This window comes from Callospermophilus lateralis, chromosome 9 (assembly GCF_048772815.1).
Source record: "Callospermophilus lateralis isolate mCalLat2 chromosome 9, mCalLat2.hap1, whole genome shotgun sequence".
Taxonomy (NCBI): Eukaryota; Metazoa; Chordata; class Mammalia; order Rodentia; family Sciuridae; genus Callospermophilus; species Callospermophilus lateralis.
In genome coordinates, this window is record NC_135313.1 from 42,543,899 (window position 1) to 42,832,256 (window position 288,358).

The window sequence follows — 288,358 nt, forward strand, 5'->3', positions numbered from 1 at the left end:
ATGCAAGACCAGTTTAACTGTTGAAAATCAATGTGATTCATTATATTTACAGACTAAGACAGAAAAAAATTTGGCTATATTGACAGATGCTAATTTTTTTTTTACAAAATTCCACATTCATTCATTCATGATAAGAACTCAAAAAGCAGTAATGAAAGCAAACTTTCTTAACCTAATAAAAGACATATACAAAAAGCTTGAAGCTAATGTTATACTTAGTGGTGAGAGACTGAATCCTTTCCTCCAAGGTCAGGAACAAGGCAAGGATGTCTTCTCTTGTCACTCCTATTCAACACTGCATGGGAAATCCTAGCTAGTGCAATAAGGTAAGAAAAAGAGAAGGTGTACAGACTAGAAAGGAAGAAATAAGAGATCTTTATTCACTGAAAACATGATTGTGTATGTGAACAATTCAAAAGAAATTTCTGGGACTAATGGAAGAGTTGGGGAAGATAATACAATATCAGTGTACAGAAGTTAATTGCAATAAACAACTGGAGCTTAGAATTTCTAACAATATCTTTTGTAATTGCACCAGAGGGTGAGAGGAAGTAATTCAGTATTAATCTAAAAAATATGTACAGCATGTGTTTACTGATGTAAGAAATCAAAGACCTAATACATGAAAAGATGACACTTTAAAAAACATATTTCTTTATTTCATTTTTTTCTTAATACCACACACACACACACACACACACACACACACACACGCAACATTGGCATTCATGAAGCCAGGGGAGACATAAATATCTTGATATGGATCACTAGACATCGGACATTAGACATCACCAGAAAATTTTCATTGGCTCCTCCCCTTTTTATTTTATTTTATTTTTGTTTTTAAATTTTTTATTTGTTCTTTTTAGTTATACATGAAAGTAGAATGTATTTTGACATATTATACATACATGGAGTATAAAACCCTCTTTTTAAATACAAATTTCATGTCACTCTCTTTTCTGTCTCCTTTTCTCCCTACTTTTCTTCTTCCCTTCCCTTTCCTCTTTTCTCTCCAATTTTTCACTCCCAAATTTTCTATTTAAGCCTTTAAACAAAGTCCTTTAGTTCTTCTCCTTCTTCTACCTTCTCCTAATGTCATAAGCTACTTAATCAGGATATTTTTTCTTAGTAGTTAAGTAGTTATCTTCCCAAAATATATTAGATAGGAAGAGAGAAAATGAGGGAGAGAAAAAAAATATGGGCGGGGGGGAGAGAGAGAGAGAGAAATTAAACGATAACCTCTATTCTCCTTAACTTAGTGTTTGGATACAGTTGATGTCAGTAATAATTCTATCAATTTTGCCTAGTTACTTATAAACGTATAAATGTAAGATATAATTATCAAAGAGAGTGATAGTGTTGTTGGGGATAAAGGACCTGGACAAGGCAAGCCACTAAAAACCTTCCCCAGGGAGAACAGACTGTGATAATACAATGCTCCATCAGTTCTTCCATCTGTCCAGTAAACATTTATGGAACACCTGCTGTATGCCAGGCACTAATCTGGACACTGACACATGAAGGAAAATATCATTCAGTGTTGACCCTCTAAATATTCAGTTCTGAAAAAGAGTAACATATGAATAAATACATAAAATTTAATAAGTCAGTTAAGGGCTGTTTAGCTGATCAAACAAAATTGGGGGGGAATTGTCTTAATTCAAATTCCAATCCTGTTTTCTAATTTGTGGCTCAGCAGAAACCGTCTCCTTCTGGAACAGTATAAACAGATGCTATAGAGCCACATAACTTGCCAAATGTTTTGAAACTCTGTTGACAACGTGACATGATATGTTGAGAACTTTTAAATGCACGCCCAACTGTCCCTACAACAAAAAACAAGCTGGAGAATTGGAGTATATGCATCATGTCTAAACAATAAGCTATGCAGGGAGTCTCTATCTTGGAAATTATGTTTTAATTATTAAACTCACCTCTTCCAAATCTCCCTGAGAAATTTATTGCTTTTCTTATAAGAGCAGATATGATATTTAGTAAAGCATTGCTTCTGGAGTCAGTCTTGAGTTTGAATCCTGAATCCACCCGTTATGCATGTTTAGCCTCATTAAACTCACTAAACCTCCGTCTCCTATCTGTCTATTGGAGAAAACAACAATACTTAATCCTACAGAGTGCTGTGAGGATACCATAAATCAATGACTGTCAAGTTTTCAGCACAAGTCTGTCTTTGAGCAGAGCCCAGAAGTGTCATAGCTATTATTTGAAAGAATGCAGTGTTTTGTAGGTGGCAGTAGAGGGAGCACAGACATGGGGAACTAGCCTGGAGGAAACTGGGAACCTAAACCTTCTGTACAAGACACTGTCCCTGCTCTGAAGGAGCCTCAGCAATCTGAACACAGATGAGCTTATTGACCCACCCCAGACTGTCCTGTCCCAGTAGTCTTGGCTGTACCATTCATTTGGTACCGCCACATACTCCTGGGGAATTCAGTGTCTCTTTATGTGTGAACTTCTTCTGTCTGTCCAGCATCCAGGTGCAATTCGCTGGGTTTCCCCAGGACATCTGGAAAGGGGAGAGGTTCTTCCCCACAAACAAAAACCAACAAATGTCTGTACACTTTGTGTAAGAGCTGGGAGAAAGTGAAGCTGGCTTACTTCTCTCATTGACAGTGAGAGCCACATCTTGTCCTTTCTCTCTCTGCTTCCAACACCAGCAGATCTGCTTGGCGGGCATCATAGGAAGCGCAGTCAGAAGAACTGCCTTGGAATCCACGCAGCTACTTACTTGAGTGTGATCCCGCCTCCCTCTCCGGAACTCTTCATCACCACTTGTCCCTCTGTACAATGAGCAGGGAAGGGAAGAAAAGGTGTGGAGGGTTAAGCTTGTAACCTCCAAAATTTCTCACAACTTGATTATTATTATTACTAACAGCTACTACTGATTGAGTATTTTACCTTCTCTCATTACTTACCTGAGATCTTTGGATCATCCCAGAAATTTTATGTAGTATATAATATCCCCATCTTTATGGGCTGGGAATTCAATTGGGCTGGGAATTAGATAACTTATCCAACCTTGTACAGTTAGAAATTGTCACACCAGAGCTAGAATCTGCTTTTTTGGAAGTTCATAATCTGGAATTTCTCTTAAGACATGACAACAAAAAAATTAGGCACAGGATTTATAATCAAGGGAATTGGGGACTATTTTATAGGTAAGAGAACAATCTGTGGGGGACTTTGAGTTAGGGAAACTTTGCAGGGAATTCATTTTAATACTTGGTCAATGGGTTGGTTTGTTTTGCTTTGGACCATTTTGTCTTTGACTCAGGGTCTGGTTGATGAGGACCAGTGTAGGGCCAAGAAATTTAGGTCTTAGGTCTTCAGAGTTGACTCTAAGAAAGAGAAGCATAGAAATCTGGCTGAGTTCACGAAATAGAAGGACAGAGGTTCAAAGTAGATGCTTCAACCAAGACAAAGCGTGGTCTTCTTGGGCAGAGATTCCTTCGTGACATCCATCTCTGGGTAAACCTCAGTGGATGGCATACGTTGAACAGAGCAGAGGTTCTGTTATATGCAGATCCCTGTGAGTGGTCCTCAAGATCTTTGTGGGGAGATCTGAAAGGTTAAATTTTTTATAATAATACTAATAAGACTTTGTCTTTTTACTCTATTGATATTTCCACCAGTAGTACTAAAAAAATGGTGTTAAATCATTGATGGCTTCTCATGAAGCAAGGCAGTAACACCAAATTAGACTAGTTTTATTACTCTCTACCATCACATACTTAAATTTTTTAAAATGCCAGTTTGACTTCAAAACATTGTTGGTGAACTGGTAAAAAAAAAAAAGATCATTTTCACTAAACCTCAGACCTTGAGTACATGCTTTTTAATATTCTGTGTGATGAAAAAGAAAGTACACATGATCATGGTATGTGGCACCTCAAGGAAAAAAACACTGTGTGATCATCTGAGTTGCCAGTGAGCCTATTCCTTTAAGGAGAACCAGCATTATATGTTACCAATAATAAAATTAGAGCTTTCTTTTTTCTTTTTTCTTTTTTTTTACATTTGAATCAGATGGGATATAATATCTCATTTTTCTGAGTATACCGGTTGCAGAATCACATTGGTCCTGCATTCACAATGTCTGTTTCATTCTACTATCCTTCCTATCTCCCCAACCCCTCCCCTCCCCTAAAATTAGACCTTTCAAGTAAAAATTAGAACTCAGAAAACCTGTATTCATCACCATGAACTTGACAGCTTCCCAATATTTACAATGCTTTTCTAATGAGATCAGTGGTGATATCACTAATGTGAATTTCCGCTCTTGCAGGATGAGATGTGACAGCACTTAGAAAATGTGGACAATTCAGTGGACCAATATTTTCCAAATGACCAATGTGCCACAAAGCCATATGTGGACAAAAGTTCCACTCAAAATACAAGAAACACCAATAGATTTTAATGTAACTGTATGCATAAAGTTTATTGATAAGGTTTCAAATTCCACAATGCAGGCAACACTTAAGAAAATAGCAATTGTTGAATTTGAGTGTATCTGATATCAAAGAATAATAACTACATTATCTGAAAAGGCCACTGTAATATTCTTTTCTTTTCCAACTCCATAGTTGTATCAGTCTGGAGTTTTCTCAAACATTTCAACCAGAGCATTATTTTACAACAGATTAAATACAGAGGCAGACATGAAAATCCAGCTGTGTTCTCTCAAGTCATATTAAAGGATTTTTAAAAATGTAAATCAATGCCACTGTTGTAATTTTTTGTGTGTTGGAAGACATACTTTTAAAATAAATCATGTTTATTTTAATATATGATAGGCATAGTATTGTAATTTGAAATGAATAACTAGTCAAATATTTCTCAGATTTAAGCTTTTATAGAGTGAATAAAAATTTCATGCAGGACAGAAATACACAAAAATTTGGAGGAGTTGTCAACAATTTTTTAAAAATATGAAGGTGTCTTGAGACCAGTTTGAAAATAGCTGGGGGAGTCCCAATGTGAGGCCCTTAAGGAAAAAAGAGAACAAATCCTCTGCCTTGTATTATAGGCACGCAACCATTAAATGAAATGATGTTAAGGACATGAAAAACCAATGTGACTAATACTACCAGGCAGGAAGGGAAAATTACCAAAGGAGTGGTCTAGATCTGTGCTGTCCAATATGGCAGCCACTAACCACATGTGACTTCAAAGCACTTGAAAAGTAGCTAGTCCACAGTGCAATGTGTCACATACACACCAAAAATGCTTCACACACACACCAGACTTCAGAAACTTAGTATGAAATAAAGAATGTAAGTATATCATTAATGATTTTTATATTCATTATATGCTCAAATGTTAATGTTCTTGTATATATTGATTTATTCATTGTATTAAGATTAATTTTACCTGTCCTTTTTTTTCCGATTTTAATGTGGCTTTTAGAAAATTAAAAATCATACATTTGGTTTGCATTTTATTTCTCTTGAACAGCACTGGTTTGGGCAAGAAGTATGAAAGGAATTCAGAACAGGGAAAAGTTGCTATGGATTTGAGCCTTCAGTGAAGTCTTCACCAAGGGCAGGATTTCAATAAGTGGGCACATTGTGGGAGGAATTCCAGTTGAAGGGAGACTCATTAGTGAGATGACAGGCAGCAGAGTTGACTGGTCTGGGTTGCATTAGGGGCTCCTGTGACAGAGAAAAGTTTCCTGAACAGGTTGGGCCAAACTGAATTAAACTTTGAGTTCCTTGAATTGGACTTTCCCCTCCCTGCCCAGGACAGTAACTTCCCCAAAAGATAATGAGACTTCACCCAACAGCTTCTGGAATACCTGAATTAGGAATTCTCTTCCTGTGGCGACAAGAGCAATACAAACTCCTGGAAACTGGTCAGTAGGCAAGCAGCCAGGACCAGACTGACCTGAGCAGTAAATTCAGAGTGGTATGGAAAGCCAAGTTCAGGGTCAATTGACCTTTAGGGGAGGGGGAGTTAAGCACATGTTCACAACGTCACCTGAGAGAGGAGGACAATCCAGAGGGCATACCTGTATGATGGCTGGTCACAGGGAGGGTGAAGCAAGACTTTTGCTCTTATCTAGACATGTGCTTTCTACCTTTCTTTTGGTCTGTTTATCTTCCTTTGCTCTTGTTTTTATTGAACATTTATAGAATTCTCATATGTCAAGGGGTTAATATTTAATTTTAAGAGGATGAACACTGACATGTGAGTGAAAACATTTAGAGTCTTATCTGGGGCTCAGGAGTTCACTTATTGAGTAACTTGGGTCACTCTGGCCCTAAGTCTCTCAGATATGAAACAGGATTTAGAATCAGATGGAACCAAGGCTCCCTCCAGCTCTGTGATTCTAGAACAGCTCATGTCACAAAGGGAGAAGAACACACTGTAGCTACCAAGTGCAGGGCTACTCAGGGAGAGTAAGAGGATGCTGTCCAGTGAGGGTAGACACGGGTGACCTAAACAGGAGTTGGCCCAAACCTCTGGGTGAGGCTGACCTCCTCCAACTAAGCAGACTCTGCTGGAATTTTAGTTCAGTGAGGTTTATGTGTTTGGTGTGTTGATCCTGGCTACTTATCGGTTCCATCCCAAGGGCTGGCTCACCTGGGTGAGTGGAGTCTGATACTGGGAAGATAGCGAGCCAAGGAGTTGGGCTCCAGGTAAGTTTGCAGAGAATCTTGGACTGTCTGAAGAAACCACTGGAGGAAAGGAGGGAATGAGTGAATGAGTGTGTAGTCTCCACCTTGAAACTTCTGGCACCCCACAGGGGTAGCTGGGAAGGATGAGAGGGGAGACAGTGTCCCTCAAAGGGGTTTTAACCCGATTCTTTCGCTTTTTAGCATTTCTAGAAGAGAGAGTGGGTGGGAACTAACCCAAGTAAAGTCCCAGAGACTCAAACACTGACGCACAGGAAAGCCTCAAGTGGGTGGAGAAATGCAAATCCCCTATTGATGATGGCGTCAGTGGTTGTGTCCTGGGGACTGTGAAGGGCGATTCCGACCTTGGACTTGAGCATTGCTCGGGACCTGGGCCTGGAGCACGCCAGGTAAGCAGGGCAAACCTTATCTTCGTGGGGCCCCTCCCTAGGAGGAAATGCTTATACAGGATGCTGGAGGAGCCGGCTTTGCACTTGTTGACAGTTGCTTCATTTTTAATTTATCTGAGGACGTGAGACTATAAAAAGAAGGGTCTCACTGGGAGATTCACAGAAGCACTCTGGCTGGCTTTTCCCCACCAAGGCCCAGTGACTCCAAGAGAGTGTGGCTGCTGCAGATATGTGTGCGCAGGGTGCAGAGAAGGAGTCCTGCTTGACTTTCCCAGCCAGAGTCTAGAGCTGAGATGTTTAACATGAGATTGGTATGCCTGGGTTCAGAAGAAAGCCTGCAGCTAGGGTATCCAGGGAATGTGGCTTTGATAAGTGTGAGCGACCTTTCAGGGCAAGTCACCTTCTTTGCAAGCTCCGGTTCGGTTAAAAAATCAAGTCAGTACCACTAGCTCCCAGGTGGAACAGAATGTCCCAAGAAAACAGACAGGCACCCAATTTTTAGATGGAATGTATACGGTTGGGGACAGGAGAATTACCTCCGAGAGAGCCAAAGCGAAGGGTCGTTGCTGAAGGGGGTCTAAAGGTGTTTATCACTTTATTATTGCTGCAACTGAAAAAAGTGACTATCTTATTTCCCCCCTTTTCAGCCTCCAGTTTAGCTCTTCAGAAGGAAGACTCAGATCTTTGGAGTGATTTAAGATAGATCAATTCTTAGAAAACAGACTTTTGTCTAAACCAGAGTAAGGATTAAACCATAGGATAGCAACTAAAATTGTAACGTTATTTTCAGCTAGTATTCTTGGTTTTCATTAAATAGAATAAATTGATAGCTACAGCAGGACAATGTTGATAATAGTGTGGAAACAAATGCTCCAATTGTGTATGGAATATATATACCCAGTAACTGGACAATTTGGCAGAGGGAGACCTCAGGTCTATCCTTAGTTGATGTGCATCTTGGGCAGGCATCATTTCCTCTATTTAGCTCTCACGTTTTTGTCATTTTTTAAAGTGGAGTTAATGCTTACTATTCACGGATTCAATGGATAGCAATATCAGGAGTGCCATTCACGCTCCATCTAACAAGATTTTACTGAGCATTTACAACATGCCTGGAATTGTAATGTGTAAAAAGGACTTCATAAATATAAAATCATATGCAAGTTAAGGATTATTTCCTTTCCCACTTGATTTCTCTTTATCAAAACATCTGCAACAATTTTCTTTCTATAACAGTTTTGATCATTTACTGGGAGCTCAAGGGAAAGGTGCTCAGAATGGTTCCATTTGAAACTTGAAGAATTGTGTGAAATTGATTATCATAATGTTCTATAAGCTAAAGGAAAAAAAAACTTAAACTACCTTTATGTTTTGTTGAAATACTATAGTGATTAATCATGTAAAGTTTTTTTTTTAATTATTTTGAACTAGTATTACTGAACAAATAATAAGAATCCTGACTCTGAAGAAATGAAAATACTGTAATTTCAAGGAGACAATGTCATATTAATTTTCCTGACTTCGGAAACATGTCATACTAATTTTTCCTGAGTTAGCTCCTACATTGACCAGGGTGGAGTTATGTGGGAGGAACGAATTCTCTTGTTTTATGACAGGCATCCAAATATTTATCGAGTGTGGTTTCTCCTTTCTTCAGTAACTTGAGGGTTTAACCACTATCAGATAGACATCAGAGACAAACTAAAGGATTTTAAAAGCTTTTGCCTACCCATAGTGATAACCAAAGGGAAAAATAAAAATATTTATTGGAAATAAAAATATTTACTGAATTGCTTGAACCTATGAAAACATATACATTCTTCTGGAGGCTATGACAGAATTAGACTAGAAATCAGGAACATAAAACTGGCTCTAGAAGACAAACACATCTGGAAAAAAAAAAAAAAAAGTTTTGGGCATTTCCATGTATAGGAGTGGGGGATTCCTCCCAGATAAACCCTTAGGAGGCCTTTGGACTTGAGTGTGTTATCTGACTCTACTGAGTCTAATGCTGTACAGGGAGCAGGGTCAGGGAATATGCTAAGCCTACAGAGGCATGTAGAAAGCTGCGGGCAGGGCAGGGGGTGTTTTGGGGAGGGGGGAAGGTAGAACAGGAGGTCATGTTAGAACAAGAAAGGATGTGGTTTGAGGGCAGAGGAAGAAGACTGTTTCCCTTGTTAGGGATACCTTTTGACACGCTAAGAGGAATTGCTGTGTGTTAGGCTCAAAAGCATTTTCTCTCTTTCTGCCTTTGAGTGACTATAAAAGAAGACAATTTTTTTCCAGTTACTTAACTAATGGATCACATTGTCTGATTGAACCCTAAGGAAAGAAGAAAACATGGACCATAGCTATCAAGGTTTTTAAATGCTCATTTTATCCCTTCTTTTACAGCATGACTCAGTGGAATCAAGTCCAACAGTTAGAAATTAAGTTTTTGGAGCAAGTAGATCAGTTTTATGATGACAACTTTCCTATGGAAATACGACATCTGCTGGCCCAGTGGATTGAAAATCAAGACTGGTAGGATCAAACATTTTTTTCCCTAGAAGTTGATGTACAGTTGCTCTATGCTTTCTGTGGATTTAGTCTATGGCTCACTTTTGATTCGTAGATAAATTCTTTTCAGGTAACAAGTTTCTTTAAGGATTTAAAAGACCTTCTCAAAGGAGGGGAGCCAATGTCCTTTCTGGTTTCATCCATTGTAGATGAAAACTTAATGGGTTTAGTGTTTTGATTTTCTGTAAGCCAGCCCCCCGCCAATTTGTTATTTAATAAAAAAAACAAGAAGTGAATCTAAAAATCTAAAATTGATAAATTGAATCTAAAATTGATAAAATTTAAAAATATTATCAATCTTCCATCACAGATTCAATATAAGTAAATATTCTTTTTAGGAACTCCTATTCCACCTTTCCACTCCCTTTCCCCAAAACACCCCCCAACCTGCCCTCAACTGTCTGTATGAATTTGTGTGTTTAACAAGCTCCTTCCCTGCCCCTTGCTCCCTCTACCTTATTGGACTTGGAGTAAACTGAAGGCAAATAAAATACTCAGTATTTACTCCCTGTATCCTATTAGACTTGGAGCAACTTAAAATCCAAGACTTTCCTGAGACTTCAGAAAAGCAACTCTTATATGAAATTGGCCAATTCATATTCTTCAAAACTATACTCACCTTATATGATTTGATCTTTTGCTTCTGTCAACTTTTTTTTTATTATGGCAAAATATGTACAATATAAAATTTATCATTTTTACCACTTTTAGGTGTAGAGTTCAGTAACATTAAATCCCTCCCTCCATCTGCAGAATGTTTTCATCTTCCCAAACTGAAACTCTGCACTCACTAAGCAATAACTCCCATTCCCAGGCCCTGGCAACTGCTATTCTATTTTCTGTCTCTGTGAATTTGACTCTCTAGGCACTTTACATAAATACAGTCACAGAATATTTGTCTTTTTGCCACTGACTTATTTCACTGAATATTTTCAAGATTCATCCATGTTGTTGCATGTACCAGAATTTCCTTCATTTTTAAGGCAGAATAATATTGCCTTGTATGCATCTATCACTTTTTGTTGGATCAATTCATCTTTCAATAGACATTTATGTTGTTTCTACCTTTGGGATATTGCCAACAAAGTTGCTATGAATATTGGTATGCAAATATCTGTTCAAGTCCCTGCTTTCAATTCTTTTTGAGTGTATTCCCAAATATAGTATTGTTGGATCATCTGGTAATTTTATGTTTACTATTCTGAGTAATTGCCACACTGTCTTCCACAGTGGCTGCACATTTGACATTCCTATCACCAATGCAAAAGGGTTTCCACTTCTCAATATCCTTGTCAACATTTGTTATCTGTTTTCTGTTGCTTTTTTCTTTTTTTTTTCCCCTTCTTTTCTCTTTTTTCATGATAAATGTAAAGTGGCAACTTAACTATAGTTTTGATTTACTATTCCCCAATGATTAGTGATATTGAACATTTTTTCATGTATACAGATTTATTTTTAAAAACCTCTTTACTATCACTGTTGGATCTATCCCTTTAAAATTCATACGGTAAAAAAGTAGATATTTTGCCAAGTTGTTTCCTGTTGTGTAAAAGCATTTTTTTTTTTTTTAATTTTTAGGGAGGCAGCTTCTAACAATGAAACCATGGCAACAATTCTTCTTCAAAACTTGTTGATACAACTGGATGATCAGTTAGGTCGTGTTTCCAAAGAGAAAAACCTGCTCTTGATACACAACCTAAAAAGAATCAGGAAAGTCCTTCAGGTGAGAATGTATTCCACTTTTTCAAAATATTTGGATGTGTGAGTCTTAAATTCATTTAAAAATCAAAATAAGTACTTTTTACATTATTTTCAAATCAGATTTAAATGGAATTATCATTTAAAAGTTTGTGCTGAGTTATATGTTATTACATAATGTTATTTTTCATGAAATTTCAAATATACTATAAGTGGGAAGGCCTGTGTGTGTGTTACTCACGTGGCTTGTTCACTTGCTGTGGTGGAGTCCAACAACACTGGAATAGAGATTTAAAGGACAGTAGTTTCCTGGCTGTTCTCTGGCCTTTCCCCTGGCCTTTGCCTCTGTTGTAAGAGTTGGTGGCGTTCTCATTGCTAAGTGGAAGCAGGATGGGTATATGTTGCTATTGATGAACTAATATTGATGCATTATCATTAGCTTAAAGTCCACAATTACATTCAGCTTTGCTCTTGACACTGCATAATTCCTTGGGTTTCGAGAAATGTGTAATGTTGCAACGTGTCCACCATTACCATATCCTACCGGAGAGTTTCCTTGCCCTATCATCTCCTGTCCTTGTCTATTATGTAGAATTGCCATCTCTCCTGAACTTGTAGAAGTTTTTGCTTTGTATGCATTGATATTATGTCATAAGGAGTATAGGTACAGGGTAATATCTTATTGGCAAATTGAACTTAAATGTTGATATAAATATCCTTCTTTCCACCTATTAACCATTTCTCATCTTAAAGTTTTATTGCGTGTTTTTTTGTTGTTGTCATTTGCTAATTTGTAAATGAACCCATCTCTTTATTTATATACTTACTGTGTCATTTAGTACTGAGTAATGTCTTTATAAATATTATATAGTGTTTTTATTCAGTCAACAAATATTGAATAAGTACTTGCTATGTTTACAGTCTCAAAAGCTCACACATCCTCTATTTGGGTTTTCAAGTTTTCTTTCTTTAATATTCTTTTTACCATATTATTTCATTGAATAGATTGTTCATTCCTTTGGACCTGCATGCCTTCCTCTAGCCCAATTTGTAGATGGACACAATACCTTTATTTATTTATTTATTTATTTATTTATTTATTTATTATGTGGTGCTGAGGATTGAACCCAGTGACTCACATGTGCTAGGCAAGTGCTCTACCACTGAGCCACAACCTCAGCCCGGGGTTTTCAAATTTTTATGAAATTTTATGGCTATTCCTCAAAAGTTAGTGAAGTAGGGAGGAAACAGGCAACAGCAATCTTGTCTTATAATAGAAAAAAACTTTCTATCAGTTAGGACACCACAGAGTTAACAGGCCTTTCTAATTGTGGTGCTGACTCTGTTAACTCTGTGGTTAGTAATCCCACCACCTACAAGCACTCTTCACAGACCATAGTAAGACTCCATTTGTGAGAGTTTGAAACTCAGTGGGTGAGGGGACATGTGCAAGTGTAACCCACATCTCCCATGTTCTAGTGTGAGTGAATAACAGTGTGTTAGAACTGAAAGCTCCCTGAAATGGAACCAACGGCAGATTCTTTCTGGTCCAGTCTGTACATTCCTGTTCTGGTTTCTGAGTATTCAGTGAAGTGAGATTGTTTACATGAGGTGGGAGATTAAAAACACATTTTGCAATACCAAAGGAGGAAAAAACACATTGCTTTACATAATGAGCTCTCTGAACCTGCCAGATCTTACCCCCTAACCCACGCTGCTTTCTCAGTTCACTCCTCTTCCTTCCCCTCTGTTCACCACACACAAAGAGAAATAAAGAAATGACCATAACCTGAGACCCGAAAGGAGCGCGAAGCTGCCTTGTGTAACTCCGGAGGAGCTTGGAGTTGAGGAGTCTAGGGTTCAGTCTTTGGTGCCATTTTGCTGCACAGGATGGCAGCCAATTTCCCCAATTTCCCCATAACTCGAATTCCTCTGAAGTAATTACTTGGTGCCAATATTGCAAACTCATAGTTCAAAGGTTGGGAGATATACATGTTGTGCCATTTAAGGTGAAATGTATTTAAGATGAAATGTGAATTAGTTGGCAAGATTTTGTGTGTGGGTGGGGGGCATGATTTGAGACAAGCAACAGAGGTGGACATCGTGTGGCATAATTCTTCATCCCAGTCACATGATACCAATCCAATATGATCAACGGAAATTCCATTTGTGAATCATTTTGTGCCTACTACTTTAACCTTTATCTTATCCAAGACTATTTCAGTGACTCTGTCTTTTTCATTAAATCTTCTTTAACAATTTAGTAACTGAGTCCACAATAATTATGATTCTCCAAGAAGTTTATGCCAGAGTCTGGGTCTTCTTTATGGAATAATTACTTTGTGTATAGTGGGACATGATTTTTTTTTTTAATTCCAAATGGTATTTGGGATTTCTCTGTCTGTTTGTTCATCTCTGACTCTCTCTTCCTGGGGATTGAACCCAAGACCTCACATTTGCCAGGCCTACCACTGACATACACTTCCAAGCCCCTTTTAAATTTTATCTTGAGATAGTGTCTCACTAAATTGCCCAGGATGACCTCAAACCTGTGATTCTTCTGCCTCAGTCTCCCAGTAACTGGGATTACAGGCATGAGCTACTTCATCTGGCTGAGTTTCTTAAAAGTAGGGCTTATCCCAGACCAACATCATTCTAAATGGAGAAAAATTGAAAGCATTCCCTCTAAAAACTGGAACAAGACAGGTATACCCTCTTTCACCACTTCTACTTAACATTGTTCTTGAAACACTAGTCGGAGCAATTAGACGAAAGAAATTAAAGAGATGCGATTAGGAAAAGAAGAACTCAAATTAGCACTATTTGTTGATGATATGATTCTATACCTAGAAGACACAAAAAAAATCCACCAGAAAACTTCTAGAACTAACAAATGAATTCAGCAAAGTAGCAGGATATAAAATCAACACCCATTAAAAAAAAGGCACTTCTGTATATCAGTCAGAAATCCTCTGAAAGAGAAATGAGGGAAACTACTCCACTTATAATAGCCAAAAAAAAAAAAAAAAAAAAAAAAACCACTTGGGAATCAACAAAACAGGTGAAGACCTCTACAATGAAAACTACAGAATGCTAAAGAAAGAAATTAAAGAAGACCTTAGAATATGAAAAGACCTACCTTGTTCTTGGATAGGCAGAATTAGTATTATCAAAATGACCTTACTACCAAAAGCACTATAAGAATTAATGCAATTCCAATCAAAATCCCAATGACATAAATAGAAAATCCCTCACATAAATAGAAAATGAAGTCATGAAATTCTTCTGGAAAAATAAGAGACCTAGAGTAGCTTAAGCAATCCTTAGCAAGAAGAGTGAAGTAGGTGGCATCAATATACCAGAACTTAAACTATACTACAGATCAACAATAACAAAAACAGCATGATATTGGCACCAAAATAGATGGATAGACCAATGGTACAGAATAGAGGATACAGAGACAAACCCACATAATTACAGTTATCTCATATTAGACAAAGGTGCCAAAAACATACATTGGAGAAAAGATAGCCTCTTCAACAAATGGTGCTGGGAAAACTGGAAATTCATATGCAACAAAATGAAATTAAACCCCTATCTCTCACCATGTACAAAACTCAACTCAAAGTGGATCAAGGACCTAGTAATTAAAACAGAGACACTGCACCTAATAGAAGAAAAAGTAGGCCCAAATCTCTATCATGTGGGATTAGGCACCAACTTCCTTAATAAGACTCCTATAGCACAAGAATTAAAACCAAGAATCAATAAATGGAATGGATTCAAACTAAAAATTTTCTTCTAAGCAAAAGAAACTATGAGTGAGGTGAATAGAGAGCCTACATTTTGGGAGCAAATTTTACCACATGCACATCAGTTAGAGAACTAATCTCTAGGATACATAAAGAACTCAAAATTTTTAACACCAAAAACAAAACAAAACAAACAAACAACAACAAAAACAAAACCAAAAAACAAAAACCAAATAACCCAATCAATAAATGGGCCAAGGAACTGAACTGACACTTCTCAGAAAAGGATATACAACCAACCATAAAACATATGAAAAAATGTTCAACACCTCTAGCAATTAGAGAAATGCAAATCAAGACTACTCTAAGATTTAATCTCACTCCAGTCAGAATGGCAGCTATGAAGAATACAAACAATAAGTGTTGGCAAGGATATGGGGAAAAGGCACACTCATACATTGCTGGTGGGATTGCAAATTAGTGCAGCCAATCTGAAAAGCAGTATGGAGATTGCTTGGAAAACTGGGAATGGAACAACCATTTGACCCAGCTATCCCACTCCTCAGTTTATACCCAAATGACTTAAAAACAGCATACTACAGGGACACAGCCACTTTAATGTTTATAGTAGCACAATTCACAATAGCTAAACTGTGGAACCAACCTAGATGCCCTTCAGTAGAAGGATAAAGAAAATGTGGTATATATACACAATGGTATACTATTCAGCATTAAAAGAGAATAAAATCATGGCATCTGCAGGTAAATGGATGGAGTTGGAGAATACAGTGCTAAGTGAAGTTAGCCAATCCCCCAAAACCAAATGACAAATGTTTTCTCTGATTTAAGGATGCTGATTTATAATGGGATTGGGGAGGGAGCATGGGTGGATTAGATGAACACTAGAGCGAGCAAAGGGGGATGGGGGTAGGAAAGATGGTGGAGTGAGATGGACATCATTACCCTAAGTACATGTATGAAAACATGAATGGTATGACTCTACTTTGTGTACAACCAGAGATTATGAAAAATTGTGCTCTATATGTGTAATATGAATTGTAATGCATTATGTTGTCATACATAACATATTAGAATAAAACATAAAAAAATTTAAAAAGTAGGGCTCATATAATTTGCTTTGAAGTATACTGCGTAACTACTCCATAGACACTTGTTAATTGGATATTCATTCCATTACATGAGTTTTTATCATCAGGCTACTATTGACCACTGAAAATACAAAGTGAAGAAGATATATATAAAATTATTGTGTTTAAAGAGTTTTTGATCTGGAATGGAGACCAAGTGCAAACAAATATTTATGAAGTAGTGTAGCATGCACCATGGTAGAAGTACCTGCCATCATAATTTGCAGAGTTGGGAACATTTGAGGTGGGTCTAAATGATGATTCAGGACTCTCTGAAGAGGTGAGAGAGAAGATGGAATCCAATAGAAAGGGAAAAGCAAGAGCAAGAATATGACAAGAGGCCAGGTGCAGTGGGACATTCCAATAATCCCAGCAGCTCCAGAGGCTGAGGCAGGAGAATCATAATTTCAAAGCCATGTTCAGAACTTAGTAAGGACCTAAGCAACTCAGACCTTATCTCTAAATAAACATACAAAACAGGGCTGAGGATGTGGCTCAGTTGGTAAGTGCCCCAGGTTCAATTTGTGTACCAAAAACCAAAACAACAACAACAACAACAACAAAAAAAAAACCCAATATGAGAATATCTACCCCTTCAAACGAGTTAGGCATCTTAAGTGTTGAAATGGTTACATGAGGTCCTCAAATGCCACTGAGCACTTTGGGCTTAGGTGATGAGGAATTATCAACAGTTTCTAAACCAAAGCATGACATAAATATATGTTTTTATTAAAAGCATATTTGGTGCTGGTTTTTCCTCTAGGAAGACTTTCCCCTTGTCTATTGTAGGAAAAGAATTTTGCAGAATTCCAAGGTTGAAAGTTTTTTTCTCTCATTTTCACCCCTTTGTCCCCTCTCCTCATTTTATCCAGAGACTGGATGGATTTTGTTTTTCTTAACACAAAAACTAACTATAATGTATTTAAAAGAAAAATAAAATATAAACTATTCATATGAGAAAAAGTCAAGTACAAGACTTGGTTTTGGTAAGTATATCCTCCTCGGTCCTTGCAGAAGCAGCCCACACAATCTATCTAGGAACTTCCATGGATACCCCAGACACTGATGGGGCATGCAAATCTCCTGGTCCAATGATCTGTATCAAATTTAAAGAGGAACTGACAACTCCAGAGCTCAGCCATGGCTAGGGAGAAAATTAGATTTCCACTGCCCCTAGGAAAATGAATAACTGCTCCACTGAGAAAATAGGTGAAGAGACACAGATGCCAGTTGAGAAGAAGGATACGAAGATGTTTATAGTCATAGGCTGATTGTCACTCTCCATTGGCTTTATGTGCTGGGAGTGTCCTGGGGATGTGAAGAACAGGTTAGGCACACTTTCACCTGAAAAGTAGAATTGTGTCATTTTGCTAGTATCTTTAAAAAATATATACTTTTTTATTTTGGTAGTCTGGTTAGAAACCAATTATGTTTAGCTTTAAAGTTGTTATTTACATGAGTAATGATTAATTAGATATTTAGTATGTCTTAAGTTCACAGGTGTTGAGCAGCAACTGGTCCAGATACATCTCTTCAAAGTTATCATTTTAAGTCACTGACAAAAAAGTCCATGAATTGGGGAAAAAGTTGGTTTTCTCATAAAGCTACAAGGTGCTTTGGGGCCCTCCATTATTGCCTTGGCTAGAAGTGACTTGGGAACCAAAGATTTGCTTTGTTGTGACACCTATCTCTACCTGTTACTCCCTTTCAATAATCAGGACCCAGAATCAAGGACTTGGTAGATGGCTGATCCTCAGTATTTATTACCATAATCTTCTGATTGGCCACTTGAGTCAAGATCATTGATTTTATGTAACTGAGCACATCATTAACTCACCTTATCTACTCCTTTCCATGATCAATAATAAAAAAAAAATCTTCACAGAAATAGAGACCAAAAAAAAGGTAGAGAGTTTCATGGCAACTGTGTGGGGTTAGAGCAACAGGCATGGACTTCGAAACAGTAGTTTAATAAAAAAGAAACAGATGCTGAGCTATGCAGTAGCAACAGGGATGAAAAATATGTGCTGAGATCATTTGGTAAAAGAATTGACATTCAAGGAGTGAGTGGATTTGAAGTGTGCGTGAGAGTGAAAAAATAAGAGATGACAGGCTTTGGTTGGGGTTGTCTCTTGGATGTTGATGCATAATGAAGACGTTAGGTTTGGGAAGGGGCCTAGGATAGCAAGATGCGTTTGATAAATCCTAAGTGAAATGTAATAGGCAGCTAACAGGAAGTAACTGGAGCTAACATATCTAAGTATTTGCCTGTCTCCTCCAGAAGACTGAGCTCCTCCAGTGTGTTTGTCTTTGTCTTCCTCGCACAGTGAAGGGGCTCAGTGTCCTGTTTAATAAATGAAGAGTAGAGCTGACATTGAAAATGGAACTATTGCCTTATTGCAACGAGTACCCCTAACTAATGGAGCAAATGTCACATTATTATTGCAAATGCAGTTTTGATAGGGTCCATGAGAGCAATTTAGATGATAAGGTCTTTCTTGCTGAAGCTGGCAGTTTCTAAGGATGGAAAGAATTGACTCTGCAAAGCAGAGTATTTAGAACATATAGTACCTGTGAGAGGAGGCAGGCTGGAAGGGACCAGAAGCAGGAAGAGCTGAGGAAACCTTTCAGAGAGAGGAGAGAGACACTGAGCATTGGAAGCTGAGAGAAAAATGCATTAATTCTGGAGAGGAATAGTAGAGCCTGAAGTGAAAGGGAGCCAAAGACAAATGTTCTGGAACTAGCCTTCACCTGGAAAGGGACAAATGGTCTTTCTGAACTACTACCAACTCCCCAGGAGCTATGTCAAGAGCTTAGACTCTTCAGGCTAAAGAAGTACAGAAGATTGCGAAGTATCTCACACAACAAAACACAGAACAACAAAATGATGATTAGATTTGCTTAGAAACTGTACGAGAGGGCTTGTGCCTTCTTCTTTTCACTGCCCACTCTGCTTTCATAAGAAAGTTACATAGTCAAACTGAAAGATGCAGATGAAGGTCTAATATTGTGTCGTATCTTAACACAATGCTGTTACAGCAAAGCAAATCTCTTTCTAAAAATGTTTTTGCTGATGTAGAATATACATAAATATATGTACAACGCAATAGATCTTTTTTGAACAATGAATTTTTAAAAACATGCATACACATAACTACCACCAGATCAAGAGACAGAGCATTTCCTCTCCCATGCTTCTCAGTGGGCTCCACTCACCAAGTTGACAACTGTCCTTATTTACATAATTGAAGATTTATTTGGGCTATCTGGAACTTCCTTGTGCGAAATTCTGAGAAATGAGTTTCTGGGGTTAGATTTTTTTTTTTTTACTCTACCTTTTATGAGATTTATCCATGTTGTTGTATGCACCTGTATTTTTCCTTTTTTAAAAAAAATAATTACAACCAAGCACTGTGGAACACACCTATAATCACACTCAGGAGGATGAGGCAGGAGGATTACAAATTCAAAGTCAATCTCAGCAATTTAGCTAGGCCCTAAGCAACTTGGCAAGATTCAGTCTCTAAATAAATATTTTTTTAAAAGGGCTGGGGATGTGGATCAGTGGTTAAGTTTCCCTAGGTTCAATCCCCAGACCCACACCCCCACCTAAAAAAAAATATATAGATTAGTATTCTATTACCTAAACATAGCACAAGCATTCATTCTTCTGTGGATAGAAACTTAGACCATATATAGTTTTTGTGTTTTATGAATAAAACTGTTCTGAGCACTTTTGTTTGTGTCTCTTAGTAGGTGTATACACTCACTTCTTGTGATCTTATTCCCACAGGTCAGATTGTCGGGTCTTAGAGTATTACATGTTTGTTCTTAGGAGATGCAGCATGCACAACCGTCTATAGTGGTTGTACTAATTGCACTGCCTCGAAAATGTATGAGTTCAGTTGCTCTGTTTCCTTGTCAGCACATATTGTCATCAGTTTTCTTTCACTTTGGTCATTTTAGAGTATGTGTAGTGGCATCTCATTGTAATTTTAACTTGCATTCATGACTAATAATGTTGAGAACCTCATGTTCAGTGACCATTTTGATATCTTCTTTCTTAAGTACCTGTTAAAGTCTTTGCCCACTAAAATTTTTTGTCTGTTTTTCTGATTTTTTAGTTCTTTATACATTCTGAGCGAGCCCTTTGATGGTTATGCATGTTGCAAATATCTTGGTCTACATTGTGCCTTTCTTTTTTCCTTCCTCTAAATGGTATTATTTGATGAACAAAAGTTCTGAGGTCCAAATTTCCCTTTGCTTGTCCTGGATCATGAAGATATTCTTTGAGGTTTTCTTTGGGGACCTTTCTTGCTTTAACCTTTCTCAGGTACTACTATATTTCTTTGGAACTGACTTATGTGTCTGGCATATGCAAGGGAGAAGGAAGGCTTGTCCCATATGGAGGGCTGATTGGCCCAGAGCCATTTATTAAAGTGACCATCCTTCCTCATTGAATTGCAGGGGTGTCTTGGTCATGAATCTGTAGTGGCTCTCTAGTAAGTTAGTCTACTTATCTTTCCTTGTGCCAATACAGCTAATTACTATAGATTTATAAGTCTTGATATATTGTGGTAAAAACACTCCAGAAACCTTGTTCTCTTTCTTCAGAATTGTCTTAAATTTTCTGGATCCTTGTAGTATTCATATAAATATTAGGACTAACTTGTTTGTTCCACAAATAAACCTGCTGGGATTTTCACTGGTCTTACATCTATTTGAGGAAAATTGAGATCTTAATGATATAGAGTCTTTCAATCCATGAATGTGAAACGTCCTTCCTTTTATTGAGGTCTTTGATTTCTCTCAGCAATACTTCACAGTGTTCTAGGTAAGTCTTTCACATCTATGGCTGTACCATAACTTATCCAGTCCTCTGCAAATGAGCATTCTACTCCCATTTTCTACTTTGTTATATCTTATTATTATATATTATTATATATCTTTGTTATAATGAAATTAACATTCTCAGATGTATTTTAAATGGTCATTTTGAAGTCCTGTAATTGGTGTGTAGCACCATCCAGTCCTCCTTCCTACATTCTCATCTATGAGGAAGGAGACAAAGGACAACCAAGGACCCCCAGGTGTCCCATCCTTTGGTTTTTTTTTTTTAAACCACAGCTGTGAACTCACTTGATCTTTTTCCTGTTATCAAAACCTCTAGGAAAGATATTACATGAACAGACTCTGGTCTTTCCAAGACCTTACCAATATGCTTACCAGGAAATGCCCCCTTTTGTCACTTCTGCTATGAATTTCCCCATTGTTCACTTAGTGAATGAAAAAAACCCATCAGTGAATGGGAAAACATCTCATCTTTAAAAGAGTTCTCCATGCATTATAAAGACAGGAGCTGTATTTTGAGGAGTATTAACTTCCCATGTCTGTAATTCTTTTTAGCTACTAAAAAGCTGAATATATATATATATATATATATATATATATATATATATATATATATCTCCTCATCTCCAATCTTGATCATGAGTTGATAAACATGTACTTGTCAATAAAAGGCCTTTTGACAAGCACATGAACAACTTTGGTTTTAGGTTTTCTTTCAAAGATAGCCAACTCTCTTAAGTTACTGAGCATCAAATTAGATGAATCCTGAGCCACATGGGAGGTTTATCTGCAGGTTATTGTCTTTTTGCTACTGCAGTTTAGTATTATCATCTACCAATTTTTAAACACACCTTTTTTATTATAAAGGTGATATATATCCAGTAAAGTTTAGAAAACATATGCAGAAAAAAATCTGTAATACTATTTTAACTGGTAACTACTATGTATGTTTTCTGCTGATATTGACTTATTTAAAAATTAATATTGTTTCATAGCCTCCTTTCCTAAGTTTAATATATTCATTTAGACAACATGTTCCCTTATTTTTCAACATAATTTTTATTTACCCCTTAATTAACATTTATTATTTTATTTCCAGTATTTCACCAATATTAACAAGTGAAGTATACCTATGATTATAATGTCATTCATTTTTGTGATTATTTTGTTAGAGCAGTGGGCTTTAACTCCATACAACAAAATCATTTGTGGTGTTGTGGTTTTCATTGCTGACAAGTCTAAACTGACATATTAGTGAATATAGCACTAGTTATAGCATCTAACAGACAATAAGATTTTATTTCTTATGTACATAACAGTTTGATATTTGTTATTCTGGTGGGCATGTGGTTGGCTTGCTTTCTTATGGTGATTCAGGGATCTAAGCTCTTCCCATAGTGTGGCTCAGCTATCCTAAGGGACCTGGGTGCTCTGGGGACGGACAGGAAGGGAAAGAGAACAAAAAGTTGCAGCCACACCTGAAATTCCTTAGCTTAGAAATGACACGTTATAAATATATCTCATTAATGGAAACTAGTTACATTCCCCCTACACAGTTCAGGGGTGCTAGGAAGTGTCATCTCTGGCTGGGATACCACAAAATATTTGCCAAGACTTACAGTGTCTTATTCAAAAAGAATCATGAATTTGGGCGGCAAGTTACACAACCCAACCATGTATGGTGAAACCATTTTGGAAAGCAGTTTTCAATGCTCAAGTTTAACTTTACAAAACAAGTTCATTTCTAGATATGTATCCCGTAGTAATTCTTTACACAGGTAAAGAGATGGATAACTGTATAAGATTGTTCACTCATAATAACATTATGCTATTATGTACAGCACTTAATAATAACATTGTCATAATAACAAATATGTGAAAATGATCTTGAATGTTTATCCACAAATTTCTACAGTGATTGAATTGAAGTATTTCCATGAATGTGCAATAGTGCTAAGAAAATATCAGAATTACAATAATAATATCCTGGAATGGAAAAAGTTTGGTTTTGGTCTCTGGGATTAACTTATGATAATTTTATATAAGTCTCTTTTAAATTGATGAATTTACTGAAAATTTCATACTTCAGTTTACTTTGTGAGAAATACAACAAAACCAAGGCAATGCTGGTTATGACTCATGTATAATGAAGTGAAAGCAATATCATTGTCAAATAAAACAAAAAATAAATAGATCTGAATACAATCACACATTGCTTAACAATGGGAACACATTCTGAGAAATGTGTCATTGGGTGATTTCCTCATTATGCAAACATTACAGCATGCACTTAGGCAAACCTAGATGTATAGGTCAACCATTTGACATGGTCTTTTGATGTCATCGAGAGATACCATAAACGTGAGGCGTTTGAGACTGCTTCTGGTATAATGTGCAATACTGTTTTTTACTGTTAATTATTTTTTGATACAAGTAAGAGTACAGTCTGAAGTAATGATAAAAAGCAATACACAAATGAATGATGTAGTCATTTATTCTATTATCAAGCATCAAGTACTGTATATAATACTGTGTGCTATACTTTTATACAGTTGGCAGGGCTGTGCATAGTGCACTGATATTATTATGGCTCCAGTGTCACTTGGCCAGAGGAGCAACTTTCCTCTCCATTGTTATCCTAAGGGACACTATTGTTGACTGAAAGTTATGAGGCAGCACAGGACTATATACTGCAAAGGAAGGAGGACCATAGCATACATTTCTGAGTGAAAAATTAACACTGCTGTAGCGTGATCACCCACAAGTAGTGGGAGAGAAACCAGAAGATGGAGTTACCACCAATATTTGACTTTTCCATCAGTTGAACTTTAAAAAAAGAATCAAATTACACCAATGTTAAAAAACAAAGCCAGATGCAGTGGTTGTATGCCTGTAATCCCAGCAGTTTAGGAAGCTGAGATAGGAGGATTGCAAGTTTAAAGCCAGCCTCAGCAACTTAGTGAAGCCCTAAGCAACTTATCCAGAGCTTGTCTCAAAGTGAAAAATAAAAAGGGCTGGGATGTACATGAGTGGCTAAGTGCCTCTAGGTTCAATTCCTGTACCAAAAACAAAACCAAAACCAAAAATAACAGAGTCACAGACCTTATTCCCAGAATTTCCAGGGAATGGAGCCCCCAAATCTGTAATTCACAAAACCTTCTCAAGTGATTCTGATAAACTGCCAAGGTTGAGACCACAGCCTTAGGATAAATTTCTAAAAGTGGAATTACTATGTCAACGGGTAAGAAAAATGCGAAGGCTTTTGATAAGAATTGCCAAATTGTCCTTTAGTAATGCACCAATTCACATTCCCACCAGCAGTGTGTAAAAGCTCATTCCATCATCAGCAGTGAGTGGTATAAAGTGTTTTAATCTTTGCCAGTTTGATAAATGAAAAATGGTGTATCTGATTTATTTCAACAGAAATGCTGGTTTGTTGCATTTGGTTCTCTTTGGGGGACATTCTGTCCAATCTGTCTTCTCATTGAATTGTGTAGATAGATTCATCTCCTTCAGTTAGTGTGTCATTATAAAAATCACTTGGGAAACTCATTTAAAATGTAGATTTGCAGTTCCCACTTTGAATTCTGATCCAGCAGGTTGTAGGTAGGGTTTGGAAATATGGGTAGGAGAAGTTGGATCTTCAGAGCCATAAGTCCTGGGCAGGAGCATCAGAATTAAAACAAATAGTAGTGGATTTGGAATATGGGTGTTTTGTATTCCTAGAGTACACTGTTGATCATTTCTTGCCATGACCTCTGCCCAGGACACAGCTCCCCTTTCTTTCCACCATCTATCAAGTTCCAGGCCACGTCCTGCTCTGTGTGCCATTAAAATCCACATCGATTTTTTCCCTCCTCTGCTCTCTCACAGCCTGTAGTGTCCAAACAACTCATCCTGACACTTAATCACATGTGGCAATTACTTTAGATAGATGACAATTGACTCACAGTAATAAAGACATAGTCTAATGAAAGTTGTAGAAGTATTATTTTAGGACAAGAAGAAAGCCCAGGGATAGCCTGGGAAATGATCCTACAATAAATTACACTTGTGATGGCACTAAATTAAAAGCACCGGCCACTCTCTAGAAGGAGAAATTTGAAATCAGAAAAGACTTAAAGAATTAGAAGCTAGTGTTTCTCTGCTGATATGATATCACTCCCCTATCCCCCAACTGCAAAAGATTAAAAACCCTTGTTACTTTATTTGGTTGGTTGTGGTCTGAGAAGCTCAGATGATTCTTATAATCAGACAAGTTTGGGAAGGAAGGGCCTTTATTCAGTGTTTTCAACATTGTCTAGTTATTAGAATCCCCAGAGACATGTTTAAAAATCAACCATGCTCAGACCCCCTGCAGAGATTATTTCAATTGGGAGTTTTTAAAAACTCTGGAGGTCATTACACGTTATGGCCAAGACTGAGATTCATTTCCCAAAGCAATGCCAAACAAACCATTCATTTCACTATTCTTAGTCTCTACAAAAGGAAGGAACTTTGAATTGCTTTTTAGTGGAAGTGATGGATTTCCAAGGATTTATTTACTATTTCATTCCTCTTGTCAGTTATGAGAATTTTGAGTAAATTTATTTCCAGTCATTCACTCATCCAACAATTATGTATTGAGGAGGTTCTCTGCAAAGACACTACTGATGTTGCAGATGCCATAGGCAACAAGCAGAGATGTCACCTGCCTGCCCTTTAGATGCATATAATCTACCAAGAGAATAGAAATTAAACAATTGCAATTAATTACATTGGATCTGAGACTTTTAGGATTCATCAGTGTCCTGATTTAACCAAGAAAGACAACCATCATGGACCCACTCCCCCAACTATGTTACCTTTGTCTAAATTAAATGCAATATAGTTTTTAAAAACTTTTCTAGATTTATAAAATTATCCTAATTTATCATAAATCAATACTGATTTTATTAGCAGATTATTTTCTAGGTCACTCAGAAGTATTTCTTTTTTACTTGAAATAACTCTGGTCAGCTTTCCTTAGGCTATATTTTATTAAAACAAAACTGACTCTTTTTTTTCTAACCTTGAGCTTGCAAAGTAATTGCACAGCAACAAGACCAGCTGATGAAGGCATGAGTCCAGGTTGGAATACAGCAGGTGATATAAACCTGTAGAGAAGGTCACAGCAGATCACAGGTCTAGAAGCATGGCACTATCAAACCATTTTGCTCTTGTCAGCAGCAGGATACCTGTGGTATTTACTTCACACTGACAATGGAAGGAATGGAAGGGTACCATTAACTCAGTATTGATCCCTATCAAGGTATTTCATGTTTTGAGCAGAGTTCATTATAAGCAAATTCAATTTTTCTGAGAACTCAGCAGCATTCTAAATTTTTTCCATGATTTCAGTCAAATGCTCCATTTGACTAATCTCTAACTCCTGCAAGGATTAAACAGCACTATATAATCAATATAGTCTTATCTGACCTTTTCAAATATCCCTGCTCAAGCAGTCCACAAGGAAGCTAGTATTTAAAATAAGAGTATATTTTTCGATCTCCTAAAATGGATGTGTGTTGATAAATGTAATCCTGACATAACATATACAATAAGTTACACTGTTTCTCAAGAACTTCTTCACTCACTCTGTGAATTGGTAAGTCGTCAGTGTTTCTGAGAACTGAGGACATAAAGCAGCCTGGACTCTAAAATATTAAATGCCACCTAAGATCTTCATTGGAAATAGGCAGCCATAAGCTATTGTGATTTTGCACAAAAGGCTAGTGGGTGCAGCCTTTTGTTCAGCTGGGCACAGATGAGTAATGACCAAATGAGACACATTAGAAATGTCCTGTAAACTTTCAGAGAATCTGACAAGATAGCTTTGAGAATAATGCATATGTTTTCAAGATAGTGGAATTCTGCAAGGTACTTAAATGTGATGCAGCTTACATCTTGCACAAATGAATCAGGAAGAGGGACTGGTGGGTTAGGAAATCCAGCCTACATCCCTCTTATCACCAAGCTGTGTGTCCTAGTATAAGAGTGCCTAGGTTGTTTTATCATAAACTGCATTAAGACATCATGTAAGCTAGCAGCTGCCTGGTTCTCCATGATCTCCTCTGACTGTGAGTTCTGCCCTGTCCTCTGCTGATAAACACCCAGTTTTTTAAACATCTGAACAAACGTAACTGATATGAACTGCAAGACAGGCCCACCAGCTGATGAGGGCACTGCAGAAGGGAGATCCTAATAGAGAAAATCAGGGTCTCCAGAGACTGTTGAAGTCTATTAATGAAGTCTTCATGTGCACAGGTCTGGAGCTGTGGGAAGGAGTTGCTCTTTTCACTTCGGTGAGTCATGTGTGGGTGAAAAGACTGTTGTGCCAATATGTTTAAAAATTCTTATAAGCATGGGGGGAAGCATATTAGTAAAAGCAAGACCTTCCCATGGTTATTTTGGAATAAAGTCTGGAGGACAGACTGGCCTTAGAAAAATACTGTCTGTCACCCTGTCTGAAGTCATGAAGAAAAACTAAAGGACATGCTACAATTTAAATCCAACTCCTCCATCAGAGCCCAGCTCAAATCATCCCTCGATGAATCCATCCCTCACCACCAAAGAATGATTCTCTTCCCTGAGCTCTGAGCTACTGCCTTGCTCAGGCCACTAATAAAGCAGACATCTCCTGGATGTTCACGCGTCCATGTTTCTATTAGCCTGTGCATTTTTGAGAACAGTCAGGAGTCACTTTGACAAATGGGCTCTTGGTGAACTGATTTCTGATTAATTGACCTGGAATTACATCTCTTTCAATTTTGGATGGCTAATATTTAGCACAGTGTCTAGCATATAGCAGATATCTAAAGCATTAGTGGAGTTGAAAAACAGATAAATCATTTTTTTCTGTTTATAAGAGTAATGCATTTCTTTGCTTATAAAAAGAATACAGAATATAGAAGAAAAATCAATAAATATATCTTTTTAATCATACAAACAAGTGTACATAAATACATCCTGAAAATAAAATAACAATGGCAATGATGCCAAACATAAAAAGTTCATGAATTTTTGTAAGCAATGATGAGAACATAGCTTCTCACTGCCCCAACAAAACAGTTTTCTCTATATTAGAAGCAGAATTCCATCATCTTCCATTTTCATATTTGCTGTTCCCTGGCTCCAAAGGAATCCCCTAATCTCTCTGTAGCCTGTACAAGGCATGACCTGCGCAGTGTTGTCCCTGGGGGCAGGTGAAACGTTTTGCAGAGCTTTGATTGCCAACAGAAGTGACATCATGCGTGATAAGATGTTGTGATGAATGGTGTGCTCACTACAACCGACTTCGTATTTCTAATAAATGATCAGCTGAAAAACACGCGGAATGGAAAGCACAAGTCATTGCAACTGAGAGTTGTGACTTCCTGTTCAATTTTATGGAGGAGGTGAGAAGAGAAAAGTAAGAGAGAAACTATGCTTAGATGCTTCTTTTCTGATATTTCTTTTGCTTTCGCCACTATTGTATAATGTAGAGTGTTGTATAATGTAGACTGTACATATCATACTATATGCAGAAACATCTAAGAAAAGGAACATCTTAGATATGGAAGGGATCTTTTGGAAACAAGGGCAAATAACCAGCAAAACTTAAGTTGAAGGAGAGGAATGCTCTGTGGATGTAAGGACTTTACTATGACTTCAGGTTATGTTTTATGTCTTGGTCATCTTTTAAAAATTATATGAACATTTCAGCACTGAATACAACAAGACTCAAGCCTTGAGTTTGTCACTACTTTCACTAATAACAATTCCCCTCTATCACCATTCTATTTGATAAGCGAGGTCTACAAAGGAACCTAAATTGTAACACAGTTGTGGCCCAAGTTGTAACAGCAACTTCCTGTATGTCACACCTTTGTTCAGACCACAGCTTTCTTCAGAAATAATGCATTTTAAACATCAGATTTGATCAGCTATACACTCCAGAGGAAACTCCTGTTTGTGGTGGTTGAGCAGAAGGGAGAGAGGCGCCTCAAAAATGCTATGTTTGAAAACATTTTCTCGACATAAATCAAGTTCTCTATTTTAAAAAATGGTAACATTTGTATAGCATTCTCTGCTGCTCTTGGGAGAAATTCCTTTATAAAAAAAAAAAAAGGTACTTCAAAAAATAAGAAATTTCCAGATTTTTATTGTACTGGTTTCTGTAGTTAATTTTCCTTTATATGATTTCCCTGGGTCTTTTGCTGAAACTGCAATTCAGAGCACTCTGTAAATTTTATCTTTACCCTGTTTAATCCCTTGTCCACAAGACAACAAAAACAGATTTGGCCCTAATACTAACTAATTGCCTGCTTACATCTCCTGAGACCAAAAGTTTCTTTGAATCTCTTAAACCAATTCAACCTTACTACCTCATGTAAGTTTTTTTTGAGCATTATTTAAATCAAATATAGGTATATTTTAATCAAGTGCAGCACTTTTCCTTCTATTTGACTGAGTAAATTGTGAATAGCATTAGTTTCCCATGACCTAACCCCTGAACTCTGACCCAGTTTTACTTCCCAGGAGTGAAGGAACCCCTATAATATGGCTACCAAGAAAGAAGGTCAAAGAAGGGAAAGAGAGGAAGTGATGTTTGTTTGATGTAAGTTTTCTCCACACCTAGATCATTCTCCAACAATAACTGCTGTCCAGTACAAATTTATACAGCAAAATAAGATGAGTGAACAAATTGATGCATGAATGGTGTCTGTTGTCTCCCGGTATTGGATTTAGGTATGTGGAGAGGATATCCATAAACAAAGGTGTGAGCTGGTGTTACAGGTGGAGCAATGAGGATGCTCTTCACGAGAGGGAACGCAGTGGAGCTAAAAGAGTCTTTTCTTAATGCCTCTTGATATTTTCTTTACTATAGGACTGCATATTTTGCATTTAATCCTGAGTGACAGAATGATTATTACTTTCAAGAAAAGGAGCCCTGGACTTAAAGACCGAGTGACTGTGCTCCACTTGGAAATCTAGCACTCACAGCCCTTTCTGTGCTTCCCTTGTCTTAGCTGCAGAATGGGGGTAATAATTAGGAATCAATAATAATAAAACCTTCATTTTTTGATAGACTTCATTTTGATAGACTGATTCATTGCTGCTTCTGATTTCATCACAATCCTATACGATGTATAGACTGTGCCATATTACCTGTTTAAACAAAAATGTATGCATGTGAATGTAAATCCATACAAACTCACAAGCATACATACATCTTGTAATGATAGTGGACCCTAACTATGTGCTGGGTGTGCTGCTTGCTATGCTGGATGATAACTATTTTTATTACTTCATTTAATCCTCACAAAGACCCTGGCAGTTATTGACCATTATTTCCCCCATTTTACAAATGTGTGGGAATTTAGGCTTAGAAAGTTCAGAGAGTTGCCCAAGGTCACATTGCTGGGAGGTGAGAGAATTAGGATAAATGTGTTTCATCCTGCATTCAGAGCCTATGCCACAAATGTATGTAGATAATGTCCCCCAATTTTGTCTTTTTGTTTCTCCATCAAAATATAGCTTACAATAGTTTAAAAACATTATAGAGGCATAATGACATATAATGAACACATAAACTTTAATGAAATTGAACATAAGGACATTCTTTGAAAAAAAATTGACAAGTTTTAATATAAGGATAAGCTTGTGAAGCTGTTACTACAATCAAAGATAATGAACACACCCATGACTCTAAGATTTTCCTCATGCTTCAGAATCTCTCCTATCCTTCCTGCCCTACCAACCTGCCTAGACAACTACTAATCTGCTTTTGATCACTATAGTTTGCATTTTCTAGAGTTTATACAGAGCTACACAGGACACACTCTTTTTTAATGGCTTCTTTCCCTCCGTATAATTATTTTAAGATTAATTTGGATTTTTTGCTCATGTCAATAGTTCATTCCTTTTTGTTACTGAGTAGCATTCCCTTGTGCAGACATATGACGCAGTGTTTATTTATTATAAATTTAATAATTCTCTGTATTCTGGAACAGTCAAGAAGTAAAAATGTAAATCAGATTTTTAAATTTGATTATATCCTATTCTTTAATCTATATGAATTTTAATACTTACTATGAATATATCCCTGAAATATTAAATAGATGTTTAAGTTGAAAAAAATGGGATAGGGAGTTAAGATAGGAAAGAGGAGAAGAAATGAGAGGGAAGGTAAGGGATTGTCTCTCAGATGTAATGCCATTCCTGTCTTTCAAAACCAAATTTGAGAGCTGATATTTCATGAATGCATATAAAGTCTATATTTTTGCATTCTATATATAAGGCTCTACATTTAAAATTTTGTCTTATATAAACTTCAGAGAGTCACTCAGTGATACATTGCTTCAGTTTTATCAGTTGAAATTAATACATCTTTTCTTTGGCAGTAGAGTTGTAAAAGGCCAATAAACTCTCCCACCTTGTATAAATTTATACTACAAAAGAAGAATACTTTAAAGGAAAACAGATGACTGATTTTCAGACTGGCAGATTGGGCTTGATTACATGAATATCATAGAGGCTAGAGTCTAGCTTCCTTGAGTCTCAGTTTCCCTACCTATAGCAATAATAGCTACATTGAAAGACTGCATTGGGTTTTAAGTAAAACGGCACTTCTGAGCTCATGGCACATAGAAAATATTTATAAATGTTATTCCTTGACCCCTGACCCTCCCAAGCCCTTTTTTCTGAAGGGCTTTTGAACCCCCTTCCTGCTATAGCATTTTTCTTTGACTTCTCAACCCCTAACACAGAGCCTGGCACACAGCTGGCATTTGAGCTTTATTGAATAAAGACCTGAGGGACATCTTATCCTCCTAGCACCAATATCAAACCAAATCCATGGCTGTGCAGACTGAGGAACCAGAGGGGGTTTTTGTATGGCCATGCTTCTCTAAGGGCATCGGGGAGTATCTCCCTGAGGGATTGAGACTGTTGTGTGGACAGTGTACCACAGGGCCTTGGGGCCTTGGAGAGGGTGCAGTGGTTGGGTCCTGGGGGGGAGTTGACATTAGAAAACAAGATTTGCATATCATGGCTGTTCTCTATGAATGGATTCCTATGGGAAGTGCCAGTGCCTATTGCGGGGCGGGGGGTGTATGTGGTTGGACTAGCTAAAGTGTTGGAAGCACCCTCAAAGGTGATAGTAAGTAAGCCAAGTACCTGCCACTGTGAAAAACCCAAACAATTTGCTAGGGAGTCCATCAAGAGACCCAAATGAGACTTCTTTTTTTTTTCTTTCTTTTTTAAATGTAAAATAGATGTGTTAATATTTTAGTTGGATATGTTGAAGTCTTTTATAAGAGCTCCCCCAAATCCATATCTCTAGGTTCTGCTGCTTTCATTGGCTTATTTCTATATGAATAGTACCATTTTTAAGTTTTTTTTTTTTTTGAAACTTTAGATATAGTTGAAAAGTTTACACAGAAATGATCAGGTACATTTTTTCCTTTTTAAAAATTTGGCTTTTTTAGATATACATGACAGGAGAGTATATTCTGGCATATTACACACATATGGATTATAACATTCTAATTAGAATCTCATTCTTTTAAAAAAAATTTTTAATTGTAGATGGACGCAATATATTTATTTTTATTTATTTACTTTTATGTGGTGCTGAGGATAGAACCCAGGGCCTCATGAGTGCAAGGCAAGCGCTCTCCCACTGAGCTACAACCCTAGCCCAGGATCCCATTCTTGTGGTTGAAAATGGTGTGGAGTTTCACTGGTGGTGTATACATATATGAACGTAGGAAAGTTATGTTTGATTCATGCTACTTTCTGTGCTTAGAAACCTGGCTATATTGAGTTAGAAAATGCCTATATAAAACCATCAGTGGGCTGGGTGTAGTGGTACATGCCTGTAACCCCAGTGGCTTGGGAGGCTGAGGAAGGAGGATTTCAACTTCAAAGCCAGTCTCAGAAATTTAACAAGGCCCAAGCAACTTAGTGAGACCCTGTCTCAAAATAAAAAATAAAAAAGGCTGGGGATGTAACTCAGGGGTTAAGTGCCCCTGAGTTCAATCCCTAGTGTAATAATAATAATAATAGGATTGGGGGTTGTTTTTGAGGGATTCACATGGAAAATAATAGGATGAAAGTACTGTTGAAATGAGAAGTACTAGTGGGATGAGAATAATCCAACCCAACTTAAATAGTAAAAGAGAATTGTTAAAATTTAAACTCCTGTCTACCCTGTCATAGAAGGATTTCTGGGGAGGCCTTTGAAATCTGGTTTGAGTTCGAGGTCAGCCTCTTATAAGATACATGATGACCCCAGGGAAGGCACTTTATTTCATGAATCCTCAGTTCTCCTACCTGTGAACTCACAATTGGTGGTATTTATATTACTGAATTACTCAAAGGACTGTATAAGAGTGGGGAAAAAGCAAACGGAGCACAGGTCCTAGCATATAGAGGGTGTTAGTGTACATTTGTCAAATGAATGTCTGAAGGAGACCTCCACTTCTTAGCAACACATAGAAACCACCACTCTCGCTTCTCCCTCTCTTTAAAAAATGTTCAATCCCATTTCATAAATTTCCATGATAAGCTAAGAGAATTTTGATCAAAACTAATAGTATTTCTTTTTGACCTCTGTTTTTCATCTGTAAAATGGGGATGATTCCACCTACCTTCCTGTGGCACTTTGAGAACCACAGACGATCAACAAAAGTGCTCAGCAAGCATCTAAAATGCTTTTTTTCTCAGTACCAGAAACACGCTAATTCCTCACTAAGACTTGTTAGTATCTGAACAGTTCAAACAGTTGGCAAGTGCCTTTGATAGATAGGAAAGAAAATAAAGTTAATATTTGGTAATTTTCCAGTAGAAACCAACAGATTTCTGGTTTTGCCCAATGGAAAAAAGGGTTGTCATGCAAAGAGTTTTATTTTTCAGGTAGGTTAGTAAACATGGAAAATTTAATTAAGAAAATCTACTTAGTTAATGAATCTTTATCAAATTTTGAAAGGCATGTACCCAGAGTTTTAGAAATTTAGGGGGGTTTCCATGAGTAAATGGTGTTTCTTTGGGCTGTGACCTTTCGACTGACTAGTTTGAATCTCTCAGGCCTGACCACAAAATTATGGTCCCAAGGCAACTAAATTGTTTTCTCCTTTTAACCTATTCATCACCCATTTTGCTGATGTTGACCAAAAGATTTCCTTTTCTAAGTTAAAAAAACAAAAATCTGCTTTTAAGCATTGTGTAACTTGCACGCATCAATTGCTAAAGTGAAATAAGCAGCCTTTTACCTGTTCTTTTTCTTCCTCCCCCACTGCCTCCCCCTCTTCATTTCATATTTGATATTTGACGTATTTGCCTTGAATGCTCCCAAATCAGTTTCTGAACCTGTTTCTCAAAGCAACATTGTATGTAAGTGAGAATGTTTTCCAAAGGGTATTCATTTGTAAAGAATAGTACCATCACTGTCATTAAATGTACATCTATGGTATTCTATTTTCTTCTTCTTTTTTTTTTTTTTTGCTAAATCAATTAATTTTTTATAAATTAAACAATGGATAAGGCCTGTTTCTGATTTTTTAAACATTTTTTAATTGTTGATAGACCTTTATTTTATTCATTTATTCATTTGTGGTGCTGAGAATCCAACCCAGTGCCTCACACATGCTAGGCAAGCACTCTACCACTAGACCACAATCTCAGCCCTCTTTGGTGTGTTTTAATGGATGATGATAACATAGTTTTCAGAGATCATGGGAAGTACTGCTTTTTGTAAAATATGAATATTAACAAAAGAGATGTTCTGTAGATACTTTTACTCTTCATTCTACAGAAATTCGGAGACTTCCCACATAATAAAAGCTGAAAAACTAGCATTACCTTTGAGATTATCTTCTTGTGATTATACATCAGGACATCAGGAACTGATGATAATTTAAGGTGAAATACAAAGAAATTATGGACTGTTTTTTACTTGGCCCAGGAAAACTGAAGCCATACTGACCCCAAAATCAAAATACCACACTGCTAAAAATCAAAAGGTGGAACATAATTTTTAAAGAATAACATAATGGTTAATAGCATATGTTTGTGAGTCAGACTATCTGGGTGTAAATCCTGGCTCCGATTTAGTAGCTACATGGCTTTTGGCAAGTTGCATAACCCTCTTGAGCTCTTCCCTATAAAACTGGGACAGTGATCATACCGTGCTCATTATCATAGGGCTGTGACAACGACTAGATGACATGATTCATGTATAGAGCTTGGCCTGATGCCTGGTACTCACAAAGTCCTCAGTAAACATCATTTTATGAATGTTATCATATCTAGAACTGAGTGAAGATAACATGTTTCTTTAAGATTGTTAATAGGCAGGAAAATGATAAAGAAAGGGTGGGCTTGTGGGTTTCTGCCATTGAACATACTGATATCAACACACTGGATTTGACCCCAGCATAAAATGATGACTATCACACCCAAAGATCTCATCAAAAAAAAAAAAAAAAAAAAAAAAGAATGATCTCTGAAGCTTTGAAACATTTTTTTCATCTTACTAGCCTCATTAGAGTGCATAAGAAACACCTATATTTTATTTCATACATCCCTAATTTTCTACTAATGACATTAAATGTGTAGAGTGCTTGAATTTGATACACACATCTATCAAGTCCAAATATTTCTCTGCTAACAACTGAGTTCATCACAAAGCCCTGAATATCTCACCTCCTGAGAACTCAACGTCCTTGCTCAGTTTGCCTTACAGGATCTTCTTACTTAGAGGATTCCAGAAATACTCCCTCATGAAAATGAGGTTTCTCTGTAAACTTTAACATTCTCAACAACAGGATCTGGCCTACTTCTGATGATGGACGCAGGTGCACTATCCCATTTATGTTCCTTTGCTCTGTTCCTGAAGGATGCATTTTTGCTCTTCCTAAAATGATTTGCTGACTGGTATACATTTTTTTTTTCCAGAAAGCTACTCACATTGGACATATTTTGATCGTTTTCTAAGCAGCCACTACATCAGGAAACTTAAACAGAATTGGGCATGTGTTTTGATTTGTTTTCTGCTCTTCCAAGTTGGAGAAGTTTCCAGTGCCAAGTGATTTGTTTAAAAAGTCACAATACCACAAATGAGACCTCAAAGGGTAGAGGTTCTTTTGTAATGTCTGTGTTCTAATGGATGGCTAATTAGTTTTGCACTGAGACAGGTTGAAAGCAAAAGACAAAAGCAAAACAAACACAAGGAGAGAACAGGATTTCTAGCAGCATTAAATCCAACTCTTAATGGCACTGATGATTCTATCAACACCATAAAGACCTAACCAGATTCAGTAACAAAAAGGCTACTCCATTATCTCTCCTTTACCACCCCTACTCTTTGTCCTGCAGTTTTTCTAGTAAATCCCAGTGACAAACCCACCACTTACAAGGTTCAATGCTGAGGGCAATACCTGTCACACTGTAGAAATCAGGGGTTGTTGATTTTCTGTTTCTATCCATTAGCAAAGATATAATTCAATATCAGGTATTTATTTAACATCATCTTTTTTTCTACACTTTTTATTGGTGCATTGTAGATGTACATAATGCTGGGTTTACATATTTGTACATGCATTCAATATAATGATATAATTTCACCAATATCATTTCCTCTTTCCCTTCCATCCTATCTCCCCCTGGTTAAAATCATCTTTTTGAAGACCATTTACTGACAGAAAGATATTAAATGAAAACTATGTAATACAAATCTACATTCAAATCTACATGCCCACGTGGTATGTGTTTATGTGTACATATGTATTAGGAAAACAATAATATTAAAGATGGTCAAGAAATACATTAAAATGTTACCAGTGCTTTAGCGGGTAAAATTAATGATTTGAAATTTTTTTCTGTATGTTTTTCCTGTTTTCCATATTTTATACAATGGATATGGGGATATGGACTTTATTTGTAAACTGAAAAAAAGAATGTTGTTTAAAACAATCGAATGTACTCAGAATCAACTGAAGTTGATTGCTATAAGAACCATCCCCTTTTCAAAAAGGACATGTAAGCATTCATCTGGTGCATCCATGCGAGATTTTGGTTTGTGCAGGACAATGTAAAGACTGGACTTTATTCTGAACTGAGAAGCCATTGGAAGGTTTGAATAGTTTAACAGGGTTTTTCTATGGTGTTTACGTGAACTCTTGGTGAGTCAAGGGCAAAAGCAGAGAACTGAGTTTGAAGAAGATAGTAATAAGTCAGACTAAACAAGGGTGGAGGGTAGAGACTGTGAAGAGGATTAGATCTTGGCTAGTTATCCATTATTATGCAGGAAAACAATTTTCCCACAACTTATATTGTTTATTACATGGAGATTTAACTATGCTTTCTATATTTTATCAATAGAATCTGTGATTAATTTAAAAAGCATTGGGTATAGTAGGCCTTCTCCCTGAAAATAATGTCAAGTCTGATTTTAAGTTTCCTTCTCAAACACTGGTCCAATATTTACCTATCTCTACAGAGCCAGATAAGATGAGTCTTTGGGACTTTTTCCTGTGCAAGTTTCAGGAGAACCAAGTCTTAGTCCAAGGTGCTCTCAAACAACAACTAGAGCCCATCTTTTTTTTTTTTTTTTCCCTCTTTCCACATTTTTTATTGTTGCACATAAGGATGAAATTAGTACATGCACACAATAAGTATAACAATATGGTTTGGCCAATATCATTCTCCAGCCTTTCCACTCTCCTGCCTTACCTCCTACCCCGTGGTCCCTTCCTTCTATTGTTCTCCCTCTGATATTCATGAGACACACCAAGGAAGTCCCTGTCCCCGACCCATCTTTCTATTCCTTTTCCTCTCTAGCTTCCACATATGAGAGAAAACATACAAGTCTTGACCTTTTGAGTTTGGCTTATTTTGCTTAACACAATGGTCTCTAGTTCCATCCATTTTCCTGCAATTCACATAATATCATTTTTCTTTATGGAGGAATAAAACTCCACTGTGTATATATATATCATGTTTTCTTTATCCATTCATCCATTGATGGACAACTAGACTGGTTCCATACTTTGGTTATTGTGAATTGTGCTGCTATAAACATGAGTATGCATGCTATAGTATGATTGATGACTTTAATTCTTTAGGATAAATTCCAAGGAGTGGTATCACTAAGTCATATTGTGGTTCCATGCCTAGTCTTTTGACAAACCTCCACACTTATTTCCATAGTGGTCATACTAATTTACTATCCCACCAACAGTGTAAAAGTGTTCCTTTTTTCCCACATCTTCTCCAGCATTTAATATTATTTGTATTCTTGATGACTGGAGGGAGATGAAATATCAGTGCAGTTTTGATTTGCATTTTCCCTAATTGCAAACAGAGTTCACATTTTTTATATATTCCATTTGTGTTTTTCTTTTGAGAAGTGTATTTTTAATTCATTTGTCTATTTATTAATTGGACTAATTATTTGGTGTTAAACTTTATGAGTTCTTTATATATTCTAGATATTAATCCTCTGTCAGAAGAGTAGCTAGTAAAGATTTTTTCCCATTCTGTAGGTTCTTTTGTCAAATTCCTAATTGTTACCTTTGCTGTGAAGCTTTTTAATTTGATGCCATCTCATTTATGAACTCTTGGAATTATTTTCTGAGCCGTAGCGGTCCTACTGAGAAAGTCATTGCCTGTGCCTATGTGCTGGAATGCTGACCCTACATTTTCTTCCAGAAGTTACAGTTTCCATTTTGAATTGATTTTTGTGCAGGGTAAGAGATAAGGTCTCTCATTCTTCTGCATGTAGATAACCAGTTTTCCCAGTAGCATTTGTTTAAAAGCCTCTTTTTCCCAATGTATGTTTTTGGCACCTTTGTCAAGGATCACATGCCTGTAGATGTATAGGTTTGTCTTTCTTTGTCTTCTATTCTGCACCATTGATTGGTCTCTGGGTCTGTTTTTATGCCAGTACCATGCAGTTTTTGTTACTACAGTTCTGTAGTAAAATTTGAAGTCAGATATTGATGCCTCCAGCATTGCTTTTTCAGCTAAGGATTGCTTTGGTTATTCTGGGTCTTTTATTCTTCCATTAAATTTTAGGACTGTTTTTTCTAGTTCTGTGAAGAATGTCATTGGTATTTTGATGAGGATTACATTGAATTGCATCTGTATATTGCTTTTGGTAGTATGGCCATTTTAACAATATTAATTCTGACTGTCCATGAACACAGGAGGTTTTTATCCTCTGAGGTCTTTTGCAATTTCTTTCTTTAATGTTCTATACTTCTCATTGTAGAGGTCTTTCACTACTTCGGTTAGATTTATTCCTTGGGTTTTGTTTATTTGTTTGTTTTTTGTTTTGTTTTGTTTTTGAGGTTATTTGTGAATGGAACTGTTTTCTTGATTTCTTTCTTAATAGATTCATTGTCGGTATATTGAAAAGCTACTTTTGTATGTTGATTTTGTAAATTGATACTTAACTGAATTTGTTGATTAGCTCTAGCAGTTTTTTGGTGGAGTTTTTTTCTTTTTAATCTTCTAAAGATAGGATCATATCATCTGAAAACAGAGATAATTTATTTTTTTTTCTATTTTATTTTTATCCTCTTTATTTCCTTCTCTTACCTAATTGCTCTAGCTAGGATTTCTAGCACTGTCTTAAATAGGAGTGATGACAGTGGACATCCTTGTCTTGCTCCAGATTTTAATGGAAATATTTTCAATTGTTTCCCATTTACTATGAGTTTTTTATAGATAGCCTTCATGATGTTGAGATAGATTCCTTCCCTCAGTACAGCCCATCTTTAATAAAGTTTTCACCAGATGGGAACAAAATAATAGAATGATAGAAAGCACTTTTGCAAAGTCAAAAATTATTTCTTTTAAAGGATAGTTCTTTATGCTTTGACAATATTCATCCTCTGTAATAATTTAGGGAGGAATAGTCCATGTTTTATGAAATAATGACAATGTGTATGGTGGTGGCAATTGGACTCCCTTTAATATATACTGATATAAAGTTGTATAAACTTCTACTGCAGTTATCAGTACATTAAATCCCCAAGTCTAGAAAATTCAGCATTAATTTATATGGCAAGACCTTCTTCATACACAACTGTTGTGAATTTAACTTTTCTTTCTAAAAATTTTAAAATGGCCAATAATTCTAAAACTTTATATCTACAATATACTTTTGTCCTCTCCCTGAAGACAAATGTTCACTGGAACCGAACATGAGAAAAACAATCCATTGGTTTAATTCCTTTATCATCAAAACTTTGTTCTGTTAGAAGGGTGGATTTTTTTCTTTGATTTTATAAGTAATGCTATTAATAGTAGGAAATTTGGAAAATAAAAAAGGAAGAAAATAACAATTATCTATAATTATACCATCCAGATTATCACCACTGTTTATACTTTAGAGTATTTCTCTTTTTTGGTAGGGGTTGGGTTTTTTGTTGATGCTGTTTGGTTCTTTTTTGTTTCTTGCAGTGCTAGGGATCAAAACCAGGGCCTCATGTGTGCTAGACAAGTGCTTGACCACTGAGATACACTCCCAGGCCCATTTTCTAATCTTTGTAAGTGCATTACAGATGGACAAATGCATTTTATTTATCACAAAATGGGGATTATATAGTTATTTCTTTAGTAATAGAAAGGCTCTTATACCTAAAAAAAATTAGCTACCTATTACTCATAATCTCAAATTGTGGTTGCTTGTTAGAGATGTGCAAATGAAGCTATATATATTATAAAGATTGGAGTGATGATAAAAGTAGGCGAGCTAAGGGGAAACTATAGATGTCTCAGTGTCTGAGAAGCTTCCTTCAAATTGAAACAGAGAACAACAGACATTAAAGATATATTAGATTTTCTTCAAGTCAAAAGGGTTAAAATAAATGAAGAAAATGGGACATAGAATGAGAAATACCTGTGGATTTTTTAAATTTAATTCTTATAAGAATGAAAAGGAACAATATATTAAAATATGTGGGGTTTTTTCATGGTAAACACAATGGTGACCACCATTTTTTAATTCTAAGACCAAATTATGCTTCAACTTGAAATAGGACCAATTCTATGAGAAGAGAATTAGGGCTAATTTTGCTTTCCAGGGACACTTACAAAATATTTAGCTTTCTTTGTTAGTCTTCCACAGTGCCTGGGATTCAGCCTCTTGATTTTGGTAACAAGGACTTCAGGTTTATAATTGATATAAAAATCTCTTCAGGCTTTAAGAGGGGAAAAAAGACAGGCACACACAATATTATAAAATAAGATGACTGGACTGCTAAATGCTAGAATGTGAATAAAATCTGTACAAGTTTCAGTCAATAAAACTACATCAGAAAAATCAACACTGCTTTCTTCTAATAAAGCATAGCCTAAAGACAGATGCCTGGGACCTGTGAAAAAATACTACAAGAGATTTACAATCGCAGCTTGAAGTATTAGAAGAGCAATATACTTCTGAAAATGATCTACTCCATCATATAAAGACTCTTCCAGGAAAACATGCGTATAAAATAGGAGCAGAAATCTGAAAGGAACAAATATATTGAAATGAAAAATTCAAAAGAATGATATGAAAAGAGAGAAAATGGTGATTAACACAGAAAAGGATTCCATGGTGGGAAATAGAAAAACAGGAGTAAAATTAAATCCATGTTGGATATAGCGGACACTATAAAAAATAAATAGATAATATGGGAGTCACACTTGAGGCCCACAGTGTGGTAATGTGGAAGAAAATAAAATGTGGAAATCAGCTACAGAAACACAGATAATTAGAGACTCAAAAACAAATGGAATGGAAATGACAGTTGAAAATATATTCTAGATGGCCATTTTTGGGGGTTGACGAAGGAATCATGTAGATAAAGACTTGAGAGATTTAATGAAAGTATGCTAAATTTCCTGACATAGAAAACTCCTTAACTTTTACTCCATACAATCAATACAATGTAGGTTTCAGCGGCAGTGTCACGTATTCACGGTGGATTGTGAAATTGGAGGTGAAGTATTTGTGCATAATCCATAGCCCAATCCATAGCCCAGGAGCCCACAGTGAAAGGAGAATGTAATGAATGTGAATTTATCTATTAGGAATTGTGGTGAAAAGAAGGTTGTGAACAATTGGATACAAAAGTGCTTCCATAAGTGATTACTATAAGCATGATAAATCACATGTGCACCTCCCAAAGTAGTGGAGAAAATAAAAGCAAAAGAATAATAGACTATAGAGCAAATAGCAAAAAGAAAAGAAAAAGAAAACTAAGTGACAGAGTAAAATAAAATATATTAAATATGGCAATGGATACAGGCTTATTAAGCTTTCTTGTTAAAAAGAAAAGGATTCTCACTTAGAATCAGAACACAAAGTTCAACCATGCTGCTTATAAGCAACCACCTAATATGAGGTTTGGAAGAGTTCAAAGTAAAAGTCTCAGCAAAGGTATATCAAGCTAAAGCATATAAAAGCAAAGTATGTTCACTATATACTTTGTTATAATAATATGATAAAATAGAGATATAGCCAACATTTATTTAACACTAAGAACATGTAATCCTCATGATAACTACAATTTGTTAGTTAATATCAAATTTCAGCCCCAAAGCAATCATCAGGACAAATATTGTAAGACCATAAGAGATCATTTCAAATGAGCATTTATGGATCAGCTACTAATATTGAATCAACATATAAAGTAAAATTACAAATACATAAAGAAAATAGTATCACATGCATTTAATACATCTTTCTCCATTTTCTGAGGAAACAAGACAAGTACATTTTGATGGAAATCCAAAGTAGAAGTGGTCACGGATGTCAGATTTAGTCAGCTTAAAAGGCTGACCCTTGAGGAACAACTTTCTCCCAGTTAGCATCTTGTCTAGAGTGGCCCAGAGAGAAAAAGTCATTTTAAATATACACATGTTAGTGTTATTTGCATTTTAGACCACCCCAGAGACCATTCTGAAGTGTCACTCTGGGTATATCTGTAAGCCAGCTCCGAGACTCACAGTTTTAGAGGTCCTGTCCTCATGCTCACAGTTGACTTTAGGGGTTGTTTAAGCTCTAACCTTCTTCCATTATTTATGAACTATTAGCAATCCCTTCAGTTTCATTTCTCTCAGAAGTTGAACAGTATTAATTCTTCCATGACAGTTGAAATAGATTTCAGATTTTGTTCAATGGAAAATGTACAGGGGCATTTTGAGGGTTACTTCATAAATGTCAACATCTTCAGAGAAATGGTTTTATTTGTTCTGATGGGAATGATTTTTCCACTTCTGGCTTTAGGAGTTCTAATTTTCTAAGTTTTGCAGTTATGTAAATCAATTAAAAATTCCCTACCAATGGAATTTTTGTTAAGATGAAAATAGTTTATAATTTAGGCTATTTTCCAATAGACTAAATAATGCAAATCTTTGTAAAAATTCAAATGATAATGAAAAGCCTAAAAAGAAAGGGAAAAAAAACCTGAAATTCCACCACAACAAGATAACTACCATTAGCATTTTGATTACTATCTTTTTGTACTTTTATAGCATAAACATTCATTTATCACTTTCCACAAAGTAGATCATATCATACATATTACTTTTTATTACAAACTCCATTCCTTTCCTCTTATTTTTCCTTACTTCTATCCACAGCCTAACCCTTGAAAATATCAATGTTAGTAACAAAATGTGTGTCCTTTTATGTCTATACTTATGTCTGTGATTAATAAAATGGAAAAATATGATTTATGCCCATGTACTTTCATATGTATGTTTATGAAATTTTATAAATGATAAGATCAATTTTTTGTCATCTACCAAGAGGAAATTTTATTTTTCATTTCTCTGCTTTCCAAATTTTACATCACTGAAATCCCTTCATTTTCATAACAGCAAATGGTTTATCGTGTAGAGGTGCCACTACTTATTGAGCCATTCCTGTTAAGGAAGCAATCTCTATACCCCTGGTTGTTTTTCACCATAAACAGTATTGCAGGAACCAACCTTGTACATATATTATGGGCTCATACTTCTATTTTTATGGGCTACGTTCCTAGAAATGGATTTCCAGTCAAAAGTAGAAGCACTTTAAATTTTGATATTATAAGATTTCTTTCCTAAGAGATTGTAAAATTCATATTTCCAACAGCAAAATGTATGAAGATTCTCTTTTCCATATCTTCATTAACAGTAGATAATATTCTTTTTTATTTATTCCAATGTGATTGGGAGAAATATTTCTCTTTCACTGTAAATTTGTTTTTTTCTGACTATGTGTAAGGCTGAGCATCCTTTCCCAAATTTGGATGTACTTTTTATGATTTTTCCTACTCACTTTCTTATACTGGGATTTCTCGTAAATTTCCAAGGGTTCTTTACGCATATTAGTAATTACTTTAAAATATCTTTCATCTATAATAATTCTTTCCTATGGGCTACTAATATTTTCCTCAGTCTATTATAAGTCTTTTGATTTAATAACATCATTTTCCATCTGAAAACAAACATCTAAATGTAATGAAGAGTCTTTTTTGTATAGTTTCTGAGAGTCCCACTTTGGTTTAAAAGTTCTCTCCAGCCCTTAGATTATTCACAAATTTTCCTGAATTTTATTCTAACATTTTTTTAAAGCTAATCTGTTGATCCACGTGGAATTCTTTATATAGAAGCCTAACTTTTTCTTGTAGATTGATAAACAATTACACAAAGAGATTTTTTAAAAATAAGCATTTTTCCTCACTGAACTGAAATACCACCTTTGCGTGTGTTCACTATGCTCTGCTAATCTAATTGTATAGTACTACTAGTCACATACTTCAGTGTCACTTACAGCAAGTCCTCCTCGCCTGTGCATGGAGACAGTGAACTTGGTAGCTGATTGGTTAAAGGCAATTCAACACTCTAGAGACAAACTGAATCCTGGCTTAAAGTTGTTTCACATCTCTCTATCTCACTTATCTGTAAAATCTGAATGACAACATTTGTCACAAATAGCTGTGAAGGTTAGATGAAGCAAACCAGAGCACATAAAAAATTCCTGGACATATTTCAAGCATTGAAACATTAGTCTTTGTAATTTTCTTAGCTATTCTCAGACATTTCTTCTTCCATGTAAACTTTAAAATCACTTCACTGAATCATTCCTTCTACCCCAAACCCTCCAAAAGCAACTCCTGGGAGCCTAACCTAAATACACATACTCATTTCAAGACAATATATTTATGATACTAAATCTTACACTCTAGAATTCAATTTATGCTTTCTCAGACCTTGTTTTAAATTTTCACTATGACCCTAGTTTAATTCACACAGGACCTATATCTTTCTTGTTACACTTATTCTTATGTTTTAAAATTTTCAAATTAATAGATACATAAAACATTAAAATTGTATCTATATATGGTGTGCCATGTGATGTTTCTATACTTGTATACATTGTGTAATGTTTAAGTCAAGTTAAACACATCTCTCTCCTCTATCATTCATCATTTACTTATGGTTTATTAAATTTTTAAAAATTATTTTTAACTTTACTTTTATTTAAATGTAATATTTCCTTATTTCTAGCCCTATATAATTATTACAAGTAAAGAGAAAACCATGTTACCTTGAATATTCATTCTTTAAATTTTATCAACCTTTTCCCACTAGATATACAATTATATCATATTTACATTTAATATTCCATTTTCTTATCTTTATAATTCTGTCTAAACACTCTGGTGATGATGATGATGATGAATTCATCATTATCCCTAGAGTAAGGATAAAGAATGGCTGAGTGATCCCACAAGACATAAGTGAAGGACACAGATTCCTTTACCATCTGGATCTGCATTAGCACACAGATGATAGCATACCATCCCCATTAAAGGGACAAGCCTCTTGTTCCATTTTCCTCCAGGCATCCTCACTACCCGTAATATTGGTCAACAAGGGTGAGAATCCCATCTGACCTTTGAGAAGCAAGATTGCCATCTCCAGGGGTACATTATACCTTGCTGTCCTCTTCCAAATAATCTTAAGACTCTAGTTTTAATGTCTTCATGGCTACCAGGGACAAAAAAACTAAGAAGAACTTAAAGCAGAGATCTTTACCAACATAAACATCAAATAATGTTTTATCGATTTTCCTCTTAGAAGATGATTATGATAATTTGTTCGTCCTCTCATATGATCATTCAACAAGAATTTGTGAGGTTTACATAAGGTGATAGCTATTTGAGGATAGACCTTGAAGAAGACTGATTCCTCTTTTAAAAGATGTAGTAGAGTCTAGGGCTGGGGATGTGGCTCAAGCGGTAGCGCACTCACCTGGCATGTGTGCGGCCCGGGTTCGATCCTCAGCACCATATACAAACAACGATGTTGTGTCGGCCGAAAAAAAACAAACTAAAAAATAAATATTAAAATTCTCTCTCTCTCTCTCTCTCTCTCTCTCTCTCTCTCTCTCTCTCTCTCTTTAAAAAAAAAAAAAGATGTAGTAGAGTCTAGACAAGGAATCAGATAAAAATGCAGAGTCTAGATGGCAATCAGCAAGACAGAGAAAATGCAAATTCTATGTGATAAGTATTAACACATAAGTATTAAACACTGTGCAGGGGCTCGGATTTTATTCTCCTCTCAAGCTAACAAGTTAACTTTACGAGTGCTAGAAAAAGACAGGAGACTTCTGGATTAGAGAAAAGAGGCATTATTATTCATAGAAAAAGCCATAGTCAGAGGTTCATGTTTGTTTGTGTAAGTTCTTCATTAGCCCCAATTCCTACAAGGGTGACACAGTGGGCCCATTCTGGATGTCTACACAATCAGTGATTTGCATTACAGGAATGGAACAATAAACTTTAGGATTTCATTGCTTTTACAACTAGTGAAGCAAGCCCATTCTTTGGATAGGAAGAGACATTAACTCATTCTTCAAGGTTACTTAGGGCAAATACAACTGAGAAATGGCGAGAGTAATGAATAGCTAGGGCCTTTTATTCTTCGCATACCTTATAAGACCATGCAAGGACACTTACTGGCCTTGGAAGATTGCCTTTACCAACAGCAAGTGGAATTGCCAGGGGGTATTAAGACCAAAGTCGTCTTAGCAAAAGTCACTTAGCAATTTTATAGTCAAACACACGATTATTTTCTATTGGTTTATTTGTGTAAGCACTGTAGCTATCTTGAGGTGCTATAAATAATCAAATAATGGTTACCATGAACAGATTTGTCATAGAAAATAATATAATATCTAGGGAAAATAAAATTAAATGCAGCTTGTGGCTCACAGGGTCTGTTAAACATAGAATAAAATTTTTTTCTTTTTATTTGTTTTAATTAGTTACCCATGACAGTACAATGATCTTTGACATATCATACATTTGAATCAGATGGGGTATAATTTCTCATTTTTCTGAGTGTACAGGTTGCAGAATCACATTGCTCATGCAGTCACGTATATACATATATATACACAGCAATAATAAAGTCTATTTTATTCTGCTGTCTTTCTTTTCCCCCATCCCTTCCCCTCCCCTCCCATCACTTCTCTCTACCCAATCTATTGTGACACACTTCTTTTTTTCTTTTCCCTTACATCATCACACATGTATTCTGTATAACAATGAGCGTCTCTTTCCATCTTCCATGCAATTCCCCTTCTCCCACCCTTTCTCTCCTACTTCTCTTCCCTATCTAGAGGTAATCTTCTTCTCATGCTCTTCCTCTCTACCCTATTTTGAGTCACCCCCCCTTATATCAGAGAAGACATTTGGCATTTGTTTTTTAGGGATTGGCTAACTTCACTTAACATAATCTGCTCTAATGCCATCCATTTCCCTGAAAATGCCATGATCTTGTTATTTTTTAGTGCTAAATAATATCCCATTTTGTATATAAGCCACATTTTTTTTAATCCATTCATCCATTGAAGGGCATCTAGGTTGGTTCCACAGTCTAGCTATTGTGAATTGTGCTGCTATAAACATTGATGTGGCTGTGTCCCTGTAGTATGCTGTTTTTAGGTCTTTTGGGTATAGTCTGAGAAGAGGAATAGCTGGGTCATATGGTGGTTCCATTCTCAGCTTTCCAAGGAATCTCCATACTGCTTTCCAAATTAGCTGCACCAATTTGCAGTCCCACCAGCAATGTATAAGTGTATCTTTTTCCTCACATCCTCGCCAGCACTTGTTGTTGTTTGACTTCATAGTGGCTGCCATTCTTACTGGAGTGAGATGGTATCTTAGAGTAGTTTAAATTTGCATTTCTCTGATTGCTAGAGATGGTGAGCATTTTTTCGTGTATTTTTTTGATTGATTGTATATCCTCTTCTGAGAAGTGTCTGTTCAGGTCCTTGGCCCATTTGTTGATTGGGTTGTTTTTTTTGTTATTGAACTTTTTAAGTTCTTTGTATACCCTAGAGATTAGAGGTCTATCTGATGTGTGAGGGGTAAAAATTTGTTCCCAGGATGTAGGCTCCCTATTCACCTCACATATTATTTCTCTTACTGAGAAAAAAACTTTTTAGTTTGAATTCATCCCATTTTTGATTGTTGGTTTTAACTCTTGTGCTATAGGTGTCTTATTAAGGAATTTGGGGCCTAACCCACGTGATGGAGATTAAGGCCAACTTTTCTTCTATTAGACGCAGAGTCTCTGGTTTGATTCCTAGATCCTTGATCCATTTTGAGTTAATTTTTGTGCATGGTGAGAGAAAGGGATTCAATTTCATTTTTTTGAATATGGATTTCCAGTTTTCCCAGCACCATTTGTTGAAGATGCTATCCAGAAAGAATCAATTTTTAAAAAGCCAGAATTGATTTGCAAAGTGAATGTTTGTAGAATGAGAAACATGTAGTTTGAGGCATTCCTGTTTCTTGATTTCTTAGTTCCATAACTTTTCCCAAATGACACAACATCCGGGCTTTCTGATATGTGCCTCACAGTCTATTGTTGGGTTAGAAACAAAACCTATAACACCCTGCACATAATAGGTGCTCAGGCAGGGTCCTGTTACTGGTGTGTTTAAACATAGAAGCTAATAGAGCTTGTTAGCATCACTATATTCTCCTGTCATTTTGAATTAAGTAATTTATCTCTTACTTACAATGCTGCAAATTCTCTATGAGCATTGAATTTTGGTCATCATAATGGTCTTATCAGGTTCAATTCTGTTCCCTTTGCCCTGGAGTGACATATTTTCAAAGCCAGTGATTATCTTTTACAAAAATCTTTGTATATAAATTGAGTAAATAGAGAAATCTAATAAGAAAGATATGTGTATTTTAACCCTCCTGTTTATTTTTGATCACAAAAGTAGCACATGGTTAATTATTTAAAAGAAATTCTAACAATAAAAAAAATTGAAGAAAAAGTGAAAATATCCATTCCCCAATCCCATTACTCAAAAACAGTCACTGGTGAGAGTTTGTGAAGAAAGTGTAGTGTTAATGATTCTCTTCCAAAGATTATGTAAATTGTTCTCAGTGAAATCAGTATTATTATTTCTAATGAGCTTTTACAAGTTAATTTTTTTTTCAAAGCAGCTTTCAGTGTATTTGTGTGCATGTGCAGGTTAGTCCTCAAGAAATGCCAGGAAAGTCCCCACTGTCTAACATTTTAAAAATCCCCAAATACATTGTCTTACTTTTTCTGGAGTTTCTTTTATGTTCATATAAATATATTTCCTGGAACACAACTCAGGCTTACTCCAGTGGCTTTATTATGAATTTTGATCATTTCTGTGAAGCTAATGGGAAGATTTTCTCTTCTGTTTTTTTTTTTTTTTTTTTTTTTTGTTGTTGTTGTTGTTGATTGACCACATACAGCTTTTAAACTCTTCTAACACCACCATGAGGCAACACAGAAAACTCCTCATATTTATAGAGTACTTCCAAGTTGCAGGGCTCTTTCTCAATTGTCTGGCATGCTCCTCACCATTACTCAGTGATAAATGACAAGTATTATTATCCTGACGACTAATAGGCAACTAAAGCAATGAAGATTAAGAAGTCACTTACCTAAAATTGCACAGCTGGTAACTGAGCCACAAAACCAGGTCCCCCAACATTGACAGAGGGCTCTCTAGCTCCTTGCAAAGGAATAGTCTATGATGGGGTAAGTCTTTACAGACAGAACATCGTACTTGGAATGCTCAGAATTTACAGAATACTTGATGCCTTTAAGAAGTAATTTCTTACCAGGAGTGGTGGTGCACACCTGTCATCCCAGTGACTTGGGAGGTGGAGGCAGTAGAATTGGAAGTTCAAAGCCAGCCTGGGAAACTTAGCAAAAGAGAAAGGGCTGCAGGTGAAGCTTAATGGTGGAGCCACCCCAGGGTTCAGTCCCCAGTACTGGGGGGAAAAAAAAGGTAAAAAGTACTTTCTTTAAAAAAACAAAAAACAGCTAATATACATACATATACCTGAAGCTAATTTTTAGCTAGTTTAAGGTGTATGTACTATTACTGGCATAAATAATCCAGCATTCAATAATGCATATCCACTGACAATCTATGCCTCACCTCTCTTTTGTCAATAAAACATTATTGTGTTGAGGGAATTTCAAGCTAACTTTACATGAGGAAGGCATGTAACTTTGAATTCATTCATTCATAAGGAGGGTAAGTAGAAACAGTAACTTTAGTAAGATGATATTTAAAAGATTTTAGTTTTTATTATTTAGTAGTAGGAATGAACCTGGTGGTTGTTGTTGTTGTTTAACCACTGAGCTACATCCCCAGTACTTTTTTATATTTTATTTCATAAACTTGGGATTCTTCTGCCTCAGCTTCTTGAATTACAGGTCTGCACCATGAGCTAATATTTATTTTTATTTGTTTATTTTTTGCAATCCTGGAAGTTGAATCCATGGCTTGAGCCTGTTAAACAATTGTTCTACCACTGAGCTACATCTCCAGCCCAAAGATTAATTTTTTAAAGCAGTCTTAAGTTTCCTGAAAAATTGAGGAGAAAGTAGGGTTTTCCATATACTTCCTTAGCCTTCCACTCCCACCAGTTTCTCCTACGTCTACATTAGTGTGGTGTATTTTTTTTTTTACAGTTGATGAATCAATATTATTATTAATTGAAGTATTTTGTTTACAATAGGGTTCACATATTTCTATGGGTTTTAACATGTATGATATCATGATTATTCTATATTAGTATCATACAAGGTAGTTTTACTACCCCGCCAAGCCCCTGTGCTCCACACATTTGTCCCTCCTTCTCTCCTAACCTCTGGCAACCACTGACATTTGTATTTTCTGAACAGTTTTGACTTTTTCTAAACATTGTATGGTTGAAATACATTATGATTTGAGATTGACTTCTTTCGCTTAGTAATGTGCATTTAAGTCTCCTCCATGTCTCCATGGCTTGGTAACTCACTTCTCTTTAGCACTGAATAATATTACATTGTCTGGATGTACAATAGTTCATCTATCCATTCCTCAACTGAAGGACATCTTGGCTGCTCCCCAAATTTCAACAGTTATGCATAAAGCTACTATAAATATTCATGTGCAGGTTTTTGTATGGAAACAAATTTTCAGTTCTTTGAGGTAGATACCAAGGAGGGTGATTATTGTATCATATGGTGGTAAGAGTATGTTTAGCTTTATAAGAAACTGCCAAGCTGTTCTCCAGGATATCTGCATCATTTTATATTCCCACCAGCAACGAATAAGAGACTGTGTGGCTTCATATCTTTGTTGGCATTTGGTGATGTTGATGTTTGGGATTTTGGTTATTCTAATAGATGTGTAGTGTTATCTCATTGTTTCAATTTACATTTCCTTTTATAACACATGATTTGGAAAATCTTTTCAAATGTTCATTTGCCATCCTACATCTCCTGTGGTGAGGTGTCTGCTAAGGTGTTTGGCCCATTGCTTTTAAATTACTTCCAGTACATTTTAGTTATATAGATTAATGGGTTTCATTGTGGCATTTTTGTACATGCAAAAACACACTTTGATCATATCCACCCCCGATTCCCCTTCTTCACCTTTATTTTACCTCACCCTCTTGTTCTTTCTCCTCCTCTCCAATAGTCTGTTTGCTGCTCTCCTGTCTTTATTTTTTCCCTTAAATTTCACATATGAGGGAAAATGTAAGATACTTGTTTTTCTGTGTCAGCCTTATTTTGCTTAACTTTATGACCTCCAGTTCCATCCATTTTCCTGTGAATCACATGATTTATGTCTGATAATATTCCATTGTGAATATATATACCCTACTTTCCTTAACCATTCATCTTGGATAGGCATCTAGGCTGATTCTATAACTTGGATATTGTGAACTGTGTCACAAATAAACATGGGTAGCCAGGTACCTCTATAGTGTCCTATCTTTAATTCCTACTAGTATATTCTAAGGAGTGATATAGTTGGATCATATGGTATAGTTCTATTTTTAGTCTTCTGAGGAACCTCCATACTAATTTTCACAGTGGCTATACTAGTTGATATTCCTACCATGTATAAGAGTTCCTCTTCCCCCAAATCTTCACAATCATTTATGATTTTTTTGTATTCTTGATGATTGCCTTTCGGTCTGGGATGAGATGGAATCCCAATGTAGTTTTGATTTGCATTTCCCTGAAGATAACTTTTTTTTTCCATATAATTATTAGCCATTTGAACTTCTTTTGAGAAGTGTCTATTTAGTTAAATTGCGTTCAGCCCATTTTTAAATTGAGTTTGCTCTCTTATTTTTGACTTAAAAATTTATATTTTGGACAAGAGTTCTTTATAAGATATGTCTCTTACAAATATTTTCCCCAAGTCCATGACTTGCCTTTTCATTCTTTAACAATGTGTTGTGGAGCAGACAATTTCAATGTCAATGAAGTTTCCCTAATCAGTTTTTCTCTCACAGTCTGTGTCTTTGGGTGTTGTATCTGACAGTCATTGCCAGCTATCCTGACCACATCTTCTTGGCCTCATTATATTAGTTCCGTGGAATAGAATTCCAACTGCCAGCATCTTCACTTTTTTTTTTTTTTCTTCAGGACTGGAAGTATATGATAACAGCTGATGTAAAAATACTCCAGTTCCAGAGTCCCTGGGTAGATAACTAAAAGTCCATGTTCCATAGAGTTCCTGGGGTTTCCAGCCCATCTTAGCAAACGGCTCGATAGCATACCCATGGCTCGCTGCCTTCTCTTCCTATTTTATTGGTCCACTCTGTTTTTTGGAATAAATTCTCACTGAAACTACTTGCACTGGAATCCGTGTCTCAGGGTCAGTCTCTGGAGGAACTCAAACCAAGACAGTAGTAGGTATGTATCTCTTCAAAATCCTCCTTTGGTCACTATTGCCTTGCGATTTTGGGGATCTTCTGAATCCAGCAGCGTCAGGGTATAGCAGTCAGAAAGCAACATCTGATAAATTCCTTACAACGCAAAGGACGTTAATTGAGTGTGGTGCAGACTCTCCCAATGTGTCAAGAGGATCATGTCAAGGGGAAAGCTCTCAGGCTCTGTGCCACCCAAATGGAGATTATTTTGAGTAGGCTTTCTCACATTTGTTACTTCTCTGATACTCTTTGGACCTTTTGAAGGAAAAAAAGCAGATATACTAGTCGTTCTTTAATGATAAGTCAAATTTAGAAATTAGGTAGAAAGGAAATTGGAAGGAAAGCCAAGGAATTTAGCATAAAGTAATAGATTGTAGTATTATAGTCATCTTTTTTGCTAGCATTTTAACATCACTCAAATCAGAATGCATCCTATAATCAATAAAACTCTTAATTGCTGTTGCCATGTAGCAATGACAATGTCATGGTTATTGCCTGTGATGTGAAATTGGGTCATTGTTACTCATGTTGTTGAGACTGCAGTTGAATTAAATGCACTGTTGTTATAACACATGTTGAGTTTAATTGCTATTTAGAATGTCATCCAAATATAACACTATGATTGAGGGTTGAAACAAATAGTCACCATGTTTACAGAATGGGATGTTAACAAATCAGCAGGGGACAAATTTGGTATCTGTTTAACAAATATTTGTCATTCAATGAATGATCTTAAATTTCGTATTTTCTTGGAAAGCAACAATAAAGTGCTTTACAGGATGGGAAAAAAAATTGACCCACAAGTAGATGAAGTCATATTTTATGACTGAAATGGATGCCTAAAGTAAGAGTGGCAACAGAAATTGCCAAGTCCTTATAATAGTTAAAGAAATCAGCACAATAAAAACCTAGAGTACGTGCATCATGCATTGCTCAGCATTATCATTAAGATGTACAACATTAATTCATCTGAAACATCCTGCTGAAGAATGTTCTGAACTTTCAGCATAACAACACTGGGGAAAAAATGAAAGTATGTTCTCAGTCCAGCAAGTAATGCAGACAGGTGGGAGGTCATTTTGCCTTGGAAGACCTAAAGCTACCATGTCAATGCAGAAAGGTCTTTAGGGGATGAGAGTGTGAGTTTGGATTACGAAGCAGTGTACCACTGTGGCTGTATGTCTGACTGCTGACTACTGGAGTTGCTACTATATTTAATTTTAAAGTTTAAAACAATATCTAAGAACAAGACCTTCTTCAAAGGTGTTAAGAGTGAGCCATTATAGCATGTGGATGGTGGCTGAGCTGATGGAAGACTGATTAGAAGTCTTCTGGAACTGACATCTGGGGACCCTACTATATTATTGTAGGGGACAGATGAGGCAGGGCACCGAAGATAGCAGGAAATAGTTTTATTTGGCTGCAGCCAGGTTCAGAGGGTACAGCTTGCGCTGTAATCAATTAATCCCCTGAACCTCAAGTTCAGGTAGTTTCAGAAACTTTATACCCAGCATGTAAGGGGAGGGGCTCAGAAGTTCACAGTTTGCAAAAGTTCACATAAAAGCAGCTCCCTCTTTCACTGTTCTGAACAAGTTAACCCTTAAAGGACAATGCCTGAGAAGGGGACAGCTTCTTCTCCCCTTTCTTCCAACCCCTGCCAGCTGTTACCATGGAGCCCAATTGGTAACTTCTCTTATCTTAGACATGTAGACATCTCTGTGAAGTTCAGCTCAAGGCCAGAGGCCTTGTTAAAAGATCTGTTTGCATTTGCAAACACACTTTTACAAACTACTATCCTGGATAAATGTTTGTGAAAAACTAGGAAAACAGGTGTTCAGCACCTGGAGTGCTGATTTTTTTCAGGCCAGTGGCTAAGTAATAGAGCAACAGGAAAATAGAAAGTTTACCTACATTGAACTCTTTTGTAGAGACTCTTCTGCTCATAGTCCTAAAATCAATTATGGTGAAGATTCCTGGAGAAGCTTAATTAAGATTTTCTGTGGAGGAGGGGGTGGTGCCACTACAATATATTCAAGTTCTCAATGATTTCATGGACATCTATCTGAAAGTTAAGTAATGATCTCAGGTAAAAGTAAAGTGATATGACTGCTGAACACAACACTATTACTAGACCATGACCTTCAAGGTTTCAATCAACAAATCATTTAAGAACCATTTGCAGAAGGAATGTGAGTCCTGGTTCTTACCTGGAACCTTCTATTGAGAACTGCTGGTAAGATCAAGAAAGTAGCAGCATCACAACTTACAGAATGGGAACAATTGTTGGACATACTCTAAAGAAATAATGTGTCACTGACATTCATGGTGACCTACAAGACAGTATTTTGTGAAAAAAAAATATGGAAGCCTGAATTTAAAAGAGATTTAGAAAAATTGAACTCTAAGAAGTTTTAGGAATATATTAACTTACTTATTTTATGTATATTTGCCCTTTTATATATGTACAATACTGACATATGATTAAATATCTATACCCATCTTGAAATAAATAAAAGTTCTCTCAGTAAGGAAAAACACTGTATTATGTCTTAGATCATATTTTTGCTTCAAGGTAAAATGTATTATTAGTGATAAAAATCAGTTCAAACATTTTATTCTTCCACAATACATAACTAAATGTGTCTGACAGAGGCACAAAGAAAAAAATTCACAAAGGAGCTTTAAACATAATCTTCTCATTAATTGATCAAATCGATCAGGCAAAAACGAATCAACAAGAATGTAGAAATTTAAACAAAATCATTAACAAATTTGATTCAACGCAACTGGTATAAAATATTCATACCTAACAGCAGCTGAATCCACATTCTTTACAAGTTAACATAAAACTTTTATAAAATATCCATGTGCTCGGCCACAAAACAAGTCTCAACAAATATAAAGTGATTGAAGTCATTCAGAATCTGTATTCTGATCAATCCATTATTCTGTACAATTAACATGCAGTAAGAAAAAATTTAAATTATGGTAGAAATCAGCTTTTATTAAAAAGTGGAATATCCATATGTTTGTAAATTAACATTTCTAAATAAGTCTTAGAATAGAGGTGAAATCCTGATGAAAACTGAATGATTGAAAAGGAGGAAAATTTTATCAATATTTGCACAAGGTATAATTTGTGTATACAGAAAATTCAAAAGAATCTACAGATAAAATATTAAAAATGGCAAAAATTTGAAATACATCATTAGAATAAGAGTTTAGCAAGTTTGCTGAATTAAAACTAAATATACAAAAATCATTTATACATATATATTATATATATGCAACAAACAACTAGAAAAGATATAATTTATTTCAGTGCTGGAAAAACCCCACTACGTAGAAATAACCTTAACAAAAGATATTTAAGATCTCTATGTGAAAAAAATTATAATGTTTAATAGAGACACTGAAGAATGTATAAGTAATTGGATTAGAACACAGTTATAAACATGCCAAGTCTCTCCACATTTGTCTGAAGACTTAATACTGAATTCTCAACATGGATGTGTGTGGGTGTGGAAGGGGGGGCGTAGTTTAACAAGCTGATTCTAAAATGAATATGGAAATGCAAATAAAACCTATTTTACTTGATTGACATCAGAACTTATTACAAAGGTACAATCATAAAGATAATCTGTTGATAAAGCACAGATAGAAGGCTGAGATGGAAAAGAGTCCAGAAAAAAAACTCACCCACATACAGACACTTGGTTTTTGACCAAGGCACAGCAAGCAGTGAGGAAATGTTGGTGGAACTATGTATCTACATGAAAGAAAAAAAGTGAAGGAACCTCTCATTACTAACAAGCTCCAAGTGAATTATAATTAATGACAAAATCACGAAGACTTAAATATCATAGGAAAAAAATCTCCATGACTGTAGCTTAGGGAAAGATTCCTTGAACACATCATAAAAAACACTATGATAAAGAAGAGATGACTACATTGACTTCACTGTAATTAAAATTTCTGTTCAGGCTAGAAGAGAGTGTGAGAACTAGACAGAGAGTAGAAGACAGCTGCAGAAACAGATGCCTGAGAGACCCACACACAACCGAAAGGGGCAGTTTCTCTTTCTCCAGCTTCCTTTTTCTTCCTTTTTCCCACCAGCCCACACCTTGGGGTTTGTTTTCTTGCTGTTTGAACGTCCATGTACTTAGTAACTACTCAAAGGTGAACATGAGTACATCTCTGGTATTTAGAAAAGGAAGAGCACTCATTTGATATTGAGTCCACAGTGATCAATTTTTCATAAAGTGTTTTGTCAGATATGTTTAAGTGAGGCACTAAGAAAATGCAATTAAAAAATGAAAAAGACATCCTAGATAAAAACAATGTTGATTCCTGGCTCTTAACAAAGGAAAAAAAAAATGAGTCATTTAATCTCTCAAGATCTGGGGGAAACTGAATCTGAAAAGAAAGGTAAAAGAAGTTTAAGTAAGAGAGGAAAATGGAAAAGTGTACAACAAAGCTGAGAATGTTGAAAGATAGCATCTGAGTGATCAAGGAAATACTCCACAGCAGTGAGAAAAATAAAGACCAATACTGGTAATTCTTGAGGTAGTGGAGAACTCCCCATCTTAGGATGAGTCCTCAAGTTCCAAATGACCCTAGGAAAAGCCCTTTCTTTTTAATGATGCTATTTTTTTTTTTTTAAGTAAATTGAAATCAAAACGAGAAAACACAGTTTTTCTTAGGAAATTAAGTGCAGGTTACATGAAAAAAAAAATAGATGGGAAAATTAACAACAGGAATAAATTCTAATAGAGAATCTGAAATTGCCAACATCAACAATCAGAGACATAGAATCTGGGCTTAATAAATAGGATCATTTTCATTTCTTTGACTTCTGAGTTTCAGTCAATTCATTTTCGTTGTTTTCTTTTGAAGATTTCTGGTTTATAGCGGAAAAAATAGTTTTAAAAACTGCAGAACATTGAAGAGCAGGAATCCAGAGAGTTGGTATTTACCCTCACTTTACAAATAGAAGTGTTAAATTAACATGCATCATCTGATAAAATTGTGTCAGCAGTCACAACCATAAAAATGTGTATTTAACTACTAACCTTATTTTTTCCCATAGAGATACCCTTTGGTTTGCCAGTCTGTATAATCTACTTTTGATTAATTGTTAATTTTCCACTTTGTGGATTGTTATTTTATTTTTCCTGCTATTGACCTTTGTCCATTTCGTGGGTTTAGTACCACCTTCAGAGAGGAGGGTAGAGGGAAACTAAATTAGTGCATTTGTCTACTATGCCTTCTGCTAATCTTGCCTTGGAAAAAGTTGAGTAAAGAAGTTTAACATGACTAAAATAATAGTGTTATTCCAATTAGTTCTATAAATTAAGGCTAGAAAACTCAGAGGAGGCCTTGTTTGTAAGATAAATGAGTGCTGGGCTCACTCATTGGGGGCACTATGGCAACTGTGGGTGGTACATAATGCCCCTGAAGGGATCCAAGTATTTTAATTTACAACATGTACCTGATGGCCAAATTAGGCCCACGGGTTGCCAGTTAACAATATCTGCACCATTAACCTTGGCAATAAAGGATGTGGTAGCTTAGATGTCATACAAATATTGTTGCTGAAATGTGACTACAGTTTCACTTGAGTATCCTAATATAGTTATGAGTTAGTCAATATGAACACCACCAAATAAGGACAAAAATTAATGTTTTAAGCATGAAGCACAGAATTAACAAGTGCATGGCTTGGCCCACCCTTGTTCATGATAATTCACAGGGAAATAACTCCTGTATTTAAAATCTGCCCTACACCCCCCAAAAAACTGACCCTTTGGAGTGTGTTTAGGATCTATCCTAAAGAGGTGGTTAAGAACAATGATTAATCAATAAAAGTGATTTTTTGCAGGCAAAGAGATCAATATGCTCTTAAGAGTGTACCTTTGCAATGAGTTCCTGTAACTTTGTAATGGAATAGATTACTGGAACAAATCCCAATTAATTTCACATGCTTATTGGGAGATTATTGTTTATTTTCAAGCAGGGACGTCTCCTTATTGTACAATATACTTAAGCTCTTGTGCTGTTTTTGCTCACTCTTTTTCAGGGAAAATTTCATGGAAATCCAATGCATGTAGCTGTGGTTATTTCAAACTGTTTAAGGGAAGAGAGGAGAATATTGGCTGCAGCCAACATGCCTGTCCAGGTAATATTTTCTGAATATGTGATCCCGCTATCACCTTGAACTCAATTTCTGTGCAACAAAAGTTTTTAACTTCTAAACCAGCTTCTTCTACCCGTGAGTGGTGTTGACCATTTTTTTCCATCATTTGCAATCACAGTCTTTAGTAATTCCTTTGCTCTCCTCCATGTTGAGATAATTACCAAGTATCTCCAGAGTTTCTTTCTAGAATCTTCCCTAGACATTCTTTTCTGCTTCCACTAGCCACACTCTGGCTAGCAATCTAGGAATATAGTAACCACCTGAATTCCTAATTAGCAGTTTGGACTCTGCTTCCACAGCTACATCTATCTTTGCAGACTGATCTTGTATAAAACCCTCCTGTACTTTCCTGTTCCCTACCTCATATATCTAAACTTGTTCACCAGCAGAAATTTTGTCCCAAAGAAACGCCATAAATATACTTGCTTGTTGATTGTTTGAATGTACTTTGCCCGCAATGTATTATTTAGGTTATATTTTATCCTTCTATCTGAATGACCTCAGAGCCCCCATCAAAGAAGAAGGGTAAATGAAGCCTTTAAGAAATGCTTTTTCATTTAATTATTAGAAAAAGAAGAGAAAATATAAATAATCAATTTTCCAAATGATATTCTTCACGATTTAATAAATCATAGCGCTACATTTATTTTTGAAGGTCTAATAAACATATCTTTTTAACTATTAACCATTCTCAGACTTAGTTATTGTCAAGTTATAGCTTTAGTGGAAGATATAAAAGATAGTGCCTTTTTCATTTAATTTAAACATTGTAGTAAGTTTCTAAAGTGCATTCAGTTTGACTGAATGTCTTTTGATTAAAAATTAAGAAGCCATCATGAATACATGATGTTCTCATATACATTCTTGGTAGTCCTTTTTGTATCCCTTTAATCTCTAGTCGTGTGTGTGTGTGTGTGTGTGTGTGTGTGTGTTTGTGTAAGTTGTTTATCTCAATGACAAATATTAAATTTGAGTGAATGCTCATATATGTCACTCTGAAAATAATCTGCCAGTACCATATATTACCATGAAAAAAAGCACTAGTTTTTTAAATTTCAGCTAAGTAGACAAGTAATAGAGATCAAAATGAGAGAAAGGGAATTTTATAAAGTCTTTACCTAGCTGAAGAATGTGGTGTAGGTGAAAAGCACCTGACCAAGAGTCAAGGACATGGGTTGCACTTGAGGTCCCTCCACTGATTTGCTGTGGGTTTGCGTATGGCATCATCAACCCTAACCATTGTTTCCCACTGGACTGGGAGGTGAAGGGGCTGCCTGCATGTCTCACTCTCCCTTCTAGCTGCCTATGTAGCTTTTCATCTGAGGAACATACTCAGGGTCAGATCTAGAGTGGCTAAGAAGTGGTGCTTGGAGAAGCTTCTTGATCTTTGTGCTTAACCAGACTCATATTTTTACATTTTCTTTAGTAAACTCCTTTTGTTCTAAATCCCATAAAAGCAGGCTGGACATCCTCAGTTGTGAATTTAAGTCCAACTTATTGTAATTTCTCTATGCTGATTTTTAAATTAAATGTATTGGTTTTGTAAAATCTAAGGAATGAAGATCTGCTCTAGAAAATTAGGAACGTTTTAAAAATCATACAATCATCTGCAATTTCAGTATTCACTGATAACATTTTGGTGTGTGTCTTCTTCCAATCATAGGTACTTGAGTCTACATATCTTTGCATATATCCATATATTTGTGAATAAAAACATATATAATACCTATACACAAACATAAGCAATTGAGATCATATTCATGTATCTATATATATGGAGGGGTTTATAATCTGCTCAGTTCCTTAAAATTTAATGCTGTTAGTCATTAAATATATTTTTATAGCATGATTTTTGTTATTATGCTGGGAATTGAACCTGGACCCTCTGTGTGCTAAGCACATAGTGCCCCTGAGCATAGTTTTTAGTGGCAGGATAATATTCTGTATCAAACTGACCCAAAGTATATAGTATATATATGGCATTTATTATAAATCAACTTTATCAACATGAGTGAAATTCCAAGTTTTACTCTTTCTAGGGACCTCTGGAGAAATCCTTACAAAGTTCTTCAGTTTCAGAAAGACAGAGGAATGTGGAGCACAAAGTGTCTGCCATTAAAAACAGTGTGCAGGTGAGTGAGACCTTTTGAGACGTCTAGAAAGGGCAGCCTCTCTTCTCCCACAGTTAGCTGTGCACCTTCCTCCCGAAGGCCCAAAGTTAGTATATACAGTGAACAAAAGAGAGTTTATTAATATGATAAATATTCCTTACATACTCTGTTTATATAGAGAGGATTTCTTTGTGGGAAGCCCTTTAACTTCTCTGATAAAGTGCTATCAGGTTATCTATTTTCTTCTTGAATAAGCTTTAGTAATTTATGCTTTTCAAGAAATATCTCCATTTCACCTAAATTGTCTTTATTGGCATAAAGTTGTTCATAAGATTCCTTATTATCCTTTGAATATATGTAGAATCTATAATGCTGTCACACCTTGATATGATACTGACAAATTGTGTTTTCTTTTATTCCCCAAATCAGTCTTGTCAGAGATTTATTAATTTCATTAATTTAGAAAAAAATCTTAAATAGCACTAACTTTCCACTATTTTGGATATAAAATAAAATGCTAATTTTCCTTTCTAAAACATAGCATTCGCTTCTTCTTATTCCAAAAATTAGAATTCCATAAAATTAAATAAACTATAAATAAAAAAGATAAACTGGCCCATGCATATATTGTCTGATAGTAAGCCTAGGGGTCAAGTGACAGTATCTAAACATTTACTTTTAGACTTCTGATTTAGTGATTCTCCATAATTAAAGCAGGCCTGCAAAGGCCTTCTCTTACACTGTAACAGGAAGGAATCAGTTTCTCAAGATAGACCAAAGGCAAAAGGCCTTTGTACATTATAAAACCAAGGTATCTACTGGTTCTACAAGTGAATAAAGGCAGAGAGTGATTATTTTATTATAGTAAGAATACTTAAGCACATTAATCAACTACATAGACAGGTTTTGCATAGAACACAATTTCCTTTTTTTTTAATCTACACTGGAAATCGGACCTAGGGCCTTGAGCATGATAGGCAAGTGCTCTACCATGGAATTACATCCTCAGCCCCTCAAACTCCTTTTAATTCCTGAAAAGCATGGTACAACAGAGGCCCCACCCTTTGGAGCCCTAACCAGATAATTTCCCCAGGTCCATGCATCACCTCTTTGAGTATTCCCTTTGCCTTTACAGAGTTCTGGGCTGCCTTGAGAAATGATTGAATGACAAGGGAGGAAAGGCCAGGACCCCTTGTCTCATATTGGAATATGATGTAGATCTTGCTCCTGGTTTTCTTAAGGGATCAAACCAAAGCAGACTGCAGTGAAGACCATGTGCTTTCTTAGCTCCTTGCCCCCCTCCCTGTCCTTCTCCTGCATGTCCATTCTCCTAACACTCCCTCCATAAATCCCAGGTACCTTATCCTGATCCTAGCTCTGATCCCAGGAAGACTTGCCTAACATAGAGGCAAAACAGTACTTCCCCATCAAGGCACTTGCCCCACTTAGTCCAGAAACTCCATCTCTCTGTGGAATGTTTTGGTACATGATACTCCTATAAGGCTTCTCAGACATCAAGAGAGCTTTTGCAGGTTATTGCTAGCAGTTTGCAGAAAACAATATCTGAAAGCCTTTTAATTACCTCAGCATTGACTTTTTGGAGTATAGTTTAATATACTTTTCATTCCTTTTGATATGCTTTGCATTAGAAGATTCTGAAAGATATTGCCTTCTTTTAGCTTTTAATTAATTTTGAGTTCAAGACATGGAGCTGCCATATACCTCTGCTTTAAAGCTATCGTATTTTATTTTGTTATGTTTTCCCAGTATGTGGGTTCCCTGACTTTTAGTAACCTACAGCCTTCCAAAGTTTGTTGCTCTTTCCAAAATTTAACACTAAAATTAAAAGCCACGAGTGGTATTGAAATGTAGTGAAAAGAAATAGTGAAGACTTTGAAGCTAGACTAGACTGGATTTGAATTCTAGCTTGAGTCTTTATTACTATGATTTTTGTGCCTGGACATCCTCCTAGGAAACTGGAAATAAGTTACTTTGCCTGTGGCTGAAAGAAGGATGTATATAAGGTTGAGGCATAGCCAAGTTTACTCAAAAAGTCTTAGCTATTATTGTTATGTAGACAGTATACTGTGTAGTCAATAACTCTGACTTTTCTTTTCTAAGATTTAGAACTGTCAAGAACATCACTTTAGAGTGAGATAACAAGCAGGGAGAAAGAGTAATCATGGCTAAAGCTTATAGATCGTGGTGTTTGCAACATGGCACTATTATGAGCAGTTTAACTCATGTGATCTTATTATAATCATTTTACTCATGTGACTTCAATTATCATGAGGGTAGTTATTATTCACCTTCCTCCCTCCCCTAGTCTGCCCCATCCCATTTTACAGATGAAGAAAGTGAAGTGCAAAAACATTTGCTCAAAGTTCTTACAGGTTAATAATCATGGAGTTGCAACTCAAATTCAGACTCTGGCCCCAAATTTGATACTTTTTTTTAGTTATAAATGAACACAATATCTTTATTTTTTTTTTTAATATGGTGCTGAGGATTGAACGCAGTGCCTCACTCATGCTAGGCGAGCACTCTACCTCTGAGCCACAACCCCAGCCCATTGATGCTTTTCTTCAGCAATAATTTAATTAACTAAAATTTGGAATTCATGGAGGCTGATGTGTGTTTACACACATCTTTTGGGGGGGCAGCTGAGTCTTTCCTTAGAGAAGACTAATTGAAATAAGTAGGCAGTAGAATCTTTTGACTGTCTAAGAAAGGAAAGTAGTCTTAAATCTACGAAGCAAGTTGTCTGGTTTTGGGTTAGGACCAGAGTCAGACTGCCAGACTTTCCCACAAAACTCTTCACAGAGAAACCATGTGACCTTGGACAAGAGAGACCTTTTACACCTTGAAGCCTCTGCTTCTTCCTTTCCTACCTGTGAGTGAGGTGAAGTCTAAATTAGATAATACACAAAAAGCCTTTAGCCCAGATCTTGACATTTAATACCAATATGATGGAGCAGAAAAACATCATCAATTTAAGAGAAAATAAAACAAAAAATCTCAAAGACAGAAACTTCCTGGAGAAAACACCAGGTATATTTTAGGTAGAAATTTTTTTAAAAATTTAGGTTGAATTATCATCGAATTTAGCATATTTGAAAGGAGATTAAGCAAAAAGTGATCATTAGTACATTAATCCAGAGATAGAAAAGCCAAAGTACCCATTTTCTCTAGTTTAAAAGAAAAAGATGATAGGAGCAGTATCACCTGGAGCTCATTGAGAAATGAGAAATAAGACACCAAAAGATTTCCAAATAAGCTAAGGAAAAAAATAGTGGGAAGAGCTAATTTGACCTGGTTATTCCAGTGTTATTCAACTTTCATATGAATTAGATTTTCAGAAATATAGGTTCAGTGTCCTTGAATGGTGTTGAAGATTGGAAGCACCAGTGTAATATTTAAAGGTACTTATGATGCTGTTTCTTGGATGTGCTTAAACACCGCAACATCCTTCAATGCTTTCTTTTGAGTGAGTATATATTCTTTTGCATAAAGATGACAGAACAAGATGCCAAATACCTAGAAGACCTTCAAGATGAATTTGACTACAGGTATAAAACAATTCAGACAATGGGTAAGTTTTCGTTTTGTCTATAACTCTACCTAAGGATATAAAGGCTGAATGACAGGGTTTCTTCTATACTTAACAAAGTTGATCTACTTCCCTAGGGAAGCCTTTTTTTTTTTTTTTTTAAAGGCAAAATGTAGGCAAGGAAGGAGTATTTCTTTGTTTTTGATTCTTCCTTTTCTCTACATATAAATATATAGATCTTTTAACCAATCATTTCAAAGCAAATTATAAAGTACATGAGAAATCATGCCTACTTCAACATGCATCTCTCAAAAATAAGAACATTTTCCTAAAGAATCAAAAATATCCCTATCACAAGAAATAAAAATATTAATTGCCTAATATGATCAGGGCATGACTAGTATCCCCAGTGATTTTTTAAAATATCATTTCTAGAATTACAAAATAGAAATGTGCTTTATAAGAAAAATGAAAAATAGGCAAATGCACTAAATAAAAATTCCATGAATTTTCAAAATCTAAAGGTAAACTGTTGAAATGTATTTTCTTACAGCCTTTTCTGTCTGTTTGTATACATACTTGTCTACTGACTTTCAAAAAATGAGACTGCATATATACAGTTTTGTATACTAACTTTATTTTTACTCATTTTATTTTAAATTACTTCCCCATATATCAAAAATTATTCAAAAGTATAATGTAATAATTGTATAAATATCAAAATAAAAGTACGCTAGAAATTATTTGGCTCTATTGTTAAACAGTGAGGTTATTTACAATTAAATTTTTTAAGAAATAGAAAGGAAATACTAAATTATTCACAATAGCTAAGATTTAACAGTACTAACAGATTGATAGTTTAAAGTATGCTGCAATTATGAAGAAAACTGGTGAAATTCTAGTTAGATCTGGACTAGTTAATGGGATTTCGGTCATGTTAGTTCATTTGTTTTGATCATTGTACTGTGCTTATGTCCAACAATGTAGAATACTGGGAACTCTAATATTTTTGCAGCATTTTTATAATTATAAAATTATTTTAAAATAACTTTTAAAAATAAACCAGATAGAAACCTTTAATTTCTGGAATCACCTTTAACTACTAAAATGTTATCTTAAGATGTATATTGATGGAAGTATGGATGATTGTGATAAAATGTCTAACTTTTTTGTAAGTGTGGGGTGAGGTATTTTGGGTGTTCTTCCTAGCATATTCAGAAAGTCTTGACTTCCATGAAATATCATTCAAAATGTCTATGATTATTTGTTCATACTATTTTTCCCCTCAGAAGAAAGAGCACAAACATGGGTTTAATATGTTATCAAAGGAATCCATGCTCCTAAAAGGGTTTAGAACCACTGTAAATTTAATAAAGCATTACAGTTTCCTGAAGACAACCTTATCTCAAATTTCATGTGTAAACTACCAACATTAAGAATTAGCACATAGCAAAATACGCTAAACAATTAAACTATTTTGAACTTAATACATTATGATCTGAGTCACTTTAATGTTTTCATTTCTTCACGTGCATTATGAAAAATAAAAAGTGATTATTTTTATCATTCAAATCAAAACTACTTATTTGGTTCATCCCACCCTGTTATAAGTGAAATTAAATATAAGGGAAACAAATTATGGTGACGATCTGAATGAAGTTTTCAGTTGAAAAGTGCTGCATATGGAAGATTTTTCTACATATAAGGTCTAAGAAGTTGTGAACTAATATGAACAGAAAGGAGCTCCTTTGTTGAGAAATTTGCTACAATGTTGTTCTTCACAATTACACAAATCAGATCAGTATCCCCAACCCTCATTTTATGGATATGAAAGGGTGGTATGAGCAATCATTTGTTATATCAATAAAATTTAATGTTCAAATTAAGTAATATGATGTTTGCTTATTGCACATCTCCCCATGATCAACCATTTTTGTTTTGTTTCATTTTAGACATTTTTCTTACTTTAGCACTCAGTTTCACTTCTGATTTTATTGTAAGGGCCAGCCCTTTTTTTTTTTTTCAAGAAAAATGGAAAACAGAGAATTAGTTTTTATTAGTTCTTGAGACTCAGTAGATAAAACTTACTCTCCAAGGCAGTAACTCTTGATTCCCAAGAATAAGTAGAGCAGAGAAGAGAGGGATATATAAAGAGCTGAAAGAGTAAAATATGATTTAATACTGGGCACAAAGAGAAGCTCCCTTCCTTTCTTATTTATGTCACATAACCAAGGTTATCTTGAATGCAGAGGTACACACAAGGAAATCATTACAAACATTTTTTTATCTTTCCTCCCACCACCACCACCAAAAAAAAAAAAAAAAAACGAATATTCAGCGAAGAGTTGAAGATAAAGGAGTCCTCTTAGGCATGCTTGGATGTCATTATCCTGGCAAAATTAGCATGCTCTTGAACTTACAAGAGCAAAATACACTAAACAATGAAACTATTTTGAACTTAATATATTATGATTTGAGTCACCTTAATATTTTTCAGTGCTGCATGTGCATTATGAAGAATAAAGTGTTTCATTTTAGAAATGAAATTTCTAAATTTTAGAATAATTCATTTCTAAAAGTTTCCTCTTTATTTCTAAAATTTTCGGAGCTCAACTCTGGTAGCCCCATTTAGTCTTTCATAGTCTCTGCCCTCCTCCTGCCCAAGACCACTTTAGGATAGCAGATTGAGGCAGACGGACTTTCAGAAGTGGAGCGCTTTGCCACGGAGAGAGTTCCAAATCTGATCTCTTTGCCTTTGCAGATCAGAGTGACAAAAATAATGCCCTGATGAATCAGGAAGTGTTGACGCTGCAAGAAATGCTTAATAGCCTGGACTTTAAGAGAAAGGTTAGTGAAGAATTTTAATTTGACCATTTATCTATTTTTCTCCTTTTCCTAAACCCACTCCTACTGAAAAGAATTGAGCTCTTAGATTCTTTTTTAAAAAATTAATTTATTTGTTCTAATTTATTATACATGACAGCAGAATGCACTTTGATTCATAGTACACAAAGGAAGCACAATTTTTCATTTCTCTGATTGTACACAAAGTAGAGTCACACCATTCATGTCTTCATACATGTATCTAGGGTAATTATGTTCATCTCATTCCACCATCTTTCCTATCTCTGTGCCCCTTCCCCTTCCTCCTCTTTGCCCTATCCAAAGTTCCTCCATTCCTCCCATGCTCCCCCACCCCACACCAATTATGGATCAGCATCCACTTATCAAAGAAAACATCTGCCCTTTGGTTTTGGGGATTGGCTTACTTCACTTAGCATGGTACTCTCCAACTCCATCCATTTACCTGCAAACACCATGATTTTATTCTCTTTTAATGCCGAGTAATATTCCATTGTGTATATATACCACAATTTCTTTATCCAATCATCTATTGAAGGGCATCTAGGTTGTTTCCACAATTTAGCTATTGTGAATTATGCTGCTATGAACATTGATGTGACTTCATGACTGTAGAATGCTGTTTTTAAGTCCTTTGGGTATAAACCAAGGAGTGGGATAGCTGGGTCTAAGGAATCTCCATACTGCTTTCCAGATTGGTTGCACCAATTTGCAGTCCTGCCAGCAATGTATGAGTGTGCCTTTTCCCCCACATCCTCACCAATACTTATTGTTGCTTGTATTCTTTTTTAAAATATTTTTTAGATGAACACAATACCTTTATTTTTATTTGTTTTTATTTTTATGTGGTGCTAAGGATTGAACCCAGCGCCTCGCACTGCTAGGCGAGTGCTCTACTGCTGAGCCACAACCTCAGTCCCTTGTTGCTTGTACTTAATAACTGCCATTCTAACTGGAATGAGATGAAATCTTAGAGTAGCTTTGATTTTCTTTTCTCTAATTGCTAGAGATGCTGAACATTTTTTCATATATTTGCTGATTGATTGTATATCTTCTTCTGAGAAGTGGCTGTTCAGTTCCTTAGCCCATTTATTGATTGGGTTGTTTGTTGTTTTGGTATTAAGTTTTTTGAATTCTGTATATATCCTGGAGATTAGTGCTCTATCTGATGTTTATGTGTTAAAAATTTTCTCCCATTCTGAACACCAAAGGGGTAAATGGCAATGTTTCTAGGAACAGTACTTAGCTGTTGGCCATGTTTCCTGTAGTAATTTTACAAAACTGAACTTCTCTAGGGCTTTTTTAAAAAATTACTTTAATTTTTATTATTTATTCATTTATTTATTTTTCCATGATACATTTATTGTAGGCATAATTAATTTTAAGGTGGGAATTTACTCAAAATTTTTTACAGTATTTCACACATAGTTGTTTTTGTGGCTATACATAATACGCTGAGATGGGTTCTAGTACACATGTATAATTAAACAATTACTTGATGACTACCGAAATTTTATTAGGAAAATAAGTGTTTTGGTTTCTACTCTGAGATATGACACTATTAAGAAATTTCCTAGATTTTAGAATAATTTGTTGGCAACCAAACATATTCAATCTGATCACTGTGCAAAGAAGAGAAAACTTTTTTTTCTAATTCAATTAAATACTTTCCAAGAGGAGACACACCTCTATTTCAACTTTCTACCTCTTTTTGAAAGAAAATGTAACTGATATTTAATCATTAACTGATGAATCAATAATTCATTTCTAAAAGTTGAGCTCCATTTCTTTTTGTTGTTCAGGAATTTGCATGATATTAAAAAGTTTAAAAATTATTTTCACTCTAAATTAATCATAAGTTTAAACAGTTCTCCATCAGATTTTAAGCATGTAAATATTAATCCAAGGTTAAACTTAGTGTTTTATGCATAAAGCACTAAGTTTGTATGTCTATACTATACATTTTATACATGCCATCATATTCTACTCTAGAAATAAAATTTTAGGGAAAAGGTGGGGAACATTGGAAATAATTTAACCCATTCACTTGACTGTATGATGAGAAGACCAAGTTTCAAAAAGATTAAATGTTTTTTTCTGAATTCATATAGAGTGTGGAAAATCCAGGACAGAAACTCACATTTTTTTTAACCCTGCCTAGGCCTTGGAAAGTTATGATTCTCCACATTGCCTCCCCAGATCCAAATAAAGTCCTAATACAAATTAACACAGAAAGACTCAAATTTTAGCCAGTACATTTTCAAATAAATGGATAATCATTTTTTTAAAAAATAATTACACTTATAAACTTCATTTTAAAATATAAATATATGGTTTCTGAATCCATGATTCAATATCATCACAGAAGTTACCAATTTAACATATTTATATTGAAATGTCTTTAAGAGAATGTTAAACTGTGGTCATTTTTCTTTCCTTATGATGTTCTCTAGATGCAATCATTTGGTTGTTTAAAAGACAGTGCTATGGCAAATAAAAGCTGGTATTTGATAAAATGTTTGGTCAACATTTTAACCAAGCCTTTGTCTCCCAGGTCCAATTGTTTATAAGCTAAATTGTGAGCAACTCTGGTTGTTCTTGTGAAAGCCTATTGGTCCTCACCTTTGTTTTTTAGGAAACACTCAGCAAGATGACACAGATAGTAAATGAAACAGACTTGCTCATGAACAGCATGCTGATAGAGGAGCTACAGGACTGGAAGAGGCGGCAGCAGATTGCCTGCATAGGAGGTCCACTCCACAACGGGCTCGACCAGCTTCAAAACTGGTAAAGCGAATTGACTTTAGTTTCTAGTGAAAACCACAGGAAGTAGAAAACAGTGTCACCCAGCTGGAGAATGCAGGTTGACATATAGCTTATAGGTGGCTTGGCTTATTAGCAGCTGGGAGCCTTACAGTTGGACATGAAGATGGAATTGTTATCAGGGCTCTGGATCCTCATTCCTTTGGGGGAGGAATGAAGCATCTGCAGAATGCATAAGAATTGTTTATTTTGTACAAACAAAATACCAATCACAAATGAGATTTGGGAACCAGTAATACATTTTTTAAAATGATATAATCATTGTTTAACTTCAAAAACCTGAAAACAGATATCTCCACTTTTTAAATACGTCTTAAGATACCAGAGTTAAACATGAGTTTTGTGTTTTTAACAGACATTTATTTTGTTCTTTGTTGGTCAAAGAATACAAAATTTCAGGTAGAGAGGAAAAAAATAGTTCAAGATATTTATTGTACAACGTGGTGTGACTGTAGTTAATGATTTATTGTAACTTGCAAGTTGCTAAGAAAGTAGATTTTAGGTTTTTCAAACCTCCCAAAATAGGTGAGGTAATATATATTATTTAACTTCAATTTAGCCTTCTCACAGTGTGTAAATATATCAAAACTTCATATTATATGCTACAAGCATATGCAATTTTTATTTTTCAATTAAAAAATAAGTTTATAAAGTGTCAAGCGGTTAGCACGGCATGGCATCCCCCAGCTGTGTATACACACATGCATACCCTCTCATTATAAGATAAAAATGTTGATCGGGTTTTCCACCTCATAAATATAAAATAAAACTGTCTGAGAGAACAATTGGAAAGTATGATGAGAAGCAAAAATGTACAGTTAAAATCTCAAGTTGCTTTTTTAAAGTACACTTTAATACAAATGGAAACACATAGTAAGTAACTGGGACCCCTCACTAAAAGCTCTGCCCAGCCAGGCCTGTTTCTTAAGAAATGTAAGGAGTTGGGCTCATTTTAAAACAAATTATTTTCCTTGGGGAGTTACTTTGGTTTTCTAAACCCACAGTACTCTCTGTTGTGGTGAAAACAAAATAATAAAGGGGGAGTAATAAAGAATTTTAAATGTAATGGTGCTGAGACCAAAACCCAGCAGAGACTGGACAGCTCTTCCGTAATCTTTCATGCATGGTATTTAGAAAGAGCTGCTGTGGGCCAGGTGAACCTCTGAAGTCTGATAAGATGTTCCTCCTCCCCTAGCGGGAGACCTCTTGCTTGTCCATTTCAAGTGTTCTTAATCTTTCCTATTTTTCTGGCCCAAGCCCCATCTCTATTTTTGAGGTCAAATCACCACATAGTGAGTAGAACTCTAAGCACATATCAGAAGCAAGCATTTTTAAATTCTATTTACCTTTTGCCAGAGGAACTTGTAATATACATGCATGGAGGGGGAGGTCAGTTTTACATTTTTTTTCCATCAGTATTCTTACACATAACTTTCTTCATGACATGCATTTTATAGCTTTAAATTTGCTTTCTTTGCCTTTAACTGAGTGCCATATTGATATATTTATACTTAATGAGCTTAAACAAAGGCTAACTGAGAGGGATGCAATTCCAGATACTGATGAAATTTCATAAGTGATACCCATAATTTAAAGTATGAATTTAAAAATATTTAACATAGATGATGCATATTCAAGAAGAAATGTATTAGGAAAATAAAAATAAAAACTTCCACTAGCCTTACTGAAATTACGTGATTCACTTAATTAACTTGATAATTACTTATTAATTTAAGTTTTGCAAAAATATGATCAATTGTTAAAATGCTTGGTTATTAAGTGGAAAAACTATCATGTGCTGTTCAATAGCTTTACCCTATTGGCAGAAAGTCTCTTCCAACTCAGAAGGCAATTGGAGAAGTTAGAGGAACAATCTACCAAAATGACATATGAAGGTGACCCTATCCCACTGCAAAGAATGCACCTGCTAGAAAGAGTGACCTTCTTGATCTACAACCTTTTCAAGAAGTAAGTGAAGTGCTATTAGTTTCCTAATTCATGGCATCCTCAGTTCTGTGAAGTTATAAGGACACCCTGCCTGAGGCTTTGGTTTCCGGTGAAGGAGTAGCAGGAAATATGGAATAGTGGGCCTTAGGAAGAAGCCAATACAGCCCCCAGAAAGTTCTAGAAACACGTTTCTACTCTTCACTTTTATTCATCAATACTTTTCTCCCCAGTGGACTCAATTTGTCATGAACTAAGCTATATCACCCACTCAGCTCAGTTTTCACATTTTAGGAAAGATTTTGAGGTTGTTTTTTTTTCTTCAGTGCATATCCATGAAGTGAGGGATGGAGAACATTTTTGTGTTTATAAGCTCACTAAAGAAAAAAAATAGCCGTATGCTCCTAATTATAGTATGATAATTTGTAAATGTGCATACTAATGTTCAATCCATGACTATTCAGTAGCATGAAATTAACTATGTTTAATATGATAAAAATGGACCTTTATTAATGAATTAAATATAATAATTAAGAATTACTTGCTGTTGTTAATTAGGACAATCTTTAGGCATTGCCTATCTTGTGGTAATTATTTATGAGAAGTTGTTGGAATGATTTGAATTTAATGGGAGTTTTGAGGTCTTCTAGATGTAGCGTATTTGGACTGAGAGGATACGAACAGGAAAGCAACCTGTCCTTCTGTGGTTTGCAGTCTGTCAATATTGTCAATGTTTTTAAATGGTGTGCTTTATTTCCTTTTCAATTTCCTTTTCATCTAGTTCATTTGTGGTTGAGCGACAGCCGTGCATGCCAACCCACCCTCAGAGGCCGATGGTACTTAAAACCCTCATTCAGTTCACTGTAAAACTAAGGTAGGCAGAACACATTCTATCATTTCTTTTCCAGGGAGCCATCGCCACTATGTAACCAAGGCTAGTTTCTCTTATGTTACCTTACATGCAACCTTTTTGAGTACCCGCTGTGTTCCCAGCACTGAGCTTTGGTAAATTCCTGCAGAAATGTTGGGATGAGAGCTTTGCTTGTCCAGAGCATGACGATGTGGGATATTAATGAGGAAGTGAGGGATATTACCATGAAAGCATGGAATTATAATGTCACAATGGGGTTAACTGCTGGACAGGTTAACTTGAGGGGACTGGAGAGATGAAGAAGGGGAGGAGAATTGCAGGAGAGTGAGAGTATAGAAACAATGGCTTCCTAAGTCTGTTTTTGTATTGGTGGGGAGCAAAGAGAGATGGAATGCAGAAGACAGATGGGGGACAGATTGGGAAGGCTTTGAATATCCTATGCAGGAAACACATTCTTCCCTTGTGATTACCCAGTAATTGGCTTATTGGATTTTCCACAAAAACTCTGAATACTATAATTTTCAGTATATCCTTACTGTGTATCTGATTTAAAGACACATGGGCTTGGTATTATTTTTGTTTTTCTTTAACCATGTGTGTATTTGATCTTTTTCCATAAGCATGCACAATCAAAATGTAGTTTTCCCTAATAACACTTAAAACAATGAGTTTTGAGTTCTTATTTTCATCATGGTTCAAACTCTAAAAACTAAAGCTCTAAATTTCTAATCATTAAGTCACCTCTAGAAAGCTGAAACCACAGACTAATAAGTCAAGAGGAGGTAAAGCTGTGGTACAAATTTGGGTTCTATAATAAGGGTCCCTGATTACCAACATCTGACCACCATCTATAAAGGGAAGGTACTTGTCCTCAATTTGCATTCCAAAACCGCGATTAAACTTCTCGGTTTCTTTGTGTGAATTTTGCATCAACACCTAAATACCAAAAACAAAAAAGCAGTCATCACGCTTCTTTGTAAAATTTTATTCTTCTCAAAACTTGTTCATTCCTCAACCCCACATCTCTGTGTAAGTCAGAAGACTGTATAAAGGGAAATAGGATGGATCAGTGGTGTACCTCTTATACCTTATCACCCCCTACAGATGGTGTAGTAAGTCTAAGATGCTCTCTGAGACAATAGAGGACAGAGTAGGCATTGCCCAGCAAGGCGTTCTGAGTGGAGAGGCCCCTGCAAGGCATCACCTTGCCTTCTGGTTGAAGTGACTGCCTGGGGCACAGAACATCAGCCCTGGTGTGAGAGTCCTGCCATCTTCTACTGGACTGCTGGGCCCTCAGCCTCTCTCTGAACCCTGCTCCCCATTGTCTTGATCAATGATCCTATATTTTCTACCATAGCATGGTATTCTTCTATTTCAAATGGAGGGTAACTGGGGATTCCAGTGTCATCATCAGAGTGAATCTGATCCTTCCCGAAGCAGGACAGAAAGGAAGGTGGAGAGGGAAGGAATCTGGCCTGATTTCATGGGACCACACACCCTCTGCACCACCCACCACTAAGGACTTCATATTTAACACACGCCTAACTCAGAAACTGGTCTTGTGCTTTGTACTGGGCATTTAAGGAACCTTTGTTACAATCCACCTTTTGTTTGTGCTGTCTGTGATCCATTTTATTTCTCTGTTGCTGGTACGGTATCATTATACTCTATATTCCCTCTATTTGGCTGGACTCTTTGGTTTGGTATTGCCATGTTTATATTTCTCCCTTTCCCAGTCGTTGCTACACCAGTTTCCAGGTACCTGAAACTCTACTGGGTACTTTAAATATGTTGAGTGAGCGGCTTGGGATGTGCATGTAAATGAATGGTTGAGTGAGTGAGTACATACATAAATATCTCTGCTGCTGCACTGAATCCACAGATAGATCAGATCACAGGACACACTCCAAAGATTTGAGGAAGCAAAAGAATAAAGCATGGTCTGACAACAGGAGGAACTGAAGGAATTGTTGTTCCACACTTTCCTTGTTTGTTTGAAGTTATGTCATTTTTAGTTTTGAACATTTTTGCTGTTCCTAAGTATAGTATATTTAAATGTGTGCAGTATTTTTGTTGTTGGTGGCGGGGTTTATTTATTTTTTTGGTACTATGGATTGAACCCAGGGGCACTTTACCATAGAGCTATATTCCCAGCCCTTTTTATTTTATTTTATTTTATTATTCTTTGGTACTGGGGATTGAACCCAGTAGGGCTTAACCACAGAGCCACATCCCCAGGCCTTTTTATATTTATTTTGAGAATAAAATATAAAAGAGTCTTGCTAAATTGCTTAGGGCCTCACTAAGTTGCTGAGGCTGGCAATGAACTTGTGATCCTCCCATTTCAGCCTCCCAAGCTGCTGGAATCACAGGTATAGTGTACCCTAACCCCTAAGTATAGTGTGTTTAAAGATTACAAGTGTATTTGAATTGGGATTTTCCATATCCATTTAAGAGGCCTGGTCTTTCTCAATATTTTCTCCACAAAACAGTTACCATAGAACATACAGTTTTACTAAGTTTTCCATTTTTTTTTTTATAATATAAGAATAAAATGGAGAGGCTGGGATTGTGGCTCCATGGTGGAGCGCTCCCCTAGCAAGGGCAGGACCCAGGTTCGATCCTCAGTACCACATAAAAATAAAGGCATTGTGTTGTGTCCATCTACACCTAAAAAATAAATATTAAAAAAAAAAAGAATAAAATGGAGCCACATACTTGCGATTTTTTTCCTTGTAGCTATACATTTAACTCAGGTTTGAACTGTAGCCAAAATATGAAACTATTTACCTGCCAGGGTAATGTATTATTCAGCATACACCAAATGAAGCAATATGCAATTATTTTCCAAATATTTTTCAGTAATATTAAGTGGCTGATGTTGGCATTAGTAACATGGAAAACTAGAAAGGAACTTTTATAGTTTGAAAACATGTATAAACACGTATATTACATATAACTGGGAATAATGCAAGTTTTATTTGTATGTATATGCCATAAATGTATTTATTTCTTAAAACATAAAAAAGGCTTTTAACACTTTTAAATTTTATCTTGATTTCTTTACTGATGTCTCTTTTCAGACTACTAATAAAATTGCCAGAACTAAACTATCAGGTAAAGGTTAAAGCATCAATTGACAAGTAAGTTTTCTAATTTCATTTCAAAATGTAACAATGTCAGAGTTTTTTTAATGAATTCTCTTATTTTAAACAACAATTTTGAGCTTTTAAATTTATTTCTCTAACTTCACATATTAATGTACTCTAAATAGTTGACTTTGAGGTTTAAACATTTAATAGAACCCAGTAAAGAATTGTTTTGCTATAAAGACTTAAATTGAAATTCTATGTACTATCCTTTTAAGAATACTAGCATGTTTTGAATATATCTATTAAACAGCCCATTTTAAAGAATCTTCTTGGTTTTACAGGAATGTTTCAACTCTAAGGTAAGATATTTACTTTGTAGAATTTTTTTTTCACATCTCATAAATATATTTTACCTAAGACCATGTAAATCACTAAGATTTCCTTTCTAGCAATCGAAGATTTGTCCTTTGTGGAACTCATGTCAAAGCTATGTCCATTGAAGAATCTTCCAATGGGAGTCTCTCGGTAGAATTTAGACATTTGGTAAGTTTGGCAGTACAATTACACGGGGTGTTTTTTTGTTTGTTTGTTTGGTTTGGTTTGGTTTTTTGTCCTCACAAATTAGACACATCTTTAGTAACAGGCATTATGGTTCAGTGTATTTTATTAAGTGCTTCATAGGTGAGATTAAGGAACACATGGGGGAATAAAACATGCCACATGGAAGAATTCAAACAGTAGAAAGATCACTGAACCTTGTCTCAGACAGCCTGAATTCTCAACAGTGGTGATACGTAGGACATGAGTATTTATGGTAGTTTCTCAGTGTCTTTTGATGATAATGACAAAGACACTCTGTGTTAAAACCGTAGGCATTCCTGATTTCATTTTAAAAATCTCCTCAGGAAGCAATATCCAGTAACTCTGTGTGTGGCTGAAAGCACTTATATTTTAGAAGAATGTCTTGAGCCAACAGGGTGTTGTTCTCTGGGTACAGCAGTTGTGAAGTTTGCCTTGGCATGTCTAGAAAGCTCCAACTTAGCCTCATCCTGTTGCTTCTTGTTTTTACCACTTCCTCTTGACCTAGAGTTCTCTTCCTGTCTTCTTTCTAATTCTTTGCATAGTTTCTTAGATTCCCAAAGGCCCTATTGCTTTTTTTTTTTTTTTTTTAATTGCCAGAAACAGGTTGCTCCTCTGGTTTATTAACATCCAGAGAGGATCTCACCTGAATTTTGTGGCCCCACTGAATCAGTCTCAGAAGATCTACTTTCTGAAAGATAAAATTTAGGTTAACATAAAGATATTTGCATACACAAGTTTAAACTGGTGTTTGTTTTTGGTGTTACTTTCTGTAGAATCTAAGCAGCTAAGTCAGGTTCCAGTGAGTTGGAGAACACTTCTAGAAGTCAAAACTATGGCCAAGAAAATGATGATAGTGAGTCCGACTGATGGTACTTCCCCAACTAAACACTGTTGTTTTCTTTTATAAAGCAACCAAAGGAAATGAAGTCCAGTGCTGGAAGTAAAGGAAATGAGGTAGGAAATATTTCCTCCTACAGAATTTTTCTAAGAAATAAACTTATATCTTATTTTTATAAAGCTTTAAAAGCCTTAATATTATGTAAAATCAAATCCATGTTTCTCTGATTATAAACATAAAGCGTTATAATTGCAGACAATATGGGATTTTTTTTTTGAAAGGAGAAAATAAAAATAGCAGATCATAACACTCTCCAAAGAAAACAACTATTAATATTTTGGTACTTATCATTCTGGTCTTTGTGTGTACATTACTGTGCAAATATATCACATACATGGTTTCATAGCCTTTTATTTTTTTCTTGCCACTGGGTTTATTTGTAAAACAGCACGGAGGACACTGGTCCTCATAGACAGAGGCTCAGGGGTCAAACCAGTACTTCTGTCCTCACATTTGTAGAGGCTTTTATTATGGAGTCTTCACAAGGACCTGCGCACCCTCGGGAGCAGGAGCCAGACCCAGAGCCAGAGTTGATACAGAAGCTGGAGTTGCAGCCTGATTCTTGGCTTGGGCTTGGGTTGTGGCCTTTAACCAGCAGAGCCTACGACCCCAGGCCATGGAGGCATGAGCACACTTCCCGTGCTTGGGAAGGGCAAGTAAGGCAAGGCGAGCAAGCTTGCAGCTGGCATCCTTTGGCATCTTGGGCTTTACCAGGGCCTTGAGATGCAGGCAAACTCATGGCTGTGATGTTGTTCGCCTGCATCTCTTTCAGGCCCTTCTTGTTGTGCTTCTTGACAAAATGCATGTTTCTCAGGAACTTGGGGTCTACCCCCTTAAGAGATTTATATCTTTGTTATCGGAATTTCTTGATGCCATTTCTGTGCCATTTCTTGGATTGGTTGTGTATGGTGTGGTTCTTGGACTTGGCCATGTCTGCACCGTGAGCTCCTGGCGCAGTTGAGATGGGAAGAGGAAGAGAAAGTTCTCAGCGCAGCCCGGGGAATGTTCCATAGCCTTTTATTTGACATCTCAGTATATGGTAAACAGCTTTGCATGACTTGAAATACTCTTGGAAACATGATTTAAATTGGTTGCAATTATATTGCATTTTATGGGTGTGCCATAATTTTAGTCAGTCCTCCATTATGGTAGAATATCTTAAAATCAGAATCATTTGTTTTCCCTCAGATGTGAGGTAAAGCTCAAAAGTCGTGATATAGTATGTAAAAACTCACAGGTGAAAAACAATCCTGTTACTTTGTGGTATTTATCACCTTGCTCTCATATTTCACGAGATAAATGGAATAAAGGCGGAAACCGCTGTAGTCCAAGTACTTACATTCAAGTTTGTAGATGACAGAGCAGTCACATCCTGAACTGGAAGGGGGACCCTGGAGTCATCTGCTGAGTTGGCCAAGAAACTAGGGCCTTGTATCTATGCCTGTGTATTTGGAAGTAGGAAACCTGCATTTGAATCCAGGCGCTGGCAGTGACTGAAAATGTGATCTTTGAAAAATGATCTGGTAGAGAAATACTGCACTTTTTTCCCTCTAAGAGATCAGGAGAGTAGCCCCCAGGGTTCCCTGCTCAGATACTGCATATGTAAGACCACCTACATGATGCGGTTATACAGCAGTGAGGGTTATTTCTGGGGCAGTTTGTACAGATCCAATCTCCTGGTTTTATAGTCACAGCTCCTGTGAGAAAGACCTTTGAATTATTTGGGAGAAAAGCACTTCATAAATCCAGCATCTGATGACATCCAATCTATCACACTCCCACAAAACCATAAAGATCCATCACAAAAGGTTTAGTGCTCCACCATTTTCTCTCTAAGAATTCTTCATTCCCTTAATTGTGTCTTAAAAATCATTTCCCAAATATCGCAACCCCACCACAGATGAGCTTAGTCTTCCTCCGGAGTAGAATCAGTGCTTAAGACAGAGCCTCAAGCAGGTCTCTAACAATACAGACACCACATGAGCAGACTTCCAAGTTTGAAGATATTCTAGTGAAACAAATAATAATAGACATTCCTCCCACCTTACTCAAACCCATAAATTTTATCTAAACCTCCTAATTAAACATTAGCACATTATAAATAAAAGTCCATTTCACACACCTCACTGAAATTTGACCAAAATTTTAACATTTCATTCAACTTGATATACCTGAATATTTATTATTCACAAATAGACTAAGACAATTATTCTGAATTTTTCTTAAGCAAAACAAATCCAAAGGGAATGTCTAAATAGCTCAACTCTTGCAGTACATTGTCCTATTCATGAATGTAAAATCAAAATCTTTTCTTGGATTTCCCTAGAGATGGAAATCTAAGTAAATCATTTTCTATTAGAGAAAAACTAACCACTGCCTTAGTAACACCGTCTACTTATATTGCTTTAAATTTGTTTCTTCTTATTTTTTGATTAATATCAAAATCATACAGTCGTAAAATGATTTTGCTTCTTCCTTTTTTATTTTTTCAGATTTGCTAAAGCAGGGTCATTGAGTTTTAAAACTATTCTTTGAGCTCCCCCTATTGATAGCATTTTAGTATGACTCCAAGGTACATTTAAAATAAGTCACAGGCTTGAACATTGTTTTATGTGCTGTAGGGAATAGATGATTAGTCACAGAACGTGTGATAGAAATGAACTAGCACCAGAGACTTAAGCAGTCATCAGAGATGGCCAAAGGAAAAAGTAGGGAAGGAGCTGGAATAAAGTGAGGTTCATAAAGCCATTGGATCAGGGATTGTGGGAACAAATTTCAGGAAAACAAGAAGTTAGGATATTATAACCTAATTTTCAAGTTTCAAAAAGTTGCTATTGCTTATCTGTGAGCACCACAGCAGGAGCACAGAGCCTGCTAAGAATTCGTTTAACACTTTTTCCATAGCATTTACTACATACTAGGAACTAAGAGTGTCCCTAATGTTGACTTATGTAACTCTGCAGCAATACCGTGAATTAGGTACCATTAGTCTGACATTGATTACAGTTATAGAAACAGAGGCACACAGTAGTCAAGGTTACTCAACATTACTCAGAGTGATCAGTTGACTCAAGATGACAGGGGCCATTAGTTAACAGGGCCAAAATTCAAGCCATGGCAATCTGTCCCTCCTGTCCCTCCCTTGACTCCTTCTTTGGCCTTTCCCACCCCATCTGTCTCACCATATGTCTACCTTTTTCCCCCACCAGTTTAGAAATCAGAACTGCTGCATAATATAACCTTTGCCAGGTTTAGAAAAAAAAAAATCATTGTTTAGGAAATGTTGTTAATGGCTCTGTGTATTTGGATTTCCATCGGGACCTCAGTAGGGTAGTTGAGATAGCACCAGAGTTGGGCTCTGCCTCTTCCCAGAAGTCTGACTTTGAGCAAGTCACTCCCCCCCACCCCCACCCCCACCCCCGTCCCCATTTCCTTTTCTTCAGAACAGGGCTAAGATTACCTTTTACTTCTTAGGGGTTTTATAAAGACCAGGTAAAATGGCAGATGTGTGTTGTGGCTCTCTGACTTATCTGCCCTCCCTGCTGCTGCAGACGCTACCCCTCCCCAAGAGAGAGCTGGGCTCTAAAAGGTGGCACTTCGGACAGCTGCTGATCTTCATTTTCCTCTGATCACCTGCCAACGTCCTTGGCTGGAGACCTGGTCCCTTTCAAGGATCTCAGGGCACTTCCCTCTTCTGGCTCTAGGACCCCAAAACTTCAGACCATTGTTTCTGTGTGCTGCTTTTATGAAATTTTGTGTCTGAACTTCCCTTCGTCCCCCCACCCCTGCCCCCCCCCACACACACACCCACACTTTGGGTTCTTTAGTTCTGCTCTTCTGGTGTAAAAGCTCAGATTGACTACTTAAATGATTGAGAACGTACCAAGATGTGAGGAACGATACTTCCCCTGGGTCACCATTCCAAACCTTATAATCTTCCCAGAAGATTCAGAAAGACCAGAGAGATGCCTCAGAATGAATCTGTGGGTTGAGATTTGGTGAAACACGGAGCTCTGGAACCCCTCACCTTTGCTTCTCTTGGGGCAATTTTATTATTTTATACATTATTTTACAGATGGGAACCTGGATGGAACTTTACTTTCAAGCATATATTCCAAGATTCAAAAAGCATTTGAGACCCCCTTGGTTTAGATAGTCTCTGAAACTCCTTTGTCTAAGAGTCTGCAGTCAGCACAAGATAGGGCTTTAGATTGTTATAATGGATTTAATTTTAAGAATTTGCTTTAGGATTTCCCAGCACCCCTATCGCAAAATCAAAGTGAGCTATCACCACCTTTTCTCCCACCATTGTTTTCTCCTGGGAAGAGTTACAGTGAAGAAATAGTACCATCACCTAGCAAAGGACCAGACTTTGAAGCCATTAGTCTATCTTGTAAAATAAACATTCCCAGCAAAAATCCTTTTTCCCCAGAGGTCCTTATCACAGAGGGAGCGGCTAGAGAGTGGTTGCTGAAATGTGAAAACTGTTTGAATAGGGAAGCTGGGATGGCAGTCTCTCCAGTTTTCTCTTTGTCAGTGGGCTTTAACTGATAAATGACAGTTTTAGCCACAGACGGAGGTGTTAGGTGATTTTGTTCATGTGGCGGAAAGTCATGAAGCACAAAGAAGCTATTAGTAAAGCCTGGGTGACTTGAGTTTCATTTAACAAAATAGCCAAACAGATGTTCTTTCAAGGTTCAGTGAAACACAAACACAGAGACACAACTCACCCCAACCAGCCCGAGCATTTCACAGCGAGCTGAATTCTCTTAACTAATTGAAGGAGTTGCAACACTTTAAGGGAGAAATTGGTACTAGAATAACACCAAAAAAAACCTTAACCTTTTTAGAGTACAACATCATCTTTATAAATACCATGATTTTACAGGCTGAGCATAGAAGTTATTTTCCAGTCATTTCTTGTGATTTTATGATTATAATTTCTCTCTCATGTGATCGTATCACTTTTTCCCCTTTTCTTGTTGTTTTCCTGTGTCTGGCACATACTAGGTGCTCAATAAATATTTGATAAATGGATTATATTAATTGTTTTCTATACCACATAGCCCCATGTGCAACATTATATAGATTATGGCTCGTTAAGAAAAGAGTAAGGCATTTTTCTTAGTGGAGATTTTCTTTTAAATGTTTGTTTATACATTCTAGGTTTCCAGGGTGACATTAAACAGAGAAATAAAAAAGAATACAGTTAAATCTAGGCATAGCTGTCATTGGATTGTGTATTTTCCCCAGGTAGAGTCCAAGTCAAGTCGTTGAGCCAATTTTTTACTTTCTTTGTAGATTGTGCAATGGGTATTTTTCTGTAGAAGTACTATATAGTCAATTCAGTAATAATATTTAGTACCATATAATAGAATTATCATAAATACAGATATTTCAAATCTATGATCATCTCAGATGATCCAAATGGCTTTTAATATAGACATTAGTGGGTACAACTTATGTATGATATTTCCCAATCTGTAAGGAATAGACTGGGAATGTGAAATGTAATAGTGTCTTTGGCTTGGACTGCCCTGAGAAGATGATGAAAATCATGATTGACGACCATGGAAACTTTGAAAATTAATAAGGCTTCCTTTTATCAGAGTTGATTTTGTCTAGTCATATGTGTTGAATGTCAGCTTCTTTGCTGGATTTTATTCTAAATGTGCATCAAAATTATATCAGGGGGAAGGGTTCAGGTAAACATAGAAATTAGTCTGAATCACTGAGAAAACCTCTCATTGTCCACATTTTAGTTCAATAAGGTGACTGTAAAGCATGAAGTCTTTCCCAAAAGTCAACAGACAGCCCTGAGTGACTTTGCTGTCTGTGGAAGCCTGATGTCTCACACACCTCAAGATCCTGATGTTGGGAAGGGGAAATTACCCACCATGGATGATCTCATGTATATTTAATCACGCAAATTAGACTGCAGAGGCTAGAATGAGGAACCTTATCATTCTGTTTTTTCTACTCTCACTCTCAGTACAGAACGTCTTGCCTCTAATCACCATAATGTGTGTGGGGATTTCTCCCCACCAATAATTCGGTTTCCTGCAGACACCAAGTGGGTGTCCTACGGTTTTACATAACTCTGACACTGTCTGCCTGGAGATCACGTCAATGTCACAGGTTAAGGGCTCAATCCCACAAGAATACCCCCTACTTAGACACTAATTGCGAGTCCCAGGCTGTGACTGTACTTCTGACCAACAGGCAATAAATGGGTTCCCAAGACTCCCTCCTCAGATTCAGTTAATTTGCTAGAGAACTCAAGAACTCAGGGAAACACTCATACTTGCCATTTTGTTATAAAAGATATTACAAAGGATACAGATGAATAGTTGGATAGAAAGCATGAGTAGACAAGGTCTGTGGGGAGGACACAGAGCTTCATGCTCTCTCCAGCCATGCCACCCTCCAGGGACATCCACATGTTCGGGCAATCCGGAAGCAATCCAGATTGGAATCTTGTCCTTTGAGATTTTTCAGGAGGTTTCATTAAGTGGGCACGATTGATTACATCATTGCCATGGTCGATTAACAGCCTTCAGCCCCTTACCACCTCAGAGGTTAGGGAGTGTGGCTGAAGGTTCCAATAATCTAATCACATGGTTGGTTCCCCTGGCATCCAACTCCCATGCTGGGTATATCCAGGAGCTCCCAAGAGATACTTCCTCAGAAGAAAAGAAACTGCTATCACTCCAGGAAATCCCAAAGGATTTAGAAGCTCTGAATCAAATACTCAGGAAATTATGAGGTCTATTTCAGGAATCAGAATCAAAGACCAAAAAATTCTTCTAGCACCCCTACCTACAAAGGTCTTAGAAACTCTGTCCCAGGAACTAAAACAGAGACTAACTATACATTTCATATGATATCACAATATTATGGGACCCACTCACACACAAAAAGGTTTCCTTTGGTCATTCTCCAGCTGAAAGGGGATGAAGGTAAAATGCTTCCCTAGAGTTCAGTACCCTAGCATTCTCTGCTCCCCAAACCTCAAGTCTACCATGAGGGACTGAAGGGCTTTCTCTCTAGGTCTACTTTGCCCAGCACAGATGGTACCACCAATACAAACTTTTCATAAGCAAAAGGAGAAGCCTAGAAGCCACCCTTGTCGTGTGAGTCTCTTCACACAAGTGGAAGAGCAGGCAATGAGCAATGGTGCAGAAAGACCATGCCCTACCCATGCTGCCATACTCCAGTGGAACTCTGAAGAGCTAAAACTGGCCAATTAGGTTATATGAAGGCTGTGTCAAGGTGAGAGGTTAGACCTCATTTTAATAGTTTGTTAACTTGATTTATAATGGCTAAATATTTAAACATATGGTATTGGGTCTCCATCTGTGTACTTGCCTGAAGCCTCTCTAATATTGTGCACCTGTCCACCACCCATCAGTGAACATAAAGTGGAAGTTGTGGATTCATCAGGTGTCTCAGTGCTTTGCATGGTGTAGGCAACCCTTCCCATAGGGTAGGGAGGTTTTTCTATTATTTAAAAATGTGGCCAGGCACATGGGGTGTGCCTGTAATCCCGTCTACTCTGGAAGCTGAAGCAGGCGAATCACCAGTTTGAGACCCTGTCTCACAATTTGAAAAAAGTGTTGGGGATATAGCTCAGTGGTAGAATGCTGCTGGGTTCAATCCCTAGTACTGGGAAAAATAAAAGAAAGAAATGGTACTTTTGTTTTGTTGTTGTTCAACTTGGTGCCTAAACACAAACCAGCTACTTTATCTCATGTTCAATTAAAGAAAGAAATTTATTTCAATGTTGTGTGGGGAGGAGGAAGGGAAGGATATTGGTATGTTGATATACTAAGAGTACTTTTAGGGATGTTTTAAGGGATTTTTTTCAAGCAGAATTGTCATTATACATAACTTTCTACTTACCCAGTAGGAAAAAAAGTGATTCCACTGTACTCAGTCTAACTACCTGCAGGCAATAAAGTGTACCACATGATCTGGCCTGAGGGAGAGGAGAGTTTTTCATTCTGTACTTACTATTCAATAACAAACCCTAAGGTTAACATTCTCATTATCAATAAAGTTCTCTGCCATAACTGTTACTTATAACATCTATCACTGTTACTTATATTTGACTAGTTTATTATTTTAAAGTTAATTTAAGTGAATCTTGACTTGTTATTGATGCATATTCAGTATTAGCACCCCCTTTCTTCCAAGGTGACCCTGCCACCTCCAACTCCACCCTGACTTTTTTCAGATAATTTCACTTTTGTTCACATGTTCCAGGGTTTATTTTTAAATTGTTTAAGCTTCCTATCTCCAACTTTCCCACATCCCTTTTGAAAAACTAAGTACAATGTAGATACATCTTATCAAGAATAATTGCTTCCCCAATTCCACCCAAACATCTTGATAAAATGCAGAATCTGATTCACTAAGCCTGGGCCAGAGGTCTTGTTTTTCTAACTAGTTTTTAGATAGTGACAATGCTACTGGCCCTGGGCATAGAAAAGTTCTGTAAGATTTTCATCAGGGAAAAACTCTGATTTCTCCCCCACACCTTCCTATCCAAACCCCCCTCAGAGGTGGTAGTGGGTTTTTTTTTGTTGTTGTTTGGTTGGTTGGTGTTTTTTGTTTGTTTGTTTGTTTAGTTGTAGTTGGAAACAATACCTTTATTTCATTTTTTCTTTTTACGTGGTGCTGAGGACCAAACCCAGAGCCTCGCACATGCTAGGCGAGTGCTCTACTGCTGAGCCACAACCCCAGCCCAAAGGTGTTCATTTTTGAGCTGTAAATATCATGCATGCTAATTCTGATATTTCTTGACTTTTAAAAAAATTCCCATTTTTAACTCCTGAATTATTTCTATAAAAGAATAAGCTATAACTCTGAGAACTCTAAATATGTATTAATTTCTCCCCATCTCCACAATATTTTTATATAACATATTTTGGTTTCATTAATATGTCCAGTGTTTACATAACTACAATTTATAAAAAAGCATTAATGACTGAGTCAGGTAGCCTGCAATGATTATAGTTCTACTTTTATATTGCTTCTAATTCTCTCTGGATTTAATAGTTGCCACAGGTTTTTTATTTGAGTAATTTTATGTACCTGTCATTAATGTAGCCCCAAACTTTCCATCAGAACTAGGCAACTCCTCAGAGTACAAACATGTCAGTCTTGTATCTTTTTATTTTTCATGGTTATATCCTCTTGGACCCTCATATCTTCTTGCTCAAGTCCTGGCTGGTTACCCTCTAACTCTGTTGTACAGCTGTAGATAGTTTGGGTGTTTGGGGGGGGGGGGTTGGGGTGTGTGTGTGTGTGTGTGTGTGTGTGTGTGTTGTTGTTGTTGTGTTATTAAATTTCCTTTCATGGCTATCCTAAGGAGACTACTATCATCCCCTTTCTCATGATGGAATTTTTTTTCCTTAGTTTACTGTAATTTTTACTAGAGAAGTTACTCTCCCAGTAGCTTCCAGAGAAAAGGTAGTTGGGAACAAAGTTTCTTGAGGACTTGCTTCCTAAAAAAGCTTTTTACACTCACACTTAACTGATAGCTTGGCTGGATATAGAATTCTGCGCTAGAAATAATTTTCTCTCAGAATTTTTAAAAAACTTTCACTGCCTTCTGCTCCCCTTGCATTCTGATTCTTACTCATTTGTAACTAACTGGTCTGTACTCCCTTTAGAGTTTTCCTTTTATCTATGGTTTTTCTGAAATTTTACAACAATGCATGGTGCTAGACATTCCTGGGACTCTTCCAATTTAAATATTCATTTTCTTTGAGTTGAGAAATTTTATTGTATTATTTATCTGTAACAGAACATGGAGATCATGTCAAAACATATAAAAACAATAAAATGAAAACCCATCAACTAGCTTTTAAAAGTCGAGCTTTGCAAATGTAGGTAAGGAGCTGGTGTTCCTCTGTGGCCCTTTGCCTCTCTCCCCACCAAGCTCCAATGCAGAGGTAGCCATTGTCTTCAGTGTTGGTGTTTATTATTCCCAAGAATGTTTTTAAACTGAACTACAAATGAATATGTCCCTAAATACTTTGTATTGTTCTTTATTGTAATTATGACAACTTAATATATAGTACTGCAATTTGCTTTTCTTGCTCAACAGTTCAGAGACCCCTTCCCTCAGCTGATTTATGTTGTGCTAGATCATTCAATTCAGCTTTTTGCTCCACAAATATACACAACATATTTAGCCATTCCATTGATGAACAACTTTTAGCATAGTAAACAATTCTACTATAAGCATTCTGCAATTAACATTCTTCTACATGCCTTTTTTTTTATCTGAGTACAAGAAATTCTTTGAGTTATGTACATGTGACAAGAATTGATATGTGTAGGTAATGTCTATCTTGCATTTTGTTAGATATTGAGAAATTGTCCTCCACAGTGATTGCACTAATTTCCATACAGAGTGTATAATAATTACCATTTGGCTGTGTTTTTTATATTTACTCCACTCCACTTTCTCTGGAACTTCTGTTTGTTGTTGGAATTCATATATTAAGACTTTATGGGCTGGGGTTGTGGCTCAGTGGTAGTGCTTACCTAGTGCACCACATAAAAATAAATAAATAAAATAAAGGTATGTGTCCAACTATAACTAAAAAATAAATGTTAAAAAAAATCACTTCAAGACTTTATTATCTTTTCTATCCTGTTTTTCATTTTTCCATTTTTTATTTTACTTTCTTTTCCCTTCTAATTCTTCTACTGTCTTCATTTTTCTTACATTTTAAATTATTTGTTATTATTTTCTGAATGTACCTTTTAATAGTTTCCTATTCTTGTTTCACTGACATTTGTTACATAATTTTATAAAGCAGTTTAAGAAACTTATCATGTAAATTTTCAAATATACATAAAAGTATAAAATACAATTAACTCCCATTTATGTAACATCTAATTTTAGCAATAATTGACATTTTGGCTATCTTGTTTCATCTGTTTTTTTCCTATACACAAACATTTTTTATATGTCTTTAAATTCCAAGTAATATAGCTTCTTACTCATTGATATTTCAGCAGAAAGTATCAGCAGTATATAAAGTTCTTAAACACAGTACCCTTATCACAATATAGTAATAATAATAATAATAATTCCTTAAAATTATTCCTTGATCAGACCTTGCTTATTCAAATTTCTCCATTGTGTCAAGAAAAGGCCTTCTTATGATTAGTTCTTACAAAGTAGTATCCAGGCAATATCTACCCATTACAATTGTTTGATTTGCCATTTATTTGTTGAAACTGAGCCAAGTATTCATTTTTATTATAGTTTGTCTTTTTTAAAATATATATTTTTAGTTGTATATGGACACAATACCTTTATTTTATTTATTGATTGACTTTTATGTGGTGCTGAGGATCAGACCCAGTGCTTCACAAGTGCTAGGCAAGTGCTCTACCACTGAGCTACAACCCAGCCCCCATAACTCTTATCTTTTGCATTATCTTCTGAGTTCTTTTTAAATTTTTCATCTATTTTTCATGTGACAGTCTTTGTCAAATGTCTGATGATTGTTAGCTTGCTGTTTAAAATTAAGGGTACTAAAAGGCTGCCTGAAAGTTCTATGTGCATTTGGGGAACTGACTGTTTCATGGCAGAGGGACCCCCAAAGGGCCATAAGGATAAGTTATTTTTTCTTGGTCTGATCCACTTTAAAAAATGTCCTTCTTAGAGGCTCACCCTGAGCAGTCCAGATATCAGGGAAGTAGGCAAGAGCTTCACCATGAACTTTCATAGAATCGTCCTCTTTTGGGCATAGTACCTCACCCCTGTCCACAGCTTGGCCTGACTGCAGAGCCTCTCCTGATTGTTCTGCTCCATAAGGTAAACCCAGGCTGGAGAGGGATGGAGGCCTCATCACATGGCCTGGGGCTCTTCAACCACTTCCTATTCTGCCTCTTCTATCTGCAGCCTCAGCAGCCAATGCTTCCAACCCCAGGGTTCTTACTTCCACCCTCACTCCTTATTCTCCTACTTCTCACTGGGGGATCCAAATTATGATTTTGCTTTACTAGAAAGTGAATAAAACTCTAACTCTTAGCAGAGCAAACAGAGAATAGCACACATATCTAACCTAGCATGTTTAATCCAGAAGAAAATCTTGCTTTCTTGTGAAAACGAATTCATTAGAACATTAGGAGTTGCTTCTACACACACACACACACACACACACACACACACACATTTTTAATTAATATTTGGTAAATCAAAAGAACTAATTTTAAAAAATTAAAATAAAGAACAACTTGTCTGTATTTCAACTGATGAAAATATGCTTGGATTTTAAAAGCCAGAAATTATGTTGTTTTGGAGACTTAAAATCATTCTGTTTCTAGAAATGAAGATTTCTCAAATTCTGCATATAACTTTTAAAACAATAAGAGAGAATGTTCAACAATAGGAAATGTTTGGGGACGTTTACTTTGAAGTTTATTAACTTTTTAGAAACAGATCTAATATTAGTAGGTATGCCTTTGTAAAATAATGTATTTGTTTCTCTCTAAGGGCTGTCACATGGTGACTGAGGAGCTTCATTCCATAACCTTTGAGACACAGATCTGCCTCTATGGCCTGACCATCGATTTGGAGGTAGGTGTTTCAAGAAATATCTATTATTTACTAGTAATATTTGCAGGAATTGTTCAGCATTGTAGGTGAAAGCTCTATCTTTCTAGGTTTTAGTAGTTCCCTTTTATTTTTGTTTTACTTTAGAAAAGCAATATGTCAAATGTTCACTAAATAGTTAACATGTTATTCTGTTCTGATATGTAGATGCTAACACACAATAAGGGGAAAGAGGGAAGAACAGAAGTTCATTGGATTAGACAAAGGGCAATGAAGGAAAGGGTGGGATGGTGGGAATAGGAAAGATAGTGAAATGCATTGGACAAAAAGTTCCTATGTTTATATACGAATACACTACAGTGAAACTCCACATCATGTACAACCACAAGAATGGGATTCAACTTATTCTAAGTTAACTCCATGTATGTATAACATGTCAAAATGCACTCTACTGTCATGTGTATCTAAAAAGAACAAATAATTTTTTTAAAAAATGCTATCCTGGTTAAATATAAATGACAAAGTTTCATAGGATTATGAGTTTAATATGTGTTGAATGATTTGTTGCCTATGTTGCATTTTTGCTTGTTTGTTTTCTGGGATTTTTCTGAGTCACAAATACCAAGTAGAAAGCATAAAACAAAGTCAGTGTCCTTGGACCATGTCATGTGATGATATATATATTTTTAATTTATTTAAAAATGTCTTAGAAGGAAGATTTCTCTAACACAATAAACAAAGAAAAACAATAAAACATTGGCAATACATTGCTTTTGATCGATCCTCTTCTAACAGTGACCATAGAATCCAAAGACACAATAATAAAACTTTTGGGATTAAATTGAATGTGGTTGACTACGAGCCCCTTGAAGGCAGGACACAGCCTTCCTTGTACACCATAATCAGTGCACAATACCTAGCACATGGTAGATGCTCAATATTTGTTGAATAAAATGAGCAAATTAGTACATGAATGAACAAGCACAGTTTCACACATCCTGATATGATCAGGTTTGTGGGGTGTATTGTAAGAGAATTCTGCCTTTGCTCTTTTAGTTAATGAATGCAAACACATTTGTAAATCTTCCACAGGCTCCTTCCTCTTCTCTTTCCCTAAACCTGTTTCCATGAACTGTTAATTTCCTCAACTGAGTATTTTACTGCCCATAGGAATGTGATGTCTGTCATTAGGAAGGGATTGCTGTAAATTGATTAGTCTCTCTGGCTAGTCTGTGAAAGCCTGCTCTTCCATAAGGTAGAAAATCACATTACCAATAGAACTAAATTCAGTTCTGCAGCAGTAGGCAGGCAGCTCCAGCTCTTATACTTTACCTCTCGACCTTGTGCAATAAAATCTCCCACATCTGGTACTGATGATAATAAGGTGTTAGATGGTAATTTGAATCTACTGATTCACCAGAGGTAAATTTAAATTCAGATTTTAAAATGTAATAATAAAGAGGACAAGTGCTAAATCAATAGAATTTCTAATTAGTTGCAGTTGTAGAAGTGACATGAGAAAGTTTAGATATTTACAGGATGTCAAGGAAGATGTTAGGAAAGCTGCCTAAGCACTCTGAAAGGACTCCTGCTCTTCCTGCATCCCTGGCTCATACATGCTCAAAAGTTCTTCTGCCTTCAGGGGTCATGTTAGTGATCAGCCAACACGAGCATCAGAATTGGGAGAGTGGGGTGAACTTGAGATGGGTCTTTGGAGGAGAGAGGATCAAGTGTAAGATCAATGTAATGTAGGACCACCTGTAATACTTTTTTTTTTTTTTAACCAGACCAGCTCATTACCTGTGGTGATGATTTCCAATGTCAGCCAGTTACCTAATGCGTGGGCATCCATCATTTGGTACAATGTGTCAACCAATGATTCCCAGGTAGCGTTTCCACTCCTTTTGCCTCTTTTCATTCTTTTTGATTTGTTTTATTGTCAACAAAGCCCATCTGTCTAAAAGTGGTGTATTTGTTTATGTGCATGCATGCACATGTGTCCACAAAGGCATGTGTTTGTGAGTTGTTCATTTATAGTTTCATAGTTCCTTTCATTTCATATTTAAAGTAATATATGCTGATGTACTTGAACCCTGAGAGAGTTCTGGCTAGCAAAAAATGACAGACTCTGGTATTGGTCACTTCTGAGAGGCTGGTCTTCTCCCAACAATGTGCATCACAGAGTTCAAGGGTTAACTAGACTGTAGGGAAGCTCCTTTGCCTTAGAATTTTACAACTGACTGCTGTCTTAATTTGTTATCTCATCTCCTTAGCTTCTTCTGGCCCCACCTTTTACCTACAGTCTCTTCTATGAAGTTTAGAGAATTGGTTTCCAAATAAGTCCCTAGAATATTCATCAATCTTGCCTAACTATCCTCTGACAGCACAAATTTTTGAGTCAATTTTATATAGATTTTATCCCTCCCAGGCTTAAGCTGGGTTTTAGTGCCATCTGGTGGTTATAGGCGCCACTATAGACTCAAGAAAACCAAGGAGGCATTGGCACAAAAGATGAGTTAGCACTTCCCCTGCGCCCTTCTCACTAAACCTCAGTGTGTTGTCTGGAAACCACCAAGATCTACAGAAAACAGGTCAGATGTAAATAACAACATTTCTTCTTAATTCAAAGCAAATGTTACCTCCAAAGGAATCGATTCGTTCACAATAGATCTCAGCAATAAGAACAAAGCCACAATAGGTTCGCTGTAAGTGTTCTTCAACTTCAACCCAATGTTCCTAATATGCAGAATTCTTCAGCCCTATTCCTCCTGGGCCTTGGGTACCCTGTCATCTGAGACAGATGGACTGCCCGGAGGAAGGCTGCAGAGTGTTCCATATGCATGGCTTCAACTCTAGTGAGTTCTGGTCCCTCACTAGAGCTTCCCCTCTAGGAGTTCATTTCTTCCAACCCCAGGGCATAGAAGGAGAGATGGGATAACTCTTGTCCTCTAGGCTCACAGCACGGCAACACATTTGGTTCGCTTAGAGGCTTCTGTTTGAAAGCCACCTCAGTCATCCCACGAACTCTCCCAGGTTACTTTGGTTCAGCCTGAGAATCTGGAGACTGAGGGCAAGTATAGCTCCTTCAACAAAGTCACAGCCTGCTTACAAACCCAGCTGAACAATAAATCAGATTTCTTAATTCTAGCCTGCTGGGAAACCTAAACTCTTAGACTTTTGTTTTATTATATTCTGGGCTCTCTGTCCTTCCCCCTCCTCCTATCCCCCTTTCTTGTTGGATATGGTATCTTCTTCCATTCCCACCTCCTAGAGTCTCTTGGATCTTTTCCTTGCTTCCCAGCTTAGCTCACCTATGACCTCCTCCAGGTGCACTACAGTTCTCAATTCTTCCCCTTCTCCTCTTCTTGGAAAACCTGCCTTTCACCCTATCTGCTTTCCCATAATCTGGGATGAGGTCTTACGTTCTATTGTTGACCCAGTTTGGGGCACGAACAACCTCATCACTATTTGATCATCGAGAATATTCTCCTATCTAGAGCAAAATAAGAAAAGACTACTATACTATCCATAAAACAGGAGTCTGAGGTTAATCCTGAGCTCACATTGTAGGATTACTTTCCTTGTCCTGAGACTTCTGGTGTTTCTTGAACTTTGGGATGACTGGTCTTGCCAAAGTATAACTTGTGCCTAACTCGCGATGAGCCAATTTAAAAAACATGATACGTTTCATTTAAGATTATTTCAGAAAAGAATATCCATCCAATTATTTGTTGGAACAGTGTTAAACACTTGTCTAATATGATTGATAGTTGAAAGTTCAGGGAAAATGAAGAGATACCAAATGATTCAGGAAAGATGAAACTCTTGTATAATGTTACACAAAAAGCCCTTTAGGAAAAAACAAGATCACTCTTAAAAAAAGAACAAAGTAAGATTTCATTCTGTATTGTTAACTTAGTTGACCTAGAGTTCAAATCAGGAATTCCATCTATTGAATCACAATGGGTTCCGTGTGATTAACAACTATAATCATCATAACAACTCTATTTCAGAACTTGGTTTTCTTTAATAATCCTCCATCTGCCACTTTGAGTCAACTCCTGGAAGTGATGAGCTGGCAGTTTTCATCATATGTTGGTCGTGGCCTTAATTCAGATCAACTCAATATGCTGGCAGAGAAGCTTACAGGTGAGAACTGGTAGAGACAGATGCTTTGCCTTTTTTTTTTTTTTTTTTTTTTTTTGCACTTGAACATTTTAAAGAACCAGAATGATATTACTACCACTACTACTACTAATGATTATTACAGTTTATTGAGTGTCTACTATATTGCCAGGCACAAGTGCTGTATTATCTTTAATTCCCACAAAAGTTCTTCAAGGCCCATATTATTCTGTCCATTATAAAGATGAGGATGCCAAAGTTCAGAGGTCAAGTGACTGATACACTCCAAGGCTAGTACATACAGTCAAGTCTTAGGTAGGGAAGGGCCAGTTCAAAAGCCTTTCCTTTCCATTTTACATACCAGTTTCCAGGTGTTATTAAGCCCTTTCTATTAAAGATGATGTGAAGCCTTAATGGATGCTTTGATCTTTCATGTTAATATCTCAACTGACATTAACCAACTGGAAAATGACTGATTCCCTCACAAGTAAAGGAAACTTTAATAGAAAATTTGAAACACCTAGTAGTAATTTAATTCTGCATATTGAGAAAGTTTCAGCTTTGCCCGAGATTTCTAAAGTTGGCAAAATAGTCTCATTAGTATTACATGTACTGATTATAGTCTAAGCTTTGTCTAAAAGAATTTTAAAAGATATCTGCACTTTGACAAGTCAAGAATGAACACATTTATACCAAAAAAGAGTTCAAATTGGATCTGTATGACTTTCTGGTTGAAGAAGGGCTCAAAATGCACAGATATAGCAGCAAATTTAAGTATGACATGTGAAGCAGGATTGTTACCATTTGCATCTATTATCTTATCAATAGATATTTAAATAAATCAGGACTTTGGGAAATAGTACAAAATTTATTTAATGCAAATATCTTTTTGGATTCTTAATTCTTAAACAGCAATAGTAGGCATTCAATAAATATTTGTTAATGAGTAAATAACATTTTTATGTAGTACAGACAGCAACCATATCCTTTCAGTTCTTTATCAAATTATCTGTAAGTGTAATTTCCTTAAAAATTTAGGTAGAAAGTGGTATCCTTTCACTGCTCTGGATCAAAACAACTGATGCTTGCCTGTTGCCTCATGGATTTCTAGGCAGTTCTTTTCCATCTTAATAAGCTCGATTTCTGATAATATGGCCACCTCTAATTTATATAAGTTTATTTCATAAAGCTCATTCACTGGCACTAGGCTGCTCTTCCTGTCCTCTCTCTGAGCCACGTTCATGTCCACCACGCCTTGACCTATGTTATTTTCACTTCCTGGAGTGGCTTCCTTCCTTCCCTCTGGTCCATTCATGGAGATGCTTAAACTTATTGTTAGCTCCTCCATCAAAAATCTTTTTTCCTAAATGATGAATTTCTTAGGAGTGAGGGTGATATATTTGTACCATACCTAACTGTAAGGTGTAAACCCATTGCAGGTGTGAAGAAATGTTGAGAGGGAGGGAAAAACATCTAAATTGAGCACAAAATTGAAGAGTTTCATTGTTTGATTTTTTTAAAAAATCATTTTTTCTTCATTTTAGTCCAATCTAACTACAGTGATGGTCACCTCACCTGGGCCAAGTTCTGCAAGGTACAAACTGGGGATGGGGGATATCATTTAGATACTTTTTTTTTAAGTAATGCTTCTCTCTAAGCCTCTATAAAACCTGGGGATTTGAAGATTTGCTAGATATGATTCTTTTTAAGGAAGTGTTGTCCAGTTTAAAGAAAATATTTATTGGAAAATGAGAACCTGAATTATTATTTCATTGTCACTGTACTGTTTCAATAATCATTGTCCTAATATGCTTATTTATTTTAATAGGAACACTTACCTGGTAAATCATTTACCTTTTGGACATGGCTCGAAGCCATACTGGACCTGATTAAGAAACACATTCTTCCTCTTTGGATTGATGGGTGAGCTATGGGCTATATTGTCCATATGAGTTAAGTTCTTTTTTCTATTCTTATTGATTTTGTTTCCATTTCTTTCTCTTTCAAGCATGTTTCGTGCCACGTAAATAAAAATTCTTGTAATTTCTTACCATCTTCACAGAGTATTAATATGCATATCTGAATATGAGTATCTCAGGTACAATTGACTTTTGATTATGCATAAAACAAACTTTAAGGCTGGGGTTGTGGCTCAGTGGTAGAGCACTCGCCTAGCACGTGCGAGGCCCTGGGTTTGATCCTCAGCACCACATAAAAATAAATAAATAAAATAAAGGTATTGTGTCCAACTACAATTGAAAAATAAATATTAAAAAGAACTTTAGGTCTATTCTTTATAAATTAAATAAATGCAAATGCAGTAATAATCAGTTGAAACTATGCATTCTTCTGTTTTCAGGTATGTCATGGGCTTCGTTAGCAAAGAAAAGGAACGGCTCCTGCTCAAGGACAAAATGCCTGGAACCTTTTTATTAAGATTCAGTGAAAGCCATCTTGGAGGAATAACTTTCACCTGGGTGGACCACTCTGAAAACGGTATGTACTCACTACAGTTGATTCATGTGAATTTAGCATTCTTGAGTTTGGTTATTGGCATTTCAGTTCTCAGAAGTGCATAGTGTATTGCTCTGTTTATCAAACATCCATCGAGTTTGAACGTTGGTTGGTGCAGTTGTCCCAGAACAGGATACCATGAATTCTGAAAGACTGTAAGTTCACACTCTATCACATGTACAAACTGTACTGTCCCGACTGCAGAAGGCCTGGTGTGTATTTCAACCATGAAGATAATGCGGGCAGGAGGAACCGTCACAAGGAACATCTGCAGGAACCTGAATATTCTTCTAATCTCTGGTTTTTCAGGAGAAGTACGATTTCACTCTGTAGAACCCTACAACAAAGGCAGGTTGTCTGCTCTGCCATTTGCTGACATCCTTCGAGACTACAAGGTTATTATGGCTGAAAACATTCCAGAAAACCCTCTGAAGTACCTATATCCTGACATTCCCAAAGACAAAGCCTTTGGTAAACACTACAGCTCCCAGCCATGCGAGGGTAAGGTTCTTTCTGTTTATTTCTTCTTACAATTTTGGAAAATAACGTCATATTAAAACAAAGTAAATGAAGTTCCTCTTCTTTGTTTATTTTGATCTTTGCAAGATCTAAGGGGCATGTGGAGAGCAAAGCCTTAGAAATGAAGTGGTACTTCAGTGATTACTGAAGAGAGTCTGCTAGACTGTCTGACATTAGCAGAGTAGTAACTAGTATCTGCAACCAGACTCTATCCTTCTGCAGGGCTTCTCACAGCCTCTCCTAAGGGTTTCTCCTTCATAAAATAGGAATGATACTAACTTCCCTTCTCTGACAGGAAAAGGAAAAGAAGAGGAGGTAATGACTAAAAGCTTTTAAAAGTAAGGCAAGCCAGGTGTGATGGTGCGTACCTATAATCCCAGAGGCTCAGGAGGCTGAGGCAGGAGGATGGCAAGTTCAAAGCCAGTCTTAGTAATTTAATGAGGCCTCACACAACTTAGCGAGACCCTGTCTCAAAATAAAACATAAAAAGGGCTGGGGATGTGGCTCAGTGGTAAAATACCCATGGGTTCAATCTCTGGTACAAAAAAAAAAAAAAAAAGAAAGAAAAAAGTAAGGCAAATCTTTTGCAGAGGAACCCAAGGGCTTATACATTTTATATTTTTCACCTTCCTATAGTCTTACAACACAGAGAGTGTTTGTATGCCAGCAAGGGAACATGGGGGTCTGTGCTTCATCCCTGCTCTCTTAACCTACTGTTCCAGGCATAGCTTAAGGGCCTAGAATAGTACCTGGCCAAAACAGAGATTCAGTAAATATTTATGAAATACATGAAAGAAAATTCACTGTTAGCTATATAATTATAAGGCAAGTTCACCACTCTGCTTCTTTAATGAAAGTACAGTTGGTCCTCTGTTGCCATAGTTTCTGCATCTGCAGCCAAGGATCAAAATTGTATTTTAAGATTTCATCTGTGCTGAACATATACAGACCTTTTCTTGTCATTATTTCCTAAACAATAAAGTATAACAATTATTTAACATCAGAGCATTCAATCTGCTATATGGGAAGATGTGTGTAGGTAATATACCTATGTCATACAATTTTACATAAAAAAGAACATGAGCATAAAAAAGAACATGAGGTTTTTGATGTCTTCTGGGATTTCTGGGACCACTCCTCCACAGATACCAAGGGATGACTACATATATAACCTGTAAAAATCTTAGCCGGGTGCAGTGGCACACGCCTGCAATCTGAGGCAGGAAGATCTTGAGTTCAAACCCAGCCTCGGCAACTTGGTGAGGGCCCTAAGCAACTCAGCGAGACCCTGTCGCTAATAAAAAATAAAAAAGGGGAAAATCTTCAGCAATAGTAACAAAATCTCTGCACATTGTCTTGTAACTTCCTGACACCTGACTTCATTTTCTCTGAAACAAACAACAACCAAAAAAGAAAAAAAAAAAAAAAAAAAAAACCCATACAAAAGAAAACAAAATCTCCCCCGCCAAAAAAAAACTGCAACTTTTAAGTAACATTCTATATAAAATAAAATATAAATGTCACTTCAACAAATAACAGTTGGAAAATTAGACCAAGTCCAAGTTCAATGAGTTTCCAAAGTAAGGCTTGCACACCACTGTTCCAACAGTATTCATAGTAGTATAGTACTGTGTCACTTTTAGGGATGATGAGGTTGGTGCTTCCAACAGTCGTGTAATAATAATGGATTGATGTGAATGCCCTATATGTAAATAAATTGGTCCTTAGAATCAAATTTAAATGCAACATAGAACATAGGATTCTCAACTTTTCTCACACTTTTTAGACACATTACTATGTAAAGTCCTTCCAAGAGACTTGCTTTTCTCTTCTTGTACATTCTATGTGTAGATGGCTATTCTTTCTATTCAAATACATTTTGGTTGCATTCTTCTTTCTCCTTTTAGCATTGTTGACATTTTTCTAGTCTTTTTTTCTAATTTCATCAATAATGTTAATATGTTTGTGCCTTTCTTTTCCAGTTGCAAGACCAACAGAGAGGGGAGACAAAGGTTATGTTCCTTCCGTTTTTATCCCCATTTCAACAATGTGAGTAATCTTAGTCATGTGTAAAATATTTATTATTGAATTAATTCTTTAAAAAGCTTTCCTATAAAAGATTCAAGGGTGTAGAGCAGAGTACATATAACTGAGAATAAAACATTTTAATGTCCAATGAAGCATTTTATGACTCGTTTCCTTTAACACATAAAGCTAGTCTTCAGAGTGCAACTTATGTAGTCTGTAATGCCTGGAATTATAAAGCTGTCCTTTTATATGCCATATATTCCATAGCAGATCGAATGCTCTGATGTGAAATGATGAATTAGGCAGCTCAGTGTCACAAATAGATGAAGCCCTAGAAGTGAGCCTCAGATGCAGTACATCACCATGGCTTTTATGTTCTAATGCTTATAATGCTAACCTTTTATCTCTTTAAGCCGAAGTGATTCCACTGAGCCACAGTCTCCATCAGACCTTCTTCCCATGTCTCCAAGTGTATATGCAGTGTTGAGAGAAAATCTGAGTCCTGCAACGATTGAAACTGCAGTATGTTCCCTTTTCCATTCCTGAGCCGGGGCATTTCCAATGGAGCAAAGGTGGTGTGTGACCTCAAGGGGGTGATGTACTGCCTGGGCAGGGAGAAAACAACATGGAATGGTACAAATTCATGAGCATAACATAAGGGATGTCTGTGTGGTCCTGTGTGTTGCTAATGTTACAGTTGTTGAAGGCAGACACCTAAGCTTTCTAGGACTACTTTGAGTTCTTTCCATCAAAACCACCAAGGGCAAAATATTCCTATACACCACTCCAAAGCACTGTCTCTGCTGTGGCCATTGACACCAACAGTCCCCAACTCTCTCTTCACTATAGTGAACAACACATATTAGTCAATATTCATAAGCCTGATTTAATATCTATTTTTAACAGTTTAAGCAGCACCAATTCCAATTTTTCTTCATTGTTGCTTGCATTACTAGTTCCTGGAGACTCTCCAAATAGTCTCTGAATACCAATTAATAGCATCATACTGATATTCTTTTGGAGAATTGGGTCATAATCTATAACGCAAGAATGTTACTCACGATGCATTCTATTTGTTTTATTCCCATCCTGGGGTTCAAAACTCCATTTATGTGAAATTGAACATAAATCTGAATAGAATCTCAGAGGGACCCTGAGCATAAGACATTTGTAGCTGGCTATAAATCAAGTGGTATTCAATCCTTCTTTTGAAGATTTCCAGAGATGGAAAATCCACTTTCTCCTTTGATAGCTTATTCAATGTTGGTGTGCTTGATTCACTAAGTTTTTCATGTCTAACTGAACCTTCACGACTTTTTGCACCCATTTCCTCATTGCATCTTTGGTGTGATGAATGGAGCTTCTTCTCAACTTGGTCTTTAATCTACCTTTTATTTCCAACTGAATGCCTTTTATTTCTAACTAACTAACCAACCCCAAATGTTTTTGTGAATACTTGATATAGGAAATGGTACAAAGATTATGGAGTATTTAGGCAGAAAATTATCTATCCCCTTCCAATAGTACTTTATTTGCAAAATACTATTTTTCTTACCAAGCATTTAATTTTCAATTTCAGATGAAATCTCCTTATTCTGCTGAATGATAGTATAAACTCTGACAGCCCAAAGAAGGAAGCAAACGAAAAAATTCAAAGACAGTTCTTCACTAAAGACCACATGTGATTTCTTCAGCCTTGTAAATACCGATTTGTAGGAAATGGTAGAAGTCTGAAGCTCCTCTCTCTCTGGCAACACAACCACAAATGGGAATGTTGTGAATGAAATGCTAAAACCCCAAACTTCAGATAAACTTACAAGATAAGACGACTTTATTGTCTTATGTGTTTGTTTTATTTCTGATTTTGTTTTTCAGGTGTTACTGATGATTTTGGTTCTAGAAGGTGTAAGTGTGAATTTTTCAGGGTAGATCAAGAATAACAAAGTCATCCTACATTAATCAAAAGCAGCAGGAAGGCCTGAGGGAAAAGCCAAATAGAATCATCACAGTAGATCCGAGATGGAAATAAAGATGAGGCATTAACAGCACTAATTTGCAGGAACCCCAGGTGAATAATGAAACATCTTGATTGCCACATGGACATTGTCCATATGGGGTTCACAACTACTAATATCACAGCCAGAGCTACTTCTCCTATTAGAGGGAGGGATCCAGAACCATTCCTGATGGTATCTTGGGCAAATTGTGCTGATATTACAAGTATTGAAAGCAGACAACATGGGTAAAAATTTCATAGAATGAAGACAGGGCAAATAACAACTCTGGTTTTGAGTAACTGATTTCATCTGCAGGTTGCACATTCTTTAGAACAGGCTAGAATAGAGACAATGGGCTTTATGAACCTTTCCAGTTTTACCATCCTCTGGTCCCATGAAGTTCCATTCCTTTGGTTTTCCCTGGTGGAGGGAAAGGGAGGTGCTTTACTGGATGGCAGTGCATTGATATGAGCTGCAGGTCTATTTTGGTTCTAGCCTCACCATAACTGGATGCTTAATGATGCCACTGTTCAGCCACTGCCCTTAGTGATTATGAGGGGTCCCTCAAGGCCCAAGATCTGGAGAGTTCTCTATGTCTGCTGAGTCCTATGGAAATTGCTGAGCCAGGTGAGAAAGTTTTACTACCAAAGCACCTGCCATGACCAACTGCAGAATAATTTCAAGGATGTTCTCCAACATGAGCCCTGACTTATGAGTCAGAGATAACTCCCCCTCCATATATGGCTCCACTGTATTCTTTCCACTCATCTCCTGTCCTCCAGGTAAATAAAACAGGCAGAGTTTGATGGGAAAGAGTTCAAAGGGGGAAAAAAGTTTTACTATAACTAAAAAAAACTATAAAAGTTTTACTATAATTGAATGAGATTCAATCTCTTATCCTTTATATACCCATACACAGGTGCCCAGTTGGATCCTAGATTGTTATTAAGAGACAAACTATACCCCCACCCTTAGGCTGCTTCCCTTACTCCTTTGCAAGCTCCTGGGAGAACTCTTAAGGTTAAGGTGTCTGTCTGATGGCATCTTTCTCAGGGTGCATTCTCCCAGTCCCTACTTCCCTTCACAAACCCACTTTCCTGAGACATATACATCAACTGGCAGCAAAAGCTAAAGGAAATAACTTAAAGTTGGGCATGATTATTACAGTTTTACCTTCAAAGAGGTAATTTTATCAGGATGGGCTCTATCAATTGGATTTAGATATTTAAAAAAAAAAGGTTGCAGAAGTTTCTTATTCTTGGAATTTCTCAAAAGTACCATGGAATCTCACCTACTTTCGAAGAAATTTTAGGAGCTTGTTAATAGGGTATGGTGACAGAATATCACTGTTTCCTATGTGATCACAGCCATCATTGCTTGTCATTTGGGGATAGAAAATATAAGTAATTCAATAGTTTGCTTGATATAATGAGGCAGAGGCCACATTTTGAGAATTCAATAAGTAGCTATTTTTAAATAACTAAGAATTCTTGTTATGTTATTTTGATTCTCTTAAGAATCAAATGCTCTTGACCCTAGGGTAAAGAGTTTTATTACCCAAGAGTGTGAATCTTGCACTTCAGAAATCATATTTGTAAAGGTAATGGGTTGTAGTCAGGGGACTTCTGGGGATACGGTTAGTTCAAGATAAGATGTTCCGTATTAGCTGGCAATATAGTGGAAAGAGAATTTAGATCATATTTCTTCGAAATCCTACCCCAGAATATTTTTTTCTGCCAACTAGGACTTAGGTGAAATTGGTATGAAAGGACCATACTCCAAGGGCTTCTAAACAACAGACATGTATTTCTCACAGTTCTGGAGGTTAGAAGTCCAAGATCAGGATGTCAGCAAGGTCCAGTTCTGCTGAGAGCCTCTTCCAGGTAGCAGACAGCCGACGTCTCATCTTCTCATGGTATCTCACAGCAGAGAGCTGAAGAGCTGGGCTTCTTTTATAAGGGAAACTACTCTCATTCTCAAGGGCTCATCCCTGTGATCTAATCATCTCATAATCATCACTTTGGGGGTTAGGATTTCAATATAGAAATTTGGGGGAGACACAAACATTCAGTCCATAATAAACTAGCAACAAGCAACATTTAATGAAATAAAACATCTAGTTTTGAAATATTAATCACATTTTCACTTCTCCCCACATTCATTCCAGGCCAATCACAGCTATGTATTTTGTTAATCCTGTTTTGAATTCTTTTTAACATAAAGAATCACTTGAACCAATTATACTAAATGTCAGTGACTGTATCTGGAATCAATACTGAGAGAAGGCAGCTGGCCAGTAGCTAAGGCAGAAGGGTATCCACCCCACTTAAAGAACCAGAAAGAATGAACATCTTCCTAGCAACGAAGGGAAGGTTTTTTTGTTTTGTTTTGTTGTTGTTGTTGTTGTTGTTGTGTTTACCTCACAAGGTTCAGGGGTTGTATGTACTCCCTGTAGTAAAAGGCACAGAATATAGGCTCAAGCCATCCTAGTGGTTTGCCCTAGCAACAAACCCTACATGTGGCCAACGGGCCTCTGTGCACACATGCTGCTGTTTCTGACACAGAATACAGACCTTTTGCAAATCGATCATGAACATTTATTGATTTGACTAATTGTATTTTTAAAAATTTATACATAATAAAATTCACCCTTGTTCATCATTTCAGTCTATGAATTCTAACAAACCCATATAGTTTTACAACCACCACTGAAAGACATAAGAGTATTTCTACCAGCATCCTCACAATGAGGATGTGATAAAAATATAGTGGAGGGCATTTTCTATAACTTCCTTGCAGTAAATACAATTCCATGTGGCTTCTTATGTAGACAAAATGCTCTGTTTAAAATAAACTGGATCATATCACTCCCTGTTAGAAATTTTTGAATGGCTCCTGACACTCTACATTAGTAATTCTTACCTGGAGTATGTAGATAGAATTCAGAGGCCCATAAATTTGAATGACAATCATTAACAATTTTATTTCCACTACCTTCTAACTGAAGTTTAGAATTTCTATCAATTTTGAATAAAGGCAGTGTTGCACGTAACTCAAAATATTATTTATGCTAAGCACAATTTGAAAAGTGCATCAATAGAACCCTAGGGTAAAGAGTTATTACCCAATAACTCTTTAATAAAGAGTTAATAAAGTTAAATTTTAAAAAGTTAATAAAGCATTAATAAAGAAGTGCTTATTTTTGCTACAAAGGTGGTTTCAATATGATTTTAATATATCACAAAGTTGGTTTAATATCTATATTTAAATTTTATTGGTTTTCTTCTTAAATCTTATGCATTTTATTTAATAAAATTATTAATTCTTCAGAGTTCATAGGTTTCATCTGACTGCCAAAGGTGCCATGGATGGCATAAAAAAAATAGTTAAAATCCTTATTCAGCTCTGGATAAAGATGGTAAAGACGATAATTCTCAACAAATCCTTCCAAAGTCTCACACTATTGCGTCTCTTAAAGTTTTCATCTGTCATCTCATCACATCTCCCCATAGGCTTTTCATCCTCCAAAACTCAAAACACATAAGATTGCCTGAACTACTTTCAGTTTCTTTGATGGTTCATGCTCTCTCTTACCTCCTTCTGCTACAGGCTCTTAATTCAACAACCCTATCATATCTACCTTCTCACATGAATAATATTTTCCCACCCTTTGAGCTCTGGGTTGTCTTCCTGCCAAATGCACACACTCGCACATGCACGTGTGTGAGAAGAGTTCTGTCACACTGTTGGCAATATGGCACCAATAAAAGAAAGTGGCGCAGGACTGATCAAATGCACACTTGGGATAAGAAGTGGGATTATTGTCAGGAGCCTGACGAGGCTGTTCTGGGCAGAGAGAGAGGGAGAGCAGCAGCAAGCAAGGGAGAGCTGCAACCCCGCCTTGAATGTTTCCTTTTATATGATAGAATCATGGCCGCCTGTTAGGGGTGGGTTTAGTCTTGGTGACTGGCATAGAAATCATCCCCTGATTTTGTGGAAGGAAAGTTTGTTTTGGGGGAACAGAGAAGGACAGTTTTCCTATCAAAGCAGGATCAGGGAGCTGGATGTGATGGGGCTCGCCAGTAATCCCAGTGGCTCGGGAGGCTGAGGCAGGAGTATCGAGAGTTCAAAGCCAGTCTCAGCAAAAAGCAAGGCGCTAAGTAATTCAGTAAGACCCTGTCTCTAAATAAGATACAAAATAGGGCTGGGGATGTGGCTCAGTGGTTGAGTGACCCTGAGTTCAATTCCTAGTACCAAAAAAAAAAAAAAAAAAAAAAGCGGGGGACCCCAAAAACCAGCAGGTCTCTATCTCTCAAGGAGAGAACAGAGAAACCCCCATCTCAGGGTCTGGTAAGTTGTCTCCAATCAATGAGAGAACAAAGAGACTGGCACCTCTCCAGACAGGTAAGTGTTATCTGAGGCTAGTGTCTATTTCTTGATAATAAAAACAGTATTCATAAAGTGGAGGTGGGAAAAGAAGATGGCTGTAATTATGCCCACACACCATGCCCTCCCCTCCATGGCATCCTCTAGCTCCCCCAGTGCAGTGCTTGTCACTTTGTTGTCAATGCACATCATTTCTTCATCAGACTCTCAGCAAGCTCTGTATGTATAGGGACCAAGATAGCCTTGTTCACAGTTGTATCACCAACATCTAACACAATGTGGCCCTTAATATTTATTAATGATTTAGTGTTGGAACACACAGAGAACAATGGTAAGTTCCTTCCTTTCCTTCGTTCCTTGGTCGGCCTGTAAGAGCAGACTAGAATTCTCTTTATAATGCCTCCAAACTCATGAGCCAATCTTCCTGTTATATTTCACCTTGAGTAACCACATGTTTGCTTTTGACACAGCCCAGAGAGGACCTCCTATTTCACCTCACCTTAATTTTCAAACTCTGTAAAAATAGTCTAGAATTATACTGTTCTCTAGGTTACCTTAATTTTCCTTTGATTTAGGTATCCTCTCATGCATATCTACATCCTTGACATCTGCCATCCACAGATGAACCATGTGCTCCTGAAATTACCCCTTAATTCCCCCTTCATTAAACTTGGGACCTATCACTGCTCCTTCCCCCAACAAAAGTCCTACTGAACACTGGAACATCAGACAGAACTGATGGAAAGAAATCTATAGGCATCTAACAAGGTTTCTACAGAAGAATAGCCCCTAATTGCACTCCTAGGGATGGCTTCCTTGGGGCAGGGCATGGAAGGACTCCCATATTTGGTTTCATCCTCTACCCTTGCCTTCTTAAGTTTCGGTAAGTTTTGAGTACAGGGTTCCACATTTTCATTTTGCCCTGGGCACTGCAAGTTACATAGCTTATCCAGTGTTTTTCTAAAGGGGGAAAACAAACATCCATCTGTGCCATGGGATTCATGTAAGCTGCACACTAGAGGTCATGCAGACATGGGATGCACAAGAGGCTGCAGGGTATGGGCCAATAAGATAGGTCCTCTCACACCCAGGAGGTACTAATTAAGTGCCATGTTCACCCTAAGTAAGTAGAGCCCTTAAAAGTAGTTGAGCGGGGCCTAAAGAAACTCGGTTCCTGCCTCCCAGATTCAGTAAGTCACAAAAATAGCAGGAAGAGCCCAAACTCTTTTTCCTTGATCAGCGTGTCCGGCACTGTCCAGTGACTAAGCTCTTCTCCATTACCTGTCTGGTATAATCACCATAACTGAGAAAGGGTGGGGTGGGTGAAGACTCCAGGAAAGAAAGTCTCTCGCCAATTTAGCAAAAGGACACTTTAGCAGCCAGCCCCTCCACCCCCAAACCGGCATCCCTGGTTTAAGGCCAGCTGTCCCAGCAGGATGTGGGTCAGAACCCAATTGCGACAAGCTCTGAGCGCACTGCAGACCACGTAGATAGCAAAGGGAGCGAGGGCAGGGGGAAGAAAAGGCGCAAAAGGAATGGTTTCCAGCACCTGGGTTGGGGGTGGGGGTAATCAAAAAAACTCTCCTTTCCTCGCTCTGTTAATGGCACCCACTTGGCCTCCGCCCTTCGTGCGCCAGGCTCCTGCGCGCGGCCCCCCTCCTCCCAGCCCCAGAGTGCGGGCGGTCGGCGGAAAGCCCCGGGCTGCGCCTGCGTGCTGCCCAGCGCTGGCTTTCGGTTTCTTCTCTGCGGCGCTGCTTCTCGTCCCCGACCGGTTTCCCGGAAAGCAAGTGGGGTGGCTCTTCTGAGCTGTAGCGTCCCTCCCGCCGAAACATCTCGAGTGCAGCGCGCAGTCCCGCCTCTTGGGCTGCGCTTCTGTGTTCTGAAAGTCCTAGACTCTACTGTCTGGGAGCGGGTTTTGACTAGGAATGTAAGAGTGCTCATTGTAGACATCCTAAAAAATTACATAAACGCGATCCACCACCTAAGACATTAATATTTTTAAATGTTTTCTGAGTGTATTTCCATTTCTATATGTTCTTATATAGGATGATGCTTTATTTTCTGTTCTTTTCCACTTAACTTTTTATAAGAGGGTATTTTTTTAATGTACTTTGGTCTTTGAAAGAATAGCTTTTATATTCTATCATATGAATTTGCCTTGTCAGTTGAAAAATAAACCATTTTTTCTGATATTTTTTCTAACTATAAGTGAAGTTGCAATAAACAGACTTTATGACAAAATGTTCACCCATATCTGGTGATTTCCTTATAGTAGATTATTCTGTGAGCCCAAGAATACTGTAAAAACTTATGAAAAGTGATTGTGTTTTCAACAGTATAATCTTTAAAAGATATTTAGGATGATGTGTCACTTGCTATTAATGGAAAGTGCATGGTTTGTTCATATATAGATATTTTCCTAAAAGTTTTCATGGCTTTCCACAATATTGGGATGAAATAATTTTATGTACATAGAAAAATATGGTTCAAACCCTGATTTGTACCCCTGCATTTTAATAAGCTGCTATATGGGAGTTTATCTGTGGATTTGCACTTACCGATTGGGAAGAAAATACACATACCCAGACAACCAAGTGACTGTACAAAACTCAAATCCTGAGAACTAAAGAAATTTTAGAAATCTTTTATTTCAATTCCATTTTGTTACATATTATCAATAGGGCTTCCACTAATTGACATTTTTAGGATTGCATAGTAGCAAGGTTTATGATTGGAAAGAAGGAGGGGTGAGGAGGCATTGACCTGCATTTTTGGAAATTCCTATTGTTAGATATTTGAGTTATAATACTACAAACATTGGGAAAATACTGCTAAGATACAATATGGTACCTGAGAGGAGAGGAAAGTTCTAAACATTTCATTTAGGTTTGCTCATCAGATTTGTAGCAGTTAAAAAAGATCAAGTCTGTAAACAAAGAGCAGAAAACTAGTAAGCTTTTGATGGAGGTATCATAAGGATACAAAGGATAAGGTAATCCTTGAGGAAAGGAAAGCATCAGTTGGGGATGGGCAATAGGCCTGTTCCACATGAGAAGTTTTGTTTTAGAATTCTACTGTAGGATGTTCTGCTTCCCCCCCCCCCATAAGACCTCAGTGAGTGATCTGATACATAATATATATTGCTACAAAACAAAACAAATTATTCCCCAAACTCAGAGAGGTAAAACAACCATTTATTATTGCTTGGGAATATAGGGTAGGTGGGGCAGTTCTGGTCCACCCAGCCAGGGCCATCTGATCTTCCTGGGCTCTTACACCTGAGATCTAAGCTTAGGCAACTGCACCAACATAACTGAGGCCTCACCGAACTTGTCATGGAGGCTGGGCTGGGCTCTGAGAGTATGTAAGGTTAGGTTCAATAAAACACCAGGTTACTACTGCTGCATGATATTGGTCAAAACAAGTCACAAGTCAGCCCAGATTTAGTGATTGGGGAAATAGTCCTTACCTCTTTCTGAAAAGAATTAGAGTCACATTGCAAAGGAATGCCAATGACAGAGAAGAGACAGAATGATGTGGCTGATTGAAAATAATCTACCAGGAGACCCTTTGCAATTTGGTATAATGAGAATGATGTATCTGATGAAAGCTTTTTGCCTTAGCCTGTAGACTGCATTGCATTCTTTATATTTCTAGCTATTATAAAATTTCTGTTATAAATTTCTTTAAGTGCTTTGTGCAACAAGGCAGAAAAACTAATTAAATACAACTGGGTGATTGGGATATACAAGAAGGGGTGAATAAAGAATAGAATGGTACTGCCTTCTTATCTCCAACCAAAAATAAATTTCTTCCAAATGGGAGCCTGGAGTGTCACTCCAGTGTCTTCCTGGAAACCTACTGTGGTCTTTAGGTCTTTAGATTCCTGACCATCCTCCACTGTCATTTGACTATAATACACAGACACCACCTCAAGGACAACTAATCATAAATTTCATCTTCCCATTTATTTCTGGCTGATTATAAGTTACAAGGATAAATCTTGTTTGTTGCCTCTTTCTTTTAAATCCAATGCAAATCTTTGCATTTGTTGTTCTGAATTTTGTCCAATAGGTTTTGACCAGCAGAATTCTAGCCTATTAAGATAATTTAGAATGTTCATTTTGTCATCAGTGTGGTAGCTGATTTCACGGGAGAGAGTAGAGAATCTCAATTAAACACAATTACAACAAACACACACTTATTACTCATTGACCTGGAGATCAGCTTCAGTCAATTCTGCTCCAGGAGACAGATTTAAGGGAATTCATGCACGTCTTCTTCCTCACTCAGTCTATGGAAGTAGCAGCTACTTGAACTGTGCTATCTCCTGGCACAGGAAAAGATCACACAAAGACAACTTGATTACAAAAAACATGCAGAGTTTCAAGTCAAATCATAACGTATGTACATGACAACTGCTATCATTCCTTTAGCCAGAGCAAGCCACATGGCCAAAACCAGAATCAGGCCACAAAGATGAATACTCTACCTTCAGAAAACCTGTGACAAGGGTAGGAAAGTAAAGAAAAAAAATTGAAAGTTATTCAATTTACCAGATGTGGAATTAGCTATTTTTAAAATTTTTTATATGTTGTGAATTTGATATTGTTGATATAATGATAGAACTTCCCAAGCTGACTGTTGTCAGACAGTCATCATGTATTTGGATCTGGCAATTTCTGGATCACTGGTTTTTTTTTAATTTTGTTTGTTTTTTGCTTAAGTCACTTTTAAAAGAGCCAATATATTAAATAGTCACACTTACAAAACAAATTTAGTTTGTCCTTTGGAAAATTAGAATCTTAAAGGGATAAGATTTGGACACTTTAAAAAGCATCATAATAAGGGAGAGTTAAAATTAAGGGTATAGGGGGAGGGCAGGACATACAGAAGTTTAGTGGAGTAATTAGAAAATGAGAGACAAGGCTGGAAAGAAAGGTAGGAACATTTGTGGAGGATCCAGACTAGGTATCATCTCATTCAAGACTTTGCAAAGACACATGTGTGAAAAGAAAACAAAGTATGTAGGTATGGAAAGGGCAGAAAGCTATAATACACAGACATATCCACATCCCTGGGAAATCATTTAGAACCTTCTACCCAAAGTTGCTTTATTATTTAGGGTTTGATTCAAATCCCTTCCACTTGAAGGAATTAATAGGTTTTATGAACATATATTGCAAGACGATCTCATCTGGCCTTAGAGATATATGTACCTGGGGAACTGGTATAGACGCTAAGATTTTAAGCTAAGACCTGAAAGATGAATAAGCCAACAAAGAAGTTTAGGAAAGGGGATAATGGCTCAAGGGGATTTCCAAAGAGAGAACTACTAGTGAGAAGGCCCTCAGTTCGAGGAAAGAGTTTGGCTTATTTGAAAAACAAAATTGCTGAAGTAAGCATAAGAAAGAGTGACACAGATGGGGTTAGAGAGAGTGATAGGGGAACCAAAGTCTTATGGGCTATATTAAGAAACAATTTTATAAGCAAGAAAAACCATCATAAGATCTCCTGATGACTCCATCGGCCTGGAGGGGGGAGGTGCTCAAATAATCCAGATGAGAGAAAAGGGGATGGCAGAAGAGATGGAAAGAAGTAAAGGAGATATGAAATATAATTAGGAACAGAAATCAACAAGGCTTGAGGACCAGGTGTGGCAATGTTAAGGATGACTTCTAGCTATTTGGCATGTACCATTCCTAAGATTTTATTAAAAAGACTTTGGTTCTGAATTAGTTTGCAAAGATCATTGGATATGGAAGTAGAGTCAAGTGGAGGTTTTCAATGGGGAAGAGTTCCCAAAAGAGGTGTAGACAGGACATATATTTAGGTGTTCTCCATCTAGAACGACATCACAGCCCAGTGTGAGGAGAAATGTCGTGAAAGAACAGACCGGGTCCGGGTCCGGAACCTGACAACATTTCACTTTCAATGGTTTGGTAGTGGTGATGGAGACATTAGAGAAAGAACCCCCAGAGTGGCACGAAGAAGCACGATGTATTTTCATCGTGACCAAAGAAGAAAGTGTTTTAATGAAGACGTCAACTGTGCCGAACATTTCCGAACGGTCAAGTAAATGAAGATCAAAAAGCATCTTCTGGGTTTATCCACAGGAAAAGGACAAGTCCTTCACTGTGTCCTCTACCTGGGTTCTCAGTCTTGGGCTAAAGTAGGGATCTCCTAGTTTGGGGGTCTATGCAAACATAGAACTTCCTTTTAGTTCTCTGAAATGTGTAAACAGAACTTTCTGTCTGTGGCATTGCGACACATTCCTGCGCTCCACCGTGACCGAGGTCAGCCCAAAGACAGAGGAAACACCAGATCCCACGACGGGTCCCACGGCGGGTGGCGGCACCGCTCGCGGAACAGCCGGGTCGGGTTGGCTGAGTGCGGCTGCCACTGCGATTGGCCGAGGAGGACGAAGGCTGGGCGGTCCGATCTGCCTTTTCTCCAGTGGGGTACTTTCGTTTTCCTGCCCTGCTGTGTCGGAGAACGGCCCCTGACAGACACCCAGACCCAGCAGAGGGGGTTCAGCGCGCTCCAGAGAGGCTGCCCTGCCTTGCTCCTGCTCACCGGTGCTGGCTCCAGCGTGCAGAGTGAGTGGGCGTGAGGTTCCGGGGCCTGGGGTGGGACGTGCCCACCAGGGCCCTCTATACACAGCAGCTGGATGCCTGGTGAGCGTGGCTTTTCACAGCTGACCGGTGAATTCGTCATCCCCAAGAAAAAAAAAAGATCCCGAGTACCCAAGTGCGAGCAGTGCCATGGCACTGTCTGGCACGTTGCCCCTGTCAGTCGTGCTCTGATTGTAAAGTTGAGTTGTGCAACAGAATACCGCCCCCCACCCGGCTCCCGCCCGAAAGCACTGCACCTTCCCATTTATCCTCACTTGTCTTACTTCTTGCCTTTTTCCACCTAGTGACATTTTCTTCTTTTCGCAGAAAGTTTCGTTTGCCCTGTGCCATCCTCCAGAGCTGTCTACATTAGACAGTGGCACTCTGCATGCAACTCCAGTTGTCACCAAAGGTGCTGTGTGTAGCTGCTGCTTTGATTGAATTCCCAACCTCTCCTTGGGCATAAGGTGGCAGGTCAGTAAATGTTCATGGAAATAAATGAATTTGGAATCTTAATTATATTTAAGGTCGAGGAGCTTAATGTCCTCCTGGAATGTAAGTGATATTTAGCTCCAGAAAACGCCTGAACAATATAATTACTCTTTTTAAAATAAATTCTGACTAGAGTTCTGGCATAGGTATATAGATTGTGCTTTGAATGTTGTTTTTATGGGTTAGAGAAGGAGTTGTTTATATGGAACAGAAATAAGACTTGAACCCCTAGCACAATCCAGTGTGCATTATTGCTTAATGAGGATAATGGGACTCAAACTTGTGGAATTATAATAGGGTTGTGTCTTTGGCTTTCCAATTCTATCTGAAATATGCAAGACTTCAGTTGACTAGATTGTTATTGAACACAAACTATATGCAGGATACTTTCCCAAATCTCCTTCTCTGGAATTTATACCCTATATGAAAGACATCATAGAGCTTTACAAGGAAGATTGGAACTGATGCCAGAATACAAGGAGACACAGGTCAAAGAAGCTTCATTGTCTCTGAGTAAGTCTTAGACAGCTTTGAAGAACGGGCATTTATACCTGGTTTTAATTGTTGGTGGGATTTAGAAAGGTAGAAATTTGTAGGAAGACTGTTTGCCAGGATGAGTGGCAACTGCAGAAAAGCAGAAATGTTGCATCCAGTAAACAGTTTGGTGTCTGGATTGCTTTGTTGACGAATGAAGATGGGGAGGAGTGGAAATTAGGCATTTTTGCGCACCATAGTGACATGGCCCTACCAAAGTGCCCCTGAGGCTGGATTGGAAGGATAGTACTGAGGGAGGGAGGCAGCCAGTCTTGAGATTGGAGAGGAAGGTTTAAAGTTGGAGTATGAGCTAGGTTATTGGGGTATGGTCATGCCTGCGTGAGTAACAGGTTTTGTGAAAATATGAGAGTGATTCTTGATTTGTTAATATGAATGTATTGATCAACCTGCTTTGTGCCAGCTGCTATGTGTGTATTAGTTCATTCAGTCTTAACAACCACCTTGTTGATTGAGGGAATAAGTGGCCTAAGTTCACTTGGCTGTTAAGAGGCCTTGTCACCCCTACTGGCTGATGGTGCAGCAAAGTTGCTTTAGGCACATTTCTAGCAGAAAGGAGAAACCTTCAGATTTGGAATGTTCTTCTCAGGTAAAGTAAGTGTGAAGTGAAAAATCAAATTGCTATGGCAGGTATGCCAAGGAGAGTGCGCTTACATATATTTTTACTGGTATTTGAAATGGAAACTAGCGTTAGAGTTAAGACATTTCCTCTATCTCAGAAGGATATATCTGGAGTAGACATGCCTGCACATGTATGCTTGACAACAGGCATGCACCCCACATTCTTCTATACCCCGCTTGAAAATCCAGACCCTTTCTCAGAAGTCTGGCAGGACAGGATTCACTGACACCACCCCAAATGTTGCCAGCTGTCTGTACCATGTGTGCTGATATAAATCTAAGTTATCAGATGGTCATGGGAGGCACTTTGTTTCCCTAATTTGACTTTCTAAAATTGACATTTTGTTGTAGTTTTTAATTTTCATGGCTACTATATACAAATTAATAGTTACCCAAAGACATAAATATTACTTTCAAATTACATTTGAGAATATTGGTTCAATCTTTAAAAATATTGCTGAGATTTAAGACTCCTTTGTGCCAGATTTATGGTTAACTTTACCCTACGACTCATAAAATATACCAATTAAAAATTTTTAATTAAATTAAGAATATACTATAATTTGTAGGAGAGCAATATTTGGAGAGATTTTGTGATTTGTCTTAAATTTAAATAATGTTTTTAATTTATTTATTTGAAAAAAGTGCGGATTTATTTTAAAGGCATATTTATTGGTTACCTAGTATATGCCTGACAATGTTCTGGGAATATAGCAATGAAAAGAATTCTCCTTAATCCTTCTATTCATGTGACAAAAACAGACAACAATCAAAATAAAAAAAGAGAGAAAATATGTGGTAGGTCAGACAGTAGTTAAGTGCTATGAAGAAAATGCACCAGGAAAGAGAGAGAGTGATTTCCAGTGTAGGAGCTGGTTGCAATTTAAATAAGGTGGCCGGAGAAGGCAGATCTGATATGCTAATATTTGAACAAATATGTGTTTCCTGGAGAAGGAAAAATGTTTCCCTTAAAATTAATAAATAGGCTGTAGAATATCATTACTATTTAAATAATGTATTTGAGAAAAATTATGTCTTGATCTAAGCAAGATGTTTATTTGGTTCTGGCAATTGAATCCAGAGCCTTGCACTTGCTAAGCACAGACTCTACCACTGAGCTGTGCCCTCACTACTAAGCAAAATGAGTCAACAGACATGCTGCTAGAACCTTCCTTAGAGCTGTGGGATTCCCTCATGGTGTATGTTCTTTTTTCCATAGGATGTCTCAGTGGTATGAACTTCAGCAGCTTGACTCCAAATTCCTGGAGCAAGTTCACCAACTTTATGATGACAGTTTTCCCATGGAAATCAGACAGTACCTGGCCCAGTGGCTAGAAAAGCAAGACTGGTAAGGAAAACTCACTGGAGAGAAGTTTATCTACACTTTAAGAATATTTATTGATGAGTGACTTGGAGCCATGTTTGCTGAAAGATGAATCTCATCAATGGCCATGGAGATTATCTGTTGCAGAAAAGTTTGATTTAAAAAATGCACATCTCAAGGAGGGAGCTTGAGGGTTAGGAAAGATGGTGGACATTCATTATCCTAGACTCATGTATGAAGACACGAATGGTGTTACTCTACTTTGTGTACAATCAGAGAAATGAAAAATTGTACTCCATTCGTACACTATGAACTGAAATACATTCTGCTCTCCTGTATAACAAATTAGAACAAATAAAAAGTCAGCCAGCCTATTACAGTGATGCTGCCACATCCATATTTATAGCAGCTCAATTCACAATAGCTAAGCTATGGAACTAACCTAGGTGCCCTTGAACAGATGAATGGATAAAGAAAATGTGGTATTTATACACAATGGAGTTTTACTCAACCATAAAGAGAAATGAAATTATTGCATTTGCTGGCAAATGGGTGAAACTGGAGACTGTCATGATAAATGAAATAAACCAATCCCCAAAAACCAAAGGCCCAATGTTCTCTCTGATATGTAGATGCTGGCTCACAATAAGCAGCGGTTGGCGTGTGGGGAAGAATAGAAGTTCACTGGATTAGACAAAGGGGAATGAAGGGAAGGGGGAGAGAATGGGAATGGGGAAAACAGTAGAATGAATTAGACATAATTTTCCTATGTTTTTATATGAATATGTGACCAGTGTAACTCCACATTATGTACAACCAAAAGAATGGGAAGTTATACTGCATGTATGCATGATATGTCAAAATATATTCTACTGTCATGTATAACTGAAAAGAACAAATAAAAATTTTAAAAATTGCACATTTCTACAAAATCAAATTCAGCAGTCATTAGTACTTTTAAATAGTTTTGTCAGATTTAATTTGTGTTCTCCCAAATACTTAGGAAAAGTTAAATAATAACTTCTCCAAAACTCAGGGAAAGCATAAAGGAAGAAATAATTTAAAATAAATAAATAGGGCTGTGGTGTGGCTCACTGGTAGAACATTTGCCTAGCATGTGTGAGGCACTGGGTTTGATCCTCAGCACCACATAAAATATAAATAAAATAAAGGTATTGTGTCCATCTATAACTAAAAATATTTTTTAAAAAAGAAATAACTAAAGTCATATTATGGTAAAATATTGACTAGAAATATGAAGATGGTAATAAATTAAGGGGTATTCATTTAAAGTGGTGTGTTCTATTTTACAATTCATTGCTTGCTGATTGCAAAAACTTTAAACATTCGGAAAGTATTTGACATTGAAAGTGAAGGCCCTGTTGATTTTTTCCCTTTCAGAGATCACTATGAATAGTTTCAGCAAAATCTTTTAAGCATAATTTTTCATGCTAATTGCATATAATAGAAACTATGTATAAACTGCTGCTAAGAACAATATCAGCTTAAAAAGAAGACCATAAAACCTACAAAACACTTAAAAGTTATTTTAAAATAATTTCAATAAAGAAAGCAATGTTTCTTTTGTCCGTGTTAAATAGCATCTGGAGTGAAGTGTGTAAATTTTATATCTCCTAGGGAGCACGCTGCCAATGATGTTTCATTTGCCACCATCCGTTTCCATGACCTCCTGTCACAGCTGGATGATCAATACAGTCGCTTTTCTTTGGAGAATAATTTTTTGTTGCAACATAACATAAGGAAAAGCAAGCGTAATCTTCAGGTATGACCTGGTTTTCATGTTTTAGTTCAAGTGCTCCCATGTTTACCCAAGATATATTCAGCAAATAGTACTGACCATATACTCACTGGTATTTAGAGAAGTTGTAGAGATGTACATCCACTCCCTTTATGTGGCTAGTATGTTTAGTATAAGTAAAATAAAATCCTGATTCATTTTATAAGCACACAAGGAATTTTCAAGTTTAAGTGTATTTAGGTGTCAGTAATTCTGGGAGAACCACGATACTGTAACCTATTTTGCTAAAAATTGTGGATATTGAAATCAAAGAAAAGGCTCTCTCTCTCTCTCTCTCTCTCTCTCTCTCTCTATATATATATATATATATAGATAGATAGATATAGATATAGATATAGATATAGATAGATAGATATAGATATAGATAGATAGATAATAGATAGATCTATTTTTTAACTTTTGAAATTATTTATTGCATGACAGGAAGATAGGTAGCTTTTAGAGTTCTCTTTCAGGACTTGAAATTTTTTTTTCAGATTTAATTTTTTTATTTATATATGATAGCGGAATGCATTACAATTCTTATTACACATATAGAGCACAATTTTTCATATCTCTGGTTGTATACACAGTATATACACACCAATTCATGTCTTCATAGTCATACAATAAACTCCAAGGAGCTTTAGCGATCTTAGTCCTTGGGGTGCAGATGAGGAATAAGTCTGAAAATGGGAAGGTTTGACCTCCCACAGGCCCTGTAGTAAGTTGGTCACTTGGTTAGACTCCACCTTGCCTTCCTTCTGGGGGAGTTGCCATTTGTTGGAAGAGGTGACCAAAGGACCATCCAAATGTGAGAAAATGTGCTACAGAATTTTGGGAGTTCTTCAGATGTACTCCCAGTATGCCACATTTATTCTGTATTAGTGCAACTTTTATGTTTTAATAAAGGCAAAAGCTATCACTTTCTTATTTCATGCAACTTGACTAAACTTTTCACCTTAGATAAGAAACTTTCTCAATTCCAGTGAGTGGGGAAATCAGATTAACTTTACATAAGTTTGCTCCCTTTCAGACTTTGTTTGAATGTACCTGTTATAAAGAACCATCCACAATTGACAGTATTTTTCAAACTAGCTTTGACAACGGTAACAGAAAAAGTGAAATGAATATCTTTGGTTGTAATTCAAAGTATAAGCCAACAACCAGATTAATTGAAGAATATCATAGATCGTTCTTACATCATTTGCATTGTCTTAAGATCCTAACAGACAATAAATAGCCTCAAGAAATAGATAATGATATTGAAGTAAAAGCATTATATGAAGGACTTGACAGTGTGCCTCAGTGGTAGAATGTGTGGTTAACATGTGTGAGGCCCTGGGTTCACTCTCAGCACTGGAAAAAATATTACATGAATCATGTGTGAAAATTCTTTGTTTTCAAATCAAGAAGTATTTTAGATATCTGTAATTACTTAGTAAGTTAAAGCAATTTCTGTCCTAATTTGTGAAAGGAATATTTTGATTTCCACAAAAATAGCTTATGAGAATTTAATAAATGAGGTATGAGGTTTCCCAAGGAATATAAGCAAGTTCATATCTATTTCTAATACATAATGGCTTAAACATTTGAACTTTGTTTCTTATTATCACCATCTATATCTAGGATAATTTTCAAGAAGACCCAATACAGATGTCTATGATCATCTGTAACTGTCTGAAGGAAGAAAGGAAGATTTTGGAAAATGCCCAGAGATTTAATCAGGTACTTTTTTCTAATTGAACACCGACAATTATAATAAAAATTCATTCATTCATTTCACAAATATTATCCACAAATCAGAAGGTGAACATCCTTCTGATTTTATAGCAAGAAGCAGGGAAAGTCAGGTTGAGAGATTTTATGGAACCTGTGTTTACAAAGGATCCTGAACTAAAGGATCCTAATCCAAAAGGTTCTTACCTGGGGACAGGTTTGTTTTGAGCTTCTCAGAGAACACCTAAGTCTTTGAACACCTTAATAAAGGCTTTTATGGCTTGAGGGAAGGTCCTGGTGTCTGGGGGTGTCAGGGACAGTAAAGAGGCACAACAGGCGCCTCCTTTCCACAGTGCTCCAGCTTTCCCCTGGCTGTGCAGTACAGAAACATTTTTTTTTCCCCTCTTGCTGAAGTAACTGTTGCATCGATATATTTTCTATTCATACCAAAGTATGTATGCATGGGATGATGCTTCAAAATAATCCAGTTTGGGGGCCAGAGGAGAATACAAATAAAATAAGAATATCTATGAATTCATAATTAATTTGGAGGGAATGCCTAAACCCACTAAAAACAGAGCAAAAAACAAAGTTATAGACCAAGTTTACTTATAAATATCAATGTAAGTCCTAAACAAAATATCAAGGATCAGAATTAGATGCTACATTAAGAAAATAAAGCATTATGACCAAGTAGGACTTATTACATGTTACCATGTAATTCCCCTGCTTGAGAAATCCATTGTAATTAATTAAGAGTGCAAGGAAGAAAAACATTTTCTTCTCTTCATAGATGCTGAGCATGTCTGACAAAATCCAATGCCCATTCCTGATTAAAATGTGCCATAAGATAGGAATTGATGCATACTTCTTAAACATACTAAAATATACATCTCTCAGTTCTAGAGACAGTAATTCACTCAGAGAACTCAAGTTAGAAACACATGACAAGGATGTTCACTATTTTGCTATTTAACATTACATTGTTGATATTGGCTAATGTAATTAGATAAGAAAAAATCACTAGAAGCATAAGAATTAAAAACATCATTAAAAAATATGAGCTCTCCTGAGTTAACTCATAATTTTGTGATGCCAATAAGAACAGCAACAAGTTGTTTTCTAAAGCTGTACCGATGAATTCTGAAATTCATATGAATTTCATGAATAACAAGGAAACTCCTGAAAAAATATAGCAATGAAATGGGACCAGCCCTATCAGACGTTCTAAAAATTTTCTATCATTAAATGTGGTTCAAAGGTTCAGGCTTATATAAAGACCAATGGGAAGAGGAAGAAAAATCTAGAAATAAATCCAGGTGGATATGGAAGTTTATATGTACAGGTGGCAGTTCAAAGCCCTGGGGAAAATAGGGACTTTCCACTAAATGTAGTTAAGGCAGCCAATTGCAAAAAGTTAAACTTGGACCTGTGCTTCACATAGAACATAGGAACAAGCATCATACATTTCAGAAATCCAAATAAATAAATAAAAGCTCTGCTGTGATATTGCCCAGTAGGCTGACTGCAGATAACAATTATGTGCTACATATTTCAGAAAGCTAGGAGAAAGGATATTTCTTCACCATGAAGAAATGACTCATGATTGAGGAGATATGTTTATCCCAATTTAAACATTATACAGTATAAACATATGTTGAATTTTCACATTATTATGTACAATTTTTGTATTTTATGTATCAACTAAAAGAAGATAAAATTTTTAAAATGCAAAATATAAAATTAAAGGGCTGGGGTTGTGGCTCAGCAGTAGAGTACTCGCCTTGCACATGTTAGACCCTGGGTTCGATCCTCAGCACCACATAAAAATAAATAAGTGAAATAAAGGTATTGTGTCCAACTACAACGAAAAAATAAAAAAAAAAAAAATATATATATATATATATATATATATATATATATAATTAAAAAATAAAAGTAAGACATGAAACTATGCAAGTGCTTGGGGAAAAAATGGATGGATTCCTTTATATTCTTTGAGTAGGGAAAGATTTTCTAATATGAGGTCACTAATATGAGCAATCTAGGTATTAAGGAAAGATTAGACTGACTACCTTGAATACATAAAAAACCCCACATAGAATATGTGCTGTGAAGGACACTGTAAGAAAGGTTGACAGTCACAGTTTTTGCTGGGTAGGGCCTTTAAACAAAAGTAACATCTTTCTAGAATCTAATCTCTATGAAAATAGGGGCCATCCTGTTTACCACTTAATGTCTGGGCCTACAAGGTTGGCTGACATTTACTTAGTACCTAGTGAGTGTGTGCTGACAGGGTACACCTTCTGTGATAAACAGACACCCAGGTCTGATTTCCTGGTAGAACTGAAGACTCCCAGGCAAGTCTGGGTTTATATCTATTGGTTTTGTAATAGCAGATTTTCACTGAAGTTCTTAAAGAAATACTTTCCAATATCAGTATACCTCTGAATCATTTGGGATGGTGTTAAAATGGGGTTCTGGTTTAGCAATCAGATTAGGACCAGAGTTTACACATTCCAAAAGCTCCCAAGTGATATAAGATGCTGCAGGTCTAGGAACTGAATTTGAATTTGAAACTGATTTTGAATCACAAGGCTTTAAAATAAATAATGACAGGATTAATATGGATAATGTTAATGAATATACATAAAATGTACAGAATTTTAAAAACCCTGAAGTAATGCCTGTGTGATACCATTCGACTCTAAAAATTGATGGAAACTTCTAGAAACACTATTTATTTTAAGCAAGAACTGAGCCTAGGCTTCTATAGCCTTTTAACAGTTTGCCAGCATTTTCCAGGGCCTCGGGAACTGAGCTATTTCTTATTGACACACATGTGGGAAACTTGTAGTAAATTTTGAAAGTTCTGGGAGGTAAGTGGGGCTCAAGGTGTGAACTTGACTTTGGAGTGTAGCCAGTGAGTAAATGCATCAGAAGATGATGGCTGCTAACCATGCACTTCCCATTACAGGCTCAGGCAGGGAATATTCAGAACACCGTGATGCTAGACAAACAGAAGGAACTTGACAACAAAGTCAGAAATGTGAAGGATCAGGTTATGGTGAGTATGGAGCAAAATGTGCATTTATTCTGTAACTGTTTATATGGAAAGATGATTTCAGTTGCCCTGAGTGCAAACCTAGAAAGGAGTCTTTTGAGTAGTTGAGAAGAAAATTTTAGCTGCAGGTTTAAACCAGAAGTAAACACATCAGTAAAGCCAGCGAACAGCTAGACTTTTTATAGTCCTATCATAACTTCCAAACATCCAGTTTATTTTTCTGCCTTCAAGATCACGCAGTAAATGTTGACTTTGCCCCATTATGCAATAAACTGCTGCACTAAACAGTCCTTCAACCTCCACACTCTCAAATCAAATCAGGGTGTTCTGGGAGTCACACAGAGCCTTGGTAAGCAAGGCCTATCTTCCTCAAGCACAATTTATTTTTTTCCAAGCACATATTTTTATACTAAGACTTGGAGGAGAAGCCAAAAAAAAAAAAAAACATTTCATTGAAAGAAATTCCTGTGCATTTCTAATTAGAGTAAGATAATTGGCAGCAATTTTAAGATAAAACTTGGAAGATAGCATATAGAAGCAGAGGGCTGCCACAGCCCCCTTGTTGGCCTGTGTTAATTCTTCTCCACTGAGGTTACCTGGGGAGAGATTGAGGAGCTTGCTTCACATGAGGCCCACATTTGTGGAAAGGCCTTCCAGCAAGAGGTCCAGTCCTGCCCTGGGTCTCTGGGTAATACCAGCATGGCCTGGACTCCTGTGCTTTGGATGACACTTTTTCCAAACCCCAGACTCAGGAGCAGTAGTGTCCTGCGATCTCCTAGGGGAACACAGCATTAAAGTGGAAACCACGCAAGCTTGGTCTGGAAAAGCTATGGAAATCCAGAGAAGGATGTGTATAGATGTGACCAAATACAAAAGAAATGAAGCTTATTTATGAAGCGCATGTACAATTTATTGTCTGAATTCAGATGTGTTGAATAAGAGGCCCCTGTTAATAATTACACCTTGACAGCAGGTGTTCAACCAGGACTGTCCCAGTTAAATAGATGTGCATGGTCACCCTCCTCATTTGTAAGATCTGAGAAAATTTTCCATGAGCTTGCTTTGTCCTGCTGTGTGCTTCATGATACAGTTGCTAAGTCACACCTTAGAGGTAGTCTCAGAAATGATGAGGAACAGTCAAAATTTAGGCCCTGAGCCAGGTAATAACAATTTGAGAATTGTTACATATTTTCATTATTTTTTTAATGTTATTACCTTCTTATCAGTGAGAATGATAGTATTTCACCGGTGTAGTTAGAGCTTCACAAGGCTTATTCATCTTGAAGGGAGCTAGAATTATGTATTCCTGGATCCTGTAGAAGCAATAATCTGTTTCCTGAAGTCTTTGGAATCTGATAATCAGAGGAAAATTTGTTCATATCTTTATCTGCAGTCTATAGAACATGAAATCAAGACCCTAGAAGATTTACAAGACGAATATGACTTTAAATGCAAGACCTTGCAGAATAGAGGTAAGAGTTAACCATGAAAATAGTGCCCCTGGGCTCTGTCCCTTCCTATCAACACCAGATAACAAAGGAAATCACTCCTTTACGTTTACCAAGCATTTTCTAGCTCTGAGTTACTAATTTTGTCTTCTTAATCATCCAGACCTTCACATTTCAGACAATATAATTATTTGTCATGGGGCTTTCAGTAGCATCCCTGACTTCTTCCCACCAGATGTCAGCAGCACTACCCTTCTGCCCCCAGTGGTGACAGCCCAAACTGTCCCCAGACATTGCTGAATGTCCCCAGTGGGGTGGGCAAATTCACTCCCAGTGGATAACCACTGACCATGTGTAACACACCTTATTGTTTGTTGTATCTAGCCCACTGATTGGCATAGACTGGTAGATGTTGCTTCAAATATTTCAGCTCATGTGTATACACTGCAGATAGGTTCAGCATTTTTCTCATTTACTGTTTTAAAGCAGTTTCAATTTATTTTGTTGTTCCTGCTTATTAGTAACAGTAGTAGCAACTAAAAATAACCCCAAAGTGTGCATTGTATAGAACAGGTAGAGTACCACATTTATCCTTGTCTAGTGAACATTTGATTGCTAGGGAGAGATTATCAGTATGATTTGGGTAAAAAATGTGAGAGAAAGAAACCTCAACTACTAGTTGTCTACTTCTCTTTCTAAGCCATAGATGTATTTCATATACACTTTTGTATCTGAAGTTTTGAATTTTGTCATTTATACTTAAGTAATATTCTGACAGTGATTTAAGTAGAATAGTAGTACTGTTTCCAATTACATGAGTCACTGAAAACTAGTATTTTATTTCAATGTGCCCAGTTTTATACATTAGGGCATTTTTGTTGTTGTTCTTTTCAATAAAGGTTGAAGGCCAGACTTTGATTTGATATCATATTTCTCCTAAATCTGTGTGACGGTTAGCTTTAATTTTTATCTTTTTACACATATGTATTTGTCCACTGTCTTTCAATTCACAGAACATGAAACCAATGGTGCAGCAAAGAATGACCAGAAACAGGAAGAGCTCTCTCTCCAGAAGATGTTTTTAATGCTTGACCATAAGAGAAAGGTAGGGCTTGCTTTCCAGAACAGCATGTTGCTTTTGTCACAGGCTGTAACTAATGGAAGTTAGTTTAGAAGAGAGGAAAAATTATTTTTATGACCACTTGGCTTAGAGCCTCAGTTGAAAATGAAAGGATATTTGCTTTGCTTTGTAGAAAATCTTTTATTTTTCAGTGATTAAAAATGATTTTATTTCACTTGGTTTCTTCCTCTCCCTTTAGGAAATAGTTCACAAAATTCGAGAGCTGCTGAATATCACTGAACTTACCCAGAATGCCCTGATTAATGATGAGCTAGTGGAGTGGAAGCGGAGACAGCAGAGTGCCTGTATTGGGGGGCCACCCAATGCTTGCCTTGATCAGCTGCAGAACTGGTGAGTCTCCGGAGTGGAACACTGGCAGCTGACTGGCTGACCACGGAAACTCATAAACAGCACCTTTAGTGAAATGAGCCCTGTCAAAACTTTGGTTTAGAGTTTGACAGAGTCCAGCTTCTTCTTACCCTGGAAACTCTTGGAAAGTTCAGTGTTACGTGTGACTGTCACCATGGTCACCAAGTCTGCTTGATTTGGAGCATTCTTGGACTATGGGCTGTATCATTGGACTATACCAAAACCCCAGTGATGTGTTTGTTAACGTAACACATTTAACAACTTGAGTCCTGATGTTTTATTAAAAATAAAACATCTTGAGTCATTTTCTGGGCTTACATGAAATAGTGGTTTGTCATGGGCCACCCACTCAGTCATCCATCTGGTAAGTATGAAATGCTAGCTCTGTGCTGGGACCAGGGCACACGAAGATTGATTCTTGGGCCTTGCCCTTCATTTCCCAGTGTGGAGGGGAAGACGATATGGGAATAATTCTGAACAGTGAAGGGTTCCAGATGCTCTAGCAAAAAGAGGGCAGAGGAGGTGGTCTGCTCTGGCTCTCTGAATGGGAGGAGAAGTTCTTCCCAGCAGAGAGAGGAGGTAGACGGAGGCCCAGAGGCGAGGACCCAAAGTTGGCACACTGGATGGCTGGAAAATGCCGGGGAGACAGAGGCAAAAGATGCCTCAGCTTGGTCATGAAGGTTCTTAGCTCCATGCTGAGAACGAGGGACTTAACTCAGGATGCACTAAAGGCAAAGGCAGGCCTTTGGTCTAAGCAGGAGTTATATTTCTCTGATTTTTATTTAGAAAGGTCACTCTGGCAGCAGCTTGGAGAATAGAGCCAAAAAGGCTGATTGGGATGCTATTAGCATGTTACTGTGTCCTGGGAAGGGACCAAGAGCTGAACTTGGGGTGGAGCATAAGGGATGGAAGAGGTGGGATCTCAGAGTGAACCTGAGAGGATGGTGGCCTGAGACAATTGCCAAACACCCAAGCACCAGAGACCTAGTGGGGTTATTTTCACGAGATTAAAAATCACAGTTAATAGTCAGCCATTTATTTTTATTCTGTGAATTAATTGCCTGTACATATTCCAAATTTCTTGTGGATTAGAGCAGTGCCTAGATACTGACCCCCTGAGCCCTCCAGGTGGTCAGGGAAGTGCTGGGGTGTCTGGAGCCCCCTAGTGGTCATCAGAGGCTGTAGGCACTTCTTCCTGAGACAGAAGTGTTCCAGTGTTCCCCAGATGTAGGGTTGTTTCCTGTGTGCCATGGCTGGGACTGGAAGTGGAGTGGGAGATGCTGGGCAGCATCTCCTTGGGAGCTCACCAGCCACCACCCTGTATTCACATTTTTGTGGTGGAGAATGGCTCTCAGTACTTGGAACTGGATTCAAGAAGTAAAACTACTAAGCAAAGTTAACGTTCTTCAGAGGGAAGATGTTTTCAAAAGATTTCATCTGTCATCCTCCAGGCAAATAAAATGGCCCTTCCACAGCACACCTGGGCTTAGGGGCTATGTCACCATTAGCACTGACTCTAAGGAAGGAACACCTAAAAGCCATCTCTAGGTTTTCTCACTGCCTTCTTATTTTAGAGTCTAGGTGGAGCCTATTACTTTCTCCTCTCGCTTGAGTGAAGCAGTAGTCTTGGTTCTTTCCTCCCCCACAGCCTTCCCTCCACTTCCTGCATGGTCCCACAGCTTCCAGACTCTCTTTTGCATGGTGTCTCTGACAGGTCTCACCAAGGCTGGTTGCTCATGGTCACTGTCTTGCTGTAAAACTTCCAGGGAGTCTCACTGTCTCGCACCGCCTGAAGGCATCCCCTTGCAGTTTCCCCTGACTCTGCCTTCCTCTTTGCCCTCTTTAAATCCCAGATACCTTTAAGGTCAATTGAAGTTACAGATCACCTGGAAGCTCTGTCCCACCCATCTCTGCATGCTAGTGTAGGTTTCCGGAGTGTACAGAAGCTTTTGATCCAGGCCGTAACCATTCAGTGGATGTTAATTTTTTTTTTCCTCCAAAATAACTAATCTCCTAATGACAATATAAGCCTCGCCTCCCCCACCCTTCCTTCACATCTCCCTGGAGTGTGGAGTCCACAACATGGGTAATATGTGTTGCCCAAACAGCTCATGGATTTCTATGATTATCTTCAATCCAGGCTGCTTTGAGACCATTGCTCATTGAGACCTGTGTCTTGTACCTCCCCAGGTTCACCATAGTTGCAGAGAGTCTGCAGCAGGTTCGTCAGCAGCTAAAAAAGCTGGAGGAACTGGAACAGAAGTACACCTATGATCACGACCCTATCACAAAAAATAAAAAGGTGTTATGGGAACGCACTTTCAGCCTCTTCCAGCAGCTCATTCAGAGGTAACTCCAGGGGGATTTATTTGCATCTACTGCAGTTGATTTATGCAGAGGAACATCTTTATAGCAACTCAGATAATTTAGAAGGGTTTAATATTTAACAGGATAGACACATTTCTTAATGGCATTTGACTTCCTGAATTCCTTGCTTATGCTAGTGGTTCTCCAGTCTTCCTAGGCTGGAAGCCACAGCACTCTTACTTTTTACTGCCCCTCAGCCACTCTATGCCAGGACCTAGCATGTCTGCCACCAAGGTGTTTATCCTCTCCTTCCTGTACCTTGGCCTCATCATGTTTCAGGTTCTCAAATCTTCTTTTCTGGACTCTTACATAGTAGCCTCCCAACCAGGCCCCTTTTCCAGCCCGTGCACCCTAGCTCCTGAGACCCAGCAGTGTCCCGGGACAGAGGTCCAGTCTCATCATTTAGCAAGTGGGGCACCACAGCTGGACATTCCTGGCCCACTTCCACAAACTGGACCTGCTGGCTGCTCCTCTCAGCTTCTTCACATACCCCATTTCCATGCAGATGCCATCTTGTTCTTTCTTGGGCCCATGCTGTACAGCTTCTTCTCCATGGCTCTATTTCCTTTACCTCAAGCCTTCTTGTCATATCTACTGTCCTCATTATATCACCCTCAAGGTTTTAGTTTGTGTCTCGCCATTAAACCTTCCCAGAGTTCCCAAGCAGATATTCTCTCCCTTGCAGACCTGCCCAGTTCATTCTCTATTCCTCTCCTGTTCTGCCTTTGATTAGAAAATTGCTTATGTGTTTCTGTTATCTTTGTTGAAATTGGGAAGGTTCTTTGTCATCCTTCCTCCCCAACCCTGCCCCCATGGGGCTGGCACAATGCCTTGTAAAGAATAGTTTTTCCAAACTAAGCAAAAGAGTATAGTTCCTGTTGCAAGTCTTTCTTTCTTTCTTTCTTTCTTTCTTTCTTTCTTTCTTTCTTTCTTTCTTTCTTTCTTTCCTTCTCTCTTTCTTTCTTTCTCTTTCTTTTTTTGTTTTAACATTAACTTGTCATTGAAAATATTAAGGACGTTTGAATTATTTTATTGAAAAATTTGATTCTTAATGCAAATTTGTAAATGAACATAAATGATTTTAGACTCTTCACTATTGGATAGTGTCATAAGTTTTTACAATTACTCTGTTTTGTTGTTGTTGTTGTTTATTTGTTTATTTGTTTTGTACCAGGGATTGAACCTGGGGGCAATTAACCACTGAGCTACATCCCCTGCCCATTTTTTTTTTTTTTTATTTTTTAATTTGAAACAAGGATTCACTAAGTTGCTTAGGACCTTGCTAAGTTACTGAGGCTGGGCTTGAACTTGTGATCCTTCTGCCTCAGCCTCCTGAGCCACTGGGATTACAGGCTTGCTTGGGTTTTGGGATTTCTCTTCTAACTAATGAAATTATTTTGTCCATACAATTTGTCAGATTCCTGCAGACTGGTTTTTAGGTTATGTTCTCTATTTTTTCCTAAGGAAAATTATTTCTTCTTTTACTGCCTCAACCTTGATGGACATGCTAATTTGTCTATTCTTTCTGGGTATTTATAGTTCATTTGTGGTGGAGAGACAGCCATGCATGCCGACTCATCCTCAGAGGCCACTGGTCTTGAAGACTGGGGTCCAGTTCACTGTGAAATTGAGGTAATAAAAATGTACTTCCATATGCTATCTGTCCTGTAGTTTGTACCCTTAATTTTCTTTTACATAATGGTTGTATAGGTACTTTAGAGGAAATAATTTTTCATGAAATAATTTAATATGAATTCTTACTTAGACTATCCAAGATTCTGTCCTTTATGCTCAGGATAGAAATATAGCCAATTTATATGCAAATATATACACACCTGGGATTTTTTTCCAAATGTAAATGTAATGCATATTCACAGTAAAAAGGAATACAGAATTGCAGAAATGCATATGATAAAGAGTGAGAAAGTTCCCCAGCCACACCTTGAGCAGAGGCTCATAACCTGAGCTTTATGAACCCCTAAAACTGAAGTATTGTATGCAGACATAGATTATGATATAGATTTTTCTGGTGAGCTCACAGCTTTTATCAGTTTCCCAAAGTGGTCTGTGATCTAAGTCTGTGGACCACAACAGTACAGAGCCTTGTGTTTGTCTTTCCATAATTTTGTCTATGTCTACACAAATATGTGTAAATCCATACATGTACATATATATTTCATACATAGGCACACATGCACATAAAATTTAGGACAAATAGTATTTCATTTTTTAGAACTAGGCTTCTACACAGGTGGTATTTTGTAGCTGCTTTTCTACTTGTTGATAATGGTAGACCTGGTCTGGGTGACAACATGCAGCTTTGCCCTGTTCTAATGGATGGGTGCATTCATTTACGCTTTCCTCTAGAGTTGAGCAGTTAGACCCTGAAGAGCTGGGCTTGCCTTCATGGTTGGCCATTGTTAATTCAGGTCCACAGGTGCTGCTTCCCTGCCTGGCACAGTTACAGTAGCACAGATAAGCACCCATGGGATCCACAACTCACAGTGGGCAGGAATAGTGGACATCTGATCCTGGCCCCTGCTCCACTGAACAGAGCTGACCAGAGACCTGAGCGTTCTTCCCCACAGTCCCCAGCTAATGGAGCAGAGGCATGTGGTGTCTCAGCCCAGTCTCATGCCTTCCATCTTTCCATACCTCCCTGGAGTGATAGAGCCAGACCCTCATTTTTCTGGTTATGGATGATAGTTTTTATTTTCTCCCAAGAGGGCAGAAGATCAGATAAAAGTTTTATAGAGTAACATTCACTATTTTCACCATATAGATTGGCCCAGAGTACAAACTTTGACGAACTCTTGTGTTGGCAAGTTTATTTGAAGAAGCTGCTACTCTCACTAATTTTGATGGGAATGTAGAATTAATACTGTGTGCCATCAGAATTTAATATTAAATTTTGCCTCCAGCAATTTTATAGCTAGGAATTGACCCTACAAATGCACTTAGGAAAAAGCTAAGTAGATATGAAAGCGTGTCAGTTTCATTGTTTGTAAAAATCAAAAATTGGAGGGGGAATATTTTATATAAAGTACATATATGGGGAATTGGCATAATAAGTAAACTGTAATAGATAATTTTTTAAAATAATGTCTTTTATTTTTCTTTCCAGACTGTTGGTGAAATTGCAAGAGCTGAATTATAATTTGAAAGTCAAAGTCTTATTTGACAAGTGAGATATTTTTAATATTATCTAAGATACATGTACTATTGAAATACTGATTTTTTTTTTTTTTTTTTTTTGAAGAGAGGTACCAGGGATTGAACTCAGGGGCACTTGACCACTAAGCCACATCCCCAGTCCTACTTTGTATTTTATTTAGAGACAGGGTCTTACTGAGTTGCTTATCGCCTCACTTTTGCTGAGGCTGGCTTTGAACTTATGATCCTCCTGCCTCAGCCACTCAAGCCACTGAGATTATAGGTGTATACCACCATAACCAACTGAAGTGCTGATTTTATTAACCAAATATGGACTCCTCCATTAAATGAGCTGATTCATCAACTGTTCAACCTCTCTGCACTGGGAGGAAGTTAGCCACCTCCCTGGAGACCTAGGACTGAGCCCAGGGTCCTGATTCTGCTGCCTATGAGCAGAGGATCCATCCTAGTCAGATCCACTAGAACTGTTATAAATGATCCCAATAGATTTAAATTAATGGCGCTTGATCCAACAGACCTGAAGATCCAGCTGTAAGACTGTGGCCAGCCAGGAGGCTCTTGTTTCTAGAGTGAGGTTACAGGCATTGGGGGGCATACATGGAAACTGCTGCTGTCACCCTTTTTTTGGGGGGGGTTATCAGGGACTCAAAAATGGGCAGCATCTCTCATGGGGGTCCAGATGGAACAGTCCACCCCACTTTGCCCTTAGACCTCAGACCTGAACTAGCAGTGACTCACCATTTACCTTGCCAGGCTGTCTCCCCCCACACGTATTTAATGCTTTTGTTATCTTGTGTTATCTACTGATTTAGTAAGTTTCCAAACCATTTTTGAGAATTCAGATCATTTTCCTCTGGCTTTTGGCTTTCTGCACTCCTGTAAGAGTCATCTTCCTTGTAGTACTGCCTGCACCTTTGTCTTCCCTTTGGGAAAGCCATTTTGTTAGACTTCTCTGTAAACCAGTTAGCTTTTGCTGCAGAACAAACCATCCCTAAAACTTAGTAGCTCAACACCCAAAAACCTACTGTTCTCATATGCTGTGAGTTGTAGATGGCCCTTCTGGTCTGGGCTCGTTTGGCTGGAGATGACTGGTCTAGCATGGCCTTCTTACATATCAGAGGTCTCAGCTGGAGTAACAGGGTCCTCCTTCATGTCTCTGAGAGGCCACCCTGAGCCTGTCACATGGCAACAATGTTCTTCCAGCAGGTGGAGGCTAGCCTTGAACTTGTGCAGTCAGTCCCATCCATTCTGTCACTAGAAGCAAGTCAAGGCCAGCCGAGGTACAAGGGATGGCAAGTACTTCTCAGGGACAGCTCGCCACACTGCTTTTGCTCAGTTCTTTTAGCTAGTTTGTGCCCCTTTGTCTTTTCGGTCTGTTCAGCTCTTTTTTTCTTCTTCCTTTGACAAGGCAACTTTGAATCATACTGTTACTTTTATTTTAAATTCTTTTTTTTTTTTTCGAACAGGGAAAAATAGGTCCCTTTTATACTATTATTATTCACAATGTCACACTGTCATTCTAGCTGAGATAGGAAAGGAAGGGCAGCTAACTCCTGTGAGTGAGCTAGTGATTTCTCATTTACATCTATGCCACCAACAGATACATTATTTGGCCCGAACATGACAGTCCCTTTTAGGTTGTTAGAAAGTCCTTAAAGGTACTTGAAACTGGGTACTTTATATAAAGAAATTAGGTCTATTTAACTCACAGTTCTGAAGGCTGTGAATTTCAAGATCAGGTGACAGCCGCTGGCAAGGGTCTCGCGTTATGGCAGAACGTGGAGGGTGGTATCCCATGGCAGGCATGTGAGAAGTTCATGGTGAGAGAGGAACCAAAAGAGCAATCTGGGAAGGCCAGCTGTGCCTCATAACAACCGGCTCATGGAGTAATCAGAGCAGTATCACAAGACCTAGCCCACTCCTCCAAGGCAGGCCTTGATGGCTTCTGAGGGCAGCACCCCAGTGACCTAATCACTTCCCACTGAGCCTCACCTCTGCACATCACCACCCTGGGCACTAGGCCTCCCATACAGGAAGCTCCTGGAGACAAACTGTATCCAACTGTAGCTGGCCAAAGTGTTCACTGAATTTATATGAGGTGCAAGATCTTTCAAGATTTTAAACTCAAACTGAAAACTGAAACGTGCCTGTTTCCCCAAATAATCGACTGTTCTGGTACTTTCACAAGAGCATTGAAGATAACAGAGAAAAAAAATATATATAAATTAAGCAGTCACCTTGGAAGGTCCTCCGGGTTCTGTGGCACCAGAGCAGTGTGTCTGCTGGAGCTCCAGTGCAGAGCGCGGACTCGGCTCATGTGTCTTGAGGTTGTCCTCTGCTCTTTTCACCTCTCAGCTCCTCACAGTGTCACCTATGGCTGGTGCTGTTAGCTTGTTGGACAAATGAGGAACGTGAGGCTCGGGTGGTTTCTTTGCCTGAGATCCTTGGCTTGTTATGTACGAGTATGTGGAGGAAGGGAGTGAATGAGTCAACAGGGCAGCAAACCCACGGACATGGATTTATTTTTACTTACACACATACTTCTGTATTTCTTTTAAAACTTATTTCAGTCTTAAGTGCCCATGAATAATTTTGTGTATATCTATCTTTTTTCCCCCAGAGATGTGAATGAGAGAAACACTGTAAAAGGGTACGTGATGTATTTTGTACTATAGTTTGTTCTCGTGTTTGTTTGTGTCTAATAGCTTGAAGCCTTTAAATTATTTCTCTCCTGTATTGTATAGATTTCGGAAATTCAATATTTTGGGGACACACACCAAAGTGATGAACATGGAGGAATCCACCAATGGAAGTCTGGCGGCTGAATTCCGACATCTGGTAGGGAGACCCTCAGGCTTCCCCTCTCAATACTGTCTGATCTTTTAGCACTCTTGACACTGGAGTGGCACTCAGTGGCACTTTGCAGTGATGGCTTCTCATCACCAGCCCTTAGGACATCCTGCTTTGTCCTCCTTGTCCAGGGTTGTTCCCTCTACTTTCCACCCGACTGTCTCAGAAATGCTCCTTTAGGCTGCAGTGGTCTCAGTTCAAGTATTTCATAAACCCATGGGCACCTAAGTTAGAGCGGCTCTTGTGGCTCCAAGATCTGTGACCAGTCACTCTGGCCCCCTGCAGTTCCCACAAGGTTGTGGCTCCTGACTGCTCCTTCTCCCGCTCTCCACGTCCCCAGGAGTCTGACGCTACCACTTTCTCTTCCGAGAAGGAGCCCCACTTCTTCAGCCTGGCAATAGAAATTCAGGGGGCTGTTTTAAGTGGGTGCTGCCTTTTTTTCTGTGTCCGTGAAAAAGAGTGGCTGCCAGATGTTCTGAGGCTCCCAACATCTGGGCTGAGCCTGAAGGGAGGGTGGAGGCAGCTTTCTCATTAGCGACCATCCTCTGAGCCAACAAGTATCATAGCTAGATAACTGCACACTGGGTGAGATCCTTGGTGCTCCTGGGGAGCATGAGGGTGTCCAGAGCTGTCCACTGACCCCACGTGGCTCACTGGAACCTGGGGATTGAAATCTGCTGAGGGCAGTTTTATTTGGGGCTGGCATCACTAGAGTCTAGCTAGAAGTCTCTGCTGAGGGAAGAAAGAGGGGAAGCTGTCTCCAGAGCCTGGGGGACAATGAAACAGTCAACAAGGACACTTGGCGGATTGTTACTGGGCTAAGGAGCAGGATGCTGTTCGCAGGCAAGGGCCATTTTGCCTCCTGTTCTGAATTCTAGAGATAATGTCATGTCCTTTCTAGCCCTTCCATGGGCTGTTTTAATCAGGTGATGCCCACTTTCGTCTGATTTGTAAATGAAGACATGAACTTTGATGGTGAACATGTGGTTTACTGTGATGTTTCTTGTTTTATAGCAATTGAAGGAACAGAAAAATGCTGGCAACAGAACAAATGAGGTGAGGGTCTCTGGTTGTATGGGCCCTGATCAGGCAGGTCTTCCAGTGGGGGTGTGTCTGTGGATCTGGTGGCCAGGCAGGAAAGGGAACTGGGTGTATCTGTGATAATGGGGCCTTTGTTCATGCTTTATAAAGGTTGTCAAAGAATTTTGCTTATGACCTCATTGGACCCACACAGACAGCCCAGTGGGGTGGAGGGGGTGGCATGGTGGGCTTCGGTATTCTTCTCATCTTTGAATCTTGAGGAAACTGAGTCACAGGAAGCTTGTAGGATTTAGCTCGGGTTTCTGAGAACTACTGTCAGCTGGAGTGAGAGGCCAGTTTGTGACTACATGCCAAACACCAGGTGTTGAGAGGGTTCTCCTGCCTCATGTCCCCTACCCAGTAGCAGTGTTTTCACAGTTTCTTCTCACAACCTGATCCTCGAGGAGTTGTGTTGTGTTTGTGATGCATTCAGAAATGATCTGTGGACCAAGGACACAGTGTCTGGTTTGGAATGTTTGGTTTGGCCTGTTTTTGCCCTTCCACATCACGACCAGTGGAGGTCGCTAGAACAATGAGACACATGCTGGTCTGTTCAGCACAGACACCTTCCAGCCCCAGTTTGCACTGCAGCTGTCTCTGTGACCTCCTGGGTCCAGCAGCTGCCCTCCCTAGTTCTAAGTTGTCGTGATGCTTATGTTACATAATGTGTATGAAGGTGCTTTGAAAACCATCTGTTCCTACCTATACCAAAGCACTTTGTGACCTGCCAGGCTCAGTGAGAATCTGCCTGGAAAGTGAGTTCTTTCCCTGAATCCCATGAGAGTACAGCCACGTAGCCTTAAGTCATGAAAAACCCTTAAGAAGTTGCTTTTGCCCACTGATGTTTCTTCCTCTGAATTGATATCCCTTGCTATAATTTCAGACATTTTATCATGAGAGAACACTGAGAGGCTTGGAATAATCAAATCTGGTTTAAGTTATTGAATATTGGAGTCTTCTGAGTTACAACAGATTGGGTCTAGTACCCTTGCAACCTGTTTATTCAGGGGTTTTTTGTTTTGTTTTGTTTTGTTTTGTATTGGGGGGATTGCTTAACCACTGAGCCACATCCCCCGCCCTTTTTATTTATTATTTTGAGACACAGTCTCACTGAGTTGCTCAGGATCTCACTGAAATGCTGAGACTAGCTTTGAATGTGCAGTTCTCCTGCCTCAGCCTCCTAAGCTGCTGGGATCACAGGTGTGCGCCACTATACCTGGTGTTTATTCAGTTTTGAAATTTGTACGATCAGGAACTGAATGTTTACATTCTCTCTTTCTCCCTTTTTTCCTCTCCCAAGGGTCCTCTTGTTGTCACTGAAGAGCTTCACTCCCTTAGTTTTGAAACCCAGTTGTGCCAGCCTGGCCTGGTCATTGACCTCGAGGTAAGATTTCCAGGGTCTCAAGGTAAAAAACTTTATTTTTACTCCTAACTAGTTAGTGTTTCTCAATTTTTGTTTTATCGATATTTACTTAATCATAAAAAGTGATGCTCTTTTTCAGTTAATACTATTTGACATTAATCTAAGGGTCCACGAAACTAGAGAATTGAATTAGCCTTCAAATTCTGTAAGCTAAATATTCCAGTTGAGATAGCCGTTGTTAACTTTTTTATATGAAGTCTTGGAACATATATCTTAACTGAAAAATATATCAAAGATAAACTGTGAACAAAAGAATCTAACCTTACATTTAAAATTTTCAAATATAAAATGTATATAAAATTACAAATAACCCATTTGCTTAAGCTGTTGTTTCAAGGTGATAGATCTGTGATTCAGATGGTTTCAAGGTCTTTATCAACTTTTAGACGACCTCGCTGCCCGTCGTGGTGATCTCCAACGTCAGCCAGCTCCCTAGTGGTTGGGCCTCCATCCTGTGGTACAACATGCTGGTGGCGGAACCCAGGGTATGGAAAACACAGTTGCGATTGTACTAAGGGTGAAACAAAGACCCCACGTTCTCGTTACCACAGTTTCAGAATAGCCCCCAATGGCCAGATATTGAGGGAGAAGTGACAAAGTCATGTGACATTTCTAAAGATCTTAAGTAATTCTGGGAGAGTGAAGCACAGACACTAGAAATGAGAATAATGATTTCCTTCATGGAATGAGAGAGCTCAGGCAATCGATGATTTCGTGCCACTTTTATTGTGGAAGAGGTCCTTTACTGCCTTTTTTTTTCTTTTTAATGTATCACCTACTAGGCAAACGTGTTGAGTTTTTATAACAATCACACTCACAGTTGACGCTCTTTATTTATTCAAAGTGCTCTTGTTCTTGGAAGTTACCAGGAACATTTAGTGAATGTTCAATCATTGTTCCTAGGGGAAATACAGGGTTTGTTCCTGTGAGACTCTGGTCACATGTTTGTTACCCCATCAGTGCACAATTTGTTTATATGCATTTCTGTTTAAAGGCACCTTATCTAATATATCTGACAATTTGTTGATGTGGACTTTACAGCCAATTGCACAATAACTCATGCCTAAAGGAAGCTATTCTACTGCATGGATTTTCCCATAAGGCACACGGTAGCCTTCTTGTGCTTAGGTACATCAGAAAGCACTTTAACACGACACTGTGCACGATTTTAAGCAGTGAAATCACCAGTCAGGAATCACAAAATGAAAAGACCATTGCACTAAGCAAGACACAGAGGAGACCTGTTTATAGTGTGAGAAATAGGAAGTCAGGATATTATTCTCTTTGGGAGAACAGAGTTCAGTTGGGAACATGTGTGTTGAGGGGACTAATAGTTTTTGGTACTCTCTGTATGGGCTTGTCTTCAAATGACCACAAAGTGCCAGGAGAATTGATTCTGTAATTAGAAGTAAATCACAATGAGTTAACAAATTCATATATGTGAATTGGCAAATAACGAGAATTCTCTTCCCTAATTGTGGGAATGCATGTGTATTGTATAAACTAGACCAAAATTTGGGCCGGGCCCATGTGGTGGTGCCTCACTAGTGACTGGCAGCTCTTTATCAACCCTGGCTTTGGGTCCTTTATTTCTAGAACCTGTCCTTCTTCTTGAACCCACCATGTGCACGATGGTCTCAGCTCTCAGAGGTACTGAGTTGGCAGTTTTCATCCGTCACCAAGAGAGGTCTCAACGTGGACCAGCTGAGCATGTTGGGAGAGAAACTTCTGGGTAGGAGCATAGTAACTTTTTGTCTATGTAAAAAATATAAATTCATAAAAATATCTCTTTTGACTCTTGTGATCCTCTTTGTACTCTATTTTTTTGAAGGTAGAGAGTGTTTCTAAAAACTGTTGGCATTTCGAGCTGCAGCTTATTGAGATAGCTAATTGAGAATGGAACTTCACCCTGGGGAGAAATGTAGACCTGATAACAGGTTTACATGAATTCTTTCCTGGTTGTCCCTCTTATTAACCTTTCTGAGAAGGAATCTGAAGGGAAAACTTTTTTAGATTATGTACTTTCAATGAACTAGAAGCATCTGAAACACTCCTTTAAAAATTCTTGAACAACTCTTATCCAGATTTGCTTTCTATGCAGCGGGGTTGCATATACCACGCCAGTAGGCTCTTCTGAACCAGATGGCCTTCAGCAGTTCCCTCCCAGCTGTATCACTGACAGCATGGGGGGCTTGTCTTCTGCTATTTAATAAGAAGTATACAGTCATCTTATTCCATCTCCTTATTTGTGGAGAGTTAAGAAATGTATCTTTTCTACCTGTCACGGCATAAGCAGTGGACTTACCCCATCTTATTCCCTGGTTAACTTTAACAACTTGGTGTTATTAGCTCTTAGCTTCTAGTAATCCCTAGGCTTCCTCTCATTTCTCTTGCTTGGCTTATGATTTGCATCTACTTCCCTGAACCCATGTCCTATTTGGAGGAGCACGGAGAGAGATCTGTAATCAATGTCTAAAAATAAGCTTGGAAAGTCAAGTCTCAAAGTTAGGTTCTTCACATAGGTTAATCTTGATCTTGGTTTGATCTTCCACAAAAAAAATGCCACAGGGCCTTTAGAGAGGAGACTGTGCTGAGGCAGTAACAGGAGGCAGTAGGAAATGATCCTGCTTAGGGAGGGACCAAAGGGAGCTTTGCTTTAATGCCAAAGACAGTCAGCTCAGGAAGGACTAGAGTGTGGAGGATTTAAGAGATTTGTCCTCTTCGGAAGAGAGGAAGAGATAAAAGGGGCTGGAGAGAAGGGAGCAGATGGCGAGGCTTTTTGATGCTTCCGCTTTCCCTAAAAACTCTCATAATCATAGTGCCCAGTAATTTGTCACCAATTCTTTCATGCCATTAAAATCAAACCAGCATAAATGAAACTTTTCATGGTTTGGATTGTTTCAGTTCTGTAGTTCTGTCCTTTCATAGCCTAGATGATAATTGCTCAGTTAATGTAGCATTAATATTTCTGAGTCTAACAACCATGTACATGCACTCTTTTGGTGTTAGTTCTTTGAGAGCAAATACAAGTCTGATCAAGGCACCAGAACTATTTTCTGTTTACTGACAAAGCTTATTATTATTATTATTATTTCGTTTTGTTTAGGTCCTAATGCTGGCCTGGATGGTCTTATTCCGTGGACCAGGTTTTGTAAGGTGGGTATTACTGGGGCTCTGTCCTCTCTGCACTCTCTGTGGTGGTTCTCCTTTTTCTCACTGTGGTGCTTAACTGTTTGCTTATTCTGGCATGTTTGCCTCTCACCCATGGAGCCCTGAGGGCAAGTTGTTTACTTTCCTTCAGGGCTGGAGGTTTCTGGAGGTCAGTCTCCAAGCCAGAGTCTGACGGGAAGCACCTGCCTGAGTGATAACATTCTTTCATATCCGAAATGAGTCTTCAGTTCCCTCACACCAGCCCACTGCCCAGCAGTGTTTTGGCCTTGTCCATGTGAAACGTGAGCTTGGCCTGACTGGCCTGATGAGCTTTGCAGTGTATCAAACAGAGGGACCAGCTGGAGGCAGCAGTTAGACCCCAATGGGGTCACCAGATAGTGTTGATCAGCTCACTCTACTGGGCTCCGCTAGTCTGAGGGCAGTTTTTGTTTCTTTGAGTCGCCCTGGAGGTCATCCCCTGGCTGTTTTGCTACTGTTTGGAGAGGGAAGCAGAGCCCAGCCCAGGGAAGTGGAGAGGTCCAGTTCTTAACACCGATAAGAGGGGAGGGATGGAGACATTCCCCAACAAGGGACCACTGCTGCTGTGTGCTGAACAGTTCTACTTTGGCAGCTGGGATATCTTTGCAAATTAAAATACAGCAGTGGGAGAAAAAATGCTGAGTCACTATTTTGAATTTCTTGAATCCTAATATATGCATTGGTATATTTTCAGGAAAATATTAATGATAAAAATTTTTCCTTCTGGCTTTGGATTGAAAACATCCTAGAACTCATTAAAAAACACCTGCTGTCTCTCTGGAATGATGGGTAAGGACCCTGATGGATGCATTTTTGAAACATTTTTAGTACATGCTGCCTTACTGAAGGCTGAGACAAAGCCTGAGCTGGGCTTCCTTATTGGACAGGATTTGTGTGCACCTCACAGTGACGCACACTTACGGCTGTCAAGGCTTTATGAGAGTGGAACCTCAGAAAATTAAACTTTATCCTTCCTTAGTATTTATGCAAAACTAAATTAAAAAATAAAAAGAAAGAAAGAAAACCAACTGAGTGCCATTCATGCATTCAACAAGTGTTTCTTGATCACCTGCTGTATTGTCCATAGGAAAGGAGACATTTCAACTTGGTAAATTTTGTCTCACTCACTCCCAGGATGAGCTGATACTTCAACAAAAGCTTTAAAATGACCAGAGATGCTAGAATCTAAAATATATTTTCTGCATCTTCCTCTTCAGCATAAAAGATGTCTAAATTCAGATATTTTCATAGCCTTTAAAGTCAAATGATGATGAAAGGCCCATTAATCCAGCATGTATTTAGTGAACATCTGTAGCATCCTGCTGGCATTATGTATTTTTTTTTTTAGTTTAGCATACATATGTGTAAGTGAAATGCTTAAGTTTCAATTAAATATATTTTTAAATAGTCTATAGATTTTTTATTATATGTTCTCTTCCAAGTTGCAGTCATTTTCTTGGTTTGTCAAGTTAATATAAAAATTAAAATCATGATTGAACTACAAGTGACACCGTTGGTCTCAATGTCTAGGTGTATCATGGGCTTTATCAGCAAGGAGCAAGAACGTGCTCTGCTCAAGGACCAGCAGCCGGGGACATTTCTGCTGCGGTTCAGCGAGAGCTCCCGGGAAGGGGCCATCACATTCACATGGGTGGAGCGGTCCCAGAATGGAGGTGGTGAGTGAAGGGCGCTGGAGGACCCGGGCACGGTGCCACATATGGCTGACATCCTTTTTCACTACTGCAGATCGGCCCAGACTTACCCAGCTGAGGCCCCTAGATAGGATATTATTACCTCCCCCCCCCCATGAATATTGGTGAATCACTCCCTAGGATGTTTTGTGAAAATGATGGCTTTTAAAAGATAAGGTCAAGTTCCTTCCTTTCAGTCAGGTTTGTTTTCTGTAGGATAGGATGTGAGTCAATATCATCTGTAGCCAGTTCCTTGAAAGAGCTCACTTTTGCCACAGTTTAAGGTTCCAGACTCACTTAGGGTAACTCCAGAGTCAAGTGCACAGGCGAGGATTGGCTTTGTGAGAAGACCTCCTTATTGATTTTATCCACACATATCAGTAGCTGGGATTGGATGCGAGGGCTCTCAGGATAAGCTCTCTGCCTTGCCTTCAAATAGAGCAGCTGCTCATTTATCTCTGTTGGTGTATTGGATTTCTCTTTGACCAAATGAGTCCATAGATAAAAGACTTCAGAAACCTTGGCATCATGAAGCAGATCTCTGGAGGTGAAGCTGAAGAGTGCAGATGAAAAAATGATAATGGCAAACTGAGTACTTTTCACAGGCACCTATAGTTTGCCTAGAGCGCTGGAAACAAAACTGATTCGTTGTGGTGACTTCCCTGTTGTTGGTGTGTAGAGGCAAACGATGTTCTGTTCATTTTTGCTTCTGATGAAAAGTGTGAAGACTGGGATTGGACCCTGGTGTAGGCAGTAGATGTGGAAGCCTGCCTGTTTTCTTTTTTCTGGGGTAGTTCATTTTTTGATGCAGCTCAGAGATGAGCTATGACCCAATTAAAGAGGAAGAAAACACTTGTCAACCAGGAAAGTGTAAGCAGGGCTGCACCAGCCACATAGATTTAGGATATAGCATAGCAGAAGTTCTAGAGAGGACTTCCAAAGCATTGCTCAGCACCTTTTGGAATATGTGCACACAGAAGTGGGATTTTGGATAAAATAGTGTTGAACCCTGATGCAAAGAAAAAAACCACCAACTCCAATTTTAAATCGAATTAAAGCAAGCTTGTATTCGCGTACACAAAGAGCTGATCAGCGACTGTCTCCCCTAATGTGGGCTAGAGACCAGCCCCCCAGCTCTTCAAGAATGAGATTTTATAGCAAAAAAAAAGTTGCAAAGGGGGGCTGTCTTGAGAACTTACAGATAACAGAATTTTGACAAGCATAATACAAAGGCAGATAGTAGGTTAATGATCTACATGGCATGACATTTAAAGGTAGGGAGTAAATTCAGATCCCAACATCAGAATTTACGAGGCACTGCTGAGGTTTCAGAGAGGATTGTTATCTGGTCGGGGGAGCCAGGATTTATGAGGTGTCACTAAGGTTTTAGAGAGGGTTGTGATCTGGTCAGGGAAGGCCAGGCATTGGTGAGTTCAAGGCCCGGGCAGGAATTCCAAACAAGTTTAAAAATCGCAGTAATTTATAGTAAAACAGAAATTAACTTTTCATGACAAGATGGTTCCCAATCTTAAAATGAAATTAGGCTGGGTTCATCAGTAGGAAGAAAGTTTTGAATCAGGTCTGGGATAAGAATAGGAGTTAATTAAACTGTAGCTTATTGCCTTAAAAATTAGAAAAAAAAAAAAAGTAAAATATAAGTTCTTTTCTTGTTTCAAACGTTTTTATTTTCCTGTAGATCATCATCATTTATTTTAATAATTATGTTTTTTCAATATGGAAAAAAAAGATAAGTGAGCTTATCTTTTAATAACTTAATCTATGGCTTGAGCCAAGAAGACCCAATTGGTAATTAATTACTTATTTGCCTATGGGCAGCATTTTGTTGAAGATGAAGACTTCTAAAGGAATTTAACAAACCTCTTTTAGCCACATTTTTTCTAGGCAAATAATGACAAACACATTGTTACTGAGAGTAAAAACTGCTTTTGTTTTTCCCCTATTAAAGACAGGATTGTAATTTATTTAGAAATAAAGCAGTCCATGGTATGTGTGACAACTCCTAGATTATAATTAGTTCTCACGAGCTCACTCACATCTTAATCTGCAATGTTTTGCTTCTCTCTGTGTCATTGTGGGATATTCTGTGGGACTCACTAGGACTCACTGTGCATCTCTCCTTTTTAGAACCTTACTTCCATGCGGTTGAGCCCTACACGAAGAAAGAACTTTCTGCTGTTACTTTTCCTGATATAATTCGCAATTACAAAGTAATGGCTGCTGAAAACATTCCAGAGAATCCCCTGAAGTATCTGTATCCAAATATTGACAAAGACCATGCCTTTGGAAAGTACTACTCCAGGCCAAAGGAAGGTAGGTGGGAACAATCACCACTGCCCTCCTGAGACACAGCCCAGCGCCGTCTTTCCTGGTGGGCGAGTGTTGTGTGCAGACCAGATTTAAAAACAGGATTTACCTTTGCCATCCTGCCAGCCAGGGCCAGCCTGCTATCTTTAACCCATCACTCTCTTATGGATTAGTAAAAGCAGGCTTTCAAAACACAGTATGCACTCAGTGTGGAGGTAATGAGATGCATTATTTGGCCTAATACAGCACGCAAGACATGATTATATAATTTCATACTTTACAGGTATAGGAAAGTCTATTTCTGTTCTGTGTATCGGTTACATTGTCACTTTTTGCACAGGAAGGGAAGTATGACCAACTGATTTGTGCCAGTCTGCTCATGTTAAATTAAGGAAACAGGTCCATGAGAAGTAACCTGTTTCATCAACCCAATTATTTGTTAGATCCTATTGTTATTAGTGGTTTTTATTAAGAGGGGGCTTTGTCTTAGGATACCAGTCTTAGGCTTCTCAGTTACCACTGAATCATATTTGAAAAAGTTCAAGTTAGGTTTTTCTAGTTTTAGAACATGCCAGAAAAGCTAATTGCTTTTCAGAATGAGAAGTATCACTATTTATTAGGACAGTCACTTTGGAATTAAACACGTGCATGTATATCATCAGCTAAACCAGTGAGAACTTGGCACATGTGGCCATCTTGGAGGATTACAGCTTGAGGAAGAGAAAGCTCCTAGCTAGGCTGCTGTTGAGATACTCTCTCTTTTTCTGCTAATTGTTTCTTCATGCCCACCAGAATTTCAGATGACTCAGGCAGGGAGATCACAACCCCTTAAAAATTGCAGGACTCTGAGCTGCCAAGAAAAACAGTAGAATTTTGATCCCCCAAAATATTCTTTGGTAATTTCTCTAATGGAAAGTTACATGCTGTGTTTGCTTCTAGCACCAGAACCAATGGAACTTGACGGCCCTAAAGGAACTGGATACATCAAGACTGAGTTGATTTCTGTGTCTGAAGTGTAAGTGAGCACAGAAGACTGGCATGTTCCAAACTGCACACTAGCCCTGGCCCTGGCTGGGGCCTGGCGAGTGTATTTTGCTTTTCCTTTGTAATTGCTGTCGCCATTACAGTTGGACTTGTTGGAAAGATCCTAATTAGAGATCCTGGTGTCATTGTCTGCCAGCATTTGACTGCCTTTAAAAACCAAAAACCAAAACAAAACAGGAAAACCAAAGTTGTATGTAAGGTATTTAAGTTCTCCCCAAACGGATACTTTGAAAAAGCATAAATAAAATGAACAAAAATTGCAAAGAGTGGGAAAGCAGTTCTTTTCAACCTAGAAAAGGCCAAAGTAATCATCGAGACACATTTTCCGCTTGCTTTTATTCTGTTGTTTCATTTCATAAAAGGTAGAAAAAGGTTTGGAAAGTCATTGTCAGTTATTTGGCCTGCAGCACTGTCTTGGGCTGAATGGATGTAGCCTTCATGTAAAAACACTCTGGAGCAGCTTTATCTGCATACAAATCTCAAGGTAGGGATGAGGGACTCCCCAGACATTTCTCTGGTGCTTTTCTGTCTAGGGTAAGCCACGGGGCACTGCCGTCCCAGGGTGGCACACGGCTCCTGCTCATTCCGAGGCTTAACCAGGCAGAAGTGGCCTAGGTTCCAGTCTGGCTGTGACCCACTCACATCTAGAGTCCAGTACATAATTCCCAAGGGGCCGGGCTGGGGACAGAAACTGCTGGTGATCCATACATTTTCAGATGTGTTTTATAAAATGTGTACATTTTCCTAAAATAAAAATATAAAGTGGTCATTCAGTCACAGACAAAAGATAAAGAAAATGTGTTGAGTCTGCAGTAGGGCTTTCATGAGGTGTTAACATTTCCCTTTCCTTCCTCCCCTTTCTAGTCACCCTTCTAGACTTCAGTCCACAGACAACCTGCTCCCCATGTCCCCTGAGGAGTTTGATGAGGTATCCCGGATAGTGGGCAATGTGGAATTCGACACTATGGTAAGTACCATTGCAGGGGTGTTCCCAGACCTGGGTAAGGGGGTGCCCTCTGAGGCAGGGTGGGCACTGCAGCAGATGCAGGGACTTTCCTCAAGAAGGATTCCACTGGCAGAGCCAAAGAAAGGGCATTTTTCAGATGAGCTGGGACAAGGAAAAGCCTGCTGTGCTTCGACAAGGTACATCATCAGCAAAATGTTTATTCTTGGCATCCTCCAAAAAATAGGTGACATTTCAAATACTTAAGTTTCCCCTTCTGCCCTTTGAAGTACAAAAGTTCTGTCCTTGTAGAATTTCACATATTAAGGAACTAATATTTTTCTGATAAAATGTTTTCTTTCTGCCTATAGCCTTACCACAGTGACATCCTTAGGAAAGGGTGTTATTTTTAGGGACTAATGCTGGGTAGTTGCAATAATTACAGATTTACACTTAGCAAGCAGCCCTGAAAGGGCTTTCTCTGCTTCCTGTTTAAGAAGGAATTTGTGCTGCTAGCTCCTGAAGCTATGACAGGCCAGCCCAGAAAAAACAGCACAGGGGGTGAAAGAGTTAGTGAGTTTCATGATAGAAATAGGAACATGATTGTTTCCAAAAGAAGTGATCTTCCTCTGGAAGAATATTTTTCAATATATCAAACAGTATTGTTTGCCTTTCAGCCTGAAATCCTCCCTCTTAAAGATTTGTTTGGTTGGCTGGGTTTTTGCGGATGCTGTTTAATTTTAAGCTCTTTTTCGCATGGAGCTATTCCAGTTCATTTTTCAAAGTTGGTTTAGTGCTTTAAAAAAAAAGAAAAAAAAAAAACACCTCTCTGAGTCACTGCTGGCTTTTCTTCATCATTTTGTACCTGGTTCCTGGCAAAAATAGGTTCTCAAAAATGAGAGAGGAAATCAGGGAGGGAGAGGGAAAAGAGGGGGTGAGGTGTCTCTTGCAAACCATCATGAATTCAGGGAATGTGTTCACGTGACCTCAGTAATACCTGATCAGCGTCAAGTTTCTTAAGGGTAAGAAGGCCTTTTCCCTCCACTTTAGGAGGGCTAAAATCTGAGAGACTGTACTTTCTTACACTTTCCTGATTGTTGAGGATAAAAAAGCCATTTAGAAAAATGCTTAGCTAATATGACAGCAAAATAGTTTTCTCTGTGTAAGGTAGCATCCCAACACTCCTCTAAAAAGTGCTCTATAAGCCTGACACAACAACGCAGTACTCTTTAAGTCCAATTTAGAAAATATAAGCTATATAGATAGAGCCAAAAAGAAGGGTGATTCCCTTTTACACCTCTTTTCTTCCTGAGCAAGGTCCCTCAGCCGCATCACTATTAATGGGTGGCACTTACTAACACCTCCCCCATCCCAAGCACTTCCCCATAAAAAGCCTCTAAGTTGGGTGTTATTGTTGTTCTCATTTTGGCAGACATAGAGCAGGGTCCTGTCCCCAGTTACAGAGCTTGACTAAGATCCGGTAGTTAGTCAACAGTAGAACCAACATTGAATCTACCTGGTGTCTCCAGAATGTATGCTCTTGTCCGCCATCCTAGAACACCTGCCACAAACAGCCAGACTTGGCTTCATTCAAAATGTGCATCCCATAGAGGCTGTTTGCACAAACTGAGCATTTTATTCTGCTTATTAAGACAAAGGCAGTGTGGCCTCTGGGTGAGAGGCCTGTGATTGGGATTTGGCAGGCAGAGTTCCAACTCTATCATCACCATTATCCCTGTGACCTTGGGAAAAGAAGATGGATTAATTCCGTCCATCTGTGTAAGCAGTAGGACTGCCTCCTGTATGTTCTCAGAATGATACTGTGAGAGCAGTTTAAATACTGCAAATAAATGTCAGGAAATGGTTTGTGGTCTTTGGACATTCCTATAGCCATTCCATCCCAAATGATATCATTCATTTCATTTGTAGAATAAAGTCAATCTCTCTGTCTTTACCCCTCTCCCCACACATCACACACATGCACACGCACCATTAAAGACTCCAAGCAGGTCAGTAATGTACAGAGCTAATAGAGGCTATAAGGGAGACACAGCACTGGTTAGGTAAATTCAAATGCAAATTCAAAATAAAAACTGGATGAGTTTTTAAACTGGATTGGCTCCACTGTGGTCTGCTCTGTCCTCAGTGTTGGCCATGACTTCCATTCGGCATCCATGGCTCTGAGATGGAAGCAGCTCTCTCAGAGCTGGCTGATTTCCACCCAGTCTGGAGGTTGCAGCTCTGGACTAGGGTGACACCAGGGACTGATGCCCAGTGCAGCCTCTGGGCAAGAGGACCACAAGCTCCTGAGGAAATTATCCAAGAGAGCCAAATTACTAGTGTTTTTTGCCACATGACTTGGGTGTTGGTTTAGCCTGGATTTTCTGTATGATAAATTTTTCCCTCTGGGCTGTAGTACAACCATTCTACTTTCCTAGAGGCCTTTGACCAAAGCTCATAACAACAATAAGGAAGAAAAAATTATGATAATTTATTATCTACTATTTTCCTTCTACTGTATAGACAGTTTACATATGCTAATTTAACCCTTTCCATAAACCTGTCTGCTAGGTACTGTTAGCCAACTTTGAGGACCTTAACATTTAGAGGTTAAATAATGTGCCCAATCACACAGTGACAAGATTGGAATCTGGGCTTCCTTTTCTCTCTCTCTCTCCCCCACACCCCTAAAGTCTGCCATCTTAACTACAACTTTGTGCTGTTGAGCAGGCTGCCGCATAGGGGCAGAACCTTCAGTGTGCTTTTCAATCCAAAATGATTTTCCTAAGACCCCACCAAGTACCATGCACTATTGAGCACTTGAGATTTAGAAAAGCTCTCAAGAGGCTTTACTGTCTAGTGCTCAGTCTTGGTACTACAGGCATTTGGGGATGGAGAATTATGTCCTCTGCATTGTATCTCTGGCCTCTCCCCACTAGATAGATGCCATATTACACCACCACATCCAGTCATGGCAGTCAGAAACGTCTTCAGACATTGCAGGGGACCAAATAGTCTCTGAGAACATCTGATATAAGGCGAAAGACCAGTATAGAAGTCAGGGAGTCAGCCGCAGGACAGTCACTATTCCCTGAGGAGCAATTTCCTGACTCCAAGTTGCCATGTTCAAGGCAACTGGGCAGAAGGCACCAGTAGGGGAGGTGTAGGGGATCTTAATAATTCTACTTCTCTGGCCTGTATTTGAAACATTCATTTATTTTACCTGTGAGTGACCTTTAAGGGAAATTCATCATTTCCCTCACATCCCTCTCTCCCTCTGGCATATAACTCAGCATTTCCTCACCCTTGTTTTGCATGAGTGGATTTGCCACATTGCTCTGTCCCCAGACTTGCATAACAGCAGAAAGCTTTATGCAGTCTGGATAGATTCACAAAATTAAGCCGGCAGGCTGTAGAGTAATAATCCATCAGCTTAAGTGATATAAAAGGTCTTGATTAGTCCAGAAAATGGGTAGGTCATGTTGAAGGTCCTCAAATTCATTGGTGGTTATTGCTGTTAGAAGTGTCTTCCTTCCACTACATTCTAGAATAGACAGTGATGTTAAATATCTGAACTTGCCTGTCACAAGATCAATGTGATAAACTTAACCATCTTTTATCTCTTACAGATGAATGCAGTATAGAGCATGAATTTTTCTCATCTTCTCTGGCGACATTTTTCTCTTCCCATCTGTGACTCCTTCCTGCTGCTCTGTTCCTTCACATCCTATGTTTCTAGGGAAATGAAAGAGAGGACAACAAATTTGCTGCAGCCTATTGATAGCAAGTGGATGTTTCTCTTATTCAGAAACATGTTACTCTGAAGGGCTTCATGCATTTTATTGAAGGTGAAATTGAAAGGCACTCTCCACAGAGTGGATTTTGCAAATGAAAAACATCCAGATGCACCCAAAGCATCAGGACTAGAATGAGAGACCTTTGGGAAAGGTGAGAAGTTCGGCAACAATTTAGCAAATGCTGTGCATGAAATCAGTGCCCAGCTGTTACAGGTTGTTGGATAGATATTGGTTACTTGAGAACTCTTGATGTAGAAAAGGAAAATTTCCATTATGCTTTAAGTATGGCTGAAAGTCTATTGTTTTGCCAATGAAATAGTTCAAAGCCAAGTTTATGTAAAATTATATATCAATACTTTATCAAAAGTAGCCTTCTTGCATCTGGGTAGGAGAAAAAGAAGTTGTACTGTTCATTTTAATTATATCTTCCACACTGGCCATTTAAAACTGGAGAAAAATTCTTTTTTTCTAGAAGAGTTTTGTGTTGGTTATGGCTGAACAATATTGGCTGTTATCAATAGAAGGAAGTACATTTTCTAAATTCATAAGTAGAGTTTTCTGTTTAATATTTAATATCCAGAGCTTAGTGTGTTTCACCTTCATCTTGGTCACTGGTGAATGAAATTATCTTGCCCTTCCATGAAGGGAGCCAAGCTCTTAACAACAGCCCTCTTAAGGCAGATCTCCTTATTTTTTAAAACATTGAAATTAATTGCAGACGGAGATAAACCCAGGAATTTAATTCATGTTTCTTAAATGGGTTCATTTGTTTTTACTGTTATTAGCTGGTATTTAGTCTATTAGCTATAAAATTGAGAAAGGAGTAGAAAACAGTTACTGACAACTTGAATCATTAACCATAGATAACATGAAAATCAAATTATTTCAGAACTCATGTCCTATGTAATTGCACGGAGAACTGCATATTTTTCACTGATAAATGTGATTTTTCTGACAATTATGTTTACAAATGGTTCCATTATCTGTCTTGCGGTTTTTCCACATAGTTTTTTGAATGGATGATGTTTTGTGGAATGTATTATTTTTTTGTTTTGTTTTGTTTTGTTTATATGGTCTTCTTTCATTAGTGTGGACACAGAGCAGTGATAAGGGATGAGTCCACAGGGTTCTTCTGAATAACTTTCACAGACCGCTTGTCTGCGTGGCTACTCTCCTCTCTCCATTTCCACCACCACAACTATGTTATTACAGAAATGCTGTGTTATTCTTTGGTGGAGATAAAATTTTCTTGACATCTACTTTATAATTAAAGCTAAAGTATATATATTACATTAAATATAATATGCACACAGTATTTTTTATTTTTCTTATTACTACACAAATTAAGGCCTCTTCTCAGTTTTTTACATAGGATAGTATGAACCTGGCTGGGTTTTGGTTCAATCTTCAAACTGAAAAAATCAAGAAACATGACCACATTTTTGTGAATATTGTCCCTAATTCCTAGGATTTAACTACTTGTTAAACTTTTGTCCTTTAAGAATGATTGGCATGGTTTCATTTTACTGTACCAGCTAATCTTTAGTATAAGGTTTTAATAATTCTGGCATTATGAATTGGTTTAATATTTACCTCATTTACGTATCAGTCCTTATTTTACAATAAGATTAATAACACTACTTTCTTAAATGTTCTCCTTACTCACCATGCTTGTAACTAGAATTTAAATGGCAGATTAAGATAGGTCAGTGAAAGAGATCAATTTGTAGTCTCATTTAATTGATCATTCTAAAATATTGCTGAGCAGATCATGGATTAAGCTATGTTTGTGTTTTAAGTATATCTTAGATAGTGTTTATATGACACTTGTAAATTTGGTAGGTGTTTTATAAGCATAGAGCATATATGTACCACTTAGGATAAATTTATTATTTTCAAGAAAAGAGAATTATTTTCAGAGATGGCATTAAATGAGCAAGATGTTTTTACTGCCTACAAACTAAAGTGGAATATGAAGGCAGGTCTTAATGAACAAAATAGTCCCCTGTCACATCTGACTGCTCCAGGGAAAAAGCTAGAAAGTGTTTTGGAAATTCTTGTACCTAGTCTTTGAACTCAGATATTGTTCCCCAAGTAAGGGGTATTTATTCAAGTGGCATCTTTTGGTTGGCTAAGATTCATTAATTTATTAATTCGTCAAGTTTGTGTTCAGTATTTACTATGAGCCAGGCTCTAGTCTAGATGTTTGGGAAATATTGGTGAACAAAACCATGATAAACCTAAGATGTTCTAGGATCTGGATCATATAACCTTCCTATCTCACTAGGATCTGAGCTGGACCTTCTATAATCTAATAAATCACATCCACTCCATACATAACTATAAAATTCCCCTTTCTGCAAAAGCTTTTTTTCAAGTGCCACCTTTTAACATACATAGGGGGCTTCCTTGAACCATTCAGTCTATGATTTACGAATTTACTCATTTTACTATGAAGATTAACCCAACCCCTAAAATAGCCGCACAAAAATAAAACGATCTTGTTATACAACAACAAATATAAAGTTTCTCCCTTGGGATTATCTGTACATCTGCACTGATAGGTATAGGTGAAGTTGCCTATATGTTACAGAGCTTAACTTTATAGCAGCTATGCCTGACCTTAAAATTCCACAGAGGAGAAGCCTTAGCTGATGTGAATTATTTCATATAAATAAGTTTAAATGCAAATTCTGTCCATAGTCAGAAGGACCTTATTATAGGATATAGGAAAAGAGTATGGAACTAAGAGTTCTGTATCATGAGCCTCTCTTGAATCCCAGCTTCATCAATAAAAGAATGGGTTAGATTAGAGAATTTCTGATGTCTCCTGCATTTCTAAAATATCAATAATGAAGATGGTACAATACCGTGGCTTCTATAGCCAAGCAATTTAGTCTGTGATAAATGACTTTGAGGGATGAAAATGTATTGACCCTGATGCTCATTTCTACCATGAGCCAGACACAAACCTTAAACTTGAAGGGAAAGAGTGCTCCAAGGACCAGGGTTTCTGGCACTGGAAGTGAATGCCATTCCCACATATAACAAATTAGGCGGGAGCTTAGATTTGCCAATTGGTCCAACTCAGATCCTAGTGTGGTAGCACCAGGTTCAATTCTCCAAGTAGATTAAGGTTTTATAAATAAAAATAACCTGTCCTCTCATTCAAGAATATGTTCAATGGTTCAGTTCAACAAGTATTTACTGAGCACTTTGTAAACAATGAAAGGGTAGTGTTAAATTCTAGAGGATAGAATGTGCTTCCCCATCCCCACATCTTTGAGAATGAACTCCTTATAGGATTCTTAGCTTGGTCATTGTGGTAGCCCCACCTGACATCATGCATACTACCTGGTTCATAGTAGGCATTAGCAATGGATCTAACCAACTGGACATGATCCCTACACTCAGTAAAGTGTTCAACCCAGGGTCATAAGAGAAAAACCTTAGTTGTTTTAAGAAAATCCATTTTCACACTTTTTTTCATACATGTATTTATTATGCTGTAAAAAGCAACACTATCTGATTTCATTTAAAATGAAATGTTTCCCAATTTCAGAATACTTAACAATTTATAGTTTGAAGATTAGATCCACTTTGGGAGATGTTGAAAGCAAATACATTCATAGCTGTGTAATCTCCAGGAAGAATCCAAATCCGTTAACAGCTCATTCATTTCCCTGCCAGACAGACCACAGAAGCAAAAGCGAATCCAACTCGGCAGCTACAGGCAGTGTAGGGCAGCAGTGGGGACAGCATATCACCAAAGATGAGACCATTAGAACCAAGACCAATAAAAACGACAATGTATACAAAGCTTTATATTAACACGACCATCCAAAGCTCCCAGGATACAGAAAAAGCACACATGATCCTAAAGCTAAAACAAAAAGATCTTTGGAGTTTACTGATGGCAGCAGTAAACAAGCATTCAACAAGCATTTAAATAAAATGTACTCATTATCACCAGTCAGTAGCAAACAGCCAGAGCACCTGGCACAAAATCTTAGATAACATCTTGGGGAAATAATGGCACACTTAACTAAACCACAAAGAATTTTACAAAGCAGTTTGGATCTGAGAAAAGAAGAAAAGTCTCTTTGTTCCCAAATAATAGTTAGAACTTCATTATTAGATAAAAGCCTCAAAATCACTCATTGGTAATCTTAAACCACACAACTGAACCACCTTAATGTTTCATTTTAATCACAGACAGCAAGCTGCTATTTAGGCAGTTATCCTTGTTGATTTCAATTAAAATATGTCTACCCCAATACCTGTGGGGATAATGCTGCTCCTGTACAGCGTCTTGCAAATACAACCTGTTTGAACGGCTTGATAAGATCCATGGGGCAGGAACACAGTGGTGCCCACCTTCCTTTCTCCCCACAGATGCTGGAACACAGGAGCCGCCTTTGTGCCTGAGCAGCTAAGGAACACTGGCGTGGTTTCACCAAGGGAGGTGCCATCTAGGGATTGGGAGGGCAGTGGCAAAAGCTACTGACTTAGACTAAAAGCAAAAGTCAAAGCACCAGGGGACTGCTGGAGTGAGTAACAGTGCCATTGGGCATAATAAAGCTTGGAAGCAGCAGTCTATGCTGATTCGGAGGCGGGGGCGGGGAATTGCCACATTAATGTGGTAACAACTAGCATTCATGTAGTTGAGAATTCTGCTCATTTCACTAAACAGCTTCAAAGAAGTCCATGTATACACATGTATGGACAGTATGCTTAATGTCAGAAATCCTCACTGACATACCTCTTTATTTCTTTGAGGTTATGATAAGATACAATGTATGTGCATTTACTAGAAAATTTTGTTCTTCAGTTCCGAAGCCCCTTTTACCTACTTTCTAAATGAATCATGAATTAACTCCCTAAGACAAAATGATGGGTCTCAATTTAAAATGGATTGGCTTTTTCTCATTATTGCACTATAAAACCTACAAAAAATTATATGGTAGAGAATGAGAAAAAATCGGGAGTGATCCAGTGGTCTTCCCGAAGAGGACAAATATCTTGATGCAGACTTTTAATGGCAGATTTAAAAACAAATGTTATTTGTAGCAGTCCCTTACAGTCAGAATAACTTTGGTAGCTTAGAGCATTTCTGAATTTGTCTTTGTCTAGGAGCTGAAAAATAACTTTTTAAAGAGCTGTAGCGGCACATGCCTTTGTTTTTTTCAGAACAAATGAATTGGCCTAATTTATCCTTAGTAATTTGTTTCTGGTTCGTCCTCTATACAAATGGCAAAGTACTAGCTCTGATGCCAGAAATGTGAGGCATTTTCTGACTTACTGTGGAAACATGAAAACTGCATAGTATGCCAGCACTCATTTTCCCAGCCAGAGGGAAGAGGCAGACAACTAAAGTCTGAGAAGAGAGGCTGGACTAAAGGGATATCAAAAAAGAAAAAATGTTCAAAAGTATTATAACTGTATTCACACATATGTTTTGGTCACCAAACATATCTTAAACAGATTCCCTGATTCAGTCTAATCAGAATTGGCCTATTCTACTAACAGCTGTTAAATATTTTAGAGTCACATCATGAAGCGAGGGTGATGGGAGACATTTTAAACACTAAACCATATTGTTGCATAATTTTGTTCAACACTCAAAACTAAATCTATATTTGAAGTCTTCAAAGTCACACTGTTTGCTTCTGAAGACAGCCTTGACCCCTTTGGACAGACTGTACAACAGAGCTTAATGTATAAGTGTGTATCAGCAAATCATCACCATGAATTGAAAGTTCACAAAACACACAAATGAATCATGAAGACCACACACTTAAGCTAGCATTGGTAACTATTTCTTTTACATCAAATTATACAGTGCACGAGGTAAATATTGCTCACATTATGGAGGGAGATTGTTTTATTTCTATTTTTCCCCAAAGAGATCAGATTTGTCCTGTGCGCACAATGAAGAAAACTCCGGTAACACTGAAATGACAAATGTAAAATATACATCACTACCAGATAGAAATACACATGTTCTTCATAATCATTTTCCACAATTAAATAGGTAAGTGATTTAAATCTTGGGATTTAAGACCATTATAACAATCCATCAAGATTCTTATGGACTGTTTGGTTTTCTTTTCCATTGTCGGAGTCTCCTTGAGGTGTGTACTGGACTTGGTATTCCTGGAGGATTTTGAATACATCGTGGTGTCCAAAGTGCAGTGCTTCATCCATGGGAGTGTTATTCCACCTAAACAAGTGGCACAGTATGGACAGGGTCATTAGGTAATTTCTGCATGAAGATGATCATCCAACATCCCTAGGTTTTAATATAGGTTAAACAGCCACCCAGGTTTAATCACTTTAGCAATATTATAAGTAAAAATCGATAGCAGAAATGCAGAAAGGAATTTATAATTTAAAAACTGATCTCACAGACAATTTGGGATATGAGGATGAAGAGAAAAATATCTCTATGAGACGAACGGGTTTACATATCCAAGTGCTTGTGGAGGGACCTTTATAAGCAAAGTCCTAGTTTTGACAGACAAAATAGACACCTCAAAGGTTCCTGAAAAGTCCAAAGGATTTATTTTTAAATAAATGTTCCAGTCAATTCAAACATCACAATAAATCTCAGAAGTCTAGAAATAACCATAACTCTGTGAGGGCTTAACCATGTATTGGAGGAACAAGACTTACCCAGAGAAAGTGACATTTCCATCACCTTCAGTAGGATGGGAAGTGTGGGCTCACCTACACCTCTACCCAAACAGAAGACTCAGTTTCCCTTCCTTATTAAGTGTTCTGGGGCTGTGCTGTTAAGAGCAAGGTAGATAAAGATTCCAGGATATGAAGAAATGAAGAAGGGATAGCACTGCCTAATTGTCAGAGACAGCACTGTGAGGCTCACACCGCAGCACAGGGCAGGGATGAGTCTGAGTTCCAGATACTGCACAAATGAGGAGGCCCTCTCCTTCCCTCTCTACTTGTGTCAAGAACTTCTCAGAGGCTGCCAGTGTCCTGCTCTGTGGGCTCATGGGCCACTCTCTCCACTTTGCTTCTGTTTCCTTCTTTCCTTTGCTTTATTACTGGTCACATTATGAAACCAAAAGTGTTTAAAACTGTCTCATTTTTAAACATTTTTGGTAATCTGTTCTTAAATATTTTAAAATACTTTTTTAGTTATACATGGACACAATATCTTTATTTTGTTTATTTATTTTTATGTGGTGCTGAGGATTGAACCCAGTGCCTCATACGTGTGAGCACTCACTTTCCCAGCCAGAGGGAAAGCCACTGAGCCACAATCCCAGCCCTGTTCTTAATTTTTTAAATCAGGTAAGTAACACTTTACAGGTATCTTTTGTGTTTCTCAAAAAACAGCTGGACTAAAGGTTTTTTACTTCTGTACAGGCCTTCCTTAGTTGAGGGAGACAGTGACTCTACAGAGGGACTTTTCAGTCATCTTCAACAGCATGTGATTATGTGGGCTTTCTAAGAATTGAATGCCACCATAAGTTACCTTTTTATAACTCTTTTCCCATGAAACAATGAAGAATAATCAACTTCAAAGAATATACTAATTTCACTCAAGCCTAGTTTATAATTTTAGATGATACTGATTCTTAGGAAATGAAGAAAAATAATTGTTTTGGGTCTATAGCTTCCATCCTAAAATCTGTTAGTTTTTGAGGGGTGGGGTTAGGCTGAATAGTTAACTTAGCTAACTTGCCACTCAAGATGGGCTCTTTTACTTCTGCATTCTTAGAGGCCAACTTGGGGAGGGGTTCAAATATATAAAAACACAGTAAATATTTCTAGCATATACTAGTGTTTACTAGGAATTATAAACACAGGGGAAATATTCTTTTGGTTTCTTCCTCTATAAAGAGCTGAGAAGGGTATTACATTTGGGGATAAATGGGAGAATTGTCACCCTAACTTGAGGTTTTGGAATACTGCCACAAATAGTCCTCGTGTTATTTAAATAATTATAGGAGTAAAGTTAGATAAGCAGATGTGTTACCACACTCGCACACTGTTCAGACACTAACATAACTTCTCATTTCTTACAAGCTGAACCAATGAGATCCAGGCCCTAATTTTTAAAAAGTAGATATAGTTTAGTAAACACATTTAATACCTAGAGAGTAATCAACTTGCTCTAAACTTAATACAGTAACTCCCATTCCTCAGACATCAAATCCACAGTCCTTATACATAGCAAAACTCTAAATCAAATATTTCTTACTCATGTTATTCTAACCCTTTATTCTCAATACTCACTGACTCATCTGCTCTACTCCAATAAATAACATCAAGTATTGTGAGTGCACAGTTTACTATACATGGTCATGCCATGGGCTCTTATCCCTGCATTGCTCACTTTGTGGACAGCATTTGCCACAGGAAGAGTAGTAGTTTGCCATGTGGACCAGGAGGGAGAGGAAAGGACCAGAAAACATCCCAGGCAAATTCTTCCTACTATAGATTGAACGCTGATCTTTTCCCCAAAATCACTGGCTAGAATTCAACTTCCACAAAGCCTGCTAAAGCTTTCTACCCAAATCTCAGACTTTCAGCAAACTCCAATGTATTCATTATAGAGTTCTTTTTCAGAAGCTTTCTTACACATTCTTCATATGCCCCTCAAGATGGGCTCTTTTGCTTCTGCATTCTTATATGTTTATCCTGTCTCCCCTGCGTAGTTAAAAGCCCTGTGAGTACAGAATTTCTATTTTCTCTTTCCAAACACAAAGAACTTTCTTCTTCATGTAGTGTGTGGACTGATAGTCAAGGCTGAAATTTTCTAATAATAATACCATTCTTAGATAAGAAATAGGATATGGGAGATCAGATAACCCATCTAGCAGAAACAAGGTTTTGTTTATTGCCTCTGGAAAGACACCACAGCAGATTCAAATGCCTTAGTGGCTTTACATATGCCATCACTTAAATACTGTAGTCCAGTATAATCAAATACTGACTTGCCCATTATGGTAAAAGGTATGTAAGTGCTTACCTGTCCTTGGGGAAGGGATTTACTTTGCAAGCTTCCAGCAAAAATTTAACGACTTCAACATGACCTACCCCCCACCCCCGCAAAAAAAAAAAAAAAAAAAAAAAAAAAACAGATATTAGTATTGAGTAGAAGTTAACTCTGGGGAAAATAATAATAAATGACTGGTTTATGTATTACCCTCTGCAGCAGCTACATGAAGTGCTGTTCTGGAATCATAATCCCGCTGTTCCATATCCATGGCTGACAAAGCAAATCTGAAAATTCATAAGCATAGCTATTCAGTATATATAAAACAAATTCAGTTCACACTGTAACATTCACTCTCTAAATTTAACCTCAGGGCCTGTCAGACGCCATCCTTTGCCAGGCTCATTAATGTTAACTAGAGTCCCTGTTCATTCAGTACCCAGGTGTCCTGGGAAATGCCACCTCACCTCGTCCTTATCTTTGCTATTTGGGGGTAGGATGAAATATTAACCATCTCTCACAGAATTAAGTTTTATCACGCTATTATTCAAACTCCAGAAGAAAGACACACCTATACCAAATTTTATGTCTCAACAGGGCAAGAAGCTAATAGTAAAGTTATATGTCTTCACAGAGATTCCCATTCTTTAATCTGATACTTTACATTCTACAATTTATGAGTACTGACTGGACTTTGAAACAAATGTAGAAATTAAGCCTATACATCTTTCCATTTAAAGGTCAGTTGCAACTCTATACAAGAGACTTTATATTAAGTATTCGGTAGTAGATGGCCTTTCCGATTCTGATGATTTACAGGACACCATATTCCCCATCTTTGTCCCATCCCCCCACCAGAGATGGGGAGTGAATGTGGAATGGGGAGGTACTGTCCAATAATGGTAAACCCTAATATTAATTAGCCAGGTTAGTTGGATAAGTTACCATTTGGGAATGTAGATATCTAGGCTTTTCTAAAAGGTGGAAAAGAACGAGACTGGGCTGCAGGCCTAAAGCATTGAACATGGGGGTTTAATAAAAATTTTGTTTGGGTTGTTTTTATTAGAGGGAAATGGAAGTGAGAACTTAGCCTTGATGCTAGGCTGCTAACCTAGCGTCAACTTCACAATAATGGAAAACCACATGCTAATCCACCCAGACAACATACCTTCGAAGTGCAGATACATCTCCAGTGTATGCAGCAAACAAAAGGTTTATCACTGACTTTACCTGTGAAGAAAAGAAAGTTCAGACATTCACAGGAAAAGACAAACCCACAGTGTTCAACTGTCACTGGTTATTTCCATGTGCTTGGAGTACTTCAGCTGGATCACTCGCAAAAGGTTATCGAGTACACTTCTATAACCAAATGTACACATGTGTGGTATTTGCTTCTTTTAACAGTATTATGAAGGAAGATTCAATAATAAAGATAAGGTTCATGAGGGAAGGAATGGAATGATACCAGTTGGCACAAGAGTGGAAGCTCACAATCTGCTATTTGGGGCAACTGAAAATGCTTTAGCACTCTTCTCATTTAGCATGTCTCAATTCTGTGAGCAAGTTTGTATACTGATAAAAGTCATCACATGATTAAAAACTAAATCATGCTATTTTAAGTATCTAATCCCTGCCAGCAATAACATTCCTCTCCACTAACTGGATTCCTTGCAAATCTTCAAAGACAAAATTCAGTATTTAACATCTTAAACTTAGGAATAGGGCTGTACTTCACTGAGGTTTTTGTTTCCCTGCCCATCAGGAACAAATTAGAGCATTTAGAGAACCCATAAAACTGCTTAAAAGGTGGATCAACTCAGCAATGTTGATGAAAAACTACACTACTGATCATACAATTTGTTGGTAAATATTTTATAAATTTCCAGTTTGTCTTGTACTTTATAACCTCAACATTCGTATTGATGACCCAACTAACATTAGACGCAATGGTAAGAAATGAAAACTCAATGGGAGGGATGGAAAGTAACCTAGTTCTCCACAAACAACCTAGTTCTGGAGCTGTGCTTCAAGATCTTAAACTGGACATTCTGTTTGTGTTATGGCCTCCCACAACCTGTAAATTTTTAAAAACTAACTAACTGACCAGTATTTTCTAAGCCTGTTTTGTAGCAAAACTAGTCTGTAAGATGCTCCATGAAAATAAGGGGCCTGTGATCAGATATATCCTTAAAATATTAAATCTCCTTGGGAGATTCATGAACATATGAGAGGCCTTGCAGAGTTCTGAATATAGGAACTACCTGAGCTGTATACCTCCAAAATAACACTACCGGCCATTAGTGTTGGTATCCTTTAAAAAGCTAATACTCCTTCAGTCCATTAACTTCCCTTCCTGCCATTCTTTACTACTGCTGCCCATCCTGGCCCCTGAAGTCAGTCCCTCTGAACAGTCCAGACAATGTTCTGTATGGAGGTGGGAGAAAGTTACATCCAGAATACTCTTTAATATATAAGTATCCCCCAACCATCCCATTTCTAGTCATCTAACTCTTATACCTCAAATTGATACATTTTAGGGAAAGGAGGTAAACATGCACATAGTCTTTTTTAAAGTCTGGGTAACTCTGATATGCTCTTTTGGGTTATGCACCATTTTTTTTTCTATTTTTTTAGGTGCTCTTGGCATCTTTTTTAGTGGTATCGGTTCTAAATCCTTTCTCGGAATTCCCCTTGTGCTCTTTGACTACAGAATGCTGCTTAACTACCAGAGACCATTCATACTTCCCACTGGTCTCTCATTGCTAGTTGACAATTATTTTTTCATTAGTTTCCTTTATACTTTATTCAGGTCTTTAACACCAGAGGCCACTCATAGAACAGTGATGACCCTGAATATTTTACCGGGGGAAAAAACACCTCTCATCTCTCCCCTCATTTTTATGCAGAGTACTTACTTAATACCTATTCTTTTTCCCTCTGTGCCTCAAACCAAAAAGTTATCCATCCTTCCTCACTGCCAAGATCTGCTTCTTTACCCGTTCCTTCACACAGTCTTCCAGACCTCCTAACTGTGCTCCCTTAACACTTTTGTTTCTAGCTTCTCCAACCTCTTTCTTCACTGGTTCCCTTATGTCTGCCTTAATGCAGACACAGCATCCCATTTTGAAAAACTAACACTTGACCCTCTTATTCCCTTTATCAGTGCATATTTTTGCAAGTATTTTATACTTTTGAATTCTCTGAAAATTATCTTCATATTCGCTGTTGCCTCTGAACAGTACTCTAAGAAGTTCCAGCAGTTTCCTAAGTCCTGATTCCTCTTGTCCTCCTCACACTCCCCACTCTCTCAGGACTTTTCTCCCAACACACTGCTCCTCCTGCTGGCTCCTTTGCACATCCCCTGCCCACTTTCCACTGTCTAATTATACTTCAAGTCAGTCTCCATATTTCTTGGTTTTCAACATAATGTCCCTCGAATGTTTCATATGTACCTCTGGGCAGAATGACATTTCAATCTAGATCTTTAATCACTGTACCTAAACACCAACCCTATAGCTCTACTTGACTGCCACACTAAAACTTCAAACTCAAAAACAGTAACAATATTGACAGCTGCCCATTCTCGCTCCAGAAGTCTGCATCTACCTGTCTACTTGACATTACCTTCAGGTATTTCAGGGGTGTCTCAGAACTTGATTTGTTTTGCCTTCCCTGACTTCCAGTCAGCTCTTCCAGAATCTCCCATTTAGGGATGACACTGTAATTCATGCAGTTGCTCATTCTAATGCCCCAGAAGTCACTCAAGACTGCTGCATTTAAGTCTCCACAGCCATTTAGGGGTACCCAGCCAGCTTCTTCCCACCAAGGTATCCAGGGAAGAAGGAAGCCTTCTTCACTCAGAGATAAGGAGCAGATCTGCTTCTGCCCAGAAACAATTACTAATTCACACAAGTCCACCACACAGACCCTGAGAATACTCCTTGTGTTCCTTCTCTCATAACCACATCTAGCTCATCAACAATCCTCCCCCCACTTCTCACTACCTCTTCTCTACTGCTGTAGGTCTATCTGAGCTACAAGCTTGCTTCACCTAGAGGGATGGGACAGCCTCCCAACTGTTCCTCCTATTTAACTGCTAACATAGGAATCTCATGAAAACATCGAGGTACTTGCTGTTTATCAGACCAAGAATCAAAGACCAAGAATCAAATTCCAACTCTCAAGCATGGCTTGCATATCCAAATGCTCTGCTCCCCAGTTACACTGCACATCTGGTTCCCTACCACTTCTTCTTGCTGGGCTTCAGGTCCTCAGCACATAGGTGGTATCAAATCTCCCAAAGTATCAAATCCCTTCATTCAGGTTTTATCCAATGTTATCCTGCAGACTGAAACACCCGCTTTCCATCACTCCTTATCCCTTACTTTGTTAACTCTCTCCATGGAAATTGTCACATAATATTCTCTCTTGTTCATTAAATATAAGCTCTTATCTTTCTCATTAAATATAAGCTCCATGTGGGCAGAGATTGTCTAGTCTTTCTCCACCGTAATCCCAGTGCCTTCCACATGTAATACATGACTATTAAATATCTATAGACTAATTAAGTGAATATTCTCTCCCAAAGTATCAAATATTCAGTTTGTTACCACCTTTTGGGTATTAAGAGTATAATCATTATCAATCACTTCAACTTCTCCATCTTCATGTATTATATTACCAGATTTATTCAATCCTTCTACCTGATGCCTCTGCTTCTCAATCCTTCCACTTCCCAAAAGCTTTCCACATATTTCTAATCATCTTCTCAAAGCATTGCTTTGATCACAGGTTTCTAAGTAGGGGAGTTTTGTGACACAATTTAAATTCTTTAGTCTTGCATTCAAGTTTCTTCAGGTTAATTTTTTTTCTCTTAACCTTGACAGAGTAAAATAGATCTTACTGCCCTTGTTGTGTCTTGATGTCTGCACTCTTCTCTCCCTTTAAAAACTCCCAGATTCCCAAATTCTTACCTACCCTCCAAGGCTAGTATGAAATGCCCTTTCTTGCTGCCACACCTCCCCAGACCAAATCATCCCAGCATTCATTTTCCATATAGTTTATTGCCAGTTGCCCACACAGTGCCCTGACAGCACATGTCAGGGTAGAGTCATCAATTAGACACTCCTGTCCCACCACAACCGTGAATATAACTTCTGCCCCTTTTAAGCCAGAGAGTCATGCTATTCCCCGAAAGCATCCTTTCTCTCCTCATTTTTCAATGAAATGTTATTCTTATCCCAACTCTGTGAATGCTAATTTCTTAAATCAGAAGTAATCTCCTTTGATAGGAATGTTAATCAGTACAACCATCATGGAAAACAGTACAGAGGGGGAAGAAAAACAGTATAGAGGTGACTCAATATTTTAAAAATAGAACTACTACAGAATCCAGCTACACCACTCCTAGGTATATATCCAAAGGAAATGAAATAGGCATACAAAAGAGACACCTGCACACCAGTGTTTATTGTGACATTATTTACAATGGCCAAAATATGGGATTGGTCTAGGTGCTCATCCACAGATGAATGGATAGAGAGAAAATGGTACATATACACAATGAAGTATTATTCAGAGTATCATCAGTCTTCATAAGGAAGAATAAAATCCTGTTTTTTGTAGGAAAAGGAATGGAACCGGAAGTCATCAAGCTAACTGAAAAAAGCCAGACACAGAAAGACAAGTATCTCGTGTTTTCTCTTGTATAGGGGTGTGGGGGAGAACCGAAAGTAGAAGAGGAACTATTAAGGACAAGGAAGGAGGCCAGGGAAAGGAAGAGGAGGATGAGAGAAGTTAAAATTGGGGCAGGTAGACCTGATCAATACACAATATATGCATGTATAGAACTGTCATAATGAAATTGTACAGTAATTGTACAAATAATGTGTTAATGTAAAAATAATATAATCTTCTCCCACATTTGCTATACTATATCTCAAATGACCATGTGGGACATTTACTTGTGTACATTATTAATTACCATAGTTCTCCTTAAAAATATATTTGCTCTTCTAAGCAATAAATCCTCATTTATTTCAGTGACTATATATATGAACTGTGTCTCTTTTTAAATTCTGAATTTGGACCAAACTACTTTGAAGAGATATTACATATATAAGCTTAGTCAATTATTCAATGTTTTAAAAGTTCTAAAAGAACGTTTCTTATAAATAAAGTCCATTGAAGAATTATATTAGAATATAATTAGTTTATTCAGAGTATGTTAACAGTTTATTTTCAAGCATATTTCATCTCAGAAATAAATATGAGAGTAAAGGAGAAAACCTCAATGTACAAAGGCTTTCAGACAAATGTGGGGGGCATTAGCTTGCCCTAAAAAAATTATTAAAAAGTAATATAGGGGGTTGGGATTGTGGCTCAGTGGTAGAGTGCCTGCCTAGCATGTGTGAGGCACTGGATTAGATTCTCAGCACAACATACAAACAAATAAAGGTCCATCAACAGCTAATAAAATATTTTTAAAAATTAGCATGGAAGTTTGTTGTTTTTCCCATGAAAACAAAAAGCTAACTTCAGGGATAAATTTAGTCCAAACCAGAAAACTGGAGTTTAATCCCCAAATGAATGTCACTTTTCCCAAAACAGGAAAGCTCTAGAAGGCAGTATATGCACAGGCCCCATTTAAAAGTCAAACCACAAACGCCTCTTCATTCCAGCAAACAGCCCCCTAGATTTTAAGTCTGCATAAATCATGAGCTATGGGTGGAAAGTCAAGAAAGAAAATGAAATTAAGTTTTAAGACAACAGATGGATTGTTAGTTCAATTAGGAACAGTCCATTTCCTGCTCTGCTAAAAGAATTTCACCAATATTCCCAACTAAACTGACACACCTTTATAAGGTTTTACTACAGCCAACAACCTGAAGGCGTAGGCACCCCAGAAGTTCACTCATTCACCTCCAACAACTCTTGCAAAAAATGTAGGTGTGCTATCCTTTGATGGAGGTTCATTCCCTAATTCCCCACAGCATATTTGAGTTGTGTTCACTTTAAAACACCTGTCTATATAGCTAAAGTCCAGAAAATAATGGGTTAACAGTAACCGTCAGTGGCATGAAAGCTGTATTTTGATAAATCATTCACCATGAATCATTCTTCAATAACATAGAAGCAACTATGGCTCTTTAAATTAGGGGCTCAAGATGTTTAACATATTCCTCACCAGGGGAAAGAGAAATTCCACTTGGGTAGACAGTCATTAAAAAGTCATAAATTCCATGTTAACAGTTTTCCCTTCGTCTTGTAGATTTTTCCACTACTACTACATTTTCCTTATCAAATCGCTTCTCAGAACCAGACAACCTTATCTTAGTTTATTTGTACAAAGTCACCACAACAGTGGGACAAAAATGTTCCAGTTCACATGAGTTCACTTGACACTGCATGCCTGGCGTACCAAAACCTCACTCTTCCCACAAAGCTGGAAGCAGGTAGAAGGTTCAATCAATTTTACCAGTCACGAGATGTTCTTAGGTCATCACTCCTATCGTTCTCCTATTTATTTTGGACTTGTTTAGAAGCTGAATTGTTTGACTTTTATCTCCTCCTTCCGAATTTCCTGATAACTCTGTACTTATAACTAATCATATCACTTTGTACCTATATAATGGATGACCCTAAAAAAATTCAACATTTGAACAGTTTTAACTGCTTTTTAAAAATCCCTGACAGGGGCTGCAGTTGTGGTTCAGTGGTAGAGTGCGGGCACACGTGAAGCAATGGGTTTGATCCCCAGCACCACATAAAAATGAATAAATAAAGGTACTGTGCCCATCTAGAACTAAAAATATTTTTTAAAAAAATCCCTGATAAGCTGGAGATAGAATTCATTGGTGGATATATTGTATTTATTACCACCACTGAGATTCTGAGGGTTGGCTCAAGTTCATTTAACATGTGAACTAGTGGTACAGCTGGTACAAAACTCAGACATCTGCATTCTCAGTTCTGTAGGATTTGACCTTGACAGCGCATTGTCCTTAAGAGATCTTATCTTCTTATCCAAAGGACAGAAAGCAATCAAAAGATTAAATAGCAAGTTAGCTCTAATTCATAAAGGTCCTTTGCTAAATATTGAAAGAAAGAGGGAATGGAAAGAAAAGGAGGAGGAAGAAAGGGACAGAGAGTGGAAAGGTTGGTTTGTCAGTTTTACACTTTACTTCCAACTACTTTATGTCAACTCTATTAGCAACTGCAAAACTAACATTTCCCTTGGTTTTCATCCTTAGTTTCTGTCTTCATACAAAGACTACTTAAGTCTTTTGGAGTGGCTTTAATGAAAAGAATACAGCAGGTAACTGAAAAGCCACCCTTCTGTTTCTATCATGTCTAGTTTGATGTAAACTGAGCTCTCATTTCCAGTTCATCACAGTATCTATTGTCATGGAATAGATACTCTCTTCATCTGTTAAATAAACCATCATGCCTGCAGATCCAATTTTGTTTTAAAAGCTTCACTCCAAGTTGGCTGTTTATAGCGTTTAAATGAAGATAAGCTTCCGGACTTATTTTATAAATATTTTTCTTAAGGTCATGTAAACACATATGAACCTATTATAGTATAGCTAAAAGAAAATTTTAAGTTGCCAACAGATATAAATTAAATGCCTCAAAGGCAAAGGTAAATATATCTATACAAAGTATATGTGATCAAAGATATTTCCTCTTTCTTTACTACTAAGCTTATTTAATATTGGTAAGGATGTTTAAAACAAAATTATAATGCTTTTATGATTGGATAGTCTAAGGTATGATGCTACATGTTCCTAAGCTTTCCAATGATTTATTCAAAGATATTAATATACTATATATAGACAACACTAATCCAAATGACAAGATCAGAGAATCAGAATCAATCCTTTATGGGGAAAGCAATGCACCCATTTCATGACCGTGTTTCTAAATTTGTACACAAATACAGAAAGTTCTCATATGGTAATTTCAAAAGAGAGAAATAAATCATACAGCAAATTTTATTCTAAAGGAAATTTCTATCTTACAGAAATTTCACTTAAAAAATACAAGGTCAGCTAGGTGCAGTAGTGCACATTTGTAATCCCAACAACTCAGGAGGCTGAGGCAGGAGGATAGCAAATTCAGCCCTAAGCAACTGAGCCAGGCCCTCAGCAACTTAGCAAGACCCTGTTTCAAAATAAAAAATAAAAACCCTCAGCAACTTAGCAAGACCCTGTTTCAAAATAAAAAATAAAAAGAGCTTGGAGTGTGGCTCAGGGGTAGTCGCCCCTGGGTTTAATCCCTGGTACCAAATTAATGAATGAATGAGAAATATATGTAATAAATAAAAACATATATATATATGTGTGTGTGTGTGTGTTTATGTTTATATATATATATATATATATATATTTTTTTTTTTTTTCAAAACAACAGCTCCAAAGCATTCTGCTCTTGGTTAAGCTAAATAATAAACTCTTTTAAGGAAACCATTTCAATCTATCAATGAGTAGATTAGCAGAAATAATTTCACTTATTGGTAAGCTAAGAAGTCCTAATGGTATCCAAAAAAATCTGACACATCATGAAGCAAAATGTTACATTACATCTTCACAACAAAATGTTAAGATGAAACACCTCCTCTTTCTTGACTGAGGCAAGTACTTGAAGTATTATTATTCCTGTTCTTATTCAGCTGACAGAAAACTGAAGGCTAAAATATTTAAGCAACTTGAACAGGACATCAAAGTTGTAAGTGGCCGATAGGGAATTGGGCCCAAAATGACTGATACCAGGGCCAGTGCTTGCAAATGCTGCCTATCTCTTAGGCCAAAAGATTTCCTAGCAATACCTGGGACTTCCTTGACAATGCAAAACTAAAATAAAAATAGGTTGTGATAGGAAATCAGAAAATACCAACTAAGGAATTTATAGGGATATCAGAGACACTAATTTTATACTAAGGTGCTAACCAAAGGTGTTTTTTATAAATGGGAAAACGGGGAAACAAAATAAATAATTCAGTTTGATATGTCAATACCACAAACATCAAATGGAAAAATGTTATTCTTTGTATTTAAACCTCTAAAAATGAAAAGTGTTTTAGATTAATGTGAATAAAAGCAAATATGAATACTACAGCATTGGCAACAAATTAACAGCTTCTTATCTCAGTGGCTCATATTATTTGGGTAAATGTCAATAAATGGTCTAAAAAGATACCAATGAACTCAAGCATCTCTCCTTTTATACTTGATTATAAAAGTAGCTAACAATATACCTTTGTGTGGTTTGAAAAACAGTATTCCTAATTAAATAGTAGCAAGTAGAAGAAAAATAGAAATTTGAGCAAGGTCAAAGGTAGCTATTCCTTTGAAAACAAAACTGCCTTTCCCATGTGACAACCCCAAAGAGCATATGCACTCCCCTGACAAAGTTCTCATGTACTTTCTTCCTAACCTCTTCCTGTCTAATACAAATATTTGTAAAACTTCATGAAGATTAGTTATATCATATTATGTGTTTAGACAGAAGACAAGATACCACACTTCTAGAATAGGTGTTGTTTTATTAATAATTTTTATTATAACTAAAAAACAAGTACACAAAACCCCAAATAGATGAAGAACCTAAAAGCAAAATAACACAGGAAATAAAATTGGTCACCAAATACTTACACATATTACTTCAAAGAAAAATAAAATCAGGGTTATTGGAATCAAAAGATTCTTACAAAGACTCCATCTTGTGTAAATTAAAATTAAATAAATACAAATATAAACCAGATTGCTAAAAAGATGGGGCTCTATTTCTGCTGAAAAAGAAAAAGTTTTGGCAGTGGTATAGGCAGAATTATGTCTTCAACTCGAGTTTAAAGATCCATCTCTTTTAGCATGCCCTAGATGCTGCTACTATAACAAAGCAAGGCATAGGGACATAGGTTTACTCTAGTTACTCCAGCCACCAGATAGTCTTAACTGACTGCCTTGATATTAAGGAGAAAAAAAAAAAATCCCTTAATTCCATGTGTCTTTAGAGAAACACACTTAACTCTGTATCTTTCATGTTTACTTCAGAGCTCTATTATGAAGGGTCCAGTATGTGTACTTTATGAACCACACACAAAGAAATGTAACAATGCTTCCCTACTGCTTAATCAAATCGGTTTCACAGCCTTTCTTATTTGATTACTACTCAAGTTACAATATCAAGCTGTGCCAACACATTACACAGGAAGCTGCGAGAAAAGGATGTTTTAAGAACCTCAAAAATAAGTCATTTAAAGTTTGATAGGTATCTCTGTGTGTCTAACTTTACATTGCTCTCTGTGAATATAAAATCACTCTAGCACCATTTTTCAGGTCTTAATCACTAGATTGTTTAGCATCTATCTATATTTTAGTATTTACAATTCTTAGTAATATTTTATTCTGTGAGGTGAGGCATGGCACAGTTATACACAGAATTCACTTGTTCATGTAATATGTATTAGTTGTAAGTAAGACAAACCAAATTCTAAAAGGAAAAAAAAATAATCCTCCAATGCAAATCTTTTATGCAAGAAGGGTTCAAAATAGATTCCAAAGCCTGTCGTTAAAACTGGTATCTGGTAAATGCCCTAAAATACTCTGTCTGATCTTCCGTAGTTCCTACCTGCCTAAATTCAAATTCAGGACACAGTCACAGGATACTAAGAGTAACAAGATGGTATTTGCCATTGCTAAAAATCCAGGGTCACCAACCTCAGTGGTATTCTGAAAACACTGCTAGGTTTCCTTCAGCTTTCTCTCCTACTTTACAGCAAACATTTCCTATCTTCCCTATTCTTTGAAACTTCACACATCTCCCCAACCCATTTTCAAAAGAAAGCCTTCCTTCATACTCTTCAGGAAAAGATAGCTGATACCCCCTTAACCCAGCTGTGTCTGTAAACCTTTCTGCCTTTCTGTGTCCTATTTTATTGGAGGAGGTGCCCTTCCTGCCACCAAAACTGTGACCCCATTTTTTTTCAGGGACCTCACTTTTTTGGCAATGCCTGAGTCTTTTGTCTACTATAAGCTCTCATTTTTTACAGGATCTCCTTCTCCTTTCCCCCAACTTCCTTTTCAAAATTCTGTGGTACTAGAGATTGAACCCAGGGGCACTCTATAACTGAGCTATATCCCCAGCCCTTTTTATTTATTTATTTTAAAATTCTGAGACAGGCACTCACTAAGTTGCCCACACCAGTCTTGAACTTATGATTCTCCTACCTTAGTCTCAGTTGGGATTCCTGGTGCACCATCATGCCTAGCTTTACTGCATCTTTTTCTTTTTTTAAAATCATCAAATGTTCTCTAGTCCAAAAGTTCTCTGACCTTTACATCCCAAATACAATAAAGATGTTTTGAAAAGGAGAAGGCAGGTTACCAAACAATAAAAAATGGCCATGCTATCTACTATTTTTATTTTTCAAACTAATCATTTTAATACAAGAAAACCAGAATGGTTATCATATAAATGGAAAACCCTCATCTTAATTTTATTTTTACTTTAATTTTACCTTCTCTGGTTCCAAACTCCTTGAAATGTTCTTTTCCTTGACTATCTGATACATTATCCTGGATTTTTTCTCCTGTCTACTTTGCCCTAGTGGAATTGCCTTCTCTGCTACCCTACTTTTAAAAAGAGAGTTCCTTAGAATGCAATCTTTGATCTCCCCACACCTTTTTAAAAATTTCAATGCAAAGTGTGCTCTTTCTTTTGAAAAGATTTATTTTATTGGATTTTATTGATTCTTCTTAGTTATACATGATAGTAGAATCCATTGTGATAAAATTATAGACGCATAGCATATATCTTATTCTAATTAGGACCCCATTCTTGTGGGTGGGCACGATGGTTGGGTTCACTTAGATATTTTCATGTGTTCATAGGAAAATTATGTAGAGTTCTCCTTCCTTCTTACTACACACTATCTATTTCGGTAATCTCACATACCACCAATGCTCCAAATACTACAATCTCACACTGGACACACAAAATTGCATCTCCAGCTTATACCATTCTCCTAAGTTTGGGCCCATAACTGACTTCTTTCCCATCATCACTACTTAAATGTCTTACAAATCCAAATATTTCAAAGGGAAGTTAGTTCTCACACACTACTAATTGCCTACCAATTATCCACTTCTTACCCATTCCATTCTAACAGAATCTCTACTTAATAGTGGTAGCAATGTGCCCAATTAAAAGATACTTTCCTGGAGTCCCTTGTCACTAGTTTGGCCAGGGTCTGGTGGATTTCTGGAAATGATTTTTCCTGATTTAGGTATTACTCATTTCTCTCCTATCTTCTTCCACTTTTGCCATTCAGGTGAGGCTAAAAGTGGGATGGCCAGCATGCAACTACAAGGTGATAGGCATGAGGCCAACATACATTCCACCACTAAGCCTGGCAGAGCAGTTTACCTTACTAAAGGTAACAGTCCTAGATTGTTTTCCCCTTAAATGTTTTGTTATTTTAGAAACATAATCACCTACTTGTTAGTTAACTGTTAACCAAGCCCCTTTTATTTATAATCAGATCCTTTAACAGTTATAATAGCCTAAATTAAACTACTTTTTCCATACTCCTAAGGTTTGCTTCACCAATGGTCTCCATCATAGTAGATGCATCAGCTTCAGCCCTATTTTTCACACTAAAAATTGGGCAGCTAACTAGATATTTCATTCTCTTTCACACATAGGAGATGTGTGAAATAGGATAGGATATTTAGTCTAAGCCATCCTCACATCTTATGTCCCTCTCCTCAACTTTTGTCTCTCTCTAGTCTGTTTTCTACAGAATGGTGCTTAAAAATCAAGTCACATCATTCTTCTCAAAAGCTTACAAGTTTCATGTTGTACTTTAAATAAAATCTACGACTCTTAATGTGGAATCTTAAACCCTGTAAAAATGTTTCCGAGCTGGTCCACAGAACTATCTTTGGCAGAAGCACCTAGAGTACACATTAAAAATGTAGATGATTGAATCAAGCTATGGGATTGTGCCCCTAGGAAGCTGCATTTTAAAATTTGGACATCCTAACAATTCTGATGCACACTGAAATACAAGAAAGTTCACCCACTCTACATAATATGGTCCTATCTCTAAAGTCATCCAGGACCAATCTTACATCCCCTTCAACTCACTCTTCCCTGTTGTTTGTATCTTACCTTCTCAAATGTGCTAAACTCCTTTTTGTTTTGGGACCTTCAAGCCACACTAATCTATCGTCCTTTTCCACTCTTCCTCTGACTCTTAAAACTTAAGTATTATCTTTCAGGGAAAAATCAACCATACCCAACCACCAAGAGAAAATGAGGTTTTGTTATATCCTCACTTAGCACTCTTTGTGTTTCTATTACTTACTTATTATTGTTGCATTACTTAACAATTTTTTTAGATAAATAAAACATTAAAGAGATAGATGGCATTTTTGTCTGCAACTACTACCCCCCCACACACAAGAAAGCCTTTTCTGAATACTGGCATTCATGTTCTTATACTTTTAGCTTCACTGTATCCCTGGGTCTCAAAGTTTGTTACAGATGTATAAAAATGTCACTATAAGAGATACTATTTGGCAATTCACTTCCTTTATAATGGCTAAAATGAACTACATCAATATACATCAGTAGTAAATCACTTATCACCATTTAAATTATTTCAGTAATTATTTATTCAATAACTATCTCCTAGATTGCAAACATCACGAGCTAGATCATATCATTTGCATTACCTTGAAGTTTCTGGCACACAGGCAAAATATAAATACTGGTTTAATGAAGAATGAACCAGTGAATGAATAATGCTAGGGCTAATGTATACAGATGAATTGTAATAATGCTAAGGTTAAATTATATAGACTACTCCATCAAATTAAATTAGCCAAACATCCTGAATTACTTCTGTTTGTGTACTACTTAAAGAAAAACTAGTGAAATGCAAAGAGGGGGTAATAATTCCTTTTGTTTTTTACTTGGTAGAAAAAAAAAGACCTAAGGAAAAGAGAATAATTTTAAAGTTTATACACTTTTTATTATATATAGAAGAATCGAATCTTGTATATTAGCAAGACTTATACATACTGCCAAAATGAAGAGGAGAAAACACAAGCAGAAAATAACTTCTGCTACACAGAAAGGATGAAAATTTGGTAACTAAGTAAAATAAGGGTCCAGAACCCTAATATGGAAGCCTGAAATCAAACCTGTTCCTTCAGCCACTTTCTTACAGTCATATAAGTTTGGAATACAACTTCATAAAAGGAATGAACATTATCTGACCACTCTTGTACCACAGTACATTTATTACAAAAGCGATTTTAAAAAGAGTAATTTAAGTGTAAAATGGGTACATTAACAAAACCACCAATTTTCCGGAGTAAAGGGATTGGAATAGGTTGGTTTTTAAGTATAATTTAATCAGCAAAACTGTTTCTTCACAGTACAGTATATATTCCATATGCCTGTGTAGTGACTGTGCTTAGATTTAACATTATCATTAAAACCAAAACACATATACAAGGACAATTATAAATGGATCTAGACAAATACAGGAATTTGATCTTCATCACTGAATCATTCTAGTGTTGCTGGTTTAAAAAAGAAAAAAAAAGCACTTCCTAAAAACAAGCACAGATGTGAACAAAGATCAATTCATTCTTGGATCATATCATGAACTGTTACATGTAAATAGGACAAATGAAAATTATACTTGGAATTCTATAAAAAGCACTAAGGGACAAAGGTTGATTAAGATTGGTAAATTAAATTTAACTGACAGACATCTAGAGGCAACAAACAAAAAATTTTTTAAATGCATTTTCTAAAATAATTTGTAAGGGTTAGATAAACACCAACTGTTAGTGCTAACATACTAATCTGCATTTAATACTGTAGAAGTACATAACAAGAACATTTTTAAAGCACTTATATAAAAAATGAAATAAAGGATGGTTTTAGTGGTAGGATTTAGGACTGACCCTCTCTAAATCAAATAATTTTGGATTTAGTTTTCCCATCTATATACTTTAGAACAAAAATATAATCATTGCAGATTAAACAGAGTAACTTTAATATGAACTCTCCCTAATATCCTGGTCTATGGGGATTTTGACATTGTTAGTCTTTTAATTTTCATGAACTATTCCAATGTTATTAATAAGGTAACACACAAATTCCTCATTACTTTTTCCCTCCAGTACCAGAGATTGAATGCAGGGTGTTTAACCCTGAGCCACATTCCCAACCCCTTTTATTTTTTATTTTGAGACTGGGTCTGGCTAAGTTGCTGAGGTTGGTTGCAATCCTCCTGCCTCAAGCTGGGATTACAGGTAAGTGCCATCATGCCCAGGCACTCATTACATTTCATAATGGGAGAAACATAGTCTGTTGTCAAAAGGGATGAGCCCTGAAACCAAAATTATCTGTGTGTAAATCTTGGCTGTAAAAGTGTGCAACCTTAGTGAATTTATATAAAATATAATCAGAACCTATAGATGTAATAAAATACCTCTTCCTAGTATATTCCTACTTCATAGTTTTTATTAGGATTTAAGAACTCTTGAAACATGTATTATTACGTAGATGATTGACCCATACTAAATCACAATAAATATTAGTTATTACCAATGATCCTAGAAGTCATGCTATTCAACTATTCAAAATTTGATATTCCTAGGTTTCTGTTGATGTGTTTAGACCCAAGTAAGGACTGATATAATTATAATTAGCTCTGATATGTACACTACTAAGCTTCCTGTGATAGGCATCTGACAAAAGGAATTCTGACTTCCAAGGTCTTTGGCATAAGGAATAGGTATGAATGGGGCATTTCTTTCCATTTTCAATTTCTGCCAATTTTAGGTACACAGGGTTATTTCAAATGTGTGAGATCACTACTGTGCATGAATGAGAAATATGATAAATTTAGTACTTCTTCATGAGTCAATTTCACTCAAGGACTGAGGAAAAAAATTTTAGCCATAGAACTAGTAAAAATTGTGTTAAAAAAAACTAAAACGGGCATTATAAAGTGGAGCAAAATGCACAAGGATTTTTTAAAAAATTAAAACAGGCATTATAAAGTGGAGCAAAATGCACAAGACATGGAAGTATATGCCTAATGGACAGCCTACTCAGGTCCTAAAATACTCATGCAGCAGTCATTGATGCCATGTAAGTCATAAAAGCATAAGGTACACTGAAAGTTTTAATCTATTAAGAAATTTTTGCAGGAGATGCTAAATTTTTAACAAAAAATACCCTGTTTCACAATGGTACTCATTAAAACTTTTTGCAAAGCAAATATTACAAAACATAATATGTAAATTCTTCTCTAACCAGAGCTCCTCCAAACAAGTAAATATACTAACACATGAATAAGTAGACAATAACATGACAAAATCCAACACACAAGGCATACCAAATAAACAACAGTGCTGGTTCTGTAGTAAGCAAGTATGGTAGATATAAAATAAAATTACACAGTAGAGACTGAATAAAAATTACAGCTTCTTAAGTCTTTATTACTTAGTTAAAAACACAGCAAACTAATTCTCTTTCTCCTTTGTTCTCCTTCAGGAAAAAAAAATAGTCTCCAAGTCCTGTTGAAATAGCATATTTCAGTTGAAAAACTTCACTAATAGGTAAATAGAAAGTTAGGCTCTATTCCCCCTCTTCCTCAGTCCCATTCTCTAAAGTTTCTCTTTCAAGTAAAAAGGGATGATAAAAGAGACATATTCTATTGGTATGATTAAAGAGAGCTAATGATATTAGTTACCACAGAACTTTAACAAAATCAATTGTCCTATAATATCATCAAGAGGTCAATGAAATTTCATTGTATAGAAAATGTTCATTCATATCAATTCAAATACTCATCTCAAAAACTATTATTTGGTCTATTTCCTTATTCAGGTTATAAATTGTGTGTAAGATACATGTATCCAGGCTTTATGCAAAATACTAAGAATAAAGCTATACTATACTGAAGAAAAGAAGTTTCGACTTGTACATTTCAGGTATATATTTTCTTTAACTTTTTTTTTTTTTTAAATAAGCTAGAATGGCAAATGTCAACAATACTAAAAAGATCTGGAAGTGAAAATATAAACAACATGAATATTCAGAAATGAAAACCTATTCATGAGTAACTATAATTTTTGAAATCATCTCATTTTCAGCCAAAGACAAATAATGATATAAAAGAATGAAAAAGAAAGTATAATACTTAAATTAAGATAATATATTGAATTTTCTCATTATAATTTTTAATTTTCAGTGACTAGGAGAAAGAATAAAACAATAGACTATGGGAAGAGTTCAGTTAATAATTTATACCATGGTTTTATATAACATCATTAATCTCATTTAGTGGAAGAAGGTCAGGACTTCAGGATTAAAGTTTTATGTTGTTCCTAGTGATACATACAAAATAATAAAAACTGTTCATTATGACCTTGAACTAAAGAGAAGTTTAATAAGAGATTGAAGATCAAGATTTCAATTTGAAATTTACAATGAAATGGTTCAAGTATGAGTAGTTAGTTACAATTATAGTTGACATTAATATTTCAGCACATTCTTATTTTAGTACACAATGTGTAAAAGCAAACAGAATTTACATTAAATAAGGACCCAATTCTTAAAAGTTAAGGTTTTTCACTTTTATAAACTCATAGAAGGGCTAACCAGGCAAGTTTAAATTCTGAGAATTAAAAAATCAGTTGTTTTTGGTGCTGGTGATTAGACCCAGGGCCTTACACATGCTATGTATACACTCTACCAATGAAGTACACCTGAATTTCAGAGAATAATATTCTCTTGAGAGTAACAATATTTAAGTCTTAACATTTTACAATCAACAAGGCCTTTAAAAAATTAATAAATTTCAAGAACACAATACACATTTTTCTTTATAAATAAAAAATAAAAATCCACCAATTATGAAATTGATACTGAAGACAATATATTCTATAAACAGAATAAATTAAAAATCAGAAAACTTGTTCTGAGGACACTTACTGATTCAAATGTTTAAAATACAACAAGGGAAGCAGGCAATTACCTTGCACATTTCTGGGAAAAGTTAATATGTAAACAAAAGAGTTGTGTTTCTTCTGTTAACATTTGTTTAGAACTTGAGTAGCTTTTGCTTATGTACAATCTTTTTTTACTTATATATTTAATCTAACCCCAAAGGAATTTATTTTAAAAAGCCAACAGTGCAACGTTTATTTTTAGAGTCACATTTTTGCTACACTCACTTTCTTTCAAAGGTTCTGGAGTAATGTTTTATTTTTAGAACTACTGTATAATTATAACATTCATTTCTAACTTTGATAGATTTGATTAATTCCAGCACATTGTTTTTTACTGGAAAATATAATTAAATAGTTTTAATAAATGTTGATGATACAATCAGACTGCAAAATAACCTATAGTCACATTAGCTAATGCCAACTATGATCATTAAAAATAAATTTAAAAGTCTGTTGAAACAAAACATACAACAGAACAACTACATAAAAACATTTTAAAAATGTAAATATGTTAATAGAGAAAACAAAGTGCTAAAAAATCTGGAAAGGGGGCTGGGTGGAGTGGGAGTTACAAACTTTAGGAATACTTGCAAGCTCAATTCTGTGATTCTAAAAAAATACAAGATTATGGTAAATGAAAGTACAAAGATCCAGAAAGGCTAAACTACGTTTTAAAAAAAAATTCTTCAGCTGTTTAAAAATATAAATTTAATTATAGCTCAGGGTTTCGAGTATAATTGCAGAGCAGAGTATATTGTTATATAAATAAAAATCACCAGAAATGCAATGTGAAAACAAAAATTTTAAGACTACTTCAGATAAAAATTTTTCCTTCCAAAAGATAAGTATTACAACTAGATAATTTCAATCATCTGAGGTATCGGAATTAAAAGTATTTAAGAAAGATAAATATTTTAGAGAAACAAAGGCTATTATTTTAATACTGTGTCTAGAAAAACCATATCCTCAGATATTAAAAATTTGCTTAAAAGGGCTGGAGATGTGGCTCAGTGGTTAAGTGTCCCTAGGTTCAATCCCTAGTACCAAAAAGTAAAAAAAAAAAAAAAAAAAATGTTGAATAACCAGGGGCTAGGGATACAGCTCAGTAGTAGAGTGCCTGCCTTGCTCTGGATTTAATCCCCAGTGCTGGGGTGGGGGGGGGGAGAAGTTGACTAACAGTGTTATGAAACCAGTTGCCAGAAGTAGTAAGCATTAGGTACTTATTCTAATATGAAGTTTTTCTTTTTATTTGTTTTTTTCTGGTGCTGGATATACAACCCAGGACCTCTAGCATGCTAAGTACACACTCTACCACTAAGCTTACAACCCAAGACCTCTAATATGAGTTTTATGAGTCCATCATAATTCATGTTTTAAAAATTAAGGTAATATATGCCCATTTTCCAATAATAAGTGTTTTATAATTTATTGTTGGGTATGATCTATAAAAAAAAATACCACATATACCACCCAAAAAGCAATGCATCAAAGTGCTAATTACTCAGAAGGAATAAGGAAGTCAGGAAATCCTTATAAAAGTCAAGCTTTATACATACGGCATATAGTATATAAAAAAATCTCTATTACCCCAAACTTATAAAAATTACTAAAATAGAAATACAATCATCTATACAACAGAAATGGTAAACAAAGTCAATCTAAAATTTCCTTATTTTGATATGCTCACAAAATATAAATAGAAAATAAAGTTTGAATACCACAGTAACAGAATTACTTAAAGATTTATTATCAGTCTTCCTGTTTCAGAAATAAGTATCTTTTCTCTTACTCCTTATGAAAATTAAGAACTCTAAGAAATATCAAGTTATGCCAATTCTGTTTTACATAGGGTAGATTTGGCCTCAAATGTCCTCATAATTTTCTACATTTATTCAACAAATCATGTACATTTTTAGATATTTATAGTAATAAACTATTGGATTGGGAGGGAAATAAAAGAACCTTTCCCAATCCAAACAAATTTCTTGTATTTCTAAGCAATGTAAGAAACAAATATTTTAACTGTGTTATTTTGAAATAAAAGAAATATTGCTTAACTTAGATATTCTTGAATGTATGTTCACATATAATTTTGCCCTTGGACTCCATGACACAGAACAGACTAATTAAAGTAAAGTCCATTCTGAATAAATCTAAATGAAATCTAGGGCCATGGTATCTGGTAATAAACTTCCATATATACCAAATCTCTGACATCTAGTTTTGGTTTTATTATACATTTATAAATACAATACTTACTATAAATGGCACAATAGGAATTGAGAAGAAATCACATATTAAACAGACTGATCATAAATCTTTTGAAAAATGCATTCTAGCATTTTTAAGGTCATCCAGTAGAAAATTCAAAATTCTACAAATGAATAGTAAAGCAGATTTTTTTAAACATAAAAATTGTATATAGTAAACTAAATAAAACCATTCCATACACTGTCAACCTGAAAAGTACATTACTTAAACTGAACAGAATCCTTTTGGGGGGATGGGATGGGGAGAGGGTACCAGGGATTGAACCCAGGGACACTTAGCCACTGAGCTACATCCCTAGCCTTTTTTAAGACAGGGTCTCATCAAGTTGCTTAGAGCCTCATTAAATTGCTGAGGGTAGCTTTGAATTTGCAATCCTCCTACCTCAACCTCCTGAGCCACTGGGATTTCAGGTGTGCACCACACTGCTTGGCCAATTCTTTATAATAAATGTTGGGAAGAGCTCAAAGTCAAACCTCTTCCCTGTGCTGGAGTTCCCCAATATTGTTAGTTACTCTTTTATCCTGACAGTACTGGTAGTGAACGGGAAGAGTAACAACAGAAACCACAAAGTCAAGTTCAATAAGTAGAATATGTTACACTTTATAAATTTAGGGGCAGCAAAAATTTTATTTTATTTTTTTGTATTTGGAACCAGGGATTGAATCCAGGAGCACTTACCACTGAGCCACATTCCCAGCCCTTTTTTATATTTTATTTTCAGACAGGACTCACTAAGTTGCTTAAGGCCTGGCTAAATTGCTGAGGCTGGCCTTGAACTTGTGATCCTCCTGCCTCCGCCTGCCAATATGCTGGGATTAGAGGCGTGGGCCACCGCAAAAGGAATATAGATCAATGAACCATTTATACATAATATACTATGTGGAAAGAACTATTGGTCACCTTCAGAATATAAATAGATTTAAACAGGGAGATGAAATAAATATACAAACACATACATATACAACATATACACACATTATATATAAATTATCAACATGTTAACAGCTCTTTCCACATACAAATATACCTATGAAATTCTACACTGTCAGATAAAGACCACAAGCATTTTGAATTTCTTTTGCCTTCGCTTCAAATGAGTTAAAGAAAATTTACCTTTAGAAACAAGTTAATCATATACTGTTATATATGTTGAATATAGCATACTGAAATTCCTTAGTAATTAGTCCAAAAAGAAATATTTGGGAAAAAAATCCCACATATTAATGCAAATTAAGCAAGCAAGTTTTAAAATTTATACAATATGCTTGGGAAATCTCTAGTTGTATGGCAGTTTTAGTGAAATAGAGAAATGTTAAAAGTACATGACCTACAATATATGCAGTCTATAATTTGGATTATGTTATAGAAACATACAAATATTTCTTCTGAAAATTAAAACCCTTAAGAAAGAAGCCAAGCTGAATTTCTATATTATAGTCATTCTACTCAAAATATATATTAAGTCAACTAAGAATAATAGTTTTATTGTAATGCAACACTATGATACTCGTCATTTCAGTTAGCAATTTTTCCTACTCTTTAGACAAAACAGATAAAATGAAAGTTACATATTGAATAACATCAATCACATTCTTCCTCAGAGAGCAGGAAAATTCTGCAAATAGGGCTATTTTTTTTTTATTTTTTTTTAATCAAGGAGGGCAGGGGACTATGAGAAAGGTCCTAATTCAAATAATTCTAGTACAACCAATAGGAAACATCCTCTTCCCCTAAAAGCCCACCAACACTATACTGTATTAAAAAAAAAAAAATTAAATAAAGCCCTTTAAGTATTTCTAGTTTCACTTTGAGGCAGTCTCAGGAAAATAAACATTTCAAATAGTATCTTCATAAGGATAATTTTTCCCTAAGTTAAAATCCCATTTGTTGTACTTAAAAATGTTATAGTTGCTTTTATATATTAAAAAAAAAAAAAAAAACAATAAAATCAGCTTAAAATAAATTTATTGTACAATACAAAAAGTAGGCATACTGGAAAATAAAGATACATTATTAAATATACAAAGCAAATGAAAGAAAGCTAAACAACACAAATGTTTTAATCCAAACACTAAGATAAAATGCACAACATTTATGCTAAAAACCAAATATATCAAGAAGAATATGCATTTCAAATGAAATGTTAATGATGCCAACAAAAAGGAGGAAAAAAAGAAAAACAAATATGCTATCTTGTAAATGCTTGAATATCAAGAATCAATAATGGCACAAAACATTAAACCCAACAATACTGGGTACTTTTCAAGAACTTTATTTGAAAAGATATTAAGAATACTGAAAGAATCAAAATATGTACTTACACTGGCAAAGCTTTTCTTTTTAAAAGTTTGTGGGCCTATTCACAGCATCTTACTTCTTCTTCCATTCATACCTCCTATAAAAATTTCTGGATGCTTGTTCTTAAAAAGTCTCTAAACAGAGTAGCTTGGATAACCCTACTTCATTTTTAAGTGTGCAGTTAGGCCTTATCAACATTATATGAAGTGCCACAAATTAACAACCTAATTTTGAAATCTATACAAATATGTACACAATATGAAAACAACTTTAATTTTATAAAGTAAAACCAACCTATGAGCAAAATGGGAAAATGTAATAATTTAGATCAGAGAAGGGGAAAAAAAAATAAAGCCTTCATGCCAATTAAGACATTCAGTTACCTGAATCACAAATAGCCATGGTAGAACTAACACAAATGTGACACTGTCCATAGGTTCGGCAGTGGCAAGGCCTTGAGAAGCATCCAGTTAGTATAAATATCTGAATATCATAGGAACATTCAAGTAACCGTAAAATTCTTAGTAAAACTCTGTAAAATTTCATATATAATTACTTAAATACTTAAATTTAACACCTAAGCCCAAAAGGCTTTTGACCAGCACCTCTGGGAGGAAACTTCTTCCCCTAATAATATAGTTCTCAAACTCAAGACATCATATGAACAAGATTTCTTATATCTATAGTTGTACCTGATATCTAAATTGTACAAGATATCTATCTAAATTACTCAGTAAAATCTCTTCTGCTATACTATAATACTTTTACAGACTTTGCCACATCACATAAATGCCATCATTCTAAGAAGTCATAAAGGTTTCCTTCTCAAACCTCTCCCTCCAAATTTACTGGTTTAGATATAAATTTTAAAAAACCCAAAAAACCAAACTTGAAACTATGGGGAAAACCACAGAGGTATATGGAAGAAGGAGGAAGCGTGAATAGGCCCTACAGAATTTTACAAACACTTTGCCAAGACAGACTTTAAAATACTGTGCATAATTATTTGAAATCAGGTTACATAGAACCTAATTCTTCTCTTAAAAACAAGTTTTGATTCTCAATATTGCATTTTTATAACTGAACAAAAAGATTCAGATCTAAACAGATATTTTAGTAGCATACTTACTACCTTTAGACTAAATTAAATTCCTAAGTATTTCAAGAGAATTCAAATAAAACAAACTTTATAAGATGTTATAATTTATCACAAAAGAAATATTCATTAGCACTTATGAAATTATTAGAATAATAAAATTATTAAAAGCTAAAATCAAAATCTGCCATTCATATGTAATTATAACAGAAAAAGTTACGTGGGTAATATGAAAATAAAATTCATATTGAAGACACACACTATCTCTCCTTCTGAGTAACCATTATAGCTTTTTAACAATGAAATTCTTTGGCTGGAAAGGTTCAATATGTAAAGACACTCCTGTACAAGCTAGTTCTCAGGACAGAACTCAGGAGTTGCACAGTAACAAAGTAATGAGATATATTTTAAAGTGTTTGCCAAAGTTTTGACTAATTTTTAAAAATTTAACACCAAATCTATAGCTAAAAATGGCATTCATGTAAACTTAAAATAATTTTATAATCTACTGCTATTATAAATAAAGTAATTTGGAATTCGTTACTTTGAATTTTTAGTTTCGGATTTAGCATAGAAGTACTTTCCATTGCTACTATCAACATCATGTCAGTTTTAAAAATAGAAAATAAAAAACTAAATGCAATAATTTATTAATTCAATTTGTAGATTTTAGAACTGAGAAATGACACCTTAGTAGGATTATCTGGCTATACAGGCAAAATTTGTAATTAAATCAAGATTTTTTTAAATTTCTTTTTTGTATTTTTAAAAAATAAAGCAAATTTGCTTTATTTACTTTAAGACCAACAAATTCACTTTTTAGCTATTATCTTTTTACAAAGATTATAAGCAAAAAAAAAAAAATTAAAAAGCTTATGGCTCCAGCACCTAAGGTTGAGAACACAAAAAATTCAAATAAATATTTATAGTTTGCAAAAAAGCTAAAGATGTTTGAAAGGTTAAATGAAGAAACATTCTGAAACTAGAACCCATTTCTTTAGCTTTTCTCTCCCAGACTTTCCATTCTATATACTACAGTTGTAGAGATGTCCTCATTTGACTCAGGTGACACTTTTTTCCACACTGTCTCTTTTAAAGCAAGTTCTTGTTGGAGACTTTCATAGTCCAATGGTCCAAAGGAATGCTAGTTGTTCAAGCAACATACATAATTTATTAGTGTACTTGAGTGAAGAAAGGTCCAAGCTATAAAATGGTATTTTTCAATGAACGTTATTAAAATCTGTTAACATTTTCACCCACCACCATCTGACATTTTACTTCACGTAACTCATGTCGACTCCCAATAAAGTTTCTACTCTATTAACTTGGCAAAATTCTCAAATATTATAAGAAGGTACTTTGATTGCAACTAACAAAAATTTAATGTGGCACTAACAAAAGTTATTTGGTATATACTAAAATTGTTTACAAGAGTTTCACAGTCTAATAGGTAATTTTACTATAAAAATTTTTCATATGGGATGCAAAGGTACTGAATTAAAATTCTCAATATAAGTCCTTTGGCCCAGTAAAAAACTACATATAGATTAAAAAAGTTTAAGTCCTGATTCTAATACCAGCTCTAAAATAGAAATGGATAATACGAAGCCAAACATTGCAATAATAAACAGGACTTTAAGGGTATGAGGATATTCCATCAAACACTCATTGTAGAAAAAATATTTCATCTACAGTGGCTTATAAAACTTAAGAGGCTTCGAAAGGTCTCCCACTAATATTGTAATACCTTTTCATTTACATATTTATTCACAAAGTAGGTAAGGAATTGAAATACACTTTAATTCAGAACTAGGACAAATATTAAGAGTAAAAAAGACTTTCTTTTTAGATTAATAGCATGTAGCATTTCTTCCAATATTTTTTTAAAGACAGAATCAATTCTAAAACTCTCAAAATAGCAGAAAACAAGCCAACTCTTAGGCTAATGAATTCCAATTTAAATAGTGAAAGCAATATTTAATATCTATGTACTAGTTAGTGATCCAAGATAAAAACATCAGCAATTTGTTTGCATTCATTTGTGATTGGGAAAGACATGAGACTACTAACAAACTTAAGTTTTAAACAGGCGAATCTCAATTTCTCTCTCTTAAAAGAATATTGTAGAATGAGCTAAGAAAGACTTTGGCTTACCCTCTGATCTCCACCTTCTCTTCGAGGATCAAGTTTTTTTGCAAAGTGTCTCAAATTGTCATAGTTATGGAAATTACAAAGAGAAACAAGATCCTGTAAAGAGTTATACAGAATAGGTATAAGTAATGAATATGACAACTATGTTGATATATGACTACAACACAGTGAATCTCAACATTGTGTACATCCACAAGACTGGGATCCTAATTAGAATAAGATATACTCCATGTTTACATCAAAATAGATTCTATTGTCATGTGTAAATAAAAAGAATTTTAAAAAAGAAATTGGTTGTTCACTAGCTATGTTTATGCACATTTTAACAAACCGTACATATACCGTCCGGCTTAACTACAATCTTATAGAAACCACCACTGCAGCTGGGTAGCATAGGTGGCACATGCCTGTAATCCCAGCAAGTAGGGAGGCTAAAAAAGGAGAATGCCAAGTTCGAGGCCAGCATTGGCAATTTAGAGAGATCTTACCTCCAAAAAAAAAAAAAACATTGGGATACAGCTCAATGGTAGAGGCCCTCTGGTTTACTCCCCATACCATAAACAAACAAACAATGCATGTTAACTATAAGCATGGCATAAGGAAGAGAAATGAAATCAGAATAAAGATACAAGTCCTGAAAACACTCTTACTATAGCATGACCCTAGTACTCAATCACTCAAATTGTCTAACTTTCATCTTGTGTAAAACAGGATTTATATAAGAGGCCACATGAAAGCATTCTTCAGTGAAATAACTGTAAAGTACCATAAAAATATGTCAGAATTCTGGATATAATTTATTATAATTCATTTTATATATAACCCAAGGTCATTCTCTAGGTCATGTAAAATATAAAAGACTAAAAAACAAACCAGAATTTTAATTGAGAAAGAAATCTGCAAATAAAAAAACAAAAATTATTGTACTTAACATGGACTCTAGAAAGTAATATATGTAAGTAAAATAATAACATGAAATAATAATGAGAATTAGGTGACAATAAAATACTGAACTAATCAAAAGTAGTACAACTTTTAAAAATTTATCTTAATTTTAATTTGTAGTGCTTATTTCTTCAAAAAAAAAAAAAACAAAGGTAGGTAATAAGTAAGTCAACTATGTATATTAATGATACAATAAATGTTAATTAAAATCTTTGGTTTTAAACTACTTCTCTGTATATTTTCTGAGTTTTGGAAAAACAATTATAACCAAGAAAATTAAAACATAAGCATCAATCAAATGTAATTTTTGTGTGAGAATAATTAAAAAAGAACTGTCTGGTAGTGCAACTTGAAGCTCCTCCGTGAGTATTTCCATAGCTACCCAGCAACTGTCACATAGGCAGGCAGAATACCAAAAGTGAAAACTATGGAAAATAGGTAAAAAATAAAATCACTGGGTAGCTTAACTTGTATGGTCATTATTTTCATTAAGAATGCTTACATGACAGAAGTGAATTCCTTTAACACTGTTGCCCATCTTGTCCAGAGGAGGAGACCAGCACATCATGCCCATGACATTGGGGACAACTAAAAGAATGCCCCCAGCAACTCCAGATTTTGCAGGAAGACCAACCTAAAAATTCATGTAAACATTTGAAAATAAGAAATGTTATGTTCAATAATAAAGGAACTGATTTAAAAAAATATGGCATATATCCATACAAGAGAATTTCAACACTTAAAATATCATAGATAAACATTGATCAACATGTTTGTAAATACAGCAAATAAATGACAAACTATAAAAAAGTTTGGGATACATTAAAATATAGAAAAAAATTTGAAAGACATAGTCTAAGGAGTTAAAGTGGTTACATATAAACTATGATCCACAGGTTTTAATTTTATTCTTCTTCACGATTTTTTTAATTGTTCTAAAATAAAAATGTATGCTATAAATATCAAAAGTTATTTCCAAAAACATTGTCTAACCTGAAAATAATGAGAAATTATTATCTTCTTAAAAGATTTTCCTATGGTATACTTTCAGAGGAAGATCTTAGAAATAAAAAGTAATTCAAATCAATCCTCTTCAGAAAGTTTGTCTACATTATGCAAAACTTGACAACAATTATGATAAAAGAAAAATTAGTTTCATCAGTGCAGCATTTATTAATGGCTTACTAACATTCAGACATTAAGCACTTCTTGATAAAATTATACCAATGAGACAATCTTGCACAAAACCAAATAAAACAAGCCAATGGAAACCATCTGAATTGGATAAAACAATTCACAGGAACTACAAAGCACAATGGAACATATGTAATGAATAAAATCTAGACCAAGAAAGGCTGTACAGGATAAATGACCCAACTAAAAATAATGAGAAAAAGAGAGATCATGAAGAGACCTATAGATTAAAAGAAAATAAATGGCCATACAACCAATCGTAATATATGGTCGTTATTTGCATCCCAAGTCAAACAAATTGTAAAAGAATATAATCATAATGTATAAAATAATCCAAGAAATCTGAAAACTAAATATCTTGATATTAAATTTAATACTGATTAAAGATAATGTTTTTATATGTAACATTTAAGTTTTTAAATATGTAATAATAGTATTTAAAAAACAATAAAACTCTTTGGGGGGAGGACGTAATATCTTTATTTATTTATTTTTATGTGGTGCTGAGGATTGACCCAGGGCCTCACACATGTAAGGCAGGCACTCTACCACTGAGCTACAACCCCAGCCCCCTAATGGTACTCATATATTTTATTAAGGGTCTTTATTATTTGGATTTATATACTGGAATATGATAAGGATGGGAAAGTAGATATGTACACAGGTGAAACAAGATTAGTCATGTATTTATAATTACTTAAGGTGAATGATAGGTAACATTAAATCCATTTCTCTATTTTAGCATACTTGAAATTCCCCCCAAAAAAATTTTTTTAGGACTACATTACGACATAATATAAGCAAGATGAAATAAGAAAGGTCCATATGTTTCACACTGGCAAATGCACAATAGAACTTAAAGGAGTATATTTTTAAGCTTTAATTTTAATATACTTTAAGCCCTTTAAAACATCTACGGCTGTAACAAAAGAGGTTAAACATCCCATCTATGTATTCAGTCACTATAATGCTAAACAATGACAAATAAAAGTAAAGAAAGTCTGTACTAACCTTAAATGTAGAAATGCTTTACAAGCAGAAGCAATGAGGTTCTTTAAATTAAACTTCCAAGTTCTTAAGAACATATGATAGACTATTTTAACTCTATTTCTTACCAATTTGTAACAAATTAACCTTGAAAATATGCCTCTCTTTCAAAAACTAATATACAGCTTTAGAAGCAAAGTTCAAACTGTTTAAAAAAATTCCAGACTAGATTCTTGCTGGAGAAAATTAATAAACAACTACTCACATGGAAAGCAAATTGCCCTGAGAAATCATACATGCCACAGGAATGCATCAAACTCAGTGTATTTCGAACTGCTTCAGGACTCAGTACTCTTTCACCAGTAATTGGGCAGAAACCACCGTTAGCCAGTGTTGCAGCCATCACACTGGCGGATTCACAAGTCACTTCTATAGAGCACAGCTAAAACAAACAAACAAAAAAGAATTCTGAATATTTAGGCTATTACTATTTTTATTTTCTAAGATCATCTATTTTATCTGGTATTTCATTCATCTCTGAAATATTTCTTTCTAAGGGATAACTTTAATGTAACCTATTGATATTTCCAAAGATTTTAACTGACTAAAGTTCTAGCCCCTTTAAGATATATCCTGATTTGTCCAAAGTTATTCAGCGTTTTAATGGCAGAACAAGGTTAGAAGGGATCTGTTCCTAAACACTAAGATTTATTGTTTTCTTATGTAAGACTCAAATCTATTCACTATAATTATGTAATGAATTATATAAGCATAATTATTTTTAACACAATAGGAAAAAATAAAACAAGTTAACATTTTTAAGAAAAAGCAATATACAACAATATTATGACAAACAACTTCTACATGAGAAATTACTACTTTGGGGGGAAAAAATGCAAAACTGCCTGACATTTCATCTACACAAGAAAAGCTCAACATCCCCATTTATACAGCAACATGCAAAGGAACAAAAGGAAGAATATGTAAGAGCTCTAGCATGAATGCTCTGTGAGCCTAAACTATAATGTTATCTTTAGATCACTTAAATTTATTTGATATTTACTATGGGAGATAGATATATTGTGATGAATGAAAAAAGAGAAAGCCAGGTACACATGGACAATTTGTTTGCATTTAAATATAATCTAATAAAAATAGTTTATTACATCAAACCCAAATTTACCCATAAAACTATAATAATAAATTCCTCAATATTTTATTTTTTAATGATAACAATCAAGATTGTGGAAGAAAGTGGAAAGACAAGAAGGAAGAGAAGATTGGATCCTCAAATTCTAAAACTTTCTTCAGGCATACTGCAAGATCTACAAGAAGTACAAAGGAGCTTGGAAACAGCAAGAAATAAAATTAATTACAGTGAATTGGAACACAGTTTGTATAGCTCTGATTGAGAATCACTTTTGGATCAACTTTTACTTTCTCCCTTTAATATTAACACAATTTCCCTATTTCTCCAAAACTACAAAATCTACTTACTACATTGCCCTAGAAAAAAAAATACAGGTTGATTAATTATAAAAGGCTTTCTAAGTGAAATAAGATTTAAGTTCCAATGATCATTTTCTAATTTATACTTAGTATTAATTGGAATTGTTTGTTGTAAAGTGGCATTCCCCTAATTTGACAAATGCCAATTTGAGAATATTCTCCTGATAACTTGATGGATGTTCACTTAATCAGATGCATCACTTTTCTAAAACAGTTAGTTAGTCTTCTATGATTATCTCTGGATTTTTGCCCTAAGTATAGAAATTTCACAGTAGATTAGTAGCATCTAAGCTGTAATATCCAAAAATCAAATATATATTCTAAAGGAAAAGAAACATTAACTAATGGAAAAAATTTATATGGGCTGGGAAAAAAGTAAAGATTATTGGATAAGAATAAAAATAATGGGCTGGGATTGTGGCTCAGTGGTACAGTGCTTGCCTAGCATGTGTAAGGCACTGGGTTCAATTCTCAGCACTTCATGTAAATAAATAAATAAATGAAAAGAGCGATACTATATGTCACATAAGACTTCATAAGTATCAAAGGCATTTCACCCATATCATCCTATGTTATCTTCAATATATTTAGGTCAGGAATATGTTAAAAATGAAATGAGGACCCAGTAACTGAAACTGAATTATATGACTAACAAAGTCATATATTGATTTATATTGATTCTGGATTCAATTCATGGCATTTCACATTGGGCAGATGACAAACGAAGACCTGTACTTCCATCAAAATCTAGCAATTAGAGAAATGCAAATTAAAATTACACCGATATTTCATCTCACTCCCATCAAAACAGCAACAGTCAAGAATACATGTACCAATAAATGTTGGTGAGAATGTGGGGGAAAGGGTATACTCAAACATTGATGGTGAGACTGCAAATTGATACAATCACTACAGAAAGCAGTATGGAGATTCCTCAGGAAAAAATGGAGTGGAAACACCATTTGACCCAGTTATCTTACTCTTCGGTATATACCCAAAGGACTTAAGATCAGCATACTACAGTAACGCAGCCACATCAATGTTTATAGCAGCTCAATTCACAAAAGCTAAGCTATGCAACCAACCTAGGTGCCTTTCAACAGATGAATGTATAAAGAAAATGTGGTATATATACACAAGAGTATGACTCAGTTATTTAAAAAAAAAAAACAGAATGACTATGACTTTTGCTGGTAAATGGATGGATCTGTAGAGTATTATGCTAAGCAAAATAAGCTAATCCTAAGAAACCAAAGGTTGAATGTTCTCTCTGATATGCAGATGCTAACACACTATAAGGGGGAGGCAGAGAATAGAAGTTCAGTGGATTAGACAAAGGGGAATGAAGGGAAGGGAGAGGGAACAGGAATAGGAAAGAAGTGGAATGAATCTGATATAATTTTCCTATGAAAAGGAAATATATATGAATATACCACTGTGAATCGCCACATCACCACAAGACTGGGATCCTGACTAGAATAAGATGCACTTCATATTTATATAAATATGTCAAAATATACTGATTTGTATATCTAAAAAGAACAAATAAAAATCTGATACATTATCAACTTCCCTAATATAGATTCTATAAAACCACTAAAAGGTTAAAATTAAAGTATCTTCAAAAGTAAAGTATGAAAATAACAGTCTACTAAGTAGCTTCATATTATAGCAAGGCTGTACTAAATTGAGGACCATACCACGTCAGATTATGTGCATGGTCTCTGCTCCCTGCTACCCTAAGAATACTGAGAGCTACTCTAACTTAGAAAAAACTAATTGTGACACTGCGGAAGTGAGTTAAACAATTATTCTTTGAGCACCAATTAAACCAAAACAAAGTAGTAACAAAGATTACGAAAGACAGCAAGTCAGCTAAAACAGACATTTTAAGTCACTGGATACGAGCATTCTGATAAATAGCTTCTTACGACCAAGGGAATACAATTTCTAAGATTGCATATCACTTCTTAAGTTTTTGAAAGAATGTTTCCCTCTTCCATTCTGAAGCATGTATTTTTAGGAGATATTAACATGAGACTATCTTTTGTGAGGAATTTTTTTTTTTTTGGAAAGTCAATGGAAAATGAAATTTTTCATGGCTGAGAATCAAGATTTCAAAGATTATCTGCAAAATGTTATATTTACAAAACTTGTCACATCTATTTATATATACAGTTCATATAATCACAGTAAATTACCTGGAAATAGAAGTCTAGTATACCAACCATGTCTGTGCCTTCTGGAAAACACTGAAAAACAGAAAGGCAATTAGAAACATAAACACTCAGAAAAACAAACATGCATATAAAAACAGGAATATGTCATGATTGAGTTTAAAATGTACAAGTGTCATTTTAACTGAGAACAAAATAGTATGTAACCTATAAACAATGTAGCATTATATAACATCATATAAATTTCTAGATACTAATTTAACTGACAATGATAAACTGATTGATGAGTCTTAAATCAAGTTATTAGACTTAAGACTTTAAATCTTTTAAAACTCAAGTGTAGCAGGCGTGGTTGTACATGTCTGTAATCCCAGTGGCTTGGGAGGCTGAGGCAGGAGGATCTTGAGTTCAAAACCAGTCTCAGCACATTAGCAAGACGCTGTCTCTAAATAAGATATAAAAAAGGGCTGGGGTGTGGCTCAGTGGTTAAGCACCTTTGAGTTCAATCCCACCCCCCCACAAAAATAATAATAATAATCAAGGATAATCAACTAATCAGGTAATGTACTTTAAAACAATGGACTAAACCTCAAGCAGAATTTGCATTACTGTAACTAGTCAAATGTTTGAACACTGCCAAATATAAATATAATTTAATAATAACATTAACAATTTGGTAACACTAACTTGATTGCAAAAAATTGGTTTTTTGCTTTGTTTGTTTTTTAAGGCACTGGGTATTGAACCCAGGGGTTCTCTACCACTGAGCTACATCCCCAGCCTCTTTTATTTTTTATTTTGAGAGAGGGTCTCACTAAGTTGCTTAGGCTGGCCACTAACTTGTGATTATCCTGTCTCAGTCTTCCCAAATAGCTGGAATCACAGGCATGGGCTACTACCATAACCCAGCTACTTCTGTACTTTAAATAATAAGAATTTATTTAAAGGATATTGTAGAGTTCTTAGCATGTGTGGTCATATTTTATTGAACAAAAGTACAATCTAAAGTAGAAACAAAAATTTAAAAACCTTTTTTTCTTTTAAGTAGTATCCTATTGCAAAATTTCGATCTCCACTTTCTCTTTCTGACTGAAACCTAGAAGAAAAAACATTTATTTACTTTCTGTAAAAATATGCATGTTCTTTATTTTGTATAGAAAAGTACAGTATGAATAACAATGAACTAAGACTCAGAACTATTTGAGCTATCTAGCTTTAATACTGTCAACAGGCTTGTTATTTGGTCTTGAGAAGGTCTTTTAAGTGCTCATCTTTCAGTCTTAGTTTTCTCAGCTATAAAAGGACAGAAATTAACTCATGTCCTTTCTGATATTCATATTTTATGAACAAAGAGGCTAATTTTAAAATTCTCAAACATGCCATCATAAAATACACTGAAAATTATAGAATCCAGCTTTTCCCAAGAGTATAATAGTTAATTCCAACTGAGCAAATCCACAGAAGTTTCACGGAGAGAAGAACAGATAAAATGGATCTCCTGCAGGACAAAAGATTTCAGGGGGAAGTCTAGGCAGTAGCAAATTCCATGTAGCAAAAAGTACAAAAGACAGAACTTCATTGAGTAAAAAACATTTTGATGTATCTGGGAAGTGCTATAGGAAGAAGAATGAAAAACATAAAACTAGAAAAGGAAATTGGACCATATTATTAAGACTAGTGAATGCCAAAAAGTGTAATGACTCTTGACTGTGCACAAAACATAATCTGAAGCTAGAGAATATCATGTTAAGTGAAGTAAGCCAATCCCCCAAAACCAAAGGCCAAATGTTTTCTCTAATAAGTGGATGCTAATCCATAGTGGTGGGGGTTGGGGGGTGGGGCATGGGATGAGAGGAGGAACTTTGAATTGGGCAAAGAGATGGGAGGAGAGGGGGTATGAGGGTAGGATAGATGGTGGAATGAGATGGACATCATCACCATAGGTACATGTATGATTGCACAAATGGTGTGACCCTACTCCTTGTACAACCAGAGAAATAAAAAACTGTGTTCCATTTGTTTACAATGAATTAAAGTGCATTCTGTCATGTGTAACTGATTAGAACAAATTAAACACACACACACACACACACACACACACACACACACACTCAGAGTGAGCCTGAAGGCTTTCAAACAAGTTACTTAGTCAGATCTACATTCTATAAAGATCACTGTGACATCTGTTTGGGAAACTGGAAAAATGAAAAGATGAGTGATATATCAAGAAATGAGAAGTGCAGAAAGTTGAATTTAAGCATGGTGACAGAAATAGAAGAACACTAAACATGCACATATTTTTAACTATCTAAAAAGAAATAGTAAGAAAAGAGGAGACAAAATATTAATCAGAGAATAAGTATAAGTGAAATACAACTTTTTTGTAGGCTGAAAATTTCAAAACAACAAATTGGAGTAAAAATAACATTAGCTAGGCACAGAGAGATAAAAGAAGTGAGACAGGTATTATAGGCAAAGAGAAAATTGAATAAGTGCCAGTAATTTGAGGTAAACTTGGGGTACCTCTTATTCTATGGCTATGTATAAGAAATTTATTAAAACCATTTAAAGCGTTTTTAAATGTTCCTGTCATATAATTTAGAAATCATTTATTTCCTTCTATGATTAAATTTTAATTATTTATTTACTAAAGTCAGTCCCAGGATCAAGAGCACATTAATTCTAAAAATACTACTGTACATAAACATAATGTATATAGGAGAAGTTAACAAAGCAGTATTAAAAATAAAATTCTATAATCTAGATTATTTTGTTAAAGAGGCCTGACCAACTATAAAATCCTAAGCCACAAATCAGACTCACGTTGCATTACTGAATCCAACATATTCATTACCAGCCATCTTATTCAAAAACTGCATCACCTATAAACCAAAATTAGGACGTATTAGTAACCAAAAACAAATATATAAAGAATGTAGAATGAAAATGGAATTTTATAATGCACTTACATAGTCAAATTTTTCAGCATTATTTACTCCTTGCTGTGAAGAAACAAGATATAAATATGTTAATATACACACCACCAGAGTTAAATTTGAAGCTAACATAATATAAAATTTCAAATAGCTACCATTATAATTAATACAATGCATTAGTACTTGTAAAACTAGGAAATACTTCTAAAGTAATTTAATATTTAAACATTTTTACATGTTCTTTAACACCCATATGTTGAGAGAAAAAAATCAAAATTACAAAGGGAATGCTTTATTTTAAGTATATCTTTACTCAACCCAAATTTACAGAATTTTATACACAAGTTATCCTGAAATTCCCTTATCTGTCATGACAGTACATAATCTGATAAAATATATGTTATTTAATTTCATATTTTAAAAAACTTAAAATAAAGTTTCACCTTAAAAAGATTTAAGCATATATAAACAATAATTTCAATTAAGAATAATCTATTTATATTTTTTAAAAACCTTAAACCAATATTAATTGAGTTAGAAAAAATGAGTTATGTTGCAAAACTGACTAATCTCTTATAATTCTACAATATGTAAACATTCTGGATACATTAGGTAGTGTGGAAAAAGCTCTACCCTTAATATTTTTTCATTTTTTATAATAATACTTGAACTTAAAAAACTATGTTTCATAGTCTCTAAAAATTAGCCATAATTGTATTTCACATTATGCCAATTGAGAGTGTGGAAGATGTATTGTTTCATCACTTCTATTTCTGACAGTTATCTACTGCAAATGTCATTAGGTCATTAGGAAAAACCTATGTAATGTAGATCAGTTCAAGTAGCCAAATGGTTTCATTTTACCTCGGCGAAGTTTACAAAGCAGTAAGTTGTAGATCTGAAATCAAACGTATTAATTGGTGATATGCACCCAAGAGAAACAATACATCTCTAATTTCTAAAACAGGCTTAAATTAAAATAATTTGACAACTAGTTTTTAAAACATATTTACCCTCAAAAAATCCAAAACATATATTTTCAAGTCCTATTATGGGAAGAAAACGTGTTCCAGAGTACTGTTTAATTAAATAAAGCCAGATTCATTCTCCACTTACGAGAAGATGAGGGTATGGCTGATAATATGTGAAACCCTACAAATCAACTTACATAAGAAAGAAGTGCAATCACACATATACAATCAATAATTGGAAAGAACACCACAATATTGCATCAAAATTAGGCATTAACAAAATTTAAGATAAGGTAATTTAGCAACAGTCAGATTGTAATCCCTATCTACATATTTTATGTAAAGCATCCTTTGATATATTTTAAGCTTTCTCTCCTTATAAAATAGCAGAAATTAAATGAAGAAATGTACTCCAAAGCTGTTCAATGAAAAATAATTAAAAGAAGAAATTACCAACTTCATTGAACTGTTGCAGTTGTCAAAATATTCCATAGTCCTAATGCTGTAAAATATGTAACAACATTTAAGCCACAAAAACCTTTTTAACCTTAGAAAAAGCACAAAAAAAAAAAAAAAAAAAAAAAAAAAAAAGAAAGAAAAGAAAAAAAACAACTCTTTGATTGGAAAAGGATGTCAGCATTTGCACTGGGATGTCACATGGATAATTACTGGTTATACAATTAATCAATATAAAGTAAACAAGTTATATTGAACTTTCATTCTCTGACCTAAACTGTACACTATGAAAATAATACAAGTTTTCCTTATTGAGCTCTCATGTTTAATAGAAAACCATTTCAATTCTAGACTGTGGTCACATATCACATACTTGGTCAAGTTTGTGGCTTACTCAGTTAAAGTACACTTAAGGTTTGCTTTTATGTTGTTTTTAAGAAAAAATGACTATTAACCAATATCTATCATTATACAATATTTTTAATAAACTACTCAAAATGCCCTGAGGTAGATAGGGCAAAATAGAATAATGAATGATTATGTGGACTAAAGTAATGTTTCTCCTCCAAATTTCTCCACTTAAGTGTAAAGACATTTGATTAACATTTACCATTATTATCTACCCTGGAAATTGCATTTAACTGAAGTCAATAAAATACATATGCCTCTGTATCTCTTAGAAAGATTTCATGTACCTACCCTTAGGATTTGGGGGATCTAATAATCATAAGCTAAGAGTAGGTACAATGTAGCTGGTCATATTATTCTGTTTATGTTGTATATGTTTGAATTCTTTTAGTTAAAAGTTAAAGGGAAAAAATTGAATCAATGATAATCTATATTATTTTACAAGATTGTTCTCTTCTTGAGTATTTTCTTTCCCCTTTGGAATAGTCATTGATTTTTAATTCATACATCAATATTTTCTATTGATAAAGTAAGATGGGAACTAATTTCCTTCTTATTTTTAATTTTTACAGATATGTGAGTTGAAAAACCAAACTTAAAATACATGAGCAGACTAAAATAGAAAATGGTTTGTTTCTGGTAATGTCACCCATTTCTTTATACACCTGTTATCTCACCAAGTCAAAAGTCACCTACCTCATCATAACAGAATTCACACAATAACTTATCCTCAAAAATTACACTACTCCTATTACCTGACAATTCACTTAAATCCTCGTTCAGTTTGATTGGAAACAAAGAACTGGAAATACAATAGGACGTATCAATCATTACTCTGATTCACATACTCAATACCACTGACTTCAGTATTTCAAAATGTTCCGTTTTGTGGAATCCAAGAGGTTTTTAATAAACCAAAGCAGTGCACCATAATAAAATTTAGGACACATGAGTATGACTGTTTTTGAGAACAGGATGACACCTAGATCACAGACAAATTAATTTCAAGAAAGGTACATATGGAAATATATTGGGAAACTAATTATCTTAAATTATCCATGTACTTTTTTCCTTCATGTATCCAGGGATATATTTATACCAGTTTGAAGATTACAACACAAGCATTATTAGATACTGTGTTAATTTAATTTTGAAAAAGTTACAATAATCTGTAGTAAATATAGCAGGAACATTTAAATTGGGCAAAATATATTTACTGGCTGGGTGCAGTGGCACACACCTGTAATCCCAGGGGCTCAGGAGGCTGAGGCAAGAAGACCAAAAGTTCAAAGTCAGCTCACCAAAAGCAAGGCACTTAGCAACTCGGTGAGACCCTGTCTCTAAATAAAATACAAAATAGGGCTGGGGACGAGGTTCAGTGGTTAAGTGCCCCTGAGTTCAATCCCTGGTACCCACACCCCGCCCAAAATATATATATATATATTTACCAAAATTTCTAATCCATTTATCACATGCCTTTTAAAAGCAAATCATGTGGTTTGTGTAAAAAGGGTAAACATGTCCTGATACCACAAAATTATACAAAGGGTAATCAGATCCTGATACCAGAAAATTATACAAAGTTATTTTTCTATAAGTATACCTATCAATTTACAGAATTTACATTCTTTAAAGAAAATTATGAGTGAAAATAAAGAGGCACTGAACTTCAATAATATCTATGAGAAGAATTATATAATTATATTGGAGAGGGTTTTTTACACTATTTTTTCACAATGTATTCAATAATTAATTCATATCACTATTAACAAAGACATCTCCCAGAAATTTAATATAAGAATTGGCTCAACTAAAGTCAATACATTAATCAGAGTTATTTTATAATACACTAGATTACATTCATAAAGTAGGGTGGTGAAAATCAACTAAAATTAAAGATCATAGAGGAAAAAGGCAAAGAGATAACTGAAAATGATTTTATAAAATATGTTTTGATTTACTCTTGCCACAGAAAATGCTTTAAAGTTCAACAGTACTAGGTGAATTAACAGATGCTACAGGTAAAAAAAAAAAAAAAAAATTGTTCTAGCTCTAGTGTTTTCATAGATTAGCCCTAAAAATAAAAAAATAGTGGATTCAGTTGGTAAAATCCTCTTGTATTTTATTCTCAAAAGTATCACTAACATAAACTGAAGTTTAAAAGAAAAAAAATTTATATATATACACATATATATAAAATCTTGTCTTTCAAATGTTACCAAGTTCAAGATATCATCCATTACTCTCTAGAGTCACAAACCTCCCTAAAAATGTGGCCAATACACAAATCCAATCATGGCCAAATGGAGGATTATATAAACATTGGCTAAACTTGTCTGGATATTTCATAGAGATGATTAAATTGTTTAAAGAGAAAAATAACTCAATTTTTTAAATTCAAAAACATTTCTGATTTTTAAGAAAAATTAAGTTCTTCAAATGATAAAAACTGGAAACTACCACTAGAATAGTCATATAAACATGGAAGATAATGTATCTTACTCTATTTCTAAAATTTAAAAAAAACAAAAGTGTAACAATTATTTTGCAGTATGTTGCCCTCATCTTCCCACTCTAACCTTTAAGTTATCAGACTAACTTTTAAACTAAAACTAGGTGAAACTTTTACCAGTGAAAAGATAAAAAATTACAATAAAGATACTACTATTTCTCTTAGACATTATCTATATTCCTTTCAAATTTATTTTATTCTTTTCTTTAAATCAAGCAATCATACATTATCAACATCATCAAATAAAACAGACTGCAACAAAAAGTATTCCTTTAATGTTAGTAGCTACCATAGAGAATAAGTGAGGACGTATTGTAACCCTTATTTTTTAAAAAATTATGTGCATTTTAAGTATAAAATGACATTTGTTTTTAAAAAGGTATTTACCTATACAGCTTTGTTTAAAATTTTAAATATTGGAGTTTTCCTATAAGCTTAGTAGTTAAGAATTTATGCAACAGGTTCCTTCTGTCCAAATTCTCCTTTTTTCCACAATCTGCTAATCCTTTTGAACATTTGTTCTGCCTCTTCCCCCATTTCCTGAGGATCACCACCAATCCTACAAGGAAAAAATATCAATACTACAAAATTATGAAATAAAGAGTCTTACTAAAGACTCTACTTAATTTGTTTTCTTTCTTTTTTTTCAAGTTTTGGGAGGGGAGTAACATTAGGACAAATGTTTCAATGACACAATAATAAAGCCCTGAATTTTGAATGAAAAAAAAAAAATCACAAACAACCCTTAAGTCAACTAAAAGAGATAAAAACAGAACTTGCAACTTAGTAGCCATGATAAAATATCCATACTTTACAAGGCCCTAAAATACAAGGTCCTTGGGAAGGTCCTATTTCCTTACAGAGAGCTGGAACTGACTTATATTCTATAACTACATATACCCCCTAAAAAACAGATGCATTTTTTAAGTCAACAATCAGTATCTTCATATTTCCGCTTTTTCTGGACAGTGTAAACTATACTAGTTCAAGTCAAATATGTCATCAAGTGAAACAACAAACACCTATGTTAAAAATGGCACAGTAAATTCCAATAATAAATAGAATATTGAGATTTAGTCAAAAGCCCATTCTACTGTCGGTACAACCTGTCACTCTTGTTTCCTGAGGTATACAAAGAGGACTAGGCTTGACAACTTCTAAGGGGCTTTTGGCTATGGTTTACTACTTGAATTTCCAACCATTACCAATTGGTAAATATAATGTGATCATTTAGCTTGTGGAGATCACATACAGGTATTTATATATAATTTCAAATTATTTCTTTAAAAGGTCCCAGTCAGGGTGCTAGGGCTATATCTCAGTGGCAGAGTGCTTGCCTAGCAAGTGTGAGGCACTGGGTTCAATCCTTACCACCACAAAAAAAAAAAAAATAAACAAATAAAATCATTCTATCCATCTATACAACTACAAAAAAATTTTAAATATATAAAAGGTCAGGGACCTTTAAAAGGGCAGTTGGTTTTTACACAGGATTGCACTCAGGCTGTACACTCCAAGATTTATATAAACTTTGGTTAAAAAAAAATAACACTTTGATACACATTCTAAAACAAACAAACAAACAAAAAAAAAAACTTAAAGAAAGTGATCCATATCTCAAAAGCTCATTTCTGACTTTGTCAGTAAATTTTAATTTTTATAATTTAAAATCACTGATCAAATTTGCAAATTTAGGATGACTCAGTTAAACTTTTGCACTACTGATCACTTAACCACAATTATGTTAGGGGTGTGTATATTTAACTGTTTCTGATTGCTCCATGTTTCTAATTGTAATAATGTGGTTCAATGTTTAGCTTATCATTTATAACTGAACATGGGTAGTGAAACTAATGAAGTGATGGCATGATATGACCAGACATGCAATTACCACATGCAGCATTTCAGTTCAGTGGATTAAACCCATGAATCATTAAACAAAAAGATTTTTAACTGCATGCAGTTAAGGAAGTATTCCATTAATCATTCACATATGCCCTTTCTTGAAAATGCTATTGGTGTGCTGTTATTCTTTCTTCAGTGTTAGAGGAGAAGCTGGGTCTTCCAATGATCTGTGAACCCCCTAAAATCTATGTAAAATCATAACATGTGGACAGTTTTTCTGGAAAAGACCAGAAGTGGTTCAGAACCATGGTAATGTTTTTAAAATCAAGCACTAACACACACATTATACTATAATAATTTTCCTTACTTTTGAGTTACTTATTCAAATATAAATTATTACTAAGACTTGCTTATTATAACATTTACTGAATTTAATTATAAGGGCCAATTTACTTGTGTATACTCCATACTACAGTGTAAGCTACCTAAAGGCATAATTGTACCTTGCACATAATTGCATTGCCATTTTCTATAGTTTCTTTCCCTCAGAATGACAACTTTCTCTTAGTAAAATAGCCATCAACACCTATATGTAATGAAAGAAGTGACAAATTTCCACAACCTATTAAAATTAGTTACATTTAAAAATATTTGACTATAATATCTACTTCATTAAAATTTTAAGAATTAAATATGTCAATGTTAATAAAGCATTTGCCCCATAATAGCAACTAAACACATATATTCTTAAGATAGTAGTCTTCTATTTTAAAAGTTTTTCCTCATAAAGTTATAAAACTCATGAGAGTTAAGATAGAGTTTCTTATATACAAATTAAGATGAATTTGTGAACTGGGCCAAGGGTATCATTTATCCTTGCACATTATTTATTCAACCAAAGTACCCCCCATCCATAATAATGTATTTACAAAGCCATTATGTTTTTATTCTAACTTGAAATAAATACACAGTTACTAAAGAAAATATATAAATGTTCCAAACACAAATAAAATTTATTTCAATAAGTAGAATTTATAACTAGAATTAAAAATCAAAATCTAAAATTGTGTGATAGAAAAAAAATCTATCATACAATTGAACCATTTTCAAACACTTTAAACATTTAAAAACATCACAACTTCCAATTATTAAGGCATCCAAACATTAAAAAAAGAAAAAAACAAACAAACAAACAATGTAAATGTTAAGGCATAAGAAAAATAACATAACTTAATAATTGGAATAAGCCTTGCTTATCTTAATTATGGCATGGTTAAGTACAGCAAATGAAACAATTTCAAATGAAAACTGTGATTCCAGCTCATGAGAGTATGAAAAACTTGAGAATATAGTAAATGCACTTTGTCTTAAACACAAACTATTAGAACATTTGTTCTTACATATGCTAATAATAAACATTAGGCAATAAAATGATTTAATTCTAACACCTGTTCATTCTAGAAGAGCCAAAAGGAAATTAGAAAAATTTAAGAACAAAAACCTCTGTGCTTATTGTTCAGGAGACTTTTTAAATCTTTGCCAAATCTTCAAGTCAAGAGGTAACTAATTCTTGGGATTTACAATGAGTCATCTGCTTTAAATTTTGCCTTTAAATTATGACATTATTTATTTTGGAATAAATCAAAATTCTAACCCTGTACCACAATATTAATTTTTTAACACTAAGAGAAAAATTTTCATAGCCCTAACCTAAACAATCCAAGATTCATCTTTATGCCTTAGTTATTACAAAAAGTTTACTAGATTAAAAGAAACATCAACATCTTACCTTTATTAATGAAGTCACAACAATTGCTCCAGCATTTACCATAGGATTGTGTGGTTTATCTGTAAAATATAAAAGCAATAATGGCATTTCACTATAGTACTATTTTCTTTGATGTACTTCTCATAAACATTAACTCTTTTAAACATAAGTCTATTATGTAGTAGCTGTTTTCTTGGAGGAAGTTCATATTTTGAAATCAGTTACATATCAAACCAGTACTTTATTTTTAGGACTTTGTTCTAATAGTCATATAGTCAAGCAAAGATTCATATACAGATTCAGGAAGTAATATAAAAATATATCCAAATTTCCTAACTCACATTCACTAGTTATGTGGCCCTCAGTCCCTAGGCAATTAAATGAATCCCATCTCAATTTTCTCCTTTGTGAACAAGGTAATAATAGGAACTTATAACTCTAAAACACATGAGATGCTCAGAAAATGTTTGATACCCACCAAAGCACTCAGTATATTAAAAATAATCTTGAAAAACACATGTGGTGTGATCCCAATTTTGCTTTTAAAAAAAAGTATTTTATTCTTGTGCCTATGTATAAATACATACATACACAGAACAAAAGAAACACAAGTGATATACATAAGAGAGTAAGATTCCAGTGTATGTAAATCATATCGTTTCCTATATTTCTGGACATAAGGATGTTCTCTTGCACAGTTTTTTAAAAGTTACTTAAAATTTTAAGTTCAACCAAAATGTTATCTATTCTACTTCTTACAATAAAGAGAATTTTCAAATCTCAACTGATTACATTCTCATTTACTGCACAGCAAAAATGTCAAACACAAAATTCTTGAGAGCAGTGAAAATATCTATTTGTAAGCATTATTCCTAATTTATCTGTTTGCAGCAGTGATTTATTTCTTAAGGAACAAGTCCTTATCTAACTTGACAAAGACAGCACAGTATATAAGTTATCACTATATTACTAGTCCTGTTAAACAGAGTTAACATATAAAGCAATTCCACTCCTGGGTATAACACCAAGAGAAATTAAAATGTGTTCATACAAAAACTTGTATACAAATATGACAGAAACATTACTAATAAATTTTTTTAAAAAAATGAAAACAACTCAGATGCTCCATCAGCTGAAAAGTGGATAAAAAAACTATGGCATTATTGATACAATGGAATATTAGAAAAAAGGAATAAAGCTATGCCATGGATAAATCTTAAAGCATCATTTTAAAAAGCCAGTCATAAAAGAGCAAATATTATATGACTGCATTTATATGAAATTTCCCAAACAGATAAATCTATAAGAACAGAAAGTAGATTACTAGTTTCCTAGAGTAGAAGAGAATGAGGAATAATGGCTAAAGGGTATGAGAGTTCTTTAGGGAGTGATGGAAGTGTTCTAAAATGGATAATAGTAATAATGATTGCACAACTCTGTGAATACAGTAAAAGCCAATGAACTGTATACTTTAAATGGATGAGTTGTGTTATATGTAAATTATCTCATTAAAACTGTCACACATTTTTTTAATTAAAAAAATTCAAGAGACCATAACAATGAATAAATTACAGCCTAGTTTCTTTCACTGTGATTTGGCAGTTATGCTTTTAAAATTGTGCATTTTGGACCTTGCCATCCCACCACTGGGTGTATATATCCAATATAATCCAATCCTGATACTGAAGAGAGATATGCCTTATCATGTTCACTAAAACACTATTCACAACAGCTGAGATATGGAATCAAACTAAATGTCTATCAATGGATAAATGAATAATAAAAATGAGATATGTATACACAATGGAATATTATTAACCTTTAAAAAATAAGAAAATAATCACTTACAATAACATGGTTAAATCTGGAGGACATTATGTGAAATAAAATAGGCACAGAAAAACAAATTCTGCATGATCTCATTTGTATATGGAATTTTAAAAAGTTGAACTCAGAAGCAGAGATTAGAATGGTAGTTAGCATGGCTGTGTGTACCCAGCTGGGGTTGTGGCTCAGTGGTGGAGCGCTTGTCTAATAAGTGTAAGGCACTGGGTTTAATCCTCAGCACCACGTGAAAAATAAATAAACAAAATAAAGGTTTGTGTACATCTACAGCTAAAAAAATTCAAATAAATAAATATGCTGTGTTCATCACTAAAAATAATATTTTAAAAAAAGAATATCAACCATAATTTCTTTATCTATTCATTATATTCAGATTAATCTTAGTTTATTGTCCCAATCATAAAATTAGGGCATTATTACTAAATTTATTTTTAAAATTTTAATAATGCTAGATACACAGACACAAATGAATTCATACAGTATGTCGTTTCACCACAAATCTACCCTTGAAATTTTAAACATAAATAAGATCTTCAAATTGTGTCTTGCTTGGGCTGATCTAAACCAAGACTCAAGAGTACAGTAACAATATAGAAATCAGGAAGGACTGGCTTAGTGAGGCCTTTATTTTAGCATTATTTTCAAAACTCCTGGTATTAACTCAAGTTTAGAAAAAGTCTAGGAATACCAAGGTAAAACTTATTAAACTTTATATTGCAGTTTTTACTATAAACCAGTGCTAAAATCCCAAGTTCTTTTCATGATTTTTTTCTTATAAATTATAGTATCAATAAATCATATTTCTAAAACCATACATGTACATGCCAAAAAAAACTTACTTAAAATCTTAAATACATTACCAAGCCCTATTTGAATTTGAATGTTTTAAGTATTTCAGAAACAAAATATTCAAATTCCTACATTTGTTATTTTCTGCTCTTTAAATATGTCTCTCAAAATTAATCAATTCACCAGAATCACCTAAACTATTCTCCTTTGCTTTTCATACAAGAGTACAATTTTTTATAAAACATTTTATCTTATTAGAATAAAAGTATTAAATTTTCAATATTAAACCTGGATGTCAATGAGTTTAATAAATAAACTGCTTCTGTATGCCACCATAACTGAAGATGATAATTTACACAAATCTGCATTGAACCAGGTAAAAAGTTTAGGGTAAAATTGATAAGAGAACATAATTGCTCTAAAAAACTGGAAGAAGCACAAATGGTGCGACTCTACATTGTGTACAACTAGAGAAATAAAAAGTTGTGCTACATTTGTGTACAATGAAATGAAATGCATTCTGCTGTCACGTATAACTAATTTGAAAAAAAAGTTAAAAAAATGAGGTAATGAAATTCGTATAAAAAATTGGAAGAGAAATAAGAAACTATAAGTCATAACTTCACTTTAAAAAATAATAAAACAGGGCTAAGGATATAGCTCAGGTGGTAGAGTGCTTGCCTGGTATGCACAAGGCCCTGGGTTCAATCCTCAGTACCTCAAATAATAATAATAATAATAACAACAACAAAAAAACAAGCCAGGCGTGCCACCTCTTATAATCCCAGCAGCTCAGGAGGCTAAGGCAGGAGGATTGCAAGTTCAAAGGCAGATTCAGCAAAAGCAAGGCACTCAGCAGCTAGCTAAGTGAGACCCTGTCTCTAAATAAAATACAAAACAGTGGTTGAGTGCCCCTGAGTTCAATCCCTGATATCCATCCCCACACACACACAAATAATAATAAAATAAAAATGAGCCAGGCACAGTGGTGCACTTTTATAATCCCAACTGTTTAGAAGGCTGAGGCAGGAGGATTTCGAGTATGAGACCAGCCTCAAAAACTAATGCGGTTTTAAGCAACTTGGCAAGACCCTGTCTCAAAATAAAAAACAAAAGAGGAAGACACATTTCATTTTTTATCCAGCACAAAGAAAAAATGTAAAAGTATATTTCTTACAACAGTTATTGCAATCTTAAGTTCTTACTTTCTTCAGTCTTACTTTATTCCATATCTTATCAATCAGGAACCTCACATATGCTTGAAAGATTAAAAAACAGATACCAACTCATAGGAATAAAGTATAATCTAGCTTACAACAGTTTGATGTTTAGTTTTAAAATCACTATCAGATTAAAGTACTAACTACCTTTGTCCTCTCTTATCTTTACAATTCCTGCAAAATAATGTCTTGTTTAATCAGACATATCTTTATTTAATCAGACATATCTTTCAAATAATTAAAAGTTATGAAGGAGAAAGACCAAATACACACACACACAATAACAAATTCAGCCACTATCTCAATGGTTTTCATTTAAACGTTTTATGATGGAAGTTTTTAAATATGTACTATATTAAAAAGTAAATAGTATATGAACATTATATACCCTCAAATTTATATTCAGTTCAATATAAACCCTTCCCCTGAGTGACAGATGAACACCAGTGTGGTATACCAATTTGCTATGTGGGATAAAGCCATGTCATCTCATTTCCTTATGTGCTTTCATCGCACCCAACATTTAATTCAATTGCCCAGTTAACTCTTTGCACATTTTACAGGTAAAAAATGAGGACAAAAGCCTGAAACAATGAAAGAAAAACCAACTAAAAAACCTAGGTGTTTGTTTCATCTTTGCCAAATAGAATTATTTAGCACCAATAATTACCAACATAATAATAATCATACCTAGTATTCCCACCTGCCTCCGTTGAATGGTTTTTAAGCAAATTCTAGAAATTTTGAAATTTTTCTACAAGATATATCCCTACAGGTTCTTGTAAGTACAATTCTTACTCCTTACGCCATCTTCTCCCTACCATATTCTCCAGTAGTAGGAAATGCCTAAAAATTTAAAAAGTAGGCGATTAAACTCTCTATGGATTTCACAGAAAACAATGTGGGACTATTTTTAATTTCTGCAAAAAAAAATTTAATTACTTAGATTTACTTAAAAAAAGTGAAATATTTATTTTTCAACCAACTTGTAGGTAATTCTTACCATCTTCATTTAAAAACAGTTTGTTAAATCTTAATCCACTTGGCTCTTTCCCAACATATCGATGCACATATTCAGTTCCAAGATCATTAACAGCAATGGCATATTTCAAAGGTTTTACACAGGACTGAAGACAAAAGGGAACTTTGGTATCTCCAATAGAATGCCTATGTAAAAGTAAATTTTAGAGATAATTAACATCAAATGGGGAAAAAAGTAACTGCATAACTAGAGTTATTTTTTATACATGTTAATTCCAATTTATAAAGCATAATTCAACACAAAGTTCACTTTGGTATTAAAGAATAAATATTTTTATTTTAAAAGTGATACTGCAAAAAAAAAAAAAGGCAAAAGCTTATATTCAAGTAGTAAAGTAATAGTTCTGAATTAGGAAATTAATAAGTAATGTGGAAATTTTCCTTTGAAGGAGAGAAGGTACTTCCCTAATTACTCCTACCTGTATTCAGTCACAAAGTGAACTAGTCCTTTTAGACGGTATTCATCTTGGTTAAAACATGTTTAAGAATTAAACAGCGCTCAGTGTAGACTGAATACTAGTCTCTGACACCTTATCTATAAATGCCTCATCTTGTGAATCACATCTACTTCCAATTCCCATTAGAAAAAACAGCATTGGTTTTATAAACCTTATAAATCTGACACTAAGTTACAATACCATGAGTAATCTGTACATTTTATGGGCCCAATTTAGGATAAAAGCCTGTAACAATGGAAAAAATAGATTAGAAGTTAAGAGACCTAGGTTCTTGTTTCACCTTTGCCAATAACATGTCAACCATGGGCCTCAGATTCCTAATTTTCAAAGTAAATAGGCTAAACCATACACTTTTTATTGCAAATAGTTCAAGATAATCACTCAAAAATTAAAAAAAAAAAAACTTAAAATGAATGCACCAAGGAGATCAAAATTTACAAGCAAAGGGAAAAAATTTTAAATGGAACATTATCTTAAAAAATAAAATCTAAACTTTTTTAGAATTATATGACTTAACAAAATTTAGGGTAAAATAATCTCTCTGATATAAACTCATCAAGCTCTATATACACTTATAAGTTGTATACCTTTTATTTCAGTTATATTTTAATAAAAAAGAACAAACCTAAAAACAAAAAGATTGCATCTCTAAGTCTTTAAATGAGTGAGAAAATATTGATCTTTATTTATGGAATAATTTTTCTGATAAAAATCAAGTTACAACTTGATAATAAATCTTTATGTCTAACTTTTAGCACAATAAAAAAGGGTCATTCTTGAAAAAATATTCCAGAACTTCATCATTTTTTACAGGGCCTCTCTTAATTCTTTTTTAAATAAAATCATTTTCTTTAAAAATGCCTTCATCACATCACTATCCTTCTTATAATTCTGTCAGCAGCTTTGCCTGCAATTAGACATTTCCCAAACATGGCTTTCATGAACTTCATGAAATCCTGCATATTTTGCAATAGACTTTTCACTCTGTAAATGAGTGATAGATAATGGGATATGCTATGCTGTACGGTCTTAACTCTTATGCCAGCCATATCAGGAAAATAGATAGTGGTGGGTGAGTAACCAATAATATGCTAATTTTATTAGTTGTCTATTCATTAAAGAACAATGTCAGGTTTTGACGAGACTACATTTCTTGAATAGGTAACTGTAGATACTTGAATAAAACTCAAATAAGACTATAGCTGTCAATAAGAAGAATAAAATACCTCAAAATTTTAACATAAAATTACTGTTTCAGCTGAGTTTTTTTACATTATAATATAAACTTATTTATCTTCTTGAAATTGTTCTCAGAATTATTATCTATTATACAAGATGGTCCTCTCTACATCATGCTCATTGTTACTCAAAATTTAAGGCTTAAAGTTGGTTTTCATAGATTTGAAATAAACGTACCTCTGTCCATCTACTGTACAAACAGACACACCCCACAGGTCAGGACTGAATTTGGCCAGTTGAGGAATATAGTCTGCAACCTATGAAAAATATTGGAAAGAAATTAACAGGTATAATAAAAAGTGTCTAATCTCATATAGCTATTGTATAACACTCAGAAGCTTTGTAATCTATCTTTTATAACAATATTCCTAAAAACTAAGGGCACGATAGACTTGAGAATTAGGGTGAAATCAAGTGCCTTCTCTTAGGCTATTACTCCCTATATTTTCTAATGCTTTTTCTTCCTAAAAGCAAGATAATCTCAAAGAAAAACTTGGACTAGGTTTAAGGAAAGAAGAAAAAATGTCTTTTCTTAAATAAATAAACTGCCTATATTAATTACAATCATGGATGCATGTAGAGTTTCATTATCTAACAAATTAGGAATCAAACAAATAAAAATAAGTAATGGTAATTACACTGAATTATTATTAAGAAGTTATATTACAAAAAAAGCTACCCAAAACTAAAACAAAATAAAACCTTTCAATATGGAAATTAAATAAAATAGCCTCTATTAAGAGGATTTATTTATTTTAATGTACTTATTAACAGTGCTGGGGATCTAATCCAGGGCCTTGTACAAGGGAGGCAAATGCTCTGCTTCTGAGATGTACCTGCTGCCTCTAGAGGATTTTTCCTTTTTCTTTTTTGTGCTGATGGGGATTGAACCCAGGGGCACTCTACCACTAAGCTCCACCCCCCAGCTCTCTTTTATATTTTATTTTGAGACAGGGTCTTGCTAAATTGCCAAGGCTGGCCTCGAATTTATGATCCTCCTGCCTCAGCCTCCTGGGATTACAAGTGTGTACCACCTTGTCTGGCTTCTAGAAGATTTTTTAAAACTAGAAACATTCTACTTAATGTTCAAAGATACCAGATCTGCAGAAATTCCCAATAAGGTTTTTGTTTACTTAATTAAAAATTTAAAAGGCATCTCATTAGAAAATAAAAGAATTCCTAAACTTAGGCTCCTTTTTCGCAAGAATAGCAAAGTTAAACATTTTAAATATTTAAAAACATTAAGGGGCTGGGGTTGTGGCTCAGTGCACGAGGGAGGCACTAGGTTCAACCCTCAGCACCACACAAAAATAGATAAAAATAAAGGTATTGTGTCCAACTACAACTGAAAACAAACAAACAAACAAACAAATCCAGCAACTTGATTTAACTTAAATTTCTTAATTAGCAAAAGACAACTACAATTTTATTCTCTATACCTCAAATTGAGCTGAAAGTATTAATTAAATGACTGGGTTAGGAAAATATCCACACCAAAAATATTACCTTTCCTCCAGACTGCTTTTTAGCACTTTCATATAATTCATCGATGTGTGAGGTAAAAGACATAAAGTCAGGAATGACAAACTTTCTTCTAAAGGCTTGTGTCAGCAAGACAATGTTGCTTTGAACACATCTGTAGAATGTGAGAAAAAAAATTAATAGACTGAGTGCCTTTCAATTATTCATACTTGGAAATAACAGCATTAATTAGGAGAATATTAACCCCATATTTTAAGAAGACACAAATCCATCATTTTATACAACTAAATTCTACAAATTATAGTCTTTCTACATAATTATCTTTCCTTCTAGAAGTCTTTCATGTAGTTGCTTGTAAGATGAACAGATTAGAAATAAATTAGATGTGACTAAAACATGCGTCAAAGACAACATGACAGAGCATTCTAACAGGTCTAAGTATAAGGACCATCTGAAACAAGTTTCTTATTTTACCAGAATAGATAAACATTCAGTATGACATCTGGTTAACAGAAATAAGACTTTAAAATATTATGAATAAGATCCTATTTATTTTTCAATTAAGGAACTTCAGACATAATAGCTTAGTTCCTGTATAACTAGCCCTAATATTTCACCAAAAAAATTAAATATTTTGTATTTTAACATTCTTTTTCCAAATTACATTTTGAAAAACTTTTATTTCTAGTTTAAGAGTTAGAGATAAAACATATTTGATTTAGTCAGATTAATAAATTAATTCTTCAATGAAATTTGTTAAAATTCTTATAAAAGTATAATTTTAAATAAAATTTCACATAAAATCATACAATTTTATATTATTTAAATCACAAAAAATGCTAATTACATTATTCTACTCAATGTAAAATGTAGAGTAAAAATGTTTCACCATTAAAAACTCTTTTAAAGCCATGGTAAACCATGTGGATGGAAGGTCATAAAATCTAGTTATTTGAACCAATATTCTGCTTTGATCTAAAAAGGATTTAAGCCAGAAAGTCTGTATGTTAATGTAAACTTAAGAGTTTTGTAAATAGATTACTCTGAGCTTAAGATACTCTTCTTAAGTTTTCTAAGTCTCAATAACTCAATAATAGAATATCTTAATTGAAAAAGGAAGACTTGCTATACGTGGATGTCAAGCCATAATACCAACTGTGATAAATCTTCAGGATGAACCTTTATAAGGAAATATTAAAGCCAAACCATTAATATGAGAAGTTATTCATTTAACTGTATTACTCAGGGATGAGTAATATGATAATAGCAGCTTCTTTGAGGAAAAGAAAAAATTGCCTTTTTAAAAAAAACAACCAAATTGCAAGTACTAGTCATCTTGTTTAGTCCTCAAAACATCAACACTTTGTAAAGAATTTCCCCACTTCCCAGATAAGAAAATGAGATTCCAAGAGGGTGAATAATGCCCTTATCATAAATGGAGAAATAAATTAGAAATCCTCAATATTTTTCGAGTTTGATAACTAAGAAATTTTAAAATCAATATTTTAATTCAAGCTGTTCTAGATGAAACATCAAATTAAGATTAAAAACCAAGTTTCATATTTTAATTATTAATAAAACTCAGAATATATTCAGCTAGTCAACATAAAATTAACATATAACTGTAAAATAAAATCTTAATGCAAAAGGCTATTGTTTCATTGACAAGAATCTCCCTATTATAAACATTAAAAAAATTATAATCATAAATTCTACTATTAACCTATGGGTATATTTGTATAGAGTTGACAAATATTTACTAGTTATATAAACATTGATAGTTTCCTTCCAGCTTTAAATGTTAACCTAAGATATATTACCATAACTTTAGTATTTAATATTTAAAATGTTTCATATAGTTTCTAAAATTCAACTTGCAAATATCAAAACTGCAAAGGATATATATACCAAAGAACAACTTTCTCAGAGAAAAACACTAAGATAATTTCTGATCTTAAATTACCTCCATGTCAAATCATATATGTGTCACTTCTCAAGAAATTATAAATAAGCAAGTATGGGAAGTCTCAAGCAAATTTAAATTATTAACCTACTACAATTTTAAACTAATCAGTATCTTCAACAGGAGGATTTATAATTAATAGTCAGAGACACCTACTTTGGTTTTGTTTTTTTCCTCTAGCAGAAGGTGCTGGCAAAGCTGTAGAAACAGCCTTCTCTAGTATATGACCAACAAATTTTACCTCTCACAAGAGTACCTAACTGCATACTGATGAGTTTCCAAATATTAAGGTTTTTCTTGTCGGTTATTTCAATACAGATTTCATCAATCTATCCAAAAAATTAGAAGTCATGTAAGATGAGTGCTGAAGAAGAGCTGTTTATGCCTTTCAAAAAGTGATATCTTTCTCTCTGCTTTATTTAATTTTCTTATCTGTGAACTGGGAGTAGTCACTTTATTTCCCGCTTTACTTAACAACTATAATGTGCACCAATGTTCTACAAAACACTTCTCACAAAATTTTTCTTTAGTAAAATAACATAATAATAAACTTTTTAAGAAAACTATAATATATACAAAATGCAAAAACCATTCATTCACTTTTTCCAAAATCCAAAAAGACCAAATAATTACTATCACATATAAAAATAATTCCAATATCTAGAAAGTTAAAAAATGCATGAACAAATAAAGAATTCATTTTCAACACAAATATTTCTACTTCTATTAGTTTTAAGAATTATTAGCATTAAAGACAATTGACTACAAAAATGGGTACAGGCAGTCTCCAACTTTCAAATAGATTATATTCTAAAAAAGGTATTTTAGAAGTCATTTTCCCCATTTAAAAAAAAAAAAAAGATTACATACAAAGACTAAATACATTAACCTACAATGCATTTTAAGTAAAGTCCCCACACTTTTGACTTCAACCAAACTTTCCCACCTTTGTAAATGTTATTTCTCTGGGAAAATGAAATCCATGTTTTAACATCTCTTCCCCAACTACAGAGAGGTGAGATAGTTTATTTCTAGCTACACTAGCTAGGTAACTACTTATGATTGAAAACAGAAAAGGAATTTCTCTGGAAATACCACCCTTCCAGGTGACCTGTAAAGGTTATTATTCAGAGGTATAGTCACTTCATTGTAGGAATGAAAGAAAAATGCCTATGGCTTGCTTATATATACCACTAAGCAACTGCCAATTTGGGAACTGCCCATATTACAATCATAGACTTTAAATTATGGTAATTATTATCTTCTAATGTAATAACAGAAAACTAAATGATTGTGGTTTCCTGGCTTTATAATCAGAATATGAAATTGCTTTAAATTTCATATTTAAGCATAACAACATGTTTATAAGACACAAAACATTTTAAACAGTATTAAATGTGTAAAATACTGCTTCCATTTTAAATTCCAAAGCCAGTTTCCCATGATATCCACAGATCTACCTATGTCTCTTGAATAACTATGCTCAGAATAAGCCAAAATAACTTCCTAAAAGGCACCCTAATCAAGAGTACTTTACAAAGACAACTCATGAACACTAACAATAATATGTCTTAACACAAAGGTACAAATATATCTAGAAATAAATTTCTTGTTTCCACAAAGACACAGGTTCTGTAGACTCAAAAATTTCTAACATCAATTGCAAAGTGGACCTATATAAAGTCGATGTGTATAAAGGTCACCTGAGCTAACAGAACCAAGAACCTCCCAGAGAAAAGAAAAGAATCCAAAACTGTCAGCAGCACTTCCCAGCATGTCAGGACATTTCAGAGAACCCTAGTTAAATACTTATCCCTTTAGATTAGTTAATATTCCAGGATATTCCCCGGAGATTATCTTGGACAAACCATCCAGTTCCCCAAATAAACTTTCAAAGTAGATGCAGAAATTCTTCAGATTCATCTCTACCAAAACCTACATCTTATATAAATACTTTCAGCTTTATGCTAGCTTCCATTCAACTATTAATAGTTTAAAATACTATCTGACTCTTTAGTATCCATTACAAACGTTGTCTGTTATATCTTCAATAATTAAACTAATAGGAACACATAAATCAAGATAAATAATAAAGATATACAATTTAGAATGCCAAATTATTTTCAAGACTTAACTTCCAATACTCAGTCAAGATCTTAAGCTCCAAAGCTGTCTATAGTTCTTAATTGATTCAAGGAAAATGAAACTTGCCAAAAACCTATGCATTAATACATCTGAAGAAAGGAGGGAAGCAGATAATGCACAGATGTACAACTAAGGAATACAGGGCTGTCTGAAGCCCTCTCATTTTATGATGTCATCTAAATCATCTCATGGAAAGAACTAAATTATGCTGAGAAAGCCTGCAAGGCATGTAGATGAACTGGAGATCAACATAAGCAATAACAGGACAAAGGATGTGTTCTATTCAAACTAAATGCAATCTCTAGGTAAGATATATTGGAAATATCCATGGCTAAATTTCTTACAATAGATTTAAAGAAAGTTTGTTTTTTACCCAGTGTATTATATAGAATCTTAATGTATACCATCACTGTTCTTCAAACAAATGATGTTTTAAATCCCCTTTTTCAGTTACACAGGAAGCAGCACTGGCCTTCAGAGATGCAATTTTGTTTTAAAAGCAAAATCACCATATAGCATAGCAAATCACCATTAAAGGTTTGGCAGAAATTTTTACTTTTTAAAAAGATCTTTGTCTAGCATGACACCATCTGATGTTGTTTGAAGAGTTAATCTTAACATATCCATACACTCTTTCAACCTGGGATCAGACGTTCGCAATCCTGTAGATTTGAGTGCCTGTTTTTAAAAAAACAAGAGCTTGTAAATATATAGTGCAAATAATGTATTTCCAACTACAAGTTTTTATTCCTGTACATAAAAACTTCTATCCAAGACTTGAAAATGTATGTGGCATTTGTGTCACTATTACCCACTTTCTGGACAAGTTTCTCATAGTTTCTTTCTTTTTCTTTCACTGATTACCTTGAAACAAGCATGATAAAAATTCGAAAACATAATAAGAGAAACAGTGTCAGTGAGAATCTATATGTCATATGACCTTTAAGACTACATTTCAGTAATACTCTATTACTAATTTAGTACTACTAACTTCTTAAAAAGTTAAGATAGAAAAATGTAAAAACTTACTGTAATAAATTTATGAACAGGTATTTTTTCTTGTCCTTCCGCAATTGTATAAAACAGCAAATCTTCCAAGCTAGGTAACAGACCCTGTTTTATTTTACTAAAAGGGGAGGAAAAAATATAAAATTAATCCTTGTATGAATATTCTAATGAATTTTAACTAAGTATGCTATTAAATAATCATTAAACCAGACTATAGCTGATATATTTTTAAGACTACAGTCATAATAAACACTGATTTACCAAAATCAAATAAGTAGCACTAGAAATCATACTGAAAACAAAATAAAAATGATTCATTGATACATAAATTTTTTTTTTAATCTCAGGTTTTGAAATACTGATAACCAACTCTAGTGTGCTAATAACTACCCATCTGTTAAGGTAATAATACTTAGTATTATTGTACTGGATTGTAGTCCAGTACAATCACCCAATACTAATTACAGAGTTCAGTAAATGTCCAATTAAGAGTCAACACTTTGGTTAGTTACTCTTTTTAATGTGACAACTATATCTTTATTATTCAAATAGTGAACCTGATTGTGAAATCTGGGAGAGACAGCAATTGGATAGTAACTTAAAATCAAGAGCACAAGTTCTTGAATCGTGGCAGTAATTATAGCTATGTAACCTTAGTGTTATCTGTGTATCTGTGATTCAGTTTCCTCATATGAGAGAGAGGGCTGTTTTGAGGATCAATTGCCTCAGTACATTTAATACCTGTAGAACACTACCTGACAAGAGTAAGTACTGAATTGATGGCAGCTATAGTTATTATTTCTAAAGTAATGTAGGTTTGCATATAACAAATCAAATTCCACAATCATAAAGATTATCAGAAAAAACTGCCATAAAAATACATTAAAATCTTAATTAGCTAAACTAGCATTATAATAAGATAATAAGATTAAGCAAACTTTTAAATAGGAAAAAAATTTTCTTATCCATTGAAAAGCTTTCAAGTAAGCAAATTATAATGAACTTATTTAATGTTTTCTCTTCTTGGCTAAGAAACTGAAAACATATTTCATTATTCTGAACATCAATGATTATCATAAATATTATAGTGCTATTAAAGGATAACAGATCTAAGGTAGACCAATCCCCTCCCCACCTATCATGAGTTATTAAAATGTCTGGGGGAAATACATGTAGAATATGTCTATGAATAAAATATTTTGGGAAAGAACTTTACCTGTATTTCAAGAAAGTGGGAGAGAATACGAGAAAGAAAAGAGAATATTCACTTTCTTAAATTTAGAATATAATAAAGTCAACTTCAGTCTAATCACAGAAATCATGGCAAGTTTTATAGAAAAATTATGTGCATTATTTTTGTTTTTTAAAAAAAACTGTCACGCAGCGTAAGTACTGTCAAGATTATGTTTTTGTACTGTTGAAAAAAGCTTTTCTAGATGTCTAAATATTTTCTGGATTACTTAAAGAGTATATACTAGTCATATACTTTATAAGACCATACATATTTAATTATTTCATAATAGAATTACTTGGCAGAATACTATTAGAGGTCCATATATTTCTATTTTAAAAGATGATGGGAAATAGAATTAGTTCAAGAAACATAATACTTTGTACACACAAACACATATATAATTTCTCCTAAAAGAAATATTAATATTGACATTAATATCATTAATACTTGTTTTCAAAACTGCTACATCAACTTTCATTTTTAAAGTTAACCACAAAGTACATGAATTTCACCCCATATTTTTTAAAAAACTAACACATAGGATATCATTTTAAAAATTTAATGATGTGCCTGAAAATAAACCCTGAAACAATTTTTGCTCTTAGACAACTTTAAAAAGTACATCTGAAATATTTTAATAACTAAAATTAATTGATCCTTTATGTTCTAAATACTGTGCACTTTAATCCTCCAATGATCTTATGGTGGAAATATTATTATATATTATACAAAATACAGCACAGTTACTAGTACAAACTCAATACACTTATAATTTGTTGAAGAAATGAGTAGCTATATCTCCATTTCACAGATGGAAGAAACAACCTCAGAGACGTGAGAAAACTTCCCCAAGGTTCTACTGCAGCAGAGATGAATTTAAAAATCTCTATTTCTCTGAATTCAGAGTCCAAACTGTTTACCAATACACTATACTGGTTCTCTCATTAAACTGTTATTATGTTTAAAGGGTACAAACAAGTTTTCTGAGTCTTGCACTGATCTAATGCCATTAAACAGAGTCCAATAATACTGATGACCTAATATTTAAAGAAAAAATCGAATTAGCTGTCCAAAAATCAGTGGATAATAACAAACTAACTATTTACAGATAATGGGTTGGCAGATAAACTTTAGATAGTGGAAGTTTATCACCTCAAAAAACTGCAGAATAAGCTTTCTACACATTTATCACACTAGTAAATGGTATTTGCTTTGCCTAAAAGCTATGTAAATAAGAAAATATACACTTCTTTAGCCTATGGTACATAGTGCAAAAAATAAAAATAAAAAAATAAAATGACCATGTTATTGCCATAGCTACAAAAAAAAGGTAAATATTTACCTGCTTTTGGTCAAGAAACCAATTTTTATACATAGGAGAAAAAATTTAAGTCATGTCTAAAAACAAATGCACACCAAATAAACTTCAAAACTGATAAAAATAAATTAATGCCTATCTCAGCATTTTAAAGGTAAGACTCTGATCTGAGAATGAGTTAGCTTCAATAGTCTGGTAAACAAGTAGAATGCAAATATTGCCACTAACTTTTAAAAATCTTTCTTGTTTTACTCCTTTTTCCTCTCCCCAAATTTAATTAATGTATTTAACTTTTAGAATTCAAAGGCTAAAACCCATAGCTTCTAGACACTGTGCAGTAATTAGGAAATCTCTCAAAAGTATTTTTTTTTTTTGAGGGGGGGTGGGTGTTTCTGGGGATTGAACCCAGGGATGCTTAATCACTGAGCCACATTCCCAGTCCTTTTTTAAATTTTGAGACAGGGTCTCACTAAATTTCTCAGGGTCTCACTAAAAGTTGCTGAGGCTTCTGCCTCAATCCTTCTGCCTCAGTCTTCCAAGTCATTGAGATTACAGATATGGACCACGGCACCCAGCGTATTTCAGTTTTAATGACAAAAAATAGATTACGGCGGTCTTTGAAACTCTATCATCAAAAATAACTGATGAGTCCAAGGTGCCCTATAGATTCTGTTCATGTAATAACATAAAATGACCATGACACTTAATAATTAAAATAGAATATACACAGGACAAGTAAATTCAATGAAAAAAATCCTGTTTCACACGTTTTCATTCCTCCTCTTTTGTTCTTTCTTATTTCCTTGTTAGTTTCTGCCTTTAAGATCCTTTCACCATCACATTGTTCCCTCTTTTACCTATCCTTCCCCTCCATTAGCCTAAAAAAAACCAACCGCCTATCTGAGCACAGTGGCACAATCCTGTAGTCCCAACAACTTAGGGGACAGAAACAGGAAGATGGCAAGTCTTAGGCCAGCCTGGGCAACTTAGTGAGACCTTGCCTCAAAAGCAAACACTAAAAAGGGCTGAGAGTGTAGTTCAGTGGTGAAGTGCTCCTGGGTTCAATCCATAGTGTCTCTTTCTCTCTCTCTCATAGCGTGTGTGTGTTGTGTGCGTCTCCCACACACACATGCACACAAAGAATGAAAGAGAGGAGGGAGGGAAGGATGAGCCTAGTAAGGTTACTGTCTAGAGAGATAAGTAATGTGACAAGTACTATGGTAGAAATATAAGACTGGCAGTACAGGAGATGCCTTTAATTTTGGTTTGACTGGTGAAGGGGTATAAAAGAAAGTTCCTAATTTTTTATTAGAACAATATTACAAAGTCAACCATCAATTCAAAATCTTGTAGATTTTGGCAAAATTTTTTCTGGGTGTTTTTCTTTTGCAATCCCACAGAATTTTTAAAGCAGTCTACCATAAATATTATAATGTGTTAAATGATCAAAAAAGATCAATTTTTTTCAACTGGAATCTTGAAAATGAGGTCTACTAACAAAATACCAAAAAGAATGCTGATCTTACCTTCATTTTAAAATTATGACCCTTAAAAAGACATTTGGGGGGCTGGGGTTGTAGCTCAGTGGTAGAGCACTTGCCTAGCACATGTGGGGCACTGGGTTCAATTCTAAGCAGCACCACATAAAAATGAAATAAAAGTCCATCAAAAACTAAAAAAAAAAAATAAAAAAAAAAATTATTAAAAAATATTTTTAGAAAGATATTTGGGGTTGTCTTTAAATCAGTTTATCATTGAGTTTAGAGTGACCTGATTGGTAACAAATATCCATCAACCATCAGCATGTTAGCAGATTAAACCTGCCAGTTAAAAGCTGAATTGATAATGGCTGGCCATATAATACTACTATACATCAGAATGAATTCATGACAAAGTGATAAATTATGTTTTTCAGCCAAGTCATTTTGCGCTAAAGCTAATCACTGATTGAATTTAAAAATACAACTCATATCTTCTATGACTTTACTTTAAAAAAACATGGACTTTTACTTTTTTATCTCTAAACCCTACCAGGTAAATTAAGTTGGTTATTGTCCGTGGGTCACAAGTAAAAAGAGTCTCAAAGTCAAGCAACATGTCCAATGTCATACAACTCTGAAGGAGCTAAACCGGAAGTAGTCCTAGAAAGCTGGTTTGTTGAGTCCCAGACTCCAGATGTTCTACCATACCAACTATTCTTAGTTGTCAACACTCCATTTTAATAGGCATACTTGGAGTTCTTTAAGAATATTAAAGACAAGAGTCTTTACTTACTGAAAATTATCTAACCAAAATGCAAATAGGGGATTTACTTAGGTTAAATGACTGAATTATTGTTCTGCCCTCTTAAAATCACATCCTATACAAAGCAAGGATGAGATTATTTTAAATAAAAGTTTTGTTTAGATTGAACTTTACTGAAGAAATTTATTCAATAGCAGGCCACAAAAACTAGCTTGACATGAGGGAGTGGTCAGGATTTCCATAATAGCAATAGCAATTTGTTCAGATGGGCACAACTTTAGAAGTTTAATCCAGAAAGCAGTCCACCTATTTCAAGTGGGAAGACTAGGACCTGAGCAAATTAGGTCCATTAGTGTCCTGCTCTACAGTCTTTCCAATAAGAAAATCTTGGGGGATAGGATGCCGAAGATCAAACATGGGGCACATTACCACTGAGTGACATCCTCCATCCTTTTTATTTTGAGACAGGGTCTCTAAATTGCTGAATCTAGCCTCAAACTTGTGATCCTCCTCCCTCAGCCTCCAATCTGGGATTACAGGTGTGTGCCACCACACCTAGACCAATTAGAAATTTCTTCAACCAAGTATCCTTCAAAAGTACAGATATTATGTGAATTCTGTCCTGCAATCGCTTTGATACCATTTTTTTATGACTTATTCAGAATAACTAAAAAATATAGGAAGAAGTTAATAGAAGGCAAATTTCAGCTACACACAAGGAAAGATAAAGCAGCTCTGAAAATGGAATGGGCTGCCTTCTATAGGAGTGGGCTCTTGTTACGGAAGTATTCAATAAGTAAAAACCTATGTAAGAAAAGAGGAAAAATTTAAAAAGCAGCTAGGAAGATGGGCTTTTAAGGTCTCTTCCAATCCTGAACTCAAAACAGTAGTTACTTCAATGTATTCTGTTAAACTGCCTATACATGAAAAAGGGGTAGGGGGGAAAGATCTATTACTGTAGAATTTGATTGGGTAATTTAATGTCTTTGAGTCTTATAAAACATGTAAAGTGGGGTAGAATTAGATGTTCTTTAAAGTCACTTCCAAATCTGATCCTCAGTTTGTGAGTTTAAAAATGGATGTCTTCATAAATTTCTTTGATAAAGTAAGATCATAAACTTAAGTCACGCTGGACTTATGTACCTTTATTTTACATGTAAACTTAATCATCTAGGTTCTTAATTCAAAACCTAAGGTAAGTATTGAATGCCACCATACCTTTAAAAATGGTTAAGATGGTCAATTTTATGTCACATATATTTTATCACACTTTTGTTTAAATAAAAAGCTAATAATAAGGAATAGAAGTGTGAGAATGAGGAAGGACTGCTAAATTGGAAACAATGAAGGGCAGGAAAAAGATGCAGTTCCTAATACAAGACAGAAAATCCACATGAGAATAAGCTTAATCAAAACAGGACTAATCTGAATAGGAGAATTATTCCTTACAACTTAGTGCAGGAATGAACAATTAGAGCAGGATCTGTAAATGAAGTTTCATAGAAAGACAACTACATTCTTTATTTACTTATATTGATGGCTGCTTTGTACCTTAGTGGTTGTAAAAGAAACCATAGAGCCCACAAAGCTGCATGTATCAACTATTTGGCCTGATAAACATAATATAGTAACGTTTCCTTTTAGTAAATGTAAGTTGAACAACAAATGTTAAACTCTATGTTTTAATGGCAGGCAAATACGTATCATTTTCTAAGGAGACTAATAAAAAGTACAGTTTTGAATTTTAGAAGTCTAAGGTTTGAGGATAATAGTGAATGATTGGATAATGATAAGCAGAAGTTGTACAAATCCATTCATAATTTGTGACACAATTTTTTCCAATGTAATGGGGCTTACTATTCTTATACAACCAGAAACAGGATATTAGGTCAGCAAACTAGACAACAGAGTAGATTTACAAGTTTAGAATTTCATATATGAGGTTCCTCAGATTTTAGAAGTTGCATCTTTTCCACTATTTTAGAAGTTTCCCACTCATAATGGGAAATCTTAAGAGTTAACTACAAGGAGGCAGGAAATAAAGTGTCCATTTCCACAAACTTCAACTATTAATGTCATTTTGGCTTATTTTGTTCTTTGATTTTTTTTTTTAAGCTTAATGTCAAGTGAGATCATACTTCATAGAAAATTTTGCATTCTAACCTTTGGCTTAATATTCCATTTATTTGTATCCCTCAAACCCATCTGTATACATTTGAAAAAATAGTTAAATGGGAGACTTTTAAAAGAATGTACCATAATTTACTTAACCATCCCATTAATGTTGAACATAATTTTTCCCTCATTTTTCTCCAAAATGCAGAACACTGTACCAAAAATTTTAGGGAATAAAACCTTTTTTTTTTTTTTTTTTTTTTTTTACACTTGAGCTTATTTTGTTAGCCTAAATTCCTAAAAGGTCTGAATAATTTATAACTTCTTCATACAACTAAAAAATTGCTCTTCAGAAAGCTTTTACTCTTTTAATAACTCCTCCCAAAAAAGTCAAAGGAAATACATGTCACTCAAAATATTTTTATGTTTAATATCTTTAGAAACCTAATTAGAAATTAGACCAAAATGTATTTCCAAGTCCTTAAAGCTATCAACTTTCTATTTGTTATGCAAAATCAACAGTTCTTTCACTACCAACATTTCTTCAGAAATTAGTGAGCAATAATAATGAATGTCATACACCAAGTATAGATACTTCCCAAAGGAAGCCAAGGCACATTAACATTTTTACTTCTACTTTGTTGTAGGTAGTCAGAAAATTGCCAAGTGTAGTCATCAGTCATATACACTGTTTCATAACCAAAGCAATTTTATACCTGAATAGATTCCAGGGTAAAACTGGAATAACTGTGTCTCTACCTAAAAGTTATGTACCTAAGAGATGCTCATATTTAGTAACTGTATTTAGAAATATCTCTGTTCCCTCAGTTTTCTTAAGCATTCCTTTTACTAGCAGGTAAAAGGCACAGGTAACTATAATCTTCATCTATATAGGACTTAATATTACTGAGTTCCTTCAAGAATGCAAATCCTACAATTTGACTTTCAGTTTCTATAGTCACAATGCTTCACTTCAAATATCACAAGGATAGCTTTTTATTGATTTCTTTTTAATCATTCTTCAAAACCAAAGAAATCTACAAATATCTTCAGAAAATTTTTCAAGGTAACATTTGCCTTTTCCAGACTACAACATACCCACCCCTCTTCGCTCATATATTACTGTCTCATCAAAAAGGTTAAGTTCTTTTTGGAAGTCATTTCCTGAGTTAGCTGATTTGGGGAAAGACAAACTTCTATATAAAATTATAAAAAGTCTAAAAACAAGAAGCTAAAATGCAGAAACTAATTTTGCTCTTTCAGTGAACTTCATCCAAATATTAATACAATTAGTGGCATGTAGTTTCTTAATTACAGATCATGTATACAATTATCAATGCCCAATAGAAGCAATGTAAATATTGAACTGCAAAATAATATTATAGTTATTTATACATTTTCATGTGCCATTAAAACAAAACTAAAAGGCTGGGTATATAACTCAGTGGTAGACATGAGCTTAGCATGTGGCAAAGTCCTAGGTTCAATCCTGAACACTGGGGGGGCGGGGGGGACTAATAACCATGACTTAGAAAAAAATTAATATTGAGGAAATCACAAATAAAACAACTGAAGGGTTAAGAAGACCAGAAATAATCAGATGAACTTTCAACTTGATTTTATTTTAAGTGAACTGCAAGAATGCTTACCTTTACATATTAAACACTGCTATAAGGATCACAAAGCATTTGCCACCTATTTCAAAAGAGGTTCTTTCTTTCATTTCCCAACTATATTATCCTGTATCTACCAATATCCATATCAACTTCACTATCAGTACTGTCAAATGGACACAATCCAAAGTTTACTGAAATGTTTTAGTATTAAATCTAAATCTAGAATTCATTTCTCACAACAATGATTTTCTTTTGCCCGCACTTTCCATTTATTAAGGATATGAACTATCAAAATATAAAAGCCATACTATCTGAAGCTAACCAAAATCACTTATGTTGCACTTTATACTTAAATTTAAAAGATTTTGCATTACGCTTACTGGCACAATTAGAAATACACTTTCAAATACCAAGACTTTGAACAGATATGCAAAAATAAGTACTGCATTTTTTTTAACAGATACTATCAAACTGCCCTTAAAATAGATGATCTAATTTATAATTCTACCAGCAATGCAAGAGGTCTTATTTTCCACCTCTTTGGGATTACTTAAGATCTGAAAATCTTACAGGGGAAAAATCGGCATCGTCATCAGTTTTAATAAAATATTCTCAATCTGCACTACACATGAATTACCTATTTTGTAATGAGTATACATATACTAATATTTTTCCAGCCTAATTACTCTCTTATACATCACTTTTTCTAATTAAAAAATAAAATGTTCAAAGGAAAGGTAATCTAACAATGCCCCTTCATCCCCCTTCCTCTGGCCCTTCCCAAGTATCCTTCACTAAGAAAGAACATATACTTCAAGGATTTACAGGAATTAAGCATGGCCTGCTTGAAAGAGAAGATGCAAGCATTATTAAGAAAAAAAAAATCATGCAGGTTAATCAAAGCTTCTGAATGTTATAACTTAGTTTGTGAGTTTGCTATAAAGTTTCTTCCAATCCATGTTGTTTTTCTGGAAGAATGTATTTTAAATTAAAACTCTAAAATTAACCTCACAAAAGTATGTCAAATAGATTGAATTAGAACAAGGATGGATATGAGGTTACACATTTTAAATCTGATGCCATCAGATATGTGGAGATAACTGTGAGGACACAGATTGGATTAAAAGCTGAGGTATTATCCACCCAAAGATGAGAGTCTAAGCTGAAAAAAAGGGATGTGCTGTTTAGAATTTAGATATGTGGTAAAGGAGCAAAAAGGCCTCAGCCTCTATCCAGTGAGGAGCCAAGAAAGCAGACCTAACAACTTTTTTCTCCCTGAGTCCCCCCAAGTTTCTAGGGATTGAACTCATGGACGTTTTACCACTGGGCTATATCCCCAGTCCTTTTTTAAATTTTTATTTTGAGACAAGATCTTGCTAAATTGTTTAGGGACTTGCTAAGTTGTTGGGGCTGGTTGAACTTTCGATCCTGCTGCCTGTTTCCTGCATCAGTGGAATCACAAGTGGATAACACTGTGAAGGGCCACAATAACTTTTTTAAAAATGAAAACAGCCAAGCAACATTTTTTTTAAGGATAGAATGAATGGTGGTAACAAAATTAAATGAGACACCTGCAGGGAAAACTGAGCAAAGATCACTACACTATTCTATATAATACTAAGATGTTAGTTATATAATTTTAACTTAAATCAGATTAAAGGTGTGTGAAGGAAATGGTACAGTCTAGAGTTCACATCAGTTCAAAGAGTTTGTGGAAAAAAGATAATTAGATAACCTGCTTACATTCTGACACCTTCCACAGTATAAATAAAATTAATATAATATAAAGTCAGAACCAAGGTAAGAATAACTTGCTCCAGTTATATGAACAATGAAATTGCTATGGTTAAGTACTGAATTCACTTCAACCTTATTTACCAGCAAGGCAAAAAGGTAAACAACACAGATCATGTAATTTGAGATGTCTAATAAATTTTCAAGGGAAACTTTTTCTGGAAACTAAAAACAAAAGTTCTCATGTATGAGCCTGAAATTCAAAGGCCAATGTCCTTGACAGGTATTACAATAAATGAAGAAATTTAATTCTCATTTAGTGAATAAACTCTTATATAACTTTTAATATATGTCAAACATTGTTCTAAGTCTTTTACAAGATGGTAACTCATTTCATTTTCACATGGATCTTTCTGTTAATAACACTACAAAATCTGACAGAGTCCTGAGAGAGAGCTGGTGTTCCAGGTGGACTGCTAATTGAGGCTGAGCATTAGAAAAGATAACAGGATCAAATGGAAGCTTACCTCCAGAATAAGAGATATGTCTGTCACATAAAGGCAAAATGAAAGGAATCAAAAGAAGAAAGCTACATTTGGAAACAAGACCATTCAAGAAATAGAAACTTAAACCAAATTAAAAGTTTCCTGACAACCTTGAGACCAGTGCTCTTCACATTTAAGACAGCTGGCATTCACTCTTGAATGAAATCCTTGATTGAAAGCTTTGAGGATTATCATATACCTGAATTACTCCTGACTAGCTCTTTTGGTGAGACATAACATATTCTAAATTCATGAACTTCCCCTTGATATATGGTAAACAAGGTTATCTTACTGGCACAATTCTCCCAGGGCATCTGAGCCTGAGAATTCCCTCCATAGACAGACTTTCTCTTTTTTGAGAAGGGAGAGGAAGAAAAGGACAGTTAGACAAAATAGTGTTTTCAAAGTTAGCGCTATGAGATGATTTCTTATTAAAAGACAATGAAACTAGAAACTTTTGGGAAACAAACCAAAAAAGTGGTTCAATGTCCTGACAAAGGAAAATAAAGGACACTAAAGTCACTGAAGAAGGATAGAACCAAAGATAAATTTTTAATAGTAGTTCCCATCCTGCAGTCTTTAAGGATAACTTTTAAAGCTAGCTGCATTTTACATTTCTCTGAAGTTTGGGCACATGTATTTAAACTCTTATTACATGCCTGATAAATCTGATGTTAAAAATAAAACTGAATCCCAGATGAGATTAAGCACACCTATTTTAGTCTTTAAAACATAAGAGAGGTGCAAATTTAACAAAAGTCTAGTCTTTTTACAAAGGAATTTGAGCCATCTAACCCAACACATTAAATAATGTATCTAAGGGCATAAGACTCCTTTGTGGCACAAAAACACTATCACTGAATATTCCACAAATTTTAGCCATCACCAAGTGCTTTTTTGTTTGTTGGTTGGTTTTTAACAACATTTTCAGCCTGGGAAAACAACTTCAACCAGGAATGTTTTAGGGAGGTGTCAACTTCAATTACAGGAAACATTAAACAGGACTGAGACTGAAATTATAAGAATCACACTTTCAGTTTGATTTAAGGTACTCTGGGGGCTGGAAACAGTAAAAGAAGTAAAAAGGGAGGCAAGACCAGTACATATTCTGTCAGGATAAAGTCAAAAAAATAGTAGGGTATAAAGAAAGCAAACAAGTAAACGTTTACCCTCTGGGGTCTGAATTTATATTACATGATAAAAGTATTCAGGAAACTGCTTCTCATATTAAGAAAAATTAATTCATTAAATCGCTGCTATAAACATAAAAGATGAGTCAATATCCTATCACAATTAAATCACAAAACCTATTTAGATTTTTCACTGATAAGTGTTTTACGTCACATTTCATCTTGGCTATTCAACTATTTAAAAAAAAAAAAAAAAAAACAGGAAAAGAAAAAGAAAAATCTGTCCATCCCATGAAGAGACCAGACAGGACAAAGTTGGTCCACAGTGCAAACAGGTGGTCTGTGCTGCATGCCTCATCTTCTCCGCCACGTGACCCTATTCCTTCTAATCTCATTTCTGAAACATTATTTCCGGTGGCCCAGATGGCTCTACAAATGCCTGAAGGAGTCGCCCCAGAAGTATTAAGAACACTGCCACATCTGGCTTACAGTAGGATGGTAGAGACCAAAGGAGGGCAGGCAGGGTGGAAATTCGAGCCTGGAAAAGCGACGAGTCAGTAAGGTACAGGCTCTGCTCAACACACGACTCTTGAATGTCACTCCGTGGAGATATTCGTGTGGCATCACCCACGAAGGGCTGGGCGGGCGGCCAGGCGGTGCAGCCGCGAGCCAGCTCGGGCGCCAAGCACGCGGCAGCGGCCTCTCGGGGTTGGGTGCAAGCCAGGCCAGCCACTCCGGACCCACTGCGTATCCACCCGCGCGACCCGCGCCGGGGGCGGGGAAGGGAAGTGGGAGCCGGGCATAGGGGCGCGGGCGGGGAAGGCGCGGGCGGGGCCGGGCCTAATCACATGGCGCAGACGACGCAGGGCCGACCGGCATCTCTTTTCTTTCTCTTTCTCGACCCTCTGCCCCCATCCCACCCGACCGCAGCACCCACCCCCGTCCCCGGGCCCTAGCCCAGAGCGGGAGGAGGCCTCCTCAGTCTCGCGGAGACACTCACTTTTCGCCCGCGGCCACCAGCTCTTTGCCCTCGCTGTTGCCGAACGAGTCCGTCTCCCCGGGGCTGTCCTTGGGGCCAGCCGCCGGCGGGGCTGCGGGCGGCGACGCCCCGGACTGCGGCTGCGTGCCCCCCTTGCCCAGCTCCTGCAAGATCTCCGAAGGTGAGCTGGACAGGCGCCCCGCGAAGGGCCCCAAGGGCCGGCCGCCCCCACCCCACCACGGGTGGAGTCGCGCAGCGGTCGCCGGGCCCGCGGCCGGCCAGCGCCCGCCCCGGGGGTGCCGGCACAAGGTGGCTAGGGGCTGAGCCCGCCTCAGAGCCGCGCTGACAGCGGCCGGCGGTCGGAGGAGTAGATCCCGCAGCATCGCCGAGCCTCGAAGTCGCATCATGCCTCTGGGTCCGTAAGCGGCCGCTGGACAAGGATGCTCCGGGCGTGGGCGGCCGCTTTCCTACTGGAACGCGGTCTACCGCTGGGCAGCCAGAAGACAGACGAAGAAAGGTCAGCGACGTGGGTGTGGTTTCGGCTACGGCTCCTGCAGCTGGAGACGCTGTAGCTGCTCAGGAGGATACCGGTGGACGCTTCTCTTCACACCGCCAAGGGCTCCGCACTGAGGCTGACGCGCAGGGGAGGGCCGGAGACATTCCGCGCTCACCCACCCGAGGGCGGGAGGAAACCGGAGGCCCGCCCCCCTCTCCTGCTCCGATTGGCTCAAACCTTCGACCTCTCTTCTCATTGGTGATAGACGCAGTCAAATTTCTCCCGGCGCCGGGTACGCAGAAAGTCGGGCGGGGACTGACGGGGGGCGGAGCCTAACGAGGGGGGCGACAGGGAGAGGAATCAAACTGACGTGTGAGGCTGGGGATCCAGGCCCAGGGTAGCTCCTTACCTCGTGGGTCCCGGGGCTACCGGCCTGCTGACTGGGGGCTTAGAAGGTCTCATCATTTATGAAGCGGGTGGATTCCTTCTGGAATCTGGGGCCTCTAGCTGTTGTGAAGACCAGTGGGCACAAGCCCCTGCAGCCAAGCGCGTGGCGGTCAGCAGGTTGGCAGAGGCTGGCCTCTGGCGGGGCCGTGGAAGTTCGGCTGGTACTGCTGGCCCCTACCTATACGATCCCGGCGTGAAGTGACTCCCAGGGCCCCTGTCCTGTGAAGGCCCCAGACCAGCTTCATCCCTCTCCCAAATTGCTTGAAACTTTCCATGGTTGGCTGCTACCCAGATGTGAAGTGTTTTGGAAAAAATGAGCAAAATCCTTTCAGCTATGCGGCTTAAGCCATTTAGAAAGTTAGGGTGTGTGGGTAGGGTAAAAAGAGGGAGAAATTAGGGCTGACGTTGTGGCTCGGTGGTAGAGCACTTGCCTAGCATGTGTGAGGCACTGTGGTCGATCCTCAGCAGCACATATAAATAAACGAATAAAATAAAGGTCCATTAACATCTAAAAATAAATAAATAAAGAGGGAGAAGTCCCAGAATACAACACTTTTCCTATTAAAAAATATTTTTTTAAAAAAGTGCATATCACTACTTCAAAAATATTTTGAACAGCAATGATTCCATTAACGCTAATTTACTTGAAAGTAAAATTGTAGATATTTCACTATTTTAAAATTTGCTTTGTTTTAAAATACAAGCATTCAAATGCTGGTTCTAAACCTTTCAATCCAGTATCCACTTATTCTTTGGGAACTGTGGCAAAGGAGCCAAGGATCATATAATCTCTGAGTTATTCCCTAAACCTGCATATACGCTTCACTCCAGAATTAAAAAGAAACTGTTTTTAGACAAATGCCTGAAACGATTAGATTTAAATGTATAGATCCCCAACGGTTAATAAGAATAATTTTTATATATTTGGAAAGGGTCATATGTTAGGTACATTAACTGATCACCAGATTTAGTAATCTATTGAATCTTGGAATTTTGCACTAGATAGTTACTAGGGAACCTGTGTGTACCTACACATTATGTGACCTTTGGCATATGGTAGCCTTGCCATGTTTAAGTTTTTTTTTTTTTTTCTAGTGTTCTTTAACATGGACAGAGTGATCATGTGTAAAATATTTAATCACATTTTTTAAAAGAAGTGCAGTTAAGATACTTGCAAATTATTTTGGTTGGCTTTTATTACAGCTTAATGTTACTTGTCATAAAAACATTGATTAATGAAAGTAATGATATATTCAATAAAAGGAACATCAACATCAATGTCTTGCAAACCTTAATGTTCCCCAATCTCTTAGATACCACTAGTTAACCCATTTTGACCACCTTTTTCTCAAGCACATCCAATCTGACAAATCCAGTTATGTTTTTCTCCAATTTTTCTTAGTTTGTCTAGTTTTTCTATAAAATTTTTCCTGATGTTTAATGGTTTAAAAGCTTTATAGTATACTTACCAAATATAGAAAGATTACCTTGTAATAGAAGATTTTTTTCTAGAATTTCTGCTTTTAAGGATTAGCTGGTGAGAAAGGACAGATGTTACTTCTAACATTTAGAAGAACTAAGAATTTGCAAAAGCCAATGAAAAGGTTACAGAGAGCAAATTGAAACTATTATAAATAGAATAAATATGACTCAATACTTTGATTTGATTCTTTTCTTCATCTTTATAACTTTGTATTTAATGATATTTTAGTCATAACATTTGAAGCATGAGCTGGAGTTTCAATTATGTTTAATTTAATTGTATCATTATATAAAACATTCTATCATTACCAAAGCATTTTATCCACAAAAATAAGCTGCCAACTTGTTTACAGTTGAAGAAGATTAACATGTGGCTCCCTTGTCAGGTTTGCTCTTAGACTTCCTCTTTGTTACTGCTAAGTGCAGCTACCCTGCAAAGAATGGATTATGGCCCCATAGCCATTGTGATGTAATCAACCATCAAAAGGAAAAATTACAATTTGTGAACTTTGTTTCTATTCCAACTTGAGAGTGGTTCCTGAGTTCTATGTTCCTGAGCTTCTATATTCTTTTGAAGATTACACAAGGAAGGCCAGTGTTTCAAGAACATAATATAACCTCTATATGCACTTCAGATATTTCCCTTCACAAAAAAACTGAAAAATTATTATTTGTTGACCTAGAGATAAACAGAAAGTAATTTTCCTTTGACTAATGGCTTAAAAGAATTGCCTAAGCCTTTTTTGTTTTTGTTTGAAATTCTTTTATGTGAAGAGTAGATTCAGGAAACCTCTGAATAAGCTTCTGCTACTACACTTCCCTTTCTTCTGCTGGGTTCCTGCTTTAACTGACCAACTTGGACCTTGCTGATAAACCCAGCCAAACATAATATATTTTTCCAATACTGAATTTAGAACCATATTCAGGCAATATTATAAATCCCTCCTCTATAAAACGTGGATAAGATTGAAACTTATAAGCCTTATAAGGTTGTGAGGATCAAATGAGCAGCAGCAATGGCATTCTGGGTTAGTTATTAAAATTATCATCATGTGAGTGAATAAATTTTGCTGTGCAATGTGATCAGTTGTCATGACCATTACTGAAAAGCTAAAATGGGAATTGTTTTAAACCATCTCGTCACAAAATATCACTTAAGGAGTAGCTAGAACCCTGAAATCAGATCATTTATTTAGTCATTTTTAGAAAACCAACCAATAATTTCCAAAGTTTCTTAAAATAGGGATTATTATAAAAATAACTTAAGGAAAGCTGGGCTCAGTGCCCAAGATACCAGTTATTTACAAATAACTAAAAAAGAAGTACTCTAGGGGTGGGGTTGAGGCTCGGTGGTAGAGTGCTCACCTAGAGCACATGAGGCACTGGGTTTGATCCTCAGCACCACATAAAAATAAAATAAAGATATTGTGTCCACATACAACTAAAAAATATATGTTAAAAAAGTCTTAAAATTTTATATAAAAAAAGAAGTACTATAAAGAAGGAAGCATCACTAGGAGGTGATAATAAAAAAGCAGGTTTTGATTGTACATTTCATATACAAATATCCTAACAGAGCAATTAAATTCAAAAATCTTATTTTTAGCCTTTTCATTAGATTTCTGAAATCTGTTATCTATGTTAATGAAATTAAACATGTTTATTGTGATATCACACAAAAATGACAAGATTTTCATCGAATTTGAGCAGCATATTTGGATGGTCTGGCTTAAAATGCTATATGAAATTCTCCTTAGGGTACCCTGATGGCTGGAATGGGTAGAGTGGAAATAAGTTACTTTTATTCATGCAGAGCATTTCAGTTAGGTGAATTTGTAAGCTGATGCTGTTTTTTCTTAGACTTAACCATAATGATGGGACCTCTAGATATTTATTGATTTTTCAAAGTGATTTTAATTCTTTTTGTTCTGTGGACTCATAGAAAGGTCAACTAGTCAACTTAAGCCAACCACTACAGTACACTCCTCTAGTCCCAACTATTCTGGAGGCTGAGGCAGGAGGATTGCAAGCTCAAGGCCAACTTTGGCAACCTAGCAAGACCCTGTTGCAAAATACAACATAAGGAAAGGACAGGGGATATAGCTTAGTGGTATATCACCCTATGTCCTATTCTCAGCACTGCAAAAGAAAATAAAAATCAATTAAACTGCATCCCAGAAATAAGAAGTTTTACTTGTATATTAACAAATTCTTTAAACTTTGATTTCATAAAAAGTCCAAAAATTAGACAAATTGATACTTGCTTGACAGGAAAACAACCTCTGAAGTAGATTGTATTATTGTTCCCAAATATTTTTGCCCCTCCCACTGGCAGGAGTTTACCTCCACACCTTATTCAATAGCAGGCTTGACCTTGATTTGTTCAATGAAATGTGAAAGTAGTGGACCATGGCTGAACAGAAACTGTGAGTCATCACTTGGCTCTGTCATGTTTTTTCCTTTGGGACAAGAATGGTGTATCTCACAGAGCAGATGATACTTTACCTCGGACCCAGAATGATGGGTCACAACTGAAGATAACTATGATTGACAAATATAAGGAAGAGAGATAACCTTGGTTTAAGTCATTTAGATTTGAGAGTTATTGCCATAGCGTGATTTAGCTTATATTGACTGATTTATTATCTAATTTGAATGAAAAAGATGAGGCAACCAGGAAACCAACATGGATCATGAAGAATATATGAGAATGTTTAAAGATAAGTGGTAGATTTACAGAGCAATTGAAAACTATAACTATTGAATAGACTGCCTGTCAGAATAGCGTTCTCGTTTACAGACAATTAAAACTAGTGTCCAAAAAAGAGATGTTTGATTGATATCTCAATATGCCATATGTATTTAGGCATTTTATGTGGAGAAAATTAACATGGTCTGAAATATGAGTCCCAGGGTACAGCAATACCACCTTCAGTGCACCTGATCTCGTCTGAAATATGAGCCCCATATCATTATGGTCAATTTTAGGTTATGAAATCTTTATGTTGGTTCAACCTCTGAAACTTATCACATTTTCTAAGCCCTGGAAAAATAAATGAGCCAGAACTTTTATCTATTTATGCTCATCCACTGGTAAGATCATATTACCAATTCAGAAACAAATTACCAAACACCTTGGAAAACCATTATTTATGGAGCTAAATTCAAAAATCAGAGTTCACAATGCATTTTGATGTACCACAGTAAAAAGGAATCAATATTGGTCCTCTAGAAATCACTTGTTCTTTCAAATTATATCTTCACTTTTTAAGCATCTGACATTTACAATAAGCATCTGGTTCCCTCTATCCAATTCCATGACACAAAAAAACAACTCTACAAAATCTAAGGATTGATTTGTTACTAAGCTACTTCTTATAGAGATAACTTTATTAATATGCACCCTAGATAGTATAACAAGCAGTGTGATATTTTAAATTCTCTGCAGAAAGAGTTTATTAATAGGAAAATGCACTTAAATAACATAGCTTTCCAAATAACAGAGTAACATACATAATTTAAAATTAACGATTCCCACCTATTAAAGTGGTTAAGCCATAAGAACAATGCTGAACAAAATAAGTTACAGATGGATGGATGGAGAAGGTTACATATATGTGTGTGTGTATATATATATATATATTTATACACACACACACACACACATATATATATATTACTGTGATTATAAAATTTTAAAATATGCAATACAATTTATTATTTATGGATTCATACATATGTGGTTTAAAAGTTTAAAATGTGCGAATGAATAATGAACATCAAATACAGTATAGTGCCTGTTAGCTCTAGGCATATATAATTGGGAATGGGATTAAAGAGTCATACACAAAAAGCATAAACTGCACCTGCAATGTTTGATTTATTAAAATAAATTTTTTTAATGAAGCAAATATGGGATATATGATTTGCTATATATTCTCTCTTTTCTTCTGTTTGAAATATTTTGTGATTAAAAAGAAAATAAGCTTCATTTCAATTTTGAAAGCCAGTCCTGCTCTCTAACAATTATTGTAAGTGTAGAAAATATTAAAAATCCAATGCATTGGGGCTGGGGATGTGGCTTAAGCGGTAGCGTGCTCACCTGGCATGCGTGTGGCCCAGGTTCGATCCTCAGCACCACATACAAACAAAGATGTTGTGTCCGCCAAGAACTAAAAATAAATATTTTTTTTAAAAAATCCAATGCAAAGTTTTTAATGGCTCTTTTTAAGCTTTATTTAATTTGCTTAACCAATGCTGGATGATACAATTAGTAAGTAATAGGGTTACCTCATAAAAATTTTCCAAGAGGACAATCCACAGACATTATCCTTGAACTAAAGATTTTACAAAAGATACAGGAATGGCTTATATTTAACTGAAAACCTTATGGAGCACATTGTTTTGTTCTTGGCTATCTTGAACATAAATACAAAAGCAATTCCTTGACTAATAAAATATGAATTTAAAATCCTTCCTTCCTTTGAGATTAAAGAAGCTGTTTATCACATTCCTGTTAGGCACAGGTGTCAATTGCTAAGTTTTATGGCTAGAGAAATTATAAGTTAATAAGGTCACACTGCTAGTTAATAATAGAGTTGGTAAAGATATACCTGGGAGCTCAATCTAGCCCTTGCCTTTTTTTTAACTATCAGAGATAGGCCTCTACCAGACATGTTTATATGTGCAAAAACAACCAAGGGCTCTTTATGGTGTGATATTTAAAAACTCATTTTTTTAGGAGTAATTTCCCCAAACGTGGGACTGGATACATAAACTGAGAAAAGTTTGGGTATAATATATTAAAGAAGAATAAGGCTACAGTAAATTGGAGTTGGAACGCTGTGTCCAAAACGTGCAATAACTAATCCACTCCAGCCGATTTTACCTGAAAATGCAGGCATAATTAGCTAGACCTTTGTATTCTTCAAAATAATCCAGAAATATGAATTTTAAAACTAAGTTAAATTATTTGACTATTAAATGTAAACAACTTAATTATTTTTAACACTATACCAGTCACAACATTTGAGAGAATAATTTGACTCATGTGCCACCATATTTTCAGCTCTGCCTTTACTAACTGTATGATAGCAACATATGAGATTTGACCTTTCTCTCCCAGTGCTTAATCTATCATTAGTCCTGGCCGGTCATGAAAAACCTCATTCCCCTTAAAACTCTACTGCCTGCCATCTTGCTACCAGGATGGGAGCCAGCCTTACAGCAAACTCAACACACCAAGGCCACCAAATGGACAAATGGAAAAAACGTGGAAATTCTTAAGCTATTGACTTAACCAATTCTGCTGGCTGCCTTCCTTTGGGACATCTTGATATGTATGAAACATTTTCTTGTTATTTAAATAATTTTGAGTGTGGATTTCTATAAAGACATCCTAACTGATTCAAAGCCACACCATAGAAACTTCTTTGTGTGTGTCTATCTTTTTTGGGGTCTGAATACAATTCATTACATATTCATTCTCTCTCTCTCTCTCTCTCTCTCTCTCTCTCTCTCTCTTACATATCTTTGTTTTATTCTATTTTTAATTACATGACTCCTCAATTATTTGGGGGACCATGTGGGACAGCTAGCCTTGCATCATTTACAAATAGAAATGGAATTGGAAGTACAGTAAACATTCAGAAGCCTGCCCTAAACTTTCAGTTTGGACCCTGAATGACATTTCTATAACTTCACATTTGCTTCCCTCCTCTACCAACAACAACAACAACAAAATATTGAGTTGTTTTGAGACAATCTACTTTTCTGCTAAACTAGATCTTATGATTCTGCAAAAGTGGTTAGAGTTTCAACTTTAAATTGCTGTCCATTCTTGACAGAATGATAAAATTTTCTTCACTAATGGATTTTCCTCCTTAGAGTCTTTGCTTATGTCACTCTTTCTGCCGTGTACATCCTAAGCCCCTTTCTCTAACCCATCAAAATTCCGCTGACCCTTCAAGGTTTCCATCTTAAATCTTCATGGTGCTCTCTAATATATCGACCTCATAACAATCACTTGAGATGGGTAGTTAGGTATAATCTCATTTTGCAGGTGAAGAAATTGAAACAGAAGCATTAAGTTATCTACTCAACATTTCAGTGATTTGCTTTAAAAGTACCACATGACTCTATTGCTTCTGCGTCCACCATTGGCCCCTTACCTTTCCCATCAGACATTTTGACCATGCAGTTGGCTTAATAATGCAAATATAAGGTGTTCATGAAGTCCAAAAATTCAGAATGTTTCAAATGTGGTATATTTAATATAAGCTGTTAGCTTTTGACAGATCTACCATAATTTTGACCACGAAAAGCCATATAATCGAGGCACTGAATTGCAACATAGGAGTTTATTAACTGGAAAATAAAAGAAATGTATTAGAACAAAAGAAACTTTTACAATTTAAAAAAAAAATTAGTTGTAGATGGACATAATACCTTTGCTTTGTTTGTTTATGTGGTGCTAAGGATGTAACCCAGGGCTTCACACATGTGAGGCAAGCGCTCTATCACTGAGCTACAACCCCAGCCTCGAACTTTCACAGTTTTATTTGAATTTTGAATAAATTCCTTATCTCCTGCATGGCATAAAAAGGAGGAAATATATTAAAATTTCAAACTACAAAAGAACTTTAAGGACACCTAGTTTGTCTACCTGTGCCAATCACCTGGTAGCACCTAAAACTCCATAGATAAATAGCACAGTGTTGAGGATTGAAGAGGTAGATAAGACACAGATATATAAACTCCTAATTAAAATGCTGCATTTTGGATATTGTAATATTACATATATGTATATTCAATATATAAAATGATAAAGTAATAAATTCTATCAGATAAATTAAGGAATATTCCAGAAAGGGAGTGACATTTGCTAGGTATAAATCATGATATATAAGAATGAAACAAGAGCAAACAAACATGCCTGTAATTCCACCAACTCAGGAGACTGAGGCAGGAGAATTGAAAGTTCAAGGCCAGCCTCAGCAACTTAGCCAGACACTGTATCAAAATAAAAAATAAAAAGGGATAGGGATGTGGCTCAATGGTTAAGCATCCATGGGTTCAATCTCCAGTACCAAAAGAAAAAAAGAAAAGAAAAGAAAGCAAACGAGTGAATTTAAATGTGTTCAGGGAATTATGAGTAATCTGACAGATTATTCATTATGTATTTCTAGTCTCCTCCTGTGTAAGACTGCTTGTTTCTGCTCCCTTGAAATTGGACGTACCCACGTACCCATGCAACTTTCCTTGGCCCAGGAAATGTCATCATAAGCTTTAAAAGCCAACGTACAATTGTCTACTCTGTCTTTCCCTCAGCTGCTATAAGTGTCAACATCTAAAGTTAGTGGTTGCTGTGTCTGCCTGGGTACCTGGGTGTAAAGAAATTAATTTTTATCATTTTAAGTTTCTGCAATTGTGAGGTTGTTGTCACAGCAAAATTTACAGTACCCTGACTGATCTATCTACTGTAAGTGGAAGGTAGGAGAAAGAGAATTCAATCAGAGAGTAGCCAGTCCTCCTACCAGCATATAAAATGGTCTTTGCATAAAATGGCTGTTTACCAAAAGTGTGTGCCCAAAATATTTGAATCAGCGAATTCAAGTAAATATATTTTATGCTTTTTCTACTGAAAGCCATTTTGACTAGCTGTTATTTCCACAACTAATTCCAAAGTTGACAAATGTAATTTTTAAAAAAGTCTTCATAATTTATTCTTTATGTATTCTTACAGTAGCAAAGTCACTGAACTCTGTGTTCTAGATGGAGAAAAAAGAAAAGAACTCAGAGGCATCTGCAGCATCAGGAGGTATTGTTAGTATTGAGCACCAATGCTATTACTGCACTGCAAGTCATGATACAATTTGGAGTGGGGTGAGCTTGGATTTAATTTCAGCAGAGAATACTGCCTTTCCAAAGTATTGCCTTCATGGATTTTTTACCTCCCAGCCAACACTGATTGTATTTGAACAGGCTTTTCTAAAAATAATGTCTTAACCCAAGAGAGTAACTGAAATAGCAAGAGCTTTGCATCTTGTGAGAGGCAAAAAACAGGAGACATTTGTGTTGATTAGTTCCTAAGGGGAGGAGTTGAAGAGATAATGCATCCAGGGTAGGTGAGTTCATGGAGACTGAGAGGAAACAAGAGGAAGGAAAAGATCTCGATGTGAAGGATGAAGGCCAAGGACCTATTAAACCGATTGTTATGCAGTGATCAGGAAAGGGTTAATAAATGTTTTTGCAGCAAAAAAGTTCAAGGTCCTGGCTACTCATCTGAGAGGTACTGAATATAGCCACATATGATTGAAGCCATTATGAGATTTTGCTCTTAAAAACCTCTCTATCATTGTTGAGTGTGAGAAAGACCTATTTTCACAGTTACCAGGAACACCAAAGAAAGAAGATCAAAGAAAGGTAGAGATTCTAGAGACGAACCTTATCTCCTTTATGACTGGAATTTTTCCTCAGTAATTGGTGAGGTAGGCAAAGGGAAGTTCCTTAATTGTGTGCACTTGCCACAGTATGCCCAAATGTCAAGAGGAAAATCAGGCTCTTGTACAATGAGAAATCAAATAATAGATTTAAAGTGCAATTCTAAACAGTAAGTTTATTGCTTTAAGTTGAATAATATAGAGAATTCTCTCAAAATTTTTCTGAACTGGGAGTTAGAAGACTGGAGTTCTAGCTCCAGCTTACCATTACTTAATTTGTTGACCTAAGCAAATCCTTCAACCTGTCAGCACCCCAGTTCCCATGTCTATAAAATGGAAATGTGGCCTGGAGGAACTCAAAGGTGCTGTGCTAGGTCGCAATTGTGATTCTGAGCAATGGTTATATGAATTGTGGCTTTTATCTGGAGATCATCAGATACTTATTAATGAAATCTCATGTCAATTCTTTTTCCAACAGATATCATGGGAATTGCAGGTGACACATTGGAAATACCAAATAAGGTTAAAGAATGTCTTAAATACAGTGACTAGACAAAAGCAATATAGCGGTTTTGCAAGAGCAATAAATACACTTTTAGGTTAATAATCAAAGACAATGTTAAGGGTCAGTAGAGAAAGGGCAAAGGGATATACAGCCAAAGGGCCCAATGTCATCAAGAACCAACCTCAGGGCCCGGGTAGGTACAATGGTATCTATTGTAAGTATAGTATCAATAGGTTGGTAAAACTTCAGTCTCGGTGGCTTTTCCCCCAGTGGTAGGTGTTCTCAGAATATAAAGGCAATTATAACTGAGGGGAATTCATGCGCCATGCAGCTGGCTGGCACTCATGCTCATGTCAGGCATTGAGTGTGCACGTGCTCAATGTAATTAGAGATGGCTGTGGGCTCTGAAGAGCCCTGGCAATCAGACTTCTCCCAACTGTCTCCAGGATAATGTTTTGGTGCAAACCTTAGTGTGTGCTTTCAGAGAGTCATTAGAGAAAAGAGATAACCTCAAGTAAACAGAAAGCAGGTGGACTGGCACCAACAGTATGGCAAAAATAGTTTACAAGTCAATTACTGGAAGGCTGGGGTTTTGCTCTCTCTCTCTCTCTCTCTCTCTCTCTCTCTCTCTTTGTATTTTTAAGGAGACTGGGATCTAGGCTTTACTTATCTCTAAATAATAAAATTATTTCACTCCTAGCAACCATTTCCTGGAAAACAACCTGACAAAAAGATCAAAACTGTGAAAATAGGTCTTTCGCACTTTCAACAATGATAAGAGAGGTTTTAAGAGCAAAAGCTCATAATAGCTTCAATCATACGTGGCTATATCCAGACCTCTCAGATGAACAGCCAGAATCATGAACTTTCTTGCTGAAAAAAACATGTATTAACCCTTTCCCGATTACTGTATTCTGGATATGAACATCTACTACTACCCACAGAATTTTACAACCAAATTATCACTGAGATTTTACTAGGTCTATAATATGTCCCCTCATTTACTGCACAATAAATACAAGGAATTGCACTCATTTTCTTGCTTCTCCTTGAGTTACTCAGGGATAACCATCTCAAAAGACCTCAGTTTCCTTGCTTATAAAGTGAAGATAATAATACATACTCCTCAGAGCTATCATGAGAATTAAATGAAGTAATACACGTACAGTGTTCATACCATGTTCAGAGACAGGCACAACCAGAAACGCAACAGATGTTAGCTCCTTGTTCATTGCAATCCATCTCTATCCAGGAACCAGAGTGATCCTTCTTACACATAAATCGGATCATGTTCCCCTTCAGCTTAAAACCCTTAATGGCTTCCCATTACACTTAGGATAAAATTAAAAATTCATAATATTCCCTACAAGGCCTTGCTGGCTCTGCCTAAATTTTGCTTCCACCTTCAACAAGTTTCCCACAGAATTCTGTTCTTCAGCTACAAATGACTTCTCTCAGATCTTCAGATATGCCAAATCTGTCTCATGGCTCCTGCAGGGCAGTAGCAGAGGGGAGATTTGCAGGGCTTTCTCTCTTATAAATGCATCAAGCCCAACCTGTCTTAGATATAAATGATTAATATTTGATAAATCTTATATAAAATGCTATGCAAAACAGCTTTTAACCCATCATTTCTCCAGTTACTCCTCTAAGGCCCTCCTAAATTGTCCTTTTGGGAGAAACGACATTGCTTCTACATATGACGTTTGTTGTGCTTGAAACTCATGTTTCCTCTTTGCTTCTGACACAATATTACTCTCAGTTCTCAGCTTAAATGTCACCTTTTCTCACAGCACCCTGTCCTTTTATTTCAAGCATGTGTCTATTTCTTCCCCACAGGGCTGTAATTTATAAGTGGCTGCATCTCTCAGTGCTGCACTCTGGCATACAGAAGGCAGGCAGAAAACGTTTGTTGCTAGAGCACAAGATTTACTGACGAATAAAGTTCAACTGAATATATATAGCAAAAATTCTGCCCACCACATGAGAAACTGGTGAACATTATCCCAGCCAATCTGACAAGTTTGATGGTGGTAGGGAAGGGAGGGTGTGTCTTAAACCAACATCCAGAAGGAAAAGAGGGGGGAAAAATCGCCTCCATCCAAGACTATGCCTTTGTATCCCATCCCTTTTCCAGGCTCTCTGTAATCCACTTCTCTGATCCGCTGCATGTCAGTATACCCAGATAGGTCAGGAGCAAAACTCAAGTTTACATAGAAAGATTTGAAAAAGGGGAAACAAATGAGGGAACATACTATGAACAGAAGAAGTAAAACACAAGCAGAGCCTGGGAGCATTTAGTCTCCTGGACTCTCAGCAGAAACGTTCCTTCCAGGTATATCCCTGTACCACCCATCTATTCTGTCACGCAGGCCTTTGGACCGTTTTCCAATTGGCTACACTGCCAACTTTAGTTTCCCCTCCCGGGTGGTACATCTGCATTGGTGTCTCTGAAAGGAAGTATGAATGTTCTTTTCTGTGGGGAGGCTAGGTTTGCTCTCATTTGTCAGTTGCCATAGTGCTCACTGTGTAGCCCCCTCTTAACTATTTAGGGAGCTTTTACTAAGAAGCTCTGTCTTTCCTGCTTCCTTCTATGAATAGTTATGGAAGTCTTTACATGCCAGGCACTATGCTAGGTGCATCCCTCTAGGTTCTCTACTTTTGTGAACTACCTAGATTGAGAGTTTCTGGTCCACTTTGAGCCTTCCTTGCTGTCTGGCTTCAATTTTTTCTTGAAGTTTCCTCTACTCAGTTGGGTCTCTCCTTCTCTTTTAGAATATCTCTGTTCAGAAATCCATAATTTCTACTTGCGTGTGTAAAGTTACTGGTAGGAGAGTTCTTGGGGAGCGTTCATAGGTGTTTAAATGTAAAGCTGGAAATGTAGCTCAGTAGTAGAATGCTTTCCTGGCATGTGCAAAGCCCTGGGTTCCATCCCTAACATGGGGCTGGGGGGCATGGCAAAACAAAAAAGTATATTCAAAATTTTGAGAACAAAGTGGCATCTGCTTTGTTGGTGGCCTGTTGTGCTTTATGTTTATTCAGAATTTCTATCCTTCTGTTAGTCAAGATTGCCATATGATCAGGTCTTTTTCTCCAGAATTCTATTGTATATCTTGCCTCCTAAATAAGATAAACAGAATAAGAACAGTCACAGTACCAAATACCTATTTTTATACTCCCCTAGTTCATCTGCATTCTTCCCTCTCCCCACCACCTCCTGCTTCCACTTTCTCTGGCAATTTTTTCCCTCTACATTAAAAACAGCTTTCTGAGAATTTTATGGAAATACTTTAAACATGATACTGTGAATCTAAGAAACCATCTTCCAGGCTTTTTAAGTTTGTCTTAAGAACAGAGTTGGGGACTTCATCACCATGTAGAAGTGTCCTTGTCTGTTGCCCAAACCACATAAGATCTACCAGCTCTACATTATAGGTGAGTCCTACCCTGTGCGGATGGTCCAGATCCCCCTTTCATTTCTAAGACTCACCTGGGTTTCTCTTCTTCTGCAATTCATAGAAACGACCCAGTTCCATCTTAATCTTGTAAAATCAAGCAAACTATGCCCAGAAGGTGATGAGGAGGAGAAATTAGACTGTACATACTACAGTTTTATTTAGTCAGCAAAGAATCCAGGAAGTTACCAAAGCTTCAACACCCACCTTTTATAAATTTTAGCATAACCCTTCATCTTGTAGGGTCTTTAGTAGGGAGAAAAAGTTACCAAGAAAGCCCTTTTAAAATCCCTGGATCTAGATGTACAACATATAATCTAAAAAGGTGCAGGATCATAGAATAGCAAAGTGGGAAGGAGAGATATGGTTTGTTCCACTTCCTCATTTATTTGTCAATCTCCTCTGCAACATTCCTCAAAACTGGCATCCAGCCATGATTTTGTATAGATGTGTCATATATATATATATATATATATATATATATATATATATATATATCACATATCATTTATACATATATATGTGCAATAAACTTAATTTTTCAAGTCCTAATCAGTGTTTCTCAAAGGGTGTTCTGCCGACAGCCTGCATTATAAGAATTACCTGGATTGCTCCTGAAGGGTCCCTGGACTTTACCTTAAACAGACAGAATTCTCAGGCCTGGGGGTGCAATACAAGACTGCATACCCAGGTGTTTCTTGTACATACTACTGTCTAAGACTCTGCCTTCTACCAGGGACCAGCAGGGCAGTGAGTAGACAGAACCCCTCCCCATATTGACCAGGGCAGGAGAAGGCCTTCTTATGTTTTTGAAGATCAGTCTATGCTTGCAGGCATTTTTACAGGAATGTGGTAAAACAGCTACTACAAACCTGCCCCCGACAGTTTTTTTCCACATCACATTCAGAGTGGCCAAGAGTATTACTGAAGCTGGCAGAGGCATAGGTTTCTGCTTCCTGATGAAAATGAGGAAAAAGGAGCCCCTCCCTGGACCAGGGAGAAGGAAAACGAGCAGAATATTAATACTGCACTTGGTCCTGGAGAAATTATGTTTCAGACCCTCTGGCAGTATATCTAGGCAACCACACTAGGGGAAAAGGCCTGAACATTAATGAAAATCTGGAGAAACTCATTTATTAGGAAACATAAGTAAATAATTCTAGGCCATGGGGAGCATATAATAGTCAGTTTGTTCAAAGATTAAAAACATGAAAGTAGAAAGATGGTCCAGAACATAGGAATTTAAAAAGGAAAAAGTGAAAGGGATTCAGATATAATTTAAGCTACAAGAAAGGGAGTCTTAGTAGAAACTTAACCATTTGAACCAAGCAGACAGCATAGTTTTAGAATGAAGAGGGTTGTGCAATGTTTAGGCAGCCTGTGAAGCTCTCCCTGTGAAAGAGTTCATGGTGAGCATTCCAGAAAACCACGGAGACGCTGAGCTCACTGCACAAGAGTCGGCTGTGTTGGAAATGCAAGAGCCAGAAATGACACATACCTACAAAATGACCAAAAACTAACCAAGGCAGGACAGAGAAATCCATTCTTCTTTCTTCTACAGGGGAAAAAATATCAAACTACACCTCTCCTGACCTCCTTCTCCCTCCTTTCCTCCAAGAAAGAGCTTTAGACTGGGGATCAGAAAACCTAGATTCTGATTTTGACTCTGCTGCTACCTATGAGGTTTTAATGGACAAACCTAACATTCAAGTCTGGATTTTTCACCTATATAACAGGGTGTCTTGACTGAGGTAGAACTTTACATCTTGTGAAAATTTCTCCGCTTTTGCTCACTACAAGCGAATATATTTTTTTAAACCTAAACTGTTTCTTTATTTTAGGGGGAAAATCCTCCAGAATGGATTATTTTAGTTATACAAATGTGAGAGAAGCACCATTAACCTAAACAAGGGCTGCTCCAGTCTGGTAATAAAAATGGCTGATTGGATGGTTCCAAGCCAGACTTCTATCAACAAGTGTGTTTGTTTACTTATAGTTTAATAGTGTAGAAAAGGAAACTTTCTCTTGGAGATATATATATATATATATATAAACAGGAGATAGAATACACCTGAGAACTGCTATTTCTCATTACTGTTGGGACAGGTTTTTGATTAAAGGTGATGGAGTGGAGAAGGGAAGTCTAAAAATGTGAGATGCTGGGTGAAAGCAGAGGGCTCTGGGAGTCAAATGGATTGCAGAGGGGAGCCTCTTGCCTTGTGAAGCTCTGAGGGTAATGGCAGCTTTGGCTGAACTAGGAGTGGACATCTTCAACATGAATAACAGACTTACCCTTCACAGTAGGGGCAGAAGCTTCTATAGGGAAGCTTCCAATGCAGTGGACATTGGCCAGAGGGAATCCAAGTAAAAGAAAGACTGGATTTGTCTCCTCATGGGTGGTACCCTCAGTGGCTCTCAGGAACAATAGGAGACTCTTTCCAAGTCCCAAGTGGGTGGGAGTGGTGTGTGAAGCACTCCTGCCCCACAGGAATTGTATTTGGGATGTTTGAGGTAGATACAGTGGGGCCTCAGCAGCACTGTTCAATGTGAGTTCCTGGCCCGCTGAACAGCTGACCAGTCATGAGCAGTTCAGAGTCCCTGAAGAGTTCTGAAAACAGGACTGTTTGACACCTAGATGGGATGGTTTTGTTCACCTTTCCTGCCTTTGGGAATCAGAGAGACCACTGTACAAATCCTGTCATTCTCCTATCATCATAGGATTGGCAATATCTAAATTTAAATAATTCCTACTCTCTTCTAAAGTTCTCTTAGTTTCTACCTTGTTATTTTTCTTCCTATCATGGTCCATTTAAAAGTGAACAGAATGACCTATTTGCACAGCTTATCTTATGGAAGTCTCTATCCCATCTTTACTCCAAATAGGTCCTCAGTACATAGACTCAGGTCTAGAGATCTGGTTTTATATTTTAGGACCATGCTACTGACCCCTTTAAGACTCAGTTTCTTTACCCAAAAATGTTGACAATAATGTTTATGGCATGACTTGATTTAATAATTAAATAAAATAATGGCCATCATATGCCTGGCATACTATAAATTAATAAAGATCACAAGTTATTACTAGTAACCGGAGTTTGTTGTGTTTAATATGGCTCAGAGGGAGAATCACTAAGGAACACGGCTATGGCATTAGAAGAAATAAATGAATGCTTTTCAACTTATCTACCACTTCAAGAACCTTCTACATGTTAGTCACTGAGCTCAAAATCTGGAGATAGAGAAATAGCTAAATAGTCTGTACATTCAGGAACTCACAGTAGAGTGAGTTTATTTCCCTAAATTGGCATCTAACCAACACATGGTTCATTAAGGAAGAAATATAATTGACTTTCTTATCAACACAACTAACAACTTATCGACCTGCAGTCTACCAGATCAGCATCATTATGTACCAAATGTCCAATGTTTAAGATGGATGCCAATTTTAATCTTTATTTGGGGAATAAACTAGTAATGCTGCCAAAAACATATTGATACTCTCAAAGCTCTGCCCTGACCTTTAATCCACTCAAAGCTTCCGTAGATATTGTACATTTAATTTTTAAATAAATTGTTTTAAAAATTATTCTCCATATGATTTTCTTGATAATTGACTCTTTGAGCATTATTTAATAAAATGGTACTGTTGGCATTCATGAGACTTCTACACATTTATCTTATCTAAAAGAAAACAAAAGGACTTTACTCCCCCAATGAAACTGTTTATGGCTCCTGAAACTTTGATTTATTCACCATAAACTAACCATGCATTCTCTTATGATGATATGTAGTCCTTATTATCGCCAGTATCTTAAAAGCATTCAATACCAGGATTGTGAAAATTAGTAAAATTAATTCAAGTTGTTTTGCTTTAAAAAAAAACTATGACAAACAACTAATTTTTTAAAAATAAATATCTTAAAATTTTATCATGGCATATGAAACATAGTACTCTCATCCCAATTATTCCTTATATATGATTCTTATAAAAATGATCTTTTGCTCATGAGACAGACTGTGATTCCAACTTTATTCAGATGAAATTCTGAAGTTGTACTACCTTCCAAAAGGAATGGTTTCCTTTAGGACTGCTGTCACAATATTAGAAAGATCAATGTCAAATTGCCAAACTATTTCTCTACTAAGCTGCCATCCCCCAAAAAAGGCTTTATTTTCAGAAAAACTTTCCATTATTTTAGTCTGGATTTCTGACTCATGATGAGATAGTGGGCTGGAACTAGTATGAGAATGCTGAGGGAGGAAGTTCATGTCTGCTTTCTCCCACACATGCTCTGTGTTCCTAAACCAAGATATGATCACTAGAGGTCTAAGGCCATGCAACTCCTTTGAATGCAGGGCAATGGGCATACTGAACTTCCCACAGAAGAGGCTCTAACTGGCTTTAAAAAGGTTGGCTAACAGGGGTTGAGCTTGTGGCTCAGTGGGAGAGCATTCGCTTAGCAGGCATGGGTTCGATCCTCAGCACCACATAAAAATAAAGTATCGTGTACACCTACAACTAAAACATATATATATATATATATATATATATATATATATATATATATATATTTTAAAAAGTCAATAGTTCTCAGCAGAATTGTTGCACACATTTGGAAATGCATGGGAAGCATAGTGATAGCAGAGGAACTGGTCAGGTGGGTTGAGGATGGGAAATGCTACTGAAATTCAAAGGGTGAGACAAGAGATGCTGAAATTTCTTGCTATGTATAATATCATTTCAAAAAAACAAAGAACTGTCCAACCCTGCAGTCACTTATATCCCCTTTTTTGAGAAATGTATTTTGTCCCAATAGGAGTAAGGGGAACCTGGACTGGGTTTGTTGGAAGAGAAGGTTCTACAAAGATATAGTAGAACTTATCTTATTCTGGTGGGTTTGGGCAAGTGTACTATTAGGAGATACTCCAGGCAATGCAAAGACTTGGTCTGTTTCTTTTCTTCCTAGTCTTTAGGAAGACAATGTTGGCAGACCTTCAAATGATATATTTGAAGGACACCAAAAGACCCATGGCATATGTGGAAATCTCCACTATAAGACTCATTTCTATTATTAAAATGTTGTATTTAAAAAGTTAAAATGCAATGAATTACCTAAAAGGCTAAAGCCACAACATACCATAGCATGAATTAGTTTACCAGATTAGCTATCTGTCACTTTGGCAACTGGACTCTAGATCAGTTTAAATATAACAGCAGTTAAAATAGATTATAAGCAACTGATTTTGATATGATCATAATAAAAGAAGGAACTGGTTGAAGATTGGGTGCCAACATGAGACATCAAAGCAGGAGAAATGACCTATACAACCTTGCCCATATTCTACTCATATTGTCATTAGTACAAGCTTTCTAAAAAGAAATATTTCAAGATCAAAATAACCTCATCCTTCTGACGCAAGAAATATTATCTTTTGTATCTGCTCAGTTTCATTATGCTTTGCCTAATGAACACTCAATAAATCTTGACAGTTAAGGTCTCACAAAAATACTATATCTTAGGTTGGCTTGCCAGAAAATTATCAGATTCTAGGTTCAATAAAATACATACCACACAATGGTTTGTTTTGTGTTTTAAGTTCACAGTACAGTTTTTATGAACATGAGCACACAAGTTGCTTTCTTTTGGCATGAGGAAAGCTTTCAGGTGCTTCACAGGAAATTGTACCTGGATAAAAATAAAGTGGACTTTAAACTCCACATCAGCACTTTGTATTTGAAAAGATTAGACCACATTCTCTCATTTTATATAGAACCACAAATTTTGAAATTTGAAATAAAGTAAATGAAAATAATCTTATTCAAACAATAAATGACTATGAATTACATTGGAATTGGGAGTTTTTCTCATTTAATATGATAATAGTCCTAATAAAAAATGATTCTTAAAACTTTATAATACAAAGGTGAATTAGACATAAGTATTTTATTTAACATATCTCAAATATTGAACTCTTAAAGAAGATGAGGAATTTTAGCTTCATGTTAAAACATGTTGATATATCTTATTATAAAACACAAAATGTACACTTGGAAATCTTGGAAAAGTACTCTTGAATTCTGTACATATTAAAAAATTTATTGAGTGTGGAATATCAGCTTCATCAACCTCCACTCTCTTTTAAAATTTTTTAACTTTAAAAGCACACCATTGGATCCAGGAATACATATATCCTATGTTGTGTCTTTTTGCAAATTGGAAAAAGATGCTTGGTTGTAGGGGCAGATAAAGCCTTCCCTATGAGATTCCACAAAGGAAATCAGGTCAGTTACCTTTATCACTCCCTTGGGAGTGATCCCTTGGGAAGTTGTTCTAAGACAGGCAGAAAAGATTCAGTAATAGTGGACATCCCACAAGAAAGCCTAGGGGCAAGTGGATTTTCTCCTTTCTCCAGAGAGGGGAAAGAGGACTTGAAGAGATACAGCTAAATTCTGCATCATATTGGTTCACCTGTCTCATTTTGATTTCTCACTGATATTAAAGGTTTTTTTATACTATGAATTTCCAAAATGATTTGAATTCCAAAGAGAATAGAATTTTCTCCATTTAAATTTGTGTATTTGCTCAGAAGCTGGCAATCTTCCTAGAGTCTAAAAATCAAGATTAAATATCTCAGCAATAAGTTCTGGATACCAGCCTTTGCCAACAGGATTTGTTTGTGACGCATCACCATATTTCACCCTATTATGAGATGGCATTTTTTAGTCTCATTTTTAAGAGGAAAAGGCTGAGAGGGATAATCACTTCTTTCCAGCAAAGCAACAAAATGTGTTTTGGTATGTTTTTGTTCTGAAATTCCTAAATTTATGATGGCATGTTAAACACAATGCAAGAAAAGCTATATGGGGGCAGGCGGTAAGTTTTAATTAAAAAACATTCTGAATGTGAAAGACTGATTATTTATTTTTTTTATAATCCAAAATCATTCTCTCTTATTTTATAACACCCAAGTTTAAGTTTGTTTATGGTAGAGTTGGTAGACATCGTAACTATAAAGTATATTTCTAAGGTTCAGTTTGCAGGTTCAATGACTAATCAATGAAGGTTTTGCACATGATATGTAGTCCTATGGTCTGGTGCATTCAGTCTACATCCTTCAAACCAGATAAATAGCAGAATTTTAAGAAATCATTAATCATTGCCTAAAATTCTTTCACTAGGAGACTGAGGATAAAGATTTTATTCCCATGCATCCTTATTACTAATCTCCAGGATTAGAGAAATGACCATCTCGGATCATCTTTCCTTTGAGGCTTTTTCCAAATTCAGCACTTTTTGTTCTTCATATGTATTATTTCATTTACAATAACATAACTGTTTGCGTGGGTAAGTAGTAAGGGGCAAAGTATTGTTATAATATTTTTATAGCTGAGAAAACTTTGGCATATAAACAACAGTAAATTATTTGTCCTAGGACACTTAATAAATAACAAAGTAGCAACTCGAACTGAACTTTTGTGATCCAAAGTTAGAGCTGTCTTCCAACTCAAACTTTCTACAGAGCAACAGTGACTTCTTTATGAAAACAGTGATTTGTTTGACCCTGAACATCAAGGATAGGTTAGGATTCTGGCAAGAGAAATATCCTCACTGCCAAGGTCTTAGAGACTATCACTTGCTCTCTCTGCTTGCTTCTGATTGTGTGGGAATTCAGAGAAGAGTGAAGAGAAGACAAACAAGAAGAGTGTGCTCTCTTTCTTGTCCCCTCCAACAGTTTCTTCCACCTGCTAGGGAGAAAATGAAATAGGTAAAAAGCTGAGAAACAGTGTCTAAGCAAGCTCCTTGGAGCAACTCTACAATTTTTGCTTTTACCTGCAGCTACTAGCAGATGCCAAATTTGTTTGGGGAAACTAAATATATAGCACAGGAGGTAAAAAGCCTTGTGTCTCCTCCAGGATGTGGACTCAGAATAAATATAAAAATTTCTATTGCCAGCAGAGGACAAGAATAGAGTCAGAATAAGTTAAAGTAGTTAAGCATTAATAAAAAAAAAAAAAAAATTTGTCGGGGGTGCTGGGGTTGTGGCTCAATGAGAGAGAACTGGGTTCAATCCTCTGCACCACATAAAAATAAATAAATAAAATAAAGGTACTGTGCCCAACTACAACTAAAAATAAATAAATATATAAATAAATAAAATGTATCAGCTTATAAAAATTTGGTCATTTTTAAAATACTTTCATCTCCATATTAATGTCTAATGATTGTATTCCTTGATAATTCAATGTTGTTTTTAAATGACAAATTTAACATTTTTGCTTAAAAAGTCTTCAAGGTGAGTGCATATAGTCTTTCTTGTAACCATACTTCATGTGATAGTCTGATTGTTTGGATGAAGAATCATAAACTTGAACTACCACTAAGACCTGCCAAATCACCTGCAGTGGGCTGGGTATACATATGTGTGCATGGACTGCATGAATGATGGTGCTCTGGATTGCGCTTGGCTATCTAAATCCAGCAGCTGGATTCACTTACAGCCAATTGATACTTTGAGGAAATACAGAGCCAGTCATTGCTAGATCTTCTGATTTGTCCATATTTTTATGTGGACACTTCTGATTATTAAATGTTGGCTCAAATTTTTAAAAGAACAAGCCAACAAACCATGGAATCAAGCAAAAATGGTCGCTGGCCACTGATTTGTTTTATCTGGTTCTGAGCCTGTGATAAGATATACATTACCCCCTAGTGGTCCTCTTCCTTAATTCTAGCTTAAATTTTTAAAGATTAGGTGACAGCAAATTTTAGTGTTTGACTATTTTGTGTGAGGATCATGGTCCTGCTGGGTGGGAGAACTGCCCACTTCCAATATCCGTGCCAATGCTTCCTTAATTTGGCACAAAAGGCCAAAGTGAAATTCAGCACTGAAGTGGGAGTTGATGATTCAAATGCTAAAAAGAAATATTCAATAACACATATATGTGGATGATAATCAGTGCAACATGGAATTATTTTTTAAGCATATACTATCAAATAATCAGGGTGTGTGTTGGGCACAGTTCAAGTGAAGAGTGCCAAAAACATTGGATAATTGTCTTGGCCCCTTGAGCTCACAGGATTGAGCATCTGGACCATGACTCACTTAGGCAGTTGTCCAACTTCCCAACTGGCACTAAAAAAGACCTGAAATACAGTTTTCTCATCTGTAAAATATGGGGATAATAATACTACCTGCCTCAGAGATCTATAAGGACTCACTGTCCTCAGTACACTTGGAGGAGAGAGGGTATTCTTACCTACGGACACAGTGAGCCCAACCTACTGCCATTCCCTTGGTCATCAGGACAGGCAGGTAGGACTGGCTTACATCTATGCACACCCTTGGCCCAGACTGGGTGTGGTTCCTCTGGGACTTCCTCATTCTCTCCTTCAAGGTTGATTTCTTTAAACCTCATGTTCTCAAAAAAAAAAAAAAAAAAAAAAAAATGTGTAGAACAGAAAATGTGAAAGTACAGTGTTATTTGGGCTGTTTCCACCCTCATCCCAAGGTCAACCCTATATTTAGAGCACATGAAAGATGTGTCTGCTTGAAAGGAGCTTGAATACTAATTTGTGATGGAAAATTACAGAAGTCCATGAGAAAAGAACTGTTATAAAGAATTGCTTTTCACATAGAAGTTGAGCATGCACTCAAGTGGATTTTGTTGGCTTTTTCCCTTGTTTTTTTTTTTTTTTGGCGGGGTGGGGGGCGGCGAGCAGCAGAAAAGTCTCTAAAGTTCCAAATAGTAACTTAAAATCATGAATTGTTGGTCCCAGGTGTTTAAAAAAAAAGTCATAAGAAATTTCCTAATTTAAAAAAATCTTGTAAACACCTTTATGTCTTCCATATTTAGATACAAGAATGAAATGGGTAAAATCTACCCATTTTTTAATGAAAGTTTTTAGATGAATATTAAAGTTAGAAACTGTTTTGTTTCAAAGAGAAGACACTAGATAGCTTATTAATATCCAGTATGAAATAAGATGATAAACAGAGTAAATGCTTTTGTAAATAAATATTACAACACTGAGATAGTCAAAGGATTCAGCAGAAAAAGTTATATGTTTGTTCCATTGCTATTGCCATTTTCAAAAGGGTTTTGGATTTCTTCTTCTTGAACTATTTTTAAATCCTATTCACCTTGAAAATCACTCACATTGGTTTATAGTCATGCTTCATGTTGAAATCATAGGGAATGATGAAGCTATGCATTACATGAAAGGGACTCTCATGGGACAGAAAGCAGCAGTGGACAGGAAAATAGGGTTTGGGGAAGATTTATCAGAGAGTCAGATAAATTATAATGAAGATTGTAACCATACAAAATCAATCAATCACGACATTTCAAAAGATATATAAATATTTACATAGTCATAGAGATGTCATGAAATCTATCTTTGTGACAAAATATTTTCTCCACCTTAAAATTGTGCTGTAAACAATAGAGCAAGATACTCATCCTTCAAATAAATGTAGTATTTTAATAAAATGGGGAAATGAGGAAAATATTTTATTTTATGCATAAACTGTGAAGTCCTGATTAAGAAATATAGAACAACAGAAAGTAAGTTAAACTATTGCAGAGAACAGATGGAAGCTTCCCCCTGTGATAATCATGAGCAGAATTCTCAGTACCTTCCTGGAAATTTTTAAATCCATCCATCTTCTCAATTTTTTTTGAGAGGAGAAATATTTATGAAATGAGTTTGTACAAAACTGGCTGCAGTTCAACTTTTACAGAAACAAGCTGCTTATCTAATTCCTGTCTGAAGGGCATTTATTTTTATTAGTGGAAGTTGTATCAGCTATCCAAACCAGCTATCTCCCCTTCTCAATGGGAAAAAAAAAATCTTGAGATAGTCTACTGAAGTCTTCTAATTACACCTCAAGTAATTACATATTTGTATTATCAATCACACACACACACATGCATGATAAAGAGAAATACATGGGGAAAGATATACACACACAATTTTGAAGAAACAAAAAGGAAAATATATTAGCACATTCGTAATGAAGACCTAAGTAGTTTGATGTGAAGAATAATAAATTTAGGTTTAGAAACCTTATTTCAAATACACACATACATGGAAATGTTGGCTGAGGGTAAACTCCTGCTATTAAATGCAGTCCTGAGGTTTGATTTCAAAATCCAAGCCCTCTGACTTTCAATGGATGGAAGAATGACTTCAGTGAAGACAAAGAACCATAGTTCAAAAATGCAAAAGATTCCAATAACAAAACTGTAAATTGGAGTCTTATTTTGCAGGCAAGTTTGTACCTTTCTGAAGCCCATCTTTCCACAGGATCCTGACTGATACCCAGGAGACCGTTTCACTGAGAATGATGTTTGGATTATTTTTTATTATTATATTTATTTTTATTTTATTACATTTATTATAATATTATTATTATTTATTATTATTATTATTATTATTATTATTATTATTATTATTATATTATTATTTTTTTCCTGGAAGCATCTGCTATCTTGTCCTTGAACACTCATCTGCCACTTCTCTGCCCACTCACCCAGGCTGGTGCAATCTTCCTGCAGTTTATCCTATTGACTTGGCATTTCATTAACCAGAAGTTTCATGTCATTTGCCACCTTAGAAATTTCACACATATGCTCACCTCTGAATCATTTACCAGAGTTTCATAAGAATGCCATAGAGCCCATCCCTAGTGTACCCTGCTATTTAAATCTCTTCACCCAGGCATAATGGAATGTTAAAGTGGAAGTTTTGGCTGAGATCCTAATGTGGAAGGTATCAGCTACCATAATGTGAATTTGTGAATTTATGAATTTTAAAGGTGATTTGAATAAAAGTTATAATACTCTTAGAACCTTTACTCATATCATATCAAGGGCATAAAATGGGTAGTTTTACTGGACATTTGTGAGTGACTTTTTTTTTTTTTTTTAAAGAGAAAGCGTTGTGAAGTATCTCTTCCCTGTTTATCTCAGTCACAAGAGGATCTTAAATGAACCAACAAGGTGAATTCTTATTATGTAAAGTTAAGAAGAAAATACAAGTTTTCACAGAGGAAAAAAAAAAGGAAGGATCAGACAGACCCATTGAATACTTTAAAGTTGGCAATAGAACAGAAAAATAAATTTAAGTTGTAGTGGAAAAGATTACATCCCAATGTGTTAGTGCTTGTTCAATGTACTGATGACACACAAAGTGCCCATTTATCTTTCTCTTCAGTGCTTTTAGAGCAGCTTGTTATCTCTTAAATATTTTCCATGGTGATTTTTGTTTTTTTAAAAAATGTTTCAGTATAAAATTTCAGTATAAAATATTATCAAAGACTTCCAAAACCATTACATCTATTCCTATGGTCTTATTAAGATATTTAATTTTGCTAAGAAATCTAATATGTTACTTAGATATAATTTCCCCTTAATGAAATAAAAATTTCTACCAATATTTGCTACCAATATGTTAAGCATCTGCAAGATTTCAATGGTCTTATATTCCATGGCAGTTTCCATCATTAAAACTTGAAAAGGGGTGGTAAGACTATTCCGCTTGCTCCCCTGTCCTTTTGAAAATAAAAACAAACAAAAATAGAGAAACAAGCTAAGAAATAGACATCTCTGAGAAGCCAGTGGAGGAGACGTTTGAAGAAAGAAGGTCAATGGAATCAAGTAATACAGAGATGTCAAGGACAGAAACAGAATTACTGTGATTTAGGGAGTCAACAGTGACCTTTTAAATGTCTTTAAATGGGATAGTAATACAAGATATAGCAGTGCAGAGAACTGAGGAGCCAATGAGAAGTGAAGAAATATGAATGAAGATGCACAATGCTTTCTCAAGAAGTTTGGCATTGGAGGACAGACTAAAAACTTCAGCATTTTTTGAATGAAGGAAATTTTAGTATACTTGGAGGCTAAGGGAAACAAAACAAAAGCACAGAACTAAAGATGGGAGTGTCTAACTGGGGTATAACTGGACTCTGAAGAATAAAGAAGAGGAAGAGCCCAGAAGGATAGGGTGAATCTGAAAAAAAGTATATAGCTCAGACACAAGCAGTGATAGAAGTAAACATGAGGTAAAAAGATAGAAGTTGAAGAAGATCACAACACTTGGTCTCAATTTCTTTGTGAGGTAGGTTGCAAGATTATCTGCTGAGTGTATGTGTGAGTTAAATAAAATGGTGCTCTTTACAAATAAGGATGAAAGCTGAAATTCCCCAAGGGCGGGACTCTCTCTAATTCTCAAGAGGCACCTTAAGGAATACCTATAGGCTTTGGTGAGATCTTTAACAAGTGTGCTGAAGAATAGGGAAACTATTTAAGGCCTTATATTACAAGTGGTTGGCTAATTCATTTTAGAAGAGCTAAGCAATTTTATCTAATTGCTCTAATTTTGCTCTCTGGGAGGAAATTTGAGCTGGGGAATGCTCTGATCCTCCTAAAGCAAGATACTGATTAGATTTGTGCTTATTATATTTTAACTGTAATTGTATCATTTAGTACATTTAAAGATTTCTTAGTATGGACCCTCATGTTCCTCAAGACAGTGAAGTGTACTTCTTGCTTTCTTTTTTGACATGTCTAAATTTTAGTTGATACATTTAACATTCATCTTTCTATGATATCTTTGTGAAGGTAAACTTCTCACCTGACACTTCCTGAAAACTCACTTTCCTACTATAGCATTCTCTTTTGTATTCCCTGTAAGTTATTCATATTTTTGGACTTCAGAAAAACCTAACCTGGTCTTTCTATCCTTGGTTTAATTTTTGTTTCTTGTGCTTTAGGGTCCTTCCAATGGCCTATTGCTTTAAAATTTTTTTTTTCACTTTTAAATAAACAATGCCCACATTTTGTTTTTGTTTTTCTTGAATTGAATAACAGTGTATGGGAAAATTGGTATTTTTCTTTTCCCATCAGAGTATTGAATCATTCAACATTTGTCTAGTGGCCTAGGACAGCCAACAGAGGAGTCATGGGAGTAGGCACATTTCTATGAGCTCACCTCTGATCCACTCTCATCTTACAAAAGGTGTGACAGATACTACACAGAAGTAAAACAGGACAGAAATGTCTCATTGGAGACTTGGGGTTGGTTTTTGTTGTAGATGGACTAAATATTTACAGATGATTATAGCTGTTATCAGCCTCAAAATGTGGTAGATCATGCTGTTGGGCTCATATATAGCCTCCATATCTGCCACCATGGCTACTTTATTCATACACTCATTGTGACAGTTTCAGGATGACTAAGATCAACCAGCTCAGTTGGCTAATTGATGATGGCTAATATCAATTAGTTGAGCTGGTTAGTGGATGATGGCTAACATCAACTAGCTGACTCATTGTCTGCTTAGCTGCTGAGTATTTCTGTCATGGTAGATGCTATATGCTGGAATATATAAATATTAAGTAAATAAGTAGATGATATATAGATATATTCCAGAATATAGCATATATATATAAAATACAAGACATCTTTACATTCATCCCCTTCCCATATGTCTATCCCATACCCCATTGTCTCCGGTCTTCCAATATTTTTCTTTACAGACTCCTATTCAGAGGTTCAGCTTATTGACTACTACATAGGACATTTTATATAGTCTCACCTCGGTTCACTTCTCATTCCATGTGAAGTACATGCCTGGTACACTGCTCACATCTCTGCCTGCTAGAAAGATTTTTTCTGTCTGCCATCTTTCAGAATTACCCCAAATGTGGCTAAAATGCAGTTAACATCTGTATCAAGTCAACATAAACTTTAACCAAATTCTGACTATTTCCTTCTCTTTCAGCTGGTCAAACAGAATCCTCCATAATGCCATAGGGCTGGACAGAAGCACTGATTACAACTGTCAAAGATACTAAAGGATCTGGGTTATCTAACCATAGCTATAGTTCTGTGTCCCAACGTACTACATTGTGACACTCCCACTGGGGCTTGTCATCAGTGTCTCCCTGCATCTTTGCCCACCACCATCACCTCTAATGCCACAAGATTTATGCCCTGAGCAACATGGCTGCTTATATGACAGCCCAGACCCGAGTCAGAGTTTTTCTCTGTTCTGGTCCCTACTTGGTGCTGGCAATCTTTTATGTTACCAAAACAATATTTGTAGGTGTTGAATGTGTAGCCTCTAGGACACAAAGAGGTCTATAAGACACTGTGTTTCTGTCATTGTGGTAGATATGTAAGATCTAGCAAACTGTTTTTCACTTTAAAGAAATATCTTAGTATGTTCCTGAACACTGGGTCCCTAAAAGTTTCCCTGAAATGACAGGTCATGAATCTACTGAAGGTTTGTCATCCACACTCTGGAGTACGTGTATCTTATCGAGATCTCCAATATGCTAGCCACCTCTTCCTCTCTTGTCCAGTCATCATGACATCATTGATGTGATGAATCAATACAATGTTCTAAGGGAAGTAAAGGTGATTCTGATTTTTTCAAACAGAATTACTGTAGAGGATCAGAGTGCTACCATAGCCCTGAGACAAAATTGAAAAATCAATGTTATTGTCTATCTCATATAAAAACACTTTCTGGTCTTCTTTTCTAATTGGAATGGAGAAGACTACATTGTCCAAATCAGTGGCTGCATACCATGTAACTGAAATCTTGTTAATCTGCTTAACATAATATCACATCTGGCACAGTGACTGTGAGCATCAGATTTACTTGACTAAGTAGATGATAGTCCACAGATATTCTCCAGGATCCATCTGGTTTCTGTAGAGGCCACACTGGTGAATTTAACAGAAATAGAGTGATTGCCACTCTTCCATCATTTCCGTCTTTAATGGCAGCAATAATTTCCACCATAATCTTGAGATATGATACTGTTTCTTATCTAGTATTTCATCAAGGGTCCAGGTCAGAGGTTTCCATTTAACATTTTCTCCACAGTCCACCCCTTTCCAATTGGGAGTTAGTCCAGTTGCTAAGCCAATTTCTCAGGAACTGAGGAAGAACTACTGGGTAGATTCCCCAATCCAGTGAGTCAGATATGAGAAAGTTTAACAGACCAATTTACTACCTAACCCATAGATCCACACTAGCAGTGGTCTGGTAATGTCTTAAGTATATTGATATTGACGTTGACTCTGCTTCTCTGCCTTTATCCAATAGTCCTAAAAATGTTTGATTATCTGTAGGCATCAGTCACTGTCACCTTTACATGCCTCAAATGCCTGCATCTTTGCACTTTCCATTACACTCCCTTCACAAGGATATTTTCCCAGTGCACCATGAGTGAAGCCTTTGGCAATTGAGCCTCTACCACTCTGTGTCAGGTACTGTTTATGCCCCACCTGCCAACCAGGATGACATTCCTTTTTTCCACATGATAAGTGAACCAGTCCCAAACTCTCACTTAATCACCTGTTTTCTCAGCTTATTCTCATTACCACTATGGTTCATTTGGGGCCCCCAAGAGTTGGGTCCTAAGATAGAAGCAAAATATAAGGGATTTAGTAGAAATACTCTTTTGAGAGAGCAAAATAAGGTAAGAGGGCAATAGAGAATGAAGGCCAGAAGCACCATCAGATTAAAACTCAGATCTGATCCTCAGGTGAATAAGAGGAAAAGAAGGAAAGTTGAGAAAGCACTTTAGACTTTGGTTAGTTCTAAAAAAAAGTTTGACAAATTCATTAGAAAATCCTGGCATCAAAGGTGGCTGTCAGAGGAGTGTCTCTCAGAAGCAGAGCTGCTTGACTATTCCTGCCTTGCTCAATTGTGGCTAGAAACAGTCAGTAGGAAGTATGACTGTGACTCAAATGCAATAAGGGATTTCAGTACAGCGCCCAAGGGTGCTCAGTTAAAGATCTGTGTTTCTGTCATTGTGGTAGATATGTAAGATCTAGAAACTTGTTTTTTACTTTAGAGAAATTCTGCTCATGGAGAGCAGAACAGTTGGAGAGTGAGGAAGAGTGATAATTTTCTGTGCAGTAAAAAAAATTACAGATGATGGATACAGGAGAAAAGCTCATCATTTTTAATGAAATAAATTATACTCTTCTCCTTTGGTTGAACTGTCAGAAGTTCACTGACATGGAGCTACTGGTTGAAAGATAATCAAGCAGCAAGAGTCAAGACCACATTGAAGATACTCAGAAGCTAGCAAAAGTGGCCAGGCGCAGTGGGCCACACATGTAATCCTAGCAGCTCAGGAGTCTGAGACAGGAGGATCCCGAGTTCAAAACCAGCCTCAGCAACATCGAGGTGCTAAGCAACTCAGTGAGACCCTGTCTTTAAATAAAATGCTGCGAATGTGGCTCAGTAGTCTAGTGCCCCTGAGTTCAATTCCTGATTCTCTTTCACAAAAGAAGAAGAAGAAGCTAGCAAAAGCCGATTGCTGCAAAGTCCCTGAGCTCTGATGGGATTTTCCACTCACCAGGGCTTGGTTTATATTCTAGAATCTAGAGTGTGAGAAAGCAACATATCCCAGACAGTTGGTGCTCTGCTGAAATTGGGCCCCAAGATACATGAGAAGGGAAAACTGCCAATTTTAAGTGAGAAGAGAGTTTCTGTTTCTCTAAATGTGGAGTTCATTATTTCATCTTGAAGAAAATCATTGCTTATTTTAAGAAACAATCAATACATTGGATGTTTTATGGAAAGTTAATCAAGTCCCAATTTGGAATTGATTTAAGAGTTTGAGGAGTTAAACTTAAAAAATGATGGAAATTTCCCTTCATCGAGGATGGAAATGTGTAGATTCAGATGGCATCTGTTAGGAGAACATTTCTTTTCTAAACATAGAGTTAGGTTTTCTTGCATCTGAAAACTGTTCTTGAGTGGTGATTTTGTGTCACCTTGGGTGAGCATCCACAAAGAGGAGGTCAGAAGTGGTGAGCAAGTTGGAAAAAAAGGATTTTGGAGGTACACACTTATCTTATGTTGGAGAAGAGACTTTAAAGGGGAGTGGACTGGATTTGTAAATTTCCTTATTTGACTAGGTTTTTCTGGTATTGTTCTGACATAAATAACTGAACTCAGGAAATGTAGCCATTAATAAGTCCTGATTAATCTTTTTAGAAAAATTACCATGGTATTCACTTCTTCAATTATTATTGAAGGCCTGTACTTTACCAAGGCACTCTTTTAGTCACTTGGAATATGTTCATGACAAAGAGAAAAAGTCCCTAGTTTTTGGAGCTTATTTCTTATATCCTGGACATTCTATCATTGGAAAAGGTCATCTTGGAGTAGAAAATAGGATTTGGCAAAAAAGTTTCTTCCATCCTTTTGGGTAATAGGGCTTAAACTCTGGGAAAGGACAATGTGATCAAGAAAAAACTCTTCCTAGGGGACATAAGCATCCTTGTAACATGTTGATAGGCCAGGGAACAAAGTGAGAGATGCCCACCTGAGGATCCCTGTGGAAAGTTCCTGGCTGTGGATTCAGAACTACTGCATCTGGTATAAGGTATCAAACTATCAGAAAAGTTTCCTTCTGTTACTTGTTAAACCTCCAGGGAAGTCTATTATGGATTACAGCCTGATACAGAAACCGTTGTTGGGATTTGAATTGCTGGGACCTGAGTGTTGGTGAAGTGGTCAAGAGGAAGTTTTGGTAGCTGACAGTTGTGAACTTGATCCCCCAGAAGAGTAGACCAGCAGTTCAGAATCAGCCAATGGCCTAAGGTGGCGAGACAGGATGTGTTTATGGAACACGGATATCCTTCCTAGGAATTTCCAGGGATTCTTATGTAGCAGAACCTAGTAAAAGTTAGACTTCTTGCAGTCAAGCAGAGAGAGGCTTGGATGGGTGAGGGTATTATCAATATCCTCAAAGACAAGTGTGAATTCTAGGCTGGAAATGGCTGGGATTTGTGCATTACATGGCCTCCAAGGTTTTCAGGTAGCACTAAAGCTGGGGTTTGCATGTGAGTTCTCAGAAAGTCAGAGCCTGAATCCTGGACTGAGACTGAGTCAAAATTTTCAACATGGATATGGTAAACAGGTTTTTAGACTTAAGAATTCTATGCCCAACTACATCTGCAAATATTCTTATGAATCATTGATGTTTTGTTCATATTTCTAGTCATTATCCTTTTTTTTTTTTTAGTTGTAGATGGACACAATACCTTTATTTTATTTATTTTTATGTGGTGCTGAGGATCGAACCCAGAGCCTCTACCACTGAGCCACAACCCCAGCTCCCCTAGTCATTATCTCTCTTCTGAAACTTTATGGTAAAAGCACCCAACATCTCAGGTCACCTTCAGAATAAAATAGGGTGGAACTCATCCCCTGGAAATACAGTGTGACACGAATTTCCCTGAGGAAATGCACTGCCCTTAGGAGAAATTTCCAGAAATGACTAAGTGAGTTATAGACTCTCCAACCTTAATTTGTTTTTTCCTCCCTCCCAAATAAAGGTTTGTAAGAAAACGGACACATCCCTACATATATTATCACAGAAACAAATACATAAATGTGTAACCACATATACTAAGCAAAGTGTATCACCCAGGTGATAGGAAAGGGAAATGCACAAAGCCACCTAAAACATATTATTTGTTACTTCAAATTTATCTCATTCATTCAATGTGTATCTCATTAGTTTGGTGCACCCACCATGTACAGGGATTATGCTGGAGGCTGTATGGATCAATAAGTTCTGCAAAACTGCTCCCAGGGATACAACTATAGAAATGTTTAGTATCAAATTTACAATGCAAAAATCTCATATTCTTTAAAAAAAAATTTTTTTTTAGTTGTTGATAGACCTTTATTTATTTATATGTAGTGGTGAGAATCAAACCCAGTGCCTCACACATGCCAGGCAAGTGTGCTACCACTGAGCCACAGCCACAGCCCAACAATCTCATATTCTATAAAGACAAAATTCTGTAGCGGTGGGCACTGGACTTCTTGCCTTGTTCTGTTACACTCTTGTTCTGTTGCTCTTACTGTGATCCAAATGCATAGTTGTGGATGTGAGTCTTTCATAAAGGTTTCATACATCTGCGAAATTGGATCAGGTCAACTGAGCAGTATATACAATGAACACTAGAATACACAGTGGAATTTGACCAAAGTTTGAAGAAGTATAAAGGTAGTAAAGAGAAGCAATAATTTCTCCTTCTCTTCCTGTGGTTGATTGCAACACCAACAAAAATAGCTGCAATACCATTAAGAAGTGGAGATGGTTTCCCCATTCCCAAGATAGGTGGGCTGTTCTTGTAACTTGCTTTGATGAAGTGACATTTTGTATTTTGAACACAGACTTCCAGAGACCTTGCAGCTCCTTCTCCTTCTGCTATTGTGGCCTCTGCTCAAGATGGTCTGAGCATGAAGAAAGACCAGGTGGAGCAGAACACTGTTCTAATTGAACCATCTTAGCCCATCCAGCCCTCGCTGAACTGCCAACTGACCACAGATGTATCAGCAAGCCCGATTGAAAGGTCTATGGAGCCTTGGTCAAAACTAGAACCACAAAGTTAAGCCTAGTTCAGATTGCTAAACTGCAATTTGTTTTGAATCACAAAGTTTGAATGTAGCTTATTTAAACAGCAAAAGATAACTGGTAGCTCTGCAAATCCCAATGAGTCACACAGCCTAGAAATGTCATAAACTAAGTTTTCTCCTCAAAGTAAGTAAAGTTTTATAGAGTACCTCAAGTTGGTGCTACTAACAGTGCTGGTGCACAAGGAAACAAAGGACTTACCCCAGAATGTAAATCTATATACTGCTTCCTTTATTAAGAAAGTTTTGCTGTAAAAAGGTTATCAGCCATATCAAATAGTGTGTATTTTGGACTGGTGGTTTATATTCTGGTGCAAGGTCCTCATGTTAATGTAAATTGGTAATAAATAGTTCACAGACTGCCTGCTATTTATGGACCATGATCTAAGGTACAGGGTTCAGAAATTTTTTCTTTCTTTTTTTCTTCTCCTCCTTCTCCTCCTCTTCCTCCTCCTCCTCCTCCTTCTCCTCTTCCTTCTTCTTCTCTCTCTGTCCCTCTCCCACCTCACTCTTTTTTATAGGGCTTTATAGTAAAATTTTTAGGCTTTTTGGATTAAACAGTCTCTATCAACCTTGAAATTATAGTATGCAAACACCCAAACCCGAAGATAATATATAAATGAATATATGGCCATGTTCAAATAAAACTATTTCTAAAACAGGCAGCAGGCTAAATTTTTTTGTATGTGATTTATATCATGCTGATCTCTAACCCCTAAGCCATTTATTTTTTTATATATAGTTTTTATTAGCTCTATTGGGGAATACTTTTTCATGCTGAGAAAATCAATGATTTTTGATAAATTTGTAGATCAGTGCAATAATGATTACGATCCAATTTCAGAAGGTTTTCATTGCCAAGAAACAATGGCTTGTTTTTTTTTTCTTTTACTTATATACAACACCAGGATATACCCTGACATTATCACGAAAATATGGAACTCAACACACTCCAATTTAATCCCCAGCACTACCCACCCCCCACCCCCTTCACCAAGCTCCTCTCCACTCCACTGATCTCTCTTCAAACCATTTACATTTTTTTTTTTTTTTTTAATGCTGGGACCCACTGTGCCACACCCCTGCATGTACATACAGAAGTTTGGTCAGATTCATTCCATTGTTCTTCACTTTTCCTGCTCCTTCTTCCTCCTCCCCAATCACCTTCATTAACTCTACTGGCCTTTCCACTATTTTGATTTGATTCCCTCTCCCTTTTTTTGCCCGTTTCTCTATTATTTTTTTAGTTGTAGATGTGCACAATACCTTTAATTAATTAATTAATTTATTTATTTTAATGTGGTGCTGAGGATCAAGCATGTGTGAGGTACTGGGTTCAATCCTCAATCCTCTTTTTTTTTTTATTCCTGCCCCACTTATTTTGGATTAGTGTCTGTATATCAGAGAAAACATCTGACCTTTGACTCTTTTCTTCTTCCCCTTAGGTGATATCCTTTATTTCACTTAACATGATAGTTTCCAGTTCCATTCATTTATTGGCAAATGCCATAATATCAATCCTCTTTATGGCTGAATAACTCTCCATTGTGTACATATGCCACATTTTCTTTATTCATTCATTTGTTGAAGGGCACCTAGGTTGGTTCCATAGCTTTGCTATTGTGAATTGAACTGCTATAAACATTGATGTGGCTGTGACACTGTAGTAAGCTGATTTTTAAACTTTTAAACACATATACCCAAAAGTGGGTCACATGGTGGTTCCATTCCAAGTTTTTTTGAGGAATCTCCATACTGCTTTCCAGAATGGTTGCACTAATTTGCAGTCCCACCAACAATGCATGAAGGTACCTTTCCCACACATCCTTCCAACATTTATTATTATTTGTATAAAACTTGAAAATTATTGTTCAGACCTGAATGAGATGAAATCTCAATGTAGTTTTAATTTGCATTTCTCTAATTGCTAGACATGTTGAACATTTTTTTCATATTTGCTGACCACTTGTGTTTCTTATCTCTCACTCTGCACAAAAGTCTACTCAAAGTGGATCAAAGACCTAGGAATTAGACCAGAAATCCTGAAACTGCTAGAAAAAAATGTAGGCCTAACTCTCCAACTTATTGGCACAGAAACCAACTTTCATTACAGGACTCCTAAAGCACAAGAAATAAAATTAAAAAACAAACAGCAGGATGGCATCAGATTAAAATTTCTGCACAACAAAGAAAAAAATTAAAGGTGTGAAACAAGAGCTTACAGAATAAGAGAAGATCTTTGCACCTGCTCCTCAGATAGGGCATTAATATTCAGAATATATAAAGAATACTTTAACTAAAATACTAAAACTTAACACCAAAAAAACCCAAATAACCCAATCAATCAACGGCCAAAAGAACTAAATAGACCCTAAGACATTTCAGTAATTCATCCCCATCAAAGCTAGTGATCAGGTATGGTTTTTTAATAATGTCAAATAATATGGGCAAGAGAAAAATGAGTAAAACATCCTTCTTTATAGAGAGGAAAAACAAATGCTTAGTTGTTATTTCAGACTCCCTTACACAAAGCCATAGGGTAAAATGAGATGAGAAAATATGTACATAATTGTTCTTTTTTTAAATATTTATATTTTAGTTTTCGGGGGACACAGCATCTTTATTTTATTTTATTTTTCGAGAATTTTAATATTTATATTTTAGATTTCAGCGGACACAACATCTTTTTTGTATGTGGTGCTGAGGATCGAACCCGGGCCGCACGCATGCCAGGCGAGCGCGCTACTGCTTGAGTCACATCCTCAGCCCCCATATTGTTCTTTAAATATAAGAAATCAAGTAAGCATTCACTACCAATATTGATTGTACAGATCTTTGTCCTTGGCTAAATCTTGCAGGGGGAAATAAGTATTCCAAGAAGTTTTTATTTCAGAATATTGACATCTCAAAGACACAGACCTGTCCAACAATAAGGAGCCAGGTTATTCTTTTCCTCTTTTTCTCCCTTTCTTTCTTTCTCCTCCTTTTTTCCTTCTGTTTTTTCTTTCCATCAACACAGAGGAAAGAATTTACAGGCACCATTAAAAGCAACCACTATCACATTCTTGAAGAGTAGGTTCATAAGAGCAGCAGTTAATAATTTATGCCTGCTGCATTTGATTCCCCTTCAGTGTCTTTTGGAGAAATCACATTTCTCTGTCATTAAAGTGAGAGACAACAATTGGTCTTTAGATTCACCCTGAAACAGGCAGGGTGTGCCCCTCTGAGGGAGTGTCAGGAAGAGGCACAAAACAGAGATGTCAACCATCACTGTTTCTCAAAAAGCATACTGGGCAGATTTCCAAATTCTCATTACATTCTGCTTTAAAAAAAAAAAAAAATACAAGATGATTAGCTGCTTTGACAAATATACTCCTCCCCAAATAACAACAGCTGCTATCAAAATCATTAAAGTAAAATGGAAATTTCAAGTACTGTGTGTTCTGTTTATTTTAATGAAATATGAAATATGAAAACTATTTGTTAAAGATTTCAAGCTTTTCAATGATGAGGCCTCCTTTTTAAAAGGAAGGCTTCACTTTTCAAATGTTTTCCCTTATTTTGTATTTAATATTTACTCTACCTTTTGATGAAACCATTGAAAATCTCTGACAGAAGGTATGTGTGGGAAGAATAACACCCTAGGAATCAAATCCATTGTCAGTCATGAGTAATTTAGCTCCAACTGGTTAAGCCAAATTTTCAGAGAACAAACATGGTGTGCCATGGGTCCTAGGGAGAGCTAGGAGATGACAGCCCCCAGATGCCCTTAGGGGGTGCTGTAGATGAGGGAGAGGGCTGGGTAAACAAGTGAAATGAAGGGAAGTTAGATGAAATGATGGCACGGTCGGTAGAAAGAAGGGAGACACTGTAAAAGGAAATGGATACATGATACATTTTTTTCTACTTTCCAAGCAGCCAAACATTACCTCCCCTGGCACAAAAACAAGGAGATTCTGCTTATGCCAGGACAGGGAAGAGGCTATGAATCAGCAGTTGAACATCTTAGAACAGATCTCTAGGTTAGTCTTCCTCTGCCTGCTCTTCATAGAGCCTTTCAGGAATAGTGCTGTGCCCCTTTGTACTCTCCCTGACCACAGAATGGGACTTCCCAGGGTGCTGTAAGATGGCACAAATCAGTGGGTCACAAAATGACTCTGTATATATGTAGTCAGAATTGTGACCCATCTTTGTCCTCCGTTGTGACATTCTCTAACCTATCTGTTTATGACTGCTGCTCTTTTCTTCTTCCCCTTAGGTGATATCCTTTATTGTCCTGATACCTCCCCCCACTTCATCAATGTTAAGTCTTCAGATAGAACTTGTCAGAGCCAAAAGGTCATTACAATAACTTTTCTTTCTTTTTTATTGTTGTAGTAAATACTTCCTTTTCATCATTCATAGAAAACTCATTCCTTCAGTGGGAAAGATGGATAGAGATGGAAAGCATAACTTTTTAAAAGTGAGAAATACTACTTTACATATAAAAATACTGGCCTTGGTCACCAGGTCCTTTGATCCTCAAAGGACTCAATAGAAATGTGGAATCTTACTGATTCATTCATTGATCTGTTTACTCATCAAATACTTGTTGAGCAACTACTATAGGAAACACTGTCAGGTGCTGGTAATACAAAGATACGGCATGATCCTTGCCCGGAAGGAGGTGCTATAATTTGGATTTGGAATGTTGCCCAAAGTCGTCTGTGTTAAAAGCTTGGTTTCCAGACTGTGACTCTTTTGGGAGATGGTAGAACCTTTCAGAAGTGGGGCCTACTGGGAGGAAGTTAGGCCATCAGGAGTGTGCCTTTGAAGGGGAAACTGGGACCCTGGTCCCTTCCTGTCACTCTCTTTGCTTCTCAGTAAGCCATGAAGTGAACAGGCCTCCTTCCTACCACATGTACTGTGCTAATCCAGGCCCAAAGTAACAAGGTCAAGTAACTATGGACTATGAGTCAAAATAAACCTTTTCCCTTATTAAGTAGCTTATCTCAGTATTTTGTCACAGTGATGGAAAGCTGACTAACAAAGGAAGTCATCATTTAGTGGTGGAGACAGATGTGTAAACAGACTGCTATAACAGAACTTTCTATAAGATATCAAGTTCAACAGAGGTAGTCAAAGACTTTGCTTGACTGGACAAGAAAATGCTTCCTTTTGCAGGCGATTTGAAGCAGAATGTTGAGAAATAATAGAAATCACAATGATGATGGAGGTAGAAGCAGTTACTCTTAAAAGTTAGCCTTGAGCATGGAGTTTATGTAGAGAACTAGTAGATTTTAGCCCCAGTGTCAGCATAGATAAAAAAGAAAATGGATAAATATATAAGACATTAAGGAGGCAAAATGGGGGATAGAGTTCAATAATTTGGAAAAAGAAGGCAAAGATGACTCTAAATGATGGCTCTCCAGGTAGGAAAGGGGACTCAGGCACTTCTAACTCAATGCAGGAGTCTTGCTGCAGCATTCCCAAATGGTGGCCCACCAGCCTCTGGAGGGACCCCTCTGAGAGCAGGAGCTCTACTTCACTGCCTGTTCTATTCTGGAAAGTTCGGATTTTCAAGACAGCTGTTTTATTTTGACTTGGAATCTGCCTGCCTTTAAATTCCACCCATTAGTCTTACTTTTCTATTCAGTAAAAAATAGGTCTGTTTTCTTAGTTCTATGAGTGAGTCATCCAAATTCTTAGAAATAGCTATTTTGTCTCTTCTTAGTCTCCTCTGGTCTTCTTCCCTCTGAACATTCCCAAAGCTTCAGAAAAGTCCTGCCTAGATTTCTACCAGACATAATTCACCTATCTCCAGAGGTTGGACTTAGCACACATGTTTAGTGCCATGACCTTAAAACATGAAACTTTATAACCAGGGCTATTATCATATCAGCCTCTTGAATAGCCACAATAAAATAAGAGAAGAACAAACAAATGTAGGGAAAAGAATAGTATATGTGTCCTTATAAACATCTCTCACCAAAGAAGTGTGCTGCCCTCTTCGAGGTGGTATATGACCACTCCCTTAGTCATCCGAGGTAACATTTGAGGTTTCATTATTGCAGAGGAATACAAGATATGGCTCAATTCAGATAAAATCAACAGTTGAAATAAATGAAGAAAATAAAGTTGGAGCTGAGAGTGAAGAGTAAGATGATCTTGTCTAACATCACCTATGATGTGGTCTGGGTCAAACTATCTAATTAGAATATATGAAGTTCAACAAATAGTTCTGGGAAAACTGGATTATCTACATGCAAAAAAAAAAATGAACTCAGACCACTTCATCATACTTTTTATTAAAAAAAAATCCAAACAAAGTGAACCAAAGACTTAAATATTACAGCAAAACCAAAAAATTCTTGGGAAGCATAGGTATAAATCATTATGACTTTGGGTTAGACAATGGCTTCTTAAATATAACACCAATAGCAAAAGCAACAACAACAAAAATATGGACCAATTGGAGCTCGTCAAAATTAAAAAGTCACTATAAAGAAAGTAAAAAGAGGATCTACAGAATGAGAAAAAAAATGTTTGCAAGTTATACACCTGATAAAGTTCCAGATATAAATATATATCCAGAATATATATTTAAAAAACAATTTGAAAATAGGCAAAGGGCTGTGAATAGGCATTTCTCCAAAGAAAATATACAAACAGCCAATAGGCAAATGAAAAGATGTTCAACTTCATTAGTAACTGGGAAAATGTAAATCAAAACCATAATGATATGCCATCTCACACTCACTAGGATTAAAATATTGCTTTAAAAAAAGAAAATAAGTATTGCTGAGAATGTGGAGAAATTGGAACCCTCATTGCTGGTGAGAATGTAAAATAATGGAAAACAGTTTGGCATTTCCTCAAAAAAATAGAGTTCCCATATGATCCAATTCCATTCATAGGTATTTACCCTAGAGAATTGAAAACATGTGTTCACAAAAAAAGTATGAGATACTTATTGCACATTGAACTAGATAAAGGGGAATGAAGGGAAGGAGGGAGAATGGGGATAGGAAAGACAGCAGAATGAATCAGACATAACTTTTCCATGTTCATATATGAATACATGACCAGTGTAACTCTACGTCATGTACAACCCACAAGAATGGGATCCTAATTAGAATAAGTTATACCCCATGTATAAGTAATATGTCAAAATACACTCTACTGTTGTGTATATATAAAAAGAACAAATAAAAAATAGAATAATGGTAACTCATGGGGGAAAAAAGAATATTCATTGCAACATTATTTGTAATAGCTAAAAAGTGGAATCATCATCAGCTGATGAACAAATAAATAAAATGGGATATGATGGAATATTATTCAACCATTAAAAAGTAACAAAGAACTGACACATGCTGCAAAATAAATGAACATTGAGATCATTAGGCCAATTAAAAGAAGCCAGGGACAAAAGACCACATATTATGGGATTCCATTAATATGAAGTCTCCATAATAAGCAAATCCATGGAAACAGAAAGTAGATTAGTATTGCCAAAGAATGGGGGGAGGAAGGTGTTGAGATATTATGGAGTTTCTTTCGCAGTGAAGAAAGTATTCTGAAATTAGATAGTAGTAATTGTTGCACAATATTGTGAATATACTAAAAACTGATGAATTGCATATTTTTTCTTTTCTTACTTTTTATTTTTTTATTAGTTGTTCAAAACATTACAAAGCTCTTGACATATCATATTTCATACATTTAATTCAATCGAATTATGAACTCCCATTTTTACCCCATATATAGATTGCAGAATCACATTGATTACACATCCACTTTTTTACGTACTGCCATACTAGTGTCTGTTGTATTCTGCTGCCTTTCCTATCCTCTACTATCCCCCTCCCCTCCCCTCCCATCTTCTCTCTCTACACCATCTACTGTAATTCATTTCTCTCTCTTTTTTTTTCCCCTTTCCCCTCACTTCCTCTTATATGTAATTTTGTATAACAATGAGGGGGTCCTTCCATTTGAATTGCATATTTTAAAATGGTTAAAAGTAAATTTTATGTTACATGAATTTTTACTCAAGAATTTAAAAAAAAGGAATACACAAACTTTGAAGTATGATTTCCATTTGTACTTAATTCAAGTAACAGGGAAACAATCTAAAAGTAGAATTGACTGGACATATCAAGAAGGTGGACCAATCTATAGGACAACTGAACTGAACTTTAAAAAAAAAGATAGCAACATCAACGAGAGACAGTGCTACCATCTGAAATATATGGCAGAATACCCTAAGAGGTGTGTAGTTGTGAATAGTAAGAATATAATGTTTGAATTGTTTTGTTTGTCAGTATTTGGTCTATACCCAAAGGACTTAAAAACAGCATACTACAGGGACACATCCACATCAATGCTTATAGTAGCACAATTCACAATAGCTAAACTGTGGAACCAACCTAGATGCCCTTCAATAGATGAGTGGATAAAAAAAATGTGGCATATATACACAATGGAATATTACTTAGCAATAAAAGAGAATAAAATCGTGGCATTTGCAGATAAATAGATGGAGTTAGAGAAGATTAAGTGAAGTTAGCAAATTCCCCCAAACCAAATGCTAAATGTTTTCTTTGATATAAGGAGGCTGATTCATAGTGGGTTTATAGGGAGAGGGAGCCTAGGAGGAATAGACTAACTCTAGATAGGGCAGAGGGGTTGGTAGGGGAAGGGAGGAGGCATAGGGTTATTAATGATAGTGGAATGTGATGATCATTATTGTCCAAAGTACAGGTATGAAGACATGAATTGGTGTGAATATACTTTGTATACAACCAGAGATATGAAAAATTGTGCTCTTTATGTGTAATAAGAATTGTAATGCATTTTGCTGTCATATATAAATTTAAAAAAATAAATAAGTAAATAAAAGAAGTATTTCCTGGATCATAGTTTAGGTTTTGAGGAACTTCTATATTAATTTCCATAGTGGCTATGATAATTTACTTTCTCATCAGTGGTGTCTAAGGGTTATGTTGTCCCTGTATCCTGGTCAGCATTTATTATTACTTGTACTCTTCATGATTGCCATTCTGGATTGAGATGGAATTTCAATATAGTTTTGATTTGTATTTCCCTGGTGACTACAGATGTTGAACATTTTTCCATGTAATTGTTGGTCATTTTCACATTGTTGGAGAAGTGTCTGTTTAGTTCACCTGCACATTCATTGAATGGGTTGTTCGTTTTGTTATTGTGTTTGGTGTTGCATTTTTTTTTTTTTTTTTAGTTCTTTATATACCCTGGGTATTAATTCTCAGGAAAGAAGCTGGAAAAAATTTTTTTGCATTCTTTAGTTTCTACCTTCACTTTGTAAAATTGTTGTTGTTGTTACTGTGTAGAAGCTTTTCAGTTTGATCCCATTCCATCACTGATTCTTGGTATTATTTCCTAATCTATGAGTCCTGTTAAGAAAGTTGCTGTTTATGTCTGCATGTTGGAGTGTGTTCTGGTGTTCTCTTTTACCAGCTGTGAAGTTTCTGGTCTTATTCTTAGGTCTTTGATCTATTTTGAGTTGACTTTTATGCAGGATGAGAGAGCGAGCTCTAGTTTCAATCTTTTACATATGAACTTCCAGTTTTCCTAGCACCATTTGTTAAAGAGGCTGTTTTTGGCACCTTTGTCAAGAATTGTATGACTGTAGCTGTGTGGGTTTGTGCCTGTATCTTCTACACTATTTCATTGGTCTATGTGTCTATTTTTAATGCTGTTTTTGTTACTATGGCTCTGTAGTATAATTTTAAGTTGGTTATTGCAATGCTTCCAGTTTTATTCCTTTTGCTCAGAATTACTTTGAGTATTTTGAGTCTTTTGTTCTTCCATATTAATTTTAGGAATTTTTTCCAGTTCTGAGAAAAATATCATTGGTATTTTGATGGGGATTGCATTGAATCTATAGGTTGCTTTAGTAGTATGGCATTTTAACAATATTAATTCTTCCTATCCAAGGACATGGTAAGTCTTTTCATCTTCTGCTGTCTTCTTTAATTTCCTTTTTCAATGTTAGGTAATTTTCCTTGTAGAGGTCTTCACCTCTTTGGTTAGTTATACCTAAGTATTTTTTAAGCTATTGTGAATGGAATTGTTTCCCTTATTTCTTTCTCAGTAGATTCATTTTTGGTTGCCGGGTTGCATGTGACTAAAACACTCAGGGGTCACTCCAGGGGAACTGGGATAACTGGGCTGAGCAAAATAACCACACAAGAGAGAGAATACCTTTTTCTTTTGGGGGTGCTATGACAGCTCCTCTGACTTTAAGGGTCCACAGAAAGAGATAGAAAGCACAAGCACACTAAATCCTTTTACTGAGGAGAAGCTATTCAAATGAGGCAAGGGGTCAGGTTTCAGGGGGCTGAGTCTAGCTTGTGATGTCTGCTGTCAGCAGGTTGACTCACATCTAGGTAGGCCACACCCAAGGGCACAGTAAGAGAAGGGGACACACAAAAGGCACTTCCATGGAACATTGTATCCCAAACAGGACAAGGGGTAATATCACAACAAGTGAGCATAGCTCCACCCATGGGGCTGTGGGTGGGGGCTATCCAGTAGTGTGACCATTTGATGCCATATCACTCAGCAGGGGAGTCAGACTCAGTCACATGCTAGTCAGCCTTCCTCAGTTGGTATATAAAAAAGTGATTGATTTTATATTCAGATACTTTGCTGAACTAGTTTATCAGCTCTATGAGTATTCTGATGGACCTTTTAGGATCTTTTAAGTATAGGATCATATCATCTTCAAGCAGGGATAATTTGACTACTTCCTTTTTTATTTGTATCCTTTTATTTCCTACTCTTGCCTAGTTGGTCTGGCTAAAATTTCAAGTACTATATTGAATAGGAGAAGTGAGAGTGGGAATCCTTATTGTTCCTGATTTTAGAGGAAATGATTTCAGTTTCTACCCATTCACTATGAAGTTAGCTTTGGTTTTATCATATATAGCCTTTATGATATTGGAATAAGTTTCCTTTCTATCCCTAGTTTCCTCAGGAATTTTGTCATAAATGAGTGATGAATTTTATCAAAGACTTTTTCAGCATCTATTGAGATGACCATATGATTATTATCCTTAATTCTATTTATGTGATGTATTATATTTATCAGCTTCCATTTGTTGAACTATCCTTACATTCCTGGATTGAAACCAACTTGATCATGGTGTGTGTAGCTATACCATTCCTTAGTGTCTATCCATAAGAATTAAAGTCAGCATACCATAGTGATACATGTATTCCCATGTTTATAGCAGCACAATTCACAGTAGTCAAATTACAGAACCAGCCTAGGGGTTTGTAAACAGATGAATGGATAAAGAGTTTTATTCAACCATAAAGATGAATGAAATTAGACTATTTGCAGAAAAAAAATGGATAAAACTTGACAGCATTATATTAAGTGATATAAACCAGACTCAGAAAACAAGTACTGTTTGTTTTCTCTCATATGTGGAAACTAGAGAGATAAAAGTGGGTGGAGGAAGGAGCTCATGAAAACAGAAAGGAGACCATTAGAGTAGAAAAAAAAAAGGGTCAGAAGGAGGGAGGAAGGGAGGACAAAGGGAGATGCTAGGGAATGAAATTGATCAAATTAAGTTATAATGACATACAAATATGCCACCATGAAACACATTATTCTGTGTAGTTAATGTACAACAATTAAAAAAAAAAAGAAGAAGAATTTGCTCAAAGTCACATTGCTGATTGAGAAAACTAGTAAAAACAATTCTGAGAAAGACTGGAAGTCACGGGCTAACACTTGTCCCTTAATTATTGGCCATAGGGGAAGGATTCCAAATGGCTGGGTTTGAAGGTATGAATAATATCCATGTATAGGTATACCATGGAGATTTTCCTGTTGGCCTCTACATTTCTGTTTCTTTAAATATTGATGTTTTCCTTCTCTTTTGGTTTCCTCTCTCCCTCCCCCATCTTTCATTTCCCCCTCCTGCTTCTTCCTTAACCTATCCTACCCCTCTCCTTTTTTATTTTCTCAGATTTCCTTCTCAGAGTCTTTGCCTTCTTTCCTGAGAAACTGTTTTGGTATTTTAAAGGACAAATTAATTAGACATCAGTTATACAGATTAATGGGTACCATTGTTTCATTGCGGCATAGTCTTACATGCATATAACATATTTTGATAGTTTCTGCCCACCCCCATGATTCCCCCTATTCTCCTCCCCTCCCTTCCCCAATCTCCTTTCCTTTTCTCTAATGGTCTCCCTTCTACTTTCATGTCATCATTTTATTTTCTAGATTCCACATATAAGAGAAAACATGCAATACCTATCCTTCTGAGTCTGGCTTATTTCACTTAACATGATCTTCATTTCCACCCATTGTTTGACAAATGTCAGGATTTCATTCTTCTTTGTGGCTGAATAATACTCCACTGTGTGTGTGTGTGTGTGTGTGTGTGTAATGTTTTATTATCCACTCATGTGTGTGATGGGCACCTAAGCTGATTCCATAACTTGGCTACTGTGTTGCTCAAGGAGAAAACAGTTGTTCTCAAGGTCAGACCCTAACTAAGCAAAGGAAGTTATTCTTCAAACACAGGAAGGGGGAGCCAGATTTGAAGTCATTAAAATTGGTAAAACATGGACTATGAGAGATGATTGAAACTCCTGGCTCCATCTGTAGTTTGGATAATGAAACTTTAAGCACACTGAGGGAAAAAAAAAAAAAAAAAAAGATTAGGGAACCTGGAACAAGTGACTCCTTCAGTTTATGGTTTGTTTCAAAACAAGGAGGCATATGGTCATAAGAATAGAATTGGACTACACTGACTATTAGTTCCTGAGTTGACCCTGGCACTGTCTGATATTGTAGTGTAATCACACACGGCTTCAGCCTTTGATAGCCTGTGCAACAGGTCAGGGGTCAGGTGCAGATCTAGTTACTGTTTTTTGAATGGCCATGAATTATTCTGTTGTTAGATGTATCATATTCAAAGAATTCAGGAAGTTTGATAAACTTTGATTTTTTTGATGTTATAAATAACAATATATTTTATTAATCACAAAATAAAAGGAAAGTTTATACTATGAAATTTTTAACTGATATATAAATCTCTTAAAATCTGTTGTTAAACCATATAGTTATCTGTAACTTAAGTTTCCCCAGGCCTTGCCAGTCTGTGGTGTATAAAAAATGGAATTAAATTTCCCATGTTTATTGCAGTGCTACAGGCTAGACTCATGATATGGAAATAACTTAGATGTCTGTTCTCAGATAAATGGATTAAGAAATAATGGTAGGACAAAGTCCAAAGACCTAATGTATAGCTGGACATGGTGGTGCACACCTGAAATCCCAGTGGCTCAGGAGGCTGAGGCAGGAGGGTCTCTAGTTCAAAGCCAGCCTCAGCAAAAATGAGGCACTAAGCAACTCAGTGAGACCCTGTCTGTAAATAAATACAAAATAGGGCTGGATATGTAGCTCAGTGGTCGAGTGCCTCTGAGTTCAATCTCTGGTACCAAAAAAGAAAAGATTTAATGTATAATAGGAGCACTATAGGCAATACAATTGTATTGTATTTGGTTTTCATGCTAAATGCTCTTGCCATAGAAACAACCCCACCCCAAATAAAAGGATAATTATGTGAGATGACAGATAGGTTACCTTGCTTCACTATAGGAACATATTTACCACCTATATGTGTCCCATAATCAAATCCTTTTTGATGAACTCCAATGCTTTTTACAGTTCCCTAACTATGAGCTATGTTAGCACAAACATCCCTGTACTAGTTCCTTAGGATAAATTCTTAGGAGAATTTGTAAATCCATAGTGAATAGACATTATGATTTTAATAGATACTCATTATCTGTGAATAAGGATAATCATCATCACTAGAATGGATGTTATTAATCCTTTTCATTTTTCCATTTCTGAAATGTTTTAATTTGAATTTTTTAAATTTTAGTGAGCATTCCATATTTGTTAATTCTTCTGCAATTTTCCTGGTGCTATCTTTTAGCCATTTAAATTAGGATATCCAATTTTTAATTGACGTAAAGATTATTTACATATATCAAATGTTGCTATAGTTTTATATATTAAGTGCCTCCAAAGGTCCACGTGTTAAAAGCTTGGTCCCCCACAGTGATGGTATTGAGGGATGGAAGAGCACTTGGGAAGTAGAGCCTGGTGGGAAGTATGAGGATCCATGGGAGACATTCCCTCAAAGGGAATCATGGGACCCCAGTGTCTTCCTCTTTCACTTTCCAGGCATGAGATGAGTGGCTTTATTCTGTCACACACTCCCATCATGATGCCCGACTAGAGGGACAAAATCAATGAAGCCATTCATCCATTGACTGAAACCTTTTCTAAAACCATGAGACAAAATAAAACTTTTTTCTTTGTAAGTTGATTATCTTATGTATTTTTCAATTTTAACCTAAAGGTGACTTACACAATTTCTAACATACATACATGTATGTGTATGTATATATGTATATATATTTCAGTAATTAATGTATAAATTCCTTACCTCACCCTAATTTTCTTACTGAGAATAAGATCTCTTCAAAAAGCTCGTACAGACCTCAGACAGACCTCATTTAAACCACCTTCAACAATTTAACAGGAATATCCATGTAAAGCTAAATTTCTGCCAGTATCCCTGCTAGGTAGCTATCTATTGAAATATGTCAATAAAATGTATGCATACTAAATACTTATTGAAACGAAAATGTCAGTGTTGGAAATTATAGCTTATGGTCTAAATGGGATGGTATAACTTATGCAAAATAAGCAGAGTGTGAGTTATAAGATAAAAGCATAGTCAATTTAGAAGCCTGGCATAGAAAATACAGAAATATTTTAAACTAAGGATAGAAACTTGAAGGGTAATTTGTGAGCAAGATTTTAAAAAATAAAAAATCATGTACAATCTAGAAAGAACTGTCTGTCTTGGTTTTTCATTGCAATCATCTAGTGAACTTTTAAAACTACTACTTCCAGCTCCAGAGATTCTGAAGTAACTATTTCCTGTTGAGATTTTTAAACTTTTTCTAATTGTAGCTAGGGTGGTGAGTTCTGAACATACAGAATAAGCACTATTCCTGGCTTTGGAAATAATTCAAGTTTAAATTGAAGCGATCTGGTTCAAAGCACATTGATTTTGTTTTTACCTCAGAGTACAAGAATGAGAAGGGAAAAAGAAAGAAGGAAAAAATACTGTAAAATAATGGCTATATACTTCAAAATTCATTTAAGAAAAATCATCAAATTTACATATCCAAGAAGCTCAAAGAACTCAGATTAGGAGAAATACAAAGAAATTCATACCTTGATACGTTATAGTAAAAATGTTGGAAGTCAAAAGTACAGAAACTCTTGAAAGTGGTTAGATAAAGCAACATATCATGTATAAGAGAATCCTAATTATAGCTGACCTCTGCATCAGTAATGGTGGAGGCCAGAGGTGAGGGATGACATGTCTGAAATACTAAAAGTAAAAATGATGTCAATCAAGGGGCTGGGGGTTATGGCTCAGCAGTAAACATAAATAAATAAAATAAAGATATTATTTCAACTACAACTAAAAAAATACATTTAAAAAAATGTCAATCAAGAATTATATCCTGCAGAACTATCTTTTACAAATGAAGGTAAATTAAAGATATTCCCAGATAAATAAATGCAAAGAGAATTCATTGCTAGCAGACCTGCCTTAAGAAAAATGTAATTACATAGGTAATTATAGTAGACAATATAATTTTATCTTTTTCTCACTTCTTCTTGGAATATGAACTTATGAGTCCTCAGCAAAATACCAGTAAGTCAAATCCAATGATATATAAAAAGGATTGTGCCCTATGACCAAAAGTGATTTATTTTAGGAATGTTGATTTTAAATCTAAAAATAATTTAATGAAGTATACTCTATCACTAGGATTAAAGATTCAATCACTTCGGTAGATGCAATAACAGCATTTGACAAAATCAACATCCTGAATTCTAAAAGCATTCAATAAACTAGGAATAGAAGTGAATTTCCTCAACCTTGACAAAAAGCAGTTCCAAAAACTCATAGCTGAAATCATACTAAGATCAGTAAAAAGACAAAGATGTCTACTCTTGCCACTTATATGCAATATTGTATTGGAGGTTTAGCCAGACAAGAAAAAAGTATATACAGATTTTACAGAAAGCAGTATAACTGCTGTATTTTCAGATCACATGAAAATATAGAAAATCCTTCAGAATCCATTACAAAAGTACAAGAAATAGCAAATTTAATAGGTACTTCATTCCAATGACAATTCTCTGACACAAACTGGGGATCCAACTATTTGATTCAAATGTGATATTACTGACTTAGAATAGCACTGATACCATAAGAGCTCAGTCCCAAAAGACTGCTTCTGTTTTAGACATTAGCCCCAGTCTGCCCACACTCTGACCAGCTGACAACAAATATGGGGGTTCCAATGACCCCTGATCATCATCAACAATTTGCAAAGACAACTCGCAGAACTCAGGAAGTTGCCATGCTTACAATTACAGTATTATCTTAAAGGCTACAACTCAGGAATAACCAAATGAAAGAAATGCATAGGACAAGGTATAAGGGTATGGGCACCGAGCTTCCATACCCTCTCCAGGAGCACCACCATCACATCACATCCATATGTTCACTAACCCAGGAGATACCCTACCTTCGTTTTTCAGGAGTTTTTATCAGTGCTTCATTAGGTAGGCACAATTGATTAAGTCATTGACTCCACAATTGAATCAACCTCCAGCCTCTCTCCTCTTCCCAGAGAATGGGTATAGAACTGACACTCCTGCTTCTCTAAAATTCCTAGAGTGCACAGTGTCAATACACTAGACAAAGGTATGATTCAGGTCCTGGGCAGGACAGGGTGGGATGGCATGAGATTTCATTACTCTACTTAGAAAGGCATGCAATCTAAAACTTACGAATTGTTTATTTCTAGGATTTCTCACTTAATATTTTGGAACAGAGTTTGACTGTAGGTAATTAAAACAATAAAAAGGGAAACCATAGAAAAGGACTACTGTATTCTAATTATGGAGGAACTCAATTATATAGAGATCAATGTGGCAGTGACGGTGGCAGTCTGTAGAACATTGTCATCCCACTTTGCTATTTTTTTTTTAATACTATGTGTGTTAGCCAAACAGTTTGCATCTTAAGTTCATTATGTGGGTGAGAAATTCCTTAATTCTTGGAATCTCTAAAGGGTGCTGATATTATTCAATCCAAGTGACCTTATGTAAGTCCTTTGACTTCTGTGGGCCTCCTTATACTATGTATGAAGGAAAGGAGGAACCCTGAATAGCTTCTAAGGTCTCCTCTCATCCCAAATTTCTGTGACCAATACCTTTGCATTTTTTTTTTTATGACTCTGATAAATGACCCAGTAGGAAGATAACTGGGGGCATTACCTAGGGGGAACAAATTACCTAGGGGGAACAAATCAGAAGAGGAGAAGCAGATGGCACTCTCCCAAATCCCATCTGAATGAGTGTACGCTAGGAATTTTAGAGAAGCAGGTTAAGCAATCAAGAAACACTAGCATCTTTGGAATTTGTCCACACCAAGATATAAGGAACCTATTTCTCTTTTGTGTCTAATGAGGTTAGATAGGTGCTTCTGTTGCCATCTGTTATCTCCATCTCCAACTCTTCCATTAAGCTAAACTTCTTTCATATAATATTTTTAAAACTTGGTTGATATCTCCATTAGCTGGCTTCTTTTTTTATACCAAATGCAAAGAGTGCCTGGTTGGAGTGGAATCCTGCTAATTCCACTTAAGCCATATGGATATTACTAATCAAAGAATAGCTGTAATTTCACTTTTGACCTTTGAATGAAAGTCACCAGAGATCAGGGAGGTGACATGGTATATAGGTTTACAGATCTGCTATATGACACTGCTGTTGTCTTCCCTCTGGACAGAAATTAGATCCTGGAGAAGTGCAGCACTTTGAGCAGAGACATCATAGAAAGAGATAAAAGGAAGTAAGGAGAGATACCAGTGATAAGATTTCCACTACTTAGCTTTCCTGCTTTAGGTTGGGTAGCTTTTATGACAGGTCAGAAAAGGCCAGAGTCTTACCAGAGCTGCTTATCTTGCTTCAAATGAATTCTTGCTTCATCTGATTATTCCTCAACATTGATGGGAAGGTATTCAGGTTCTCACGGTCTACCTTTATATCCTTAACCAGAATTTACATGGTATTTACTCTGCTGAGACACCCTTCTAAGAGTTTTTGCTACATAAACACTATACGTATTGTGTTCACAGAACCATATAATCCAATATTCAAATCCACTATGGTTGACCAGGAGAATGAGACTACACACTGCCTCTTATTCTTCATCCCCAAAAAGATACGCACCCTTCCTTGAAGGCATTGAAGTGAATTAGAAACAACTTTTCTTTTTAGGATGCTGCTTTCATTTTTCAAAAATTAAAATTGATAAACACTTTTTCTAAAATTGGACATCAATCTTCGCTAATAATAATGATTATGTTAGCTGCAGAAAACAGTAGTTCTTTATTTTTGCACTTTTGTTGCTTGTTTCTGCCAAATACTTTCCCTTGGCCACGTGTGACAAATGTGTACCCAGTCCTTTATGCAGACATTTTTCACTTCTCTGCAAGCTGAGGCAAGTTTGACTTTCCTCCTCCCTTAGCAAATAGAACCAGAAAAGCATCTTTATGCACAACATTCTGATCTCAGCATTTCCAGTATTAGTACAGAAGCAAAGTGGGGCAGGGGGTGGCTATGGTAAGATGAAGTTTTTGGAAGGTTTACTATAGATTAGAATACCTTTAAACACTGAGACTCGCTGGAGGAGGTTAGACATTATGTGTTGACCTATGCAGTGAGCTGTAACTTTTTCTGGGAGCAAAGTTTTTAAAAGTATTTTTATTAGTGCATTATAATTATATATAATAGTGGGATCTGTTATTATGTATTCATGCAAATACCACAATTTGGTGGCTTCCATTCCCCAGTACCTCCCATTTACCTCCTTTTCTCCCTCCTCCTGGCCCTTCCTCTACTCTACTGTTCTCCCTTCTGTTTGAGAGAAGTTGTTTGTCAGCCTGGGTATTTTTGAGTAAAAACAGATGTCCATAAAACTGAAGTGATTTGAAAAACAGTGAGATGTTTCTTCCACCTAAGATTATTTTCCTTTCCCATCTCTTTTGCTGCCTGAGATTTCATCATATACACTCATTCTTATGAATTAACAAGCATCTGGGCCGTTTACAGAAGAGTTATGATGCATTCCAATGGTGTTGATCATTACTCTTTGGCTTGACTTAGCTTAGTTAAGATCTTAGTTCTTCCCTCATAACTCTCTAAGATGCTGTCACTTGGAAAGTTAGAGTTTGATTGGGTGAGTACTTAATATACTGCCTGTGATTACAAGTCTGGGTGGGGTATCATAGAGGACACAAGAGCACTGGGTGATTAGGAAAAGAAGGAGAGGGCTTATGGTGGCTGCATTAGCTTTCTAGAATTGTCTTAACAAAGTACTACAAACTAAGTGCTTATAATGACAGAAACCACATTGGCAGGACCACATTCCCTTTGAAGGTACTAGTAAAGAATCTGTTCTAGGCCTTTCTCTGGAAGCCCCTGGAATTCCTCAGCTTGTAGATGGATGGCTACCTTCTCCCACATCTCCTCATGAAGTCTGCCCTCTGTGTGTGTCTCTGTACCCAAATTTCCAATTTTTATGAGAATGCCAGTTATATCAGATTAGTACCCACTCTAATGACCTCATTTTAACTTGATTACTTCTGTAAAGCTCTTATCTCCAAATAAGGCTCCATTAAGGCATGAGGGGTTAGGACTTCAACATGTGAATGTAGGGGTACATAATTCTATTTATAACCCAGGTACCTGTGTGTATGTGTTGGGCAGGGGTCTGGGAGAGAACGTGTATAAGTATATAAAGGCACTTTAATACAGAACTCCCCTAATTCACATTATGCCTTAGGCTAGCCCTGCCTGTTCAGTGACCTTGTGCAATAAGACGTCTTGGCTAGCTTTGAGGAATCAAGAAAATTGGCTGATCAGGAAGATCAGATGAATGTCAGAACTAAGAAATTCAGGGAACAGTAATGTTCAGAGCAAGCAGGTCAGGAATCCAAGCAGGTGAGACAAGAGTGGAAAAACCCAGAGCTTTAATAAGCCACAACAAGAGATTCGATATCTAAAGAAGCAGGGTATTTTTTCAACCTTTATTATAAAAAATTTCAGGCATACCAGAACAAAAGAATAGTAGAGTGAAACTCATTTACCTAACACCTACATTCTACAATCAATATTTTGCTGCATTTGTTTTATTTTATACATACATACATTCCTCTATCTGTATTAGTGATGTCTTTTTATTTTCTAAGTTTCTGAAACTTTGACATCTGTAGGGACTGCCCTTCCCAGGGCTAGCCAATTGCTAAAGAAAGTAAGACATTCCTGCTAGCATGACTTTCACATGCAAACTAACCAAACCAGAGCCTACACCTCCATGACCTTCTCTATTGAGATATCATACGCCAGGACACTATTCACCTGTCCTCATTACCCCATAGACAGGTACAAGGTAACTACAGAGAGTTTCTATAGTCCAGAGCCCACTGAAATTATTCACATCAATCAGAAGGCTGCTTACTTTGCCTGGCCTGTTCCTTTCCAGGGACACTACAACTAAGGCTCTTCCCCACATGCCCCTCACTCCTTCTGCCTTCTCACCAACCCTGAGGCTTCCCCATGTGTCCCTGCATGGTGTGGCATGCCCTCTCCTCTTGGGAACCATGAGTGACCACCAAGCTTTTTAGTGGCACCATCTGTTGGCCTATTGGTCTCACCATTCATAAATAATAAATGAACCTGAATTTTAAAACATTATTCACTTATTTATTTTGATGCATCTGCATCATCTTCATTGAAGTATAATTTACCTGCAATAAAATACATCATCCTGGGCAGGCATTGGTAATACAAGGAGAGTTGGTAATACAATTCCAAAGTTGGTGGGATGGTAGGACAGGAAGGCACATTCAAAAGTCTAAAGCAGAAAAGGCCAAGAGGTCAATAAAGACTAGTTCTTTCCAAGAGTCTCTGAGAAAATAAGCAAGAAAGGAAAAAGACCTAGTCCCAAGTGACTATCACATCAGTAGAAATGAGTTACTTGATGGAAGAAGCATCAGTCAAGTAACTCAGGGAACAAGGAGCCTCCTTCTCAGGAACCACCCCTGTCAGATGGTGCCAGAGAGGTTGCTCATGCTTTTTACGCTGTTTTAGGATAGATAGGGAGGGATGTTCCTCATTGGTCACACATTTGCATGGTTCTTTCCAAACTCCTCAATTTGTGGAATGAAAGAGAGTTATTACTTCAAATCCATGGAATCTTTTTTTTTCTTTTTTTTTTTTTTTTAATTCCAGGAGAAGGGTAGCAGCAGGCTCACTAGTTACCTATTAGGAATATCCAGAATAGGGCTAGAGTCTGGGGAAGGAGCTGAGATGCAGGTTGGGATAGGGAGCAAATCCATAAGGTTTGCTGGTAATCCTTGTCTTCTCTTACTACATCAAAGAAGAATGGGGTCTGAAGGCTCCCTATTATGTGACTAGCATTCATACATTACTTCTATGTTTGATTTTTCCCCCCAGAAATGTTTCAATAGAAAATCCAGTGAATTTATGTAGACAGAGCCTTAGTCTGTATCCTACTTTGCAGGATCTTAGGGCTGACTTGATACATATGGGAGGGAGCCAGATCTGTGGGTGGATCATTAAACTAGGATTCTTTTCTTGGCACACCAGTACCTTAATGTGTGACCTTGACATAAGGCAGACCAGCAACATGTCAAGAGGAAAGACTCCAGGGATAAGACTCTGCTGCCTCCACTTAAAGAGACAATATAATCCCTCTGGTTTCTATATGCTTGGAGAAACTATTATGAAAATTCTAAAGGTGATAACTAGAGAGGACTTTGAACTCCTTCAATATGAATGTAAATGTAAATGTAAACTCCTTCAATATGAATTGTCTAAATGTAATCAAAGGAATTCTGGTAGACAAACATTGTGACATCCCTATCAGTCTTTGTATCTCTGTTTGGATTTTTTTTTTTTTAAAGCTTGGCTTTTGTCCAGAGATAAACACAGGTATAGATAGCAAATGCTCAGTACTGAGTGTTTAGCTCCTCCTATCCTTCTAAGCAAGGGCGTGGAGTAGATTTTTTTCATCAAAGCTCAAGGACCTGAATTATAGCCTTCCCTTTCAATGAGAAATAAAGCCAAATATAGATGAGCCCTATATGACAAATATTCTATAAGAATTCCATACATAATTTGAATGATTGATATGCTGCATCTTTCAGAGAAATGACTGTCAATCAATACTATTTCAAGTGTTATTTCTATGCTACATCAGAGTCTATGTGTTTTACATAATTTTAAAGGGCTTTGCATTTTCATGGTACATTGTAAGATACGATTTTGATTCTAAAAGATTATTCTTGACACCAGTATTTAATTAATAAAACATGATCACATCATTAAAATGGGGGGTATTTATGAACATTGAAGGAGAAAATATTGTCTGGAGTGTGTGTGTGTGTGTGTGTGTGTGTGTGTGTGTGTGTGTGTGTGTTTCTTCTAAATTTTAAACATGAGGTGGTTATATGAAGGAGCTTCTGCCTGGAAAAATCATGAAAATGGCTGAATATTTCAAATGAAGGTCAGTATGAAATCAGTAGTATATTCAGTTGAGGTGACAGGGAACAAAGTTGTGGAGGAGAAAAGAGAAGAAGAAAATCAGGAAGCAATAAAAATAATGATTGGGGTCAGGCAGTGACAATCAAATCAAGAAACTGGAATATGATGGAAAAAAACCACAGGCAGCTATAAAAGAGGCATTTGAAACAGGAAATGATGTGAGAGGAGAAGATAATTTTAGCCTAGTTAAAGGAGGTAGCAGCTGTGGGTGTGAAGAGAATGGATTAATTTTAAATGTGTCCCAGAAGTAAGAGAAGTAGTTTTTGGAGTAATGGGGGAGGAATAAGGAGGCAAACCCAATTGAGAGTTGTAAGGTTTTTTTCAAGCAGAAGTCCAGCTGGAGTATTATGTCCACTCTTGGACTCTGTACTCTCATAGGAGCACTAATAAGCCAGGTCATTCAAGACACTGGGGTCATGAGGAATGTGTCAATAATGCTCCCCCTGAGTGAATTAGAGAAACTTGGCAGCTGTCCTCAGATACCTTTAGGCCTGCCATACTGGAGAAGAATCAAGCTTGGCTCTACATTGTTCAAAAAAGAAAGAAATAGACCCAGTGAATGCTAGAAGGAAACAGATTTTGTTCAGTACATTTGAACAATTAGCTGTGCCCCTGTGACAGAACAGGCCATTGTAATAATGTTCTCCTACTTCTGCAAGTCAGTGTTCACCCAGAGATTATTCAGTAACCCACCTAACTAACAGAAGGGCTTCTTTTGTTTCATAAGGTCCTTCCAGACTGGAGAAGCATGTGATTTGTGGACAGTGAGCTCTTGTCTTCACACCCATCATGGTGTATTCTCAGTCTTTGATTTTGAGATTTCTTATCCAGTACCTCCACCTGCCAGTATGGAAGGAAATCACGTGTTCTTGTTGTGACCATGCTTTTACAATACATAAGCTGTTGTGTTCAGGGTCAGCTAAGGCTTTTTACTTCTCCTCACTCATTATTTATTTTGGGACACCTCAACCAAAGTTTCTGAAGGCTTTCTTTCCTCTTTGCTAATTATGTAAGTCAAGGTCTAAGCGGACAGTAGCTGAGCGTTCAAACTGGGTAATTTGAAGAGACTTTAATAAAGTAACTATTTACAAATGTATGAACCATGTCAAAGGAAACCAGCAAATGATGGCATAGTCCCTTAGGCTTGTGATCAGGGTCATTACCACACCCAGGTCTGAAGATCAAGGGGACAGACCTCTACCCAGACTCTGGAAAGGACTGAAAGG

General features: G+C 36.2%; 3 protein-coding genes across 6 annotated transcripts; 2 read left to right on the plus strand and 1 right to left on the minus strand.

The window, feature by feature from the left end:
- Positions 1 to 6,994: 6,994 nt before the first annotated feature.
- On the plus strand, positions 6,995 to 101,663 carry Stat4 (signal transducer and activator of transcription 4). The gene is made up of 24 exons (XM_076865524.1): positions 6,995 to 7,045; positions 9,440 to 9,568; positions 11,183 to 11,327; positions 59,406 to 59,504; positions 61,562 to 61,654; positions 65,147 to 65,225; positions 67,945 to 68,030; positions 70,681 to 70,832; positions 72,678 to 72,836; positions 73,594 to 73,686; positions 76,767 to 76,826; positions 77,117 to 77,134; positions 77,225 to 77,318; positions 78,267 to 78,311; positions 90,779 to 90,862; positions 92,626 to 92,724; positions 94,852 to 94,987; positions 96,508 to 96,557; positions 96,792 to 96,886; positions 97,323 to 97,459; positions 97,787 to 97,978; positions 99,979 to 100,045; positions 100,438 to 100,546; positions 101,604 to 101,663. The coding sequence occupies exons 2-24, from the start codon at positions 9,441 to 9,443 to the stop codon at positions 101,628 to 101,630; spliced, it is 2,247 nt and encodes a 748-aa protein (XP_076721639.1). The 5' UTR covers positions 6,995 to 7,045; position 9,440; the 3' UTR covers positions 101,631 to 101,663.
- Positions 101,664 to 112,848: 11,185 nt separating this feature from the next.
- On the plus strand, positions 112,849 to 150,450 carry Stat1 (signal transducer and activator of transcription 1). The gene is made up of 25 exons (XM_076866482.2): positions 112,849 to 113,006; positions 113,349 to 113,495; positions 115,906 to 116,034; positions 117,649 to 117,793; positions 119,438 to 119,536; positions 122,505 to 122,594; positions 123,985 to 124,063; positions 125,053 to 125,144; positions 125,359 to 125,510; positions 127,719 to 127,877; positions 129,435 to 129,527; positions 131,020 to 131,079; positions 133,690 to 133,719; positions 133,814 to 133,907; positions 134,934 to 134,975; positions 136,300 to 136,383; positions 136,809 to 136,907; positions 138,019 to 138,154; positions 139,529 to 139,578; positions 140,306 to 140,400; positions 141,142 to 141,287; positions 143,448 to 143,633; positions 144,567 to 144,642; positions 145,536 to 145,638; positions 149,244 to 150,450. The coding sequence occupies exons 3-25, from the start codon at positions 115,907 to 115,909 to the stop codon at positions 149,256 to 149,258; spliced, it is 2,253 nt and encodes a 750-aa protein (XP_076722597.1). The 5' UTR covers positions 112,849 to 113,006; positions 113,349 to 113,495; position 115,906; the 3' UTR covers positions 149,259 to 150,450.
- Positions 150,451 to 152,910: 2,460 nt separating this feature from the next.
- Positions 152,911 to 229,689, minus strand: Gls (glutaminase). 4 transcript variants are annotated; one of them, XM_076866825.2, is made up of 18 exons: positions 229,073 to 229,689; positions 216,158 to 216,254; positions 215,685 to 215,806; positions 211,045 to 211,174; positions 209,716 to 209,795; positions 207,804 to 207,967; positions 202,968 to 203,026; positions 195,020 to 195,052; positions 194,874 to 194,932; positions 193,080 to 193,146; positions 192,075 to 192,125; positions 188,630 to 188,806; positions 186,686 to 186,817; positions 185,242 to 185,334; positions 159,545 to 159,606; positions 158,587 to 158,663; positions 158,410 to 158,473; positions 152,911 to 155,634 (listed from the first exon to the last, which is right to left on the minus strand). In XM_076866825.2, exons 1-18 carry the CDS (start codon positions 229,456 to 229,458, stop codon positions 155,478 to 155,480), a joined length of 2,010 nt encoding a protein of 669 aa, XP_076722940.1. In that variant the 5' UTR covers positions 229,459 to 229,689; the 3' UTR covers positions 152,911 to 155,477. The 4 variants fall into 4 exon arrangements, with proteins under 4 accessions (XP_076722940.1, XP_076722943.1, XP_076722941.1 ...); XM_076866828.2 differs by lacking the exon at positions 158,410 to 158,473; XM_076866826.2 differs by lacking the exons at positions 152,911 to 155,634; positions 158,410 to 158,473; positions 158,587 to 158,663; positions 159,545 to 159,606 and adding an exon at positions 181,642 to 184,231.
- Positions 229,690 to 288,358: the final 58,669 nt, after the last annotated feature.

Coding starts and splice junctions, on each gene's coding strand:
- Stat4 (XM_076865524.1), top strand. CDS start 9,441: ATGACTCAGTGGAATCAAGTCCAACAGTTAGAAATTAAGTTTTTGGAG. Junction 96,558..96,791: donor CCTGGGCCAAGTTCTGCAAG/GTACAAACTGGG, acceptor TTATTTTAATAG/GAACACTTACCTGGTAAATC. Junction 96,887..97,322: donor CTTCCTCTTTGGATTGATGG/GTGAGCTATGGG, acceptor TTCTGTTTTCAG/GTATGTCATGGGCTTCGTTA.
- Stat1 (XM_076866482.2), top strand. CDS start 115,907: ATGTCTCAGTGGTATGAACTTCAGCAGCTTGACTCCAAATTCCTGGAG. Junction 134,976..136,299: donor CTGGCAACAGAACAAATGAG/GTGAGGGTCTCT, acceptor TCCTCTCCCAAG/GGTCCTCTTGTTGTCACTGA. Junction 136,384..136,808: donor GCCTGGTCATTGACCTCGAG/GTAAGATTTCCA, acceptor ATCAACTTTTAG/ACGACCTCGCTGCCCGTCGT.
- Gls (XM_076866825.2), bottom strand. CDS start 229,458: ATGATGCGACTTCGAGGCTCGGCGATGCTGCGGGATCTACTCCTCCGA. Junction 194,933..195,019: donor ATGCTGAAAAATTTGACTAT/GTAAGTGCATTA, acceptor TTTGGTTTATAG/GTGATGCAGTTTTTGAATAA. Junction 155,635..158,409: donor AATCCCTTCCCCAAGGACAG/GTAAGCACTTAC, acceptor CCACTTGTTTAG/GTGGAATAACACTCCCATGG.